Source organism: Thamnophis sirtalis, unplaced genomic scaffold (assembly GCF_051295495.1).
Source record: "Thamnophis sirtalis isolate CommonGarterSnake01/CBP01778 unplaced genomic scaffold, rThaSir2_p1.2 scaffold_11, whole genome shotgun sequence".
NCBI lineage: Eukaryota > Metazoa > Chordata > Lepidosauria > Squamata > Natricidae > Thamnophis > Thamnophis sirtalis.
In genome coordinates this window covers 22,617,871-22,858,892 of record NW_028261391.1, presented here as the reverse complement: position 1 = coordinate 22,858,892, position 241,022 = coordinate 22,617,871, and the positions used below count along the sequence as shown (strand labels likewise).

Genomic DNA, 241,022 nt, shown 5'->3' with positions numbered 1-241,022 from the left:
CTGCCTGGGCATCTATGGGGGGGGGGAACATTTGTGTGTGTGATAGTGATGACCAAGCTATACATTCCCCAACTGAAATGTTTACTTAATGCCAATATATTATCTTGGCAGAAGGTTACTGTGTAATAGAAGGAATGTGATTTATCAATCTGTAACATGCCATGTATGCTAAGCAAGTTGGGGCATTAACATGTGTTCTTTTTGTGCCTTTGCAGACAAAGATGTTTTCACAATGCAAACAGCTGTTCTGTACAGACATCAGGATCCTTGCACAGATATTCTCAAAGGTTCTGGTGGCATTGTACGCACTACGATGCTACATCAGACCCTCAAATCTAATTTTGCACAATTGGAGATTGCTCAGAGGGACAAAAGGAGAGTTAAAACAAGAGCATCCAAAATGGATGAAGCTATAGATGAAAAGATTACAAAGACAGAGAGACAAAGATGATATCTAGAATATTCAGGTCTCTAACACCATTGCAGTTTGGCCACCTCTATGTTTGGTAAGCACACATTACATATCAAAGCACTACTGTTTTCATCTCTTATTTCATCTTGGAAATAATAATTAAAAACAGGTTTTTTTTAACATGTTCAGGGTAAGAGCAACTACAATTTGTCTCCATTTAAGATTAGAAAGCAGCACATTTAGGACAAAATGGAGAAATTCATAAACATGAACAGTGCACATGCGTCTCACAGAAATTTAGCCTTAATCCTACACCACCCAAGATTTTGCATTATGTTCAGTGTGTTTCAAGGCAGTTGCCATCTGGAATCTCCTATCTGATCTCTGGTACATTCAAAATTTCTTAATTTCTACAGTATACACAAATAATGATCTTATCAACTGTCACTTTACTTTTTCTTTCCAGTATATCTTTCTAAGGAGGCCTCAAGACCAGCTTTGGCAAGGATAGCTTCTATATTTGAAGGGCTTCTTTATTTTAACAGTTGTTCAGTCAGAATACAGAATACACATGAAAGTCGAAGAATTCATAGTTAGGAAAAGAAAAAGAATATCATGTATAATTAGCCCATGGAGAACAGACTGATAAGGACACCTCCGGCAAATCAATTTGAGTGTAACCTATTATTTGAATTGGAGGGGGGGACAGGGATGAAGAGAGATAATTATGACATCTATTTTATATGATTAAAGGAAACCCTTCCGTTTAGATAACATGTACTTTGAGTCCTACTGTTCTACTTGATATCAGGAGTTGCCTTTTGCTAGACTGCAACAACTAATCTTGACCCAGTCCTCCTGAATGAGGAAGCCTAGAACAGATCTGACCCTATTCTCCAATGTTTTTTTTCACTTGTTTCCTTGGTAGCAATGGGTAAATGGCCTTCTTTTCTGATTTTGAGAAAGATTTACTTACATGCATGATTTTTATAAGTAGATTTGGAGAGATTGGGTGGTGCTACAATTAGAGCAAATCGGTATAATTGGGGAAAGCAGTATTCAAATCATTCCTTAATCATGAAGTTCAGGAATGATTTTGACCTGTTACTATCTATAAATTTAATCAATTCCTCTACAGAAAAAAAGCAGATAAGTGAAACATTTTCATAAAACTACTTTGCACTTCTTGGAGGAATTGTAGAAAATATGAATGATAATACCACTTAGGAATGTCTCATTTCAGTTATTCAAAATCATCAACTTGTCTAGAAGAAGCCTTTTCAGATCTGTTTTTAACAACCCTTCATTTAATTAATAAGTGCCAAAAATGAATAGGTTTTCAATCATTGTGGGTATCAATGAAATGAATTTCATTCATATATCTCTCTGTTTTTTAAAGAATTAGCAGGCAACTATTCTATTCTATTCTGAATCAGCTGAATAGTGTGAGCAAAACCAAGAAAGAGAGATTCTTAGATTTCTTTTATCTTCCTTATGCTTCATTCAATACATAATTATTTGTTTGCCTAGCAATAAAAAATATGTAATAGGTAATTAAATTTTAAAAATCAAAGTTTAATCATGCAAATGTTTGCCAAATAGCTCTAAATATGAGATAAAATTCTTCAGATATTTTTAAAAATTCCATCTTTAATCAAAAATAAATAAGGGAGAGGAAAAAATGGAAATTGCAAAAGAAACTTTCAAGTCACACTTCTGCAGATTTTGTAACACCTTTTATAAGTTCACCATTGTATTGGAACAGAAAGGTAAAATGGCCAAAATACATTTATCAATGTCTGTCTCGAAATTGGCCTCAACAAATCAAAAGTTCAGATCAATGAGTAATCATTACACAGAGAGAGAAGAATGTTAGAGGTGACGAAGGAAAGACAGAATCAGCCAGTTTGAAATGAGAGTTCATAATATTTTTACTCTGAATTTGACAGGGGAAAGGGAGAGGAGTAAATTTGCAACTTTTTAATTTGAACTTTTTTTTACAAATCACAAGTTCTCTGAAAGAATTTTTGTGGTAATTTTAATACACTCAGCCAAATCACTTATTTGGGCTAATTATAATTGATTACTCTTAACCAAGTGCAAATTATTTTTCAAAAGAATATCCAAAGGGACAGTTCTCAAGGCAGACAGTTAAGTTCTAAAATCATTATTCAAATGTTTCAGTCAGAGTAACCACAGTCTGAATTAATCTATTCTTTCTGCTGATGCTGTTGTTAAAGATTTGTCTTCCCCAATGCAATGCAATGTTTCGGATTATCAATGAGATTGCTCTGGTGATGGTCCTATAAATATCTTTTAGATATTTAGAGATATTTAGAGAGAGAGAGGGAGAGAGGGAGGGAGGGTGGGGGAGGGGGAAAGAGAGAGAGAGAGAGAGAATTCAACTTTTGTTTAGAAATGAGAGTTTTTCCCCTCTTCAAAAAAAAAAAACCACTTCAGTAACTATACCTTCTCCCATTCCATTTTTTGTTATTGGTAAGTTTGATTCTATTTCCTCTCTCCCCAGGAAGGTCAGCAATATGGAAACATAAAGGCCAATTTAATTTGTGCATCTGTGCCTGCCAAGTATTTTAATTCAGACAGCTGTGACTGAAGAGTTAATATTTTACTTGTCAAAATCCAAAAGAAGGCCAGTGAATCACTCTAATCCTCATTAAGAGGCTTTCCCCCAGTAGCACCCTAATTCAAAATAATGAAAGTCAAGACTGAGTGCGATTCTAATACCAGTTGAGACCTATCTTTTAATATTTCTCCAGTGATGGATTAGGGATCGGGGAAATTCATCTCAGATCATAGAGACTAATTTAATAAGGGATCATTCCAAGAGTATTGCATTTTATAATAATGTCATTTAATGTGTCGTCTTCCATTTTTATTGTCCCATATGTATGCTTACATGATGGTGCCATAGGGATAAACTTGGAAAGAACCAGGATCATTTTAGGTTTTGGGTACCCCATAGCTAGCAAGTTTATCAATGATTTCATCTAATAGCTGCTCTATTATTATAAAGTGTTTTTAACAATACTAAAACAAAGTAATCACTAAACAAAGAGAGAGGAAATAAAAGTTAAATAATTTACTGGATTGAAAAGACAGTATGGTAGAAGACATACACTATTTCACGAAAGGCTTAAATCAGTTTCTATGAAACAATATCTGTTAAAATATGAATGTAATACACCTTGTCATGCAAAAAATGTGATAATGGGAGGTTTTGTAATCCTTTGCCTTTTATCTGGGAGTAGACTCGATAAATAGATATCCTGTGCTGTTTGGGTATAATAAATGTTCTGATCACATAAAGACAAGAAAACAATCAGCTAATATAATGATTTCAGCCACTCAACAGAATTAATTCTCAGGCTGAAATGAATAGGACTTAAATGCTTTTTCTTCTTCATTTTATTTCTACTGGTTTGAGCATTTAAAAGAACATTTAAAAGAAGATCTAAGTTCTATTCAAAGTTTTTAATGTTTGCTCATTTATCTCAGGGTCAATGCATGCTATTTAGCTGAAGGACAAATTGACATACCAAATACATGTTCAAATGTTTAATTTTTACTGTCAAATGTAATATTTGGCTGATGTTTATTCACTTACAAAATACTCCTCCAACACAAATGCACTTACCTGTTTTGTAAGCCTTCCATGAAGCATAATACCACTAGCAATTAAAACTGCAACCACAAAGCTGGGAAAACATATCCACATAAATGTCAATGTATTATTATTGGCTATAACTCTGATAGCAGCCATACCAGCTCTGCTTAATCACAATTATGTTTTATGAAGCCTCCAGGACAACCAGTAACTAGTAAGTATTTTTTTTTCCAAAATCATTCTTGGATGAAGACATTTCTTTTTTAGAAAAATAAAATCCTTATGATGTTGATGTGGGAATGTCCACAAGATGTGGTCAAAACAATTTAGGATGATGGCCATATTCATAAAAAAGCATGTAAAATTGTCAATACTATCTTGATTTATCTGGCCATACCCTGTGAATACCCCTGAACTGACACATCAATTTGAACATGAGATAGAACATATTTAATTTTATATGTTTTTCATCATATAAATTGAACATAGTATGCAAAGCCAGCTTTCACTGTGTTGTCTTAAGGATATTACCTGGGTTTTATTGTTCCTGATTTTTTAATGCTTTAAAGAATGCATATTTCCAGGAATTGCTTCTTGTTGGATTTTCTGAAAAAGATATCTTCCCCACCCCCCAAATATGTAAGTGCATAGCTTACTTGGGTCCATGAATATTTCAACTTTCCTCACTTTAAATATGCCCGTGATGATTTGTATGAACTCTGTAAGAAAGTTGACATTTTCACTTTCTCAAATGAAACTTGAAAAATATTAGCTCTTCATGAAGTTTTGATTTGGAAATTCAGCTTGAAGACAATTCAGTCAAAACTCTGAATGGAAGTTGCTTTCTGAATTGTCAAATCTGATTGATGATACAAATAAAAAAATTGATTGCAATTGGTTTGTAAAGGATCAGCATATACTAACACTATAACATTACAATCCCTTGTCTCTTCTCTCAAATACTATGGGCGGGAGGGTGGGGGTGGAAGTATTTAAAGCAGCCAAAGGTTGCTGTATGCTTTGCAAGCTGCCCTTTTTGGTGTAAAATCTCTCCCTTCCTTAAAAATAATGCTTTTTTTAGAGCAAAGAAACTTTGATTTATTCTCATATGTATATAGGTTTTTATTTATTTCTAAGGATTGTGGGAGGTATAGTATGTTTTTATTCTAATATAGCAGAAGACATGAGGTTCAAGGGAAGGCAGTTTGCTTACAATCATGATAAGGGCTATGTAAGGAATGATATAAATAAGCTCAAATTTTTAGCTAGCCTGATTCATGGTTCCTCATGAAGCTTCATGTGTTTTCCAGCTGCCTTTTAAAGTCTCCCCACTAGCTTATAATCTTTATTAGTTGGCCCACTGCATGTTAAATCTGTTTTTTTTCTACTGCCAAAAGACATTAAATGATGTGGCCAGAACCTGAAAATAATATTTAACACAGTACTTAAACAAAATGGTTTGGTTGAGATCTGCATACATGAGACTGATTGGGGTAGATTGTAAGGGTGACACCGAAATATAATTTTATGTCATTTTATTTTATATATATTATGTATTACCGTATTTTTTGGAGTATAAGATGCACCGGAGTATAAGACGCACCAAGGTTTTGAAGAGGCAAATTTTAAAAAGTAGATAGGTAGATAGAGTGATAGAGAAGGAGAGAAAGAGAGAAATACAGTAGATAGGTAGGGAGAGAGAGAGTAGTTAGGTAGGTAGACAGGTAGGTAGGTAGATAAAGGGATAGAAAGAGAGAGAAAAATAGAGAGAGAGAGAGAGAGAGAGAGAGAGAGAGAGAGAGAGAGAGAAATACAGTAGGTAGGTAGGTAGGGAGAGAGTGTGTGTGTAGGTAAGTAGGGAGAGGGATAGAGAGGGAGAAATAGAAAGAGATAGAGAAATACAGTAGATTGTTAGGGAGAGAGAGAGAGAGAGAGTAGGTAGGTAGTTAGATAGAGGGGGGGAGAGAGAGTGAAATACAGTAGATAGGTAGGGGGAGAGAGAGGGTAGGTAGGTAGGTAGATGTTTCCAGGTGTATTTATCCATGTGCTAGAGAAGGAAATCACTGACAATCTGCAGCGCCTGACTTTGTTTCTGCTGGCACAGCACTTGATCAATGTAAATCAGTTAAAGAGCTTTCCAAAAGAGGGAAAAAAGTTTTTACACTCTGCAAACCTCCCAAAAATGGCCTGTTTTTGTTTTTTTTTCAAAAAAAGGCATGAATAGCCTTGGGGGGGGGGGTTGCAGAGTGTTCCTGGAGGGGTGGAGAGGGCAAAAATGAGCAAAAAAATGGCCCATTTTTTTGTGAAAACAGGCACATTTTCTGTCAAAAAAATTGCATGCATAGCCTTATGGAGGCTTAAACTATGTTAGATTATTTTCACTGAAAGATATACATGTATATCTTTCAGTGAAAATAATCTAACATAGTTTAAGATCCTCCAGAAAGAATCATTCAGTCTGTCAGAAGAAATAGTGAAGTTTATTCATAGCTATCTTGCTAAATTGTCAAGGAAAAAAAGAACGTTAATAAGTATGACATACTTGGCAATTCAAGTTCTGGATAAAGCAGAAGAAAAATGGAATAAAAAATATGGTGTGTGAAAAAAACGCAAATGTCATAAACTTTATTTAAAACAAATTGGATTGGACAGATTCACCTTTTTTCAAATTCTGTGACTTTTATTTCTTCCCATAACAGTGTAATAAATCACATCCTTTACTAAATGTACACAACATAGCAGGACATGAATATTTTGAAAGATCCCTCACAGGAGTATTTTTAAAATGCTATTCCTGGAAATACAAATTGAATATTCAGCCAAACACCTTGATCTTCGTGTACTAAGATTTCATTGCCTCTGCTAGATCATCTTTGAATGAGTCCAGATTTTTCTCAGAAGTGGGAAAAATATATATCAGTGTAGTAGGAAAGACAAGTGGCTTGAAGTTCACAAATCTGGCTAGGAGAAGAAGTTCAACCAACTTCTCAAAGAAAATGTTTTCAGCACGAGGAGCATTTAGAAATTTAAACTCCCAGGATTTTACAGTACAGTAATTGATCTTCTAGGTGGCTGGTTTAAAAAACAAAATATTTCTGAATTCCCACTAGCAGTTGAATGAATGTTTTAGTCTTTCACCAGCTTTTGTATTCCTACATCCCAACTGCAGGGATATCTTAGTTCTTTTCAAAGAGATAAAACACATTTGGAAACTGAATGAAGCATTGTCAGAATTTTCCTTTGTGAAGGCAGACCAAAATTATCTTGCAGACATTTATCCCTCCTTGTTTCTCCAGCACTTTAAATTTTTCTAGAGTCTTTGATTTATATTACACTGTTATAATCATATGTCGATTAATATTAACTTTGTTTCTAAAACAATGATAAACAACCTCCCATTTGATTTCCTTTTAAAAACCATTCACTGAATGAAAAAAAGATATCTCATTCTAAGTTTTAAAAAAAAACCTTACAAATTACTGAAAATAACACTTTCCTTATGTGACCATATCAAATGGATGCCAGACTATATTTCTGTTAAACCTGGTATTTGTTTAGTATGAAATTCAATCTTTCAACTCTTTCTGAATTTTTGGATTATTAAGAATATATCCAAATACATGCATAATTCTTTTAGCCCTGTCCCTGTGTTTTTAACTTTCAAGCCTCACAGATTTGTATATTTTTGTTTTCTCTTTTCAGAATTTCAACTTTCAGCTTGCAATATAAGTTCCACATTTGGATTCCACATTTTCACACCAGAAAATAGTTCAGATCAGGCATACAGAAATATGTCAGCAGGACTAGGTCAGTTATGGTCTTTATATGAGGGTCTAACTAGAATTCCCATGGGTTTTCTCTCCATCTTCTAGAAGGAAGAATGGGAAATAAATGCAATACATAAATAAATGACACCTGGGAGCATTCTTAGGGAAGATGCAAAGATTGATGAAAAGGAGTAATTTCTTAGAACAATTATACCCCCCAACCCTTTGAACATCAAGCAGTTTTAGGATAACATTGTTATTATTATTACATAGGCTTTTCTTAGAGTAAAGCTAAGTATGGCCAATAGAAATAAAGTCCAAATTAAGATAAGACCATTATAGCGCTCTAATAAAAAAAGCCAGTGTATTAGAAGAGATGAATAAACTGGGACTCACAAATAAGCATTGATCCAGCAACTAGATATCAGAAACTGAATGCTACTGTACTATAATCACATGGTTTTCACTTTGTTGCTAAATCAGCTGCAAGCGAAAGAGCATCGGCTACATGAATGCACAGTTGGTACCAGTTAAAACCAGCTTTAAACATTTTGATCCTATTAGGTCAGTTGTGTTTAAGGTTGAGCTCATTTATTTCTATCCCAATCGCAATGTATTTGAATCAACAATAAAACCACTATTTTCTTTGAAATGCTGAAGCTCAGTAGAACTTGGAGGTAGCCGCTTTTTTCATTTGCAGGAAATCTTGTATCCTGACTTGTGGGCTTCACCTATTCAAACAGCTTTCAAAAGGAAAAGGTGATTTGATATTTTATAAGAAATGCTGAAAATTTGTGCATACAAACAAAGGGCACATTACAGCATGTAATAAGGACATAGAATCAAAGGAGGGGAGAATTATAAACAAATGGATTTTATTTCCTTTTTACAGTATGTGTACTGGGATGGTGGGGTTTTGTTTTTCCAAAATCCATGACAGTGTGGAGGCAGGGCAGTAATTCATTGCAGTTTGCTCTCTCTCTGTGGCAAATTTGAAGAAAAAATAACTGATTTTTTTTCAAACTCGTTTTGAAGGTCAATGAAGTAAAAATAGTGGCATTGAAATATCTAGAAGTTACCTTGGAGTAGTCCCAGTTATGATGTTGCTCTTATTGCCTTACTTATGAATAATCTATTATTTATTAAGAGTTCTGCCTCTTAAGCAAACACTAATTTGTCTGAATACATAGTTGTGTGGTGCTGTGGTTAGCAATTTAGTATCAGAGAACCGAGAACTGAAATAGGAGCTTTCTGGATTATTTCATGATTTCAAGAAGTAATTTGCAGATTTAAGTCAAGGAATTTTGGTTCTTCATCTGAAAAAAAATCTTCTGAGATGTGGATGGAAAATGACGCAGTAAATGGCAGCACCCGTATTATAGTGTGATTGTTTTAGTGCATTGCATGGTTTGTGAACTACAGTATAATCAATGGTATAGTGCAATCTGCAAACCTAACCAATTATGTCTTAACAAATTACAGTCAAAACAAATGTGGTTTAGCATGATCTATTTTGTATTTTACTATATATTATATTGGAGGGAACTAACAATACTCAAATATCAAAGCCCAACACATATGGGAGTTTCCACAATTGGGAATGACCAATCAATTCCATTGCTGCATTTCTGCATTGAGTTTAATTCCATACTATTCCTTCATTTGCCTAAAGATCTGAATTTATCCTTCAAAATAAGTGCTAGCCATCTTAAACCTATACATACTTTTACTCGTGTAGCATCAGTCTTTCACTAGGGTTAAATTCTTCACTTGAATTTAATGTACTCTTTTAAGGGTTTTGTGGCTTATGTGGAGACCACTTTTAACCTGGAAGCCAACTATGGCCAATAACTGGCCATTGCCCAAAATAATAGTTGCAGTTTTTCCTTGATCTTGGGAGAAAGTAAGCTGCTCAGATAAGAACCAACATGCCCTTAAACATATATTCTGAGATTTTTGTCCAAATGATTTCTGTCCAAAGCATATTCCTTCAAATTAACAGAGAAACCAATATATAATAGCACCCATAAGGTATGTCATACTTTGTGGTCTTACTAACAGATATATCCACATGTTCGCTTTAAGTGGGAAGAAATGGGCATAGATGTGGTGTTATATTATAGGAATAGGAATAGGAATAGGAAAGTTTATTTATAGGCCGCCCTTTTCCCTGGGGGGACTCAGGGCGGCTTACAATCCATAGGGGGGGGAACACAAACAGTAAAACATATAATGATACATAATTAAAAATAAAACACAACATTCATTCATTCGGGTGGGGACGGATTACAATCTAACCCCAGGCCTGATGGGATAGCCAGATCTTAAGGGCTGTACGGAAGGTCTGGAGGGTGGTGAGGGTACGGATCTCCACAGGGAGATCGTTCCACAGGGTCGGAGCTACTACCGAGAAGGCTCTCCACCGCGTAGTCGCCAGTCGACACTGACTGGCAGATGGGATTCGGAGGAGGCCTAATCTGTGTGATCGAATTGGTCGCGAGGAGGTAATTGGCAGGAGGCGGTCTCTCAAGTACCCAGATCCACTACCATGAAGTGCTTTATGGGTGGTAAGTAGCACCTTAAGCGCACCCAGAGATCAACAGGTAGCCAGTGCAGCTCGCGGAGGATAGGTGTTATGTGGGTGAACCGAGGTGCACCCACAATCGCTCGCGCGGCCGCATTCTGGACTAGCTGAAGTCGCCGGATGCTCTTCAAGGGCAGCCCCATGTAGAGCACGTTGCAGTATTCCAGCCTTGAGGTCACAAGGGCACGAGTGACTGTTGTGAGGGCCTCCCGGTTCAGGTAGGGTCGCAACTGGTGCACCAGGCGAACCTGGGCAAATGCCCCCCTGGCCACAGCCGACAGGTGGTGATCAAAGGTCAGCTGTGGGTCCAGGAGGACTCCCAAGTTGCGAACCCTGTCTGAGGGGTATAGTGTTTGACCCCCCCAGCCTGAGTGATGGAACACCTGCCAAATTATTGGGAGGGAAACACAACAGCCACTCGGTCTTATCCGGGTTGAGTACCAGTTTGTTAGCCCTCATCCAGTCCCTAACGGCTTCAAGGCCCCGGCTCATCACATCCACCGTTTCATTGAGTTGGCATGGGGCGGACAGATACAACTGGGTATCGTCCACGTATTGGTGGTATCTTATCCCGTGCCTCCGAATGATCTCGCCCAGCGGTTTCATGTAGATGTTGAATAGTAGGGGGGATAAGACCGAACCCTGCGGCACTCCATATGTTAGGGGCCTAGGGGTCGATCTCTGCCCTCCAACTGTTGTTTAATAGCTGCTAGTGTGAAACAAAGCTCAGTGAATTATTATCCAAGACCAAGTCAGATGCTGAGAAAATTTAGGAAAGAAATAAGTACCGCTTTCAGCATACATAGAATATAGTATCTTTCTCTTTTTTTTTCTTTTTTTTTGCTTTGATTGTTAATACAATCTTTCTGAAATTGGGGGGCCCATAGGCACTCCCCTCCAATATGTTTCAGTATTTGTTTTAGACTAGGACTGCCGGGGTGGGGGGGAGAAAAACTTGTCAGCTTGCTTACAATTAATGTCTTCTCTCAACAACAGAAAATAATAAATGTGTAAATAGTACTAGTAAGAAGTTGATGGACAAGAATGGATCCATTTTTCTTCAAAAACTGTCAAATGCACAATGAACAACTGCAAACAACTGCATCTGGGAACAAAATGTCTCAGTAATATGTGACACAAAAAATAACTCTCTTCTGCCACCCAGGTTCCAATCTTTCTTATTATAGTAAGTTGGATTATACTTCTATTTTCACTACAATTGTCTCTACATTTCTGTTTACCTGTAGAAATGAGGAATTGCAATTTTAGGCAAATCTGTATTTTTTTTTACCAACTTTCTTAATTATGCATTTACAACAATACTATCACAGTCAGCTGAAAACTAATGACCATGCAAAACCAGATACAGATAGTCCTCAACTTGTAACCACGGGTGTGCCTGAAATTTATGTTGCTAAGTGAAAAATTTGTTGTGAGTTTTGCCCTCATTTTACGACTTTTCTTGCCACATTTGTTTAATGAATAACAGCAGTTGTTAAATTAGTAAGACAGTTGTTAAGTGAATCTGGTTTCCCCATTGACTTTGCTTGTCAGAAGGTTGCAGACGGTGATCACATGACCTTGGGATGCTGTAACTGTCCTAAATGTAAGTCAGTTGTCAAACTTCCGAATGTAAATCATGTGACCATGATGCTGCAAAGGTTGTGTGAAAAATGATCTTAAGTCACTTTTTTCAGTGCTGTTGTAACTTTGAACGGTCATTAAGTGAATTGTTGTGAATTGAGAACTACCTGTATACATATTAGACCAATTATCCAGTTACAAATTGCATTGTCTTCTTCCAACACTCCCAAATAACAGAACACAATGTTAATTAACACAATAGAGCTTAAGTGCTGAAACAAATTTTCTTCTTTTTGATACTTCCAGTTTCTGCACCTGTGCTATTTCAATCCCAGGATCTTTCTTTTTTATAGGAAATTCAGACAATGACAATCTTTCTTTTTTTTCCTCTACTTTTTCCATCTTTTTTTCACATCAAAAACTAGCTTGGAAGAAGATTCCAACTATTTGGTGCATTTGAAATATATTTGCTGAGGATTTTTGGCCAATTAAGTTAACACAATGGCTGTTTTCAATTCTTTATTTAGCTTACCCTTCTCCAGATTGGTGACTTCAGAGACTGAAAGTTGGAATTCCAAAACAACATAGCCAAAGCCTTGCTGTGAATTCTGAATTTTGAAGAGCTGGCACTTTGTAGGATACAAATTTGGAGAACGTTGTGTGGGAAGTTATCATCCAGCCCTCTCCCAGAAAAATGAAATATCCTAGGAAATATTGAAAAGGCAGAATATTTCTCTGGATGTGAAAAGAAAGAAACATGTTTTAAGAGACAGAATAGTTGCCTGTAGCTTCCTGCCCATCCCCACTTTGTCAATGGGCCATTGAGAAAGCCAGTCTAGTCACTTTACATAATAAAGACTTCACCAGCAGCTACAGCAGGAAAGCATGATAATATCGGCCCTTTACTCAACTGACTGCATGGCATCTGAGAACTCATCCATACCTGGATTCAAAACACAGCCTAGAGAGTAGCCCCTTCATGGCCCCATGGGAGTCTGACAACCAATCAGAATACATTTCTTACACAGGACAAAGAAACAGAGAGGTGGGACTAAACAGGGTATAAAAAGCCTAGTAAGCCCCTCCTTCAGCCCTTCTCTTCTTCTCCACCAACATTGAAGCATGTGATCACCTTTTCTGTTCAGGGCTCAAGCCATGTGACCCTGCCAAACAATAAACCATCTTTCCAAGCAGCCTCCATGTCTCCAGTGTCTTCTTCCCCACTTGGAGCCGAACCCAGAAGGACATTTCTTTCATCAGTTGATTTAGAACAATGTCAATCTCTAGCAATCATTTTTGAAAATTCCCACTACATTAGTAAATATCTTCACAAGCCCTTAAAAAACAATCTAACAGAAGAGGAAAAACCCTGCTACAATTTCCAGTATATGTGATAACAATATGTCAGTTCTGATTAACTATTTTTTGCTTCCTACCATTCTCCAAAGTTTAAAATATTTATTCAGACATTTCCTCCTTTTTATTTTTATTTCTCTCAAAAGAGCAAGCCATAATGTTACAAACAAGAAAAAGTTTCAATATGTATGTTGGTCTGCAAGATTCCTCTTTCCCCACCTTAATCTAAACTTCAGGGGTTGTATAAAAGAGCTAAAAGTTCGTGCTCAACCATGACTGTGTTTCAAAGCATTCTGAATGTTCTAGAATTGCTCACAGGTTACTCCAGGATGGACTAGGAAATTTGATAGGGGGAGGTTCTGGAAGAAAAAGAGTGTTAACCAGAGTTCAGTTGCTCTCGATTCGGCCCAGATCAGGCAAACCAGTAGAAGCAGCGGTGGAAGGCTGTCATGTGAGAGAGAGAGCATGTGAGCAAACCAGTATTAAAAAAATTGGAATCCCACCACTGGTGTAAACTTATGGCTGTTTGTAAAGAAAATTAAATTCCATACCTGTTATATGTACAACGAAAAGTATTTTACCATATTGGTCTATATTGGAGATCGTTGTAGAGCTAGATCAGAAAGGCTGATAAATATGTTTGTGTTTCATATTAAATTAAAGCACTACTATGCTGGTACACAGCCAAACAAATTATCCTTTGAAGTTCAATTTTCATTGTGGTATAGAATAAGACGTTAGCTATGGCATGTTTTTTTGATTCGGGGTAGAAGCTGAATATCAAACCGAAATATATCCATGGAACTGGATGATTGTGAAACAGATGGATTATACATTCTGGATGTGGTAGATGTATGGTCTGCATTAAAATATCCAGAATAAATTATCCTCTTTGTTTTTGTCATCCTAACAGGGACAATAAATTTGGCAGCATCCATGAGCAATTCTCTGTCAGGATCTTTTGAAGGCACAGAAATCTCCTTTTTATTGTATTCTTTTATTTATTGTATTCTTTTTATAACTGAGCTATTTTGGGGCAAACAACTGATAGCATTTAATGGTATCTATAGACACAAATGGCCATCTAATGCATTTTTCTCTTAAATACAGGGGGATTAGGGATCTAATGAAAGCCAGCATAGCATCACTCAGATATAGATCTACAACTCTATCCTTTATTGAAATTAATCTATGTTCAAGAAATATTTCTTTCCTTGGCTGAACAGGAGTATAAAATAAAATATAAGGTTTTTTTCAAAGAGCTGATATTTGTCATGTTCATAAACCTGAGCAGATTTCAGAGGGAGAAAAAAAGATCTCAAATGCAATCAGGCATTTAATTTGCTTGTTAGTTTGGTTCTTTGTGGAGCAAAGGCATTTTCACAAAACATCTGAAAGGATTTGTCATCTTAGTAAAGGGGGTGTCTTAAGGTCTGTCCTGGTTGCAAGAAGTCCTTAACTACTACAACTGGGACCAGAATTTCCATCGTAAGTCATAGAGAAGAGAAGAGAAGAGAAGAGAAGAGAAGAGAAGAGAAGAGAAGAGAAGAGAAGAGAACTGAAAAAGAACTGGAAGAGACCTTGAAGGTCTTCTAGTCCAACCCCCTTGCTCAGTTAGGAGAATCTATACTATTTCAGGTAAGTAACTGTCTAGTCTCGTCCTAAAAACCTCCAGTGATGGCGCGCCCATGATTTCTAAAAGCAAGCTGTTCCACTGGTTAATTGTCCTCACTGTTAGGAAGTCCCTCCTTAATTCCAGGTTGCTTCTCTCTTTCGTTAGTTTCCAACCATTGTTTCTTGTTCTGCCCTCTGTGCGTTGTAGAATAATTTGACCTCTTCTAATAGCACCACCATAATTCTGCATACGAGTTCTCTGCAAAACGAATACATCCTTTATTTTTAAGTAACTTGTGATTTTAAAAAATTAAATATAGCGACAAAATCAGTGGCCTCTATGCAAAATGCATGCATAGCGTATGTCAGGGCCAGATCACGGAATCATTTTTAACACATGAAGGTTGCTACTGGGACTGTGTGAAATTTGATTTGTATGAAAACAGCTATCACAGATTAACTGTCATGGCAGATTTATCATATATAAATAACATCCATCAATACTGGGCAAGCCCCTAGATAATATAACTGGGTAACTATTGCTTCAAATAGTTATGGAAATTGCTTGGTGTTAATAAAGAAAACGTATCACCTCTTCAAGCTAGGAGTGGTGGAATTATGCAGAAAGTTCAGGAGCAGATCAAAATGCTGAAATACTAAATTTCCTTTATGCATTTACAACGCAAAGAAAATTCTCAAGGAGGTTTGCAACTGGGAGATCAAAGAATAATCCAGAGGAAAGTATATGACAGTTGCAGTAGCAAATGGGCTAAGGTATGACATGGCTAAAGTTGTCCAATGCATTGCAGGTTGTCTTGACTTACAGCCATACTGCACTCAGAATTTCCATGGCTAAGCAAGACAGTGGTTAAGTGAGTTTTTCCCCATTTTACAACCCTGCTAGAGTTGTTAAGTGGATTACTGCAGCTGTTAAGTTAGTAACATGGTTGTTAAGTGAATCCAGCTTACCTATTGACTTTGCTTGTCAGAAGGTCACAAAAGGTGATCACATGACCCTAGGACACTGCAACCGTCATAAATACATGCCACAAGCCAAGCGTCTGAATTTTGATCACATGACCATGGGGGTGTTGCAATGTTTGGGTGAAAAACAGTCATAATTCACTTTTTTTCTGTCCCATTGTAACTTAGTTGCTAAATGAATGGTTGTAAGTCAAGGACTACCTGTATCTTAACATACTTCTTTCTTGTAAAAATGTTTTACATACAGGAGATAAAAGCAGGTGCACACATAGTTGCAGATGTTTATTTGATTGTTACTTTAAAAGAGTGATGCTTTTCCATTACAAAATGTTCATTTCTACCAAGTAACATTACTAGTGTTGCTCACTCTCAGCTCAGCTATATTACACAGTTATTGTTGCAGGGATAAAATAAATGGAGACAATTCCCCCCCCACACACACACACACACCCATATGAACTACCTTGACTTTATTAGGTATAAATCTAACAAACAGTAATAATACCCTGTTTCCCTAAAAATAAGACCTCCCCGGATAATAAGCTTTTGAGCACATGCGCTAAGCCCTCCCTGAAAATATTGCAACACAGCAGCAGGCATGAGGTGACCATGCTCACGGCCTCCTGCACCTCAACAATAATAATAATGTCCTGAAAATAAGGCCAAGTGCTTATTTTGGGGGTCAAAAGGAAATAAGTTTCTGTCTTATTTGGGGGGAAACACGGTAATAGAGTGTATTTCTTAATCGTACTAAACAGTTTTGGGTTTTACTTGATGTGTGTATCAGGAATATAAAAGGAGTTGTGCAGCTTGGAACGCCTAGGAACAGAGAATATAAGTGTTAGTGTTGTATTCCATAACAGAAGGAGTAAACATGGCAGCCAAAATACAGGACATATCACCAGTCTAGAGTTACCAACTTCCGCCACATAAATCTGTTTTATACATCCTGTAAAATCATGGTTTCATTGACTAAGCAACAATTGTCTGAATGCACACATTACTTTGGCTTCGTAATGAAGAGAGATGTGAGGGAATGTAGTTCAGAGTTGCAGGAGGGAGGGACCCTTTCTCAGAGACCAAAGAGACAGCAAAGAAAAAAAAAGGATGATGCTGAACTCTCCCTAACAATTCACAGGATCTGGCTAATAGTTATGCAGATTGCTGCCTTAGCCTGGCAAGATTTCTGTTTATAAGTGAAAAGCAATAAAGTTTCAAGTTTCAAGTTTAATTTTATTTATAGGCCGCCCAATCCCAGAGGACTCCTGGAGGCTTACAGAGAGGGGAAAGAAAGGAAAACAAAAGAAAATAAAAATAAAATAGACACGTTAAAAACAATACAGATACATTCATTTCAGTTGGGGCTGGACCTCAACAATGAGGTCAACAGCCCTAGGCCTGCCAGAATAGCCAGGTCTTGACAGCTTTTCTGATGGCCGTGAGAGTGGGTGAGGTCCGGATTTCTGGGGGTAGTTCGTTCCAAAGTGTCGGGGCAGCCACAGAAAAGGCTCTCCTCTGGGGAGCCACCAGCCGACATTGTCTGGCTGACGGCATCTGAAGGAGGCTCACCAAGTGGGATCTTACCGGCCATTGGGAGGAGTGTGGCAGTAGGCCAATAAGGAAAGCACTCTGAAGTAGCTCCTGGTGTCAGACTTTGGGCTTGACAAGAGCGATGGTGATATAATAGCTAGAGAGTTGGAGCGACAATTTCTGGTCCACTGACATCCACAGAAGCTTGTAGTTTGAATATAGATCAGATCCAATTATTATTCAGTATCAATAAAACCTTTTGTTTCAAGTCACATCTTGATACTTTGAAAGCAAATCAGAATAATTAATTCATTTAATTTATTCTTCTGTGTGCATGTGTAAGGAAAATGTAATCCTGTTCACTTTCTGCCCTATATACATTACTTTCCCCCTTGTTTATGCACCTTATATTATCCTGAGTTATTTAATAACAAGTGTCAGTAAACAGGAGTAATATTTACACAGTCTTCAAATATTACATTAGAACCAGGCTGGCCTACAGTATATGAAGGCCCATTTTAATCATGGCGCAGTTAAAGCTGATTTGATTGAAATTATTTCCACTGAGGGAGCTCTGAAAGAATAGCAAAATTAGGTTTATAAAGAAATCCAAGACGCATTGTAAAATAATAATGACATTATAGGTATATAATTTTATCACCACTATTTTTCAGATAGATGTCTTTTAATGTAATCGGTATTTTGACCTAATCCTTTAACAGATAAAATGAGAGGCTTGTTAACAGGTGGATATTGTTTGATGTATTATTTAAAATATTTACATGATGCTTTTCTGAGTGAAATCATCCCAAGGCAATTTCAAAAGACCACAATTTATTAAAGACACATTAAAAAAAAAAACAGGTCCAAAAACGTAAATAACATCAGTTTAAACGAAAACATTCTTCTAATAGTATCTGTGCATAACCTTTGTTTTGTCTTTATGCAAGATATATGTCTCTTTTACTGGGTCTAGTATCTTGCCTGGGACTATGACCAAACCACCTTAGCATCATTCTTTCATAATGCCATTCATTTCTGTATTCAGGTTACATTCATTCAGTATAGTTCATTCTTGATCCTCTTGCTTTTTTGAGTTACTCTTTTTTTTAAGTTATTCTTAAATAACTCAAAATTCTCACTGCTTGTAATTTACTCTCATGTTACTCCTCACATGTCCAACCCTCACTCACCTCTTCATAAAACAAAATAAGGAGAATACAGAATAACAGAGTTAGAAGGGACCTTGGAGGTCTTCTAGTCCAACCCCCTATACCATTCTGAACATATGGTTGTCCCTTTAAAAACCTCCAGTGATGGAGCACTTGGAAATTCTGGAAACGAGCCATTCCATTGATTAATCGTTCTCACTAATAGGAAATTTCTCATTCGTTCTAGGTTAGTTCTCTCCTTGATAGGTTTCCACCCATTCCTTCTTGTCCTGCCCTCAAGTGCTTTGGAGAATAGGTGACAGCCCCTCAATAGGTGTCCCTTCTCTGTGACAGCCCCTCAAATATCGTAAATCTGTTATCCTGTCACTCCCAGTCCTTCTCTTCATTTTTTTTGTGACATTCATTGTAAGGACAAGAGACCAAATACTATCCTCTATTTTTCTACAAGGATTTACAAATCTCAGTTTTTTTTTCAACCATTTTACCATCTTTAGTAAATATTCTACCAAGTTGTTACCTTGTTCTATTGCATGCATTTATGCATATGCTGCAATTATTCATTCCATTTTCCCTGTGAAACACAACTACGTTGATCTTGAATACTCATAACTTTCAGACTTATACTCCTCACTGTTTCATACTTTCCATCCAATATATGTTACAAATTTCTCAAGTGATAACATGACACCATATGCATACAAAATACAGTCACGTATCCAACCCAAGTACCATTATAATTTCTTATACATTTATCCATAAATCCATTAAACAACAAAAGAAGATACCATATATTCTTGTCTCATTCCCTGCTCAGTGTTGAATCATTCACTAAGCCTTCTGTTTATTCTCACACATGATAAAATTCCTCTTTATATAAATATTCTGTAATTAACCTTCAAATCTGTATTCACACAAAGCATTCTATAATTAAGTCTATTCACCTTCTCAAAATCAATACATGTACGATTAACTTACTGTCTCACATTTCTCCATGACCTGCTGAAAAGCAAAAATTTGGTCAATAGACTACATAACTGGCATAAAGCCACAGTACATTTCTCCAATTTTGCTTACTTTCAACTCTTATATCTTTAAAATTAGGATTTAGCCAGTTAAAATCCTCAACAAAATTATCCTCCAATGTTTTTGCATGTATTATTAACTTTAATCCAAACAAACAACCCATCTCTTATACCTCTCTCCTTTCTGTTTGTGTCCGACACACATCACATCTATTTTTGCTTCTTTTGTGTCCATTAATTTATGGTCTTTAACGTTCCTCTTCCATTTTGAATTACAGGGTTATCACCCAATTGGGCCATAAATATTCACTTTTACTACTTGGTAGAGTGTAGTCTGGATTCCCAGGTGGGTGGGGCTGCATTCCAGAGGAGCAAGAGACAGCAAAGTTTAGATTTGGTTGGGAGCAAGAGAGTCAAGATTGTGCCTCCCTAGAAGTTCTCAGGGTATATCTTTAATGATGCAAGTAGAGGGTGAGTGTTTTTTTTAGTAATTTAGTAGTTGTTTGCAACATTTTAGTCCATAGTTAAGGAACAATAAAGAAAATTGCTTTGAAATAACTCGGAATATCTTTCTAGGTTTTAGAGCCTGACAACTGCCCATCATTAGGTCCATTGAAGCTTCCACAGAAGGCTTTTTACTAAGATAGAGAAAATATACATTTGGTTAACAGCCTTAGTCTATGTGAATTCAGCATTCAGCATTCCCTGCTAATGTGTAAGGGCGGCATCAATCAGTTAGGTCACATGAGTCATGTGGCACATTGGTTAGAGGGCAGAACTGCAGGCTACTTCTACTGACTGCCAGCTGCCTGCAATTTGGCAGTTCAACTCTCACCAAGCTCAAGGTTGACTCAGACTTCCATCCTTCCACCCTCAGTAAAATGAGGATCCAGATTGTTGGGGGCAATATGCCGACTCTGTAAACCGCTTAGAGGGGGCTGTAAAACACTGTAAGTCTTAAGTGCTATTGCTATTTGGATCATGGTGCCACAAATGCTGTTTTACCCCGCAAGTACCGGTATGTTCATGCTCTTCTATGTGAGTTAGCATTTCCATTCTAGAGATCACCTTACAAGTCAGCATATTGTTGTCCTAGCACAAATTGCAATGGGACATACATAATATATTAACATACACTCAGGTTGGGCAAGTTTACCTTAACCATTTACTCAAATACAAGAACCTGGAATAGAATGATGTGAAAGAAATCATACTCAGAATCAAATAAATCCCTGGAAGAGAAGCTTTGAATCAGTTTCCTTAATAGAATGGAAAGTGTTTATATAATATAACCTTAACCAGGTCAGTTAAAGGCTGGTACCTGCTCTTATGCAAGATATTACTTTTGGTTAATGTTAACCTTGATTACTTTTCTTTTCTGACTTAGCTCATTGTTCAATCCATTAATATTTTGCTAATTCATGGTTTAATGTATTATGCCATCATCTGATTAACTGTGCTTTTTCATAATGCTTTAACTTAAAGAAGGCAGTGATTTCTAGACATGTACCAGTATGTTAATCTTGCAATTATTTAATATATACTTGTTGGATTTAACCAAAAGTCTTAAAATTCCCAATTTGCCAGTTGGATGGCTATATAAACCATCCACATAAATGTATGCACAAATATATCAAAATAGGGTGGAACTTTTCAAGTTGTCCCAAATTGTTCAGGCTGCCTAAATGGCAAACAAGGCAAAGAGGGAAGCCAAGGAGAAAAGGGAGTTCTTAAAACCACAACTTCTGTTTTATTATGATGGAGTTTAGGAGTACCATTAGCAGACCAAATCGTGAATTAAAAATGATATCTTATAAATATTCAATTTCACCATAGACTATTACTGTATTAATTTACAATGGCGGGATACAGAGAATTGGGCAAACTGAGTTCTGCGGTTCCACAATGTTTCATTTTGCATCTCGCCAATTGAACACTCGAGCACAATTGTACTAGCTTTTTCTTTTTTCAGTTCAGCTGGGATTTGCTGAAATGGTTGATGAGATAATATGAAGATTATATGCCAATAAAAAATAGAAACCTTCAACAGGCTCTGACGTACATCCCTCGGTTGCGGTATCAATAAGGATAGCTACCGTATATAAAGAGCATATGAATCTCTAACAAAGCATGTGCTGCTTTCTTTTCAGCCCTGTTTCTTGAAAAAGAAAACAAAGGAGAAAGGAAAAACCAAGCAATGCAATCTCATTTCTTCCAAAGGTACAAATCTCTTATTGTAACATTCTTTACCCAGCATTGAAGGGTGTAAGGCTGCATCAAATAGAGAAACTCTTTTTCACTGAATAAGAATTTGCATAAATTCGTGGCATTATCAAATCTAACATTCAAACCAGCATTTTCCCTTCCTACATAAATTGTACTCTGGTATCTAAAAAAAGCCTTGCAAATATCCAGCTAAAATATTTTCTTCCAAAATAAAAATGATGACACATACCTTGATCAGCTCATAAAATATCCATCAAAATTTCATCCGTCTGGAGGAGTTTGATATAAATGAAGACATAATAAAAATATAAAATCATATGTGGTTTTGCCATAGGCTTATATTTTTGTCTCCCCAGTTTTTCCTGTTTGAAATGTTTTTTGCCTTGTCCATTCTCATGCAAAAAAAGCATTATCTTTTTCCAATCATCACCCTCCATTATGGTAAAAGAACATTTTTCATTTTTTTATTACAATCATCCTGAAGGCAGGAAGAAGGAGCACCTTGAACATACTGTAAAGATTTAAAATTCATATCGTGTACATCAATCATTTTGTGAGTTACATATATCAACAGCCTCAAAGTAATGTTAGGAATATGAACCAACTACTGTATTCCACTGGTCTTATTGGAAATATGTCAGATAGGGAGTATATTTTGAATTCCAAGTATAGATTGCTTAAGTATAAACTGTAGGCTTAGGGTAACAGGTCTGTTAGTTTACATATTACATACAGTGTTAGTACTACTTCTATTGGGACATTTGATATCTATTTTACTATTTAATCAATAAGTAGCAGTCTTAATTTCAGCTTTTATAATTAGCCATATATTCATTTATTTAAATAAAGAATTTAAACTTCAACCTCAGCCATGTATATTTTCCACCAGATATTTTTGTCTATGAAGTTGGAGAACAATAATTTAATCAATAATACTTATTTGCATATATTTTTAAACAATCTGAGTAGAAAGGGTTTTTTTTTCTGGAATGAACATTTATTATATCCAAATCAATTAGTTTGGACATAAAATATTTTGGAGAGAATAAACAAATATTCATGCTGTATAGAATATAGGTAGAGAGATGTTTTATTGTTGCTGTTGTTCCTCTAATAGTATTAGAAGCCAGAATTATCCAATATCATTGTATAAAGGTAAAGGTTCCCCTCGCTCTTATGTGCTAGTCGTTCCTGACTCTAAGGGGCAGCACTCATCTCCATTTCAAAGCCGAAGAGCCAGTGCTGTCCAAAGAAATCTCCGTGGTCATGTGGGCAGCATGACTAAATGCTGAAGGCGCACGGAATGCTGTTATCTTGCCACGAAAGGTGGTCTCTGTTTTTCTACTTGCATTTTACATGCTTTTGAACTGCTAGGTTGGCAGAAGCTGGGACACGTAACGGGAGCTCACTCCATTACACTGCACTAAGGATTTGAACGGTCGAACTGTCAATCTTTCTGATCGACAAGCTCGGTATTTTAGCCATTGAGCCACCCCGTCCCTGATTTATCATTGTATAGTGGAATACTGAACAAGGGGGGGGGAGCCTTTATTCCCTAGCACTTCATTAAATTAACAAATATGTTAACGCAAGATATTGGTACCCACTGACTTAGTTGTCTTTCCAAATGAATTACATCATTTCTCAATATGACCACTTCAAAATGGATGGATTTCAACTCTCAGATTCCCCAGCCATCCATGCTGACTTGGTAATACTGGGAGCTGAAATCCACCTATCTTCAAATGACCAAGGTTAAGAAACATTGGATTCAACAAATATGAGGATCAGGATATTAATCATGATGTATATATATCAGGAGTGGGTTCCTGCCTGTTCTAACCGGTCGGTAGAAGAGGTTCCACAAATCTACCATGCCGGTTAGAACCCATTCCAGCTGTGGAAGGAAGGAATGAAGGGCAGGGCTTCTTCAGAGGACCCGAGGCAAGAGCAGCATTGAAGCCCTCTCTGAAGCAGCTGGAAAAGGTATGTGTGGGTCGGAGGGAGGGGAGGAATTCAAACTTCATCCTCCTGGTGCTGTGCGGGGCTTTGGCCAAAGGTTAGAGGGAAGGACCCTGGCTCGCTTGTGCTCTCCCTCCCCAAGTGTAGTTTGATTGCAGGTGGAGCCACTTTGCCTTTTCAAACATGTAATCAGTGAAGCTGGGCTGGATTTTTACATAGCCAATCCGGGGAAAGTGTGTGTGCTACAGCATGGCTCTTTGCCTGGCTTCCTGCCTCCTCCTGTGGTCTCCTCAGTGCTCGCTTGTGCTCTCCCTCCTCAAGTGTAGTTTGATTGCAGGCGGAGCCATGTTGCCTTTTCAAACTTGTAATCAGTGAAGCTGGGGTGGATTTTTACATAGCTTTATTCAGCTGTGTGTGTGTGAGAGAGAGAGAGAGAGAGAGAGAGAGAAATGTATGGGGGTCTGGAGAGGAAGTCACTACACTTGGGGAGGAAGAGCATGAGTGAGCACTGAGGAGACCACAGGAGGAGGCAGGAAGCCAGGCAAAGAGCCATGCTGTAGCACACACCCTTTGCCCCAGCCCCTTTCTTTTGGAAGCCTTGGATCGTCTCCCCTCCGGCTTCTCAGCCTCTCCTCTCAGCCCAGCCTGCCAGCAGGAGGTGAGTAGATCAGTTTTATTGCATTCCAGGCATTTCCCACCCAGACAGCAGACTGCATTTGCAATGGGGGAGGTGTTTGGGGAATGGGGGGAGAGCTGCTTTAAAGCCATTGGAAAAGATATCCAAAACCAACTTGTAATCAGTGAAGCTGTGTGTGTGTGTGTGTGTGTGTGTGTTTGCTTGCTTGAAAGAGAGAGAGGGAAGGGGGTAGGAGAGATAATCCAATCCAACTTGTGTGTGTGTGTGTGTGTTTGCGAGAGGGGGGAGGGAGGGAGAGAGGGAGGAAGGAGGGGAAGGGAGAAGAAAAAGAAAGAAGGAAACTTCTTTTGCAAAGGAGAAAAACAAATGCTGTCGCTTTAAATCAGAACTGAGCATGCTTAGCTGTGGAATTCTGGGAGTTGAAGTCCACAATCTTAATAACTTTAAATTGAAAAGGTGCAGCAAAGAACTGGTTATATATGGTTATATGTTATATGGTTTTATGTTCTGAAATTTTGGGGTTTGTGCAATATGAGCATTGTGTTTCTAAAAGGGTTTGGATGATTCCCTGCTTGTGAATTGAGCCAAACTTTCTCTAGGGTCATTATCTTTATCTGGCAGGCATGTGGAATGACCTCAGGCAGGTTTCTTTATTAGGAGAAAGAAAGAAAAAATAGCACAGCAATTTAGGGCTAGAAGGCTACTCAGAGGTCATCTAGTCCAACCCCCTGCTGCAGCAGGAAACCTTACATTGTATGGATTATTTTGGTGCCTCTAACAGAGAGGAAAATTGCCAGAAAGGATAAATAGTTTACTAGGACAAGGCTGCCATGCAGAGGAAGGTAGAGATAGTCCTTGACTTATCCATGACATCTCCTGGTGAGTGACATCAAGTTGGCCACTCCCACCAGGTCACATGACTGCCAAGCCACTCCCACAATACAGGCCACACCTACAGAATACATTCTAAGAAAATTTAAAACCCACCACTGATATATATGTAATATTTCCATAATTAAAATCAGTACAATTCATAATGCCAATTGCTGAAGCATTTTTCATCCTTGTGGGTTCCCTGTAATTGCTGCGGTAGATAGGAGCAGAATACAAGATTAGATTGGCCTTTGGTCTGATCTATCACTATTCATATTAAGTTCTTATAGTCTTCATTTAAAGAACATTGTGTAAGAAAATTTCCAGCCACTTTTCCCCCAAATCATATCTGACTAGTCAAATAATCTTGAAACTGTAAATCTCTAGGGACACTTTATGGAAGTCACTGCAATGAAGGGACAAAACAAGAAATGTTGTGTGTGTATGAGAAAGGGGGGGCTCCCTTGTGGACAATGGTTTTGAAAATTACAATATTGGGCCCTTTGTCTATTTTTAGTTTTAAAGCTTTTACATATTTTTGAATCTGCAGAAACAACACTGGGATAGCATTGGTGCCTCCATCTGTCTTGGCTCTATGAGTTGTTGTAAGATACTACTGGCCAGTTAGCTTCCTTCCAGTAATGAATGAGAAAGCCTAACAGACTATATGCATATGAGATGCATATGCCTAATGCTGAGAACAGTGGCCTTCTGGGAAACAGCTGCAGTACTACTGATACTGCATTTTTAAGTCATGGTTGCAGTGTGAGATGTTCATGGGTGTATCTTCCAGTTGTGGAAGTTGCATTTAAGTGACAGGAAAGTTACTTTTTTTAACCAAGTTGTTGTCAATTTTACTAGCACTATCTCAAAAAGAAATCGTAGTCCATGAAGAATGATATTACCTTTGAGAAACAATTTTATTGCAAGGAATTCTGTTGTGTCACTTAGAAATGCCTTCTCAAAACATGGTGAGACTCAAGTTCTCTCTATCCCAAATATGATCAAGTCTACTTTCAGATGACTGAATATAGCCTGTATCCTCTGTCTCCCTAAAAAAAAAACCACCGTCTTATTTAGCTAACGTTTATCTTTGCCATTTGCAATGTTTTCAATTTACCTATTTTCTTCTATCATTTTTGTTTCCAGAGAAAACTTTTGAAGGAGTAGAATCTTCATGTCATTCAGAGTCCACTGGAGTTGGGCAGCCAGTAAGATGATGATGATGATGATGATGATGATGATGATGATGATGATGATGATGATGATGATGATGATGATGATGAAGAAGAAGAAGAAGAAGAAGAAGAAGAAGAAGAAGAAGAAGAAGAAGAAGAAAAAAGGTGATGATGATGAAGAAGGTGGTGGTGGTGATGATGATGATGATGATGATGATGATGTCTGAGTTTTGCTACATTTTACAATCTTTCTTGTCACAACTGTTAAATGAATCACTGCCGTTGTTACATTAGTAAAGTGATTGATAAGTAAATATGGCTTCCTCATTGACTTTGCTTGTCAGAAGGTCGCATAAGGTGATTACATGACCCTGGGACACTGCAACTCTCACAAATATATGACAGTTGCCAAGCACCTGGATTTTGCTCATGTGACCATGGGGTTGCCACAATGGTTGTGTGAAAAACAATCAAAAATCACTTTTTAATGCTGTTGTAATTTTGGATGATGACTAAATGAAGTGTTGTGAGTCAAGGACTATTTGTAGCTCTTATGCAGCAATATACAATAAGACCTCTTCCTGAAATCTTGGCCCACAGAATAGACACCTATGGGCAAAGCCAAGTTGCCCAACCTCTTTTTTCCAGGTTCTATCCAACTGAGTTGGAAATACAACTTCTGAAATTACTTCTCAGCTCATTTGAAGGATGTTTGATTTGGAAGCATATTGGCATGATTCTCCATCCTTTGATAGAAGATTTTTTTTTCCTATTAATGAATGATAGTGCTGTCCACCCATCCTTGAGTCAACACAAAATATGCTGTCCCCTTTATCATCCTTATATGTCTCAATTGTAACTCTTCTGAGTTATTAGAAAACAATTTGTCCTGATTACAGGTATAATGATTGGCTTTTCTCCTCTGGCCTTCTTCCCTTCTCTTTCATCCTGTTACCAGCTAGGAGAGAAAACATGCAATAATCAGGGCACTGCAGCACAGATGAAATGAGCTAGACTTTTACATGAGCATCTCTAAAGAGGTTTGTTTGTTCTCCTTCCACACACAATTTGTGGCTCTCCCATATTAAAATGCTCTGAAATAAAGAAATACATATGGAGATACTGGGACAGAAGTAGCCCTAGAGAAGATGAAGATGGATTGTGCAACCATGAATGTATATCTAGCTATGTTCTGTAGAAAGGAAGATGTGGGTCTGGACATCTGCTGGCCAACCACAATTCTTCGTTCAGAGCTTGTCTGAGAAGTGGGGTATTTTTAAGACCTTAGGAGAGAATGTGTTAAACAGCCACTCATTATCCTCAGGTTATTCTCTTCGTGGTTACCAATGAGAATCATGCATTTTTGGGGGGGCTATAAGACATTTTCAGTTCCTGTCAGTGATTCCAGAAAAACTTTTCTTCTATAAAATAAGGGGCAACTACTGTTACAAATCCCCAGAGAGAGGAGAGAGAAAGATCTGTGTTACCTTCAAGTAATCAGCTGTATTAGATTGCAATCTCGTGGGAATTTACTAATAAAGTAGACTTGATTCAGGGAAGTTTCCCACATAATAAAATTCAAGTCACCATACATAGACTGCAAAAAATCCAGACAGCCAGAGGGTAGAGGATAAACAGAGAAAAAAGTATCTCTATGCACCCATCCAATAGTTGCTCAGATTTTGCAGCCCTAATAAAAAGGTTAGTTTTAAGAGTGCCTCAAACATTTTTGTGGGTTTGATACAAAAGATGAAAAAATGTATTTCTTTGAAAACAAGGGAGAAAAGGTATTTAACCTTGTAAAGAAATGACTAGAGGAAATCAGAGTAGAAAATGCTCACATGACAGCCTAAATTTGGTTTTTAAATAGTTGTATGATAGAGATGTTCAAAACAAAATACAAATTCTAATATCCTTAGCACTCCTGGTAATTTTTCCACAACTACTGGGCCAGTTTCTGTCCTGTTACCTGCACACTCCATCGCTTTTGACATTTTCTTCTTCCATCAAAGAGGCTAATTCTCAACCAAACTCAGCAGAAAGAATTGACTGTTTAGGTACTGAATCCAACAGTGCTGGATTCAACACTGCTGGCTTCCTTAAATTGATGTTTTGGATCTAAACAAATATTTTTGAAGCATTGTCTTCCACAGAAATGTCAAACCTCCCAGACTGTGGATCTCTTGAGGTTCTTTTCACACAACTGAAGAATCAAACCCCCTTAAAAAAAAAGTTTTCCTCCCACCACCAGTTGCCACTCTGTTTTAAGGGATGCGAAATGATGTGCCACAACATAAGTCACGATCTTTATACCTCTTTCTCTAAAAGTAAACCCTACTAATTTAAGTGGAGTTACTTCTGAGTAAGCATTTACAAGAATGTCCTGCCTGCGTCCTTTAGAAAATTGTTTGTGTCTCAATTAGGGATGAGATCAGTAATATCCAAAGAGAGGACATAGATCCTATCCCTGCTTACTTTCAAGTCTCATTTATTATAAATTCAATGTTTATTGTTGCTGCCGCTGCGAGCAGCAGCAGCAGTAAAGTACTACAAAGTTCACTGCAATTAAGTCCTACTTCTTTGAGATGGGATTTCGCTTAAATAAATGTCCTTAGGACTGGGGACTCCGCGTCAGCAATCCTTGTTCAAAAGTCAGCGGGTTTAAAACAGTTTAAAACATTTCGCTCATTTTTGCGCGGGGGGGGGAGGGTATCGTGGATTCGACTGCGCTGCAGTTAACAGGGCTGTAATACGAGAGGGGATTCCGAAGCGTTCCTCTGCGGGGAGTTCCAGCGTTTTTAAAAGCAAGCGCTTGGTTTCTCCCGAAAACAAATTGATCCGAGCTATTTTTGAATCCCAGAAAGGAAGGAACGCGTCGGGAAGAGTCGTTTGGATTTGACCCAGCCCAAAAGCGTGTCTTTTCAAACCTCCTTGATCTTAACAGCTGTGTTTAGGTTAAATTGGTTCCCCCTCGGTTTCGCAGAAGTCCCAAATATGAAGAGGCCACAAAAGGCCTTACCTCCGAGGAGACAGGCCAAGAATGTTTCGGGGTTCATATATCCATGGAGCCTAGGTTTGTTACTCCGATAAGAGGATTCGCTCCAATCAAAGCAACATTTGATGTATCAGTGAAATCAGCCTAATGTTTTCCCGGTGGGGAATAAAGCCCGCTGGGTCAGGAATAAAGCCCGCTGGGTCAGGTGACTTACTCTTGGGTGAATGGACGGCAGATGCTATGACCTTGGCATGGTAAACACATTGAACTAAAATAAAGCAATGCTTATTGCCCGGCGTTTGAAAGTTATCAAACATCAAAACAGAGTGATGGTGTGCACATACCTACAGGTGTGTGTTATATTCATGCGTGGGTGTTTTGCTGTTTCAGTTGCTAATGATTAGACATTTTGCGTTGTGGGTTCTCTTTCTTCGAAGCTTTCTAATCGTCCCACGAAGCTTGCGTTGCTCGATTCTGAGCCGATCGCCATCTCAACTGCGTTCTTCGAAGGTTGAGTTCGCCCGGCGACTTTCCCACGCGGGACTTAAATCGCTTCTTGGTTTGCGGTTCATGCAGAGGTGCCAATCTAGGCCGACTTGGACGTGAAGCAAGATCGCAAGGTTTGCAATCTGAGGTTCCCCTCGCCACCAAGTCACCCTTCTTGGGTAGGAGGCCCGCTCCCAGTAGACTAATAGGGGTGGGATCAATGGCATTGTCTTCCAATGGATTTGAGGAGTATCGGAAAACCCGCGGGGGATGGGGTGGGACTTGAGTGGCCAAATGAAATGATGGGTAATGAGAAAGAGATTGTTGAAAAAATGCAGAGGAGTTGCGGGGCGGAACAGGACAGAACTGGGCACAAACATGGATGAGACCACTTCTCTTCTCGAGGTCAGACAGAGAAGGAAGAACAAAACCGCGCTAATCCTGCGAACCAAAGGCTGCGTCGTGTTTTCGGAGGGGGATGATTCAGAAGCCACCAGAATCGGATCCTACTGGATATCTGGAATTTGTTTAGATGATCCATGCATCACTCCTCATTTTTCAGGGCGTTCTAAAGTCCATCTTTTCCCCCTCCCCGTGACATCTTGATTCTGTCTACCTTTAGGAAAAATAACTCGCGCCTCAAGCCACTACTATATTATTTCTTATATGGTATGTGTCTCAATTTTTCTCAACCTCTCAGACATCAAGGCTACCTTGGACTTCAGCTGCCATGATAACCAGCTACGGCTGGTTCCTTCGGCCAACTTGTCAGCAAATTATGGGGATTGTGCCATAAGTTTGAAGTATACTTATAGTATACCGTGCCCTTCCTGCAGGATAGATTGAGAAATCAGGCTGATTCAAGTCAATGGGCACTACAACCCAAGACCGACACCCAGTCTCCACGGGAGTCATGTTGGGTTATAATGAACATGACCAAAGTGAAGTGTGTCCAAGGGAAGCGTGGGTGGGATTGCTGCCTAAGGAGGGGCCCAAGGAGCTTCGGAGTCACTGGGCCCATTAATCTTTCCTTTTCTGTTTGTGTGAACGGCGGCAGAAGAAGATGCTCCTGGGTGTGTTGGTACGTTTCCTCCCGCGGCAGGTCTGAAATGCTTTGACCCCGGAGATAATGTGCAGGAAAACCTCTCCCAACCACGAGAAAGTCGACTTAATTTGGTAAATAATATAGCACGGCCTGTTGTTCAAAAATGCCGGTCACACCTTCCCCTAAGTGGGAACGATCAAAGTGGCTAACCCTTACAAGTCCCCGTGAACATGAAAGAGGGAGCCCTGAGTTCTGCGCGGGTTAACCAAGAGCAGAGATTTCGATAGCGCCCGGCTTAGTTGTCCCCGAACCAGCATTTTTTCGCCGTGGTTTATTGAAATAATCACGAGGTTTGAATCCACACGATACGCTGAATAGTGATGCAGTTATTGGATTTTGGCTTAGCCTGCCTCGTGACGCCGGTTACTGGCGAAGCACGCAGGGATTTGCCGGGAATCGCCCTTTATCCCGATCGCGGCGCGATCGTTATTGATTTCCCCCGGGGGTCCCTTCAACGAAAACTGGTTATTATAACAGAATTGCAACCCGACCTTATGCCCTGGATCTGATTGAGCGCTGCCCTAACCCTAAATTCCCAGGAAAAATACGTCCCATCAAACGTTGGGGAAGCCCTTTTCCAGGAACGCGAATTCGGCTTTCGATCATATTTTTGCTCCTATGGGAGATGACCCGATCCACTTCTACCGGAGATGACATCGAGGCAGTGGGATTTAGTGATGGAGGAAGTTCCCTAGGGATCGCATTTAAAACGGGTTTGTGTTGGGACATCTTTCTGCAAAATCAATAGAGCCCGATTGTTTCATTCAGTGTAATTAGCATCAAGGACAACTGTGGAAGTACAATAAACTATTTACCCCCTCCCCCTCCCCCAAGAAAGATTATTTTAATGGAAAACCTCTTGGATTTTCTAACTTTCCAACATCTCCAACAGAAGGAAAAGGCATGCAAGCGAACCCTACAGTATAATTAGATTCAGCCCTAAATTTAGTGTTCCTAAGTATCAGGAAGAAATTATCAAGGGAACCCATGGGTTTATTTTCTGGAATTGGGACTTATAGGATTGCATTGTGCTTTTTTAAAATGCATAAGGAATTGTTGAACCCTACTGTACAATAGCATAGTGTTTTTTTTCTGTGGCAGAGAAACGTCAACCAAAGAGATCGGGAAGAAAGTCCCATTTTGAAAACCAGGAATATAAAGATATGTGGGGATGAAGGGCCGACCTCCCTTTGACAGATTTGGTTGCTCTAAAGTTTGCAGAAGGTAATATGTAAGTAAACACACTTAAACACACAGGAAGCAAGAAGATAAAAGAAGGGAAAAATAAATTTGAAAAGGTAGAATGGCACTATTGATTTAATAGGATCAGGAACAAAAGTTGTGCGAAACCATCAATTAAAATTTTACTTTCTCATTTTTTCCATTCAATAGATTGCAAAGTGTCTTAATTCATAACTTGGCACTTATTGAAAACTGTGACGTCGACAATGAACAAATAAAAGCGAAGCAAACCTGAGTGGAACAAACTCTCGTGCCGACAACACGGAAATAAAATATCAGCGTTTCTTTCTTCTTGGCCACTTTTTCTTTTCCCCTCAAATAACTTAAAATACACTAGAAAAAATACGGTCATTATAAATAATTTTTTTTGTTTTGTTTTCATGGAGAACAAATAATTATAAAGCTCTGTTCCTAGCAGAGTTCAACTGGCAAAGAGATTTTCTCTCCCCTCTCCGATTCATTTTCTTGGCAAAAGAGAGCGCGCAGCTCTGGCTTGGAGCGAACGGACGGACCGGCTACTTCGCGGCCGCTCAGATTACCGCTATATATATATATTTATATTTATATTTCTTCAGAAAAGAAAAAAAAATACATTGATATAGATTATGTAACATCACAAGGTTACGGGAATGGATGCACCTTTATGAGATCGGATCAAAAGGTTTGACGGAACACTCAACTCACCAATTATTTACCATTGCCGAAATAAATGCTTTTGTGCACCAGTATCTTACTTTTTAAAAATATACTCCGTACCCCCTGCCATTATTAGAGGTGGCCTTATGGATGGCCGTGGATACCCTTCCGTCCGTACAGCGAAGAGAGAGGAGGAAGACACCCAAGGTTACTAGAAATCCGACAGCCAAACAAGCTTCACCCGAGAAACAAGCTACATACAAATCCCATTGAAATTAGTGGGATGAGAGCTGTTGGCCACGGATCCTCAGTGAGAGGTTGTGAAAATATAGGCAGCCTTGGCGTGGGTCTGGGGGTCCGAAATGTATAACGTAATCGTGGCTTTATTAGAATTTATCGTTCCTAGAACTCTTATAGGAGGCTGGATGTTTGAACCAAAACCAGGGATGGGGCAAACAGGCTCCAAGGAATCCTGATTCTTGCCATGTCTTTTGGGAAATAAGTCAGTGTCACCAATAAAACCTATCGCTGGGGGAGAGGGGTTTGTCTGCAGGAGATGGTCAAAAAAGTCAAAATGGCGGCTTATAGAATGCAGGCGGGGCTTCAATTGCACCGTCGCGGCCGCCATTTTGACTTTTTTGACATACTCTGCAGACACCCAAGTCGAAGATCAGAGGAGCCTTAAGCGACCAGGGCTAGAGTACTAATTTTTTTTGGTGGGGGGTCTCACACATGGCCCATTGCTTTTGATGGGATCGGGGGGGCGGCCAGGAGCGCCCCCTTCTCTGCATTGCATTGCGAGGTCTCCTCACGACCTCTCGTAACTCGGCGCGGCGTGCTTCTCTCCCTAACGGATTTCTCCTCCAAGATTTCGGATGCGATGCCAACAAGGGACGCCAAGAAGTGAAAAAAAATGATAATAATAATAATTAACCGAACCCCATGCAGACCCGGAACAGTCCTAGCAAAATATTCAGACTTAAGTTTTAGCGTTGGAAGAGAGAAAAAGGGGGTCGGGGGAGAGAAAGAACCGCGCGCCTTTCCCATCCTCCCCCTCCCGCCACTTGTAACATTTTTTTCCTTCCCCCATCTCCACTTCTAATAAGTTCGTAGCTGCTCGAGCTCCAGCTTCATCAGATGCAACGTGAAAGGAGGCCCGCCTCTCTTATCCACTTTCCTCGCATTAAAGTGAACTTCGCAGGAAAAAAAGGGTCCGTTTCAAAAACCTGTGTGAACTTCCCAGCTGCGCGTCTTAAAACAGTTCACCGAACTCTTTTTTCTCAAGAAGCCTCGCGCTTCCCCGCTCCGTTTTTATGAGGGAGCCGCCTTGCCCGTCGTCCTCCTCCTCCTCTTTCTCGCTTTCTCAGCCGGAGCAGAAAAAGCAAAGCTTTGCCCCCAACTCCCTCGGTCAAAGAAGCAAGCGGTGTCCTCGTAGGGCTCTCCCGCCCCGACGACCGAAGGACGCTGCCCCACGGAGGCCGCCCTCAGTTTGGAAGGCGCGCAGGCGCAGCCGGGCTCGGCCTGGCGCCGAGGTCGGTCTCCGTCGGAAGGCGGAGCGCGGGAGGGTGGCGGGGGAGCCCGTCCGGAGAGCCTGCCCCCCGGGCCCCCGCGCTGCTGCCTGCGATAGGATGGCCACGCGCCCCTCGGGGCCCCAAGAGTCACAGGCCCAGCGCGGCCGCGTGCTTTTTGGCTTTGAGTCTGAGGTCCGCGATGCTCGAGTTCTTGCTGGTGGTCTTGGCCGCCGCCGCCGCGGCCACTACCGAAGCGGCCGAGGCAGACTCCGCCGCCAGGGTGGCCAAGGGCAGGCCGAAGGGCGGGGCCGGGAACATCATGTAGGGCGCGTGCGCCGCCAGGTGCGGGTGGAGGTGGTGGTGCGCGTGCGCCACGGCGCTGTCCAGCTGCAGCTGGGCCTGCACCTGAAAGGACAAGGGCGTCACGTTGCAATGACTATCCTAAAAGGTGTAACGAGAATGGAGAGAGACAAGAGCGTTATAACGGACCGCCGAGCCATCGGGGGTCCCCCTCCCCTGCCCTTCAGCGCGCGCACCCTCTTCTCTGGGGGTGGGGGTGGGAATCCTGTGGTGGGGAGAAATTAGCTGACTTGATTGGGGTTTGTCCTGGGTAAACTTCAACCCCATCAAAAGAACTAGCCTATGCCTTAGCAGGGGGTGAACCCAACCAGGTGTCTTTATCTATTAAACCATGGGTCAGGGTGATGTATGAAACCAGGTTGCCTGCCTCATTAAGCATGGTTTACAAATTTGCAGCGCCAAAGTTCACACAGCAGGGAAAGCCAAGGTCAAACAAATGATAATTGTGGTGCTATGTGACCTGGGATTTCATATACAGAGAAGGCAGAGAGGGTTTCTCTCTCTCTCCTCCTCTCCCTGTTTTGTTTTTGTTTTTGTTTGTTTTTTGGGGGGGAAAGGACAAATTAAAATGAGAAAAATAGATGCCTTTCCTAAATTCCACCTTTTTCTCTGTAAGTGAAGCACTGAACAAGTTGTGCAGAGTGCTGGGTTTATTTTCTGGTAAAGGGTTAATAATTCCTTAAAAATTGTGTTGTGGTGGTTAGGGGGAGTTGAAGTTCAGTTCAGAAGCTTGCCTGGGATTAGCTATCAGGTGGCAAAACCATAATATATTTCATTGGGAATAAGCCCCATTGATACCAGCTTCGCTTCTGAGTAATGCCTAACATTTATAGGTTGTACTGGTACATCCTCACAACTGGAAGAGACAGCATTTAATGGGGCTTGCTCTTAAGATGCTTTTACAGCTTTGCATCTACTTATTTTAGCAAACTCTTCAAGCTACTCACAACATGAAACCTCCAAGTCATCACATTCAGAAAAGCACAATAAGAGCACCTGAAGTAAATGGCAAGGTTGCAGAAGTGCTCTCACAGTACTTGGCTGAGTCTCAAAACAGGTATATAACATCCATAACAACAGGTCAAGGCTGTTTTGAGCTTTTGCAGAGCAGGTTCTAAATATTCGAAGACAGACACCACAAAAAACAGGTTTCTGTCTAGCTGGAGTAAATGACATGAACAGCTAATATAGTCTTTAGACAAGCAGTCACCAGAATGACTATCATCTAGTCAAGGGTAAGCCAAGAAGAGAAGAAGAAAAGCTCAGCTTTCAGAATAAAAATGACTGGAGAGCTAAAGCAGATCTAGTGCCAGGAAATAATCTATTCAGTTCTTCTTGCCTAGGATCATGTATCATGCTAAACCTAAATCCTCATTAGCAAAACACACTTATTGACCCATGTAATACCAAATCAAATGAATTTTGTGGCAGCTTTATGTGACAGTCTGGTTAATGTCACATGCTCCAAACATGTTGATCACAAATTTCATTTTATTCTAGTCTTCTATGGGTGAACCAGTCCTTTTGTTTCAAAGCTGAGCCTTGTTTAATGTTATGTTTAGTTGTGGTGGGGAGGTTCTGGGAGAGGTGTTAAAGAAAGCTTTAAATACTTGGGGGGGTCATTATCCAAGATGCAGGATGGACACAGGAAGACTGACTGCCTGAACTCAAAAATGCATTGCTTCATTGATCGGTTTCTCCTGCTGATGGGTCTGCTGCATCTTGCATTGATTGACTGGTCTGTCTACTTATATATGTTCATTACACATATTAAGCACAAAAATGTTGGTTTAGGGCTTCTGGTACTGTTACTGTTTTATTCTGTGGCAGCTGTCAAATGGTATATGTGCTACTTAGCTATCCATTAGGAGTGATGGCAAATTGGCTAAAATGTAGTTAATTGTCTTACTAGCTATTAAACCTTAGGCTTCTGGTTCTAATAAATGTGCTTGACTGATATTATGACTATCCATTCTGAATTTGTTTTTTTTTTCAAAATACTTTTAATATGGGGAAGTTATATATGTCTCCTGCTAATTCTTAATTCATACATATTATGGAAATATTTAGGCTGCCTAAATATTATTGAATTGAGTATTGTAACCCTAAAGAAGTAGATACAAATTCCAACACTATACTTTTATCTCTTGCCTTTTCTCTGAGTTCTTCAAAGGCTGAAAATATTTATGGTTCTAGTCATCGTTTTGCCTGAATTTTGTAAAATTATGATTTACACAGATACTAGCTATAATTGTTTGGCGCGCTTTGCTGTATTGTTATGAATATCATGGATACCAGCCTCCTTTTTTTGATAGTTTTTCTTTCTGATGAATCTAAGAACATTTAATCCTATGTAAAAGGATTAATCATAGTCAAAATCTATGTATATTCAATAAAAAAATAAAAAGCGTTGAATTTCATGTATATTAAAGCTGCTTTTTTCTAACTTCGTACTGATCGGTCATTCAAGCTACGACTAGCAGAATCCCCATCAGGATTGAGCTGCCTGTGCTGATTGGGAATTCTGGGAAAGGTAGTCCAGTCACATTTAGAAGGTGCCAGGTTAGGAAAGGCTGAACAAAGGTTAGAAGAGAATGATCTGTCCACAATTATTTAATGGGTGTGCACCATCTAGAGTATACCATTACTAGCAGCAAACCTGAGGAGGACAACTTTGGTTTGGACTGAGCACAAGTCATTAAAAACCTTCTGGCTTTATGGCTCCAAGATGCTATTTCTAATACATCCATTATAAATCCCCTGGAAATCAACTAGAGTTATTTCGAAGTAATGGCCATGATTTAGAGACAGAAGCCCCAGAAATCAATGTGTTAAGATGATCAGCTAGGCTGGGCAAGAGCCCAACATGTTTATAAACAGGGTTGTCAGGCTTTCCTTCATTCACCAATCATAGATCATTTAAAAGGGAATTTCCAAGGAAAAAAAAGTGATTATATGGGTTTTTAAAAAGCACACTAAATACTATTTCCAGTAGACAGCAAGAATATAAATTAAACTATTTTAAATAGAATTCTATTTATAGAACTATGTCAGTTATGATTTTTTTAAAATCCTACAAAGATCATTCTACTAAAATTAGGATATGTGTATTCAGTCTTGATGCCTATCCTTGTATCCAATTCTTTGGAGTGAGCACTTTGTGGCTGCATCAAGCGTTGCCTTTCTAATTGGCCTTACTAGTTTCACTGCATTACATTCAATGGGCTTTATCTGATTAAACATGCCTGGTCCACACAGAGATTGTTCCTTTCAATATTTATCCGCAAGTAAAACTTCCTTGAACACATAATGCAATCTTCTCCAGGTAATATGGATAAAAAGGTCCTGGATCTCAGGCTTATGTCCTGAATGAACTTGCCAAATTTGGCTTCACGATTTTGGCATCTTTCCAGATCCCTGATGGCTCTATGCCAATCCAGCCCCCTGGTTCCTTGAAATTACAACCATGAGAACTGGATCTTAGCAAAATCAAAGCAGGGAGAAAAGTTTTTCCATCCCCCCTCCCGTGTTTTTTTTAAAGAGCTTTCCACAGCAAACCTGAGTACCCTGGTAGGGGAATTAAATGATGATTGTTTCAATACAATCATGCAGAAGACTAGAATGATCTGCAGATCTTCCACAGATGCAAGGAAGACTCGTTCTTACCCTCTACACCTCTCCCTTTCCCCTGCGGAAGGAAATTGCTGACATTTGCTTTCAGCAAAAACACACACACACACACACACACATCCAGGGCTTCTGTCTCCAAAGAGAAAGATGGAGAGAACTACAGGAAAGGAATGGGAGCTATTGGTGGGCCCTTGGTCTCAAGAGATGCCCATGGTTGGCCCTAATACTTGCCTGCTGGAAAGGCATCCGCAAAGCCCCAACATTCACGTAGGGAGCAACTCGGCATGCTTCAAACTGACTTGCTGCTCCAATGAGGACCCCTGAAACAAACAAGAATTTAATCATGGTCCATGTTTATCCCCAGAGTCTCCCAGCCATAATAGGGAGAGAGAAGCAGAACTTGAAGATATTAAGCTAAAACAATTAGTGCCTGCATTTAGGCCATTTGGGTTTTAAGTGTAAGACAAAAAGGACTTTTTCTGATTGCCTCCATCCCCACAGTCCTGGGCAAATAGCTTCCCTGCTCCTCTTGATGCTATCCCAAGTGGCACTATCCGATGTACTTTTGCACTGAAGGAAGTCCCCTAGTATCCCAACTAACTCAGGCTGATAAATGTGCAGAAATCTGCAATGTTAGGGAAGTTCAATAGAGATTACAGCACCCAAACCAGGCAGGACACTTAAGAGCGCAGTAATTAAAGAAGGTATGTCTATGGCAAAAGCCCCCTTGGCTCCAATTCACGTACGTACCTTTATGGAGCTGGTTTTCTTGCTTTCTGCATTTAGCTCTTCTGTTCTGAAACCAGACCTGGGCAGACAAACAGGGAGAAAAGCAAACAAGTCAATATAAAGCCACAACTATATATATTAAGTGATTTCTCTGATGCCATGTTTATTACAGGAAAGCTGCATTTTGTAAGCAGAGATTCTTCTTCCCTTCCTGTTTGCTATGCCCAGCCTATTTCCATCTAATTCTGGCCTCTAGAGAATTTTCAGATCTTTTCCCTGTCTGCACACTGCAATTATTTGTCCAACTTTAGACTCTCCTCAGGCTGCCCCAATCTAACATCCCATGAAACCCAGCTGCATTCCTTTTTAAATAAGCCTGGGTATGATTGCATCACAAGGATCGTCAGTCAACTGTAACACCTTGCCTTACAAATGTTGGAAGTACAGTGAATATTTCTGAATCTCCCTTCAGCTATCTCCAAGGGCAGAATGAAACACTCTCCTTCACAATGAACTAGATTCTGAATATGTATCAGAGTTCAGATGTTACCCTTGTCCCAAAAGCACCTTCACAGTTGGAAAGGCACCGTTCTCACTCTTACAGTCCAAAGTTTGGACTGTTTCTGTTCTATATGTAAATAATCTAGCTGATCTAGAGTGGAAAAAGCCATTCACATGTTCACTTTTGAGACGCTTGTCTCATTTTCAAACATTGCAGTTATCAAATATTTGCATCAAGCACGTCACACGTTTTAGTACCTTTAGTAGCTTATTTAAGAAATAGTACAGTAGAAGATATCTGTCACACGTATGCTAAACATTGTAAAATGCATCAATAAACTGCTTTGTAATCACACACACAGTTTATGTGCCTTTTTCTGAATAAATCTGAAGCCAGTTGAAATGAAAACTAGTTTTACATTTTCATATTTCAGTTGAAACTAGGCTTGAATCTTAAGCACAGATGGTGGCAGAAAATATTTCCAATGGTTTGGAAGCAATCCCTATTTTTCAAAAGAAATTTATACCATGCAAACGCTGATAGATTGAAATTTTCCTCTGTAAAATCAATGGTTCTTACTTCCCTTCTGAGTGAAATGTATTTCATCTCAGGCCTGTTAAGCACTTTAATGCTGTAACCCAATACAGATTCACTGGGGATTGATCCCATTGTGCTCAGTAAGTCCTGTCTCCTAGTATATGTGTCTAGATGTCTGCTGTAAGTCCTATGATTTTCAACTGGAGGAGAGTGAGGTTTATTTCTTACATTCAATTTTCTGGAAGTCTCTGTAGTCAATTGACCTTATTTGTGAGTAAATGTTGTTGGTAATTCTATTAAACATTTACACAAAATGCAGGTATAAGAGGAAGTAAAATGGATGAACTTAATTGGGTGACCCCTAGTTTATATTTTTGAAAAAAGTCTTCCAGAGAAAGCTACTTAAGTTCCAATCTAAGATTCAGAGGCATATGCTATGGTCAAATATTAAAAATGGGGTTATCATGCAAGATGCTCACTTAGATGGAGCAGAAGGAAAATTTATTTGGACTCTAAAACCAGGGAGGGCAGAAAGGAATTAGGAAGACATGAGAAGATGAGTTGGAAACTCTCCAGATTTTAACAAAAGCAACAGACTCTTGTGATGCTTTCAAAGCTAAAAGAACATTATTATGACATAAACTTCCAAGCATCAGAAACCATCAAGAGTCTTTGTGCCCTAATAACTATGCTATAAGACTTTCAGATGCCATAACACTGTTAAAGTCTACAGTAGATATATGCACTGAATCTCAGTTGAACAACGGAAGCCAGGACTTTTTTCTTTCTTTCCAAATTCAGTGGTGGTAAGAAGAAGAGTTTGGAATTAAAAGAGGACAAAAGGGACCTGAGCTGATGGGTTCATCCTGGTGAAAACAAATTCCTAGGCTCAGAATGTGTGACTACATAGTTTTAGGGCCTAAAGGGAAATAGAGTATCCAATACAAGATGGACATTAGTAGTGGGGCCTGATTAACAGGATTTTGGATTATCAAAACCTAAGTCTAACTCTCTGTCACCCTGCCCCTTCCTATCCCACAAGTTAGCAAAACTCTCTATTTCTTGATTCTCTTGCTAATACGGTTTAATCTTTGCTGAGGCATCCCTGTTGAACTTCTCTACTTGACCTAACTCTGAAAGTTTGAAATTGGATCAAGGGTTTTGGATATTTGCACAAAATACCAAAATATATGTATGTAAAAAAAAAATAACTCAAAAAGGAATGAGCGCCTTAAAAGCTAGTTGTATTGATTAGCTTTCTCTGTAAGAAAAACAAAACACCAAAGCATTTAATTACAAACTTTGAGGTGGAGGGTCATAAAAGTGTCATAATAAAGAAGCTGAGAAATGCTCTCTTTCTCTGGGGACCAGCATGCAATACAGAAGCAGAATAATGATCTCATTATTATGATAATCTCATTTGTTCCCATATTAGGGGAGGGGGATAGAAAACGTGAAAACAGCTCCACAGCAGGCAAGATATCATTTCTGGTTATATTAAAGCAATAAAAAGTTTTAAAAGCATGAAGAAGGAGAATAAAGTTGGAGCTTTAGCCCTTAACAAATTTGGACTGCCTGATCCTATATCTATTCTTCCCCCTGCCATCCCACACGTACTCCAGGCGAGTTCAAAAGAAGATACTATGAAGATCCATTGAGTTCAGAAAGACTAACATTTGAGCAAAAGCTTAAAAGTGAACTGCCTTGTTTCTTTAGTGAGTTCTATTTTAAATTGGTTGGATTCCAAGCTTTAGTGTGTAAAACGAGAGGGTAAGAAGGTAGGAGTGACCGAAACCTGCTGTCCTTCAAAGGGAAAGAATCAGATATTCAGCTGCAGATTTTCTTTGAAAGAAGGAGGAGTGAGTTTGAAAAGAAGGGAGCTGATGTCTGCACACCTAGAACCCACCTTAGGACACATTGAGATGACCCAAATGCTCTAGAGTCTAGACCTAACCTTATTCAGGGCACTGCCTATTAGCTTTAAAGAAATAGACATGTAAGCCAACTGTGGGATGGAAGGCTCACTCAGCCTGCGAAAGACACTATTTTGTTTTCAGGGAGTTGCTTGCAAGAGATTCCAGGGTTTCAGGCTAAAGCTACCATTCCCTTTAACTTTTCCTGAGGCAGCAGCCACTGAGCAAAAGCAGCAAAGGGAACCCAGCCTGCCTGCTTCCTGGGTACAAGTCCCATCTGACTTCATTGTGACTTGCTTCCAGAGAACTCTCTGTAGACGGTGCAAAGACGGTGCAGCAAAGCAATTGGATCCTGTGCAGCTACGCAAAGCAGCAAAGCCAAAAGACTCATACTCATTACTCAGGAGTAAACCCACCAGCACCTAAGCCCATTGCTTCTGGGTGAAGCTGAGCAGGAAAAGGTCTGGAGACTGGGATTTCAGCTTCTAGTATTCTCACAGTAGCTAGCAAGCTCTTCTTCCTTGCCATCTGCCAAGGGGAACCAGGCAGGAGAGGATGCTTAAAGCCAACTCACAGGCATTTTTCTGGGGCCATTTGAAAGGATCCAGACTCTAATCAATGCAAATCTCTGGAAGTTCTTCTCTACGGATTATACCAAGCGCCAGTTATTCTTTTGTTGAGGCAACCAAACCTCCTTACTCTGGAATCAAGCAGCCTTTAATTCCTCACACTTCTCTCTCTCTCTCTCTCTCTCTCTCTCTCTCTCTCTCTCTCTCTCTCTCTCTCTCTCTCTCTCTCTCTCCCTCTCTCCCTCTCCCTCTCCCTCTCCCTCTCCCTCTCTCTCTCTCATTTCCCTTTTAGACCTACTACTCAAAATACAGACAGCCACGTTTGGAAGGGTGTGTGTTTTAAGAGGCCAAACTAAAGAGCAATGGAGAGAAATGGACAATCGGAAAGGAGTAACAAGAGTAAACACAAAGAGAGGGTGTTATTTTTCCTTCCAACTTTCCCTTGGTTAAATCTTTAAAAAAACAAAACTCTGTGCTTCTGTCCCCACCCCCCCTTTCCTTCTGCCTTTGCTGCAACTCGACTGTTCAGATTCTGGCTTGATCCGATTACAAGATGCAGAGAAAGCCTTTCAAAACTGGAGCCCGGTGTGGTGCAGATGGCAACCCATGCCGCCAAGATGGAGGGGGAAAGGATCAGTTTTCTCTGCGAGCAGCTGCAGATGTTCAAGGGCCTAAAACGATTCCTTGGGTTCACACAAAAGCGGGTCCGTTTTCCTGGGGAAATCACGGCAGATAGAGAGGTATAGTGTTCACTCGAACACTGGACAAATGAACCTGGCGTTTGGCTTGCCAGCATCTTCGGAGGAAAAGAGGGAGCTTACAAAACTTTGGCTCAAGGACCATTAGGGAAAATTTGAAAGGTGTAGGAAAAGGGGGGGGGTCTCCAAAAACAGCTTTAAAAAAAAAAGAACTTGCTTGCAGCCTCTAAACTGAACAGTATGTAAGCCTTCCTTTCCATTCACCTTTTTTGGAAGTTTTTAAAAATTGCTTACAAGGAAGGAAGCTTTAAATACACTGTAAATACGCATCCAATTTCCTGTTTAAAACCTTTAAAAAAGAGAGAGAGAGTCAATACTCAAAGGAAGGTGTGTGTGTGTGTGTGTGTGTGTGTGTGTGTGTGTGCCTGCCTATACTATCTACCTGGATACACTTTGGTATGACCCTATACATTTTTCCAGATGAAAAGATTAGACAGATATAATTTAAATCCTGAAATGCTAGAACTGAAGCCATGGGAAAGATCTTATTTGGAGTCCCACTCCCAGTGGCTGTCTTTGCACGAACTAAATTGTGGTTTGCTGAACCAACAGTTACTTGATTTAACCCAGTTGCCTGCCTGAGATCACATACACTAACACTACTCAATGGCTGGTCCTTTTCACACATGGAGTCACAACTCAGCTAGCTTAGCCTGCAGTTGGAAGCTCAGCCCGAAATTTGGTTGGCCTTCCCATCTTGGTCTATCTTCCTCTCTCTCACAGACGGTTAACCTCTGGCTGCATTTTGCACCAGTGATTTGCCTCCCCATCGTTTGTTTGTCTTTGGATTCACATTTTGCTCAATTCCAGCCAATTGTGGCTTATCCCATAAACCCCGACTGAGCAACCCAGCCGCGGTAACAACAACAGTAACAGTTAGAAAGTGGCTTGTCAGTGGGACAACAGAAGCAAGGTTTTTCAAAAACCATTTAATACGTTTTTCCTCCGGCGGTCGGAGGAACAACCTGAATTCATCCCACACCAGGTGAAGCCTAATTTGAATGTCTCCTCCCACGCGCCATCAAACCTGCCTCAAGCAAATTACAGGTACTAAGGTCTCGCCCCCCCCCCCAATACATTTAAAGAAGAGATCTGAGCTCTGGAAGGGGCCCGGTGTGTTGACGGGGAGGCTCGCTTATACCGCCGAATGAGACCGAGCGGTGCTAAAGGTGGGTGGATCTGACTCACGATCGGCGCAGCTACCTTCGTTGCCTTTAGATACCGGGAAAAAAGCTCGCGCCTCGTCGGAACCTGCTGGGTCCGCTAAACGGACGCCCCATCCCGGCCACGGATGTCCCTCCTAATTGAAGTGTCTTTCGAAACAATTCAGACGCGCCTTCCACCCTTAGGAAGCTTTGCAAGCCGGAGTGACCGGGGATCCTTCCGTGGGGGATCGGCACCCACTCGCGGGGAGGGCGTGTGCTGCTTTCCTGATGGAAGAGATAGCGGCTCCTGGCCGAGCAAAAGCTCGCCGGAGAAGGGGCGGCCTCATTGTAGAATGAAACCAGCCGGGATCCAAAAGGAGCGTCCGGCGGCGACGTCAAAACCTCGCTCCCAAATGTCACCCACTCCCACCGGCATTGCGGCTCCGGGATGCTTCAGAGGACAATGCCCCCCCCCACTCCCCACGATCAGCCCCGCGTCCAGAAGCGGCTAGTCGGAGGGAAGCCTCGCTTTTGAACCCCTTCCCCAGCCTCCTGGGCAAGCGGCGGCCCTCACCTGCACCCGGGCTTCCGACAGTCCCAGCCGCTGGCTGAGCTCCTCTCTCATGAAGGCGTCCGGGTAGTGGGTCTCGTCAAAGAGCCGCTCCAGCTCGTTCAGCTGCTCCAAGGTGAAATTGGTGCGACTCCGCCGCTGCTTGATTTTCGTCTGTCCTTCGTCTTCCATCGCTTTGGCATCCTCTTTGCGCTCTTTCAGCTCCGGCGAAACTGGGGGGGCGAGGCGGGAGAAAAAAAAGGCGATCAGACAGAGCCGCGTGCCGGACCTTCTTCCCCGGAGCGCTGGGCCTGGTTTGATCGCCGGGTCTCCCCCACGTGTCTTTTTGCCTTAAGCTGAGGGGGAGGAGAGGGGGGGAGGAGGATCAGAGATCAATGAAGGAGGAAAGGTCACCTCCCATAACGGTTTCGCGGCTGGAGGACTCGGATGGCGAAGGCGCCCGGTAGTGGGCCAAGCGGAAGAGCTTGCCGTTCCGATCCGGCTAGGTCTTCCCTTCCGAGCCGCCTCCCCCACCCCCCACCCCCGTCCCAAACCAACCAACCAAGGTTTCAATGTCCCATGGATTTCGGCGAGCAAATGAACGCCTTTATTGGGGAGGAAGCTGAACTCCAGGCGACTTGTTTCTGAACAGCTGAGCAAAAGGGTTTCTTCTCCTTTGCAGCGCAATCCAATCCTAACCTCCTTCGAGGTATGAGATGCAAAGCCTTGATGCTTTAAAAGTTTAAACAATTGTACCCCAGGGTCTCAAACGAATTACACACAAGATTCCCATCCTCTCTCTCTCTCTCCCTCTCCCACCCACCCCTCTCTCTCTCTCTCTCTCTCTCACACACACACACACACACACACACACACACCGGATTTTCTTTCTCTCTAAGACTTTCTTAGGAATATTTAGGAAAACTCCCCGAGTTTTGCAGTGGGATCCAAAATCCCTTTCGCTTGCTCCAATAATTCCCAATCCTCTGCAGAACAGAGGCCAAAGGAATTGAAAAACTGAACTTAGAAAGACTCATAAGTCGACCAGAGCTACTTTTTTTTTAGACACGTGGATGCCAGATCTTTGGGTTTGGAAAGAGGATCTGAAGAATGATTGGATCTGAGAGGCGGGGGGGGGGGAATGACCGTGAAAAAAATCCGAGCCGTCGCTGAAGTTGGCGGTGCAGGAATCTTTCGGGTTCTGGACACACTTGGTAGTCTTTTTTCCCCCCTTCGACTCCCCCTCCCCCTAAAATCACTCCACTGGGGCCTTTCTGAGATGGGATGGCTCTTAGGGAAGGAAACTCAATTACGACGCGCGTTGGAAGCTACCTAACCCGCCTGGTTTTTCCAAGACTGGCGGGTTTGCGGCAGGTGCGGGAGAGAGGCGGCATCTGCCACACGCAATCTTTCCTCGGCCTATTTGGGGTAGTTGAAACTATCCTTGGCTTGCTATGCGTTAGAGAAACAGAAAAAATGCCCCTTCAAAAACGAAATATTTGCAATAACAACTCGGTCCTATATTGATGTCTTAAAGTTTAAAGTATCCCACCCCAATTGCCTCCTCTTTGTCCTGGTTTCCCTCCCTCTCCTCCCATTCCAGATGAAAATGAAAACTGATCCACGCAGGGAATTTGGACGTTTATAGATTCCTGCGACAAAAGCCTGCTGTCATTAATTATAAACGAGAGAGAGAGAGAGAGAGTCGGTCTTCATCTTTTCCTCTTATTTCATTTTTTTTTCGCGTCTCCAGCCGACCGCGCGCAGACACAAACCCTTCACTTATGCACACCAGGCCCGGCTTTTACTTTTATTCGCTATCAAGGCCCACCGCGGGGTTTTCCCGATTTCAAAGACTCGGTTTCTCCCCTTTTCCCTGGGACGGTTTGCCCATCGCCCCGCCGAAGTTTGTTTATCGCCATTGCGCTTCCCTCTCTAATCATATTCGGAATTTGTTTAGCAAATCATTTCCGGCTCAGGTTTTCAAGCCAGTTCCGATCTGGAAGGAGCGACTTTCGTTAAACAAAAGGGTTTGGGGGGGGGGAACCACCCCCACCTCCTCTCCGGGAATCTGGCATTCGCTGACTCAAACCATACACAGATATTCAAATATACTTGAAAGTCACAGAGTTCTTTGGATCAGCAAAGGAAGGAAGGAAGGAAGGTCTACGGCCCTGCTTAGGATTTCTTTTTTTTTCCTTCCTTGACGCTGATGCGGTTTCTTCTTTTCAATAGAACTGCAGATGGGTCCTGAAGGCTTCAGAAAATTAAAGCTATAAGAAGCCTCCTCTCTTCGGATTTCAGTGCCGCTTCTGATTAAAGGTTTCTTTCACAACGTGGTTATAAATTGCGTCTTTCAATTTTGACACTTTTTGAAGTGTACTTTGCGAAAGATAAAATGTAATGTTCTTACTTTTATTGTGCGTGGTATTTGATGCCCTAACAATGGCTACCCTGAAAGCTTTCTGATCCTCTTTTTAATGGGCCGATTTATTTAATTCCGCCTTTGTTTACATTGCAAATATAGGAGACTCGCTTGGTGGAAGCGATTTCCAACCGTAAATATTTTAATAGCGTAAAGGTGGACTTCAGAGTGACCTGCTATATCTGTTTCTCAAGGAGCTTAAACGTTTTGGGGGGAAAAAAAGTAATGTGAGGAGCAATCGGACCCCCCACATTGGCGGTAAAAAGACTTTGGAGCGTTGTGCGTGCTAGTCTGCCCTATATTAAAATATCTCTCTGGAAAACAACCCTAAACAAAACAAGATAAATCCCTACAGTCAACCAGGCAGGCAACGCGGACCGAAGGAAAACCTCAGTTAGCCAACCTAACCAGCACCTCTGTCAAAAAGGGATCCACACTCGATCCCCACAAAAATCCACAGGTAGAATTCCACCCTTTCCGCCCACCCACCCCCGGTTACCTAGAACCGTACCTCCCTGGGGGACGGCCGGAGTGGGCTTCTTTTTCCTTCTTCTTTTCCATTCATTGGGTTTAGTTTTCAATATTCTCAGCGCTTTGCCATGCTTGTCGAGAGAGCGAAATTGAGGGCGCCGAAGATCGGACCGCCGAGCTCCATCCTTTTCTCTCGTCAAGTTTCCTCGCCGCTTTCTTGTCGGTCCGGACCCAACGCGGATCTTTTTCGGTGGGGCTTTCCGAGCGAACCCGCAAGCAAGCGTGGAAACGCAAGCAACACGCGCGCGCGCGCTCGCTCGCTCGCTCAGCGAGGCGCGCCTTTCCCTTGGCTCTCCCTGCCACCCCCAGCCCACATCTCCCCCAGCCACCCGCGTGGTCCCCGGCCTCGCCTGTTGCCCCCCCATCCCATCCCACCTCATCCCCCCCATCCAAGCCGGGGCTCTTACCTTCGCTGAGTTTAGGAGTGTCCGCGTCCCGATTTCTGTCGACGGCGCCCATGTCCAGTTCTCGCACCGGCGATCGCCTTCCCGAGCCGCCGCTTCCACCAGCTCCCCGGACCGCCGGGCTATCGCTCTCCTCCGCGCTGGGCTCGTTGGCGCCTCCGGACTCCTTAGTTCCCCTGACGGGTCCGCTTTCCAGCACCTCCCTGTACGTGATCAGCTCCTTCTTCTCTTTCACTTTCTGATCAAACGACTTGGAGACAAAAGCGGTAAGTTCTTCCATCGCCGGCTCTTCTTTGGGCTCTTTTTTTCTCCCCCTCGTTCGCCTCCTCTGGCTGCTCCGAGCCCCCCAATAAACACATCAAGGGGGTCGGGAGGAGGGGGAGGGGGGGGAGAAGAAGAAGAAGAAAAAAAGGAGGGGGAGGGCGGGTGGGGGAAGGGAGAGAAAAGCCGCAGAGGGGCTGGCTGGAGCCTTAAATGGGAGCGGAGGTTTCCCAACCCCGAGCGAAGCTTGTAAAAACCGACCTTTGACAATTCTCCCCGCGAAGAGTTCCGATCTGTCTGGGCTTCGGTGATTGAAGTCCCCACTATTTATACTTTGCAGAGCCAGCCCCTCGTTGGGAGCAAACAACCTCCCCTCTGGTACTGGGGATGAACCCCCTTCTTCTCCTAGAGCAGCCCAGGCGCACCGCCGAAAGAGAAAAAGGAGCCAGGCGGGGAAGGGGTGGGGGTGGGGAGAGGGAGAAGTTCCCCGTCTCCCCCCCACCCCACCCCGCCCCTCGCCCCCTTTCCAGATCCGGCTGCCGGGCTTTCTCGCGCGCGCTCTCTCTCGGCCATTAATCCAGGATTGACAACAAGCCCTAATTAATTTAATTAGGCATGGTTCCTGCGCTGGTGTCCCGAGTTAGTTAAACGCCGGGGGGAGGGGGGAGTAAGGGGGCTGGATCTGCAGGGGAGGGGCTGAAATGAGGAGTCGCCCGGGCGGGTGGCTGCCAGAAGGGAAAGAAGAGCGCTTTGGCCAAACGTCTCCCGTGGAAGCGCTCCTGGCCGCCGACAAGCCAGGGAGGGCGCGACTGGCCCACCGTTTGCCAAAGGAAGAACTCGCCGAGCCCGAGACGGACTGACCCTCTCTTGAAACCTGCCTGTCTTGGGTCGGCGCTCTCCCCCATCCCAATGCCCCGATTCGCGGCTCTTGACCTCGGCAAGAGGCAGAAGAGCAGAGCTCGCTGGGGAGAGCTGTCTGTAGGGCAAAGCCCCAAAGCAGTGGCTCCCTTGAGAGCCGTGCCCCGCGGCTTCCAGGCAGCGAGCTTAAGACGGCTGCAACAGTTGTGGCCTTTCGGGCACTCGGAAGGTCGGGGGTGGCGGAGGGAAGCAAACAAAAGAAGCGCATTTTCTGGCAGAATTAGCCTTTTGGAGACACACATACAATTTTGCCCCGTCCACTCATTGATACTCCATCCCTTTTACCTGCCACAATAGCAGCTGGGTTCATTCTCCAGTAACTCTTCGGGTTTCCCAGAGTCGTTGACACCCGACTAAGCAAACCCGGTCCCTCTCCAGATCGTCACTGCGCTAGTTTTACTAGGAAAGGAGTTCAGTTTGCCTCTTTTTGATAATAAAGTGTCATCCAAATCAGGCGTGATGCTAGGAGAGAGGTTGGTGAAGTTTTCTTGGCAAGAGAAAGCAAAGGCAGTCACTGTTTTCCCCCTACCAGCTCCCCTTTTAGCTTATTGCCTCGGGATTCCCTGGTGGTCTTCCATCCAAATATTACTAACCAGATCCCAACTTGCTTGTTGAGGCCTTTTTTTTCTTTTCTTTTTTTTGCTACTATTTGATTATGGTACCAAATAGTCTCCAGATTGAAATTGCAAGTGGAGTCTAGATTCTCTATTTTGGGAACTTTTTAACTGGGAGATGTAAGGGGGAAACAGTCATATTTTTGATTTGCCGGTGAGGATAAAGGTTAAAAGGGGAGAAAGTATCATCTCTTATATAGTTGCAGCATGAGTTAATGGGATCATCTGAGAGAATCTGGATTTACAATCCATGAATACTCAATCATTAGATGCAAGTCCACCCATGTCCATTTTTTTAGTAAGATCAAGTGCCCCTGACATTTTCTTTGTAAATAAATAGGGAGACGTCCGATTCCAAATACTTCCTATGGGGGAGGCACGAAGGGATGTGAGTTTACTCATGGGAGTAGATTGAAAGGTTCTGAGCAATTATATTGCCCAGATAGGATGGGTTGTTTTTTTTTTGCATACTCCAAGAATCCTAGGCACTATTTAAAAGCCAAATTGAAATGCTCATTGCTATTTGGCTCCCCTCCTTTGATTAATATTAGTACCTTTTGTTGTTTAATCCTCGGAATGCAAAGTTTTCTATTTGGATGGAATGATTCCAAATATTTTCTACATTATTTTATATTGAGATATATATTCCCCTCTTTCTCGGATAATTTAATATTATAAGCAACATGTACATTATAGGAAATCAATGTATCTAAATGTGTTTTAGATGTAGGAAGTAAAAGTTAAGCTTTTAAATACTTTATTAGAAAATTGTCAGAATATCTTATACTCTTTTATGGCTTTCAGTTAAATCTGCTCATATTCAAATGAAAGTGGTGATACAGGCTCCTAGAAAACCACAGAATTGTGAGTAACGTGTTTTACAGACTACACAGAAATTGCTTTTCACGTAAAGTAAAAAGAATAATATGAATATAATTCTAATTGGAAAGTAGAAATATTAACTCTGGAATCTTAAAGGGATCTCTTGAAAATCACCATCTATTCAAGTTGAAAGAAATTTTGAGAAATGAATGGGGGCTTCGGATATCAATTCTTATAAAAGCTTTCTATAGTAAATTCTTTTTAAACTAATCCTGGTGTTTCCTTCTTTTTCAGTGACTATGACAGGATTTAATTCAAGTTTCCTACATCTCCAGATAAGCTCTAGTGTATATTCCTTCACTGTATTAAAGAAAACTAATACATAGAGACAACTTTCCAGTGAAGTGACTCTGACAGTGTCATTTAATTACCAAATGAAAATTCTATTTGAAAAACAAAACAATGAATTAATGTGTTAATTTAAATTTATTTTTAAATACATAAAAAAAGAAATTGTACAAGTTTATGCATTTGACTTGGAAATAAATTGCACTGTGTCCAGTGAATTGAGGAGTCTATACAAAAAATGCCAGATGTGACATTAGTGAGAGCTAGAAATTTCTGTTTTACATTAGTACAATTGCAAAATAACCTTTCCACTGAGGGTACACAATTAAGAATTAAAAAGGAAATACTTCCAATCTATCACTTAAGTCGAATACATGTACAAGTAGTTCTGACTCGGACATTAAGGTGTAAATTCAGATATCCAATTTAGTAATCAACTGTTCTGTGTTTAGTGAGGGTTACTTCATGGAAGCATGTATACAGGTGTAGCATTACAGTGCAATTTTGGCTATGTTCACCAAAAGTTGACATTTAGTTCCCAGGACTGAGTTATTCCCAGAGAAATGAATACAGGAATGCCACTTGAACCTGAAGCTCTATAACATTTCCTTACTACGTATCAATTATTTAAATACTTTACTTCTGAGCATACCTATGCAGTGTAAATTAACTGTCAAAACAGAGCATTTGCTCTTCTGCAGATAGAAGTCAGTTGAGTGTGAAATGTTCAAACATGGTTAGAATCACAACCAAAATCTGAAAATGGATTTGTGGCTTTCAAATGTTTTAAAGCTGAACCCTTGACATTTGAACATGGATTGGTCTGCATTTAATGTGGATAGTTTATTTCCAGGATCATGATTGGTGGGAGGAGGTAGCAAAGGACCAGAGCAGAAAACTAGGACTTCCATTGCCTTCTTGAACAGCATTTTAGCTCCCTGTGAATGAATGAACAGCTCTATCCCACATATCACAAGCCGTGAAGCTACTCAGAGTACGTGAAACAAAAGCACCTCATTTTATGCCTTTTTAAAAAACAGAAGTGGTCTGCAATATATGTGACAGAAAATAGTGAACTCCTTGAATTGCTCTGGATTTAAATGAAAACCGATCAATTTCATTCTCACCGGGCGTAAAGAAAGGCTATACCGAAAAACACACTAAAACCATCAACCGATGTATACAAAATAAAAAAAACACAGATATTGACATTGATTAAAAATGTGTTCATTTGAATGAGGTTGTTTTTTGGGGGGGGGAGGGGGGAACCAAAACAAAAGAAAAAGCAACGCCGCCAAGCAAAAAGCCGCGCCGCCACCAGCGCAGACGCCGGCCTTTCAATCGATAACCTCGGCGCTCCTCGCCTGGGCACGTGGATGGATGAACGCGGGGATGGCTTAGCAAGGTCTGGCTGGCGGTCTGGAGGAGGAAGGCGCTGAGCTCAAACTACGGAAGCCCGGCAGCGCGGAGGCCTTCAGCCGGCTCGCGGCCGCCTGAGGTAAATGGGCTCGGGGTGCGGGTGTCTGTGTGTGTGTGTGTGCGGTTTGCAGTGTGGCTCCGGAAAGAGGCGGAGGACTAGCGGAGCTTTAAAAAAAAAAAGCCGGCATAGCGTTTCATATTCTGGTTTTCGGGCATATAGGAGGCAGAATCCGGTCTAGTAGCCTGGGAAGCTGTATAGTACAGGCAATGCTCGTAGCCTTGGCAGTTTATAGGCCGTTCACTTCTCCTCGAGCGATGGAAACTCTCTGTTTGGGGGGGGGGGTTGTTCACATTCCGGCATTTCCTTCGGCTCCTCGTCTTTTTCTTCCGTCAGCTGAGGCGGTGGGGAGAGTTGTTGGGCAGGGGGGATCCTTGCGGTGGCTTCTTCTCTCCGAAGCGCTGAGAAAAGCCCTCTGGGTACGAAAGGTGGCCCGGAGCCGCCTTTGCTTGTGAAGCAGTTTCTTAACAGTTTGTCCATCAATCCCAAAAGAAAGACCGCTGGCTTCAGTTTTCTATTAATCTTTAAAATCCACTGAATCAGTATATGTCCCAAAATCCAAAATTTTCTAGCTTTTTTTTTTACTCGTCCGCCGGTTACCGATTATAATATGTATATTTCAATCCTTTCAACCACATGTGTCTCCATTGTTCCATCTGTATATTATAACCAAACACTTTATCGTACACTCTTTCACTTGTTCTATTTCAAAAGCAAAAGTTTATACATTTTAGCAATTGCATATACTTCATTTACACATAATTCTATTTCATCCTTTTTTTATTGAAAAACCATAAACTCTTTTGTTTGTTTTAAATCTTTCTAATAATTGTAGATACGAAAAACATTGCCAGCTATTTATTTCTGTCACCAATTCTTCTTGATTTTTATTTTTTTATCCCCCCCCCCCCTTTAACAAAATTCTAGTACCTCAGTAAGCTACCTATTTGGGGTTGCCTATTATTTTTCTATATAAAATGTTTCTTGTACTGACAGCCACAAAGGTGTTTTGGGGCACAACTTGGGTTTATGTCTATTCTGTATTCTCAGTGTGGCATGTCCAGCGATAATGATTTTTAAAATCCACATTAACTTTGGCTTTGTCATACCACAAAGATCCATGCCAAATATCAGGTTGTGTTGGTCTGAGTCCAAGAGCTTTCTATTTCTCAGCAGCACAAATCAAACCAAACCAACCCAAACCACACCAAACCACATACCACCACCACACACAACCACCACACACCCCAAAACCCACTCTCAAATCAGGTAGACACAATCCTCTTTCCTTTGTACCTGTAATACCTTATATTCTAACTTGTGGGTTTTTTTCCCTTGCCACACAAATTTAGATGTATTTACATATTTCTGTTAATATCCTCAACTTCTGTTTGTTAATCTTAAAATCTACTAATGCACCAAATTCTTTTAGTTTTCCCAGTAATGTTTCTTTTCCTTTTTGTACCTTTTTGTACCTCCTTTTGTACCTCATGAGGTACCTTTTTGTACCTCATAAGGTTTTGCTAGAACTGCATTAACAATTATGTGCTTTCTATGAAATGTAAATTGGTCTATCCATTTTATAAAGTTCTGTTGAGCTTAATAGGATTTAAGAGTGTACAAACTTATATTCTAAGATCATTTAGTTTATTTCTTTTTTTTAAGGTTACATAAAGCATTGTGTCATCTCCAAAAGTGGAAAAGTTTGCATGATTATATTTTGGAAAACAGTGTTTCTTATATAGTGAGAATAGATAGTAGGTATGATTTTGGTTTCAATTTAAGACCAGTGAGTGGGAATTTGGTAATGATACCAAATTTTTACTTTTCTATTAATCATACAATACTTTTTAATTTTTAAAGTTTTCTATTTTTTGTAAAAACTAGCTTACTAAAATGGGTCGCCATTCATCAGACACTGAAGAAGAAACTAAAAGCAAAAGAAAAAAGAAACATCGTAGAAGGTCATCTTCAAGCAGTTCCTCAGATAGTAGAAGTTACAGCCATAAAAAGTCAGGAAGAAAAACAAGATCACGGTCTCGAGATGTCCAGTTTCGTTCACATTCGTATGAAAAAAGGTATTACTTCAGTTTTAAAATTGTTGGTAAATGAAAATTTTAAAGTATTCATCAGGTATAGTTCAGTATATTAGATTCTATGATGGTAAAATGATGTATAAATTGTAACATTCATATAACTTACTTGGGTCAGTTTATATAATTTGCCTAATTAATTTTTTTTAAACAAATGGCATCTTTTTAGAGAAAGAACTGAATCCATACAGTTTGTCCTTGCTTACCAACCACTCATTCAACGATCATTCAAAATTATGATGTCACTGAATAATAAGATTTAAAATCAGTCCTTGAAGTTTGGCCATTGCAGCATCCCTAGTCACATGATTGTAATATAAGTACTTAGCCTTTTGAAAGCCAGAAAGTGCTGGGACAAAATAAGGTTGGGATGGTTGTTTGCATTGGAGAATGACTAAGGCTTTTGCTTTTGGATAATAATATAGCTTACATCTTACAACAATACCTTTAATTCCATCGAACAATTACATCTCTGTATCCCAGGTCTCTGGGAAGGAATAGATACATACATAGATAGATGGATGGATGGATGGATGGATATGTCAAATTTAATCTAAATATTTATTTGACTGTGCAATGAACTCTGCAAAGAAGTTGAAGAAACAATGGGCCACCTAATTAGATACTGCAAGAAGATCACACAGAGTGACTACAAACAACAACTTAACAAAGTAGCCACAATGATGCATTGGAAGATCTGCAAGAAATACTATTTGTCCGGAAGCGAGAACTGGTGGGATCATAAAACAGAGGAAGTAATACCATCAAACATCAATATCTTTCTATCCCAGGTCCTTGGGAAGGACTTAATAGGAGGAAAGAAATGCCAAATCCAGTTTAAACACCTGATTGACTGTGCAGCCAACTATAATTTATTAAATTTCTAATAAATTTAATTATAATAAATATAAGTCAATTGTCAGTGACTTTGGGCGCTGTTAAAACATTTAAAAAGAAAGAACAATGCAAGAACCACCAAAAGCAGCACCCAGAGAAACGATCTTGTGGAGAAAATATGTTATTTATTTTACTCAAATACAGTAAGAAAATATTTATCAACTAATGTTCTCTAATTCCAGAATGATTTTATCAGTAACAAAATTTTGACTTTATATCCTAGAGTGGTTTGTTTGTGCCTGTGTGTGTGCAGAGCATATGCATATGTACTGGTTTTTTGTTTTTTTTTTGTTACCCAATTTCCTTTGTTTCAAATTTTATCAAAAGTCTCTTAATATGCCTCCAGGAGCATACTTCCTTCTATTACATCTCTGATGTTCTAGGAGTAAGCAGTACATGTACATACTGACTTTGTTACACTGTTCTGCAGTCTGAACAGTATATAATATATACTTTGGAGGAACAAGGACGCATGCTGTGAACTAATTTGTCTCTGAAGCCACATTATATTCTCCATAACAAGTACTGATGAAAGTAGTATGAATCACAGTGGAGAATAGTTTTATGTTATAAAGTGAAAAGAGCTTAAATCTTTACAATGTTCATTGATTCAGTTTTAATTAGATCTAAGTTTTTCAATTTGAAGAAAAGGGGTTAATACGAAGTTTTGACAGTTATTAAACTTTTAATGTCAGGATTTTTTCTAAAAAAATCTAAAAAACTAATATCCATGAAATGTGCATAGTTTTTCCATAGAAGTCCATGTTCAACCTGAAAATTTATCATCTCATTGCCAGTAACTGTCCAAAAAGATATCTATACAATACAGACAGCAGATATTGCAATACACTATATTATTTTCAAATATATATTTCTTGAGGAAGTATTGATTGATACAATTTATAGATCATGCATATCCTTCAAGCCTGAGATGTATTAAAATAAAAATCTTATATTTGTTTTTGTTTTACTTTTAAGGGTTTTTTATGTTAATTTTGTAGAATAAAATAGCAACACAGGTTAGAATATGTTAAAAAAAATGAGAAAAAGCATCACTTTTGCTCTATTAATATGTACAGCAAAGTCACTGTTTTTTCCACCCTGGGTATTTGCAAAACTCATGGCTTGATTTGCTGAATTAGGTTGTGAGGGGGTATACTCAGAACCCTGCTGCTTTCTCTGGAGAGTATCACACTATGTTTGATGATTTTGTCTGCTTTTAATAATTTTTGCAAATAAAATATCTCACATTTAGGCCAGTCTGGATACCAGCACTGATAACTTTGAATGCTTAGATTGAGTTACTTTCAGTTTGTGGCACCCAAGGACATACAGAAGCTCATGAAGACAGTGCATTCTGTTGCTTATCTTCTTGATCACCTGCACAAGCTTGAAAGGATTGGCTTGGAACCTTCAGCCCAGAAGTTATAGACAGGCTTACAAGTTGTAGTTAGTCTGATCTGCCTTGCTAGCTAGGAGGGAAGGAAGCTAGAGGGTTGCCACCTCCAGCTGATTAACACGTGCTACAGCCAGCCACATTTCTCCCTTGACTGGATGAGTGACTGTAGAGACCCAGTGGGGCTGGATGGGTGATGAGTGAGCTCTGATCTTTAAGTTGGTCATAAGGGTGAATAAGTGCGGGGTGCTGCAGTAGCCATAACTTTGAGTTTATCATAAGTAGTTTTTAGGGGTTCTATCATACAGCGGTCACTAAGTGACCAGTTGTAAATCAAACACTACTGTAAGCACCTTCTCTAAGTTCATAGCATAACTTTCAATTTTTCTACTAGCTATTATTTTTTTCTATTAAATCCATATGTCATAATTTCATTTATTTGGTGCAAAAAATCCATAGGGGCTTCCAGTCAGCATTAAAAGTAATCAGTGTCTTTTCTTTAATTAAAGCTATCAATTTTGCCATTGAGCCAACTCCCATTAACTTTACTATTCACTCTTCACTCTTCAAATGTAGGCAATGACAAATCTTTCCAAATCTTGTGCATATGAAAGTCTTGTTGCTGTTATATCTAAAAACTAAGTTTCATGAGTTTTTACAACTACGTGTCCATCACTCCCAAAGGAAAAATCTCTGGTTTCTATTGTATATTATCTTCAACATCATTTAATTAATTTACATATATGAATTTAAAAACTGTAAGCTTTTTTACATGTCCACTCAGCATGATAAATTACATTTCCAACATACATTTAAAGTGCCTTTATACATTTTAAATAATTGTTCCAGTCACCAACATTACATTTTATTAAAAATTATCTTTAGATCATTTATCATTTTATTTAAAAAGTCTCTTTAAGCTTCTTGAGTTGTCCAAAGGTCTTCTAGAACTTGTATATTGTTTTGATAGGTTGGATTTAGCCTAAAAAAAGTTCTAATAACTATTTTTGCTTACTTTATCTACATTTTGGAGTGTACATGTTTTTTTTTTTTACTATATTTACTATAAAGATGAACTTATGTAATTATGCAAAAAGAAAAATACGATTCATTTGTAAATGAGTTTTCTGCTGATATCTATTTGAGGCGACGGCATCGATCAAGCAGCAGTTCTTCGTACGGGTCCAAAAGAAAACGGAGTCATAGCCGATCAAGAGCACAAGGAAAGTCATATCGGTCTCAGAGATCAAGATCAAAAAGCAGATCAAGAAGGTAGTTTTGCCCTGGAAGAACAATTGCCCAGATAAAATGTTTTTCACTTTGCACTCCCAAATCTTAAAACCCCTAATTAGTGATTTTATGTTAACTTCAAGATTATAAATGTAACCGCAAAAGATTGAAGTATTTTGACTTTTATATACTTTTTATATTGTGGTTTAACTTGGAGTTCCTTTGTCCTTATGTATTGTTTAGACTTGATATAAGACCAGTTTTGTTACGACAGCCATTATACAAAACATGGTGATAGCATATATAGGTAATATCAGGTTTAAAAAGTAATCATGTTGTTGGATATTAATTTCTAGAAAATATGTTCATTTGAATATTTTGCTTAACATAAAGTAAAAAGTACTTACCAATGCTCATAAGTAATTTTTATTAAAAAAAATACTTGGAGTTTTATGTGATATCAATAAGAGTTATGAAACTGCAAATATTTTGTGAACCTGATATCCACAATAAATATAGCAAAATAAGAGTACCAAGTAATTTGTATGAAAGCTGAAATTATGAAATAATAATCATATGAAATATTGATGTTTTGCAGAATCATGATCTTCCTTTATATTACAATTATTTCAGAAAAATAGTTAATAATATATAAAAATAGAACACTTTATTTGAAAATATGCATTTTATGCAGTGATTGGAGATCTAATGTTTTATTTTTGTGGCAATACAAATTTATTAAGTACATGCTAAATAAAATAAAGATTATTTTTACTATTAATTACCATGATGGCACGAGGAACCATTTATTGCAAGAGTTCAGTGATAACGAATACTATGAAGTACCTGAAATTATTTTGTATCATAGGATTGATGAGATCTAGCTTTTGTATTCATGACTTCAATATACTGCTTATTCAAAAGTTATCTATAATTTTATGGAGAAGAAAAATCAAAACAGAGTGCATTCAGATCTGCTTTTAGTTTTATCATTTGGATGAAAATATAATCTTATAGAATTCCAATGATTGCAGCAGTTTCAAAACCTCTTCGTTCCTACCCATAGGTATATGGTAGCTATTTTTATTAGGGTGTTGTCTCTCTTGAGACATTGAAATGTCAAAATTTGCAGTATGCTTTTCTTTGATTACCAGTATATGTTACTCAGTTTCCAAAGACTCGGACGAGCTTTTAAATAAAACAAAACACAAAAATTATTATAAAAATTATAATAAATCAAGAACTTAACAAGTGAAACCATGATGCATAAACATTTGACGTTGGCAAAATATCATTTTTTCCCAAATACTTTTCTGAAGGGTGCAGATAATTGACTTAGCATATATTTACAGTGTTGACACATTTACCGTAATACCACTACAGCATTAAAGAGAAGCAATGTTCTCATACATCTGTATCTATTATTGGACATTTGCAAATCCTTCAAAAGTGTACTTTATATGTCCTCTAGCATGTTCCAAAGCACTTCTTCAAAAGGTGCATCTTTGATAATGGGTCTTATTTCTGAGCTGAGTGGTAAGAGAGGCACTCATGAGAACTGGAAAGAATGTGAAAAAGGTGTTTTGTAAACCTGATCTAGAATGCCTTAAACTGAATATTGGAGAAATGAAAACAAGAGTTTGGAAAATAGTAACAATGCAAAGTACTGAGAATAAGCCTGGGAGTGTAAACAAATGCAGGAAAAAGTCAGGGTACAAAACTCAAGTATTTTTCTTTGTAAAGCATGCAGGGAAAATAGGAAAAATGAGTCTTAATTCAGAAAGCAAATACAACTTAACAAGTATTATTGATGGGACAAAACTGATGAAGGAACACAAGATTTGAGGGATACAATTTAATCAAAACCAATAGGCCATTCAACAGGAAAGGAGATACAGGCATTCCCCAGGTTAAGAACAAGTTCCGTTCCCTAACTCTCCCTAAGTTCAATTTGTATTTAAGTCAGAGCTTGGATTGCCTATTACTAAAAATGGTGGACAGGATTGACCTTCCTTGAGCCAATAAAGTGCTGAAGCACAGTGCTTTCAGGAACCCCTGAAAAGAGACTGTATATGAAAAACATATGGATTCAGCAGTTTCTGAGAGCACTGTGCAGTTTCAGCACTTTCTCAAAGAAAGGTAACACTCACTTTCTGCCATTTTAGTAATAGGCAGTCTGCTTGTATGTAGGGATTGTCCTTGAGGTAGACATTCATAACCCAGGACTGCCTGAAATTTTGAGGCTGTCTGGCTCTATAGTGACTCTGGGCAGCTTAGATGTAAAAAGTGAAAGAACAGTATGTGTGTATATGTATGTATGCATGTATGCACGCATGCATATGTACGTGTGTGTGTGTGTGTGTGTGTGTGTGTGTGTGTGTGTGTATGTATGTATGTATGTATGTATGTACAATTAGAAATCTGGAAACAAAACAATCCAAAGAGCAAAAAAATTAACCAAAGGGGCTCTGGATAATAGTGTGGATATTAGAATTTTTAATGAGGAGAGAAAAAGTAATAATGGAAGATTTTTTATTATTTGGTTTTTGGAAAACCAAATCAGCTAGGACTGCAAGAGCCTACAAATTGCTCTGTGGTCTCACTAATAGTTTCATTTTCCAAAAGATTGAAGGAGAGAGAAAGGGATTGACTTTCCTAAATATGATCCTAACCATTAGGGAAGAGCTGGAGAGACATGATAATTCTTCAAATATCAAATGAACTATTTTAAATAGGCAGATTTGTTGAGAGAGGACAAGAAAAAAGTAGACCTAAATTACACTGAAGTACATTGTGGTGAGAGGTCAAGAAAAAAACCTTTGTTATTCATAGCAATTAATTATAGAGTGTATATGCATTTGTGGATTATAAATAGTGGCATATAAGGTGGTTGAATGTTAATAAGTGGTTATTTTTCAGAATGAAAGTACATAATAAATATCAGTAAAATTTATGCTGATGTGGAACAAGCCCCATCTGTAGATGAGGAGTTGAACACAATTATTTGTTTACCAATGTCTTATGTTATTACAAATTGAATAGGTGCATATTTTCAGCAGATACTTTATTTTGTCCACTTGCTATTTTCTATGTCAGTTTTTAATATTATGTGTTTTTTTAAAAAAAATACAGTCTCCAAAGTTGGTGGAGACAGCAGTCATGCACGGGTTAATTCAGCCAGTAACCAATAGAACTGAGTCTACCAAAGTGATGTCATCGCCTCTCAGGAGTGTTCTCCCGTTTTTTTAGACTCAGTTTGATCAGAACTGGCTGTGCTATTTAAAAATATTGAATTGGCTACTCTAATTGCTTTTAATTGGCCTTCCTCGAAAAATTCGGCTTCTAAATTATTGGTGAAGGATGGATCGTTGCTGATAGCTCCTCTCGGAGCCAAGGCTCTCACTTAGTTCAGAGCTACTGAGAGGGACTGCCAGGCTTTCTTTCGAGGCTTGCCTGCGGCTTACAAAGGCTTACCTGGACGCAGCGCTGCCTAGCATTGGCCATTGGACGCTCTACTCAGCGCTGCCGCCTCTGCTGGCTCACCCTTGCTGCCAAACGCCGCCGCTGGGAAACCACCACTGCTGCACGCTGCCGCCACTACTCAGCACTCCCGCCGCCGCTAGACCACCACTGCTGCTGCCATCACCTCTGCAGCCTCTCCACTGGGCCATCAATACCCTCATTTTTTCCACGGCTACCTTGTGGCGTCTGGCCCATAGGCTCCGTAGCCTCAGCGGCCATTTTGTTTTGGCGCAAAGAAGCTCTGGTGGCCATTTTGACTCCCTCCTTCGGACAACAAGTTGTGAGTACAAGCCATGGCTTCCTCTCCTGCCCATGAGGCACAATTGCCTCCACCTGCCTTGGCCCCTGCTCCCATCACCGAATCCCCTCTATCCGGAACCCATAGGCACAGGCCTGCCCCAGAGACTCCCTTCACTGAGTCCCCTTCCAAGACTCCCAGATCTAGTCACAGGAATACAGCCAATCCACCTTCTCGGGAGGATGGCAATGCCACTCAGGCTTCTCCTAAAAAGGCCAGGGGCAAGACCAAGAACACGGAATCCCATCTGTTTCAGTCCCAGAGGTCTGTTCATCCTAGTCCTCCTCCTGACCTATCTTCTGATTTGGAGGATGATCTCTCCCCTGCTGCATCCATTATCCAACCTGAAGAATCCAGGGGAACGGGCGATCTGGTCTGCAGTGGGGATGAATCTGAGGGTGGCAGGAGCTTCACCCGTTCTATCAGGAGGACATTTCTCCCCCATCCTGCCACCGTTCTTACTCACCTGGCATGTCTGATATCATATCTGAGGCCATTGAATGAGGCGTAGCAGCAGCATTTAAACCCAGGTTTTCTAATCATTCCACTCCACGCAGGTCTGCTTCTCCTTCTGGTTCCAGGTGCAGGGATGGTGATCTCTCGGCTTTTTTAATGCATGGGTTACCTGGCATGTCCAGTCAACCGTTGGTTTTCGGAGAGGAGGAACGCCTGGCAAAAGATTCAGATCTCTCGGAAGACGAGACCCTCCTACCTTTGTCGGTCTCTTTAAATCTGCTGTTTTTTGGTCTCTTCTCTCTAAGGCCAAGAAGACCGCTGGCATCCCTTCACCCAAGACTCCTCAGAGAAGAGAAGCGGACAAGATTGACCACTGACCCCCTCTTCATCCAGCCTAAGGTGGAAAAGGAGGTGATTCCATCACCCAGACTCTTCATAGATGTGGTCCAGAACCAATGGGCATCACCAAGTACAGCCCCCCTCCCCAATACCTTGTACAAACTCCTGTATAATGTGGGACCAGAACTCACCAAGGCTTTAGAGGTACCCTCTATTGACTATAGTTAGCCTCTCCTCTACTAATGCAGCCTCGGCAGCTCCTGATGAAGCTCTTCGCCCTGAAGACAAGAGAATAGAACAAACTCTGATCAAGGGACAGAAGTGACTGCTTGGGCAATCTTCTGATCGGGGGACGTCTGGCAACCTTTGTGGATCGTTGGGACGACATCACCAATGATGCGTGGGTCAGATCCACTATCAAATTCGGCCTTCTCTTAGACTTGTTCTCCAACCCTCTGAACCACTTTGTCGCGTGCCTTATTTCCAGGGATCCTCACAAGAGGCTCCTAGTAGAACAGGCCATCCATCATCTGCTCCTCATTCGGGCCATTCATCCTGTGTCTCCAGGCCAGTTGGGGCGGGGTTTTTACTCTCGTCTCTATATCGTGCCAAAGTCTTCGGAGGGCTGGAGAGCAATCCTCGATCTCAAATTTCTAAATCAATTCATCAGGTACAGGAGATTCAAAATGCACTCTCCTGTCAATCCTAGAGAGTGTGCGCAAACACGATCTCCTCACATCAGTGGACCTCACGGAGGCTTACCTCCATGTGCCCATTCACAAGCAACACAGGCGGTTCCTATGCTTTGTCTGTGCGGGTCGTCACTTTCAGTATCGGGTACTTTCCTTCGGGCTGTCATCAGCTCCAAGGATTTTCACCAAACTCCTGTCAGTCATAACAGCCCACTTGCGAGCCAGACCCATTCGGATCATGTGCTACGTGGACGGCATCCTCTTGTTGTCCAGGTCACACAACCAGGCTCTTTGGGACCTCCAAGACACCTTACAGGTGCTTCAGGGGGTGGGATTCTCCATATAATCAGGAGAAGAGTCACGTTGTCCCCACCTCAGGTCTAGTACACTTAGGAGCCCTCATTGATTCCTGTCTTGGGAACGCCAGATCAGCCTGAGACTTGGCCAACGAGGTGCAGAGGAGACAGCTGGTCCCTCTTCTCCAGCTGTCTCAACTGTTGGGGAAGATGGTCTCATGCTTCCCCATCGTTCCTTGGGTGCAGCTTCACAGCCGCTGCCTTCAGTGGTTTCTTATGCCATTCCAGAAAACCAACAGCAGCTGTTCCCTAGTGAAAGTCAGGTTGACTCCAGAGGTAACCCAATCTCTGGACTGGTGGATTTCCCCGGCCATTTCTCAGGGATCCCTCTTCAGGGAACCTCCACGTCTCGTGGTCACGACGGACGCGAGCTTAACGGGATGGGGTGCTCACCTGGATGATCAAGTGGCTCAGGGTCTCTGGTCCGATTCTGACCTTTCCCACAGTATGAATTGGCTAGAGTTGAGGACCATTCATCTGGCTCTCCATTTCCAATCCTCAGTTTGCAACACACATGTGCTGATTCAGACAGACAACACAACAGCCAAGGCGCATGTCAACCGTCAAAAGGGGAGGACGGCAGTATCTCTCATGGAGTCTGCCTTTCACCTAGGAATCTGGGCGGAGGCCAATCTTCTCTCTCTCCACACCGAACACATCTTGGGCACCGACAACACCCGGGAAGACTGTTTGAGCCGCACAACAATCAACTCTGCGGAGTGGAGCCTGAACCGGCGTATCTTCAAACAGGCACGGGATTGTCATCCAGGTACGGGACTCCGGTGCTAGATCTATTCGCAACGGCATCCAACACGCAGCTGCCCAGGTACCTGTCTCTTTACATGACACTAGGCGCGGAAGGGACGGATGCCTTAAGGTGCAGGTGGCCTCACGGTCTCCTGTACGCCTTCCCTTCCTTCCCCCTGATACAGAGGGTGATTCGGAAAATGATAGAGAAAGAGGCCAAGTTCATCCTAATCGCCCCTCATTGACCGTGACGATCTGGTATGCAGACCTGATCAATCTCTCAGTAGGCCCAGTGTGTCGCCTTCCAATGATAATGTCCCTTCTTCATCAGGGATCCATTCACCATCCCGACCTGTCCTGGCTCCGTCTAACCGCATGGAGGCTGAGTGGGCGGTCTTGTGGGTGGCTAACTTTTCTGAGACTGTAATTCAAACTATTCAGGCTTCTTGCCGCCCAGACACTAACAGAATCTATGAATCAACGTGGCAGACTTTCATTACTTGGTGCCTCTCTCGAGATGCCATTCCCCTGGAGGCTTCAGTTCCCCAGATTTTGGAGTTCTTGCAACAAGGGCTTGATAAAGGGCTCTTGCCAAACACCCTTCGGCGACAGGTGTCAGCTCTCTCTCTGGTTCTCTCTCTTCACTGAGATGAACCCCTCTCATTGCACCCTCATGTCTGCCGCTTCATTAAGAGTGAATCTAATCTCTGCCCTCCTGTCATACACCGTTTCCCGTCGTGGGATCTAGCCAAAGTACTTGACTTTCTCACTCAACTGCCCTTCAAGCTTCTCAGCTCAGCCTCATTGCATCACCTTACACTCAAAACAGCCTTTCTGGGGGCCATCACATTGGCACGGCGGATCTTGGAACTGGCGACCCTTTCCATCCGATCGGACCTGTGTGTATTTAACCCGGACTGTGTGGTCCTTTGCCTTGATCCCACCTTTGTCCCAAAGGTAAATTTGGCCTTTCATCGATCTCTAGACCTCACTCTTCCAAATTTCTGCCCTAATCCTTCTCACAGTCTTGAACGCAAGTGGCACAGGTTAGATGCAAGATGTACTCTTAAGATCTATATCGCCAAGACGGTCATCAGGTGCACCGAAGCTCTCTTCATGTCTTTCTATCTCACAAATAAGGGACTAAAAGCTTCTCAATCTATGGTTGGGCACTGGATCCGATTTGCCATTTCAAGTGCCTACCTGGCACATCACCTCACTCCTCCATCCAACATTGCGGCGCATTCCACATGCAGTGCGGCTACGTCGGCAGCATGGACAAGGCAGGTCTCGGTGGAGGAGATGTGCAAGGCGGCCACCTGGACTACTCCTACTCCCTTTATCCGCCATTATAAGGTGGATAGATACACTTCAGCGGATGCGGAATTCGGTTGGCGGGTCCTTCAACAAGTTCTTCCCTCTTCAAGCTCCAACCCAGTCTCATTCCCACCCGGGGACAGGCCTAGCTTTGGTACGTCCCATGCATGACCACTGTCTTTGGAGAATGGGGCGTTGGTTCTTACCTGATATGCCCCTTCTCTCGGCAGGTGGAGACAGCGCTCATCCCCACCCTTTAAGGATCTGGCCTAGTTCGCAGAGGGAGTTCTGGAAGAAATGCTGGAGGATCAAGGGATTGAGAGCAATCGAATAGCGCACAGCAGTCTACTTATCTCCTTCGTCAAGAAAGCAGGAGAACACTCCTCAGAGGCGATGACATCACTTTGATAGACTCAGTTCTATTGGTTACTGGCTGAGTTAACCCATGCATGACCACTGTCTCCACCTGCCCAGAGAAGGGGCACATCAGGTAAGAACCAACACCTCATTTTAATTTATTTGTTTGAACAAAGCTCTAAATTTATAAAAGCAAAATACATTATACATTTGTCAAAATGATGATATGGTCATTATAGATTTACTTTTGTTTTGTGCTGTTTTAGGTTAGAAATTCTTACAAATTAGGTTAGAATTCTTACATTCAGGTTATATAAATGGCTGGTACATTGATTAACATGTAGTATTAAACACCCAGATGTATCTGCATTTTAGCTGTGGTAAATCTAAGAGATTCAGACAGTAGAGAGAACAATTTGAGTGTTCACTGAAAAGCTTTTTCTGATAAGTATATTGTTTTACTTAGACCTGTCACATTTCTAAAATGTTCCTAATTTAAAAAAAATAAATATTCCCATGTTCGTATTTAGCCATCAAGAATAAAATAAGTTTTTTCTGCTAAAATTAAAAGCTATCTTTCTAAATGGAATTTTACTTTTGAGAGAAGTAAATTTCATATTTAAAGAAAAAATTAAAAATGAATTATGTAGTCTTTCTGTGTTTTCATATCTGGATAGTATTGGCTAAATTTGAGATGGGCAATTTGTGATTCTACAAATGCAGGAAGTTACTTTGTCTTAACGGATTTGGCCAGTTAATGGTTTATTTGTTTGAATACAGCACGCCGACTCCAGATTAAAAATTACAAGATTTTTCATTTGATATGTTTTTAAAGAACTATGTACTGCACTGTTTTATTTTTCTTATAGAAATTAGGATTATAAATTAAGACTAGTAAACTAATCTGTTGGGCCAGTAAATCATTATCAGACTGTTAACTCTTAACTATTATCTTCTGTGCTTTAAGTATTTTTCTTTTATCCAAAATGAATATTTGCACTGCAATTTTTTTATTCAATTTTAAATGCAATCTGAATCAAAAATGAGGTTTCCTATAATACTATAGATTTACAATTGTCTTTCAATAAAACAAGGCTTTGCAAATAATGTAAAATCAAAAACCAAATTTCAGGAGAACAACCACATTTACATTTAATTAATAATTTTAAAATAGATTTAGTTTGTTTTACTGGCATTTGCTTAATAACGTTTTGTTGTTTGCAATCTTTTTAAACGCAATAATTCATCTGAGAAATACAGGCACATTGTCAGCAGAAAAATTGAAAGTAACAGCTCACTTTCTGAAACCACAGATATAGTGATATAAAAAAATTTCAGCTCTACAAAATTTAATAAATCATCCTATTTCCTAATTTGATCATATTAGATCTGATGTGGGAGAAGCATTTCAAATGCCATCTCCTCATTAATATACATCAGTCTGGGGAATGGAATAGAATACTTATGTGGAGATGTCACAGTTAGTGTTTCTTAGTTTACTAAGTGGAACAGGTTGATGTGATACTGAGTGCTATTTGTCAATGTCTTGTTAAAATGGTTTGGGTCGAGTTATGGAGTCCAGAAAGACGGTGGCTGATAAATCAAATGTGGATTGAGTGGACAGGAGGCAGTGATTGATACTCTGACAGGATATGAAGAAAGGAATCTTGATACAAGCATGCACAATATTGAATATGAGAAAGAAAATGACCCTAGAGTATGGATATTATTCAAGGAAATGAGATTAATAATATCAGTTTGAAATTATTGCCATGTGAAGATTAGGATGCAGCAGTTCTTTTTATAATGTTATGGATTTCTTGAATAGTATTACAATTCTATATATATTATAGATGTGTATAGTACTGAATTATTCTTGCTAATGTTTTAATTAACTTGTGTTAATTGTGCAAGTTGCATTCTTCAATTTCCATGTAAGTGTTGCATTATTTAAATCTTTGAATTATCAAGGCTTTACTTGAATTAAAGCAGCAATGTTGGAGCAATATTAATCTTTTTAAACAGGTTAAGCCCCAGTTATTATAACTTGTATTTAATAGCATAATTTATATACAATATGCTAAAGTTAAAACTTATTTTAGAAAATTATATTGAAAATATATCAGTGAAAGCGTTTGTTTTAATGTATGCAATGAAATAATGCTTTTTCCTATTCGACTGGTAAAACTTAATGATAATTATGTTATGGGATTGCTAGGATGCAGTACAATATGTTATAAATCTTTTGTATCTAAAACTAGTATGTGTTATTTAGAAGATCAAGAATTGGCATTCTAAACTGTTAAAACATTTTTAAAGACATATGCACAAATATAACATTAAAAATGTCTGTGTGATGGTAACTTATGTGATTATCAATATGTTCATGATATAGGATAGACATATAATTTTGGGATTCATGTTCATCGCATCTTTCATTATACACTGCAGATTTATGGTATATTTGTCAAGTATTAGGTATTCCCCTTCTGATGTATGATATACTCTAAGTGAGAAGAATATTAGGAAATGAAAAATGGCAAAATTGTTACCTTCCTTCATTTTGCATATTCATTATTAGTTACATGCTAAAGGTAGCCTAAAATGTTTTAACATGACACAAATAGCATAAATCTAAAATTAAATTTTCATGTAACTAAAATAAATGATTTAAATATTTTCCTATATAACTGTAGTAATCTTTTTTCAGTTATACCACAAACTTTTATGTGACGAGACTGTTGAATTAATTAATGATATTAGATTGCAATTGCCTGCAAATGGTAAACTTGTAGGAGGCGTAAAGCCATTCAATCATATGTGTAAGATTGGCAACTGACAAAAAACAAACCCTAATTCAGTATGATAACACACAAAAGCTATTTCCATATTAAGGCTATTATGAGAACATTCCATTATTTTGAAAGGCCTACTATTACTCTAGTTATTTTAGTAAGTATGGATTTAATTTTTGAATATCAGATTGAAAAATATTATTAACATGGCAAAAATAATTTATAAGAGAGGAATCAGAACAATGAAGGGTGAAAAAGTCAAACCATGTGTGCAGCAATTTGTGATTTCGTCAAAATTGATGAGATTCAAACTCTTTTCATTAAGGAATAACGTTGTGAAATAACAATATGACTAGAACTCAGAAGACATACTGCATAGATGTGCATTCCAGCCCATGCATACATACATACAATATTTTATTTGTTTGTAATGTAATGGTAGCCATATTTCACCTGAATTTAGGAGAGAAGCAATAGGTGCCTGTGCCCCAGGAAGAGTAGGCAGGATGAAAAAAACCTGAAAAAAACATGTGCAGTGTCTAGCTTCTCCACCATTTTGAACTTAAAATCAATCCTGCAGATTTTCCCTTCTACAATAATTGAGGGCATGTGATATGTAGGTATATGCATGTTTATGTATGCCATGCAGTATGTACTATATTGTAATACTGAATTGTAAGCTACCCAGAGTCATGGACTGAAATAGGCAGCAACAGAAATTGAATAACAATGAATGAATGAACATGTATTGAGTCCATTGGAGTTGGGCACTTAATGTAAGAGATTACAACCCAGAGTTAGGACAAAACAGTACATTGACTGAATTAAAAACTATTGATTAAAATAGTCTATAAATAAAGCATCCCCCCAAAATTAACTGACTCTTCCCTTTGCTGACTATTGCTTTCTCCTATACAACCGTCTTTATTAATAGAAATTTTCCTTCTAGCGGAAGCAACAAAAACAACAAAAGAAGGGAGGGGGGGGAAGAAGAGGGACGGGAGGGGGGTAGATAACCGGATAGTCAGTCAGAGTAAGAGAAATGTTACCTAAGTTGGGAAGGCAAAAGAGGCAATGAAATTGAACAGAGATCACTTGAGGGAGAGAGGGAAGGAGAGAAGCAATCCGGCAAGAATTAAAGGCAAATATACATGTCTGAGAATAATGTTCCAGGATCCAACTTGGGTCAGTCATTTGGACCAAAGATTTAGTCTTCTGAGCTTTCGGACTCATGCTGGAGCCCATTCTCAGGGAATTTCTCTCTCACCAGATTAAAGTTGATGCAAACTTTGTTTTGGTGCATGAGTCAGATCTTCGAATTCATAAGGAACAAAATTACCATATGCGAGTGTTGTTCAGCCAAACGTAGGAGGACTTGGCATGTGTTTCACACATGCCCAGAAATGTCAACTTTAAAAGACGTCCACTTTAAACAGTCTAGTCACATAACCAGATCTTTGGCCTTTGGATTTCTCAGACCTTTTGGTCTCTAAATACTTAGAAATAAAGGTGGCACAGACCTGTAGACAGGTATACATGTTGCCCATGTGGGGGATTTTGTGCAGCTTGAATATGGTTGCTCCTTAGCTTATGAAGCAGCAGGACAATGTTACTAAACTGGGTATCAAGCTGAGCATCTCAGCTGAACTTCAAACAGGAGTTATCAGAGAGGTGGTAATCTGTAGTTTGCTAACTATCTCTACATTAGTGAACGAAATTGTTACTCTAAATCATGATTACATTGCCATTAACATAATTTGACATGTCACCTAAATTGAGCTAATGATTGAAAAGTGATGTATGTGCATTAGTTAGATTATTGGTAATGCATTTTCTGGTATTTCAGAAGTTACCAAATTTCAGAGTAGAATGCAATTATTCAAATAACATATTTTCATTTAATTATACAAAGTTGCTAAATGCCTCCAATTACATATTAAATGGTAAAATTCACTTGATGGCTTTGGTTGGTTGGTTTTTGTTGTTGTAAACTAAAGATGCCTTACAGCTTATTAAATTCATTTGGTGATTGGCACTTAGAATCTGATTCCTGGGTATATCAAATATATGTTAAAAGTTTGCCTATTAAAACTATTAAGCTTTTTGGTTGCAGATAAGAAAAAAATCCTTATGTAAGCGTCTTGATTTTTTTCCAAATTAGATTTTAAATGCCAATTAAGAAGTTGAATATATTAAAATAAAAGCAAATACATCCAAAATAGCTTCACCTTATGGCTAGTTAGGCCTTTTCTCAAAAGTAGAACCTTTGCTCTGAGCATAGCTTTGAGAAAGATATTCAGCTTAATGAACACATTAATTAAAACCATAACTATTTATAATTAGAAACGTAGCATAGTAAACTGGGCTTTTCCTGTAATTAATCGAGGATTAATTACTGGAGGTAATGAAGTGGTTTTTTAAATGCATTAAGGTGAAGTACAGAGAATCGCAAGGCTTTGTGAGTTGCATAATTATTTCACACTGTTTGAGCATAGCTTATACGAGATCGCTAATAAGCATCATTGCATCATTATGTATGCACTTAAAAAGACTTACCACCAAAATGACTACCTAATTATTTCTAATTGACAGGACTCAATGTTGTCACTGAGCAGTTTGTAGCCATTTTAAGATTCATTTAACCATCCTTTGGGCCATATGATAGATGGAAAAGGCTTCAACTACATGCTGGCCTTGACTGGTGTCGTTAATCAGTTTTGGTGAGCTTCAGTTTGAAATGCTTTTGCTCATACAGAGGTCAAAACCTGAAGTAGTCCAAGCAAACTTTTCCTTTTGAAATCACTTTACTATATTCATTAGCAATTAGTAAAATAATTGTGTCTGTCACTATATTTGGATTTCCATATGAGTTAGTATTCTTTCATCACTGCTTTCTTTTGTGCTGTATTAGTTATTCCAGGTACCAATAATATTATTCCCATAGATCCTTAACAATTTCAGCGTAATGGCATATGTTCCTATAGACTATTATTATTCATTTGTTAGCTTAAACACTGCAATACATTTCAACACAATTATCTTTGTTCCCAATGGATTGCTGAGTAAAAGTTTCTATCCAAAAACAACATTTTAGGGCTTTCATGAATTTAAAAAAATGACAATTAAACATTAAGACTAGACGTAAAAGGCGGTCATACCGAATTCTGACATTTATTTAAAGATAACTACTTTAATCATATTTATACTTGTTTTGTACATATATGTATGTGTGCTGTTTTGAGTTGTTAATATACACAATTGTTAACACAATTGTTAATTTGAAAAGCTTTGCTAGTGACCTGTTATATAGTTGTTTTATTGTACTTTATTGGATTTAATATGGCAGGCCATTAGGTGAGCATATGTAAAAGTTTTCAGTGTGTGCATTGTCCTGCTTAACATAATCATGACCATCTGTAAAATCTTGTTACATTATGTAAGGCACATATTAAGCAGTAAAACACACAGCAGATTAATAAATGAATTCAATATTATCCTTTCTGTTGTAATGCTTTAATGCTTAAATCATAAAATTTAAAGTATATGAATACTTCTAAAGTAAATAGCCAAATTTATAAAGATACACTTATCCCATTTGCTTTGTTACAGATTAAGCACCACAACAAATCTTTTTTTCAGCAAATTCCTTAATTGCAGTCTATTTTAATTTAGAGCTTTTATTAGGCTACAAGTCCATCACGTTAATCAATAAGTTCTACACATCTGCAGGCATCAGTTTCAGAAAACTACAAGTTTTATCTTGAGCACACGCTGTGTCTTAAACAAAAGTTATATTATGGTTTGGATTGCAAACTTTATTTCAAAGTATGATTATGTTGGTAATTTTGATTGATTAACAAATTGTAACTAATAACATAATCTAATTGTTTTAGATTTATTCAAAATAACTGGTTCACGGGTGTCAAACTCGCGACATCACGTTATCATTGCGACTTTCCCCCCTTTTGCTAAACTGACGGTGGGCGTGGTCAGTGCATGACACATCCTGCCCATGGGCCACGAATTTGACACCCTTGCTCTAGTTTTATTTAAATTGAAACCCATCATTAAGCATTTGTTAGGAGAGCAGCACAATTAAAGAAAATGCCACATCCTAGGGCAATTATGCAACTAATTGAGTTATTTGAGGGACCATCTCTCCTCATATACCTGTTCCATCAGGTCAAGCATGAGGCACATGTTACAAATCTCATCACCCTAGGAATGTCATTTTGTAGAAGTCATGGAGATAATCTTTTTTGCTGTGACCCCCACTTTGTGGAACATTATCCTCCATCAGGACAGAATCTGTCCTGATTCTGCTGGCTTTTTGCAAGGCAAAAACATGCTTCAGAGCACTGATTATGTTACTAGTTTGGGTAATAAAACAAGAAAACAAGCAACCTCAGAGAGCATCAAGGACCCCTCATGTCAACCCTGAGGGACAAATATTCTCCTTCATTAGACATGCTTCTTGCCAACAGGCCTGGGGAGACGGTAGTCTGGTGGTACAGTAGTTGTACTGATTGTTTTGATGAATGTGTTTATGAGATGAATTACAAAGATGAGTTTCATGTATTTTATGATGGTTCTATATATCCTTGTATATTTCTTGTTTCTGAATTGAATAGTCTACACATTTTATTTATTACACTTTGAACAATAAATAATGTGATTTTGAGAAGTTCTAGTAAAATTCCAATAATAGTTGAATGTCAGTTCTTTGGAAACCATCTTAGGTTTGATGGCTGGATTTAAGAAATGTATAAACTAGATGGAATAAAGAATTTATTTATCTAGACTGGGTTGTGTAAAACCTACATACTTCAATAGTGTGATACTGTGTCTTAACAACAGTATTGGTATGGATTATTTTTCAATGAAATATCCATACACATTTACTATGCTACTTTCCTCTTCTCTAATCCAGTCCAACCCAGATTCCACTGGTGTGCTAAGCATGGATTTAAGGGATGTGGAACCTCTTGAACCAAATTTGAATTCATTCAGTATGATTACTTTCATGTTGAACAATATGAGATAGCTGCAGATACACCACTGAATAAAAAATATGCAATTCTATCAGTTCTTTTCTCTAACTGTTGCTGTCTAATTTTGAACTATTTTGTTATTCATTAGTAAGCTTGTAATTACCATTATTTGAAAACAATGGGATATTAGTTTAGTTTTAATAAGTGTTGCTGGTATTAGACAAAATGTTATTGATTGATTTGATTCTCAAAATATAGCATACTAGCAATTTGGAAAATTTCAGCAATGCGATTAGCTTGGTTTTCTAGTGGGTATAACTTACTTACTTAACCTGTCTTCTATAACAGAGGAGGAAGAAGATCCAGCCATTTTTACCTTTCTGAAAACTATATATGTCAATGATTTTTAAATGCTGGAATTTTTTAAAAAGATTAATGAATGCTTTATTGTATTAGTGTAATATTGTTGGGTGAATATTAAATGACAATGACCACATTCACTTCAGAACAATAAAAATTAGTAGTTTCACTCTTTATTAGGATGATATTGCAGAAGTAGTGTACATTTAATTAAGTGTAGTTTCCTTTTGGTTAGGGAATGCAGATCTGCTTTTTGTCGCAAATTCTTTCTAGTTTTACAGTTTTTCCACATGTTTTCTTTCACCATTTATGATCTTTTTCAAAGCAGCTCTATAGGACTTAAATCACTTTAGTATGCAGCACAGTCCTTACTTGAACAATAAACGCCATTTTAAAAAGTTCTTAGATCTTCTGTTACTTCATAAATACCAATGTATAAAATGTTATGCAGTTGTAATGCCTACCTGCTAATTAGATGCAGATTTTCTCAAACCTGTTTTAAAATCTGTTTTATTTGTTTCAACTTGGTTAGTGTTTGGACTACATAGGGCTCTTGCAAAATCAATTATGCTTATGAACAGATGTTAAATTTACTGCAAGATATTTTGTTCAATATTTAATATTTTAATTACTTGTGAAGAAATTAAGAAATTAGTTCTTGCTGTATAACTGGATAGTCCTTTATAGATATTTTCATCCTTTAAAAAAATATGTGTGCAAATTGCTCACAAAATAGAATACTTATGAGTTTAGATGGAGGAATCTTGCTTATATGGTATCAATAGTTAGAGCTGCTAAGTGATGCCAAGCATCTGTGTACTCTATAAGTTAGACACAATAATGTTCTCCATTAAATGAATCATTCCAAATCATCATGCTACTTTTATAGCTAAGTAGTTTGACATTTGATTTTAACAATAATAATTAGGATTTTAAAAATACTAAAAAAACATTCATCCAGAATTTTTGTAACTTAAATCAAGGCAAACATCCCCAGTAATGTCTTTCCCTCTGCATTTGACTTGCCTAGATCAGCTCATAAGCCTGATCAGTTTCTTTGCCTTTTCTTAAATTTGTTTATTTCTTTGTCAAATTTATTTACCACCTATCTCACAGTGAAGCTACTCTAGGATGCTTACAACAATAAAAAGAAAGAAATGAAGACAGTGTAAACAAAACCAAAATAAATTAATAGGACAATAAACTGAACACTGAAAAAGAAAATGAGACTACATAATATGATAACAAATATAGGTGGAGAACAGAGAGCAAGGGGGGAGATGGAATTTCCCATCAGTCCAGCAGCCATCTCCAGCGTTGAACTCCATCATTTGAAATTGTTTCAATTAATCTGATTTTTTTTTTGCAGTATGTGCCCAGAACTGAACACAATGCTGCAGTGATATTTGATCAATGCAATATAAATTCTTATACTTTTGACCACACATGATGGTTAGGATGTAATGAGATACTTTGTTAAATACTTTAAATCAAGAGGTATCTATTTAATGAGATAGATATGTCTCATTATCAGATGAGATGAGGCTAATCTAACCAGATGAGACTTGGTTATCCATCCATCCATCCAATTTACATAGCCATTACAACAAGTTATTGTACAACAAACCAAGTTAAAATAAAATAAAAAAACATTATAAACATTACAAAAGCTAAAATACAGAGTGGTTGAGCAGAGCAACTCAAGTCGCAGGCATAGTCAAGAAAGCAGATCCCTTGGGGCCTCAGCCAGCCCAGAACCAGGTCTTAACGGCCTTACAAAAGACCAGCAGGGTCAAGGTCATCCTGCATAGGTAAAATGTTCCACAAGTTGGGTAACATAGCAGAAATGGCACATCTTCTAGGCCCCACCAAGCACATTCTTTGATTGGTGGGACCTGAACCATGCTCATCCTTCCTGACTAGATCAGATGGGAAAACAACCATGCTGATGGGCTAAGTAATCTAAAAAATTATGTAGAGGTTTGGTTTCAGTTTCCAAAAAATGCTTTAAAATGAATTTATGGATTATGTTTTTTCTCTGGGATTGCACTGATATACTCTGTACCTTTATGTGATCCCAGGAAAGACTATGACTGCTTTCAGGAATTGCAAACCAATGCTACATTCATATTCCCAAACATTTTGAATCACTGCTGAGTGGTCAATTCTGAAGTGCTACAATTCTGAAGTTCCAAATTGTTTTTAAGTGGGTGTATACATGAACTCTGCTTTGAACCCTAAATTGCAAAACCTGGACTTGCATTGTTTTACCAAAATATTTCAGATGAGCTGTGATTTGACAGAATAAAAACTTGGTTTATTCCAGCCTTGAGTAAAAACAAAATCTGGTTTATATTAGCGTGGTTTAAATAGCAAGTAGGTGAAAACAGGTGCACAACCTCCCCGCTTCTTATATAGCTTACATACTGGGGTATCAGCCCTTCATCTTACCAATACCTTAGTTGCAGCTGATGTTTGACTCATTGCCCCCTTCTCAATTTTTCTATTTCCTTCCTTTCTCTGCGATTTCTCTCAGATGTAGCTGATGTTCAGTCATTGTCCCATCAATCCCATATTCTTGCAAATGTCCATTGCAGTAGTTTGTTTTTTCTTGTAAGATAAGGAAACAGTTGCCTTCTTCCAGTTGTTTGGCACATCTTTTAAGATTTCTGAGTGGTATTAAATGCATATTAAGCTAACAACTGAAACCTTTATATTGTCCTTTAAAGGTAAGTTTGAGTTTGCTCAAAGTAAATATAGATTCCCTGACCATATTTCTATAAATCACATACTTTTTTCCATTCTTTGAATTGTTTGATGAAAAGCGCAACCTCCTATTAGAGCAAAATAGGAGCTGAGTTAGTTTTTCATTTTTGTTAGCTATTAGCATTTTATTCCATTTAATGAGAAGCTGGTATATTGATTCCTTTCTTTTTCCTTTATATATTTCAAAACACTTCATTTTCTGTTGTTGTTTTCCAGTCTAGGAAACTAGAAAAAATTGGTCTTAAAAGAAGACAAGTTATCATCACTAACCTTCTCAGTAGGGGAAAACTGCAGAGGGGAGTATTGTCCCAAACTAAATACAGTTTTATTTTTGTGTATTTACTGGATATCCCATATAATTCAAGATTAGCTTTTACTCATCCAGACAGGATTCAGAAGGACTATAGATACTGTAAAAGGACAAAAAAAAGGATGATAATTTTCCCCATTATTAACTAAGGTAGGAATTTTGAGACATTTTCAAGCTGCCTTAGTTTTAAAACAAAATTTCCCAGAACCTCTGTTCAAAAGGTAAAGCTTGGGTGATAGAAAATGGGCTATGTTTAAAAGTTTCCTCTTTTTTTTTCTTTTGTGGCACTTCCTCTCTGATAGAACCATAGGGTTCCCTGGACATGTTTTGAAAAATCTTGAATTAAGGATATTGTCAAAATATTTTTGTGCTTGGGTGCTTTTTTGTTCTTTTATGAACAATATTCTTTTAAAACTAGTTCATGTGGCTCTTCTGGAGCTTCCTTTCATATGAGAATCTGCTATGGTTTCCTGTTCTTGTTTCTCCCTGTTCTGAAGGAAATGATGAATCCCCACTTTTGATATACTTGGCCCCTCATGTTTATAATTAATCTCTTTTATGTTTGTTTTTACATACTTAATTTTATCTGCATCTTTTGAAAAATACATATTTGTGAACAAACTAAGTTTAAGTGAATATCAGTATTAAAATTATTGTAATTGTTTTTTGTAGTTGTTAACTTTACATGGTTTTTGTTGATTTTTCTAATTGTAGATCACATTCCAGACCCCAACAACGATCATACAGTCGCAGCAGTGAAAGAACTAGTCGCAGGAGAACCCGTAGTGGGTCTCGTGAGAAAGAAAGACGTAAAGGCAGAGATAAAGAAAAAGCAAGGGAGAAGGAAAGATCCAGAGGAAAAGACAAAGAGCAGCATTACAACAAAAGTGGGTAGGTAACACGGGAAACATGTTAAATAAGCTATTTTGAATGTTGTTGTATAATATTTCATGTTATGGGCTTTTCCTAGAAATTTAATTGGCTCTTATAAGAAAATGGATGCAGAACTGCATGGTTACCCTTTGATTTAATTCAGCAGTGCTTTTTTAATGTTCTTACTGAGGCTTTTCTACTACTGTTCCTGTTCATGCCTCACATGAGTGGAGGCCCCTTGCAAATGGATATGATAAGGAGCTTGCAGACAGAGGGGGAACTGGAGTAAATGGAAGATCACCTTTTAGGCCACATTCTTATCTTTAAGTAGAAAATACAAGATGCAAAGTCGGAATATGATAAAATAGTATGTTAATATATCAAATAAAGCATATGAAACAGTAGCTTATTTACCAACAAAATAGCTATATAAAGCAAAGGAATTGTAAAATAAAATGATATAGCATCCATCCCCAAAGGCATAGAAACAGAATAGATTTTGATTGATATTTTCCCATAATATAAAATTAAAACGGACATATTTGTAAAAGATTTTCTGAGTTGTGTAAAAATATTTACTCCATTAGATATTATGAACTATTTTTTCATGAAAAACTATATTTTTATGAAAGAAAAACTAAGAAGAGGAAAATTGTTTCAATTTTTTGGAAATATTTTCAAAATTTAGCAAATGTTTTTGTGGATTCATAAAGGGATCTTCTTTCTATAAGAAACACTGATCCTGAGGAATACCTTCAAAGAACACCCTAGCTGATTTCAAGTGAAAGCCTGTGTCTGAGAAATAGTATCTTTTCTATGGGTTTATTTTATTTTATTTTTTTACCTGATTGATTATTGGGCCTCCCTCTCAATGTCATTGCTTTATATAAGCCAGCTTTTATTTTATATAGCTGCCCATTTCAATCTGGGCAGTGAACAATTCTAAAACAATTAAAAACAGTATAAAATAAATATATGCAGCAGGCTGAAAAAGTACATATGAATTTTCTTAGTGATTTCAGTAGAAACATATTTACAGTAAAAAAAGATTAAAACAATTATGAATATGAACTATAGGAAAACCTCTTCTAGGAAGCATGGCAAACTCAGGACAACTGCAGAAATGAGGATGTGGCGGAAAGAGCAGTTCATGAATGAATTGGCTCCCCAAAATCCTCTCTGGATTAAGGAGAAGATCTGGGATCATCCAGAATGCATCATATATATGTGCTCCCCTTAAAGCAGCATCTTTGATGGATAGCTTTGTGCGCTAGGAGGGTCACCTTTGCCCAAGCAGTGGTTAGAAGCCTTCAAAAGAGCTACTGAGTTCGTCGACTTCCTTTCTTACTCACTTTCACTGGATATCGTTTGTAAATTGTTTTTGGGAATTAAGAATCTTCAGAAGGTCAGTTTTATTACACTGGATTATTTTTCGTCAATCCTTAGCAAAATAGGTTTAATGTAAGTTGAAGAACATCACCTGTTTTTTATTTGGAAATAATTAGCAAAAGGGTGATTAGAATGATGATTTTGGAAAAAAAATTAAACAGACTAAGCAGGGATGACACCCCCTTGTGTCATCACAGGGGTGTCACGTGACAATCATGACTTTTCCCCTTCGCTTTGCCCATAAATGCAATTACAATTGTTCTGCCCATGCGCAGAACTGAGAAACAAGATGGTGCTGCCGCTCGCACTGCCAGGAAATCAGCTTGGGGGTGTGGCTGGCCTGGGTCACTTGGGTTCCAGCGATCCAGGCCGCCAAACTACTACTGGTTCGGCCGAACCAGTTCAAATTGGTAGGAACCTACCACTGACACGTGTGGCCAGTACATGACGCATCAGGCCACGGGCCACACGTTTGACAGACCTGGACTAAGGGATTCACTAGAAGCAAAATAATGAAATAATTATAAGAATATATTGTGATTTGTTTCAAATTTCATTAAAATATATGAGTTTTAAGTTAAACCATTTCCTGGGAAAATGTGGATTAGAGAAAAATGTGGTGATACTTTAAAGACTAGTTATTAGAAGCAACTAGAAAGATTACAATTAAAGGAGAAGTCCCACTAATAGAGAACAGAGAAAAATATTTTAACTCTGGAAAATGCAAGGATTTTTGGCAACAGTATATTCAAAACTTTCTGTTTCTGTAAAGATGGACTCAAAAGAGAAGAGGATAAAATTGAGAATTATGCTGTTTTGGATATATATTTAAAATTGACAGGCTACAAGAATGATATTGACAAAGATGTTATATGGATTTAAAAATGAAACCAGTTGCTGCTTTAATACTTAAAAGGGATACACAAATAATAAATCAGAACAATGACTTGGTAGTATGGATTTCAATTTTCTGAATTAAGATTGAATAATGAAGCTTCATTGTTGACTAATAAATGAAAGATGAAAAATGACATTAAGAGATTTTAGGTTAAAATATTAGAGAAGGTGATAAATTATGGAAATTTTACTTATCTTGATGAAGGAAGAAGTCATTACATTATAAAATTTTCTTTTTTAACAATTTTTTTTCTTCTTTTTTCTTTCTTCTTGCACTTTTTATTTTTCATATTTTTATTAGTTTGTATTAGTTTTTTTAATCTTTAAATTTCAATAAAAGTATTATTTAAATTAAGGGGAAAACTTCATTGGGATAATGTGAGCTGTAGAAAAAAAATCACAAACCATTTAGGTTTTTAAAACTAATAACCAGCACTTTGTAATTCAGCCAAAAGGAAATTGGCAGCTGGTGTGCTTTTAAGCACAGTCATAATGTGGCTCTTTTGAGTTTTTCCAGAAACTAACCTGGGTGCTGAGTTTTGTATCCTTAAGTTTTGTGACTAGATGCAAAGGCATGTAGAGTTTATAACAATCCATCCTAGAGATCACTAACATTTTAAAGGTTGCTTTCTTCTAGAAAGGGACAGGGTATGTCAATTAAAGTTAGTCATAGCTAAGGTCTCAAGATATAAAACCTGAGAAAAAAAATTGTTTCAGGAAAAACCCTTCTTCCAACTTCATATCTGTACTTTCTGGTGAATGTGACCTCATTTGGATTTGGAACAGCTACTACCTCTTTAAACTATAAGTCCCCACTTTATCTGCTTTGATTTACCCTTCTTCATTAAGTTATTATTGACTGGAAGAAAGTATTCTGAATAACCATTATATACAATTGAATTGAACTGTTTGAAAGAGAAAATGCTAATACTTTATCATTCCATCCAACTCTAATGAACAATGGGTGGCATATAGAACCAAAAAATCCATAAAAGTATTAAACCATACAGAAAGTGTGGACTAAAAATGAAAAGCAATGCAAGTCAAAAACAAAATAGCCCCCCTTCTCTAATATGTGATATGCATGTTATTAGCAGACTGATAAATATTGAAAGAATTGAAGACAGATTTATTGGGACAGAGTAGATTGGTAACAATGATGATGTTACCTTGTTGGGTAATTAAATGTCTGCAAGAAAACAACTAAGCTCAGTGGGCACCAAGGACCTCTTAGATTGGGAAAGGAGCATTTGTCTTAAAATGACATGAGTAGAAATCTTCCCAAGATCAGAAACCTCTCATATAAAATATGAACAGTGGATACAGAATTTACATGTTCTAATACAGAGATGTCAAACTCAAGGCCCGGGGGCCAGATCAGGGGCTGCCCTAGAAATAGCAAAGGACTGGCCCGTGGTGCCTTTGGAGGCCTTTGCAGCCAAAAATGGAACTCATGGGCGCCACATGTGGGTTGCTCCCGGTTCGGCTGAAGCAGTAATAGTGGCAGCACGTGCAGAAGCGTTGTGCGTGCGCCCGAACTGGTAAAAATATTTGCAACCCACCACTGCTGTGGCCCTCTCAAGCTCTGTTTTCGTTGACAAAGGGTTGCAGGAGGTCGTTGCAATTGAAAATGGAGCTCAGGAGCTCATTTTTTCTGGCAGAGCACTCAGGTCACCACAGCACCCCTGTGATGTCGAGCTGGCGAGTGATGCTAAGCTGGGCACAAGCATCCTGGCCATGCCATCCCGCCGAGGTCAAACACAACCCTGATGCCACCCTCAATGAAATCGAGTTTGACACCCCTGTTCTAATAGATACGCAGCAATAGGCAACAGTGGGAATTACTTTGAAAGAAGAACATTAAGTTTACACTGCATATTATACTTACAGAAAACTGGTATTTTACATAGTATTTCTTTATTTATCAAATCTATTGTATTATACTAGACCGCCCATTTTGCCTAGTATAATACTCCCAATCATGTTTGCTAAAATTGATAGGACATTTTCTTAAAACGGTTAGAAATTTGATGATCAGATTGGATCATTCCTTCTTGTCATGTGGCAGCATTGTAAGTTCAGTTTTTTTGTTTTTTGTTTTTGTCTTTTAATGTTCAGTAATGATAGAAGAAAATATTTGTAGGTCAGCTGAGTTTGGTGGTTTTCTTGCAGATTTTTCATTACCAAACTAGGTAACATCAGTGCTAGAAAAGAGTGAGGTTTGAACTTATTTTTATATACTATGTACTATTTTATATACAATTAGCATACAAAAATAAGAGCTCCCTTCTAGAATTATTGATGTTATCTAATTTGGCAATGAAACATCTGAATGAAAACTACCAAACTCAGAGAGTACCAAGGACCCCAAAATTCAGTAATTCTGGCAAATGATTTATACTGGATTATTTTGCTATAGATCATTTTCTTTCCATTTAATCAAATAATAAGCTCAAATGTTATCTATTTAATTTTCTTTTTAAAATGCTTAAATATTAAAAATGTTACATTCAGTGGAAAGTTACTATTTTTTCTTATATTGTTTATAAAGTGTCATTTTTGCTTCTTAAGATAATCGGTTTATATGACATGGTGATGCTAGGTTTAAATGCATAATTGGAACATCAGCATTATGATTTATTGAAGAAAGGAGTATTTATTGCATGACCATAATTTAACCAGATGTTTTTCATTGGCAAAAACCCTGAAAGATCAGTTTAATAGTTCTCTTTGTGAGTTGTCGTTCAGTGAAACCTTTTATTCTAATAAAAGTCATCTATCAGATTTCCAAAAATGACTATACTGTGTTAGGTACTTCTTTATTTTTATGGTATTTCATGTCTAGAGGTAAGTAAATGCATTTCTATAATGTTATACTTAAGTTACTCTCCTGATACTAATATTGTCAAAATGTGCATAAGTCTGAAGCAAATTAATTTAAATCTAGTGCTTACATCTGTCTCTGATTTATTACTTTATATATACACATGAGCATGTGGGCACATCTATGCTTTTGAGCTTTCTCTCTGATTCAGCTTCTCTGAAGAAATGAATTGCTTCCAGGTTGTATCTACATGTGATGATTGCAATCTTAACTTTGCTAGGGATTACGTCCTGAGCAAGTTTTTTTTAATGGTGGTATGTAGAAATTTTAATACATTTAATGTTATTACAAAAAGCATCATATTGTATTAAAATAATTTGTAATGATGTACTCTCTTGCAAAAGAACAAACTTCTAGATGCCATTCTAGTCTATTACTGAGCATCATTTAGTAGTTGTTTTTGTCCAAAAAATATTATTTGGCAGTTTATTAAATATGTAAATAAGTTAAATAGCTTCTATTAATAAGGTTTTACTTTTTCTTTTTAAACTCTAGAAAGGTCTTTCCAATAATTTTGGAGAAACAAGATTGTTAACTAGGTAAAACATACATTTAATCCCTAAATTGCTTCTACTCTAAATACTTTAATGTGACTTTTCTTGAAACAAAACAATACCCAGGTTGTTTAGAACCCACATATTATGATAGGTTAAAATAATTATTTCAATAGTTAATGAAATATTTTCTTGACTGATTTTATTCTGTGTAATATTCATAATTATTATATAATTAAAATTACAGTATTTTTGTTCTCAGTGATCAACTAATATAATATCATTGAAATCAAGGATTTCATACAAGTTAGGAGCAAATGCTAATAGGCTTTTGAATGAAAATTGAAAGAATGTTCTTGATGTAATTAATTCCTTATATACCTTTTAAGTGGGATTGAATTTTCATTTAATCAGACAGGGATCAAAAAAATATCTGTGTTGGGAATATGGATCTAAGAAACTTTTCTCTTTACAAGCTATATGTCATTTTGAAGAGTTATTTAGTGCAACTTGAATAAGAACAGGACAAAGGAGAAAGATTTTGCACAGAACAAATGCATGTACATATTAAACCAATGAGTTGATGTTCTGAGTTAGGTGCTACCCATCATGAGAAAACAGTTTAATTGAAAGTTATGCTTTGAACCTCATTGTTCCATTCCTAAAGTAATTCTAAATTTAGAATATTATACATTTTAAATGCTTTTCCTTTTCAAAATTAAAAATGCAGAATAAATGAGAATCTTTTGTTTTGTTTTGTTTTGTTTTGTTCTGTTGAAGAAGTAATTTTGGGCCATTTTTTAAATCTTTCAGTAATAAATAAAATTTATAATTCGTGTTTCATGAGGCCCACTAAACTAATAAAACATAATTTCAGGTTCTCCATTTCAACAGAATTTTTAGCAAGAGCAAAAAGCAATGAATGGACAAAAAGTTGGATGTTCAAAGCTTTCATACTCTATAGTGGTCATTTAAATTTGCCTAACTACTGGAAATGATAATGCAGAATTCCTGTAATGTGTTAAAGCCATCAAAGCATCCTAATTGAATAATAAGGTAGGAAAATAATGGTAATAAATTGAAATTATCATGCATATTCTCAGATGAGTTTTAGGAATACTTTTAGCATAACTGGAGGTGTGAAATAATTTATTTCTTAGTCCGAGTTCCTTCTGTACCTAGTCTATTGGACTTTCTCCCCCTTTGCCTTTTTACTAGTTTTCTAAATAAGGTTGTTTTCCTGTGATAATTTGGCTTTGCTCACTCAAAGCTTTGCAGTCAATAATCCATTTAGAATAGGAAGTTTAGATAGGAAGTAGTGATCTGGAATTGTAGTGAAGCCAAGATATTCCTTCTTTATCGCAGATTACAATAATTTAAAACTAAAAAAAAAGTTAGTGTAAGACAACTATTAAATTAAAAGGAAAATATTTTTTGATCTATATAACAGATTATCCTGTTTTATTAAAACAAGGGTAAGAGATCAATAATTTGTGTTATAAAGATCTGTTAAATTGTATTAAATCACATTTTCCCTTTTATTTAAAAAGCTTTTCTCTTTTGTAGAAAATCAGATTTTCATATGGCATTACTTAGGATCATTATCTATAGTCATTATTTAACACATTTAAATATTGTGTTTAATTGTGTGCATGTGAATAGGTAAACTTCAGTCTTTTGAAAGATTTCTATCTAGAATTTTTCAAAGAGCAGAAATTTAGATTCACTATCTTCGAAGCTGTTATTAATGAAAAGTTTTTTTTAAAAGATTTCTCATTCTAGAATATGTATATTATAATATCTCATTGGGAAATACAAAGGTAATGTACATTTTCCTTTACTGGAAAGCAAGTTATTCTTAAGTAAACTCAAAAATTCATCTTTTGCTTATACCATGTTTGTAACACGGACTCATATTCCATACATTTCATAACATTTAAAAAAACAGTACTATCCTTACTGGTAATCGTTTAAAGTAACTTCCTAGGAAAATGTTTACTAGTGTTTTTCATTTTAAATTAACTCATTATTATAGTTCTTTTCATAGCTAGTGGATATAATTCCTTTGTCAATAATTTGTATTGATATATTTATAATACATGGCTGATGTTCAAAATAAACAAAAACTGTTTGAGTGTCCTGAATTTGACAGCAATCATAGATTATTGGAACTTGCCTTTTTTCTTTACCTCATAGTACTTTATGCAGCAGGGAGTCATTTATGCTAATTTTGCCTAATTTGCATATAGGTTATAAAAGTTCTGTAGTATATACCATGCTCAGAACTCTTTTAAAGTGCCTGTTTAGATCAAAGTGGGTCTGTGTGATAGCTGTTGTCTGACATCAAGCTGTGTGGTGTTGTTTTCATTAAACATTTATCATGCTTCCAATGTGACAGCAGGCAACTCTGTGTTTGAGAAACATGTTTCTATGCAAAATTTATTGAAAAAGATGAGACATTTTAAAGAGGTCTTGTCATCTTTCAGGATTAACAAATGCTAAATGTTTGATTGGATGAAGTACATCTGTAAAATAATTCAAAGCTTTTCCATAGAATAAATAGCAGCATTGTTTGTTCAGTTATGTTTATTATTGAATTGATTTATTTTTTCTAACACAGTTTGCATAGCCTACCTCTTCTATTTTAAGTGAATTTGGATTGATGCCTCATTTAAATATTTGTGCTATTTGATACCTATGCAGAATTAATTTAATCAACATATTGAACATCTCAATCAAATACCATGATGACAATAAAACTCTTCTTGAGTAACAAAACTGGTAATCGGTTGTCATAAATTTACTGGGTGAAGGCTTCCTCTTAAGCTGCATATCTGCTGTATTAGTTGTAAGTTATTTTGAATCACTGTATTTAGTAAAAGAAGCAAACACAATATTCAAAATATTATATGGAATTTTAATTTTGTCCTGCACATTTTATCCCAAATGCCTATTAATCTACAAGTCTCTTAAGATCCTACCCCAATATCTTCATTGTCAGTTCTGGTTAGTTTGGTCTTCATATTTAACCACAGCCCTATTTTTCGTAGTCCTATTATTTCCATTACTAGAATTTGCAGATCATTTGCACTTTTAGTTATCCTAATGGAATCATTAGCATAGTGCAGAGTATTGATGTTTCTGCTTCCAGTTTTAAATCCATACTCATATAGGTTGAATACCTAAAGAGAAAATATACAGACTTGCCTCAATCTTTTGCAAATCTGGTGCTACTCTCCTTTGCCACGATCCATTTGGACAATGGATTCCTATTCTATGTATTGTTTTTGCACAACCTGTTCTGGAATCCCATTTTCCTTAGGATATTTCACACAGTCAAAACAGTAATGAGTTTTCTATAACCAGTACAGTATGGTTTTTTAAAATGTACCTTGACTTTCTCAATTATATGCATCTGCAATAATACCTCTTATTCCTCAGCCTTTCAGCCTTTCTCAAAGCCAGCTATCAATATTTCTAAGGAAGGGAAGTCATTCAGTTGATTTTATTCATATTTTAAGTACCACACACAAGTAGAATTTGCAGAGTCTGTAAAATAATCTGGTATTCTGTACAAAATACTGGTACAATGGAATTATTCATGATTTTTGTTCTAAAAATTTGTATTTCCATACATTGGGGGGGAGTGAAAGCTATTCAGTTATTTAAAATAAGGAACTGCTGATTATCTGGTAAACGTATGACTCTAAGACCAGTATTCTCTTCCAGTGAGAAAGTTAGGATTGAGGAAGACAGAGTTACAAGTTTCTTTGCCTGTGAGGCAGATTGGGCTGAAAGAAAGTGACTGGCCCAAAGTTACCCAGTTGGCTTTCATGGCTAAGAGAGGTTAGAACTACAGTTTCGTGGTTTCTAAGTTAACACTATAACCACTTAATCAAACTAGTTATGATATTAGTTGGATGTCTTCAGACAAGTAAGGATTTATATCAATTACCTGACTGGATCTGAGATTCATGTGTAATACCCAAAATCCTGAAGAGAAAAGGTAGCACTAAGATAAAGTTGAGAGGGAAATTATATAGAGGAGTGTCATCGGCCTGTTATTTCTTTTTAGTGTACCTTTGCTCCCTGAAAATTCATATTCTCTATCCTTCTATCTCTTTTCTTGTTCTGACTTTAATATACTGATCTTCATGTGATTTTGTACACTCAAACTGCTTTCATAAGTACTTTTTGCTTTTATTAAAATAAAAATTAATTATTCTTTGGTACTCTTTGTTTATACAAACTATGAAGTGTAAAATATGTTGGGTCTTTTAACCCTGGTTAAAAAAAAAACATTTATTCTTTAACGTTAGTTATATGGAAGGGAGAATCTCTTGTTCTGCCCCCTTCAGGAGTAAGAACATTGCTCCATAAAAAACAGGTAATATCAGGGAAAGATACAGCTCCTTTTAGAAATTGCATAAACGTGTTTATGAATGCTCCTGTTGCCACTAAAGTGTTGCTTTTTCCTTCAGACATTAAGCTTATACGACTTATACACCACTAATAAATAACCTGCTTGAGTGTAACTTTTGCATGCAGGTGAGTAGTGATACTCAGATATCCAAAACCTAAGTAGGAAGTTAGGAGGGTGAAAAGCCCATAAGGAGATCTAGGAGGCTTGTGTATTACATAATACACATATAATAGACAAACTGGAATGGTTTCAGAAGACAACAGCTGTCATGACCTGAGGATATGATTTCCCACTTTGTGAGGATAAAGCTGGGAATTTGCATAGAAGATTGTTTGCAGAACTAATCTGAACCCCTGACACTTTCAAAAATGTGCATTCAAGAAAAACCTACTAAATACATTTCGCTTCAGCCTGAGCATATTTTTTGGTAGCACATCATTCTGCAGTATATCATAGTAGTAATGTTATAAGAATTTTCTAATGAATTAGAAAATGACCATGAATTAATTTATATAATCAATAGTAATAAAACATGCTTATAAAAATCAGGCAATACATTTATATCAAAATCAACCGATTTGTTTTTCCTACAATTGAAAATAAAATATTTTGGATAGTTAAAAAACCTTAGCTGGTTAAACTGATTCTTATGTGATGAGATGTATAAATTTTCTATCAGAATATTCTAAATATATGTAGCATTATTTAGAAGAGTATTGTTTAAAAGAGATAAGGTAACCATTGGATTTCTCATGCCTTATCACATCAAGAAAATGTACCTTTTATTTTCTCTTCAAATGTTGTAATTTGTATCTTTTTAAATATTCTTTCCAACCCTTTGTTCTCAAGCAACAAACCTTTGATGTAAAGATTTACTAACTTATTTGAAACTCTTTTTTATACCTACCCCATTCAATAGAGTAGTTGCAATATGTTTTTTAGAGATGTGTTGTTTGAAACAATGTATAGATTTGGCAATTAAGAGCACTTATACTTTCCAACAGTACTGCTTTTAAAACAGTACTAAAGTTGGTAATATCGTTTAGCTTCTATTTGATTTTGTTGTCAAGAAATATTTTTAAACCTAAAGAAACATTTTTCAGACTCCAAGTGTCTTGCATTGTTGAAGCAACTGGCTCTTGTTTGGCTGAACCCTGTTAATATGTGTATGAACAATTGAAACAGAGTGATTGGGAACTGTGAAAATCCAGTTAATGTGAGCTGTAATCTCTTTACTGATTTTAAATAGTTAGAGTACCATTCAGAACTACTAAACTTCACTCATTCCTCCCCCCTGCCCCAACATCAGAGATGCAGTAATCATCTAAATATGTATCTCATAGTTTGCTGCCAGGCAATCAAAGCAGGAAAGTCTCTAACAATCATTCACTGGAAATAGTGACCTTTTTGTTATAAGTTACACTATATTGTATATGTATTATATCTTATAATGCAGCACTAAAACAAGATTAGAAATTTGATTCTAAAAACTTGTGATTATACTTCAGTTTTGCTAATCATCTATTCTAGAAGTTTTAGAAGATATTTTTAAGAAAAACCCAAGCATATGTCTTTCATAAAATATTTTGTTTTTGGTAATTAAAGTTTTTATTTTTCTGTGGAACTGTAATGTTTAAATAAATGAAAAAGTATGTGCATGCACATGCTTACACACACACTCACACACTCACACACAAAAACACACATTTTTTGAAGTATAAGTTGAATTGAAAAATTTCAGAAGTCAGGTAATGCATTGACCTTTATACGTGATTTTGCAAAAAGAAAATATTTTATTGTTTATGAATAATACATTGATGTATTTGTGGCAATATATTTTTATATATTAAATAGAAATAAAATGGTAAAATAATTACAGAATTTGGGTGCACAGTATTGAAGAAAAAGCATTTCACAGACATTAACCTGTCTGTAGCATATATATAGTAAACTGCATTCATCTTGATGGCCCATTACTTATGCGGGCCTTCTGTAAGTTAATAAACGTATTAGCAGACAGTTAATTCGCAAAATAGATTTATACCATATTGACTGTTTTCTCTTATTCTGTTCAATTGTGTCTGATTCTTGAAGACTGCCTAAACACATCCCTGCAGTTTGGTTGGCATGTTGTTTCAGAAGTGTAGGTTTTCCTGGAAAAAGTGGCTTGCCAAGATCACCCAGCTGGCTTTGTGACCATGAAGGGATCAGAACTCAAAGTCTCTTGGTTTCTACCTTATCTCTTAACCACTACACTAAATTGCTTCTCCACATTTTCTTGTTAATAACTCCAAACTTACAATTTAGTAAGTTTTAGGTAGGCTATATAAAAGTAGTTTATCCCTCATGTCAATGAATGATGAAGTACATACAGCTTCATTTCAGTGAAATATTCATATTCAAAACAGAGCAAGAAGTAATGTGGCTTCTTTTGATTACAAACTTTTCATAATAGAAGAAAACGGAAGAAAATCATACTGCAATACAAATTAACACTGCATGTTGGGTTTCAGGTCTTCTGCAAAGAGATTGATTTGTATATCTTTATAAATGCCAAAATATTTTTTTATGGTATTAAAACACTGGAACTTGGTATGCTACATTTTATTTCTGAGTTTGTATTTTTGGCAAGGGGTTCGTTGTTAGTGCAACTCATCACCATGCTGCATTCACCCAGCTTTAATTCACACACACCCCACATCCCACCACCTCTGCTCTTTTGCCCACCTTGCACTTGGCTTCCTTCTGCCCCCCCCCCCCCCAGCTGACCTTTGCCTCTTCCTCTCTCTGCTGGTGAGGCACACCTGATATGGCCCTTGGTGAGGCAGCTGCTGGCTGCACAAGGCCATGGAAAGGCTGTGCAAGACTTCAGGGTTAGGGTTAATACAGCCAGCAGCTACCTCATGATCATTCAGGTTATAAAGTGTTGTCGCCTTAGCTAAGTTCTGTATACTGAATTACGGCTCACTAAACATAAAGAAAAATGAAATGATAACTTTCTAATTCTTTCTGTATTTAGTACATTCATCCTGAGGAGGACTTATGGAACAGTGCCTTCTTCTACCAGGAGAAAAAGGATTCCTCAGTTTGAAGAAGCATAGTATGTTAATTGTTAGACAGAGAAAAAACCTAATGGTGAATTTATTGAAATCAGCATCTGATTGCACCAGATAATTATTTACTTCTAAAACAAAGTATATTGAATCACTAAAGAAGGACTCTGGTAGGCTTTTGTTCCTGAAGCAAGAGGATCTTTATCATACCGAATCACTCTTTGGTCCTCTGAAACACATCTTGAATCAGTTGCTGTTTGAGATAAGCACATGTGCTCAGAAACAAAGCATTGCTGACTGCTGTAGGAGATGCTGAGAAAAGAGGGACTGGGGCTTATAGAGAAGAATGTGGTTGAAGAAAAAGGAGAAAGAATTAGTGGCAGAGTGAGGAACTCCTGTAAGATAATGATGATCCAAAGCTAGCATTGAAATTAAGGAACAAGGAGGACTGTCACACAATTTTATATGAAATTAAATGAAATGAAAAAAATGGTCATAACTTTAATGATCTTACTGAGCAAAGCATTTCTAAACTGATTTTTCTTTTTATGTATTCAGTTTTGTATGCCTGAATTTCCCAGCATGATTGAAGTTTAGTCACTGAGGCTCAGTTTCTGTAATTGCTTTATGGAGAGCCAAAACATATACCGTATTTTGGAGTATAAGACGCACCTTTTTTCCTCCAAAAAGTGGCTGAAAATCTGGATGCGTCTTATACATTGAATACAGCATTTTTTGCCTCCCAAAGCCCCACCCCTTCACCAAAATAGCCGTGCATAACTTTATGGAGGCTTTCAGACAGCTCTTGGGGGCTGGGGAGGGCAGAAATGAGCAAAAAACAGGCCACCCCCCCCCCAACCACCAGCAGCACTCTATAAGCCTCCATAAGGCTATGCATGCAATTTTTTTGACAAAAAACGGGGCCATTTTTTGCTAGTTTTTGCCCTGCCCCAACCCTTCAGGAGCACTCTGCAAGCCCTCCCAAGGCTATTCATGCCTCTTTTTAAAAAAAATAATGGGACTGTTTTTGCGAGGTTTGCATAGTGCATAAACATTTTTTTCCCTTTCGGAAAGCTCTTTAACTGATTGATGAGAATTACATTGATCAAGTGCTATGCCAGCAGAAACAAAGTCTTAGGTGCTGCAGATTGTCAGCAATTTCCTTTTCCAGCACATGGATAAATACACCTGGAAACATCTACCTACCTACTCACTCTCTCTCCTTACCTACCCACTGTATTTCTCTCTCTCTCTCTCTCTCTCTCTCTCTCTCTCTCTCTCTCTCTCTCTCTCTCTCTCTCTCTCTCCCACCCTCCCTCCCTCCCTCTCTCTCCTTCTAACTACCTACCTATCCTCTCTCTCCCTACCTATATACCTATATACTGTATTTCACTCTCTCTCTCCCCCTCTCTATCTACCTATGTACCTACCTACTCTCTCCCTACCTATCTACTGTATTTCTCTCTCTATCCCTCTGCCTACCAACCTACCTACTCTCTCTCTCCCTACCTATCTATTGTATTTCTCTCTCTCTCTATTTCTCTCTCTCTCTCCCTACCTACCTACTGTATTTCTCTCCCTCTCTATCTCTCTATCTACTTACCTACTTTTTTTAAAAAATTGCCTCTTCAAAACCTTGGTGCGTCTTATACTCCAAAAAATCCAGTAGTCGTGTGTCATTAACGTGAAGTTTGTTTTGTTATACTGTCCATATTGAAATTTATGTTTAATAATGTGTATAGTTGAATCAAAATACTACATTATGGAAGCAAGACAACAGGGATTCATTTTAATGTGATTCAGAGAAACTATTCTATGGGTCTCCACCGTGTTAATGTGTTTATAAGTAAATTATAGCTTTAATGTTTTAAAAGCTTAAACATAAAAGTTTAAGCTTTTAACAAATAGATATCTTCCTAGTTTCTAAATAATGCTGGTCTGCATTCTATTTTTGAATGTTACTGAAGTAAATTCATGAAAGATACTAAAAATACTCACCAAAAATAAAAGGTGTATATAAAATATTTCAAATTTGCTAAATCTATTATGCAATTGTGTATTGAATTTAGTTGCAAATATAGGTTAGCCCTTTTGCTGCTTCATGGCAGTCAAACCAAAGATTCAATTATACATCCTCCACCTGTGACGAGATGTACAATTATTTCCCTATATGACTTTATATTTCACTGTAATAAAAATGGTTGAATTAGACCAAACGTTTTCAAAATTAATAAAGCACAGGATACTGCAGGACGCATAATACTCAATATTAATTCTGCCACAGTTTTCTTACTCTTGTTTGGTTCTTTTCCTTAACATCGTGACCCGTCAAAACCGCGGTAGACAAAACCGTGCTCGATGAAAGCGCGTACCTGACGTCATCAGCCGCGTGACGAAAAAAATTAAAAATAAATTAAATTGAAATTAAAATTAAATTAAAGCAAGCCGATTCACATAAAGGTAAGGGTTAGGTTTAGGTTTAGGTTAAGGGTTAGGGTTAGGTTTAGGGTTACGTTAAGCGTTAGGGTTAGGTTTAGCATTAGGTTAAGGGTTAGCGTTAGGTTTAGGGTTAGGTTAAGGGTTAGGTTTAGGGTTAGGTTAAGAGTTAGGGTTAGGGTTAGGTTTAGGGTTAGGTTTGGGGGAGTTAGGGTAAGGTTTTCGCTTTAATTTTAAATTTACCGCTCACAGTGCGATGTTTTCGTCGCGCTGTGATGACGTCACGTACGTGCTTTCGTCGAGCGCACTTTTGTCTACCGCGGTTTTGTGGTGGAACCCCTTAACATAACTGTCTAAATAACCCAAATGCAATAATATGTCACCTATTCTTCATTGTTGCTTCCTAGTCTTCCAGAAATGAAGATCCACTTTTTTTCAAATTAACCGAGCATTGTTTCATTGGTTGTGACAAGAATTGACCAAATCACCCAGCTGGCTTTTATGCCTAAATTGGGCCTAGAACTCATAATTTCCTGATTTCTAGCCTGGTGCCACTAAGACTAAACAGGTTCTCAATCATTCAGTCTGGGATTAATGCTCCAAATAAGACAATATTGTAAACCCAGGACCTTGTTAATGATTTCTTTTAGAAAATGTTTATTTCTTTAATAAAGCAGGATCTAAGGTTGATGAGATATGCTAAACCAGGGGCAGGTGCCAAGGAGACCTAGGCACTAACAAAATAACTTAACTTTACTTAGAACCTTTAAAAAACTAATTGGTGCTGTTTATGGACCAGAACTCCCCCCTCAAAGCATCTGTCTCCAAATTTCTAGTAACATCTTTCCTACCTCTGCCACGTAGCCTGGAAATTCAAAATTAGAGTATTTCCTGCTAGAAAGCAAGCTGACAACTGAATAGCTAAAAATGGATGAATCCATACTGGGTATTTAAATTTCAGCTACTCAAAAGCTGTTGCTTCATCCCAGTATCCTGGTGGAATATGTAACAGGGAATAGTATCTTCAGCTTCTCATTGGGAAGGTTTTACCATTGTAAATGGAATAGTACTTAAAACTTGAGAATCCACCTATTCCTATAAAATTAAGTGCCTTTTTATTATTTCACATAAATTTGCATACACATATACCTCTTTTTAAAAAGTAGATTCATGTTCATGTCAATTTTAGGAAGCCGAATAATATTGTGGATAAATAAAATTATGAATAGATTTGTCGATGAGATAAGAAAGATCAAAGGACACTGGAAGACTAACATATATTTTTAAATGGCATAAATCAGAATGAAACCAGATCTTACTTCACAAAAGACCAAGGTTTATGCCATTTTCTCATAAACACTACACTAGAACACTATTGGCACTATACTGTTATACGATGTTTCATCCCATGCATGACAACCATTGCTGTCACCTCAAGCTGAAGCTGCTTCTTTCGATCAAGCCCTGGCTAAGGGATAAGGGATTAGGGGATAAGCCACATCTCTATAGTAGTTGAAGGAAGGAGAGATTGAGCCTTAAGGGTACACTAGAAACCTTTTTCAATTGCACTGCTTCACATAGGCATCACATTGCCAAGCTACATATTTAACAGATTGTTTCTCAGTAATAGAAAGAGCTACATGCAGTGTTTATGTCACCATGCAGCTTATTTATATTAAGGCAACATTTTCCAAAAGACTAATCCATACAGCATGGTTTACAAACCAGAGTGATTGGATTCATGCAACATACTAAATCTAAACCAATTGAACCGTATCGTGGTTTAGCACAATGTGTAAATCCAACTAGTGCATTGAATTATTTTTGACACCATTTTAGCAGGCATTCTGAAACAAGCTAGCATTTATTGCAGTCATATGCTTGCTATAAAGAGATCTCCATTGGCCTCTTATGCTTTATCTATGTAGCCTGTCTAACTGAAGATACGGAAATATTATTGCTGAAATGCATCCCAAATTTTGCAAATGCAACACTTGAAATGGAAGTTTATTTACATCAGTTTTACTACTCAAAATTTTATAAAAGATCATTGATCATAAACATTAGTGTATCAATGTTTCTAATCAATGATATTTTATATAATTTGAATATTAAAGTTGATACAATCAAATTATAAATAATTCTCTTTTAATATATAGTGGTTTATGTGAGATTTGATTCCTCAGCCATTCATAAATTCAATAAGTAAATCTTTAAACATGGGCTAACGTTTAATGCAAAATATGCAATAACTAAATACAAAATATGCAATAAGTAAATACATCTTTAACTATATGGACTAACATTTAATGCAAAATATGATATCAGAGGATGAATATTCATCTTCCATGCAGCTAAATGTAATTGGCATTTCCTTTAATTTAATGTAATTTCATATAATTTAAAACAGATATGAACAGTATGGTTATACTTTTTTATCTTAATAATTTAGTTCTGAACACTTAAGCTTCTGTTTAAATATTGATATTTGTTTAAGTTATGTTTGAGATTAATATAGTATATTAAATGTAATTTTATTTGTAGTATAAACATAAACGTTTCCTATTTATGCTGCTTTATTTATACAATGTTAGTGCTATTGTATTACTTATTTTTTAAAAAATTTTTAAAAAATATTGTAACCATGAATTCAAATTAATGAAAAATAATCGAGTGAAAACCTTTTCATACTAATCTGAGTAAGGAGGCAACTGACTGATACTTCCTTGTGAAACTCAATTTGCATTAGGCATAATTTGGCTGACATCACCTTGAATTTCCTTCTGTGTTGCCCTGATGTTTTAAGCATCCTTCATGTACCTACTGCTCTAGGCTATTTTCACTTTGCACATAAGGAGGCTGTGACTATCTCAAACTGTAGATGATATGAATAACAATTGTTTGAAGATCTTTTCCCCTATCTCCCTGGATAACCTACCCGCTGCAAAGGATAAATAAGTGGCAAATAGCTTTTGTCATCTGTTATCCAAGCTGTACACTTGTAAGGAAGAGCAGGGATAATCACCTAAATCTAATTATGGGTTAAAAGAGGCCATGACTGTGATGTGGCAGTGAGACACCTTACTGTATCAATCCTGTTTGCATTAGAAAAATAAGGTTGTCATATTGATTATTCAAATTAGCTTGTATTGGCCATGGCTCAGTTGTTTATATCGCAGCTGAAGCATTTGAAGAGCTCAGCTTTTCAGAGCAAGCCCATGCCTATAGCATATATTATGTGGCATCTTGTTTGCTAATTTAGGTGTTTAAAACTAAGAATGAGAGTTTTTATTTTCAAAATTAAGGATTTAATTGACCTTCAGAACCTGCTCGTTCTTAATTTAATAACAAAAATGTTTGACAAAACAAGGCTGTAACACCCCCCCCACACACACACTAAATGTAATAATTCTTAAATCTTCATATAGTTTATAGTAAATTCTTTAAAATAGTAGTAAATGTTAACATATATATTATTTTGGCAAAGCAAATATTGAAAGTTATTACTGTCAAGCCCAGATCATCTCTGATTCAGATGAAGATCTATATAATGATGCCTCAAGCATTGATTGGTCTATTTCATTGCAAAACTGAGTAACATAAAGTTCAGGTAGAGACCCTGCCAGACATCACTTCAGTAGCAAAATTCATATTTTTAAAAATAATATTACAATTTTTATTCTGCCACCCTGCCACCACCACCCCCAAATTTGTGCAGCAAAATCATCTAGCTCTGCATATTTAAATGATTTAATCTATTAATCCAAATTTCATATCTATTGTGATATAATTGAATATTGTCAGCATTATTAAAGACGACTAGTTTCAAACTTTTTCAAGTATAGTAATAAAATTCTCAGTGGTACCAGAGACACTAAATGTTATTTTGAATCCAGCCTTTGTTGGTCAGAAGCTGTCTGAGAAAGTCACAAATGGCTATTATGTTACTCCAGGATGCTACAGATGTCATAAATATATGTCAGTTACCAAATGCCCAAACTTGATCATGTGACCATGAGGATGCTGTGGTTGTTGTAAGTGCAAAGATTGGTTCTAAGTCACTTTTTGGTGCCATTGTAATTTTAAATAATCACTAAATTAATGGTTGCAAGTTGAGGATTACATGTAGTACAATTTTTTTTAAAAGAATAAATAAACAATAAAAACCATCCAAAATGAATATACCCCAACCGAGATACTTGACCAGTTAACAATAAAACCAAGAAAACGCATTTAGAGGCCCAGGATCAGGAACACAGTCAAGTTTTAACAATCTTATGAAAGAGCAACAGGTTTTATTAATTAATATTGAGTTTTATTAATTAATACATTAGCACCATCTAATTTAGAAAAAAGCTTTATTTTTATTTCATCTTTCAAATGTAAACTCTTAAAGTTTAAAAGATCTACCTTTATGTACCATTTTTTTCTCATCAACACTGCAATATTCAAATACCAGCTTTTAATAGATAGAGGGAAAACTGCCAGGGAACAGGCATCATTTTGAGGGGAAAGGACATAAAAGGAAGGAAAGGAATACAGCTAATTTAAAGAAGATAATAACCTATTAATTTTATATTTTGGTCTATTGGCAAACCTATCACCATGAATTTTCACTGAATGCATGTCATAGAAATTTGTATGACATTTTTCCATTGGTCTGTAGTAACTGCAACACAGTTTTCTCATGTAAGCCTCTTTGCCCTTTATCAGATTATTTGTGTTTCCCTCATTCTTTTTCATCCTTGCTACTATTTTGTCTTGTACACCAAAAATATTATTCCTTTGGGTTCATCTAAATCATGATTGTATCATTTTATTCCTTCAACAATCTATTGCTAGTCCTTAGGTATTTTTCATGATAGTTTCCCATCCTCCATATTCTACCTCTTCTAACTTTTTTTTAGTGGTGGCATAGTGATTAGAATGCAGTACTGCAGGCTACCTCTGCTGACTGCCGGCTAACTGCAGTTCAACAATTCGATTCTCACCAGCTGAAGGTTTATTCAGTCTTCCATCCTTCCGAGGTCGGTAAAATGAGGACCTAGATTGTTGTTATGGGCAATATGCTGATTCTGTAAACTGCTTAGAGAAGACTATAAAACACTGTGAAGCAATATGTAAATCTTAAGTGTTTTACAGAACCAAATGTTTACTTGAGCAGTTGAAGATATTTTACTATACAAAAATAGTGTGCTAATTATAATAATAATTATATAATATAATTATAATATATTATTATTATATTGGATTATAAATATATATATATATTTATACACACACACAAACACACACACACACACACACACACACACACTATATTGCCCAAAGTATTCACTCACCTATCCACATAATCAAACTCAGTTGTGAGCGAATACTTTTTGCAATATAGTGTATATATATATATGCTGGTCTTGTTTTATTCGGGTCTTCTCCCGTGTAAGATTGAGATTGTCTTGGCAACGTTTCAGCGAGGTCTCACTCACCAACTTCAGGCTGGAGTTTTTGGCTTAAAAAGTGGTCGGAGCTACCATCTTTCTATAAATCTTGGTGTGTGTGTGGAGTGCTGGCATTGTTTCAGTAAGTGGATTGATTGGCTGTGTGGCTGTATCATGATTGGTAAATTGGTGCTGATTGGTGCTGGCTGAGTATCCTTTCTTTTAATCCAAAGGGAGACTCCCCCCAAAAGGACAATGGCATCGCCCTCCTCCCTTACATCAAAGGCACCACAGATAAAATCAGCATAATTCTCCACAAACACAATATCAAGACAGTCTTCAACACTGACCAAAAAATAGCCAACATCTTAAGGAACCCCAAAGACAAGATCCAGCTAGAAAACCAAGGAGTCCTATGAAATACCATGCAAAATCTGCCCTGCAACATACATAGGACAAATGAACAGGAGAATAAATGCACGCATCGCAGAACATAAGAACGCAGTAAGAAAAAAACTTCCTTTTCCAGCACCTTAAAGCTACAGGACATGAAATCAATTTTGAAGGAACCAAATTAATCTCCAAAACTGAACACTTCAACAAGAGAATAATTATAGAAGCCATCGAAATAGAGAAACACCCCCACAACATGAATAAACGTGATGATGCCTCCCGCCTGCCAGACATCTGGAAACCAGCCCTGGTAAACAATCGAGCCCCACCCACCACCCAGGCCATTACAACACAAACCAACGGACACTCAGCCAGCACCAATCAGCACCAATCTACCAATCATGATACAGCCATACAGCCAATCAATCCACTTACTGAAACAACATCAGCACTCCACGTACCCCCACCAAGATTTATAGAAAGACGGCAGCTCCGACCACACTTTAAGCCAAAAACTCCAGCCTGAAGTTGGTGAGTGAGACTTTGCCGAAACGTTGCCAAGACAATTGCAATCTTACACGGGAAAAGACCCAAATACAACAAGACCAGCATACCTACACCAGTGAAAATCTATCTTCAGGCTTTTTATATATTCATATACAGCATATAATACACACACACATACACACACACACAATATCTGTTACTTCCTAGTTCATCCTCCTCATGACCTCCTAGTCCACTGTGTCCCTGTAAGCCCCTCCTGTTGGTTGACAAAACTTTTGAAATAACACCGAGGGCAGCAAGAATTTCAAGATTCAGTAATCTAGGAATTTTTATCCAATATTTAAGGAATTTGATTTCAGTAAGTGTTTATCTGAATGAATTTTCAAGCACTTGAAAATTCTTAGTTTCTAAGTAATCTAGACAGTAAACTTACTAAAATACCTTAGTAATGCTTCAAATGTGAATGACTACACCAAGGACTAACAAGTAGAAAAGTAATGTAACTAATGTACTTCTTCCATAAGGATAACATAGTAGTTCTTCCTAATATTGTTATTTCATGTGTTTCATAAATTATGTTGATATACATTATACATTTTTTAATTTTCTTGATGATTGTCATGACTGTACTTTATTTAAAATTTTAGGAAGGATCTATTTCTTTAGATATTTCATTGCTTTATGAGGTAGCTAGATAAAGTTTTCTAGATATATTTGTCTAATACATTTTTTTGAAATGCCTTGTTCATCCTTCTGTGCCAAATACTTTTAAAACAACAGACTGAGGACCTGAAGGAATATAAGAAATGAATGGACACCAATGTGTCCAAATATCTTATTTTGCTTAAAAGGAAATGCTGGCAAATATATGCTCAGAAAGGGATTTTTTTTCCTAAGCCCTGTGGATTTTTTTTGTTTCTGGCAAGTTTTTGTGCAGGTTAGAAATGAAAACCATTCATCTGGTGCCCCAAAGAACAGCCTTATTGAATGGAGTAACAGTGTAATGTACCATTGAAAGCAGGATTGAAAGTGATTATCTTGTTAACTCTTGACAGTTACCGCCAGCTTGAAATAGAACTGGCAGGATTGATTTGCAAATGAATTACAGCTTTTTCATTTTGTGCCAGGATCATCTTTTTATATTCTGATATGACAGATGCTGGGTTCCCTGCTTTTGTTTCTTTTCAGTTCTATGCTTGCAAATAAAAAACAAAAGATGATGACAGTAATTTTATTTGCATCTTTTTCTTTAGGAGTTTATTCTTTGTAGAGAAGTTTTTAATTTTATGTTTTTACTTACTGCTACTTTTAGAATGAAGTCTCATTAATTTAACTAGTTTTTATATTTATAATATAAATGTAAATATAAAAGGAAAATGGGAAAATGTAGAATAAATAAATCATTTCTTTACCCTAAATAGTCAGTTTTGAATGAAGACCACTAATGATAGTGTGTGTACTATTTATGTCTGATAGTAGCCAGACCATGATTCCCAGCCCAGTCCTAATTTGACAATAGAAAGCCGGTTATTTCTTACAGCTCTTTTGTTTATAGACATTATTTGACTATGAACATATATTGTGTTTTGTGGAGTAAAATGATTGCTAGTCACATGTATTAAAGTGTTCTAATTCACATAATCCTGTCAGTAACTATAATAAATAAGACAAGTAATTGTTTTTACACAAATTTAAGTTTTATTAATTGTATATAAAACCTTTGTTACATATTTACATTATATTGAGGATAAAACATTTTCTTTTTTAAAATGATCCTTTAAACTTGGTAGATTTAGCATTTTAACAATTTGATTCCAATAAATAATTTTATATTATAATTAAGTGAACTTCAGAAACACTCTTTACAACATTGAAATTTTTAGAAATAAAGAATTAAAGGAGTGCTTCCTAAGGCTTAGTGATATTCAAAGCAGTCTAATTGTAATAAACTTTTTTATTCACAAACTTCTACATTTACCACAATACCATCAGATTGTCCAGAATTTGAGGTTTGGAGTTTGATACGGAAAATAATAATCCTTCCTTAAATAGTTAGGTTACGTGGTGGAAGCAATGTGTGAGAATTCTCTGCAGAGTTATATGTATGTATTGATTGATTGTGCTTTCATAGTGGCCAATAACAGGGCTTAACAGGTCTCTTTTACCAGTTGAAATATTAGTATGAATAATAAAATAGTACAAAATACCATAAAACAATATACATATATATTGAGACACCAGCAGAAAGTTCAGAAACACTAGCTCAGGGGTAGTCAACCTTTTTATACCTACCGCCCACTTTTGTATCTCTGTTAGTAGTAAAACTTTCTAACCGCCCACCAGTTCCACAGTAATAGTGATTTATAAAGTAGGGAAGTAACTTTACTTTATAAAATTTATAAAGCAGAGTTACAGCAAACCACTCCCGCCCACCATAAAAGTTGGAACGCCCACTTGTGGGTGGTAGGGACCAGGTTGACTACCACTGCAGTAGCTAATGGCAAAGAGAAATGGTTAACCTATCCAGATTTCCTTGTTCAGGAACATGGAGAATTTAAAATGAAATGTTTGTTGAATTAATAAATGAATTATGGAAGAAAATAATTAACTTTAGAGAGATTTATTTCTCAAAATTTAAAATTTCATAATTAATAGAGAAATTTAACATAGATAAAGAAGTAATTGGAATTGAAAAATATAAAATGGAATTAAAAATTTAATTGTGATGAACATGTGTTTCTAAAACACAAATGTTTGCTCAGATTTGAAATGAAAGGACCATTCCCAATGGTAGCTTGTCACAGAAAAGTATACATATTCTAATGAGATTCTCAATAAGAATAATAGAAAATGAAGATAGAAATGATGAAATTAGTACAGAATGTAATTGTTTCAGAAATGATATATAATGCAGTTTCAAATATCAAATATTTTACTATGAAAATTATTTGATGGAGCATCTAAGCAACATGCTTGATTGTAGAATAAGTGTATGTAGCTGACACTGACATCATAATTACCTAGATTATATTCCTGTCTCCTATTTGCTCCACAACAGCAACCCTCTAGAAGTTGTCAGCAGCTAGAAAGAAATAGATAAAATTGACATGAATAATGAAAAATGAACTTTCCTTCCATACTTTTCAAGACTAATTCTGACAACAACCTTTCAGAATAAATTCTCAAAACAAATTTTTGCCTTATCCTTTACAGCCTGAGATCCTAAGGGATGTCCCTTCAGAGTCTCTTGATCTGCCCTCTATTTAGCTGTGGGCTCTACATTCTTTTAATTTGTTTCCAAACCAGCATGTCTTTGCCCAATCTGACATCATACCATCTCCTAAGATTTTCTCACATACCATTACCTGCTGCCTCCTCCCCGGTTGACTCAACAAACTCCTTCAGGAGACAAGGGTCTGCAACCATGCTGCACTCACCTCTGCTTCAATTCGCCCCTGTCCCCAAAGGTAGCAGTTGCCTTGACAAGGCACACCTCATCAGCAGTGGAAGGAAGAAGACAGTGAAGGTCAGCAGGGAGATAGAGGTAGGGAGGTAGCAGAGTGCAGAGTGGCCCAAAGGACAGAGATGGGAGAGAAAGGCAGGTGGAGAGAGTTGAAACACATGTAGTCATGAATGCAGGTGGGTTGCCAAGCCTCAAGAATTTGATCACGTAACAGCCATAACTTCAAGGACCAGTCATAACTGCCATTCGTTCAACACTGTTGTAACTTTGAATGGTTGCTTAACTAATGGTCCTTAAGCAAGGATTACCTGTACTAATTCACCAACTGCAGAAAAATATTTTTTTCCACTATTGAATAATGGTAATTATATTATTGACATAAGTTATTTATTATGTATAATTCCAGTTTGGTAAATGGAGCCCTTTTTCTTATAGTTATTATTAGCGAGTTGATTCTTTCACTCAATTGTATTTTAAATAAAATGATAAATTACTGCCGGGGGTGGTGGCAGCCATTATAATTTCAAATCTGGGTTATAAGTATCTTTTTGGGGTCAGTTGTAACTTGGGGTAATTGCTAAGTGATCAGTCATAAAATAAGGAATACTTGTATCACAAGATCTTACTCCGTGATAAATCCAGAGTTGAAAGAAAATTGGACTGAAAATCCTGAGTGCCATAAAGTAGTTAGATTTAGGATTTTATAAACATTTTTAATCCCACCTTTATAATTTTTTATAAATAACACAAGGTGACAAACAATACTTTTTTCTGTGCATAATCCCCACAACAACAATCCTTTGAGGTGAGTTTGGCTGACATAGAATAATTGGTCCATAGTCATTACTAATTTCCTAATGTTTGCCTTATATACAGTATGTTCAGCTAGAGCACTTCCTGCTTCAGAACCTTCTGTTATTCCAATATTACTATCTGTGCTCCTTCAACTACAAATTGGATGAACAGACAGTGACACTTTTTCAATATTATTACATTAAACCAAGTGGATTTTGATTGATAACCTAATATTCAACTAATGCAAAACATCAATCATTGCAAGTATATTAATTATTTAATATTGCAGTCTAATTCAGAAATCAATGTGCTGAATGAGGGAAAGAAAAACTCACTGTTCCCAGAAGACTTAAAGACAGGGAATGATTTTTTTTTTTAAAAAAAACCTTCTATACTCTCATGTGTTAGTTCAATATGGATCTTTATTCATTTGCCAATAATATCTTTCCCGTTTCCACTTCAGGACCATTTTATCAGTTTTAAGATCTATAATTGAATTAAGTCTGCTTTCAGCACAGAGCAAAAACAGTTGTGCAAATATTGATGAAGTTGTGACAAGCACAGCATAGGAGACAGACCACTAAAGAGAACAAATTTGATACCATTAGCAAGAAGCTTTGTGTGTCAGTGACCTGGGTTCTGCTTCCTAGCAATTAAGTTCATTATGACCTTCAGCTCCAATATAAATAGAGGACTTCAGTTTTCTGTTAATAATGTATGATGTGGTATAGCAAATTTTGATTATTATTCTACATGTTTCATGAGGGTAATTTTTCTATGCAGATTTTTTTAAAAAACATAACAGTAACAGATGTTTGTAGCACATTTTAAATCTGAAAAATATGAGTAAGGTATATATGGAAATGATTGAAAATAGATTTTCAAAATGCATTCAATGATTTGAGCAATTAATATTTACAGATGCTGTATATAATTAGTCTTATAATTGCTGTTAGTAATGGGAACATTGAAAATAGTCAGATGCAAGAATTTTGTTATGATAATTTACTGTAGCTATAAATCCCTGAATACTCTGTCAAAATCTAGTTGCTCATCATTTTACAAGCAAAGTAAAATAAATAGTTCAATGCTATCTCTGGAAATTCTTCCTACTGTAATACAACTTTTATATAGAAATTCTTCGTTTTTATAGCTTTTACTCAGAATTGTCCCTTGACAGCATCCAAAACTTATTTACTTGATACATGGATAGACCAAATTATCACTCAGAGACAGATATCTATTAAACTAGTTGAGCATCTGGTAAGTTACTTTAGGTCAGTTATTGATTCAATTAGTATATTTATATTGGCTGTATAATTCTCTAGATAGATAACAATAAAAATAAGAAATACAATCTTATAAACAACATGAAAAGAATTGCAGTGTATGCATTTTAATATAGTTAAGTATATTTTAATGTACATAGTTTTTAAATTGATCTAACCAATATATAATTTCTGAATTTCCTTCATTTTGTAATACATCTTTAAGAAAGGCTTATATTAAATAACCTAGATTATAGTTTGTTTATAATAGAAAAATTCAAAAAAGAATGTCATGTTTTTAAAAAATCTGAATAGTAAGGAAATAATATAGAAAAGCTGCATTCCGATAATATTCTCTTTAAAAAATCACAAACCAATTTTAAAAATAAGAAAAAGACTGGTTTATGTTTATTTTCATTGCATGGAAAATAATTTTAAATTCTTAAATTTACTTAAATTCTAAAGTAATTTGACACCTGGCTTCATTGAATGGCTAAAATGTTTAATGCATGTGTTGTTAGAGAAATAAAAGCTCTGGTTTATCATGTTTATTTTTATTGCCAAAAATACAAATGAATTTTTGCTTAAGATAAAAAGCAAGGATTCCTGGCAGCATATGAATTCTGTGTTATGAATTCATTCATGAACATTGTGATCCTGAAGAGAATGCTGTTTAGCAGGGTGGTAAGAGAAAGAGATAAAACAGTGGAGAAAGTTAGCAATAATTTAGGTTATCAATTATTTATGTTGGATCTACTGTCACAAAATCTGAGTTACCTTGTTCCTTCTTTATAGAATTCATCAAAGAATATTGAAAAAATTGACACAACTCAAATTTTTATTTTTGTTTGTTGTGTACTATACATTGATTCTCCTAAACCCGCATCATTCTGAAGTCAGACGAATCAGCTAAATTTTTAAATCATGTGCTATTAAGTCAACTTTGTTTAGATGTTAAGATCATACAGTTTTACATAGAAATATTTTTTTTATTCCTGGGAGAATAAACAGTTGAATATTTCACAATTGCATAATTTAAGCTTTGCACATAATTGAAAACATTTCTTTTTATAAATGGTATATACATTCTGGTTCTAATAAAGGGATTTAAAATTTCCAAGTATCAGCAATCATATGCATTCACTTATTACGTTATATATTTGTATTATGTTTTAGATTTTATGGTAAAGACATTTTGGAATTATAGGATCCATTTAAGTTTTATTCAATAATATAGCTTCAGACATTAAAACAAAGTAAACAAAAGCACAGATCATTATAACTTTTGAAGTTCAACATAAATAATTGTATACCAATGATTAATAATTGTTTATATTGTTTGTTCTTCTATTTCAGAGATGCTGGAAACATCAAAACTGGATTAGAACATCTGGTAAGTTCTAATTTTCTCTTGAATATTTGCATCATCTTTGATATCTGCATTCTAAATGAACAGTTTTGAATGAGCTTTGAATCACTTGAATTGAGAAAGTCAACTATTTCCCAGAGGGTCAGCTTACTGTTATTATGTGTGAAGCACTTACATTTTCATTTATCTTATGTTTCAAGGGATTTTAATTTTTTTAATTTTTTGATGTGGAGATGAAATAAAATGGGCTATAATCCTTGGATTGATGATTGCCTTAATTATAAACTAAAAGTTGTTCTTCATTGGGGTTTTGGTGGGTTTTTTTTGCATATCTAGATATGAAAATAACAAACTTCTGTTTTGAAACACACATTCATATATTGCTTATACATTTCGTTAATTTCATTTTTAAATGCAATATGAGCTTTCTCAATATAGCGTGAATTACTCATTTAAATGATATGTTGTTATTAAATAAAAGTGCAGTTTTAATGAAAACATTAAATGCTTAAAAGTTAACACAGTGATGTCAGGTTCATAGATTTGATCAATTAGAATCCAAATAACTTCACTCAGAGTTCCATTTATGAAACAAGCTAGGGAAGGCAGGTGGGTCAGTGTGGATGTTCTGGACATACAGTAGGGAAACCAGATCTGACCCTTTCCAGAATTGTGAGGTAACTGGTTCACATTAAGTATGTATTGCATCCAACTTCTATGTCTTTCTGAGATAAAAAGGCAAGAGTATTAGATATGCTTGCTGTCATGAGTTGACCAAAATAAAAAAACAGCAACGGCAATAACAATTTATGTCTTCCGTGCATGCACACCTTCTTACCTCTGAATATACATATGCAATGCTCCTGGTAAGTATTAGGACAGTCTTCCCAGTACCTTGGAGCATCACTCACAACTCTTTTTTTTAGCAGTTTGAGTCTGTCAGTCAGCTCCATTCTCCAGGGAAGCTGGCTAAATCAGCCTTAAGATTTCTTGATAATATCTTTGTTAGATTAGCTTCTAATACTTTGGCCAATACATTGAATCTAGTATTGATTTGCGCACATAACTGAGTGCTCAAAAGATGTAGAAATTTTGATTTACTTTCTCTTGATGGAAACTTCTCAAGTAGGCTTCTTCAATCTACAAAAATAGTCAACTATGGCAGTTGATCAATAATATATCTGGATTTGATGATTATTCATTTTTTTGGAGGTGGTTATGAATACAGTTAGTCCTTGACTTAAAACAGCAATATGGAATTTCTATCACCAAGCAATGTTTTCATAATGATGGCAATACTTGCAATCCCAGTTGCCATTGATAACTGAATACCATGGTTGTTAGGTGAGGGAACTTTCTGCTAACTTCCCACAAGTCAGTGGAGAAGCTGGCAGGAAGTTGAATATCCTTGATTGGCAAGCATGTAAATAGCTGCTGTCAAATAGGCAGGGGAGCCAAGGAGACATGTGGTGAGGATTTGTGAGGAGGTGCACAATAGGAACCGTATGAGGAGGGTATGTGAGGGTGCATGAGTGAAGTGGCATGGGTCGAAAAGTGCTTGAAGTTGCAATTTTGGTTGGGGGGGATGCATAGGGCTGCATGAGTGACTGGCACAGTGTAAATACTGTGCGACTAGAGAAAAATATGTAGTTGGTGGTGACTTACTCAGCAACTTACAATCTTACAATAGCTTCCCCATTGATTTTTCTGGGGAAGCCAGCAGGAAGGTTGCAAATAGCGATCATGTGACACTGGGCATTGCAGTCAATCTTAAGTGCAAACCAGTTGCCAAGCATCCAGATCATGATTATCTGCCCATGGGGTTTCTGGGACAAATAAAACTCTGAGAACTGATTGTAATCACCATTCGTACTTTCCATGATAACCTCAAATTGTCATAGATGAACAGTACACTGCTTGTACTGTTCTGTATGTTCCCACCAATTTATTTCATTGCAACAATTCTAGTAATAATATCTTGCACTTACTTGGTGCTGTGGCAGCTACAGTTCATAAATTTGATTCATTTCTTTCTTGGATGGTTTCATTGCTTGCCATGATAACAACAGTAGATCTGCTGTCTCAGTCTATTGCATCTGGAGATAGACACATTCCTACCGATCACCTGAGGAGTTTGATAAAGATTTCTCTAATAGTTCAGGAGGTGCTTTATCCATCCAGAACGCTGTTAACATTATGTTCATATTGTAAGAGGACAATTTTTTAATAACTTCTTCCGAATTTTTAACCTGAGTATCTATTCTTTACTCTGGGGTCCTCTTATTCCTGCTGATTTGAAAAAAAAAAGTACTGTCTTCCTTAAAGGTTTATTTGACTGCTATTTCTTCCTTTCATGTTTCTATTCAGGTACTTCTTTTTTCATAACTAGCTTTAAAAATATACTGTAGTGGGCAAATTCATTCATTCAGTTTGTTTCGATCAGGCTCAGTTAACCTTTGGTATAGCTTCTCTGTGGTATTAATTTAATTCTTCTGTAGGCTGCTTCAACCTACTGGCTATTGTGTCTAGAGTTACTCTCCATGAAGCTTGCATTTCTGGTTGCAGTCATGACAGTTACTTGAAAAGATTAACTTTTATCTCACAAATAATTTATTTTAAAAGAAATCATCTTAGGTTTGCTGAGAATACATTAATAGAATAAATTAGTTAGACCATAATTCAACCACAGTAAAATTGGGTGTGTTATGAGCCAAGACTTTATCAGTCTGTATTTGGAAATATCACAATATTTTAACTCCTCATTTTCGATTACTTCTTCAACTCTATATTCCCACCAAATTTTCATTATTGGCACATAATAATTTTTTTGCAAGTATTCCAGTGAATCATTTAGGTGATTGTGTTATGTTGTTGTTTATTATCTGCGTAATCATCTCCTGTTGATTTATAATGTGAAATAAAGTATTCGTAGGAGCAGTATTGGAAGAATTCAAAGGTCCACCCAGAGCAAAGAAATCAAAATCTTGCCAGAAATAATTCAGACTGTGGAGGCAAGGCATAAATAGTAAGCAGCAGCCTAGCTATTGAATTTTTTTTCATTCTCAAACCAGGTATCCTCTCGTCTGCCTTTTCCTCAGAAAAAAAAAAGTTCCCTAACTAAAAAAGTAGAATAATTGAAACAAGGAATCTTTGAGCATGTAATACAGCATAAAAACAACAGAATAAACTTTCCAGCATTGAAACTTGCGCCAAAGAAACAGCTAGCACCAGTATTAAAAGAATCAATACTATAATGTCAAATATAAGTATCAGATCACTGCAAGAAACAAACTAACTATAGATAGTCTTTGATTTACAACCACAATTAAGCTGAGAATTTCTGCTGCTCTGTTAAGTGAGTCTTTGCTCCATTTTATGACCTTTCTTGCCACAGTTGTTAAATGAATCACTGCAGTTAAGTTAGTAACGTTGTTAAAGTGAATCTGGTTTTGCCATTGACTTTGCTTGTCAGAAGGTTACAAAAGATTATCATATGACCCTGCGACACTGCAACCATCATAAACACATGCCAGCTGCCAAGCACCTGTTTATTGTGTATTTTTGGCTGTCCATAGATGTATGGAAAGATGGCTCCACTGCTTTCATCCATTACTTTTTTTTTTTAGCTTTCTTGGTTAGGTTGTTAAAGGTTCTCTTGATTGAATTATCTAGTTTCTACATTAGGTTGGTTCAACCTTTATCTGCTGGGATGATGATGATGGTTTGATCCTTATTATGTTTTCAAGAGTTACTCTCTTCTGTGAGTTACAGGTAGTCTTCAATTTATGATCATAATTGGGACAGAATCTTGGTTGTTGAGCAAAATGTCATTAAGCGAAATGCCCAGGTGCTCACCACAATTCCAGATCTCCCAATTGCAGTCATTACCGTATTTTTTGGAGTATAAGACATATCTTTTCCTCCCAAAAAAGAGGGTGAAAATTTGGGTGCATCTTATACACCAAATGTAGCCCCACCCACCTCCACCAGAGGCCAAAAATGTGAGGCATAGAGGCAGCAATGGTCTGTAGCAATCCCTGCAGCCTGGAACAGCTGATTGAGGGTATTCCGGCAGTCTGATCCATCCATCAATCAGCTGTGCTGAATCAGGCTGCAATAAGTGCTGAAGTTGACCTGGCTAGTCAGAGTTTGCAGCAGCAATCACATTCAGAAAGACACAGTAACTGATTCAGCAAGATTCAAAATAATAATAATAATAATAATAATATACAAAAGGTAGCCATAAATACAAGCAAAACACAGTTTCACTTTCAGTTCTCAGCTAAGCTAGGCTTGTTCCTGTCTCATTGTTGCTCACACAGCAAATTTCAGAGTCCAAATAGCCCTTATCGGCTGACTTGGTTGCTATGCCTATTAGTTGGCTGATCTTGTTACCATGGGCAGAACTTTTTTTCTTCTTATTTTCCTCCCCAAAAACTAAGGTTCATCTTATACTCCGGAATGTCTTATACAGAGGTGGGTTCCTACTGGTTCTCTCCAGTTCGGCAGTGACCCAGGCTGGCTATGCCCCCAAACCAGTTCCCTGTTTGCCTCTGTCGCCACTGCCATCTTTTTGTTTTAGTTCTACGTATGCGCAGAACAATTTCCATTGAACTCTGCATGTGTGCACATCTAGCACGTGTGCGCACCCGAAGTACTCGCACGAGCGAACTAGCAGTAATGCTAGCTGAAACACACCTCTGGTGTTATACTCCGAAAAATATGGTAAGTGGGCGTACAAGTGTTATGCAATTGCTTGCAGTTGCCTCAGTGAGTGGCAGAGGCTCTGGAACTTAGCACCCACTGATATGTAGAAAACTGTTATAAGCTAGGAATCCCAGGACTTTTTATCTCTCTATGCCCAAGAGGCTCAGATTCTTTCCCTGCCAAATGCCTGAATTTTGATCATGCAACTATTTGGGCAATGCTTCAGTCATAAGTTCACGGGTCATAATTGCCTTTGTTCAGCACTGTGGTAATTTCAAACAATCACTGAATGAATTGTCGTAAATAAAGATTGCCTATAGTCCTGTTTCTGTGTTGTTGTTGTTTTCTGGTCTGTGGTATGATTGCCTGGTTGTGTATTATCTTTTACTTTATGATCAGCAGGAATGTTAATGTTTGAACCTGTATGTCAATGTTGGAATGTCAATATCTTATTTTTGTTAAACCTTTGTTAAAGATTGGAATGTTTACACCTTACAGGAATGACCCACTTGTCCTTGTGGTCAAGGAAAGAATTCTGACCATTTTAAGTGTTCGGTTGCAGACTGTCATTAATAGCTTGTTAGCCCATCAGTGGTTTGTGGATAGTTACTGCCTTTCAGCAATATAGATATTCTCCTTGTAATATGTCAATCAATAAACACCAATAGGGATTGCTAAAAGCTCTTCTTGAGTAGTATGTTTCATGTATTTTTCCCAGTAAAATTATTTATAATCATTGCTATTTGAAGAATTAGGATTGTTCAGTTTATGTACTCATGACAGTCTTGCACTGCATTTCATATGTGACTATAGATATGTGTCAGGCCTGCAGTTATATTTCTTTTAGAATTTTTGGCTTGCCACAATTTTTTCTCTTTCTTTACTATGCTGTTTCATTAGTGGGCAATAGGGAGAGGGGAATAGTAAGGAGTAGAATTGTGGAATGTGTTGTTGTCATTCCTTTCTAGAAATCAAGGTCATTCTTTGTCTCTGCACTTCTGCATCTGACCGGAACTAGATGGGTGGAAATGCCAGCGTGGCAGAGGAAGATTGAACCATGTGATGGATTTATGGATGTGGGATCAGAGGAAGCTTTCAGATTCGGCATCCCACAGATGTGCCAACATGTCTGTCTTATTAAATTGGAACTTTAAGGATAGCTCCACCTTGGGCTCTGATTTCATTCTGCATGATATTTGGAACGCTGACAATAAGCTGATGTAAAAAACAGCATGAGTTGTACAATTAGGACTTAGTTTTACAGGTTTTATTTTTTATAAAGGAAATAATATATTTTTACTTATTCTACTCTCTTTTTTCTTTCAATTTCAAGATTATCTTTTTTTATTTCAATGTATTGTTCAGTACTGATATAAATAGTTGTGTCATGGATAGAGTTATGCTTCCTGAAATGTGTGGAATCCAAAGGTAGCTTCTGATAATTCCCTATGAGTCTGCTTTCAAAAAAGAAATAATATTTCTCTAAGCGTATTTGACAGAAGAAGGAGCACCACAGTTAACATCTTATAGGTCAGTGTTTTTCAACCACTGTGCCGCGGCACACTAGTATGCCGTGACATAGTGTAAGGTGTGCCGTGGGAAAAACACTTTATATATAGTCAATATAGACACAGAGTTAAATTTTTTTAACATTTTCTAATGGTGGTGTGCCTCGTGATTTTTTTCATGAAAAAAGTGTGCCTTTGCACAAAAAGGTTGAAAAACACTGTTATAGGTAACAAGTTTATTATTGTATAACAACAGCAAAAAGCCCAGTGGCTGGATTCTTTCTCTGCTTTTCAGATGTAGACTAGATGATGTCATTGGGGAATACAGCTAAAAGTTAAGCCAGGTTCCTAATAACCTAGTTTCTGCATCTGCAGTGATTACTTGGCCCAATATTCATTATCTTTTCTCTTTCCTTTTGGGAGGAAAGTGTGTGGCTGAGGCAGAACTGTGGTTGCACTTGTTCCATTTGTGCCTTATGCTTCAGCTGAGACTCAGCTTCATTTATACATGTTTCATCTGGATGCTTTGTCTGCAGGCCAAATTATGCTTTGAAATTGCTGCTTTTGGCATACTTTATAAAGTCCACTGCAATTGGGTGGTTATTAGTTTCAAATGAATATAAATAAATACTTTGGATGAAGAGTCATCATACTCAGATATATTAAATGTTACACTGAGTGAAGAAACAATTTGGGAAAATATAACAAAGTGCTATCAGTGAAGTTACAATGCAGTTTTGAACCCCAAATAGCATAAAAAATAATTCATGGTAGATACTATAATTGATTTGATATAGGCCAGTGATGGCTAACCTTTTCTGGACTGAGTGCCCAAAGCGCGTACCCGTACTCCCAAAATGCAATGCATGTGCCCACACGCCGTGCCCCTGCACATATACACACCCCTTCCCCCACATATGCTCAACAGAAACCACTCTGTACGCTGCATGTGCAGCAGAGATCCCCCCCGCACGCACCTTGCCTCCCATGTGTGCGCAGCAGAGACCCAATGACCAGCTGGCCAGCGGGAGGCATGCATGCATGTGCAGTGGAACTGAACTAGGGCGATGGCTCACGTGCCCACAGAGAGGGCGCTGCGTGCCACCTGTGGCACAGGTGCCATAGGTTCACCATCACGGATATAGGCTGAATACACAGATTGTCCTTGACATACAATCACAATTGAGTCCAAAATTTCTATTGCTAAGTGAGACATTTGTTAAATAAGATTTCCCCCTCTTTACGATCTTCCTTGCCATAATTGTTAAGTGAATCATTGCAGTTATTAAGTTTGGTAACATGGTAAGTGAATCTGGTTCCCCTATTTTGACTTTGCTTGTCAAAAGGTGATCACATGACCCTGGGACACTGCAACTATCATAAATATGAGTCAGTTGCCAAGCATCTGAATTTTGATCACATGACCATGGGCATGCTGCAATGGTTGTAGATGTGAAAAACGGTCAGAGGTTATTTTTTTCCTGTGCCCTTGTAACTTTGAATGGTCCCTAGATGAACTTTTGTAAGATGAGAATTATCTGTATAAATAGAAAATATACAGTCTTGTCTATTTCCTTTTCTGCTCTGGAGCCAGTCTGTTTTGCCATATTCCATTCAGATCGTAACATACTATCCTATATTTAGGTTTGCATTAAGACAATTAGATGTTCATGGATTTTCATTTTCCTAAGGATATTCCACTACTTGACATGATCAGTTCAATTGAAGACTTTTCAATACATGTCATCCCTATAAGGTAAAGCAGACTAAGAAACAGACACTGAATGGGTAAAGTTATTTTTATTAGAATAGATATTGTAATAGAATCTTAAATATGCTTCCTGTTCTCCTCCTTTAATCTTCAGGTGCGGGGAAGAAAGGCATTTTCGTATGTATCTTTTTGAGTATGGACTCAAATCATGTTTCTCTGATTATTGCCTTAGTAATGAATCTTCCATCTGTCTCTCAAGGCCATCCTCTCTACCCTCGATGTCACTCACTGAACCACATGCAGGCTTCTTTTGGCCCTCTCAATTATCCAGCAAGCATTAGCAATAATATCTCTTATTCCTTGACCTTTCTGACAACCAGCTTGAACATCTGGTATCTGTTTTTCCATTTGAATTCTAATTTACATTGGATGATCTCAAATATTATTTTGTTAGCTTGTGAACTTAGGGATATTGTATCCCTGTTTTTAAATTTCCTTTAGTCAACTCATTTCATCTTTCTCTATGCTGAACTTTCCCATGTTTTTATTTCTTATGTTCCACTGTAATTCTGTATTTGAAACTTCAGGTTTTCTATTCCTCTATTCCTCCAGCATCAGCACCTTTTCTGAAGGCTTTAATGCTGCTGAATCATAAACACTAATGTTTATAAGTGATAATGAATTAATAATTTGTTAATTTATCATTACTGAAAATTAACTGATGTACATAATAGGAACGAACAAATGAATGAATGAATGAATGAACATAATTTAATAATTTACACTTGATACAATGGAAAAATAAATGGAAAAATGCCCCCAAATCACCAAAATAATTAATAAAAATAAGCTTTACAGCAGTGAAAACAGATTATTATACATATTAACCAAAATTAGCTTCCAAAGTGACTTAAAGCAATCAACATGTATCTAGGTACAATATTTTAGAGATTTGTGCTTGTATATATTATTCTGATTTGGTCAATTGATGATTGAGGGTCAAATTCTGGTCTACAGAAGAGAGGCAGGCTAAAGGTTTAACTATGTTGTTGATACCAGATTAGAAATTTATTGAAAGATATTAGTTAAGATTCAGAATATAGGAAAATATTTTTAATATAAATATCCATTTCCAAGTTCTTGTTCTTATGATTTTGTTGTTGTTGTTGAGGGACAGTTATCAGAAAAAAATAATGTACTGCGTAAATTGCACATTTTTGATAGTCACTGGCACAAAAAAACCTTGCATTTTATGTTGCAATGTATTTGCACTCTGTAAGGTGCAAAAATGTAGTTCCATAATAAAAGTATTTGTTAGCAGTGGTGTGCAACTGCTACCAGTGTTGTTCATGTATAAAACATGTATATTGCAATATAGGGGGAATTAAACATTTTCCTAACATTTAATTTAAAATAGATACTGTTCCGCATTATGCACTTTCTAAATAAGTTGACATATTTCCTTAAGCCTTCCTAGACCTAAGCCTAGCCAAATAAAAAATAAGAAACCTGAGGAGACCAAATTCTCTGAACAAAGATTATTGAATGCTGACTATTTTGGATGTGGTGACAGTTGTAATAGCAGCAGCAGCAGCAGCAAAAAATACTGGAAAATTGCTCCATGCTTGCAGTATGTTAACATTGATCCCATTTTGTTGCCCAAATAATACCAATTCAAGCTGGTAACCCTTGTCTTTCAGGAGATATATTTGATTTTATGCATAGAGCCATGAAAGAATAGTTTTTACAGTACGTATTTATATTTCCTTTCTCATGATATTTATTTTATCATTCATTCTACTGACCATATAAATATGCTTTCTTTTAGTACTTGCACACATTTCAGATAGTTCCTGATTCACCTAGGATGATGAAACCTTATATAGATAGCCCTCAACTTACGACAACAATTGGGACCCAAACATTTATTGTTAAGCATGGCGGTTTTTTTATTTACCAAATTTATACAACCGCCTACTCACTCACAGTAACTCTTGGCAGCTTACAAACAATAAAAACACAGTATGGGGGGGGGGGACAACAATCCTCCCTCCCACTCACTCTGGCGACAATACGCCAGTCAAATAAGCCATTTGATGGGCTCCATCCCACTCTATTCCCCAGGCCCATTGGCAAAACCAAGTCTTCAGGGCATTATGAAAGAGTGTCAAAGTGGGGACCAGTCTAATTACTAATATTTCAAAGAGAGGGAGTCACCACAGAGAAGACCCTTCTAGGCCCCGCCAGATGTACCTCCTTAGGGGACAGGACCCACAACCTTCCTTGCCTCCCTGCTCTAGTGGGTTAGGAGGATATGACTGGCAAGAGATGGTTCCTCAGATAACCTGGTGCCAAGGGCTTTAAGGGTGAGAAACAACACTTGAATTGCACCTGGAAGCAAATCGGCAACCAACGCAGCTCCTACAGGAAAGGTGATACATGTGCACACTGAGGGTTGCTGAGTCATGCCTGATTGTACAAACGTATTTGCTATGGTTGTTAAGCGTATTGCTGCAGTTGTTAATTGTAAGTGTGATGCCTGCTTATAAGTTAATTTTTTCAGTGTTTTGTAACTTTGAACAGTTGCTAAAAAAATGACTGTAAGCCAAGGACTTGTGGCACAACATAACCGCGAACGTCAAAAGCGCGCCGACAACACCGCGGTGCTAAAACCGCGATGTCAAAAGCGTGCCGACAACAGCGCGCCAACAGAAGCGCGCCAACAGAAGCGCGATTTAACTTAAGGTAAGGTTTAGGGTTAGGTTTAGGGTAGGTTTAGCGTTAGGTTTAGCGTTAGGTTTAGGGTTATTTTTAGGGTTATGTTACAGCGCGCTTCTGTCGGCGCGCTGTTGTCGGCGCGCTGTTGTCGCGGGGTTTTGACGGTGCGGTTTTGTCACCGCGCTTTAGTCACACACGCTTTAGTCTACCGCGGTTTTGTGGTGGAACCCCAAGGACTACCTGTAAAAATATAACTTTCTGATTGTTTGTTTTTTGTGATGCAAGTGGCTAAGAGTTTTAAAGGACAGTGAGTAGCTGTACTCAGTTCCCCTTGTTTTCTTCAAAGAATTTGAAAATAGTCATGTTTCTTTATGCAATTTTAGGTTCATTTGCAAGTGCAAAGGCCCAATTAAGGCCACACCGCAGATATCACTTGATGACCATCCATACCTTACTGCTGAAGAATTGTCAGTAAACTTAAATTGGCAGTTAATGTGAGCTTCATCTACCATAATTGATATAACAATTTATTCAATTTATATGGCTATCCATCTCTAACAAGAGATTCTATGAAGCTAGCAACAATTAATAATTTAAAGAAAAACAGCAAAACAAATTGACTTCTAAATTAATACATAATTCCCAGCTAAGGTAAAATGACCATCAATACAAATATAATACAAATATTTCAATAGAACTAATTCTCAGGATCAATTGTATACTCAGACCTGCAAATCCAGAAATGTAGCCATGTATTTAGGATCTTCAAAAAGCCATCAGGTTTGGAGGCAGGCTGATCTTACGGGGCGTGGACTTTCTTTTCAGAATTAAAGGTCACTCTAGATCAGTGGTGGGTTCCCACCCATTTGGCTGAAGCGGTAGTGATTTGGCGGCCTGGATCGCTGGAACCAGCAGCGACCCAGGCTTGCCACATCCCCAAACTGGTTCCTCGGTTTCTCACCCTGCCCACCCACCCCACCCAGTTACTTCTCACCTCCCGGGCAGCTTTGCTGCCTAAGCTGCCTTGCCTGCCTAAGCTGCCATGGGGTGCCTGCCCTGCATCCCTACTGAACTGCCTCCTCCTGCCTACAGGTAAGTCTCGCTAACCACCCCTCCCCAGAGCTTGCTGCACTCCCTCCACCATCCCCACCAGGCTCACAACCTTACCTTCCCCCTCCCCTTCCAGGAGTCCCCACGAGCCCCATTATGGCTCCTAGGGGGCTTCGGGGAAGCCTGCTAGGCCCAAAATAGGGTGTGGGGATGCCTAGCAAGCCTCCCTGCAGTTCTCTGGGAGCAAAAACAGGCTGTGGAGGGGGCCTTCAAGGGAGAAAGAAAGAAATGCTCACCGTTTGGAGATCCCCAAGTGCATAGAGCAGAGATCTTCAAACTTGGCAACTTTAAGACTTGTGGACTTCCAACTCCCAGAATTCAGCTGTACTGGCTGGAGAATTCTGGGAGTTGAAGTCCACAAGTCTTAAAGTTGTGAAGTTTGAAGATCTCTGGCATGGCGCTTGAGTGAGAGCTTATTGAAACTACTGCTAGCTATCCTTGCTTAGTCTAAGCTAATCAATAGCGGAACTCTAGGAATACCAGATGATCAATTGGCATGTTCTCAGTTTCAAAACATCTGGCTTTTCTTCCTCCTACCAAAGACCTTCTGGGTTTCTTCATAGGAAGGGAGGGAGGGAGGGAAGGGAGAAAGAAAGAAAGAAAGAAAGAAAGAAAGAAAGAAAGAAAGAAAGAAAGAAAGAAAGGGAGGGAAGGGAGAATGAAAGAGAGGGAGGGAGGAAAGGGACAAAGGGGGAAGGGAAGGGAGAAAGGAAGGAAAGAAAGAAGGAAGGAAGAAAGAAAGAAAGAAGAAAGAAAGAAAGGAAGAAAGAAAGAGGGAGGGAGGGAGGGAAGGGAGAAAGGGGGAAGTGAGAAAGGAAAAAAGAAAGAAGAAAGAAAAGGGAGGGAAGAAGGGAGGGGAGAAAGAGCGAAGTAAAAGTGAATGAGATATGGAGGGAGGGAGGGAGAGAAAAAGGAGAGGAAGAAAGGACAACAACTTGGCACTAGAAGCAGCTTCAGAGGATGCTTTGAAACAGCACATCAAACCAGGGCTGGAAAGGACCTGAGAGGTCATCTAGTACAACCCCCTGCTCCAGCTAGGAGACCTTATATCATCTTGGTTATTTTGGTGCCTCTAACACAGAGGAGAAATTCCCAGAAATCCCTAGCATTACCAACCTCTCCCCCTTAGTAAAAAAAAAACACCTAGAGCAAAAACTTCATACAGTATTTAAAAAAATAGAAAAGGGGGTTGCTGTGAATTGTTTAATGGACTGCTAAATTGGCAAAATGAATGGCTAAATTGGCCACGCCCCCAAGTCACATGACCGCCAAGCCAAACCCACCAGTCACATGACTGCCAAGCCACACCCACAAAATAAGCCATGCCCACAGAACAAGTAGTAAAAAATTTTGAAACCCACCACTACTCTATATTGTCAAACTACCTCATTGATAACATAGTTTTGACATATCACTTTCATCATCAGTGTCCATGTTTGCATTTTCTGACTTACATTTTCAGTGAAAACTTTGAGTAGTACTTTATTCACTATATATAGGGGGGAAATCATTTTTGTCTAATTGTTAACTTATTTTACTGCACCACTTATTTCATTCTATCAAAATCACCAGTGCTTATTGTTTTCTACAATATATTTTAACATAGTAAATGTATTTATTATGAGGCAGGTTTTCAGTCCTAATTTTAAAATACTATATTTCTAATTTTATTTACCAGGGAGTTTTATATAATATTTTCCAATATATAATTACTAAAGATCTTATCATAATATAGGAAAATTAACTAGACACATGTTTTAATAGAGAATGAAAATCTATTTAAATTTTGTATAAAATTACATTTCTATTTGTATTAGATAAATGTATTTAAAATAAGATGTTGAAACGTGAAAAAGATTGATTTCTTTAATGTTTCTATTTTAAAATAAAACTTTTACTCTTTTTTTTCTTTACAAATAATAATAGTTTCCAATCATCAGCTTCTCTTTTTGTTCTAATAAATTCAGATTAGCAGTACCAAGAGTAGCATATTTTTATTTTTCAGGGCTACTTTTGTTTCATAAATTAGACTGGTATTATGTTACAATTTGTGCACATACATAGATGTTTATAGCACAGATTGTCAGAACAATCAGATGAAGTAAATAAAACTATAAAATACAAAGATGGTTATTTTCTTTGGCATCTACATAAAAAACTCTGTACTTGTGGATGTTGTTTCCAATTGTGCCAGTGGTTTGTACGCAATTTCAGTAATTTGATCATAGCTGATGAAAAGCTGACAAGATTTCCACAGTGCCCCATTAGATGAAAGCAGCATGAAACCACAGGTTAATCTGCAAACAGATTTTCATGCTTATTACTCTAATGATTCTATCACATTTGATGTAGCAGGCTGCAAGGCGTCTCTCAGCAGCAACAGTGTGCTCCATTTTGATCTCTCTACTCATTAAATGATGTAGTAATTTGACTGACCTCTGACCAGGTGCATAGCTATTCATAATTGCATGTCATTCTGATGGGGAAATTACTTGAGAGAAACCAAAGTATTCATCCTGCTTTCCTAGTCAAAAAAACTAACAAAAGAAATATTGCATTAATTTTCAAATGATGATATTACATTTAGTGCCTAGGCCCCATATATCAAAATCTGAAAACTGCTCAGTTACTATATGCGCTTAATCTTAATGGTATCTGTGGATGTCAAGGGCATGGAGGAAATTAAATCGGAAAGTGCAGATAGACCTAAGAAGACATTATCTCTTTATGATTGCAGTTTTGATAGGTATTTCAGTGAATTTCATTTTCGCAGAATGGTAGAAGATGAGTTAGCCACCAGATTTTCTCATTTTTCTTCCCCATGATTTATGTGAGTTGAGTATAAAACTTTTTATGGGAGTGCAGTTACTGAAGATGAGAGGTAAATTAATGCACTGGGTTTCCATCTCGGTTTCATGCACAATTGTCAGAGCTGTACATACGTAATGGATCCCCATCATTATTCAGGGTTGTTTACATTCAAAATATGTAATGAAATCTGTTCAGAATAATGAGGGAAATAAAAGTTTAGAAAATTGTAAAGGTCATGAAGTTTGAGAAATGATGCAATGCTCCCAAAATAACATTTAGGCAATATAAATTACAATATTATGCACCAACCCTGCCTTATAGAGACATGAAGATAAAGTGCTTTCAACTAGTGAAATGCTGTTAGCGCTCTCTGAAGTATGAGAATGTGTAAAATGTTGCTGATTTCATATTCTGTGTGTGCCCTTGTGTGTGTGTGTGTGCGTAGACATTTTATGGAGAACAATAATGGATTTTACTAACATAATTTAATTATGTTTTCTAAGTATGTATTTTCTTCCATAAACATTCCATTAGAAGTTTGATTAAATACTAGCTTGATTGCTGGAAGATTTTCTGTTTTTATTTTTGTTTTGAAAGGCATTTCAACCAATGTAGCTAAATAATAGCACTTTTTTTACACTTGGAAGTTTATGATATAGATTGAGGTTTTAAAAACAGTCTCAAATGCAAACATTACATATGCAGACATACAGATATTTTTATTCTTTTATTAACTCAAATGAAAATAAGGCAATCACCAAATAAATCTATTAGCAGTTCCTGAATAGCTGTGTCGAGCTTCATGACAGCCTATGTCATTTGCATCAACACCACTATCAAAGAACTATCACACAAATAATATAAATGAATGAATATTATATAATTTATACTATTAACTTCAATTTAAATCATTTGCACTATGCAAATGTCATAAAATTCCACAATATCATGATGGACTCCATTATAAATGAAATGAACGAGTTTGACTTATGCTCATTTGAAACAAATCTAGAATGAAAACTATGATTAAGAATCCTTAAATTCTAGAGGGAAAGATGTTGCTAGAATGGTGAAGATTTTACTTAATCAGAATCTGTTGATACAACTTTATCCTCCAACAGGTAAGAAATGCCCTTAAAAATGTATTTCAAAGGATTTTAAAAATCTCAATACTGCACAAATTGAGCCAATTTGAATTAACACTGTAAACTTCATAAACCGTGTATAAGTCAACAAATAGTATTGGCTGCAGATGGTTCTTTCTTTAGTGTTTTTCCTCTTAACTGATGTTGCTTTTTTTAAGCAGAAATATTAACTTACTTTAACCTAAGATCATTGTTCTATAAAAATGAAACTTAAACCATTTTATACATGTAAATTGCATGCATTTTGTTTAATATTTTTATAGATAATCCTCAATTTATTACCATAATGAAGCCTGCCCTTTATAGTCATAAGTCATTGCAGTTGTTAAGAGAGATGCTGATGTGATCGTCTCAAAGACCACTATCGCAGCCTTCCCAAGTGTGATCACTATACCATTGTGTGAGTTGTTAAATGTGTGCAGGACCAACTCAGATTCCTTTCTCCGGCCCAACTTGCAAATTCCTCACCGCCACCACATGCTAGAAACTTGGAAAGTCTTTCTAGCCAGGGCAAGGAGGGGAAGCAGCATGCTGCACTTGAGAAACAAAGCTGAGAGAGAACTTTCTTTCTATGGCAGAGAGGCCAGTTATCCTGCCCTCCCGGTATTAGAAAGAAAGACGTTCCACTCCAAGAAGGACACAGGAACCAATGTCCTATGCTGAAAAAGGAAGCAGTTGCAATGTTCCCTGTTGGCTTCCCTGTTGACTTTGTGAGGAAATTGGCAGGGAAGATTACAAAGGGTGATCACATGATCATGGTGGGCTTGGCAACCCATTGTAAGTGCGAACAGATTGCCAAGAGATTGGATAGCCAAAAGCTCAGATTTCAATCATGTAACCATGAGGGCACTGCAATCACCATAACTTTAAGCACCAGTTGAAAGTGCTGCTATAATTGCGAATGGACACTGAATGAATCATTGTAATCCAGGTAACTGAAATGTACATGGCTTGAGTTGGGGAGAAGAATCCATGCGGTAATCTATATAAATTTATTAGATCAACCTCATGGTAATCCCTATGACATTGCATGGAAGTGAAATTGGACTTTGGATAAGCAGGATAAGAAGAGAATGGATGCATTTGAACTTTAGTTTTGTAGAAGAACCCCATGGGTTATGACGAGAAAACAAACAAACAAATCAAATGAAACTGAGCAAATCAGACTTATTACTTGAGGTGCAAACGACCAGGCTCAAATTAGCATACTTCCGCCATATTATTAAGATTTACCTTTCTGGAGATGCATCAATGAATGCACCATTGAGGGACCTGAAATACCAGATTAGGGATAGATAATCATAGAGAATATCTGTATGGGTACTAGAATTGACAATTACTTAATGGCCTTCATAATTTATGTGCACAGAACTGGGCTGCTATATGTAAAAATAAAAACATTGTACCATATTCTGATTGAGCAAAAAATTGGGAGTCACAAAATTAAAGATAGTAAATATATTAGGATTACAGATATGGAGTTAAAAAAATAAAAGAACTGGAAAAGCTAAAGCAGAATACTGTAGGGCATGTACAGGATTCTATTGGAGTGAAGGTTATATAGATAGTCCTTGTTTAATTACCTTAATTGGAACCAGTTAACTACTAAGTTATTGGAACCAGTTAACCAGTCACTACTAAGCAAAGCAGTCACTAAATGGAAAATCACATGATTACAAGCTGTGCTTTCCATATATTCAGTTCAGTGGTGGGTTTCAAAATTTTTTAGAACCTCTTCTGTAGGTGTGGCCTGCTTTATGGGAGTGGCCTGCCAGCCATGTGACTAGGTGGGAGTGACTTGCCAGCCATGTGACCGAATGGGAGTGGCTTGGCAGTCATGTGACTGGGTGGGCATGGCCAACTTGTAAAATGTAGTGAAACTCATTTAACAACGCTCTTGCTTAGCAACCAAAATGTTAGCTCAGAAACTCTGGCATTTGAAGCACACACGTCTTAAAGCTGTCAAGTTACAAGACCCTTGCACCCCTACCCCTTTAGAAAAAAAACCCAGGGGTGTTCAAACTTGACAGCTTTAAGACTTGTGGACTTCAACTCCCAGAATTCCTCCTCCAGTCATGTTGGCTCAGGAACTCTGGCATTGAAGTGTGCATTTCTTAAAGCTGTCAAGTTACAAGACCCTTCCACCCCTAACCCTTTAGAAAAAAAACCCCAGGGGTGTTCAAACTTGACAGGTTTAAGACTTTAAGGTTTAGATAGAACTCTTAGAGGTTGGCGGGGCTATTGGTGAGCCAGCCAATCAGTGAATGGTGGGCGTGCCAAGCGTGGTGCAGACGGGCGGGGGAAAGGAGCTGGAACTGGTTCTAAACAGCACAGTAGATTTGTGGAACCTCTTCTGTAGAAGAAGTTAGAACTGGCAGGAACCCACCCCTGATTCAGTTTCACACTTATGGCTTTTATTTTCCCCCTAACTACTTCCCGCTATTGGAATGCTCAAATGCCTGCTTACTGCCTTGCACATACCAAAAGCAACATGATTATGCTGTAGTCTGAGGCTGGGAGGAGAATTTCAACAAAGGTCTGTAATAGACTAGAATTCTCACACAGACATGAATTATTTCCCCTGTTCTTAAATAAATTAGGTGTGGGATATATTAGTATTTTCAGGCAAATTCTCTTATGGAGAATTTGTTGAATGCTCATTCATCCATTCCATTTATTGGCCATCCATCCTACCGTAGGGTAACTCTGGTTGGCTTTACAGTTACATATACAGGTAAAACATAACATAAAAAGTTAAAATCAAATATTAAACCAAGAACACATGGGGAGGGCAGGGGTGGGAGGGAGGTGGCATCTGTTACTACTCAATCAACCACCTCCATTGCGCTGTTCCCCCACTGGGATCCCAAGCCAACTGGCAGAGCCACATCTTAGGGCCCTTATGAAATGATGGGGTTGGGGCCAACCTCACAAGACGGGGACAAGATGTTCCAGAGGGGAGGAGCAACAGCAGAGAAGGTCCTTCTCCTGGATACTGCCAGCCAAAATAATTGGGCTGCCTCCTCTGCCACCATGAGTAGCACAAGCTGGACATATGCCATCTCAATCCCCTCCCAGGGCAAGTACAGGTAGCCCTTGACTTACAACTATAATTGAGATCAAAAATTCTGTTGCTAAGTGAGGCAGTTATGAGAGTTTTGCCCCATTTTATGACCTTCCTTGCCACAGTTACTAAGTGAATCACTACAGTTGTGAAGTTAATAACTTGGTTGTTAAGTGAATCTGGCTTCCCCATTGACTTTGCTTGTCAAAAGATCTCAAAAGATGATCACATGTCATAAATATGAGCCAGTCATTAAGTGTCCAAATTTTGATCATATGACCTTGGGGCTGCTGCAATATTTGTAAATACAAAAAACGGCCATAAGTCACTTTTTTCAATGCAGTTGTAACTATGAACAATCACTAACCATAAGTTGTAAGTGGAGGACTACCTATACTATCCTTCAGGGATTCTTATGGGAAAATGTAAAATATGCACAGGGTCGAAAGACACCACATTAATTGCTTATAAGTATATATGTAGCTCTTGGATTACTGGTGGGAGAGATTAAGCAGATGAAATACAATACTTAAAAAGTATAGGTGTGCTTCCTCAGTTGCTATAATGGATTGTGCTTCCTCAGTTGCTGTATGGATTTCCAACATTGCTTGTGGAGTATAAAATATTAGAAATATTTTGATATTAAAATTAAATTTCTCATACTTTTTTATTTGAGGAAAAAGTACTTTGATGAGGTACTTTGCTGTCATATTTTGCTTTATTGAAGTTTTAAACTATATTTCCCAAAAATATAATCATATCTTGACTTATTTATGTTTTTATCAGTTTCTAGTAAGTTAAATGGTAGCGTCATTGGAACCTTTGGCGTATTTTTTCTAAATACTTTCGTTGACAGTTAATACCTGGAAAATAGATTACATATTATTAATTGTAATATAAATGAGTACTCACAGTATAATGGAAAACAATCTTGTTTTTTACGGACATAGTTACAGCAAAACAAATGCTAAAAAATAAAATTTAGGATTTTTTAGGATTTTATTAGTATTCATAGGCCGCCCTTTTCCCTGAGGGGACTCAGGGCGGCTTACATAAAATAAGGAAGGGAGGGTACAAACAATAGACACAAACAATACATAGAAGTAAAATAGTAAGCAACATTCATTCATCATTCGGGAGGGGACAAATTATCTTTATCCCCAGGCCTGATGGGCTAGCCAGGTCTTAAGGGCTGTGCGGAAGGTCTGGACGGTGGTGAGGTTACGAATCTCCACGGGGAGATCGTTCCAAAGGGTCGGAGCTACTACTGAAAAGGCTCTCCTCCGTGTAGTTGCCAGTTGGCACTGACTGGCAGATGGAACTCGGAGGAGGCCTAATCTATGCGATCTAATTGGTCGCAGGGAGGTAATTGGCAGGAGACGGTCTCTCAAGTAAAATAATAGTAACAATAATTTAAATCACAATTGTTTTAATTTAGAGCAACTATTTGGAGTTTAGTTTATATGTCAGGTTACTTTCATGTGTCAGATATTAAAGCTTTTAAGAGCCGAGGTGGCGCAGTGGTTAAACGCAGCACTGCAGGCTACTTCAGCTGACTGCAGTTCGGCGGTTCAAATCTCACCGGCTCAAAGGTTGACTCAGCCTTCCATCCTTCCGAGGTGGGTAAAATGAGGACCCGGATTGTTGGGGGCAATATGCTGACTCTGTAAACCGCTTAGAGAGGGCTGAAAGCCCTATGAAGCGGTATATAAGTCTAACTGCAAAAAAAAAGCTTTTGAATTATTTGAAATGGATTATGTATTTATTGGATTATATAAGGAATGGTGCTTCATTTTGTTAAACTCTAATTCATCCAATTTATTATTTCATTTATTTGCCTTTTTTCTATTTACATTTATATATTTTTGTATGTAAAACATGTTCATGATAAAATTGATCTCTGTATATTTTACGTTTTAGGAGATTATTTTAAGAAATTCAAATTCTGAAACAAAACAAAAAATTGACAGAAAATCTGATCCCAGAACCTGAATAAAGTGGAACAGTATTGAATCACATATGCCTATTAATACATAATACAGTAAATATGAGAACTGTGTGTTGATATCAATCCACCCAGATTTTGACATTTAATTATTGCAAATATATATTATTTATCATCTGTATTGTTTTCTTTTTTTGCAGTCTGCTGCTGAGCAAGCCAAAGCTAGATTACAATTGGTCCTTGAAGCTGCTGGTAAGTAAGGCAATAAAAATATTAATTTAAAAAATAAAGTAAGATAGGTTAATGTTTACTTAATCTTACACATTACATATGTTTTTTATTGTTACATAGTTAATAAGTCAGCCCTAGTATATTATATGATTAATTACTGTATTTACAGTATCTAGAAAGGTATAAGAATTCATTTTTAAAAAAGACAGTGCCAAAATATCCTAAAATTAGTACAAGATAAAAATCTTTGTCAAATCCACAATACATTACCTCCCATAGACCCATTAGATCCCACAGAGTAGGCCTCCTCCGAATTCCATCTACCGGCCAGTGCCGGCTGTCGACCACCTGGAGGAGGGCCTTCTCTGTTGCTGCTCCGGCCCTCTGGAACGATCTCCCCGTGGAGATTCGGACCCTCGCCACTCTTCAGGCCTTCCGTATAGCCGTTAAGACCTGGCTGTCCCAGCAGGCCTGGGGTTGTTGAGTTCCACCCCTACTCGAATTGGCTGTGCTTGTTGTGTTTTTTAAATTGTTTGTATTGTCCTGTTTTGTTTTTGTCTTACTTTTCTGTATTGTTCTCCCCTCCCCTTGGCTTTTGTTCAGCCGCTCTGAGTCCCTTTGGGAATAAGGCGGCATACAAATCGAATAAATCCAATCTAAATCCAATACATTATTTGTTTTATTGAATTCTAATTTTATTCTAAAGTTCTGTTTGCTTCATCCAGACATTTTTTGTTTTAATTTTAGATTCATTTTTAACTTGAATCTCATGATGAAATCATGGTTTAAGATATCCTGTTTTTCAGAATATTACAGATTTCATGAGTTTTATCCATTAATATCAGATTCACAGTTTTTAAAGGTTATTTCAGATTCTTTCAAAAATTATTAATGCTTCTTTTTAAAAAAACCAAACCCTTAAACTAGAGTTTTGAGTTTTATATTCTGGAATAAAATATGTGATTAGAAAATAAGTGTTATTCATAAAATTTTAAATAATATTCTTTTCTTTGGCTTCATGTTAACAAACATCTTCTAGGCAATTTTCAGGAAAAACATGAAGCTTATGTACTTTTAAAATACTCTATACAAAATGAAAATTATTCAACCTGTTCCTTTCAGTGTAAATGGAGGTAGATTTTCACCTGATAACCAAATTATCTTAAAGAAAGAGGCAGGGGAGCTTTAGAGGGAGATTTATTGAAATATTGAAAAGGAAGATGTAGGTTTTAGATTCATCCTAATAATTAAGAGTAATGATCAATACATAGTGGTTTGTAAAGCTTTGGGAGTTAACACTTTGATCTTTTCACTTCCATGTTTTCACATTTATTCTATATGTCCTTTTTTAACGATATCAAACTACTGTAATATTTATTTATATTTTTATTTATGAAGTATATTTGTAATAAAGTATTCATGTAGAAGGGTGCTAGAAGATCATATTTTCATTAATGATAAAAATTGAACTTGTGTCTCTGATGTATATAAATATATATGAAATTTTCTCCCTTTTGGTATACAATACAGTTACTGAGTACTCTTAAATATCACTGACTTTATTAATTATTATTAGCACTTTGGAGATATCAGCAAAACATTTGAATCCCAAAGAATGTATTAATAGTAATGTAATAATTAATAGTGATACATTTTAAAATATATTTTAAGAGTATATTTTAAAGCATATTTTAAAGTATTTAAAGTATTATGTATATAAACAATATTAGTATTAGTAATTAGTATTAATATTAGTATTTCTCTTTATATTGTATTCAAAAGGACTTTTGAAATATATTTATATACCCATTATATATTTCATTTTTTCCTTCAAAAAGTCTTATATATAAATTATATTACATGATGTTTGTACAGATTACATCATTCTTAACATTTTAAATGTTCTACATAGTTTTCATTTTATTTACAGATTATATCTTTCTTTATACAGTTAGAGACACTAACCAAATAATCTGAGAAAGAAATAATTTTATATCCTTAAGAAGTCCCACTTTATCACTAATCATGATATATTTAGGTGACTTTATTTACATTTTTTCACTAGAATAAATAAGTATCGCATTATTTTAATGCAGTTTAACAATATCACAGCAATGTTCTGTCTTTGAGCAGATGTTAAGCAGGCAGTTCCTGAATGTTAATTCTGAGAGGGTGGTATGTTTAAGCCTATCTAAAGTATGTTGCATGTGAGCTTTCCAGGCTTAGTTACAATGCTCTCTCTCTTGGGAGAATTTTAAAGCTAAACCTCTTTCTTTTTGTCACTCTATATGGACTCTCTTAAGTCAGTATAAAGCAGATCATCCCTAGGCTAAAGCTCTTCAGCTTTTGTTATTGGGCTCTGTAGGCCTGTAATTAGGCCTCCTGGTAGGCCTTGCAGCCCAGTTAATGGTCATATGGAGTTTCTGTGAGGCAGACTGGCTTTGTATAAATCCTTCGTTGGAATATGTTTATGGGTCACTTCATACCAGGACCGTGTTTTGTCCTTGTGCCCTATAGGCTGACAAGGAACTGGTTCCCTTGACCATGGACAGCTCCGTTTGCTGCTCATAGTCTACTCAACTAATCCCCAGTGTAAACAGAGGATTTAGCGTAGCTTCTGTCACTTACAGTTGCCAAACCACTTGGGTGTCTGTGATTTCTTTTCCAGCATTAATTATTGAATGATGGAGAACAGTGAAAGGTTTCATGGTTGTTTGTACATTAAATATATCCTTCTTGTCTAAAATACTGACAAGACAGTATTCACAATATTAAATACTTTATCCCAGTAAAAATGCTGCTAGTTTGAAACATATTTGAGTAATCCATATTTTAACTGAATTTTTAAAATGTATATTTTAAAAAATATTTTATGTGAACATTTCCAAATAATTAGTTTGTGCTAATCATATAAAAATGTTGCCCAAAATTTTCTATGCTGTAAAGATTCTTTTCAACTTATAAGAACAATTGCAGAAGTTGATTGATGTGTGCTTTCAAAGTCGTGAGTTGAAATGACTGACTGATCTGCATGTGGAATCTGCATTTCAAACCTGTTTCTAAAAAAGATGCAAAATACTATATTTTAAAGACGGAATTGTTGATGGCTTAAAGCAGACTTCAGAATTGTTGTTAATATGACATTAGCGATATGTGATAAAAACTGATGGAAATATATTTATGTTTTATATATAATGGAGTTGTTTGACAGCTTATATGAATATTTAGCTGTTTAACTCATTATGTTCTGATTATATAGCCAACTTTTTCACTTAGCTGTGAATCACAATTATTTTTTAAAAAATTCTCTGTAAATGAATTGGATAGTAAAAAACAAATATATTAATATTAGATGTTGCAAATGCAGAACATTTTTATATGATATTCTTCAACATTTTATTAGAGTGTGATAAATCTGTATTTGCTCAGTCTTATATGATAAGTGATATACAGTCTGTGGGGCTAAGATGTTTCATGACAGATGTGGCTGAGGAGACCACATACATAGAATATATGATTTTAGTCTGGTGGAACTAATAGGATCATTCATTACTTTACAGATCTTTCCTTTTTTTGTTTCTTTAATGAAAATTGTTTAGTTAAATAGGGCAGACTTTTAGCTCAGTGCTTAGTAACGGTGCAAAGCTAGTTTTAAGGCCAGCTGGGAAGAAATAAAATATTACAAATGTCCATTTAAATATTATATATCAGAAATGATTAATTTAAAAAAGAATAGTATGAGATTGCTTATATTTCTACAATATTGTTTTTAATATAAGCTCTATTTATATTCATAGGGCTACCTCTTATGCTTTCTTTGGAAGTAAAATTACCACAAATGGAGCGTGTGCAATATTCTTATGCACCTCTTTCAATAATTTACATTATAAAAATAATATAGCAATATAAAATAAATATCAATAATATTGATAATGTTCTACTAAGTCATTGGTTTATATTTAAAAGTTTGTATATGAATTGAGGGATGCGGTGGCTCTGGCTAAGACGCTGAGCTTGTTGATCAGAAAAGTCGGAAGTTAGGTGGTTCAAATCTCTAGCACCGCATAACGGAGTGATCTCCCATTACTTGTCCCAGCTTCTGCCAACCTAGCAGTTCAAAAGCATGTAAGTAGAAAAATAGGGACCACTTTGGTGGAAAGGTAACAGTATTACATGTGCCTTTGGCATTTAGTCATGCTGGCCACATGACTGCGGAGACATCTTCAGACAGTCATGTGGCTCTTCGGCTTTGAAACGGAGATGAGCATCCCCCCGTAGAATTGGGAACGACAAGCATATATGTGCGAGGGGAACATTTACCTATATGTATTGAGGTTTTAAAATCTTCCCTCTAATTTCCAGTGGGATTTTTTAGTGATACTAAAAATTGCTGGAACAAGAAATTGGAAATATAGTTTGGATGTCTTAGAAGAGAATGTAATAGATCAGAGTTGAACTGTGACATTCTTGATACTCCCTTAACTTGCTTGTTTGCTTGCGTATATTTCATTACCCAACTAAGGAACATCATTTGTGTGACTTTGGAGTTTGTTTCATGTTATATATAGTAGTGGGGATCATGAAATGTGAAAAACATTTTTATCTCCCCTGTCTCCCTTTTGAGACATAATGGCTTCCCAAAAATAAATATTTTGCTTACTTGGGTTGTAGCTGTCAGGTGCAAGCAATCAGAGTTCACACTAACTATTTTAAACTTTCTGGCTCTGCAGACCGATGATGGTTTTGGGAGGGAGAGGGGATGGTTGCACCATTTGTGCAAATGCAGCTTCACGAGCTCACACGCTCACCTGCCCCTTGCACAACCTAGTTTCCAATGGCCCACAGTCCAGCACCGGGCCATAGACCAGGGGTTGGGGATCCCTGCTTTATTGCATTCTGCCTATAATAGAGGAATCTCCCGAGACTGCTTGCCTTCTCTTGAGAAGAAAACAGATAAGGTGCCATAGGCTAATTCCTGCTTGATCCCTCCTCCTCGTCCATCTGGCAGTTCCCAACAGTAGCTGACTTAACAGTTTCTTTCTTTCTTTCTTTCTTTCTTTCTTTCTTTCTTTCTTTCTTTCTTTCTTTCTTTCTTTCTTTCTTTCTTTTTTATTTATTCCTTTTATAAATAAATCAAAGTAGAGAACATACCTAATATTTTTTCATCCTCCTATTTTTCCCTCAACAACAATCTTGTGAGGAAGGTTGGACTGACAGACAGTGACTGGGCTAAAGATTCCCAGCCAGCCTTCATGCCTAAAACAGGATTAGCGCTCAAAGGCTTTTATTTTCCAACCTGGTTCCTTAACCAAAATATCTAACAGGTGAAAAACAATATTTCTTCTTCTGAGCTGGTGTACAGCTCAAGTAATTTGTTTGCTAATGTAATTATTTCAGTATTTCCTTGGTAGTTATGCCTGTAACGCATAGATTCCTTAATTTTTCTTTTGACAAAAGTAACAGAAAAAAATCTCTTTGTTATTCAGGCAGGTGAGAACTCTACATAAGGGAAGAACTCAGCTTGAAAACACATTTATTTCTAAGATATATGAAGAAAGGGGTGGGGGAGTTGAGAGAAAAGTAGTCAGAAATGATTTAATCTGAGAAGTTATTCCTTTCTACATGTTTTTGTCTTGTTCCTTGACAAATTGGCAAGAGGTTAAGGTGACACAAAGCAGCAGTAGCTTAGGTTTGTAGAATCAAGTTATAATCACCAGCCATGATTAAAGCAATCTAAGAGTTATAAACATACTTCAAACTGTGTTTTCTTTATCAAATCACAACAGCAGAGTGTAGATTATGTTAAACAATATGGTCTATTAGAGTACACTTAGAAGAGAGTGACAAATCCAGAGCTTTTCCAATCAAACTAAAATGTATTTCCTACATTGTCAACTAAATTTGGCAACTTTCTATTCTAGAATATTCTCTCCTAGTAAATATACATGCATGACTCACATATTTGTGTGTTAAACCATGTTGATTAAAATATATTTGAAATTAAGGTACTGCTTAAAAAATCAGTAAATTCCTGATTTGCAGATGCAAACTATTCTCTCTCCCCTCTCCCTCTCTCTCCCCCCTCTCCCTCTCTCCCCCTCCCCGTCTCTTACATACACACACACACCACATTGATGCAAAATTACATACACATACACTCAAGCAAGTTTTATATAAAAAACAGCAGGCTACTTTTAAGTATCAGCAAAGTATGGGATTTGAACTTTATGTATCAGGCTAGAGTTATTATGACATAAAAAATTCACATCAACATATCATCTAGAATTTACAATACATACTTCAGAGATGGTAATGTTGTTTTGAAATATTTAGTGGGAGTTAAAGAATAAAAATGGAAACAGTTTTCAGAATAGCTACCCCTTTTCTTTTTCACTTAGTAGGATGGGTAGGCAGCTAAGAAAAACGGAATTATTAGTGCCTTTTTGTTACCTAATCTTGGGATGCTGGAGGGCTAAAACTGGAGTGGCTCTGGCAGTGAATTACCTATCACTCATCTTCTCATCTTTTCAATTTATATATGTGTGGGTGTGTATGTGGGTCTGTGCACGCATGTAAGTAGAATTTTTTCAAGTGATTTAATGTAATTTGAAAGATGAGGCCTAGGTAACTTATTTTGTTAACAGACTCGTCAAGCTGCCCAGCATAAGCCTGAAATAAGATTATAATTTTTATACATAAATAAATAATAAACATATTTCCCATTATTTTATAAATAATGCCAAAAAAGAATCTAATTCATTAGTTTAAAATATTGTATTTAAAAGTGTGGGGACTGCATAGGTGGAGAATTTGAAGAACTTTTTAATTAACTCTTAAATTAAATCTAAATTTGATTCATTTTAGTAAATGTTCCCTAATTGATTTATATTCACCATGCATGTTTTATCTTCCAGTCTTCGTTTAATATATAAGGTGAAATCTCTTGAATTTTCTGTTCTTTTTTGTCCAAGATTCCCTAGCAACTGAGAACTTGTTTAGCGATAAGGATGAAATGTCCATTTGTATCTTATTTGCCATACATACAGCCACATTGTCCTTTCCTAGAATAGTCTCCAAGAATCCCCTTACATTTACTTGTGCCATTCCCTTGCTGCTTTTCCAAGCACACTCCTTGCAGATCCCACTGAAGGTCAAACGTAGAGCTATCCCACCCTTTGCAATGACCTTAAGTCTGGAAATGATAAGTTCCTGCATGTAGGCTATAAAATATGTTGGGTTGCTGCCTCCTCTCCTTAGTACTTCCATTTCTCATGAACCAGACCAATCCTCAAAGAAAGATCCTGTAGGTTGACTAATTTACACTGTAAAAACATGTAATTATAACAGTGTAAAAAAGAAGATTATGTTGCTGCCTTACAGTTTCCTAAAAGTTATTAAACATTTTCTACTTTCTTGATAACCTCTAGAAAAAACCCAGTAACATCTGTTCTCAAAACTATATGTAAAAGGCAAGATGCTGCCTCCTTCGTTCCCAAAGAAATAAATAGTTATATGAAAAAAATCTATGTTTCGTACCTTTTGGAAAGAAGAGTAAAAAAAATAGTTGCAAGATAGGTTACATGCAGTCACAAAGAAGACTGCAGAAGAACTTCACTTTGCTTCTTCAGTGTAATCAGTCAACTAACAGAGTAAACATTCCAACATTTCTTTTTCTTTCTTTCTTTCTTTTTTTCTTTTTTTGCAATTTGAAGAAGTGGTAGAAATTACTGACATATTTGGTAAGAACAGATTCTTAGAATGACAAATGAGAAGCAATAGGTACCAATTTGAGAAGAGCAGTGCTGAGAGAGGAAAGGAAAAGAGGGTGTTTTTTTTAGGGAACCAATTTTGTACTTGGAAAATGAAGAAAATAAACTTTCTTATGATAAAGAGCCCACCCAGATGATCAATCAAATCTTCCTTTTTTTCCAGAAAGAGAAAGGATAGAAAAGAAATGAATTAGGCAACATTTTAGTAGTTGAAAATGCTTTAATTGGCAGGAAACTCTTTCATGTACAGTAGCCATTTTGTTGATAAGGATAAGTAAATAAAGTATACAAAACACACATTTTCCTCTTATGAGGGCCAAAACATAATTTGTGAAACAGTTAGCACTCTTAGAATAGCAATCTCCTATTCTACCACTACCTCCTCCCAACACAAATTTCCTCCTCACTCATGATCCATATAACTCCACCCCTGCCAGGCAGACAACCAACCAAATTACTATGGTTGGTCATATAGCCAGATGTTTAGACTGAATTAGGCATTTTTGTCCATCTATCAAGTCCTTCCCAAAGACCTGGGATAGGGAGACATTGCTTAATGATATTAAAGGTATTGTCACAGGATGTAAGCTGTTCCAAGGAAAGTTGCCTTTTGTAATTGACTGATGGGGATTTTGTCAAGATGTTCAAGTGAGTGCCACATGGTTTTAAACTGCACCCAAGGCAGCTATCACTGTTGCTACTATCTTTGCTTTTTTGCCACAGTTGTTTTACTTCTGTTTGCAGTGTTTATCTCTGTTTTTTTTCTCTTCTACTGTCTTCAGATATTACAGTGCCCACAATCCAGTCTTTCCCCCCCCCCCCCCATCACAGTTGTTATGTCCAGGATTCGGTGTGGCAGATGCTAGTTAGTTTGAATTCTATAGTCCCAGAACACTTGAGTTTCTTCATTTTCTATTCCTACCAATTCTTGCTTGTAGGCAAATGGTATTTATTGCAGATATTCCAATGCACCTTTTGGGCTCTTTTTCATGTCAAAAAACACATTTTTTTCTCCAATAAAGTTAAAACATTTTATTAGAAACTGCAGCTGACCATCCATGTTTGCTCTTGGACGAAAAAGTTGGATCTGATTAGTACTTGAATTCGAGACTCCTGGCCAGTACTGGAATGCAGACTAGTCTGGAAGTTGAAAGAAAGAAGTACAAATAAATTATGTACTGCTACCATGAAGATTACACGGATGTCTCTATGAAGTCACAATGAACCAAGTTCAATTAAGTGAGACTTTTAAAGGAGCAAGCCAAATCAGTTAGCCCATGCTTTTCAAGCATATAGTCAGTTAGGCTTTTGTAGCAGGAAGGGGCTTGCTGGTGTCTCTTGACTGCTCTCATGGCCTGTAGAGTTGAAGGCAACAGCTGATTGATTATAATGCTCCTAGGAAAATGCGAAATATGTGCTCTTCATACAGCTAACAAGTTCATCATTAAATGAACTTGAAAGTGAATACTCGTGTCTCAGGATACTGTTGTAGGATCCAATCTAGGTTGGTCACCAGGACCAGAGGTTTAGTCTTCCGAATCTTTGGACTCGTGCTAGAGCCCATCCTTAGGGAAACTCTCTCTGGAAGAGCATGTACTTTGGGCTATTCTGTGTCTGGTATTTGTATATATTGTGTGTGGCTTCATCAATTTTATGTTACTTAATTTTATTGCCTGTTGGCTGAATAACATAAGGCAAGTATATGTGTGATTATTAAGAAGAAAGAGGAAAGGTTTGCCAATTGAAGAACAGCAGCTGTGATAGAAACCTAAATAAAGGTCAAGTTGGATGTCCTGGCTATAAAAAAAAATCAGGGTGGGAGGTTGGTAGCTTATGTGAGTATGTTGGTGATTGCAAAGACCTATCTTTTGGGTTTATGGTGCACTTTTAGGAAGACATTCATTTGCTGCAGCAACTTCTCTCTTTGAGCCTTCTTGTCAGCCGAGATAAATGACTTCCCTTTTTACTCTTTTGGTAACTTTTACTGTCTATAATCCTTATAAGAACTTTATATAATATTCTATAAGGTAGGCTAATGTTATCATTAACCCTTTGTTATAGATAAACTTTCAGAAAGACTAAATTATTAGAGTAGTGAAATTCAAATTGAGGATTTGCTGATTGGTATCTTAATTTCCTAGTCAGTAGGTTTAGATGTCAGTTCTATCAAACTAGGCAATTTTGTACATAATAATCTAAATCAGCAAGCCTCTTATTGTGTTAGACTAAATGCTACAATTACCAACCTGTTATTCCTGAACAGATGTGATACTATACAGCAAGCACAAAGAATATCAGAAATGATACCAATAGATGGAAGATTTTGTTGTTCATCATGCAAATGATAATGTAACCCCACAGAAACATTAATTTGTTCATTCCATATTTTGATTCATTATGAAGCAAAGGACTTAACCTCTATTACTATGGTTAACAACATACATCCTTTTGAAACAATACAGTAAACTCATGGATTTTTCTCTTAGTATTAACAGATTCTCCACCATGCCATATTTAAGATTTCATTATTGTAGCAAAAGGTTATAAATATCTGGTAAAGTTAATAGCAAATCTAGTTTAGCCTCTTAAAACTACAGGGCATTATACTCAAAAAGTAACATTCTCAACCACACATTTATAAACAAATTAAAAAGAACTACAAGAGGTATCATTGTAGGATATGACCTAAAGGCTAGTATTTCTAGATGACTCTCAGAGAGCTCCAAAAGGATTGTATTAATTTGGTGAAGAATATATAATTGTCCTGGCAAGAGAAAAATGAAAACCAGAGGAGACTCAAAATTAAGCATATTGATAGCAAAACCATCACCAAAATCAGACATGAGAAAGGCTAGTTTATACTAGTTGAATGAGAAAGGTAAAACACTGCATGTGTTTAGATGGAGTGTTATTGTGTTCTTGATGACAGCTGGAAATTTTTGGTTAATGGGCCTGGACATAATTTATGGACTCCTGTAATGTTGGCCTGCAGATGTTGTTGGACTCAAACTCTGATCAATCTCAATAAACATAGTCAATAATGAAGAATATTAGGATGTTCACATCTGGAGATCAACAGGCTCCCCACTTGCTTATATGATATGGGCTTTAAATATTCTAAAGCATTTTTATCGAGAAATGAGTATGAATTATAATGTAAACCTTAACATTCAACACTCAAATCTTTCTTAATGGGTCCATATGTCCAATGAGTGTTTTTTTTAACCAGAAAATTGATTACCGGGAAACCACAATTTAATAGTGTCATAATGATCTCCAGCTAGTAGTTCTGGGTCAAAATATTTTACAATGGTTTTACTGAAACCATTTCTAATAATATTTGGAATTTATATTTAAAAAATATATGTTTACACTATTATGGTTTTCACAGCTTTTGTTTTAGGTTTATGCATTTTCATGATCAATAATCTATACTAATTTTTCAGTTTAACAAAAAAAGCTTTTAACTCAATTGTATTATAGTTATTGAAACAATTGACACTTTATTAAATAGGAGAGTGTATGCCATTTTTCTAAATAGTTTCATTTGCTCATATTTTCTTTAATCCAAATGAATGAAATTAGAATAAACAGTTTTGGAGTCATCTGTAATCATGAGCTGATTAATGGAGTTTGGTTTCCGAGCCATTATTCATTCATGAACACCTGATATCTTTCTCATAAACAAATTGTGTTTGTCCAAATTAAGAAATTAAATGAAGCATTTGATGAGTTTATGATTGACCCCTCTAAGTTGGAACCCATTTGTCAATGTCATTATCTTACAAAACTGTTTGACAAATGTGGTGTCTAAGGAGCATGTGGATTTATTATGATTTCTGATTAATGCATGCTGTAAGCCAAATTATGAGATTGTAATAATTTTATTCTCATTTTAACAGTCAGTGAAGGTTTTCATCCCTGATAAAATGCATTTATCTCCCTACATATTTATAGATGATTATAAGAATCAACGATAGCTTTAAGAATATATTTAAATGTAATGCTTCATCTTTTAATATTACTTTTTCTAAAATGCTCACATTACTAATTTGTTTTTAATTATTCTCATTTAAATTGCTACTAGATAATAATGCATATTTCTATAATTATATAAAAAGGGAACTAGAATTTCTTATTAAATTAATAAAATTAATATTCTCAATGTTTTTTCACAGAAAAGCACAGTATTTTTAATTCATGGTTGTCAATATTTAGTAAAATACATTTTGAGTTTTTGGTGCGGCTTTGTTTTTTTTTAGATTCTCACTTTAAAACATCTTAGTGGGTCAGAACAAAAATCTATCTAATCCATCATTCTGGCCAGCCAATCTGATGATCAAAAGTAGAGGGTATACTATCTGCCCTATGCTTTCCAATGACATTCAACATGCACAGAAAATATGGGGAGAGGAAAATTAACAGTGCTCCTAAATAGAAAAGCACTTGTTGGTTTTGAGTGAGAAAAATAACAGACAATTTAGGTCATTCCTTGTTTGGGTTATGGAATATATTTTGCATGACTGATGGTAATAAAAGTAATTATTTTTTGCATATATTTTGGGCTTTTGCATATATGTAATGTTATGCTGCTTAACTGGATGCAATACAGTCCTACTGTATTCTTCCAAGTTACTCAGAGAATTTGCACAGATAACTCTCAATGTACTACTTCAATTAGGACTGGAATTTCAGTTGTAAGTTGTGATTATTGTAAAGCAAGGCACCCATATGACCAAATCTAATTTTATGACCATATTTATATTGTTAACAAAGTGAATCACGCAATTGTAAGTCTGTATCCATTCTCCAAGAAGGTTGTTTTTTTGTTGGAAACTGGCAAAAATAATCACAAATTGCATCACATGATTGTGGGGCATTGCAACCACTTGTAAATGTAAACTGGTTGCCAAATTTCCTAAAATGTTCAAGTGTCCAAATGTTGCAGCAGGGGGAGGGGGCATGACATTTTAAAATGATCAGAAGTATTTACAAGCCACAAAGCACCCTTTCCAAGACCATCACAATTTAAGCAACTGATTATTAGTCAACGGCTACCTATATATGGTTTAACAATCTACAAATCAGATATAGAAATCAACCTAGTGCTCTTCATTGTAATGAAAACCATGCCCAAATGGGACTAATTGTGTTCTCTAAAACATATGTAGATGGACAGCTGATGGATTATTCAGAAGGAAATTGCTGTTATGCTTGGAATTTCAAAGGAACATGTACATGTTTACAGCGGAGATTAAAATTTGCCAGAAAGTGTTGTCATACTATGACAATTAAGGTGAGGTTTTTTTTACATCAATGTGAACACCAGCAAAACATGGGCTTATCATTATGTCTCAGTAACAAATCATAAGCCTAAGGACTATAATCCCCAAGGTTCACCAGCCCACCCCCCTCTCCCAAATCAAAACAAGTCTTTAGTAGAACAACTCACATTTATAGATTTTGGGAATGCAGGTGGTCTTATTCATATGGCTTGCTTTGTATCTGACCCACTACCAAGTAAGATAACCACACTGATCGCAACACTCATAACTTTGAAACAACAATTAACCATTTGGGGGGGGGGGGAGGAACTTTTGCTGTGGCATGACAATGTCAGGCCTCACATGGCACCCAAAGAGTTGGATTTCAGTATGTTACCGATCTGCTGTGCAGTTCATACATGCAATTTCTACCCTTTCCTAAAATTAAGGGAATACAGGTAGTCCTTGACTTACTACCACAATTGAGCCCAAAATTTATGTTGACAAGTGAAACATTTGTTGTGAGTTTTGTCTCATTTTATGACCTTTCTTGCCATGGTCGTTAAGTGAATCATTGTAGTTGTTCAGTTAGTAACCCGGTTATTCTGTGAATCTGGTTTTCCCATTGACTTTGCTTGTCAGAAGGTTGCAAAAGCTGTTCACATGATCCCAGGACACTGCAACCGTCATAAATATGAACCAGTTATTTATTATTTATTATCAAAATTTATATGCCGCCCAATCCCGAAGGAATCCCAAAAAAGAGAGAGAAAAAGAGAAGGGGGGGGGGGAAAGACAGTTGCCAAGCATCCAAATTTTGTTCATGTTATCATGGGCTGCTGCAACAGTTATAAGTGTGAAAATGGTCATAAGTGCCACAGTAGTTTTGAACAGTCACTAAACTTTTGTAAGTTGAGAAATACCTATAGTTTTGTGGGCATCTGTTTGAATCAGATGAAGAGGACTGTCAGCACTTGTTTGAAGACAAAAGTTGTGGAATTCTCTTGTTACAGCTTTAAGAAACATGTCCATTGTTGGCAAAATTGTGTAGTGAATTATGATTATGCAGAGAACTAAGTGAAAGTGACAAAATAATTCTTGTTTTAGAGGAATTAAATTAAACATATTACACATCTCTGTTATAGTGTGCAGACATTTTTCATTCAACACCTATGTTTGTGTGTGTGTGTGTGATTACAAGTAGTAAATACATCTGTTTCCTCTTTAACTTCTTTTTGAAAATATATTTTCACCTTTTTGTTCAAAGCTTCCTGTTTTTGCATGATATGTAAGGGGCATCCCTAACTGTAGATTCAAATTAATTAATTGGGAGTTAGAACTGGGTATCTGCTACATTCACATATAAAAGGTTGGTTTTGTTTATTGCTAACACACTTCTGAGCTTATAAGTTATATAGTACTTTTGTTTAATTGAGACGTTAATTCACGTTCTCCATGGTACCGACAGGAGAGTCCAGAATGGGTTATTCTAGCCTATTAGCTCATTGACTGAATTGAAATTCTGAAGACACGCCTCCCTGGTAATGGTCCACAGTCTTTCAATTCAGTCTCAGCTCGCAGGACTGCTTTTTTTGAGCTCCAAACTCAGTGTTGAAAGAAAAATTCCAGAGCCCCAGTGGTTACATTTGACCGTTTGGCGGTTGAGTGGAAAATGCTGAAAACAGAAAAGTTGTCTAATAAGGTCATAACAACAATTCAGGCAGCTAGACGGCCTTCTACCATCCGCATCTACAATGCAACCTGGAGGATATTTAGTACCTGGTGTCAGAAGGGACAAGTAGATCCTACTTTGGCCTCTGTGGCGGAATTCCTGCAGGAAGGTTTACAAAAAGGATTTTCTTCAAACACACTTCGACGACAGGTCACGGCTTTGGCCTCTAATATTACTGTGTTTTCCCGAAAATAAGACATGCCCTACTAATAAGCCCAATCGGGCTTTTCAGAGCATGTGCCATAATAAGCCTTCCCCCAAAAATAAGCCCGCCCCAACTATTTGAGCATATGCGCAACTGGTCCCCGTCATTACCACTGTACCACCTACCAGTAGAGCTTGCGGGGCAAAAAGAGGGCCTGCCGCAAAAAACGGCAGCAGGTGAAGCAAAGTGCTTCCACCCCCCGCCCTTCCCTCCCGTGCAAAGAACCTGCTGCAAAAAGAGTGGCAGGCCAGCAATGCGATCACCCCCTCCTGCCTGTTCCTTCGTGCACAAAAATACACTGCCCACCCCACCCCAATGGTAAAGGCAGCCTGCCTGATTTCCTTTCCTGCCGTCCCTTTAGTGAGGGATGGCAGGGGGAGAGAAGCGAGAGGTCCAGGTCCGTTGCGAGAGGCGTGCCTTGCTTCTCCCCCCCCCCAACCTGCCAGCCCTCGCTAAAGGGATGGCGGGGAAGGGAATCAGGCAGGCTGCATTTACCATTGGGGTGGGATGGACGGTGTTGGGCCACGAGGCACTCCTCTTATCTTTCCAGGTTGGGTGTGTTCCTCACTATTGTGTCCAGTGAAGCCCCTGGTAAAAAAAAACTTCCTTGTGACTTCAAGAAGTTTGAAATCACGAGAAGGAGTTTTTTTTCTACCAGCGGCTTCCCTGGACACAATGGCGAGGAACACAACAGAGCTGGAAAAGTAAAAGGTGCACCTTGCTTCTCACCTGCCCCAGAAAATAATAAGCCCTCCCCTATAATAAGTCCAAGGCCATATTTTGTGGGGCAAAAGAAAATAAGACCCTGTCTAGGAGTATAGGAGGTTTTAGTTCTCTAGTTCTCAGGGGCGCCTCTAATTTACAGCCTTCAACGGTACATTGTTATCCAACCTGGGATTTGCCTAAGTTGTTACAGGCACTGACCACAGCACCCTTTGAGCCATTAAGGGAGGCTAGTCTTCATTTCCTCTCCTGTAAGGTGTCATTCCTAGTGGCTATCACGTCTGCCAGATGGATTTCAGAGTTGGCAGTATTGTCAGTGAGAAAGAATCTCTGTGTTGTTTCATGTGAACAGGGTGGTTCTGCTGATGGACCCTGCCTTTATGCCTAAGGTTAACTCTTTGTTTCACCAAACACAGGAGTTAATTCCGGACTTCTGTCCTTGGCCTAAGCATGCGTTAGAAAGGGAATTGCATAAATTAGATGTAAGAAGGGACCTCCACATTTATATTTCTAGGACATCTTCATTCAGGAAGACCAAAGCCCTGTTCGTATCCTTTCAATCGTCAACTCGGGGTCACAGGGTGACACCTTCCACGGTGGGTCGTTGGCTGCGGGTTTATATAGCCAGAGCATTCGAGAGCCAAGCCCTCCCAGTGCCCCAGGGAATCACAGCCCATTCTATAAGAAGTGCGGCCACTACAGCTGATTGGGCTACTCAAGCATCAGTGGAGGAAATATGCTGGGGGGCGACATGGACATCACCAGTGACATTCATACACCATTACGGACTTGTTGCATATTCATCAGCAGAACCAGCTTTTGGTCAACGTGTGTGCTTCAGAAGGTACATCAGGAGCACTGCACTTTGGGCCAAGACAGATCCTGCCCCTAGGATGTCCAAGGCTTTGGTATGTCCCATCCTGGACCCTCCCGTCAATACCATGGAGAAGGGGTGTTGGTCTTACCTGTGAACACCCTTTCTCATGACGACCGACGGGAGAGTCCAGACCCACCTGGTAGACTGCTTGGCCAGTTTCCGGGAGAAGGAGAAGTTTGGACTGGACAGAGTACAACATCATGCTCGCTTCGTCTTCATTGATTGACTGAAGACCGTTACCAGGGAGGCATGTCTTCAGAATTTCAATTCAGTCAACGAGCTAACAAGCTAGAATAAACCATCCTGGACTCTCCCGTGGATCTTCATAAGAAAGGGCGTTCACAGGTAAGACCAACTCCCCATTTCTGTTTGTAATAATGATCAGGGACATAATTATAATTGCTATAGATCTATGCCTGCAGCTTGTGTGATAAGATCCCATTTTGCATATGTTTATATTTTTTACAATATAATAACATGTCAATTATTGACTACACTGTCCCTAAAAACAATAAAGTGTATCAATACGGAAAATATGTTTGTCCTCCCCTCCTCATCCCATGATAATTCTAGAGGAGATACTTGCTACTTAGACAAATTAGCTTCAGTATTTTAAACTTTTCCATTTTTTGCCTTGGTCAAATCTAAAGCATGCCTTTAAGCCATATGCTATTGTTACTTTAAAGTCTTTACTTTAAAAAAACAACAACGATAAAATTAGCTGTACTCTCCAGCAGATAAATTTCCTAAATTCAGCTGTGGTAGGTGATTATTGCCAGGTTGCAGCACAATAAAGCCTAAAGCATCATATTAACTGTGCTATTTATATGGATCTTAATACACTATGAATAAAAGCCTCAATTACTAAGCACTTTTGAGTCCTGACGAGGCAGTCCCATGCTGTTAATGGTATCTTTATAACCTTTTTAACTTCTTGTTTTCTCTGACAGAGCTGAACAGTAACAGCAGTGGATTTGCCTTTGGCAAACGAAAACTCATTTTGAGACAATAATTATTATTTACTATTTAGATAGATGGCAGTAAAATTTATCTGAATGAGATTTCCCTGAGAAAATACAAACAGATTAAATTATGATCCTTAATGGAGTGGTGAAGCATGTAGTACTTGAAACAATGAGGTTGATGTTTCCCATCCTTTTTCATTGTAAAAGTAAACCGTTTTTAAGTTATCTAAATGATGCATTTAATTTAAAATCTTATCCTTGATGTTGCTTAATATTTCAGATTTCCATAAAAATACACAAATTGTGAAAGTTGCAAAAAGCAATTCTTCTCTGTAATAGTTTATTTAGTTATGGATTGGATTACATTGGATTTTACATAGCTAGTTCATCCTTATTGGAAGGAATATAGATAAGAACACTGTTTTGATTAATTAAATTAATATTAATATATGTGCTTTTGAAAAAAAATATTTGTGAATGCAAAATGCTCAGCTTCATTGTTGAAGAGAATTTGCTGTACTAGTCTTTGATTTATAACTTGAAGTATAACTTAAAGAAAAACATTTGTGTTAAATATTTGCTTATAATACAAGAAGACAGCATCGTATGTTTGATGCTAATGCTAAGGAGTGGGCACTATGTAATCCTCCAGATGTTGGCAAACCTCAATTTTTCTGACTGTGTTGCTGAAACACCTGGGAAATGAAGTTTAGTAATATATGGAGGACTGAAATGTTATCTTATAAGCATACTTTTATACAAACTAAAGGACTATTATATTTTACTAATGTACCGTATATACTCGAGTATAGGCCGACCCGAATATAAGCCGAGGCACCTAATTTTACCACAAAAAACTGGAAAAGTTATTGACTCGAGTATAAGCCTAGGGTGGGAAATGCAGCAGCTACCAATGGCAGTGGGAGATTGGACCATGTGATGGACTTGTGGGTGTGGGGGCAAGATCTTGAACTTTCAACTAGGTGGGGAAAACTGGGAAGCTTTCCCAGTTACCAATAATGCCATTGCCCATTGAATAACATATACAGCCTGCCTGTGCCCATTAAATATACAGTAGCCATTGTAAAAATTTGCTCTGCATAACAAATTATTATCACACAATACTGGTGTATTCAATGAAATACTTCACTCACCTCATGATGCTGATGTCCCGCTGTGATGATGATGTCCCGCCTCCTATGACACACGGCACAGTGATTCCTATCATTGGATCACTGTACCAGAGGAGGTGGGACATCGCTATGTGGCTGCTTGCCATAACAAGGAGGAGGTGGGACATCGTTGCAGAGCGGCAGGAGGGGGAGGAAGGGGAATCGTAAGATAGCCCTGCATTACATTAGAACGTGAGGAGGGGGGATGGTGCGGTGCACGCTGCGCGGCAAACTGACACAGAGGGAGGGGAAACTCAGGGGGCTGGGCCATTCACGAGCGTCATCCAGCGGCATGGCCCCGCCCCTTTTTCTCCTCCATTTCGGGCAAATTTTTCACTGACTCGAGTATAAGCCGAGGTGGCTTTTTTCAGCTCAAAAAGTGGCCTGAAAAACTAGGCTTATACTTGAGTATATACAGTATATAGTTTAGAACAGTATTTGCATTAATGGAACTAGCAGCATTTATAACTATAACTGTATATATAAAATAGCTAGTAAATCTGCTTATTTTACTTTGATTTTTCTTGAATAGATCATGTTTAATATAAAGAAGTTACAGATGAACATGGTTTCAATCCTGTTGTAAATTAGCCAAAAGGCTAGTCTTTATATGGATGAGCTAAACCATAAGTTAATACCATTTGGAATCAAGTAATGAAAATTACTTGAAGGAAAAGGAAATGATGAATGGGAAATGTATATTTCTGCTAGAAAAAAGTCAGAATCTCAAAACAATAGTAGTATAGTTAAAAGGTGAGTTATTATGTGAATGTGACAGAAAGTATATAGGTTTATTATTCTTATGACAGCAAATGAATGTAAATCAGATAATTATTCTGTTGCACAAGTATTTGTGACTCCATTCTTGAGACATTTATTTTGTACAAATGTACAATTTACAATATTAAATGTTTAATTGATGTGTATAGCAAAAATTAACAAGTGTGGTAAAAGCTGGAAATTAAATGAAAATATATTCAAAATTCATACTAGGATTTAAATGTTATACAATATTGTTTTTGAATGTTTTCTAGAATGTTGATTTGAACTGATTGGTTTTGTAGTTTTAAATATTATTATTGTAAACTGCCCAAAGTTGGGTAGGTGACCATAAGAAAATCATGTATAGTAAAATGCAATAAAACTCTTCACTGTAGCACTTAGTATTTATACACAAACCCTAATTTGCTACTGTGTAACTTTTTTAAAAAAATCCAGTGAAATAATACAGTAGTTATTGTGGAAGATAGTAGCAATTATATTGGTAAAATGAAAGCTAATCAATGTTTTACCATTTCTAAAAATAACAATTCACCTGTGATATTAATATCCAACAGCAAGAAACATTGGAGAAAATGGCTATGATGAAATCATTAAAACTACCTGTTAACCTCTAGAGCCCTCACTCATGGCTTTTAATTTACTATTTATAAAGAGATTTTAGGGATCAATAGGAAGATCTGTTGGCAATATTAAATTTAATTAGAGTAATCAAAAACTATGCTCAGAGCATGAAAACTGCCAGGGAGAGCTTCAGAAAGAAAGTGGTGTCAGTATAACCTCTTTTACTTGTCCATAAGCACTAACCTTAAAAAGTCCCAAATGGGGCACGTAGTTGGTTATTTCATTGACTTTGATCTGTTTTGGGGGGCAGTTTATTTTCCCATACTACCACTGATCAATGATTTCCTTTCAGCACAGATGTAATTAAACAGTTCTGGCCAGTTTGTGTTCTGTTGTCTGGAAATTTATTATTCTGGGGATATAAAAAAGATCGATATATTGCAGTAGCCTTGTTTTAAAACAGTTCAGAAGGGATCCTACTGACAGGGTAAGGTGTAGGGCAAGACAAGCAGGAAACAGAGCTTCAGGACACAAAGAAGTTTACCTTGTACTTTAAACTTGTCTAGTCATCGCACATCCTGCTTGGCTATTAATATTTGGTAATCTATTTTTCCTCAATGTTTTAAAACTAGTATAATCTAATTGTTTACATTGCTATATTAATACATTAATGTTTGCCTTAATAAATATATATTGTATAAAAGTAAGCTGCTATGAAATACAGAAAGTACTAATACTTGATTTAGTACCACAATTGAGACTGAAATTTCCATTGCTTAGTGATGTGATCTTAAAGCATGATGTCAAGTGTCCATGTCACTTACAATGGCAACCCCGACAGACCTGGTTGCTATCATATCTCCAGAGGCATGGGAAGTGGAAGTGGTCCTATGTCACGAATGTGTGGGTGCTGGGTGGGGATTGGTGGTTATCTGGATAGAGCAGTAGAGTCACAAAGGATGGAAGTAATGTTGATACTCATTTCAGAAAAAAGCTAGATGACACAGTGTCAAGAATCATGTTTCATTTCTTACGCACATTAATCTGCATGTTTGGGATAGACAGACTTTAGGAAGCTACCATCTGGAGACTTGTAGCTCTCTGTTAAGGATATATCTTTTTCAGCAGACCAGTGGTTATTAATTACTGAATTCATACTCTGCTTTTTTATGGTTTACTATGACTCCTATGAGTCAGCAACTGAATAGAGAGCCAATCACCAAAGCAGATCAGGGAGCAGGTGAGGACAGACTCAGATAATGAGGAACCTGATCCTGGCAGGGCACCTAGCCCCGGGATATGCAGAAATTTCAAAGCCCAGAGTAAAGGCTTTTCAGGAAGCAAAGCTAATACCCCTACTACAGCCACACATGCAGCTGGGGCTACTAAGGAGCTGCCTCCAGGACCTTGCTTTCTATTGAAATAACTCTTCAAAAATTGACCAGTATTCCCATAGACTTCGTCCATTCTCAGACTTAGATTGGCTTGTAGAATTTTGGTGTTTGAATCCTCAATTAACACAGACCACAGAAACCAATTGTTTCTCAACCATTGCCTCATTGGCTGTCCACCATCTAGCTCTGCCTCTTGTTTCTATGACTCTGGACAGGGTTCTCTGGTTTTCTTCCCTTGGATTCGAATGTCTTTCACTTGTACTTGCTCCCTAGCTAGGAGGCAAGATCTTACTTTTCCTGTGTTTTTTTCTGGACCTGAGCATCCACTAGATAGTGAACCAAAAACTCAACCTGCCTTCTTAGCTGTTGCAACTCAAGTTCCATCATTAAACTAGTTGCACTTTGATATTGTGAGATTGCTCAGTCTAGAACAGATCGTATTCCCCTGACAGATGATGGCCAGGGTTACTACTAATAAAATAAAGCAAAGTGAAAAAAGATACGACTCATTCAAATTAGTAGCTGGCAAATTTATATACAAACATTATGCTTAAATAAAAATATTTTTGCTAATTGGTAGAACGTGAACAGATACAGGATGTAGGAACAGTCAGAGAAGACTTCCACTTGTGCAAGAAATGTGACTCTGATGTATCAGTACTAAACGAAAAATCTTTTTTAAAGCTTTTATAGCCAGCCTGTTTCCAGCAGTTTTACCAATTTATCCTAATCCTATTTTCAGACCCATTTCAGATTGTATATATTATTGTACATCCATATCCGTATAACTTCCTACTAATCTTGGTGTAATATATTCAGCTATATTGTCCTGTATATTCTTCCTTATAATGATTCTTTACGGTTCTATGGTTTTGAGGTAAGTGAGTGATTCAAGACTACTTAGGAATTTTCTTGGCTTAATGGAAATTTAAATCTAGATCATTCTAACCTCGGATTTTCAGTCTAAATACGTAGCCTAATCTGGCAAATTATTGTATCCATTATAACATCAGTTTCCAATCAGATGTTACATTCTGTTCATTAGCAGGGGATTACAAACAATGAAATCTATATAATAATATTTAAATCTGAATTACTGATCTGTCACTGATTTTGTGTTTATGTTTTTCTTAACTATTCAAATAAAATAAAAAATAATATTTTAAATTGTTCAAAAGTCTAAATTATAAAGATTTGCACAATGGCAAACTCAGATGTAGCACACAAAATCTTACCTGTTTTAATCAGTTGGGTAAATCAGAAAAGGTGCTACCAAACTGTTTCTGGTTTTTGGCTGTTATACATCTTTTATCTTCTGTGAAAGATAAAACTTGTGCTACATAAGTGGCAAACTTACTATGTGAATTTCAAACAAGGTCATTTCAATTAAGTGGGGAGAGAAATGGAAACACAGTATATAATTTCACATTTGCTTTTCTAGTTTTTTTTTAAAAAAATTGGCTACTTTACATATATTAAGATAATTAATATGTTATATTTTGCATATTTTCCTTTAGTCTTAATTTTAGATCTTCCGACTTTATATTTTATTCCAGGGGTGTCAAACTCAAGGCCTGCATTCTGTTCAAACTCTTCCACATTTCCACACTAGTTACAGGTAGTCCTTGACATATGGCCACAATTGAGCCCAAAATTTCTGTTGCTAAGCAGGACAGTTGTTAAGTGAGCTTTGCCCTATTTTAAGACCTTTCTTGCCACAGTTATTAAGTGAATCATTGCAATTATAAGTAATATGATGTTAAGTGAATCTGGCTTCCCCACTGACTTTGCTTGTCAGAAGGTTGCAATAGCTGATTACATGACCATTTTGATCACATCGTTATGGGAATGCTGCAACGTTCATAAGTCCCTTTTTTCAGTGCCATTGTAACTTTGAATGGTCTCTAAATGAACTGTTGTAAGTCGAGGACTACCTCTATTTCTTTCGAATCTCTCCAGTTTCTTCTGATTTAGACTTCTCTATTTAACCCTCCCCAATTTTATCTGTTGTATCTGGATATCTGCTTTTCTTTCTTAATTCTCTACAACAGGGGTGTCAAACTCACATCGTCATAGTGGGGTCACATGACATATCGGGACTTTTCCCCCCTTCGCTAAACTGGGCGTGGGCGTGGCCAGCATGTGATGCATCTGGCCTGTGGGCAGCAAGTTTGACAACTCTTATCTACAATAATTTATTCAGTTGGAATTTGTTTGCAAATGTGTTTAAATATATCCTTTTCTGCTTAAATGTTAAGTTATGGTCATTCAATTTATTCATGACTGAAATAACTGATTCTCTTAATTTAAAGACTTCTTTCCCTTGCTTTGACAGTAACCTCTTTAAGTCTTTTTGTCTAGAGGATGTAGTCATAGACATTCAGTTCTTCAAACTCTTTTATTTTCTAAAATGCCTGTGAATGATCTAATAGTATCTTACCTATCTGTTGCATTAATTCTACTAAGATTCTTGGCATTATGTGTGTATCTGTATGTGTTTCTTGTTGTGTGCGTTTGTTAGGATAATGCACAATAACTTTCTTTGAAAGGGATTTGTGTCCAATCTTTTGAATGCCAAAGACCTTCTTAATTAATAATGCTATATTTACCTAAATGGTGTATTTTTAAAAAGAAAGAGCCACCTTAGCTGTGGTTAATGCAAAAGAAGCAAACACATTTTTTGCTAACTTGCCTTTTGAATGTGGAAGACAGATCTTTACTTCAGGGTTATCTTCCTATAGGTAAATAGGAGACACACACACACACACACACACATTACAGCTGTGCAGTGCTTCAAATTTGATTTCTGAATATTGCTTTGGAGTGGACAGGAATATGAAAAGTGCTTGTCTGCAATACTGCAGTAATGTGATTCTGGAGAAAGACATAACTACTTCATGGTGATGCAGGGAGATGCTAGATCTACATACCTGCGTATTCTGAGATATTATTTGGAAATCAGATCTGACGATCTATGCATCTTTAGTATTTTTATTACAAAATGAGCTATCTGAAAGGAGATTTATTTTTATTTATTAACAGTACTTGTAGACCACCCCAATGTGTATAATTCTTTTTGCATATAGAGGGGCAGCTAAACAGATAAAAACATTATTTTCAATATCAGACGTATTGTATTTATGTTTGATAATTCAAAATAATGTTTTCATCTGCTATATATGGTTGCCCATTATGAGACGAAACTGCACTCTAACATAACATGGTATTGTATTAAAATTAAATGTATAAATTCATTTCATTCCTCTTCATAAACACATCAAAGGGTTTTTATAGTGTGGTTAACTAACCACTTAATATATTAAATAGCACAAAGAAAACTAGTTAACCTCCTACATAAAGAAAACATTGCATTAGCTTTTATTGCAAGACGTAGTACATTGAAATGTTTTTCATCTTAAAAAATATAGTGCGAGTTGGTTGTTGTTGTTTTTTTAACTTTCTTTTTCCTGATGACTAAAAATAACATCACAAGCATGTGGGTTATATTGTTAATTGTTTTGACCATAGAATTAATTTTAAAGTCAAAGGGTGCCTTGCTTTTTCATCATTCGTAGCACAGAATATTCAGCATGTCACAGATGTTCATGAATAATGTCCATTTAAAACTGTTGGCAAGAGTGCTGGTGAGTTGGCTAGATGAATTAAATGTTGGGGGGATCTGACAGGCAGCACGCTGCTTTGTGATCATTCCAAAGTTCTAATAATCTCCCTCACCTACTCTGCCTGCCACTAATGAAAGAGAATAGGTGATTGCACCTCAGGCTATGTTCTGCGCCTAATGACTCCTCGAAAGGCAGATTTGTGAAGAAAAAATTAACTTTGAATGAGGATTGAATTGGCCCTGACAGTCTGATAGACTGTGACACAGATTCGGTGGCAAAACAGACGTAGCTCTAATTGATTATCAATATTTTAAGCAAAGTGATGAAAATAAGCATTAAGTGATGAGAAACATGGTCTTAATACAGTACGTAGTAACCAGGATTTGCAAAGTCTTTGGGGAGGTTTATCTGATTGTATCGCCTCCCACTGCTATAAGAATGTATATCTGCATTCTATTGTCTCCCCCCTCACCCTCCACTGTACAGATCTAAGATTAGAAAGTTAACATTCCTGGTAAATCTAGTTTTTCTAGATTTAAATAATTTAAATTATTGAACTTAGAAGATGCTTGCTGGCTCCAAGATTTATATATTTATATATATCAGGTCTATATTTTGAAATTTGTATGCTAAAAATCCAGGGTACTAAAACTTGACACAATTTAAATTCATTTATAATGTTTCTTAATAAAATTATTTGTGGCTCAGATAACTATAAGGCACTATTTGAAAAGCTGCATGTTTATTGGACCTTCCCATGATGATGTTGCATTATTTAATATGATTCCAAATATTGTTTAGTAAGATATGTGTCTATTTTGTTTATAGCTATTGAGCAAAAGAATGATATAACTAGTATATGACTTTATCTATTGAACAAATGTACAGTACAAGAATCATATAGAGAGTTTTCAGCAGGTTTAAACTTATTTTAAAAACAAATATTTAGAAGCACTATTTTCATCTAAATTTTCAAAAATATAATTGTATCTAAAGAAATACAGTCAAAATGACTATAATCTGCTTCCTTTTTGTTTCTATTACTTTTTCCTTTGTTTTTTTATTCTTATTAAAATTATTGTTTGCTTTTATTCCAGCATAATTTTTTATAGCTGCATTCATGGGGAAACAGATGAAAAGATTTTAGTTTAGTTTAATACTTCAGGATTAGGCCAGCAACCAAAAATGAGTGATTTATCCGTCATTGCATTTGTTTCATTCCAACAGACAGACTGCATGCTTAAATAAAGATTTAAATTATTCTTGTTGCGCCATCTAGTGAATATCTGGTTCTTTATGAATAAGTGTTGCCTTCATGATTCATTGACAGTATCTAAATGTAAGTCATTAAAATAGAATCAGAAGTTTAATACTCTTATTTTCTAGCTCTTAGACTTTTATTTCCAATTTCTACTCTAACCTATTATTTACTAGTATGAAAACCAAAGTGTATGGAATTATTTTATTACATTACTTGCAGTGCTGCTAATTCTCCTTTTTAGTTTATAAAAACAAAAAAAGTATTTCTAAATATGTATAATATGTAGTTATATAAGAAAAGTCATGGGAAACTATGTAGAAATGTTCACAGCATGACTATTTTCTATTTATCTTAAATACAGCATCTGAAAGCTTTTCCAGAGGATTTATCTAAAAACATGATTTTGTCCTTAACTTGAAGTTCTGCTTTTGTCCTTTAAGGCTTGCAGTTGGAACAAAGGCCTGGATAACACATTATAACACATTATGCTTGTATTATCAATTTATAGTATGACAGAATAAATTAGCACTTATTATATAATTATATAATATGATTAGCATTCTGTATTTTCTGTATTTTCAGCTTTTTTGAGATTGACATGATAAACATGCATAGGATAGTGTTTTAAATCAGGGAAAATGTAAATATTTGTACTCCTAAAATACACTAAAGAAAAAGATACCTTTCATATTCTTCTTGTGGTTAAAAACTAGGTTCGTTATTATCTAAATCTGATTCTTTTTTGAGGGATCTAATCTGGACTTTTGTTCACAGATTTTACATATAGTGATGATAGTGAATTTTGGACAAGAAGATAAAAGTTTAAAATGTGCGGATGCACATATTTTCAATAGATTTGTTTCATTTTCCTTAATTTTGTAGTTGGTTTGATTTTTACTATTGCTCAGATTTTGTTTATACTTTACTATTACATTTCCTAAAATCAAAATAGTATATGATTAAATTGTAAAAAATTGTATATCTCTGTTTTATTTATTTTTTTCCAAAATGAAGGCAGTTATCTGTGCTATTCATAGGTTTGACATAGTTTCATTAATCTTAATTAGTAGTTGGTGCCATATAAACAAAGCCTATCTATCTATGGTTGACTATATTCCTAGGTTATATTTTATAATGAACGTGATTCATTAATTGATTAGCTAATGTGTGACATTTCATGTTATACTGTATGGTATCTCATTTATTTAAAAAGGACCTTGCTATTCACTGCTATTAAAGACCAATGTGCACATTTGTGTTTATGACCTAGTAGTAGTAAGCATTTCTCTTTTCAAACTAATGAATCAGAATACTGTGACATCTTAAAGACTAATAAATGGAATGTATAATTTATTAATCTTTCAGATGCCACTGTGCTCTGATTTTCTACATAGATACACAAAAAAAGAATATAGATTGTATAAAAGAGGACTTCCTTTTCAAAATTAATTACTTTAAGCTTTGATGTGCATAGCCTCCACTTGACTTTCCTCTTATTATTTCCTATAGTCCCTATCTTTAAATACCAAGCTGTAGTGACAGTTCTGTATCCTATGTAGCAGCTACATTGTGGAGAAAAAGCTGAAAATATGGAGTGTAGGGAATATAATTTTTTTCAAGGATCTGCCATTTCTTCCTTTATTCTTCTTGATTAACAATTTCTACATAAATGATGAAAAAAGGGCAAGTAATGAACTTTTCTACCTCGGTGAAAGTTTACTAAAGATTGGGAAATTGTTGGAGAAATACTAAAATGTGTCTTTTCTGATAGATAGAAAGATAGTAAGTAATATGTGGTATGTTCCAAGGAATGAATGTTTGTTAAAAGAAGAAAAAAAGACTCTGCTTCTGTCTAGTTTGTGGTATGGAAGAGACAGATATGGCAGAAGAAACATGAATATTACCTAAATGGTGTGAGAATGGATTATTTAAGATATTTGTATGGCAAAAGAAGATGAGTTAGGATATAATGAACATATATTGAATACAAAATGCAAGAGCAGTATATAAAAGTTGTTGAGGTGACTTGGTCACAGAGAGAGAATAAATGAGAACTGAATTACAAAATAAATAGCAATAGCAGTTAGCAATAGCAGTTAGACTTATATACCGCTTCATAGGGCTTTCAGCCCTTTCTAAGCGGTTTACAGAGTCAGCATATTGCCCCCAACAACAATCCGGGTCCTCATTTTACCCACCTCGGAAGGATGGAAGGCTGAGTCAACCCTGAGCCGGTGAGATTTGAACAGCCGAACTGCAGAACTGCAGTCAGCTGAAGTAGCCTGCAGTGCTGCATTTAACCACTGCGCCACTTTGGCTCTGTATATATATAATAGAGGAGCAAAAGCTTAAGAAAAAGGCAAAGTCTGAGAAAGTCATGACTGGATGAGATCTTCAGGAAGAAAGAAGAGAAAATTTAAAAATAAAAGACAATTTATGAAGCACTCTATGAATGTGGTAGAAATTAAGTTTTTTTTACTTGGAATTGTACATTATGCTTGTTTTTCTTATATTTTTAATTTCTCTGTCTATTTCTTACTCCTTTTCAACACTTTGGATAACATTGCTTATCATTAAAGGCATGAAGGCCCAGCATTCACTCACTCAGCAAATCTCTTGCCTAAATGAAGCTTCACAATCCTAATTAATAAAAAACTATATGTTTCAATTTTTATCATCGGGATCAAAGTTACCCAACTTTTTTGGGACCAAAGTTGTCAATTGCTTTTGGATAAAAGTTGCTAAAAGGTGGTTATTCATAGGACTGTTATGTGGAATATAGCCAATTAGAGGACTATTTTTAATGAAAATAGTATGCACCATTCATATATTATTCAAATATAAGCGACTAGCTGGTTTTGTCCCTGTGATGGAACTTAATAGTCTCTGTTTCTAGCCTGGTGCCTTACCCAAACTGGCTTCTATGTTTTAAAGTTACTTATAAAGAATTCTGAATGATTTTAGAAAGTAACTTTCCAAATGAGTTAAGTAAAACATTTCAGTTTTAGGATCATATTAGTGTAATATAACAGTTCAAATGTTGGATTGAAAGAAAGACTAGTTTCTCATCTACCTTCATCCATGGAAGGGTAATTGGGTGACTTTGGACCAGTTCTTTTCTCTTAGCCCAGTTTACCTCATACATAATGCCATGGAAATTAACAACCACAAGGATTTCAGAAAGACATTTGTAATGCTAATCAAGATAAAAATATACTCTTGAAAGATATAGAAATAAGTTCTCAGATAAATTTATAGACCGAGTCTCTGAAATGTTTTTTTCCAGTGGCCATTGCGTATGGGTTTGATGTCTTCTCACTTTCACCGAACAACTACTACTACTATTACTATTACTACTACTACTACTACTACTCCATCATCTGGTTCCAATAGTCTCCCATACCTGTTATGGGAAAAGAGAAAAGATTTTTATGCATTCTCCTTTGAGTATCTGAATGAGATGCAGACAGACAGACAGACAGACATATTTTTATGATGCTGCCGTATTCAAAGTAATCAACAGGAATGGAAAATAAAATACTTAAAAATTATACAGTACTGAAAAAAGATTGGCAGTATAAGTTCTGCAATGTATAAAAATGCATTTCTAACTATGAGATGGCATTTTTACTTATGAGCTAGCTATTATTTTAAAAAAATCCAATAAACTCTTCCTATGCAGAAAACATCAGTTATGAAGAACGCACTGGCATGGTGGAATAAATAAATCAAATTTAAGCCTGCTAGTTTATTGAATCTAAATTTTGCCTGGTTGGCCCAAGAGCTATATATAAGCAATCCATCTTGTGTTGATAATGGAGGATCTTGAAACCCACCTAATGTTTGCATTATTAAATTTCATTCTAATGAGCTTTACTAATACATATTGAAGATAGTTATAAAGAGTGGAATGTGAATCTGAGATGGTAATTTGAAAGAAACATAAGCTGAGCATTTCCATGACTCAAGGGGTATAGCTACAATTACACATATAACCAAAATTAAATTTAAATGGAATTTCTATTATCCTTACCTTGGTATTAGTGTGAATAAGTGTAAATGAAGTAAAAATCTTTATAGTTACCAGTGATTTGTTTTATTATCTAATTTAATACATTCTTGTAAAGAGATCGCTGGCAGAAAAGTTTTAATATTTCATGATTTAAAATGTACTCTAAGTGTATCTAAAAGCTTGTAAATGGAAACAGATGTCTCTGTAATTGGTGCTGTCATTTTAGAACATCAGTATTTAAGCTGTGTATTTTAAGAAGGCATAGATACCAACTGAAAAGAGATATTAGATTTAAATTTGTGGGTCATGTGGCATTCATGCCTTTCATGCTTACTAAATCAATTGAATATTCATATAACAAATATGTTGGTATAGAAGACTAGCATTTGAAACTGTTGCTCTTTAATGGATTTATTACATAGTAAGAGCTGGTCTAGAATATAACTACCTACATTATGCTTCTCTATCTGTTGACAAAGCAATGTTTTTTTTTAAAAAAACTTAATATTTCATCTACTATAATGCTATTAGAGATTATTCTCTAAGTTCACTCATCATGCAGTGAGATAGCAATAAAGGAGAATGGCCCCTTTGAGACATTAATGTTTCAGAATAAATGATGTGCTAGAACAGAAATTTAATTAATTTACAGAGTATATTGATAGTCCCTTGTTACTGTGCTGTATATTTTTAATCTTCTTTAACATCTGTAGTAAAGTGTTTAAAACCCTTGCAGTTGAGCAACTTGTACTTAATTAAGTAATAAGAGGAGATATTTCTAAAAGAAGATTCTGTTTTTAAAAGTGCTGTCATAACATCGATTAAATACAGCTTTGTAGTTTGCACCGAAAAAGAGGGTATTATCCATGAAATGATATCATGCCTCTATAGAGAATTTATTTCATCCTATAGTCTGGTTACATGCTGACCATACCATTCTTCATTCAGCACCTTCTATGCAACACTGTATTTCAGAAGATTCTAGAACGTCTTCATGTTCCTTTCTGTAGCCTAGCAAGGCAATGAGGTAGAATAATGTATCCACATACAAACTGATCTGGCATTATTTCACAAGTATAACTTTAACCAAAATGGAGGCATCTACAAACGAGCAAAGGAGGTTCTGATTTGCAAAAGACACACATTTTGTCCCAGTAGAGCAAGCCCTTGCATTTGGCATAAATCTGGGCTTGAATATAACTGCTCCTGAACACATTAGGGAGGGAAGGAAGAGAGATATTAATTCAGTAATTGATAAGTAATTGACTTAAGTTAGAGTGATCTTGTGATCTGTCTTGAAGACATTTGCAATGCATTCTAGGAAAATTGGCGTGTTCCATCCATTCACTCTCATTTCCAGATCACATCCCATTTGGATAATATATCAAACATATATAGCTTTTAGAGTTTCTTTGTGCTAGACAACCATGTTCTGGAAATGGAGACTTCACCTGGAATGCTCCCAGGTAGTATTTGCTGAACTCTGCATATGGCTTTTAAAATGGTTTGGGTGCTATATTGTTTTTCAAGAAAGAATATTATTACACAGATGCATGAATAGCTAAGATATTTTGTTTAGACAAAATAACAAAGATTGGGAGATTTGTTGTCCCATTAACCTAGAAACATTGCCTGTTCATAAATTACATCAACTTCTTCAGGGAGTTGTAAGCTATGAAAGTGAGGGATTCACTGAGTTTTCTTGGTATCCAGCACTTTTCCTTTTTCCTGTTCCTTACTGTTGCATTTTGGAAGGGTCAGGCCTGTTTGGAAGAATTAAGTTTTGCCCTGTCTTTGAAGAATCATTCTGGAACTACATTTACTTTTAGCCCCAAAGGCTTTTTGGAAGAATGTCCTTGGGAAAGACATTAGGAATAGAAATTCACATTTAAGAAGAGTCATTTACAAAAAAAAATACAAATAAAATTTCATTTGGTATCTGACATTCAGTTATAGCTATGTTATGCTAAATTTATATAAAAAGGGTCTGTCCAGGTCTTTCCATCAGAGATTCAAATGACTATGTTGTTTCTAAGTGTATTACATTTTCCAGATGTTTATTATAGAACTAATCGTCATGTCAATACATTATTTTTAGCTAAAGCTGATGAAGCATTAAAAGCAAAAGAGAGAAGTGAACAAGAAGCAAAGAAGAAAAAAGAAGGTAATTTATCTGTGTTTCCTCTGATTTCCTCAGTTTCTATTTGTGATTTTTAGATTGGATGTTGGAATTAACATGTAGCAATTTTCATAGAAAGTACTATTCTAAGCCTCCTAATACTCAATCAATTTGTATGATCCCTCATTATATATAATAAAATAGGGGGGAAATATATCTTGTATGAAGAAATTATGTATCTCATCATATGATATAAAGGCTTAATTTGACTTGTCAAAGGACTGAAATATCCTTTTTGGAAATATGGTGACCAGAACTGTAGGCTTGTATTTTAAGTATGGTTATGTTAAAGATTTATGTTTAAAATATTGCTTTAATGGCAATACTTTCTGTTTCTTTTCTAATAATTCTAATATGGGAGTCATGCTCATTTTTCAGCATGTATTCACTGAGTTGATGTTTTCATTGAACACAAATCCATGCACAGATGGTTTCCCATTAGTCTACATGTGAAACTATCTGTCTTAGTTCAAAGCATATTACTGTACATTTGTTGAGTTTGAATAACAATTGCCATTTTAATGACTGTTTTCCTGGTTTAGTTACTTTTGAACAACCATATAAAACACATGCTTTGAAATGTCATAGATATATCAGTATTTATATCTAAGATCAAGTAATTTATGAACCAATTAAAACCCCTTTTTCAATGGCTTCTTTGTGAACCAATAGTTTGTTAGCTATGGATCAGTAAAAATATGTTGCACTTTGTATTTCTTTTAATCCATAAAAATATTTATGACTATTTATGTCTCCAAATACTCTTTAAAAGCTTCTACATCTATGTATCTGTCAGTATTTTTTGTGGTTGTTAACATAAATTGGCTGAGGACCTTTTCTATGCAAATCATCTTGCTTTTATTATTTGATATGTAAATTTTCCCAGTGAAGACTTCTTCAATGTAAGCTCTTTTTAATGTATTAACTGCTGTTGATTTCAATTTTCAGTAGCATACCTTCTTTTCAAGGACAATTTACAACAGGTTTACAATTAGGAAGGGACTAAACAAATGCCATTCACATGCTCAAGTCAGTTTCTAATGAAATTTCACTGACAGTCTTTTATATCGTTCCATTTTTTATTCATTCTTTTCTAATTATTTTTATTAAATGTTAAAGGCATATATTTCTTTTATATACATTTTATATATATTAAATTTTCTTAATATTAATATGTATAACATATATGTCAACATAATAAAATTATTATAAAATGATATGTATTAAAATAAAAATCCATACTGTGCAAATTAAAGTAAAAAAATAAAAAAACAAAATGAAAAAACAAGAATAAAAAAATGAAGATATAAAACTACTTATTTTAATAGTCCATTAATTTTAAGAATTCATTTCTAATATTTCATTTCCTATTTTTCCTTTTTTCTGTTTATTTCACTTTTACAATTTCTTGCCCTTATTACTATATGTGTGCATGATTTCTATGATAGATGGCCAATAAATGCAATAAATAAATAAAATGTTAAAATCCAAATAAAAATGTATGCCTAAAAAATTGAGTCAATCATTTCAAAGATTCTTGCTGAACTTGAGATCTCCTTGAAGATGAGGAGATGAGGCAAATCTAATTCTGAAGAGAGAACATTCTGTAAGTTGGGAAATGATACAGAATACCTTCTTCCATTTGTTCAGCATGAATCAGGACTTTTTGAAGAAAGATTCGTCTATTGACTGTCATGTGGAGATAATTATATGCCAGGAGAACTTGGAGCAAGGTCATTTAGAGCTTTAAGGAATCAATATCTTAAATTTCATCTGATGAACTATCAGTTTAATAATAAAAAACCAATTATTTCAAAAGGGCCATAGTATTATGCATCAGTTATTAGTTTGACCTGATTACATCAGAATATATTTCAACTGTTTAAGAATGCTATAATCAATAAACAAATAACTATTCTTTGATCTGATTGGTGCAAGTACATTATCCATAATTATGGAAACATGTTCCTTGACCTGTCACCACTAGAAAAATCTGTAATGTAGCATTTAAATAATATAATTTATTGTCTGTTATAGTTGTATACTACTTTTGAGGATAGCGCACCTGTTAAAATGTTGCAAGCAGTAAGGAACTATTTTGTCAGAGAAAACTGGAAAATGTTATTTTAAAAATATTGCTATATAAACATTATACATCTCAAATAATATAAATCTCTTGTCAGAATCTCCTCTTTTTTTACCCATATCCTAAACTAAATTTAAGGCACATATACAGAAACTAATTCTGATTATTACAGTCATACAATTACTTAGCAGCTAGTATGTGGAAATATTATACATTATTTTAGAAGGTCCCGTATCTGAAATTCACAGTGGACTTTATATAAGAAAGTCATAGCTATCTGTATAGCAAATGAAAATTAATTTTATATATTACTTATTTTACAGTCTTTATAAAAACTACTCCAATTAAAAAGGATTATGTGATGTATAACATTGAACAAAAAAAACCTAATAAATCCAAATTAGTATTAAAAAGAAAAGAAAATCACAAAATAAATAAAGGCAGTTCAAGTTTATTATGATCATTGACCAATGTTTTATAAACATACAATTATAAAGGACCATGAAAATTAAGAACCAAATAAGAGGTAAAATAAAAGCATAAGATGCATTAAATTTAAGTACATAGAGATTAAATGAAGTCCTTAAGATATAAAAAAGCAAATGAAAGAAAGTTAAAAAGAAATAATATGTTAGCAATAGAGAATTAATAAAATATGATTACATAAGTGCTAAATTAAATGTTGGTTAGTCAGATGTATACTCTGCTAGTATAGTCAGTTGGCCAAAGGAAGACATGGAAGTTGCTGATGTGAGAGCCCAGAAGCGCCTTACAGTATACAGAGATTTTCACTCCAAGTCCAACACTCAGAGACTATACCAGCTGATAACTTTTATCTAGGTATTCTGACCTAGGCTTCCTGATACAGTAAAAAGCACAGGCTTAGTCCCAAAAACCCTCTTTTTATTTCAATGGCTGTGAATTATGTTCATTCACAGCCTAATGAGTCCCAAATAGTTGTAAAGAGTTCTACAGTAGGCTGCCAAAGTCTTTTGAGGTAAGGCTGATAAGTACCCACCTTTACCTTCCTTGAAATGCTGCCAAAGACTTAATTTGCAATTAGCTTGGCAAGGCCACATGTAGCAAAGAGTCAAAAGGTAAACTGACAAGCATGAACAAAGTTGCTTCCTGCAAAGGCTCACGTGCCTTTGCTCCTCCCTTATGTCCTATGGGAGGGGCCAATCATCTCCAAGCCTTAGTCCCGAATTGTCACTTCTGTCTTAACTGTTCTTGCCTTCTGGCAGCTCTGCGCATGCACGCACCGGGAACAGGGGGACCTTGTTTCTCTGCCTTGTTGATGTTTGACTCTGGAGGTTCTGGAGGCAGCACATAACTCCCAGATGGTTCTGCCCTCTTCTATGCCTCCAATATGGAGCTCTCATTGAGCCTTCCCCAGATTCTAGGACTGGCCCATGTTCCTCCCCAACCCCCTTGTTGTCCAACTCTACTGCCAGCTCCGCAAACCACCGGTGGACCACAACATTGGGAAATCTAGTGCTTGCAAAAGGTTGGACTAAAGATAGCACTGAGACACTATGCAGCAGCACAAGAGCACAAGAAAAGGCACTAAACACCAATCCCATAAAAGTAGGGGTCTACCATACTATCTATCTATCTATCTATCTATCTATCTATCTATCTATCTATCTATCTATCTATTTATTTATGCAGTTTATAGGCCACCCAATCCTGAAGGACTCCGGGCGGCTACTAGGCCTGAAGTTCAGACTATGCAAAGACGTTTCAGTGACAGTCCAACACATAGTGTCATGATGCATGATGCAGGCAGGAACTGCATACACTGAATGGCACAATCAAATAGCTGGTGTTATGTACAGGAACATCTGCAAGTATATGAGCTAGACTCTCTCAAGTCCAAATGAGAAGGTTGTTGAGGATAAGAGGGCTAAGATCCTGTGGAACTTCCAGATCCAGATGGAGAGGTAGATACTGGCCAAACAACTAGACATAATAGACAAGGACGAGAATACAGCAGTAGTGATAGCTGTAGCAGTGTCAAGAGACAGGAATATTAGGAAGGAGTATAAGAAGCTGGAGAAGTACCAGGCCTGAAGGAAGAACTGGATAGAATGTGGAAAGTAAAGCCCAAAGTGGTCCCAGTGACGGTAGGAGAACATGGGATTGTGATTCCTAACCTGGGAAAGTGGCTCCAACAGATTTCGGGAACAACATCAAAGCTCTTTGTCCAGAAGAGTGCAGTTCTAGGAACAGCTTATTATACAGAACTCTCAAACTCTTCCAGGCTTCTGTAGAGGATCCAAGATTGAGAAAAAAACATACTGCTCATAGGGATGAGATATTTTTTTTTGTTCTTTTCAAGTCCCAGCTGAAGGAACTGAAGCACATTAGGTATGGAGGAGGCCTGCAAAGGTGAAATGCTTTGTAGCTGACACCAGGAAGAGAACTGAGTCCAAGTGGCATCGTAAATGTGATTAATGGATGCATGCCTGGCAGCCTGGATCATTTGTATTACCTCATGTAAGAGTTAGCTGCTGTCAAGGCCTCTCACTCAATCTCCAAGCGGTGAGACGAAGCCAGGCTAGATCAGGGTGTCGGAGGGAGCTTTATAGAAGCAAAGAGTCAAATTGAGGAAGCTGCCACTGAGGGCCCACCGACAGATTGATCAAGTCCGTGAACCAAGGCCTGCGGGGCCAGTGGTGCAATATAAGAATCAGTTCTGCTTCCTTGATCAGCATCTTTCAAATTACGCGCTGAATCAGTGGAATTGGAGGGAACACATACAGAAGACCCCGAGGGCAGCTGCACCTGAGAGCGTCGGTTCCCTCTGCCCCCATAGTCGCGTAACGCATGAAGTTCCTGGGGAATTGATGGTTGTTTTGCATCACAAACATCCCCTCTGCGCTGGAAGGTTTTGCCTTCTTGTATGATTTAGACGCCTTGGAGGTAGAAGCCACATCCGTGCGATGTTGTAGGCCAGCAGCAATGCTCCTTTCTATGGCAGCCTCTATAATGTCTGCCATGTCAGAAGGATAGCAAGGAACCCCCCTTGGGCTAGGGGAACCAACTTCTATATCAGGGGTTAGACTCCTTTCTCCTTCAGACCCATCTTCCTCAGGGACAACCACCCCGTCCTCAGGCTGCAATGGGGAGGCAGATGGGGAACTTTCCCCATCCGTGTTGGTGGATAGTTGCTCAGGAGGGCTTAGAGGCCTGGGTGCCAGAGTCAATTGAACCTGTGTAGGCCCCTTGCAATGGTGTGACTTGGCCTTGGCTTTACGTTGCCCGGAGGCCAGAGGACCTTCCTATCTTTTGGGGGGACCTTCTCCTGAGCTGGAACTTTGGCAGGCTTGGGGGCAATGTCCCTTACAGTGCCCACCCTTTTCCTGAATGCTGACTCCCCGGGCCCTGTAGGTGGTATAGAGGGAGGTGTAGAATCCCGAGGGGAATCAGAAACCACAGTATCCGAGGCAATGGAAGCCATGCTACTCACGACCTCGTGCGATGCTGTCAAAATGGCGGATGGATTTTTTTGATGCCTCAAAATGGCCACTGGAAGTTTTTCCTGATGAAATTCTCATCCAAGATGGCCACCTGGAACCTTCGAGTCCTCTGAGGGATTGGAAATGCGAACCAGCAATGCCAGCTAGTTCGCCATGACCTCCTGATCGTTTCAAGGCTGCAAATGGCTAACACGACAAACCAAGCAGCTCGAGCCCAAAAGGATGATAAGGGAAGCAGCGGCTCCAAATAGCGATTCTGGTGTGACTTCGGCAGCTGCGAGGCGGCGGCAGTTGTCTGTAGGCGAAGGCTGCTAACAGGCAATTTTTCGGCTAAGAGCCTAGAAGCCGCAAATGAGCCAGAAACCCCGGCAATAGAAAAGAAGTGCCCAAGGAACGACATGAGGCACACAAGCGGCAAGGAAGGGCCAGAGGGAAGAACCAAATCCCCTCAGAAAGCCACTAGGGCCAGGGAAGAAATCCTGTCCTGCAAACCTCCGCACCAAACAGCAAATTTCACAATTTAGAATTTAGGATAGCCAATATATCAAATTAAGACGAATTTACCAATTTATCCAGCTTGCAATTAAAAAACTGTTGTAGAGATCACCAGACACAGCCAGTCCAAAGGAAATGAACTGAGTCTAAGCTGGGGAGGCTAGCACGGAGGGTGGGACTTATCAATTGGTAGAGCCAGTCCTATTGGACACTGGCTGGAATAACCCATGTCTGAATGATGTCTCCACCTTCTGGGAGAATTGGAGGTTGTTCGATGTTTGAAATTACCATAGCCTCTCTAATCAGCAGAAGGATTCTCATTCTCCTTTCTCTTTTTGCATGTTGTTGGTTTGTAGCAGCTCTAATATAAGTTTGATAGAGTAATTGTATTTTCATTTTCACTGACCCCAATTTAATTTGCTGCATGAAATCTATCAGTAAAAATGCAATATTTACAAAAATAGTTTCTATGATACAAATTATTTTAATTTATATCTAACTGAAAACATGGCATTAAGCTCTTATGCAATAGTATCTGATTTTATTACAGTTTTATTGGTAGTACTGATTTTTTTTTAAAAAACTCAGATAGGTTAGTCAAATTCAAAGTATATAATCATGACAGCAGTAATATAAGTAAGGTATAAATACTGCTGAGGGGAACAATTTGTTTTTTGCATTTAGATTAAGTATTTTGTATTACTATTATGATATAAGTAAGCATTTTAGTGTATGCTTCATAATGCAATTAAATGATATCTTGATTAACACTGAATTGATCATGAACAAAATTCAGTTGAACTAGAAGATAATTAAAATACTTGACAGTTCTTTTTTGGTACCTGAAATGAATAGGTATGTGAAAGTTATATAAGAATTTGGAATATAGAGTAAATGCACTTGTTAAAGTACATTTAAATCTCAAATATAAATAAATTACCTATTCTTTTAAATTTAACAAAATAATTCTTAAACGTATTTCCCAATGTTTTAATTTTTGAGCTTGCATTTTTGTTTTTCATATGTTGAATTGATTAGTTATGCTAGTTAGTAAGGTATAGAATATTTTATATACGCTGGGGAAATAAATTTGGCAGAAAATCAGCATGAGTAAATTTAATTATTGCTCAGAGACCTTTCCCTTTCCTAGCTTAGTGATCCAAAAACTCCCCTTGTTTCACTGAAATCTGTGTGGATGCTAAGCTTCACTTCCCAATTTGTTTCTCCACACAATGATAAGTGAAGTAATTACTGCTTTATTGATTTTTCATCATGGCAAGTTTAAAGTTGATTTTTCTATGAAAAGGCAGGGGTGAGTAAATGTCTCCCCTCAGTTTAGTAGAACTATCTTGCAAAATCTAATATTCTGAGGTCAACCTCTGAAAGGGATAATATGGTATCTTGGCCACAAATTAAGAGAAGAAATCAAGGCTACAAATGTGATTGAGTATATATGAAGGCAGCTTAATTTATGCCATTTATATGAACAATTCACATAGCACATAGTTGGAGAACATTATATTGTATCAGCTTAAAATGACCACCACATAAATGAGTGTGCACAACGAGGATGAATTACCGGTAACTAAATTGTTCCTCAGAGGTGACAGTAGTTTTGTATTATTCTTTCACACTTGAAATAAAAATATTTACTATAGAAACTTGAATATTAATATAAACATTATGAATTGCAATATATTTATCTTTTGTCTGGAGCATGTGGTGTTTCTAATAATTATCAGTATTCATGAACTTAGTATTTTATTTTTTTCTAAATTTTCTTCATGAAGTAGAATATTTTAGGTTCATTTTACAAATAAGAATTGGAGTTTAATTTGACTTGAATATCAAAGTGCAAGTTAGGATTCATAAACAATCTCATTCATAATACATAAACATTATTTTTTTAAAAAATCTCACAAGATTTTTGTATAGTTACCAAGAAGAACAATTCTAGCATAGCCTTCTTCCTGACATCTAATTTTCTATGCGTACAGATTTAGATTAATGGATCTAATATGAAAATAAAGATCAAAAGAATTTCATCTTAAAAAGAATAATTATTATTTCATTTAGTTATTTCTTTAAATGTAACTAAAAACTATAAATCAAAATTCACGTAATAGGAAATCAAATAGGAAATTCTGATAGATTTTCAAACATTCTAGGTATTGGTTGTATAATGCTGGTTTCTGCCTTTAAAATAAATATAATACTTATGTCAAAGATGGGTAATCCTATAACCTGTTCTCTCAGGTTTAGTACTAAAACAGGTGATATCTGAGATAAGATCTTTTTCTGACAATGTATGTTATCCTGGAGGAGAGACTGCAATAATGCTGAGACTTAAGTGTCTTTTTTAAGTGTCAGTTGAGAGCTGCTATAAAAGAATACAAAATCATTCATCTAGATTTCAGCTTTAAATACTCCTCCTATCAATCTTGCCTCCTATAAAGTCAAGACCAGAATGGAAAATCTTTAGACTTTGTAAACTACATTGATTTTTCTTCAATGGTATGAAGTGCTAAATCTCCAAGTGCGAAAGAAGCACCTTATGGCATGAGTAAGTCTGTTTTAATGTCAGGAAATTACATCATCCATAATTACTAAATTTAATTTCAGGAAATCATAAATATTTCTTTTCAATCAATCATTCATGCCTTTTATATATCACTTACCAGAATAATAATGCTACTTCTCTAAAGGTAGAAATATGCCTCAGACCGGGAGATACTCTGCTATGGACTAATACTAATAGCGAATAGGACTATCCAATCATTTGGACTGGAAAGCCATTAGAATACCAAGGCTGTTAGATAGACTGGATGTACAACAATATCCTATAAGAAAGCAATGACAAAACACTTCTGTACTGATATCAAGAAAACTATATGACAGGTCCTTGTAGTCATCAGAAGTGAGCATAATCTGAAGATGACCTTTTAAAACATAATTGTTTGTGAGATACATGCCAGTGTAAAAACAGTTTAACCTCTTGCATAATGCATAAAAAGTTGATGAACTTTGATGGGCAATTAATTCCATCAATTGAGTACCAACAATGAAAAATACCTCACTGATGTAGTGTGGCCGTCTGAGAAATATTCAGATGTTCTTATAGTAACTAGTTTCATATTGCTATGAAGAACTTTAAAACTATCTCCTTGAATTGTATATGGAAATAAACTGGCAATTGGTATAGCTCTCTTAAAACTGGCAAGCTTTCCTCCCATTGAGTCACCTAATTAAAATTTTGAGCGCTATATTTCTGAATAGTCTTCCAAAGCAATTTCATATGATATGTTACAATAATCAAATCATAATGTTATTGTATGTAGAATGCTAAGCTACCTCTGTAGAGGAGTAAATGCAATTTGTTTGCTAAATTAGAAATGCTCTCTCCTGTACCTCAGATAACAGAATTAGACAAAGAAACATTCCCAATCTAAGACCCTGATCTTTGAGGAGGACTGCTACTTCTTCAAAACCATTTAAGTCCCTTTTCTCCACTGAAGAACTACCCTCTCAGCAATGCGTTACCAAGCGAGGTAGCCTCTGCCCTGTACTAACGCATTTGAGTTTTGTTTCCTAACTCAAGAACTTTATATTTCTTTCTCTTAAATTTAATTATGTTACTTTCAGACCTTTTCACTAAATTATCAAGATGGTTTTGAATTTTTATTTCTGTCTGTTCTAGCTGTCCCACCTAATTTTGTATCAGCTACAAACCAGTTTGTCTTTTCATACAAAGCAGTGATGAAAAGAAGTGATCCTTGCAGGAACCTAGAATAACTCTCTTTAAATTGATGAGGAAGCATTGATGAACGCTCATTATGATTTTTGAGCCAACTATGTATCTACTTAATTATCATGACATCTATCTCCTGCTTAACTAACGTGGTTTGCTACTGACAATGTCATGGGGTACTTTGTCAGATGTTTGCTGAATTTCCAGCTATATTATTACAGCATTCCAACAATCTGTTAGGGAAAGTATGTAACAAAAAATGAAATAAGGTAGTAGTGCAGTTTTTCAGATAAAGCAATTATATATGATAGAAATTATGTACCAGTGCTACTTAGTAGATACCTATCATATCCACTGAATATACTTTGTTATTCTTATTATTTAATTATTAATTAATTTTTGTGCTTTTTATTTCAGTGGTTTATTATTTAATCAAAATATTTTGGAAAAAATATAGCTAAGTAAAAATAGAGTGTCAGCCTCTGCTTCGCTTGCTTGCTATCGGCTGCCATAGAAACGGGGAGGGTGGGGGCATGGTATTTGGGATGGGAATTATATGGTACTGGAGGAGATATGAAAAAGGGAGTTTTCTTCTCACCAACTTCTGCGTATGCTGGTGACCAGTGTTTGGGCCTAGTCATAGCCAACCGTCTGATGGTACCTTTTGGAGATGCAACTCACATGTCACCTTAGGGAGTTGCAGATTGGACACTGGGGTGGGGTCGTTGGAGGGAGGGACTAGGTAATCATTTGATATGTACTTGTTTGCACCTTTCTGGCTCAGATCTTGCTTTTCTTTCGCTGCTATCTTTTCATAACTTTTCATAACAATGGAATTGAGAGTTTTCTTTCTTGGTTATTGATGGAGACACACCTAACATTGAGCTTTCTTCTTTTTTTCAGCACAGATGACAAATATAGAATATAAGTTAGAGTGTATAAACCATGCCAATAAAAACTATTAATTTTATTTGCACTGGGCATGTATATAGCGGAAGGGATCTCTATCTATCTATCTATCTATCTATCTATCTATCTATCTATCTATCTATCTATCTATCTATCTCCCTCCCTCCCTCCCTCCCTCCCTCCCTCCCTCCTTTCCTCTCTCCCTCCCTCTCCCTCCCTCTCCCTCTCCCTCCCTCCCTCCAAAGAGAGAGAGAGAGACAGAGAAAATGAAAGAGAGAGAGAATGTGAGCCAGGAGTGGTTTGAGTTTTAGCCATTTATCCTTTTGATTTTGCCATGAAGGTGGCACAGTTTGCAGTAGTAACTTCCATTTGTAAAGTGAATTGATGATTCAACTTTTATACTAATTATTTCCTGCAATTTTATAAGATAAAGGTCATTGTTGGGCTTTATCCCCTTCTTGAAAATGAAGTAATCTTTTATTTTCACCAGAATTATTTCCTTGTTACCTAGAAAGGGCACATTTCTTAGGAAGTTCCAAATGAAGGTTTAAAGAGTTTCCATCTTTCAAATGCAGTATTCATTTATATTGAATAACTTTTAATCAGATGGACATGCTTGATTAAAGATTTCATATTATTTTATGTGCAGGAATTAGAAATGTCTTTATTTGACACAAACAACTTCTAAACTGCTGCCTATTTTAAGGTAATCTAACATTATACTCAAGAAAAGGAATATTGACAAGTCTTAATTTTATATGGTCAGTTATACTGCAGTGCCTGGTTAAATGTCTTATTCAAAACAGACGAGACTCAATTGTTTTACCTATAGTCATTTCCTTATTTGTTCTACCTGATATTTTCATTTCCATGTATTTTTGAAATGGCTTTTTTAAAATTAAAAATGATGATCCTTTATAACAGAATGCCAAAGTTTTAGCAAGGTTAGGTGTCATTTTATTTTACACTGGGTAGTTAAAGTTCACATTGTTTTCTAATTTAATTGACTGAGAGCAAGATAATACGGTACAGCAGAGTTCTAGTGTATGAGGTCATGCCCAGATAGCCATAATATCTTAGAGTGCTGTACTCAATGTTAAGAAAATATATTTAAATGCCCTTAAGTTCATTAGGTATTGCAAAAGGTCACGCTTTATGTTCAGTTAGTTTTATTAAAGTTCATTGTTATGACAGTGACCTGAACTCTAACTGTGTGGCCTTTATCATATTAGAGTATATATACTCCATTTGAATTTTAGATTCTGCATGGTTTAATTATTGCTTTATGAAGGAGAATTAATTGTAAACACATTTGTAAATATTAGTAACTAAAGCGCCTTCATTTTGAATTAAGAAAGATTACATTTTGAATAATAAAACATTCAGCAGAAAGTCTTGTAAGAAAGGTTATATACATACATACATACATACATACATACATACATACATACATATATATATACACATACATACATACATACATACACACACACACACACAAACACACAGACACACATATATATATGTATATGTATGTATGTGTATGTATGTGTGTATGTATGTATGTGTGTGTGTATGTATGTATGTATATATGTATGTGTGTGTGTGTGTATGTATGTATGCATGTATATATGTATGTATGTATGTGTGTATGTATATACACACATACACACACACACTTTTGCAAATGTTTAAGCAATATTTAAGCATCGCCAACTATATATGCATTTCATGATTCTGGAATGTAAATGTTGTTTTATTAGCTTGAAATAACTACCCGGTGTTGAATTTCCAGACAATAGAGAATTTATAACATCTGGAATATACATTATCGTTAAATATATTTTTACCACGATTTTATAATAGAAGTAAATATGATATAAGGGATTTAAAAATATATTTATATTATAGAAGTAACATAACAAAAAACAAAGTATAATTTACTCAGTTTCATCATTGTAAAAATCATTGGTTTTTATATTATTATAAAATTGTAAAATTCATTGATTTTTATATTATTATTTGTACTATTATTCCTCTTAAATGATCAATTTTTATAGCTTAGATGGTTTAAACAATGTCAGAGTTTATTCTTTTCCATTTCTTTCTTTTTCCTACTGTATGATCTTTTCTTACATGGAGAAGTATAAAGTTATCAGCCAATAATAATTAAGATTAAAACTGTATGTAGTTATTGCAAAAGCTGATAAAACAAAGCCAAATAGTTTAATTTTAAATTAAATTTAATAAAATACTAGATAGAGCTTTTATAGCACGGTGTTCTGTTTCATCCTTTACCTCTAATAACAATATTTGTCTTCAATATAAATTTTAATTTTAATCATCAAAACCATTCATTTTTCAAATATTTTTTCCAAAGCAAACTTTTAAAATATATACATTTCAAACCAGCCAATTTCACAAAAAAATAGTATAAAATATATAGAAATATAAAATAAAATAAAAATCCAGCAACTTAAAAACAGCCTGATTATCACTTTTAACTAAAAGCAAAACAAAATAGACAAATGCTACAATGCATTTAAAAATTTAACACGGAGAACATTAAATGTTATCTTGGAATTTAACTAGTGGCCACGGCCAAGTAAACCCAAATTATTGTTCTACACCCAAGTAGATCCAACTATTCCATGCTGTTTCAGGTGCTGCTGGCTTTGAGCTTGTTCAAATCAGATTGCTTAAAACAAGGACTATGGTACGTTTTATTGAGATATTGTGGCCTATGTTAACAGTATATTGCAACTCTGGTTGCGTTTTTCATATCCTTCCCCCTCGTACCTCAGGAGGTCAGGAAGGAGTCAGCCTGAGTGTCATCCTAATATTCCCTTTGTTCCCAGAGCTTAAAGCATGTTTCTGCACTTTATGTTTTTGTAACATTTCTGGTTATTTTCCCCAAGGTAATTTCCACAATCCTACACATAGTCCCTGGTCAAATACATTTGATTTGTCATCAGCTTCCTGACCAAGTAGGGTTTTAAAGGACAATGTAGGACAACAGCAAATTGTTCATCATTATGGCTGACTGGTGTCTACTTGTCAATGGCACTCTCTCTCATATTCTGTAACCTGAACATGAGTAACTAAATCATATCTACCACATCTAAACAATATCATAGTTTGGATTCTTGGATCACATGAAGGAAAGTATTCCTGTTTATGTAACAATACTGTGAAATTTAAGTTCATTTTAATAGAATGAATAATATCAGAATGGCAGTTTATTACAAAATTTCTGCTATTTGTTAAATGCTTTTTTCAGTTTAGCAGTTATAAAAATGAGATGTGTCTTTAATATTGGGCCCTATTGATCAGAAAAGGTCAAGATAATGCAGTATACTGCTTGTATGTCCCATTATTAAATAGAAGCTACTTACCAATTTCACTATTGTTCTTTTGCAGTGTATTTTAGAGAATGAATAGTTTTATTACATTTACACACTATTAGAATTTAATGTAATTTAATGCAAAAATGATACTGCCGCACAAGAAGACGTAATAATAAAGATAAAAATCATATAGGAATTAAAAGAAAATTCTTAATTAATTGTATTGAAGATAAAAATTAGTTTGCCATCTGTTAGTAGTATGCATAATTTGTTAATCAGAAAAAAAATCAAGGATTCCAGTGGCTCCTTCTGTTACACTTCTTTTTTTATTAAAGAAGAAATAATTAGTTCTTTGGTTCCCTATATAAATAGAAATATAAAATAACATGGATATCAGATTCCAATTTTTCAATTTCTGAAGGAAAATGTTATTAATTAGATACTGTTAGCAAAGTAAAGGACAGCAGTGTATTAGAACCAGCTTTTGCAAATATAGTAGTTATTGCAAATGAGAAATTCGATTTGTGTTGATTCGAATGACAAAATTGCACATACTTTTTAAATCAAGGTTTATGATTATATAATTTTCAAAATTTGATTGTCAGGTTAAATGTTATGGTAATCTTAGTGAGAAGAAAAATAATCATTTTTCTATCAACAAAGAATGTAGAAAAATACATATATGTCACTCATTATTCTTAAATAAGTAACTTGTTTTATACTTGCCTCCTTTCCTTCTATTTGATGCTGTCTGTCTCCAAATGACTCTGGGCTTAAATTCATCTTCCGCATTTAAATGAATAATTCACACAATTTATTACCATTAATATTCTTTGTAACTTTGTAATTTCCTAGAAATCGATTATTTTTAATAAAATAAAGATAAAGGTCTGGATACTAAGGAGTTTGGCTCATAGAATAGAACTTCTTCCTATTTACATTTCCTGGCTCCATTTCCTCAGTTTTTGGACCTTAAATAAGCCTGTAAGTTTTTTTAAAAAAAATAATCTACCTATATCTATTATTTCTTAGATACCTGTGTGGAATATTGCATACTACAATATGTCATAACTCTATATTGGGTTTGAGTTTCTGAGAATAAGGCTTTAAATTTCCATTTATTTACACCATTTGGTCGATTGGGATTTTTATGTCAAAAGTGTTAGCCTTGAGGTATTAGTTATACAAATATCAGTGTGTAGCTTTAGCCTGTTAGCTATCAATTGGATTCAGAAAATCAATGATCTTAATAGTTCCTTATTACATAGTTGATGCATTTGCAATAGTGAGTTGACTTACTGTCAGTGAATAATTAATTCAGGTTTTTTTTTAAAACCTATTGCTGATCTTCACCAGAAACTGTTTTCTATAAATTCAGCACTGTACTAGGCAAGTGCAACACTCTGTAGCATATTTGAAAGTTAAATAGATACCCCAAACTCAGTGCAAAATACATTGTTTTTTTTAAAAGGCCATCCTAGAGTGAATATGCTTATCACTGAAAATAGTAGAATTTTTCTTTTCACCAAAAATAAATATTTCTGCATGGGGTGTAGACTCAATTGCAGGATTAAAATTAAAATAGCATTATACTCTGAAATATATTTAACAGAATAACAGAGTTGGGAGGGACTTGGAGTCTTCTAGTCTAACCCCCTGCACAAGCAGAAGACCCTATATTATTTCAAACAAATGATTGTCCAATCTCTTCTTAAAAACCTCCAGTGCTGAAGCTTAAAAACCTCCAGTGCTGAAGCTTAAAAACCTCCACAACTTCTGAAGGCAAGCCGTTCCACTGATTAATTGTTCTAACTGTCAGGAAATTTGTCCTTATTTCTAGGTGGGTTCTCTCCTTGATTAATTTCCATCCACTGCTTATTTGTCTTCTGGAACAACAGTTAGCTAACTTTCTTATAGACAGATAGTCCTTAATTCATAACCACCATTGGGACTGGTTTCTCATTCATTGAATGAAGTGGTAGTTAAGTGAGACATCATGCGGCTACCCACATGATTGTTTTGCTCCACAACTACACTCCCAGCATTCCCAGTCATTGCAGTCATTAAGTGATTGTACAGGTTGTTAAACAGAGTCCCAGGTAAGGAGTGCACTAAGGTGCCGGAAATCCAGGGAGGCTCTGCTCAGGAGCTGAAAATCCTCCCTACTGAAATCCAAACAGGATTTTTAGCTCCTGAGCAAAGAAATATTAACGGATACACTCCAGATTCCTAACCTTACCTGGCTGACTCTTTGCTGTCAAAGGAGGTCATCACCCCTCCATGACATGGAAGGGAACTCATTTGACAGGACACAGGAACAGAGCTGAAATCTTCAGTATTTTGGCTTTGTTTCTGTACCCTGCCAAAGGAATTCAGCTCCTCTTTGGGATGCAGCCCTTTCAGCCAGCTTCCAGAGATGCGAGGGAGTCCTGTTGGTAGGTGGCAATAATTTGTGACTTTCACTGCTGTCATAGAGAAGTTGGCAAAGATTGCAAATGGTGACCACATGATCGTGGGATGCTTGGCAACCTGTTGTAGGTGTGAACAGGTTGCAAAGCTACCAGACCACAACATTTGTGGAGGTGCAACATTTTGCAATGCCTAGCAATGTTTTCCGGGCCATAAAGCTCCCTTTCTATCATAATTCTAGACCATCATTAAACAAAGGTTGTATGTCAAGGATTACCCATAGAAGTTGTATAACTGGCCATCTCTACCATGAAATTTGTGAATATACCTACCATATAATCTGTTTAAAATATGTGCCCTGTGCAGAAAAGTTACTACCCCTGCAGTAGACCAATTTTTGAGTTCATTGCCCACATTAACCTTTGAGTAATTTAAATTCTCATGGTAATACTTGGATGTCTGTCACACTGTTTTGTTTGAGGAAACACAATGGTTCAGTTTACAGGTGATTTGAGAATGAGTAGTCCCGCAGTCAATTACAAAGACAGATAAAGAGTTGGCTGTGTAGGTGAACACACAATCTAGAAATTATAGAGAAGCAATAGCTTTTTGTCCGGAGTCAAGCTGTAAATGGCAAACAAAACACAGGTTCAGGGGAAAATAGTCCACAACAGCCAAATACCAAAGAGGTTTAGTCAGCCAGTCAAGTCAGAGACCAGAGAGCCAAAGAAAAAAGTAGGAAGGTGTTTTAAAAGAAGAGATTAGACAGCCATTTATCTGAAATGGTACAGGATTCCTTCTTGAGCTGAGGGTTGGACTAGAAGACCTCTAAGGTTCCTTCCAACTCTGTTATTCTGTTAAGATCTTAGGTTGGTGTGTTGCTTTCAATAGAGGGACTATCATTGGCAGCTGTTCTTAAATAAGCCAGCAATGGTGGTTATGACAAGTTGGAGAATCTATTTCTCCAGAAGCTGGGCAAATTGCACAGAAACCAATTAAATCCTTCAGAAACATCTTAAGTAAGCCAAGAGACCTAATAGCTCAAGAAAAAGGTCATCTATATGCAGAGTAATGACCATAACAGTCACTATGTAGGACAGACACAGTCTATTGCTTGTTTCTGAGAGATTTTTGAAGTATGATAGTGTTATCCTTTTCATAGTTTGCTAAAAACAACTCACACTAATTAACTTCTTCATTACCAAAGTAAAGATCCCATCTCCACAAGGCAAACTATGTAACAATATTATTCAGATGAGCACCAATGCAGTAAGAATAACCCAGAACATCAGAAAAAGGAAAGTGACCATCTTTACAACATCCTCCAACAAAATGGATACCTAACCCAAAAGTGCTTGATCATCTGCGGTGGGTTTCAAAATTTTTTAGAACCTCTTCTGTAGGTGTGGCCTGCTTTGTGGGAGTGACTTGCCAGCCATGTGACTGGGTGGGAGTGGCTTGTTGGCCATGTGACCGAGGTGGGAGTGGCTTGTCAGCCATGTGACCGAGAGAGTTGCTTGGCAGTCATGTGACTGGGTGGGCATGGCCAACTTATAAAATGTGGTGAAACTCACTTAACAATGCTCTTGCTTAGCAACCAAAATGTTGGCTCAGAAACTCAGGCATTTGAAGCACGCAAGTCTTAAAGCTGTCAAGTTACAAGACCCTTGTACCCCTAACCCTTTAGAAAAAAAAAACCTCAGGGGTGTTCAAACTTGACAGCTTTAAGACTTGTGGACTTCAACTCCCAAAATTCCTCCTCTCGCTCTTCATCTTGATGATGTGAGGACAGGCGGGGGGAGGGAGCTGGAACAGGTTCTAATTGGCACTATAGATTTGTGGAACCTCTTCTATAGAAGAGGTTAGAACTGGCAGGAACCCACCCCTGCTGATCACTCAACACCCCCTTACACAGCACCAACAGTACAAGTTATGAGAAGGATAACACTACATCAATGATAGAATCTGTGTTTATGTGAATGCTGTATATGTTATATTTATAAGCATATCTATGCTAGGTGAACTTACTATCTAAAGTTTTTTATTATATAGATATAAAAGATAGAGGTAGCTAGTAATTGCCTTTAAGAATAGAGCACAAAGCATTACTTTGGATTTTACAAGGCTAGCAAGCAACAAAAGAGCAGTAATTTATGAGCTCAGTGTAAAAGAATAGCATAATTACATTAAAAATTAATGCTAATGAACACTAAAATGGGGAAGGTGGTTATGATGAAAGTTTGTATTCATCTTCTCTGGTTTGAATGATGGCTAGTGGCTTGATTAATGGCTTAATTTCTATCAATTAGTAGGGGGGGGGAATCTCCTACGAGACAGGGGTAAATTGAGCATTGAATTACATATCATGCTTTTGTGTGTTGAGAAAAAAACAGCTGAGTATATCTGATATAAGCCACAATGGCAAATGTGATGTGCCCCACTATGTCTGCATTAGCTCTCTTGACAGGCTGGCTGTACGTGGTTATGGGGTGTTTGGAGATGGCTGGCAGACAACATTCACTGTCAAGTTCCTGAGAAATCTGCAGCTTTTCATTCCGTAGAATTTTAATTAGCGTCAATTAGAACTCAACAATGGAAACCTAGCAGCAGTGGCAGAAGTTGTAAATTGATCATAGTGCTATGTAACTTTAGACTCTTTTTTTTGGACAACAAATATCTTGCAATTTTAAAGACTTTATGATTCATAATATGGATTCATACTAGAGGTTCCCTGAAAGGCAATAGGAGAACAAGAAGGAGATTTATCTTTAGCAAATACTAAAAGTAGCTTTTTCATGCTCCGGAAGTACCACGTTTCCCATTTTCTTCCACATCACTTTGTGACCTTGAATAAAGTTAACAAATCCATTATTTCCAATAGAAATGCAAAAGTGTGAGTCCTGAGAGAACACAGTCCTTAAAATTGAGAAGTCCTTGCCGTTCTCTAAGCTTGGCTGTTTTTTTCCCAGACATTTTATTACCCAAACTGGATAACGTCATCAGTGCTACCTAGTTTGGGTAACGAAATATCTGCAAGCAAACAACCAAGAGCAAAGATCTATCATTTCAACCCTGAACATTCTCCTTTAATGGTACTTAAAATTGAAATAATTGTGAAAATGTGTAATACATGATGTAACTAATACTTCAAATGCTGTGATTGCAAAAATGACAACAACGTGATAGAGGATGATGGTGCTCTATATGTATCTGTGTATTCTTGACATTTGAAAGGCTTCAGTATAAAAGTGTGATGGTGCTCTGTATGTATATCTGTATTCTTGACATTTGAAAGGCTTCAGTATAAAAGCAAATTTATTTGAGATTGCCGCATGTCAAAAATCATTTCCCTTTCTTTGCATGGTAGCTGCTTGTATATTACACAGGATCCAAGTCCACATTCTGCCTAAAATACAGATTTCCTTACCAATAGAATAGAATAAGATCTAAATTATATATTATATAATATCGCTCCTGTTGTATCAGTTCTTTCTCTTTATGTGCTTCATCTCCATCATCAGGATCATACACATCTCTTTATATGTTGCACATATTTTAATGCTTAAGGCATTAGCTATTAACATGATTTCATTAATGAACCCTTAATATCAGCATATTCTGGTACAGAATTTTGTGTAATAGGAGCTAACTAAGAGTGTGTCATAAAATGCTCATTTCTTAGTTTTGTATTACATATAGAATATTGGGGTTTTTAACATATCCTTATACCTTTTATATTTTAATCATTGTTCAACCTCCCCGACAGTTTGAAATTCATTTAATTGCTTATTCCTGCCAAGTAGCCATTCAAAAGCTGCAAACCATGCCCATTAAACATTGTTATGACTTTTAGGTTTACGAAAACAAATCACATCAAGGCAAGTAAGATGCATTTTTATCCAAAAAACAAGGGCCCTTAATCCCGTAGGATACATCTTTTCATTTAACTGGTTATATAGTGCCATCTGCTGCTTTCAAGAGCTTTCATCTATAGTACAGTAGTGATGACCTACAGATATAAGCCATGTGCTTTGAAACAGTGATTGAAATTAAAGACTCGGATCAAGGCATTACCAAAGTCATCACAAAATTATGTTGGATTTTTTTTGTATGTTCATGTTTTCCTATTTTATCTTATTTTTCCTACTTAGAAGCAAGCACAACTGTAATTCTTCTAGAATAAATGATTTATAAATGGCATCAACACATCAGTCACCAATATAAATAGTTCTATATTTAAAGTCTGCCCAGAGTGAAAGGACTTGCTGTCCAATGAGTTAGTATTGATTTTTTTCTGTATCCTCTTAGCTTTCTGACTCCATTATTTTTGATTTTACTATGAAATATATATCCTTTCTACTGACATCTGACAAACACTATATGGAAGTCATTTTATCTACCAATAATGTGTTTGTCAACAATATTGTAGACTAATGGATGCAACTTCCTTCCAGTCTGTTTTTATGCAGTTAATGTTGTTGAAGTAATTCAGGAAAACATTCTGTGATTCTATTTCCCTTGAGGAACATGTCCCCAGATTATAATTGTCACTTGCATTAGAGCACTACAAATATCTGAGTCATGCCTTTATTTATTTATGGTTTCCTATTTTGAATTTATATTGTAAAATGTTGGTAATATTTGACAGATGCATACGAACTGCATAATTTTTTCCTTCACCTATTGTGATAAGTTCATGGGTATCAGAAAATCAACATGCATGAATATGCTTGAGAAAGAGTACTTGCATATGTATGCTTTATTTTACTATAACTGTGATATGCAAACATACTTAAAAAGAAAGGCCAGCATATGATCTAAAGGACACTTTATTGAACATTGAAGATGATTTTCATGATCTAAGGATTTCTTTTACAGTACATCCAATCTAATGAGGACTCTTTCCCAAACCTTTTCCACTGTTTTACCAAAGACAGTATTCAATGGGTGTACTTTAACAAATACTTAATGACACTAAGTCACTTCTGTTGTTTTTCACATCATTTAATAGCTTAGTGCCAAATATATTTTAGCTTTAGAATATGATAGCATGGGAAGAGGTTTGTTAATATTTCTTCCATTATTTGACAAAGTGCAGCTTTAAACTTTATATTCTGAAAAATTCAAACTACTTATCAACAAATTAGCATACATTGTTCACTCGAATCAATAATGAAATACCCTAGAAGGATTGAGTTCCTTAGCTCCATATCAACTGAATATATTAAGACGTATTTGGTGTTCTGATACTTTTTAAGAAAAGTGCTTAAGAGATTACTAGATGATGAATTGTAGCATCTTTCTCAACAACACGCCCGTTGGCTACCTACTGACCTTTCCTAATTCACCAACTATTTCTCATCCTTGGGTTCCCCTGTCATCTGAAGGAGCTTTCTCTCATAAAATAAGCTCTTTGGGATTCTCATGTACATGAGAGCACATGCTGTAGATGGAATTCCTATACTGTTTAGTGTAGAATTGGACTTGTTGGCCTAAATTACCCCTTTCAACATTTTGATTCTATGAGTACATTCTAATGCAGCTTGTTGTTGCACTCAATATATTTTATTTGCCCTTATTATTTCATTTCTATCTCTACTGAACATATGTATGTCATATATTCTACCCTGGAATTATTGAAATGTTTCCTAATTACAGAAATATTGGGGAAACTCATTTTAAAAGTTGCATAAGAATATTAAAATAATACACTATATTGCCAAACGTATTCGCTCACCTGCCTTTACTTGCATATGAACTTACTGTAAGTGACATCCCATTCATAGGGTTCAATATGACGTCGGTCCACCTTTTGCAGTTATAACTGCTTCAACTCTTCTGGGAAGGTTTTCCACAAGGTTTAGGAGTGTTTTTATGGGAGTTTTTGACCAGTCTTCCAGAAGCGCATTTGTAAGGTCACACACTGATGTTGGACGAATTTACGTGGCCTACCACTACTGAGTTGCTGTCGTTCCCAAACACTTCCACGTTCTTATAATACAGCTGACAGTTGGAGGAAATTTCACGACTGGATTTGTTGCACAGGTGGCATCCTATCACAGTTCCACGCTGGAATTCACTGAGCTCCTGAGAGTGACCCATTCTTTCACAAATGTTTGTAAAAACAGTCTGCATGCCTAGGTACTTGATTTTATACACCTGTGGCCATGGAAGTCATCGGAACACCTGATTCTGATTATTTGGATGGGTGAGCGAATACTTTTGGCAATATAGTGTATATATGAATATAGTATTAATATGGACACTTTTAGACACAACAGGTAACAGCCAGTGGCGGGTTGCCAATTGTTTTACTATCAGTTCGGGCACACTCGTCCGTGTGCTCATGTGTGTCCTCGACACTTTTGCGCATGCACAGAAGCGTCCCAGTGGGTGGGTGGAGGTGGGTAAAATGAGGACCCAGATTGTTGGGGGCAATATGCTGACTCTCTGTAAACCGCTTAGAGAGGCCTGAAAGGCCTATGAAGCGGTATATAAGTCTACTGCTATTGCTACAAACCAATTACTTCTGTTAGGAGGGAAGATGGCATTAAAACTATAATGAAATTTAATTTTGGGGGGGGGGGTCAACAGGTCATCCTGCATGTGTTTTATGTAAATGGTGTTTTCTTTTTCACTTACAAATAGAATCTCATTGGTAGCACCATTTCTTATGTTCGACTTTTCTGTTTTCTTAGCAGAAGAAATACGTTAGGAATATATTACACAATACTATATTTAAAGTAATGGTGAAAAATATTGACATCGTACCTTTTTCCATAGATCAAGCCAGTCTTGTTGAGCAAGTAAAACGAGTCAAAGAAATTGAAGCAATTGAAAGTGACTCTTTTATTCAACAGACATTCAGATCGAGCAAAGAAGTCAAAAAGGTAACTTTTCAATATTTTTTTCTTTGCATAGGATCCTTGTGAATCCTGTGGTGGAACTATATATTCATGCAACTATCACTGACATCAACTGTTTATACCAGTATTACTAGTACTGTAGTAATCCTAATCCATGGACAGATTCCACTTATTAGATGACACTATATTTAAATGTGAGAAACATACTTTATATTTTGGAATAAAATGTATTTTTCAGACAAACACAAGGTTAATTTTTGTGCAGAAGAGGGGGTCTGATTTTCCTTTTCCAGCTGTGAAATATCCCAGAATTTTTCCCCAGTTCAGAGCTATCTCAAGAGTAGAATTTCATATTAACCAAGTTAAAAGGAAAAAGAAATTCCTACTCTTTTCTTCACACATTATTTAGCACAGTTTTTTCAGATATCATGCACTCCCTTTCTTTCTCACATCCTTTATTGAATTGTTTGGGTAAAACTCTAGATACATATATACATGCTTGAAGTACTCCTATATATTATTTACTTTTATTTCAATTCTGGCAATCAACAGGATGACAGATATCATAGCCAGATCCCCTTCACATCCACTGAACATCTTCAACTGTTAGTCAATTATATTTTTAAAAAAAAACAATATAAAGCCTTCCTGAGAGACAAAAACATCAAAGTCACAAAAGAGAAATGGCAACTGATGATTCAGCAGATTAATTTTTTGAAAGTTCAGCAGGTCTGCTACAAAGCAGAGGTATTCTCAAATGATTCATAGCAGAATTAGTTTGCCTGTAAATATTGTTTTGTGAATACATTTAGGTCACAGAATCTGCTGATATCAAAAGTGAACTGGGAATTACAGAAGTGACAAACGTTGGTGTCGCTGTCACTGAAAAAGAAGTAAAGTCTGGAATTATTCCTACTACTATCAAATACCAAGATGAAAACTCACTTGCCCATCCCAATGTAAGTTTGCTGATTATGGCAGTCTTTGATTAAACTAATTTATAAGGAGTGTAGGAGATGAGGTTATGTAATCTGTGTATCCATATGTGTATTTGTTTTCTTTTTTAAAAAAATACTCAAGAACTTCCATAAAATCCTGACTAAATTCATAGCATGAGCAATGCTATGAAGTTCAACTGCTATGTTCAGATATAAAGAAGATTAATTTTCAAAACTTTTTTTTACTTTTTATTTTCAGATTAAATAACAGTATAGTCATTTAGATAAAACACATTTAAATTCTGTCTGGATACTGTAGGTAGACTCAAACATAGCTGCAAAATCAGCAATGCTAAAACAGTGATTTCAGACATTGCAATTTTAATATAATACTGACTATGAATGTTGACTGTATCTCCAGACTCAGTTTATAGAAGCTTAAACCTTGAAAGCTTTAAGTGATCTAAGATCAGATTCTTCTGGATTTATCTTACCCCATATGAATATGCTGAAATTTGAAATGGATTACCATATTTTTCAGAGTACAAGACGCATCTTTTTCCCTCAAATAGAGGCTGAAAATCTGGGTGCATCTTATACATCGAATACAGTATTTTTTGCCTCCTGAAGCCCCGCCGTGTATACCCTTATGGAGGCTTTCAGAGTACTCCTGGGGGCTGGGGAAGGCAGAAATGAGCAAAAAATGGGCCGTTTTTGCTCCCCCCTAGCAGCACTCCATAAGGGTATGCATGCAATTTTTTTGACAAAAAGCGGGCCCATTTTCACGAAAAATGGGCTGTTTTTTGCCCCGCCCCCCAGGAGCACTCTGCAAGCCCCCTCCCCAAGGCTATTCATGCCTTTTATTTGAAAAAAACAGGCTGTTTTTCGGAGGTTTGCAGAGTGCAAAAACTTTTTTTTCCTTTTGGAAAGCTCTTTAACTGATGAGAATTACATTAATCAAGTGCTGTGCCAGCAGAAACAAAGTCTTAAGGTTTGTCAGTGATTTCCTTCTCCAGCACATGGATAAATACACCTGGAAACATCTACCTACCTATCTACTCTCTCTCTCCCTCCCTCCCCACTGTATTTCTCTCTCTCTCTGTTCCTCTATCTACCTACCTATCTACTCTCTCTCTCCCTCCCTACTGTATTTCCCTATCTCTCTATCTCTATTTCTCTCTCTCTTCTTTCTCTCTCTATCCCTTTTCCTACATACCTACCTAGTTACCTACTCTCTCTCTCTCTACCTATCTACCTATCTACCTATCTACCTACCTACCTACCTACCTACCTACCTACTGTCTTCCAGGACTGCCTATTTCCAATATTTTCTGTCAATTCCATCAGATCTGCCATAGTAGGCTTGCCCCAGGTCTCTTAACACATGCATCCCACATGAATGAACAAGATGAAACAGTGTCATATAGTTGACCACACACGGATGGATGCCTATTGCCTTCCCTATTGTGGTTCCTGTCCACAATAACAGCAACACTCCCTTCACCTGACAAGTCCTGGCCTGGTTGGCTTTCTAAAAGGCATTGAAGACCTCATCCTTCTGTTCTGTGTTATGATACAGTTTTGCAAGGAATCACCTTTTTTCAATTCTCTGTTGCCTTATGACTTTTACATTGTGCTATTTATCCATGTGTTATTTTATCCAGACTTGCTGGATAAAATTTATTTATAAAGTTAATAAATAAATTCTATGTCATTGCTCTTTCTACTCTGGAAAGCAGACAAGTAACTATTTCTAAGACCAAAAAAGCCCTATTATTGATTTAATTTGAATTTAATTGAAAAAAGAAGATATGGTTTGTTTTTATATATATAATATTTGTCCATCAGTCTCATTGCCTTATTTTAATGGTACTTTAGGAGATCCTTTGGAAGTTCAGGGATTGAAGTTGTGGATCACCAATTAGATGAAACAGTTGTTTTACAATTGATCAATGATCAAAACTTTGTTTAGGATAACAGGATCCAGTATGGCCTTATTGCATACTGATTCCCAGTAAGATCATTTCTCTTTAACTTAAAAGTCACTGTTCCTGGCATGACATAATAGAGATATATGTAATTCATATAGAAAACTTTTTATTAAGGCACATGAAGGTCTCTAAGATTTTTAACAATGTACCTGTTCTCCTGAATAATTTCTGTGCTTAAAGTTCAGTTTTGTAGTCATCTTTTGCTTGTTATAGCATTTATCTATACTCAATATCCCATAATGACAAAGTGAAAACAGAATTTTAGAAATGACTGTAAATTTATTGAAAAGAAAAATGTCAAAAGTGAAGAGAGTCTGAATACTTTCTGAATGCACTGTATATTCTAGTACTGATTTCTGGCATTAAAAATAGGCCTTGACCTATAGTCTGATTCAGAAAACACCAGAAATCAATAGAAATTAAAATCACTTAAGTTTGTAATTGCACTACAATGCATCATACATTCCTTGCTAATAGTGCATTATAGGAATGAATTTAAAAGATGATTTCAGATATTCACAAATCTTAATGTCCTTTGTTGTTGTTAGTTGCGAAGTTGAGTCCGACCCATCGTGACCCCATGAACAACGTTCCTTCAGGCCTTCCTGTCCTCTATCATCCTCTGGAGTCCATTTAAGCTCATGCCTACCACTTCAGTGACTCCATCCAGCCACCTCATTCTCTGTCATCCCCTTCTTCTTTTGCCCTCAATATTTCCCAGCATTAGGCTCTTCTCCAGGGAGTCCTTCCTTCTCATTAGGTGGCCAAAGTATTTCAGTTTCATCTTCAGGATCTGGCCTTCTAAAGAGCAGTCAGGGTTGTTCTCCTCTAGGACTGACCAGTTTGATCGCCTTGCAGTCCAATGGACTCGCAGGAGTCTTCTCCATCACCATAGTCCAAAGTCCTCGATTCTTTGGTGCTCAGCCTTTCTTGTACTCCAACTTTCACAGCCATACATTGCAACTGCATACATTTGCAAATTAATTGCAAAATTAATGTCCTTATTTATCTATTTAACTATACTGTATACTTATTTTCTTCTTCTTTTTCTTACAGTTATTTATTGACAAGGCAGAAGCAGAAGAAAGATGGTTCCAAAGGCTGATGTCTCTTCGACAAGAGAGGCTCATGGGAAGTCCCGTGGCTTGAGTGAATTAAATAACCAACGTACTTTCGTTGTGTTCCATGGTATAAAATTTCATGACATTTCATGAATGAGTATATAAATATTGCCTAGAGTGAAGGTGGGATGAAGGGAAGTATGAGAGGAAGTATATTTCTGGAATCAGCCAACAGGTTTATATCATATTAAAGGCATTAAGTGAAAGAATAATGACTATTATGTTGCAAAATAATTATTTGTAGAAATATTTTATGGTGTTAATTTTCTTAGTGTATTCCTGTTGTGGTTGAGATTCAAACTGCTCTGCATGTTATTTCATACCTGATGGGGCACTTCAGCTTCTTCCAAGGGCAGTTCCTCCCAAGTTCATGTACTGTATATTGGCAATTATGCATGAAAGACCTTAGCAATAAGAATGTATGAAGAGAAAGAAAGAAAGAAAAATATTATCTTCCCACCTAATAATGTTTTGTGATTGAAAGCTAGAACAACAACGAGAAAGCGGTTGTATGAGAAGTGAGATTCTGAATTTAATTATACAAATTACAATAAACACGTTTTAAATTAATGTTCAGTGGATATAATATGTAGTACACCACTAGATATACTAGATTGCAAATGGGGGGGGGAGCTTTAGTTGTTATCAAATTTTGCAAAAACAGTATTCAACTGAGGACATACACAAGAATTATAAATAATGAATTAAAAAACAGAAAACAGAATAACAGAGTTGGAAGCGACCTTGGAGGTCTTCTAGTCCAACCCCCTGTTTAGGCAGGAAACCCTACACCACTTCAGACAAATGGTTATCCAATCTCTTCTTAAAGACTTTCAATGTTGGAGCATTCACAATTTCTGGAGGCAAGTTATTCCACTAATTAATTATTCTACTGTCAGGAAATTTCCTCTTAGTTCTAGGTTGCTTCTCTCCTTGATTAGTTTCCACCCATTGATTCTTGTCCTACCCTCAGGTGGCGCAGTGGGTAGAGTGCAGTACTGCAGGCCACTTCAGCTGACTGCTAGATCAGCAGTTCAGCGGTTCAAATCTCACCGGCTCAGGGTTGACTCAGCCTTCCATCCTTCCGAGGTGGGTAAAATGAGGACCCGGATTGTTGTTGGGGGCAATATGCTGACTCTGTAAACCGCTTAGAGAGGGCTGAAAGCCCTATGAAGCGGTATATAAAAATCTGCTATTGCTATTGCTATTGCTTTGGAGAATAGCTTCACTACCTCTTCTTTATGGCAGCCCCTGAGATATTGGAACATTGCTATCTTGTCTCCCCTAGTCCTTCTTTTCATTAAACTAGACATTCCCAGTTCCTGCAACCATTCTTCATACGTTTTAGCCTCCAGTCCCCTAATCATCTTTGTTGCTCTTCTCTGCACTCTTTCTAGAGTCTCCACATCTTTTCTACATCATGGCGACCAAAACTGAATGCAGTATTCCAAGTGTGGCCTTACCAAGGCATTATAAAGTGGTATTAACACTTCACGTGATCTTGATTCTATCCCTCTGTTTATGCAGCCTAGAACTATGTTGGCTTTTTTGACAGCTGCTGCACACATCTAGCTCGTTTTTTTGTATATCCATTGAACTAAAAATGAGAAACCTGACTCTTTATCAGAAGATGCTACATGATTTCATGAAATGTTACATAGACATTTGGGGTGGGGGGGGATGAATATATTGAAAACACAGTATGGCAACTATGCTGGGAGCTGGAATCCAGAATGTGCAACTTCATCTTTCTAGACAACATCTAAATATTTGACTAAAATGTGTCTTTTTATTTTCCCATGTATTGGTGAACATAAACTGCATTCATTTTCAAAGCATCACATTGCCACGCTTTGTTTCACCACTTCAAATATCTTCTTTCTTACATTAAAAGCTACAAGAATAAAAAGAAAATTTGTGACACATCAGTGAATCGCCTGAATCATAAGTACTCTGTTTTTATATAGAGAGATATGTTGTTAAAAATACTTATAAGGAGAAGATTGCAGAAAGAAAACCTAGGCAAAATTGGAAACAAACCTTCCCCCTCCTGGCCCTAGACTAAAAGGCCATGAGATGTTAAAGTCCTGCACCTGTCCATGATGGGTACGTGGCTTGGAAATTCTAAAATACCAACCAGCCAGAAAGGTAAGGTGGCTGAACGGTGGCTGTAATATCCTCCCAAAAGCAATTGCTGAGAGTGCAGCTGAACATAGGAGCATAGGCCAGTCAAACCTGCCTGTAATGACAAAGTGAAAAAGAGGGAAGGAAGTTTATGAAAACTCATGGAAACTGAAAATAGATTCCTTGCAAGTAAACACATTGCATATATAGAAATAGGCACATCGGTAAGTCAGTGTCATAGAAGTTCTTTAACAAGAGTAGAGTTTTTTTTAAAAGAAGATCTTCCTTCCAAAAAAGACAAAGAATGTGTATATATATACAGACAGACATACAGACACACACACACACACACACAACACAAATAATCCAGATTCTGTTTTTAAAAAATAATCACATTTTTAAAAAGCAAGCAAGCAAAAGGAGAAAATCTAGAAAAATCTAGAATTTCGGAAGTGAATGTTTTTCTTAGTTTTTTTTTCAATAGAGTACATGACATCTTATTTAAAGCAATCCAAGTATTGCTAAACTGAGGAATATATTATATAATGATGCAGCCTAAACAAAGATTGCTTTGGCATTTGAAGTGACTAATAAATTGATTAAATCAATAACAATAAATTTGTGACGCACATAGGCATCTATCATTATTGTTGTATTATTATCAATGTAGATTTCATAGAATCAGACTTTTGAAAGAAATTGCAGTGCTCTCTCGCAGTTTTTAATGTTTAATATGCTTATTAACCTGATACAGTATTGTTTTCCCTTAAAAATACTTACAGAAGAAATAATGAATGTTGATTATTATTCAGCTTTAAGGAGCAACTGAAAAGTTCGTGACAAAAATTTGATTCACATTTATGCAACTGTATAATTTTTTTTCTGAACTACATCATAGACTGCTGACCTCTGACACAATATAATGTGTAGTCATGACTGCAGTATATAAACATTATTTATTTACTGATACATTATTGATGATCTCTAATTCATGTGTGATAAATGGAAATGACTTGCAAATGGAGTGTATCAAAAACCTGTAGAAATCAATAATGAGTCTAACTGTAGTTAGTTTCGTCTTATTTTCAGAAGTTGTCACATTTAGAAAAAAGAAAGCAGGACAAATTGATGCCACTCAATTGCATTCAGTTCACATCATTTCTGTAAAAGATCAAACCTGTGGTAAAAAGACAAATGTGGTTGTATCAATTTTAATAAAACACTGGTGGTTTCAAAGATTAATAAAGAAGCTATGTGTATAAAGTCTACACTTGAATCATAATGCCTTTGTTAATAGGTAAATATGTAAATTGGTAAAACCTTAATTTTCAGACTACCAATTTGCAAAATGACAGGCTTACCGTAACCATCACAAGAAACTGTGAAATTGGAATACAACAGGCAAAAAGTAGTGAAATTTGGGGATTCCTCAAGTTTTCAGTCTTTAATAAATCATAATCAATTTTTATTGAAAGCTTTATGAGATTTTATACTGAATTTCTTGTTATTGCGAGGGGAAAATAGATGCATATCAACTTCATATCAAGTCAGTCTTCAGAAACCTAGAAAGTAATAATCGTTCATAAATATTTTGGTCATGTCACGTGGCGAAATTTACTGGAGAACGTAATTATGTTTGGAAAAGTTAGCCGTAAAGGAAACCAGGCAGCCAAAGAAAACTATGGCTGGATACCATCAAAGCTGATATCAAAGCGAGACCATAGAACAACTCAAAAAAGTAGTGCAAAATTGGAAGATGTAGAGAAACCTGACCCATAGATACTCCAAGAGTCAGACACAATTGAATGGATAACATCAGCATCAATTGTCTAGAACAAGTAAAGGTGTAAAAAAACGTTATCTTCTAGGTAGCACTTGATTTTCCAAGGAAAAAATGGTCCAGAGGGCAGGCATATTTTTGTCTCCCTCTTTTTAAGCTTTCTATTATTATGCATATAGTGTAGTTGATTTCTACCTCCTGCTTGATTCTTTTAATGCTTGCTAAGATAATTAACGAAACAAGCTGCTATACATGTCACAATTCCTTGAAAAAACACAAGTATTTATCTTGGAGGAAGAGAGGAACTACTTTCTGTATTGTTTTAAATTGTGAGTATGTTGGGGCAATCTTATGTCTTCTGTTTCCTTGTAGTAAAATAAGAGAATAGAGAAGATAAACTTGTTTAGTGATGCAGGCTTTTGATACCATCACACTCACCTATTTATTTACCTGTCTTCTAGCAGGGTCCAAATATTCAGTATTCCATTCTCAGTGCGAAGGAGTTTGCATTTGGATTACGAACATCATTATTTCTTCTTGCAGAACTCTGTTATTTTTACAGAGTTAAAAATTCTTTGGAAATGTTTCTTACTTGCAATTTCTTTAGAAGTTTTGTTATCCTACATCAATTCCCAAAAGTGAATGATTTCTTTTCTTTTGTTTTCTATATGCATTCTGTCACCAATGCACAGCATTTACTTCTTAATAATAGTAGAAGTGTGGCTTCATCTTTTTCTGTGCCCATTTAATTAAAAAAAAACTTTGAACACTGTTAGCAGAATTGTTCATGTTTGATCACTTCACTTCAATTTATTATATGTTTTTCTCTCTGGCTATTCATATTCTCTCTCTGTCTCCCTCCCTCCCCCCCTTCTCTCTCTCTCTCTCTCTCTCTCTCTCTCTCTCTCTCTCACACACACACACACACACACACACACACACACACACACACACACGAGACACTCAGGTGGCAGTAGGAAATAATTTATTATGGAGAAACCAAATGCATTTAAGACAATTTCTTTATGAAGGGTATTGTGAAACCAAATCATATAAACAGCTTAGACAATTTTATTGTAGGTCTAAAACAAGACCTACAATGAGCACAATGTATTGTTTGAATATTCCACAAACAAAAGATATTTTAAAATACTCTATGCAAATATTTATTGCTAAAATGCTATAAATTTTATTTTTCAAGGACTAGGAGGTGTGAAGGGAATTAGAGTCTTGCACCCAAATGGGGCAAGAATAAGAACCAGAAAGTTACACAGATCTTATATAAAATGTTGATCAAAGACAACTTGACCATGCATATGCATACATTAAAATGAGACCCCAAGAGAATGTTGCTTTGCAGCTGATAAAGAAACAAGATACCCACAAAGGGAGACACAAGTATTCTTCATGGTGTGCAAGTATTACTGACACATAATTTGAAATGCAGTATAGCAGCTTTGATATATTAGAGGTGTCAAGATTTTAATTGTTATTCTAATAATCTCACCCTGTACTGTGGAAGGAGGGAGACAGATAAGGAAGCACCCATTACACAATGTTGAACTAATGTGTCTGCTAAAGCATACATTCCATAGGCATTTAATCACCTGGAAAGAAATCCATGTTTGTAGTATATTGTTGGTGGTTACAATTTCTTGGCTTTATGGTATCCTATAAGCAAATTAAATCTATTCAGAGCATCCTAGGCAAGCTCATATACCCAACAGCAACGATCACAAAAGAGGAATAATTTATAACACAAGGAAAGGACAGTGAAAACCACTGTGTAGGACAAACAGGTAGACAGGACACATCCAAGAACATCAATTGGCAGCTTAAAAAGGCATGATGAGAACTCTTACATTTAACAACATCTTGGCAAGTGCAAACAAACTCACCTGGAAAAACAGTAGACATTTTAGACTAGGATTCAAAATGTAAGATTATTCCTACAGGGTTGTCACTCAGAAAATAAGCCATTAATGGACATTGAGATAAGTTCCTTCTATTAAACATTCAAAAAAGGAAACAAAGATCAAAGAAATAGATATGAAGCCCTAAACACATCCTTCCTCATCACACTCCTCTTATCAAGGTCCAAATAAGTAGGAACCAACACCAGAGCCAGTATGGTCTAGTAGTTGGGTTTCCATGATAGAAACTAGGAGCCTGAGTTCTAGATCTGCACTAGGCATGAAAGCTGGCTGGCGATCCTAGGCCAGTCATTGTCTCTCATCCCAAACCACCTCAAAGGATTATTGTGAAGAAAATAGGAGAAAAGTGTATTAGGTATGTATACTATCTTGAGTTATTTATAAAAATAATAAAGATAGGAGATAAATAATATGTGTATAATATGAATCATAAATCAAAATGTAGATTATAAGAGTTTCTGACTGATTAGGAATATGGTCTTTATGCAAAGCAAACAAAAACATAGATATTGAAGTATTATATTAAGAAAAACCTAAGTTTAGATATGGTAAGGTAAAGGTAAAGGTTCCCCTCACGCATATGTGCTAGTCGTTCCCGACTCTAGTGGGCAGTGCTCATATCCGTTTCAAAGCTGAAGAGCCAGACCCTCCATGGTCATGTGGCTGCAATGACTAAACGCCAAAGCTACACAGAACGCTGTTACCTTCCCACCAAAGCTGGTCCCTATTTTTCTACTTGCATTGTTATGTGCTTTCGAATTGCTAGGTTGGCAGAAGCTGGGACAAGTAACGGGAGCTCACTCCGTTACGCAGTGCTAGGGATTCAAACTGTTGACCTTTCTGATTGACAAGCTCAGTGTCTTAGCCACTGAGCCACCATGTCCCTTTCAGATTTTTTTTAGATATGGTATAGGGCCACAAAAAATTATAATATATGGATAGTTTCCAAATTGTATTGAATACTGTATCTGATTTGTTTTCAAATATCAGATTTTTGAAAAATCAGAGCATATTCCTACAACTATTCCTGTCATTCATGCTCTGAAAATCCAAATGTATTTGAATTCTTAGACTTTTGGACTCAACTGCCTATGTATAGCTCATTTCTAATGAATTTTTGGGGGATGTGGAACTAGGGAAATTTTATTATATCTTAAAGATTGATAAGACCTCAAAGATCATTTGCCCAATTTGGTACAGCTATCAAACAGCTATTTCTGATGTTGGTATATGAGTCCTTTTGCTCTGTTAATTCTATCTTAAACCAGAAGATGGCATCCAGAAATACAATTTTAGAGTGTTTGCTTTTAACTCCTCAGAATGCATTAGACTATAATATGACATTGCTAGTATTTATTACTTATCTGCAGGATTTATCCTTGAAAAACAAAAACATCTAAAATCAATTCATAAGCCGTTACATCAGTGAAAACAGGCATTCAGCTGTAAAAAGCATTTATAAAATAGTCTTCTGATTGGTAGTTTTCATAGTATGTATAGAACTTTGCCTACTGAAACAGGTTTATGTGCATTCATTTTCTGTAAAAAAAATAATAATCCTCTAAATCTTCAGAACTAATAAAACATCCTCCTTTCACAGAAACACAAAAACACATAGTTTGTTGTTCTACAATGGATAGGTAGTGTTTTCTATGCTGCCTGGAAGAGCTTGGTTCATAAGAGCCAAGGTGGCGCAGTGGTTAAAAGCAGCACTGCAGGCTACTGCTAGATCAGCAGGTCAGCGGTTCAAATCTCACCGGCTCAGGGTTGACTCAGCCTTCCATCCTTCCGAGGTGGGTAAAATGAGGACCCAGATTGTTGGGGGCAATATGCTGACTCTCTGTAAACCGCTTAGAGAGGCCTGAAAGGCCTATGAAGCGGTATATAAGTCTACTGCTATTGCTATTGCTATAAGGCAAAGGTAAAGGTTCCCCTGGAACATATGTGCTAGTCAATCCCAACTCTAGGGAGCGGTGCTCATCTCTGTTTCAAAGCCGAAGAGCTAGCGCTGTCCGAAGATGTCTCCATGGTCATGTGGCCGGCATTACTAACTTGGTTCTTCAGGTCTTCCAACTGAGTCTATCCATCTGGCATGGAAATATTAATTTATGGTAAATCATGTGAATGTTCTGCTTCTACTTCTAAAACCATCCCTTTGATTAAAGTGGTATGAGCCACTTTTTATTTTTTTCATGATTTCATAGTATTTGAATTAATTAGTGAATAGATTCAAAAATAAAACTAAGTCAAAACTGAATATACTATATACCTTAGCAAAATGCACAGAACTAACCAGTGTCTTTCATTTGCTTTAGTGAAGTCAAGATTATTCATCCACTTTTAGGATTAAAACATTTATATTATGGATATAAATATATGGATAACACAGACAGTTGGCTAGTCCTGTAATTATTTTTTACGAGTGTTTGCTTACATCAATCCGATCTGAAGTGAATCAGTTGTGCTATGGCACATCCTATTAACTTAAAGACAGTTTGCACTAGAAATATTTCTAGTGCATTTAACTTTTTGTTTTGAATTAAAAATGCATAATGATGATAGCCTCTAGATAATGCTTATGGAACTGAGCAATATTAAAGTAATGCAAACAATACATCAATACTGTAACATGTGTTTTTGTTCTTGATGAATGTGCTTAATGAGGCTGCCATATCTGAATCAGATTTAAATAGCCATATCATGGAAATGAATAAGAATTAAGAAGGTAAATTAATTCCTAAGGGGAATCACAGCAGAACTCATTAGTTCAGGAATAAAAATACCTCAAAACTTTTAATTAAAGATATTTACTGTGAATGAATACCATTTGGCAGGTTTCTTCAGACTATAATCTCATTTATAAAGAAGTATTCATCTATTACTGGCAACAACATTAATCTAATTTGAAATGCCCTCCAGACTGACAATCCTGTAACAGTATGGTGATTTCCTCCAAAATCCTTTTTATCTTTATAAAAAAAAACTCTAACTCAATCAGACAACAATCATAAAAAGGACAGAGCAATTAGAGACATCACTCTCCGAAATGAGCTGACATTAGCATGCTAGTGAGCAGCTCATAATGAGCTGCTTTCTAAGCAGAGCTGTTCTTGCTATTAACATCTGCACAAATTAAGAGTTCCTAAACCTCCTCTTTCTTTATGCAACAGTAAAATTCCATATACTTTAATGAATTATGAAGGAGATTCAATTTTAATAGTTTGGTATTTTTTAAAGATGAAAAGTGTGGATAGTAATCTTATTTATAAATAAAGTTCCTAGTGAAAATACATTGAATGGCCTTCTGATGTCCACATATGCCCCATGTTTCCTTGGCCGTAGAGGGCACCACAGTTTTTTTAAGTAGAAACGCATCCTTGCCTAAGAACAGTAAAATATACACACAGGGAAGGAAGGAAGGATGGATGGATGGATGACATAACATTACATTGCACTGATACATATTCAAATACATTCTGTGTGATGCTTTGCCAGTCCAATGGGCTTGTGCATATGAATATATGTGAAAATATATTTATAAACGATGAGCCATCCATATATGTTCTGTAACCTTTACATTAAAATAAAGTAAATTAATTTGCTGAGCTCAAAACTGGGTAGCTAGTTTTTCAAGAACTTGTATTGGATCAACATATATTAGTTTTGAAGTTCAAGACAATTTATCATTTCTTGCAGATCAATTCATTTAGCTGTTGATGGACTCCAAGAACATCACTACTTGGAACTTATAACAGTTTGGTTAATACTGGGATTTCCCCCTCCCACCCTTATTTTGAGTGAACCCTGGAGCCACCACCACCACCCCAGCACTTTCAGGGCTGCCAACAATGGGATGAAAAATACTGTTTCATCCACCAATTTTGTGCCATCCTTAATATTCTTAGGGATATCCATAGCCACATTCAGGAAAGAAAAATATTGCACTGAGATAAGCTCTGGGGGAACTGAGTTGTAATGAAGGTTAGGATATCTTTGGGTGGAAAAGAGAGGTAGACAATTGTCAACAATTTTGAAGAAAGTGGAAGGAATAGAGAAAGAATACATTTGGAAAGGAGAGCGGTGAGAACAAACATTAGGGTACAGAAAAAAGTGACTATAGGAATCATTCAAAACAACATTAGAGCCAAGAAGACCACAAGTAGGGGAATACAGCATAGTTGGAGAAATTGCAAGAGGCTGTGTGCAGAAAGTTATATATGCAGATGAGATTCAAATGAACAATATATGAAAGAATGGTATATAAGTTCAAAGAAGTAGAGAAAGCAAAACATGGATGAAAGAGAAAGGGATAAGTGAAAAACAGAAACTTCTGCATCATCACCACTATTGAGAAAAGTAGGAGTGGTGCTTCAGAAGGAAAGAAGGAGCTGTTCTCCTTAATGGGAAGACAAAATAGATTGGTCACTGAATGGAAAGTACATTTGGCCTCTTCAAGAAGATCAAAGAGCAGTGTGCTGAGGAAAAATTCTCATTGAGGACAAGGAATATTGTATGTTGGTTAGTAGAGCATTATTAAATGTATAGTTTATACCTACTTAACTATGGGTACATGGATAGGGAATGCTAGGCTGGGGATACTTTTGACAAATGGAAGTGGAATAGTTATTGGAAAGTTATGAGAGTGGGAACAGGAGAAGGGAGGATTATTCTCTAAGATACATTAACTGTTTCCAGAGAGCTCTGTTCTACAATTGATTTCAGTAGGTATAAGTGTTGATACCTGAGGCTGGAGGAACAAGTTACAAATTTTTCTGGTGTATTGCCCTGTGGGAAGTTATCATCCAGCCCTCTCCCAGAAAAATGAAATATCCTAGGAAATATTGAAAAGGCAGAATATTTCTCTGGATGTGAAAAGAAAGAAACATGTTTTAAAAGACGGAATAGTTGCCTGTAGCTTTCTGCCCATCCCCAGTTAATGGGCCATTAAGACTAGCCAGGCTAGCCCACTTTACATAATAAAGACTTCACCAGCAGCTACAGAAAGGCATGATTGGCCTTTTACTCAACTCTCCACATGGCTTCTGAGAACTCATCTATGGATTGAGAGTTCCCTGCATGGCACCATGGGAGTCTGACAACCAATCAGAATACATTTCTTACACAGGAACAGGAAACAGAGAGGTGGGACTAAACAGGGTATAAAAAGCCTAGCAAGCCCCTTCCTCAGCCCTTCTCTGATTCTCCACCAACATTGAAGCATGTGATCACCTTTCCTGTACAGGGCTCAAGCCATGCGGTCCTGTCCATCAATAAACCATCTTTCCAAGCAGCCTCCATGTCTCCAGTGTCTTTTTCCCCATTTGGAGCTGAACCCAGAACGACATTTCTTCCAACAGCCCATCATCTGTTCAGCAGCTTCTCCACCTCAGCATGTTGAGCTCATCTTCAAGCTGGTGTTGGTCCACATGGCTATTGCTATATGAAACTTCGGTCTCCATGTCCTTGACATTAAAGGTGGCTAAAGTTGCTGAACTTCATTACAACAATAATAACTTTATCCATCTGATACTGGCTCTATGTGGGAATATGCCTGAATCTGATTTTCATCTTGGAACATTTAGAGTGAAGGCAGAAAACTTAACTATAGTACAGAATAGGTTACCTACTGTTCATCTTGAGGTTAGCCACTACCCTTGTTATCTGTAGGAGCGATACCTTCAGGATCGACTTCCTCAGTGTTATTATCTGCAATTGTTCCATTCCACTGGTTAACCTCCAGAAAAGAAAGCTGCCTAGGATACGGTATAGGATTATACATATGCAGTTTCTTCCTATCCTTCAGACCCACACCTTACTGAGGTGGGGCAGGGCAGGGCAGGGAGCAGATCTTCCTTTGGCAAGGTAACAGATATGCAAAAGATGTTGCTCATATAATTGCTTACATTTCTCCAGAACTGGACACAACCGCCAAAATATCAGAAGAGATTACCAGAGGCAACATTTTGCTGGGATTCTTTTAGTCCTGTGCACCATTATGGATGCAAACAAACTCCTTGAGTTGGATTCCTGTCTTTTTTCAGTGGTGAATGCGGGGTAATGAACAAAAAATTCACACCAGAAATTTTTCCTGGTGGCAAGTTCCCTCGGTAAAGAAAATACAGGGCCTGTGGCTCTCAGTTCCAACCCTTTGCGGATTTTCCTCCAGGCTTTTATGACTACTAGCTGGATACCCATGCTCTGCTACAAAACTATGTGATTGGCCTTGATAAATCCACAGCTTGAAAATTAATGAGTAGTTATGAGTCTCTCCTCTCCCCTTCTCTCCCTCAGGCTTGCCCCACAGAAGCCTTTTCACTCCTCTCTCCCCTTCTCTCCTTGAGGCTGGCCCCATTGATCCTCTCCTATCCCCTTATCTCCCTCAGGCTTGCTCCACAGAGGCCTCTCCTATCTTATTCCCTTGTCTCCCTCAGTCTAACTCCTTAGCATCAGAGCATTTTTTTCAGGTGGGGGGAGCAAATTGTCTAAATTGCCACCCCACAGGCCAGATGAGTATGAGTATGAGTAGTTTATTTCTATGCCGCCCTTTTCCCTGGGGGGGACTCAGGGCGGCTCACAATTCGGAAGGAAGGGAGGACAAACAAATTAACACATAAGACAGTACATCATTAAAAGCACAACATTCATACAATTCGGGTGGGTTGGGGTCTTTAACCTCAGGCCTGACGGGACAGCCAGGTTTTAAGGGCTATGCGGAAGGTCTGGAGGGTGGTGAGGGTACGAATCTCCACAGGGAGATCGTTCCATAGGGTCGGAGCTGCCACCGAGAAGGCTCTCCTCCGCGTGGTTGCCAGTCGACATTGACCGGCAGATGGAACTCGGAGGAGGCCTAATCTATGCGATCTAATTGGTCGAGTGGAGGTAATTGGCAGAAGGCGGTCTCTCAAGTACCCAGATCCACTATCATGAAGGGCTTTGTAGGTGACAAGTAGCACCTTGAAGCGCACCCGGAGATCGACAGGTAGCCAGTGCAGCTCGCGGAGGATAGGTGTTATGTGGGTGAAACGAGGTGCACCCACAATCGCTCGCGCGGCCGCATTCTGGACTAGCTGAAGTCGCCGAATACTCTTCAAGGGCAGCCCCATGTAGAGCACATTGCAGTATTCCAGATGAGTCACGTGCTGGCCACGCCCACACAGCAGTTGGAACAGAGTTCTTTTTAAGTTGGGAGGGGGAGTAGAATATTTAACTCCTTAGCATCAGAGTGTGTATAATACTGTATAAGAAATACTGATGAATTTGACTTCCGGGGAGTGGCCTGTCGCCGGTCAGCAGCTTAACAGAGCTGCCCCCAGAATTCAGGTTCGTTATCTGCTCAATATCAACAAGATAACTCTTTTTTCAGACAAGAAAAAAGCAGTGAGGAATCTCAGCTGGTAAGAATCTTCTTTGAAGTTCACAGTTTGTTTTTTTTGTGAGCTGTGGACAGAGGGGGAGGATCAACCCAAAGCTGAGTCATTCAACTCCGACCTGAACTTCGCAGCTGTTATTCACAGCATTAGACAGGACCCCCTCCCCCTCAGGACAATCTTTAGAAAAGAGACTATTAAAAATCAATACGAGCAAAGACCAACTTGTGAACTTTAAAACTTTTCTCTATCTGAAATACCAGCTTCAATGTTATAAAAACCTCTTTTGTTTAATTGTTTTCAAAATGGCGTTTACAGCTTCTGCATTTGTTATCTCCGGCTTCCTGCTACAGAATCAAAGAAATAATTTCTTATAATTCAATTAGAGCTACTCCCTTAAAGTTTTCAAGACGCTTTGTTGTTGATAAAGAGACATTCCAAACATTCCAAACGGACTTTCTCTTTTGAAATCCTCCGTAAAACCCCTTGAAAAAAAAAAAAAAAGAAGGGAAAAAAGGGGGGGGGAGGAATTTCTTTTTCTCCACATAGCACAGTGGATTAGTAATTTAGAACAAATAATTAAAACCAAAATATAATGGCATCCAAATCAACCTCTGTCAAATTACCTCCGAAAACGTCTCCCATACCTGGTACAAAGTTGCAGCCCCCACCATCTATGGCCCCTAGTGGAGATGTACTAACAAAAGAATTTTTTCTGGAAATGTTCAAAGAATCCAGAGAACAGAACTTAGAAATGTTTAAAGAATTCAGAGAACAGAATCAAGAAATGATTAAAGATTTCAAAGATGAAATAAGGAGTGAGATGGAAGTTCTATATGACAAATTCGATACCAGGGTCACTAAAATGAATGATAATATGATGGGAATTGTAAATGTGATAACAGAATATATTTCTGGAATGGAAGATAATTTAGAAACTCTCAATGAAGCTAAAACTAACCTGATATCCAAAATTGAAATGGTGGAACAAAAAATTGACAATGCTGAAAAACAAATTATTATGATACAGTATAAGCAGATGGAGCTTGCATTAAGAGTGAGGGGGCTGCGTGAAGAAAAGCAGGAGAACTTAAAGCAAATGTTTTCTGAAGCTTTTGACCGTCTGGTGGGAAAACCGGGATCCAATTTTGATTGGCAGATTGACAGGATTTTTCGTGTTAACTCATGGGCGGCAAAACAAAGGCAACTTCCCCGAGACGTGGTAATATACTTTGTTACAAGAGAATCTAGAAATATAATACTACAAGAGTCTTACAATACTAAGCTTCAAATTGGTGGACAGGACCTGATTGTTTTGAAAGAAATACCACCTCAGATGCTAAGAGCCAGAAGAGATTATGCTTTTCTGGTGGAAGAGCTCAGAAAGCGTCAGATACAGTACAGATGGGATGCCCCATTCGGTATTACAGTTACAATGGACAAACAAAGATATCGTCTCAGCTCTGTATGGAAAGCTCGTGATTTCTATCATAGGATTCTGAAGATGGGATACCCTGAACCTTCGGGATATGGTGAAAAACCACGAGACGAACAAGATAAACAGCAAACCACACAACCATCAGATAAAATGTATCATCTCCCTCTTCCGGAAGGGCAAGGAGTCAAGGAAAAAAGATCCAACCGTAAGACCACCAGACAAACGGATAAACAAGCTACTATGCAACAATCTCAACAATCGTTGGCCATTGATCAAGGAGCTACTGCAACAAGCTCAGAAGCTGTGGGAGGAGCCAAACCAAAGGTGAGACAGGCCTTGCGGGAGGCTCTAAAAAAGCTTCAGGCAACCAAAAATGACAACTAAGATTTTGACATGGAATGTTAACGGACTGAACTCTCCACAGAAAAGAAAGAAAATATTTCATTATCTCAAACAGTATAAGAATGACATAATTTGCTTGCAAGAAACTCATATCAAATCAACCGATCAAAAATATTTGTTTAACCCCAAACTGGGCCAACATTTTGCGACCTCAGCCATGGAAAAGAAAAATGGCATAGTAGTATATTTAAGAAAAGACATTAAAGCTGAGCTAATTGAAGCAGATCCCTTTGGAAGATATATTGCATTAGATTTAATCTTAGAAGGGAAAAAGACGTTACTTTTGGGAATTTATGCTCCTAATCAACAACAAGATGGATTTTATAGAAATCTTCACGCTAAATTAGTACAGTGGGACTTTGAGTCTTGTATATTGTTGGGTGACTGGAGTGGCGTGATCGATACCAAAAGAGATAAGAAGACAGCTCGCCCGAACACCAAATTTCGAGCTAAGTTACCCAAAGCCTTTTTTGACATGCTGGACGACTTTGAATTGCGAGACGCTTGGCGCGAGAGGCATGCAGAAGAACATGACTTTACCTTTTTTTCCAATAGACATCAATCTCTTTCAAGGATTGATTTTATACTAATTACAAATGATTTACTTTGTAGGGTGAAGAAGACAAAGATTATGGCGAGAGTTCTTTCAGACCATAATCCAGTCTGGATGGAATTGGGAAGGGTAGCCCAGCCAAGAAGGTCCTGGAGGTTGAATGAAAACTTATTTAGATATGAAAAGTATGTTAATGATTGTAAAAAATTGCTATCGGAATATTTTGTTCTCAATATGAACAAGGGTACATCTTTGGAATATGTATGGGATGCAAGCAAAGCGTATATGAGAGGAGTATTAATGAATATAAACAAAATACATAGACACAAACAAGGGCAAAAACGAAAAGAATTGGAAGAGGAAATTAAAGGGAAAGAGTCAGAATTAACATTGAATCCAGGAGATACAAAGATTAGGGAAACAATTGCTATATTAAAATCTCAGTTTGATATGCTGATCTCTGACCAGGTAGCTACTAGTTTACTATATGCTAAACATAATACTTTCTGCAATGCAAATAAACCCGGTAGGTGGTTGGCTTATCAGATTAGAAAAAAAAGGAAAGCTCGAAATGTATCCAAATTGTGTTACAGAGGGAAGGAAGTCTTTCAACAGGAAGAGATTCAAAAGGTATTTCGGGAATTTTTTACAGAGTTGTATAAAGGGGATAAAATTAAGGACGGAGATATAGACAAATACCTAGATAAAGAGAAAATCCCCCTAGTTAGAGAAGAACATAGGCATAAGCTGAATCAACCTATAACCTCTGGGGAAATTTTGCAGGCAATTAAACAATTAAAGTTAGGGAAAGCACCAGGCACAGATGGTTTAACAGCTGTTTATTATAAAAATCTACAGTTAGAAATGGTAGAACCCCTCAGAGAACTATTCAATAAAATTCAATCGGGAGGGAAAGTGCCTCCTTCGTGGAAGACTGCGTTCATATCGTTGATACCCAAAGAAGACCAAGACCTTACCCAACCAAAAAATTACAGACCTATTTCATTACTCAATGTAGATTATAAAATTTTTACTAAAATATTAGCAAATAGGCTAATGGGGGTAATTCAACAACTGATACATACCGATCAAACTGGTTTTATACAGGGCAGACAGATGAAGGACAACGTTAGATTAATTATCAACGCTTTAGAATACCTGGGAAAGAACAATCAAATTCCGGCCGCATTCATATTTCTGGATGCGGAGAAAGCCTTTGATCAAGTTAATTGGCAATTCCTGCTGAAGACATTGCAAAAAATGCAGATAGGAGATGGTTTTTTACGGTCAATTGGTGCAATATATCAGCAGCAAACAGCCCAGATCATTGTCAATGGAAGTCTGACAGACTCCTTTCAAATTGAAAAAGGCACAAGACAAGGCTGTCCTCTGTCCCCATTATTGTTTATTATAACTTTGGAAATACTGTTGAATAAGATACGGGGCCTAGGCAGTCTAAAAGGGATTAAAATTAGACAGCAAGAATATAGAGTCCGTGCATTTGCGGATGATCTGGTTATAATATTGGAACAACCGCAGGAAACTAGTAGGGTATTATTGAATACGATCAATCAATATGGTCAAGTCTCGGGATTTAAAATAAATCTAGGAAAAACCAAAATAATAGCTATAAATATGACTATCAAACAGAAGGAAGAACTGGGGGCGACGCTAAGATGTGAGGTAGTTAAAAAAGTTAAATATCTTGGAGTTAATATTTTAATCTCAAATGGGAAATTATACAAGTATAATTATGAATCACTTTGGCATAGTACACAGTTGGAGTTGAAAAGGTGGGAAAAACTGCATTTGTCCTTGCTGGGTAGAATAGCGGCAGTAAAAATGAACATTTTACCAAAATTTTTATTTCTTTTTCAAATGTTACCAATACTTAAAAGAGATGCGAATCTTTTAGAATGGCAGAAGGGTATCAATAAATTTGTGTGGGCAGGAAAGAAGCCGAGGGTAAAGATGAAAATAATGCAAGATGCACGTGAAAGAGGAGGATTGAAATTACCTAACTTAAAATTATACTATGACGCAGTGGCATTATCTGCAATTAGTGATTGGATTCATCTAACTAATGACAGGATTTTGAATATCGAGGGATATGACTTGTTATATGGTTGGCATGCTTACTTGTTATTTAACAAAAAAACGGATAAGAAATTTAAAAATCACATCTTAAGAAATGCTTTATTGAGGGTTTGGAAAAAATATCAACATAAATTAAATGATAAAGTGCCCATGTGGGCAATTCCTAGACATGCAATTGAAAATATGAATGTAGAACAAAAACACGATAGTACCACCTATAGACAACTTCTTATCTCAGAAAGAGGGGTGATGGAACTAAAATCTTTAGAGGTACTTAAAGAAGAGAAGGTAGTTCAAACGTGGTTTCAGTATGGTCAATTACAGGCTAGGTGGAAAATAGATCAAAAAATTGGCTTTGTAAAAGTTGAGGATAACTTGTTTAAACAAATAAGAGATCAAAGCTCAATGCATATAAAGAGGATATATAATGTATTAGTACAGATGGATTCTGAAACGGAACTGATTAAGGATTGTATGATAAAATGGGCTCAGAATATCGAGGAACCAATAATGCTTGAAACATGGGAAAGAATCTGGGTAAGAAATGTGAAATTTACACAAGCACAAAACTTGAGAGAAAATTTTTATAAGATGTTTTATAGATGGCACCTAGATCCTAAAAAGCTTGCCTCTATGTATCCAAATGTTCAACCTAAATGTTGGAGATGTGGTTCTTGTGATGCTACATATTTTCATATATGGTGGACATGTCGTAATGTCAAGGCATTTTGGATAAAAATATGGTGGATCCTGCAAAACATCTTTAAAAGAAGGATAAAATTTACCCCCCAGTTGTTTTTACTGGGTATATGTATTGACTTTACAGCAGCAGAGACTAATTTGGTTCTGTATTTAATAACGGCAGCAAGACTCTTGGTGGCGCAGTATTGGAAGAAGAAAGATTTACCTACAATTCAAGAATGGACTTTGAAAGTTATGAACTTAGCCGAAATGGCCAAAATCTCTGCATATCTCAAAGAACATTCAAACGAGAGATATAAACGAGACTGGAAAAAATGGATTGATTACATAAAAAGTAAATATGGGACTAAGAAACTCCAGATAGCTTATGCTTAGTATCAGTAATAATTTAAATTGTTTAAAATTTGGGTAACAGTAAGAAGCTGAGTTCAATGTAGAGATATCTTAGACTGTGATTGTTCAAAAGTTATACCACGTATGGTCTTTGGGAAGTCGGGGGGAGGGAAGGGAGGTGGGGATTTAGGGGGAGGGGGGAGGGGGGAAATACAATATGTGTTAAATTCCATGATTGTATTTGTATACTGTGGCTTTTCAATGTTAGTGCGAAAATAGAACAAACCGAATATACTGGAAGGTAATAGATACCGAAGGAAAGAGTCGAGTGAAAGAAGAAGGAGGGTGGAGAGGGTGAGAGAGAGGAGGAGGAGAAGGGAGGGAGGGAATGGAGAGGGTGTGATAGGGTCAAGGTTAAAAGAAGGGGAGGGGAAGTAGGCGTAGAGGGGTGTGTGAGAAGGAAGAATGAAAGTTGGAGGGGGTTGAAAGAGGGTGTATGGCGGGTCAAGGTGGTATACTGGGTTTGTATTGTAGAGGGCATTTTCTATATTCAATATTATATGCCCTGATTAAGCACAGTGAATATGTGATTGTATAGAATGAAAACATAATAAAATATATATATAATGAAAAAAATATATATAAAAAAAAAGAAAAAGAAAAAAAAATACTGATGAATTTGAAAAATCCTTTCTTAAGGACCACCTAGAAGCCAAAAGGAACAAAAACAGCAAATTTGAAGTTTGTAGACTTTACAGTTCTGGAGATTTTCCCCCAAAATGAATTTATCATATATCCAAGAGTTCTGCAAAACTTTCATATACCATCAGAAAGAACGGCTTAGATTAGATATGGGATATGCTCTACATTTCCACTTTGATTTTATTATTTTCTAGTCTGCAGCTGAGGAAAACATATAAAACAGGCATCTGAAATCAAACAATCCCTCTTTTTCAGATATGCCTGAATTTAGACATTCTTGTTTAAGTTCTAATTTGCCTCTTACTGAAATATATTTGAATAGTATTGCACGGGGGAAAGGTGCATAGAGTAAATATCTACAGTATTTATCTAGTCAGTAAATAATCACTCCCATAGTAAACCAAAGGCTTCAAGTTCTACAGAGAAGTATGTTTATAGTAAACATCCAAGTAAAGCCTGTTTGTTCTACTCTGATTTACTTTCTGTCTCCAGGTACTAAATACAAATGAACCTTCCATACAATATTTATTCAACTAACTCAGTGTAAGGGTCTATAGAAATGATGTAACTTGGCAGTAGCAAATATTCCACAAAAGCGTTCCAATTGCGGGTAGCATATCTCTCAAACTGAACTAATTTGTTTGTTTCAAGAGGGGATGAAGGTATAATTAATTAAAGATTACTGTAAATAATGCCATGAGAAGCACCATAAGTTTAATTTTAATTAAATTTTAATTTAATTCTAATATTTCTTTTCAAAGAAAACATTATTATCTCAAAAGCCATTTTTGATCCTCCTCAACTCAATTTAAAGGATGCTTGACATGGATGGATAGTTGACATATACTATTTTGGAAAATAGCATAAAGGAATGTCTATTTTATTAACTGAAAGTTATTATCGTGTCGCCCAGGACATGTGGAAAGTACCATGCTATTTCTGGTAACCCTTTTCTTGCATGGAACAATCTATTTTGCTGCACTCTTTTACAGGAGCTGAACTGCTAACTCTCTGTGTTCTCAGTTGCAGGTAGATTCATACAAATGTTGGGAAGAATTTCACAGTTTTGAAGAATGTTGATGTTCCAAAGGTTTTTTTCATTGGAATTTGCTTTTCTAAAGATGTCTTTCCTTCAAGCTGCCAAGGTTGAGACACACTGATCTAGACAATTCAGTTGCGGATCAGCTATCCTTTCTTTAGATGACTTTTGTTCTTTTCTCTGTTTAATCTTTTGGCTTGTTGTTACTCAATTGTTTTCAATTTTTATGATGCACAGATCATTTTCTCAAGATTGCCCTTCAAGTAACCACTTCTTTGATTTCTGGTTATGTCATCAGTGATAATACTGTGTGCTGCTACCTTGTCTATTGGTTTAAAAAAAAATGCTTTCCCTTTTTCCAAGCATCAGGGTTTCCTCTAATGAGTGTTGCCCTCACATTGGTATTCAAAATATATAAATTGTAGCCTTATTATGATTGGTTCTAATGAGTAGTTTGCTTTGAGTTCATGTAGTACTGACTTATTTGTTCTCTTTGCTGTTCTCAACTCTTCTATTATTTTTTGGACTCCTGAACAAAATTCTTTTTCTCTACTTATTCTGATTAGAATTAACATTCTGACTCAAGAGATCCATTTCCCACATCCATGATTTTCTAACACCATGATTAAAATCAATAAAACAACAGACATTCCCCCACCAACCCACCCCATCTTTCTGCTTGAATACATTATCTTCTTTCCCACAAATGCTTTTAGAGACTGTTGTCGCTAATGGAGTTGAGAAGTATTTGAACAATGATGTTATTGCAACAATCTTGGCCAACTCTTCTGTTTACATTTCCAATTGACCTAATTGTGTGGAATAAACTACAAATAAACATATATGAACCTAAGGAATATGTCCAGATTTGAAACATACTAAGAGCTGTTTTATAGGCTTTAAACCAGGAATGGTAAATATTTTGGGCTTGGCATGTCAAACATTTGGAAAATGTCTGGTATGTCACCACCTCCAGCCTCCTAAAAAAACAGAAAAAAATCTTTACATATTCATTCATTTAAAAAAATACAATCCATTCATGTATGTGATCCCCAGGATCTTCTACACACCACTGACCTTCAGGCGATGTTCAAGTGTTTGAACAAGTGATGTAACAATGGCTTGTAATAAAATAGAGACTATATAGTGAATAACCACATATTAATAAGTAAAAGGTAAAAGTTTCTCCTGTCCAGTTGTGTCTGACTGTAGGGGGCAGTGCTCATCTCAGTTTCTTAGCTGAGGGAGCCAGCATTGTCCAAAGACACTTCCGTGGTCATGTGGCCAGCATTACTGTATACCAAGCCATGTGGAATGCTGTTACCTTCCCACTGAAGTGGTACCTATTTATCTACGTGCATTTGCATGCTTTTGAATTGCTAGGTTGGCAGAAGCTGTGGCAGGAACAGGAGTCACCCCATTGGGCAGTGCTTGGGTCTCAAACTACCTACCTTCTGTTCAACAAGCCCAGCATCTTAACCACTATGCCATCACACCCCTCACATACTGGTATCTTTCATTAACTATCACTTAGTTTTTAAATAGAACTGGATATCTTAACATATCTTGACTTACAACCATAATTAACCCTGGGGAGTACAGTCATAAGTTGTAGCAGTTGTTAAACTGTTTGCCATGTGACTATGCCCAATTTTACAAACTTTTTTGTGCGGCCATAAAGCGAATATGGCAGGCATAAAGTGAAGGCAGCAGTCTGCAATCGACATTTTTGCCAGAAACTGGAAATAAGCTCTGGTTTCTAGCAAAAAAATGTGATAATTGTGGTCACATGACCATGGGATGCTGCAAAGGTCCACAAGCAGTTGCCAAGTGCCTAAAATGTGATTATGTGACTGCAGGGGAGCGGGGATTTCCGTTGAAATACAAATCCAGGTCCTAGATAGCTATGGGGAGGTCACTAAGCAAACAGTTCTAAGTCGAGGAGCACCTGTTTCCTTATAATCAGAGATCATTGTTATCTCTCCCAGGGCTGAGCCACACTGAATGATTTTTTACAAGACTCAGTTGCCCTGAATAATTAATACACATGAGGAAGGTAGCTTATAATTCTTACATGAAGAAAAATTAATAACCATCCTATGCCTCAACGTGCTTGCTTTTAGCCTAACATATGAGGGAATCCATTAGGGTTTTGAAAATGTGCTTTTGACTTAGGGTAATGTTTATTTCAGTCGTTCTGACTAATTTAAAAATTGTGGCTTAGCATGATCGGTGAATCCAACAAGCATAAATCAACAAGCACATATTGTCGAATTGAACTGATCTCAATAGTATGAAATTTCATTTCATTTTTTAAATGATATCACTATTTCTCATGGTTGCCATGAAAAGCTTGGATGGGAAATCCAAAAGTTTCATGCAGAGGCCCAGCAGCCTGCTTACTTCAGACAGAGCTACCAGATCTGGGCTCCAGAAATCTGGATGATTGTGAGATGGTAGAAATGAAATACAGAAAACTCTCTCTCTCTGCTGCCATTTATGGACCTCTAGATTTTGCAGCCCAGATCTGATAGCCTACTTCAGCCCCAGAATCTCCATGGAGTGGGCAAAAGTGGACATTTTGCATGAGCTGGGAATTTCAGAATACTCATTTACCCCTAACCCCAAATATGACGGATGCTAAGGAACAATCCTTACAGCTCAGCAATGATGAAAGAACTTAATTTGTCATTTAAACACTTCCAATCAAACATCAACAGTGCAGGTACATGCTCAAATAATGCTAAAAAATATAACTCTGTCCATTCTTCTCTTCAACTGCTTCTACTGTATGTTTCTTGCCCAATTGTTTAAGCTATTTAATAGAAATTAAAAGCTTATAAAATTAACTATTAAAAACAGTAAGGTAGTTCACAATCAAGTGTATTTAGATAGAACTGGTTGCTTTTAAGAAGTTTGCTCTGAGCATGACTAAAACCCAATTAGATTACTGCATGGTGGAATAAAAATATCATTGTAAACCAAGATATATAAAATTTGAGCTGCAAAATACCAGAGGACCACCAGATGGCCAGAGGGAGACAGAAAACTGCAGCTCTGTGCTGCTTTGCAGTAATCCTTTAGCATTTTGTAGCCTAGACATGGCATGCCTAAAACGAACACAGATACTGGTAGAATAAACATATCAATCACAATTAAATCTTTGAAGTATAGAATTTGAACATACTTGTTTTGCAGAACTTGATTGCATGTTTGTATTTCAATTTATTTAATGTGTATCTTTTGCATGCTGGCCTGTTTGTAAATGCAGATCTTGTTTAATAAAAAGGATCTGTTCGGGAAGGTCAAAAAATGCCTGCATCAGCTAAGCCCTAAGAATGGACAGTCCTTTATCATGATGTCATTTGTAGCAGAATAGCTGAGTTCATCTAATGAATCAGATCATGTTTCTGCTGCTATTATGGGAACTCAATATTTAACTTTCACCAGGTTAAGGGGAAGGGGAATTGTGTAACATGTCTTAGTTACAAAATCTGAGAATAAATAGAAAACTGATAATCACAACTAGTTTTCTTTTCCAACAAATTTCATTCTACTGCCATATTGTCCAGAAATATAACCTTTAGTATACTATTAAACATTTTGTTCCACTGAAAACAATGTGAAGCAATTGAAGAGGGCTGCCAGCTAGGATATGAAGCGGGTAGGAACCTGTCCTTTCTCTTAGACACAATTGTCCACTCTTTTGAAGTAAATACAAATGTGTTTCCATTATGTAGCTATGCTTAGAATAAATATTTTTTTTAAAAAGTGATACAAGGCAAGAGAAAAATGGAAAAGAACAGTTAGCATTCAGAAATTAGAATAGATTTTCTATAAAGAAGGGGAAATAATTAGTTTTTTTCTGTTTATTAACAGCATAAGGAGTACTTTAGACAAAACTGTCTGATGGAGAAGAATATGATGAAATATGAAGATTTTGATTGTACTTCAGAGTATTAAACTGCCAAAGTGGTTTATCAACACATTGTCAAAATTTAACTTTTAAGTTATCAAACAAATTTAAAATGGACATTGAAACAACTTTCACTCATATAATTTATTAAAACTCGGGGTTAAAAACAATAACAACGAAATCAGAGTAATAAACTTTACTTTTTCTTCTGTTGGCTCAAGTTCAAATTTTCTGGACAAGGTTTTTGTGCTGTAATTGGAGAGAGAAAAGCCATACAGAAGTCCCTTGAATTCATATAGATTAATAGATTTTTCGGTGGGATCCCCCTAATACAACTATCAAATCACAGATCATGCTGCTAAAACATGGTTTCCAAACACGAATTTGTCTTGATTTTTACATTTTCATTCCAGGATGTCAGCACTATAATTGTTATAACAGACTCTACAGCACACAGCTGAATTGGAGCCTACCTCTCAGTTTCAAATGCTTGTTTTTGTGCCCCAGATCATTGCCTTTATATTCACTGCGATTTAGTATCTTAATCATAGTCTTAAATAGAGCTCGCCAAATATCAAAATCAAATGAAAACGTTTCCTGATTTTCAGAGAGACACGAGCGTCTCAACGACTCCAATGCATTTCATTGCGCATTTGCTGTTTCTAATGCGGCTGAGGGTTTTCTAGCCGCAATTGGTGTCTTTCTTTAGAGATTGTGCAGTATGGCTTTTTGGGGGCGGGAAATAAAGGAATAAAAATAAGGAATAATAAAGGGAGAGCAGTATTGGGAGCTACGCGGTCCCGAAGCAAGCGTCCGCGCACAAGCCGACCTTCCCCCTTGTCAAAAAAGCTCATCCAGGCCGGAGGTATTGTCTTGGAGCCAGTTGCCATGGTAGCAGCAGCTCTGTTCTATTATCGTCCGTCGCCATACTGCTTGCCCCACCGGAGCCAATGGGAAAGGAGAGGCGGGGATTCCAAGGATAAGGGGGCGGAGCCAGAGCGGACGGGAGGTTCGTTTCTAGAGCCGGTCGTCGGGCGGCCCCAACGGAAAGATCTGGCGTTCAGGCGGCGCTGAAGGCGGAAAGAGGAGGAGGAGAAGGGCAGAGGCATCTCCGGAGCAGCAATCATGTTCGGGCTCTCCAGGGTCTTCGAAGACGATCCCTTCTTTCGGTGAGCAGGCGCTTCTTTCGGTTGAGCTGCAGTGGGGGCTGAGCTGGGAAGGTGAACGGCGGGTTTCAGCGGAGGGGCAGCCGCTGGGTGGACGAAGAGGCCGGGTGGCGGGGGGGGGGGGTAGGCTTCGAAGTCGACCGCGCCTGCCTTCGTGGCTTTTTGAGAGCCAGGCGCATCGACGAGTGTATCCGTGTATACCCGAGATGCGGCGTGCGGAGGATGGGCTTCCAAGGGGGCCATGGAGGAGGAGGAAGAGGAGCGACCGCCTTGCTCAATGCGCCGTCGGAGATGCAGCAGCTTTGCCCCTGTTGCCCCATCTCCAGTCCCCCAAAGTTAATACTACTATGCCTGCATGTTCATGCTAGCAGGGTCTGAATAAAATGGAATAAAGCTGGAAGGGACCTTGGAGGTCTTCTAGTCCAGCCCCCTGCTCAAGCAGGAGACCCTATGACATTTCAGACACGTGACTGTCCAGTCTCTTCTTAAAAGCCTCCAGTGATGAAGCAGCCACAACTTCTGAAGGCAAACAGTCCCACTGGTTAATTGTCCTCACTGTCCTTAATTCCAGGTTGGTTCTCTCCTTAAGTAGTTTCCAGCCATTGCTTCTTGTATTGCCTTCTGGTGCTTTGGAGAATAATTTGATCCGCCTCTTCTTTGTGGCAGTTTCTCAAATACTGGCATACCACTGTCATGTCACCCTCTAGTCTCCCTTCTTTTAAGTCAGTGGTTCCAAACCTTTTTTTTTTTTGGCCATGCCCCACTTAAGCATCTCTAAAATCCTGATGCCACCCCCCCACCTATAATTCTTACTTTACTCAAAAAGTGAATTCTACTCACACACAGGAAGCCTAAGAGTCATTAACTTGGTTTAAACAAGGTTCAAATTGCTGCCATTAGAAATCAAATTGCCCCCCTGTGGGGCGTGGGCCCACTTTGGGAATCACTGTTTTAAGTGAAGGTACAACACACACACACACACACCTTCACTTGGTGGGCCTTTCCTTCACTTGGTGACTTTTGGGGCTTCAGAGTGCATGCCTATGTATTTGTGCATGTGCTTGCAGATGAAGGTATACTAGCAAAAGGCAGACTCTTCCCCTTGGTCTACAGGCCAACTCCCAAAATGGAGAATTCAAAGTGGTTTTCGTTCTCTTTCCCACCATCGGAACTGACGAAGCTTCTTGGATGAGAAGCAAAACATTATCATCTTCTTCCTTAAGGAAAAAAAAAACTTCTAGTTGCCTTTTGGGGAAAAAAACACACACATTTGAGACAACTATGACCTGAATGACAAAGAATCTCCACAGGCATTTTGGCTCTGTTCTGAAGGATGCTGGAATTTACATAGGCTGAAATGGGCATTTGAAGCCCCTGTGTTTAAGGTAGACATTTTGAGTCTTAAAATCCAGCTACTGACCCTCCCAAGGCAAACAAAACTCTAGGCCAAACTCCTCAGGATCCCAGGAGGCTGCAAATTGAATGACGGTAGGCCAAATGCAAACCATACATTTTGCACCTCTGGTGTAAGTCAGAAAGGGCTTTAGGCAATGAAGAGTCTACTAACTTTTTAAAGGCCTCTTCCTGTCTGCTTTAAAGTAAGCGTCTCTGAGTTACATAGTGCTTATTTACATATAATTGTGTGTACAATGTAACTTGGTTTGCTCTTCTGCAACCTTCCCAGCATTATGAAACTGCCGTTGACTTTCTTCTATGGAATAAGAGAAAGCTGCTCTTGCTGCAGCATGTTGGAGTTCCCTTGCAGATGTTTTACTCTCACTGTTTAGGTTTCTAGCTTATATTTTGGTGAGCAATGTTCTGAAACACCACCCAAATAAAAGGTGTTCATGTTCTGAAGGTGAAAATGGCATTTTTATAGACAGATGCTTACATTTTCTTTCAAGATTTCAGTTTCATTCATGTTAAAGCTGTTTGAGAATATTGATAGACAAATACTGATATAAACATTTGTTTTTTAAGAAAAACTCCTTGTGGCTTAGATTTTGATTACTACATTCTGAAAATCCAAAGATAAAAATGAATTCTCATATGTTGTGCAAAAAGAGAGGCAAGGTTTTTGTCATATCTTAAGAATAACTGATTTTAATAAAACATTTCATTAATTTTGCTAAAAGTACAAGTATTTAGAATTCTCAAAGTTTTTACTGTTTTTTCATACATGTTAAATTATCTGTTTTTAAAGGTCTGTTTTTACTCAGTTTAATTTTTTGCCCTGTAACAATTACTGCCTCTTAATAGAGAGTTAGCCATTGTGAGTGTTTATTAAGTTCTGCAATGTTATATTCTGCTAAATTCTCACTATACACAGACATACTGTAAATATGAATCCCATTAGAAACTTCAATGAGGCTTTGCTTAGTATCACATTGTACAAGTAATATTTTAACATCTAAACTGCATTTAAATCTGTTTAAAACTAGATTCCAATAATTTATATTCATGTAAGCTTTTTGTTTTCACAACAAATCATAGCATCAATGAAAATCCATTGTTGTGTTTCTGAGTATGGGTTACTAATTGTTTACAAATATTCTTAAGTTGGATATTTATAAACAGTCCTGAAGACTTTTACCATACTTGGAATTGTATGGTGATGAAACTTTTTATCTGTATGACCTGCTTTAGCCAAAGATAATTTTCCGATGCCATTTTTGATTTAGCATTTGAGTACTCAGTCAGAAAATAGTTTCTAGTTATTTGAGAAACTGCTTGTCCACTGTAGTTTCCTGCAGTTGTCCTCCTCTGAGTCCCATTGATCAGTGTCATTTGAGGAACTCAAGAATTGGGCCTTCTCAACCTAATACCTCCTTTTGGGAACAACATTCCCCTGAAATTCTTATTAGCTCCCCCCTCCCCCTTATTCAACATGCCCTCAAGACTAGCTATTCCCCCAGGCCTTGAATTAGAGTAGATGCTGACTTTTAAGTGGTTTGCTTTTAGTTTGACTAGTTTCTCCAGTCTTTTTTAGGTTTTATACCATTGTATATTTTATTGTTCTTTTGTAAGCTGCCAAAAGTTATGATAAATTTGTTGTGTATACCAAAGAAATAATACACACACACACACACACACACACACACACACACACAATTTTTGTGGATTAATTTAATATCAATACACAAATCAAGGTTGTATATTAATCTGGTTCATTTCTAACTTTTACCTAGGAGCAATATGTTTGGCTATTAATTTTGCAGTACTGTAATTTCTCTGCTTAAGGTACAATTGTACGTTAGTTACAGATTACATGTAAGCTACAATTACACAGTAGTTATACAACTTTTGAAATCAGAGGACAATTTTACTCAATGTCAGCAGCTGTTTTGGTGGCTCTGACAGGGTGTTAAGACTTTATGTCAGTTTTGTTGCCAACTTCTAATGTAATAAAATCAATGGCATGAATCCAGAGACTTGCATGCTCAGACAGGCTGTTTCCTTGGCATTTAGTCTTCCTTTTAAAACAAAATTTTGTTTAGTCAACACATAGAAGTCTGAAAGTAACTTGGTTCTTTTTTTAAAAAGATTAGTAGACTGAAAATGGACAAAGGCATATGTGACTCCATATTAAAGAAATGTAGGTTGTTGGGTTAATCCATAGTGCTGATCAAATCACTTTTGCAAGTGATATTGAAAAGGAGGACAATTTCCTGTCATTCTTGCTGTTGTCCATGCTCCTTAAAGCTGTGCTCTACAAGTTGGAGAAGCCAATAAGATCAGTTCCAAGAGGCCATGGAAAACGTATAAAGGAGAGGAGAAGGAAATTCCACTGGACAAAAGGATGTCCTCATACACAATATTGAATTAAGCCTGATATTCAGCAGGTCCTAATCAGTTCTGGAGAACCAGTAACGGAAATTTTGAATAGTTCGGAGAACCAGTAAATACCACCTCTGACTGGCCCTGCCTCCCGAGTTCCAGCTGATTGGGAGGAAGTGGGGATTTTGCAGTAACTTTCCTCTGGAGTGGGGAAGGAATGAAGATTTTACAGTATCCTTCCCCTGCGGGAAGGCCTACCAAGCCATGCCATGCCCACCAAGCTGCGTCCACAGAACTGGTAGTAAAAAAATTGAATCCCACCACTGCTACTATTGTGGATTCATTGTGAATAAGGAGCATGACAACGCTGAGAAAAACCGTTCTTATTGGAACTATTATTGTGTGCCTCCTTTAAAAGAAATAGGGACCCCAAACATTGGAGAAGCAAAGATTTTCAAAAAGTTCGAGGTTTGAAATCCTCGGAATCTGATTTGCTATTCAGTTTGGACAAATTAGGCAAGTTCTCGTCAGTATACTTGGGATGAGTTAAATTGTTAGATAAAATGATCTTTCAGAAAAGCAGCATCTCTTGAAGACGAAGGTGAATTCTTAAGGATGGAACTGGTTGGGTAGCCTATATAATTCCCTTATATAGGCTACCCTGGTAAGGAGGCAGGGAAGTTTATCTGGGGGCAGGGAGGTTCAATTTGGGTCTCATGGGATTAGGCAGCAATAAACTGAGTTTGACCCTAATTTCATCTAAAGAACAGGAAGGAAAAGGGCAGAACCCCCATTTTGTTTGATAGGTTTATTTTCTCTACCACACTACAATAGCCCTTCTGGATTGTGTCCCCAAAGTTCTAAACCTCTCATTATACGACATCTGGTTTCCTTGTAGTATAATTATCATCCCATTCTTTTCCTTATTTACTTTGAATTTAAAAATGCACAGCAAGCACTCCCTTGAGCATTTTGGCAAAAATATAAGCATGGCATGGAGAAGCAAAGCAGGTATTTATGTTCCTATAAATGAATATGCTGGCAATTTGGTTAAATGTAACCAAGATTTAGATATTGTTATAATAGGTAATAGTGGGTATACTTTTAAAAAATATATATAGTGGGGTTTGCACGACATTAGTCATAAAGTTTTCTTGCTTTGAAAGTGTTTAAATAAGTATCTAAATACTTATTCTCATTTTTGAGAAATGCTATTTTGCATTCTGTAGATCATGCAAATTGCTAGCACTACTTCACTATGGGAGTAACTCAGGGGTGGGTTTCTCGCCCCGTTCCAACTGGTTCGATTGGAACGGGGCCGGCGGTGTCCTCGTGCATGCGCGCGGCGCACGCATGCATACTAGCGTCTGTGCGATGCTCCAGCTGCTCCTGGAAGATCGCGCAGGAGCTGTATGCGTCCTGCGCATGCATGGAAGCGCAAAACTCTTCAAAACCAGGTAAGGAGCGCGGGCGGGCGGGTTGGCCCTTCGCCGTTCCCGGAAGTTACTTACTTCCGGGTTCGCCGACCAACCGGTTCGCAGGGACCGCCGCGAACTGGTTGAAACCCACCCCTGGAGTAACTTCTAAAGTGGTAAACTAGTATAAAAGCTTCCTCTGCCTCACAAGGAGAGGATTGGAGTTGACAGTCCAGAAATACTGTCTAGGATAAAATTGGTTTTGTAAAATGTCTCCTTGATTACACAGCTGTTCCTGGGAAGCTTTACTAGATCTCAGACTGTTTTCTGGTCCTGCCAACTTTTTTCCTGAATAGTATAGACAGGTGCAGGAGCAATTTCCCTTCTGCAAAAGGCTGCCTTAGGAAACTATTTTTGTATAGTTCACTACTGGGACAGTATATTTGTACCAAATAAATGTTCTAATAATTTTTTTTAATAGAAATACTATAACATAAAACTAAAATAGCAAAATGGCAGCTTTCTAATATACGTATAAGCACCACCAGTGAAAACAATGTTCTACATCATTTCAATTATATTTAAGTAATGTATTGGAATACACTGATGTAATTTTTATGGTATTAGTATATTGCAAGGAAAATATACTCAGTTATACCTTTCATTCTGTTGACTTTGAGAATTAAGTCAAATCTTCTGTCTTTGTGATTGATTGATTGATTGATTGATTGATTGATTGATTGATTGATTGAACTTACTACAGTGGATACTCAGATCATGCACACTCCCTGTTTTACTGATTTTCTTGTTTTAAATGTTCTGTCTTTTAATCTTTCTTGGGTATCATAATGTAAAATGCACCAGTTAACTCTGAAAAACAATGTGATCAGTGAAAACTATGTAAACGCTTTGTAAATAATGGCTTTTGTTATATGTTTGCATGTTCTCTAATGCAGAGGTAGATTTTCTCTAGCTATCCTATTTTATTTTCAGGGATACATTTACTGCCCATAATGAACATGCACGGCATTTATTTTCTGAACCTTTTGGGCGAGATCCATTTCTTTCCATTGAAGACCGACAAGGGGGTCTACATCACAGAGGACATCCCAATTCTCAGATGGCCTTGAGAGACAATGACAAGGTATTTCTTCTTTTAGATAATGTCAATTTCAACTTTACTACTACGGTGGGGGGGGGGGGAGATCATGTTTTGATGGAGAATATGGAGATTACAAAACTCTTACTTGATTTTTAGATCTGAAGGACTACATTTATTTAAACCATTATTTTAATGCTGTTTTTTTTTCCTTCCAAAGTGAATCTTTTGAATTTATGTCCTAGTTTAATACTACAGGGCTTGAAGCACAGTGCCAAGTTCTGTATTCTATGCACTGAAAACTGATATAGCTTACAGCAGCAGAAACTGTCACTTGCAAGTCAGAAGAGTAACTGCCAGATTTTTTTTTTATTCTTATATTTGTACTCAGGGACATCCTTTGAAATAGAAATAGCCCATCTGCCTTCTAGGCTAGAGGTAGTCCTTTTTTCCTAGATATAGAAAGATCACTCTGCCTTTGGCCTTTTGCTGTTTTGTTTTAATTATAATTGTGGAATTGTGTACCCGTAAGAAAAGTACCGGTAAATACAAATACATGTGATGTTTCTCCAACTTTGTTTTTTTTAAATATTATATTAAATAAATATTTCTTTAATTCCAGAAAACACTATAAAGTGATATATAAATGTATCCAGAACAATATGTGTACTTCGTCTGGCTCTTAGTTGTCATTAAATGACAACAACAAAAATCCAAATGCGTTTGCTGGCATGCACTTAGATAATATTATTACATGTGCATCACTCTCCAGGGAATGAATGAAACAAATTATTTAGCAGTGAAGTTCACCTTTTCAAAAGGTGTATCAGAAATGTTGGAGCATTCTAATCTGACTAGGTTGGGAAGGACAATGCAATAATAACATCCATTTTGAATTGCTCTTAGTATAAATAGATTTAGTAACTCAGTTGCTAGGAGCACAGAGTTGCTTCTATGAGTTATTTCTGATTAATCCTTTCTGCTGACAGATTGACTTTGATCAATTTAGCAGAGAGGCAACTTCACTCCTTCCTGAAACCATGTGCTCATCTTCAAAGGTCTATTCCAGAGGTAAGCCCCAACCTCTGGAGGAAATTTGAGAAATGGACAAAGGGGCAAAGAAACAAGTCAAAGCCCATGATGTGGATGAGTATTAACGCTACCAAATAGGATTTTTTTCTCAGCATCCAGAAAGAAAAATCCCTCAGATCTTTAATTGAGATAGAACATTGTTGGTACATGTTACCATTTAACATTTCTTTACCTGCCTTTTTAGTTGGAAATTACCCAGATTTACTTTATATGTTTTCAAAAGTCAACTTGGTTTCCTCTATAATTAAACGTAATTTGGTAAGGCTTTAAAAAAAAGTATACATCAATTATTATTACACCAGCTCAAAGCAGTGGTGGGATTCAGCCAGTTTGCACCTGTTTGGGAGAACCAGTTGTTAATTTTTTAAGCAATTCAGAGAACCGGTTGTTGGAAGAAATCTCCACTTTACAGGGCTAATCCTATAAGGAAGGCAGGAAGGAAACATTCTGGTGTTGTTTCTAGCCTAATATTTATTTCCCTGCTTACAGAAACTGCCTCTCCGGTTAACCCTTATTACATTGTAACTGATAAGGTAAAGCACCCATTGACATGAGTGACGTTGAGTTAGCCATGCCCACCCAGTCACATGACCACTGAGCCACGCCCACCCAGCTGGTCATTAGGGCAGAGAACCGGTTGTTAAATTATTTGAATCCCACCACTGGCTCAAAGCATTTTAAAGTCGAAGTCTTGATAACATGTTCCTATAACCTTTATGTTAGGTTAAAATTTGGAGGAATTGGCAAAAAAGGTGAACCTGTCACCAACATGGAACAGGCAGTTTTAGACAGTCTTGCTGAACATGTAACATGCATGTTTTATCTGGACTGAGACCCAAAATATACATGTTCTGGGCACAGGTGTTCCAAGGTGGGAAGAGTTAAAAAAAGGGAAAGTCATTGATGGAGGAAATATATGTGGCTAAAGGAAGCTAAAGGATAGAAGGAAGATAGAGGAAGATTGGCAGATGTGCAGGTATACAACAATGTGGAGAAAGTCACCCTGCCCAGAATATTCCCACCAAACTTTCTAGCCACAATGTGATAGATCGTAGAGCTAACATAGAAAAAACATTATTTTATGCATTCTATGGGAATGATTAGTGAAGTATTTATCTTATTCCTTTTAAAATGCATGTCGTATGTTTGAAGTATCTTGGCATTTTGACTATTATACATATAATTTAATGCTCCCAGGCAAATGCATTAATTTTTGTGACTGGGCTATTTTGTGTTATGATAAGGGCACTGAAGAGCATCTCAATCTTTCATAAAATTATGACAGAATGCAAACATGAATGTGGCTATATTAAGAATGCTATTCTTTCTCAGGAACTGGGGGAGGGGGTGCAATCTCCTGTTGTTTGATGTATGCATACAGCCATTCAGAAGCTGAATGATTGATAGCATTATGCAGCTAAAAAGCTATCTGTTATAGGAAGTAGAATTCGTCTAGTGATGGTAGGCTCTAAATTTACTGTTCTTCTTAAATTTGCACAGTCTTTGTATTACTGCATTCATTTCCCTAGAAAATTACAGTGTTCTAGGTTGCTATACAATTAATTCTTTGCTTTCCTTCATTTTTGAACAAAGGAAGCCTACACCGTTTCCAAGGATTATGGTGCTTTTGTGCATTATTTAGTTTGCTACATTTTCACGCCCTCTCACCGCTGCCACCACACTGGGCTCTGAGCCCAGTGTAGAAGCCGATCTGCGCTGGGCTTGAAGCTGCCTCTGATGCTGCTGATCCAGGTGACCATCCATGCCAGGCTCTGAGCCACTGGTGGCGTGACAACAGCGGTGGGAGGTGTGAAAATGGGAAGCCCCCAGCAGCCCTCCCCGATGCACTCTGCACTCTGCCCACCCTCTTGCTTGCCCACCCACTTGGCTCTCCCTCTGGCCAGCCATGGAGCAAGTTGGCCATGTGGATTTGTCCTGTGGCAACTTGGCACCTGTGAGTTGGTACAGGCACTTTGGCGGTAGTGACCTGGCAGTAGTAAGCTAACCACAGTGAGTTATCCTAGACCTAGACCCATGAAATAATCCTTTCCTCATATATGTTGTAGTAATATTCTCATTGGGCTTAATCACAATAGTGTTTAAAATACCCTTTCATTAAGAAATTAGACATTAATATTCTCCCCAAAAGTATATATTGGAGTTGGCAATTTGATTGCCTTCAGACATTTCGGAATACAGATTCCATAGGCTCTAGTTAGCTACCATTAAAGTTGCTGGAAACTGCTTATACTTTTACAGCAGATTATTGCCACTGCTAAGTTTCTAGCCCATGTATTAATAAAAAAAATTAAGATACCTCAACATTTCATAGGTACCTAGTCTGGAGTTATGCCTAGGTCTCAATATATGCACCATGTAAATTCTCCAGTTTGATTATGTGCAAGGAAAAATTTTCAATCATATGACTAAAATTCGTATTTGCTTCTTAATTGTAGAAGTCAGTTATGCTAAAATGCGGTTTTTAAAAAATATGGGATGAGAAGACTAACATGAAACTAGAAAGGAGTAGAGATAAGAAATGTAGGCTTTGCAAGAGAATAGGCATAGATAAATGAGTCATGGGTTCGAAAGAATGCTATAAATTAGTAGAATTGTTGAGTGATTCTACTTGTAAACAGTGTTCTGTAAGTGCATTGTATATGAAGTACTACTGTGCATTTGCTGAAAACATGCAGCATGACTAGTATAAACACATTTTTCATGTGATGCTTTAGTTTAACTATATCCTTCACCCATATTTCTGGACATTCTGGTGTACTTCTAATTTATTTTTTTAAGGGTTTGTAGACTGCTTCAGTTGCAAAACTCTTAAGTGGCATACAGCATTCTCCTTACATAATATATGTTGCTTCAAACAGAAGATTGGCTTTGCTACCTCTATCCAACTTTCCACAACGACTCCTACTAGTTTCTTCTGAAGCCTCAGGTTCTGCAGTCATTTAGTCTGACTGATAGTTTTTCCATCCAGTCATAGTTAAGTCTGTTCTCTGTGTTATGAAAGTACCTGCATTCAGTAGTAGTAATAGCCTAATCTTTTTATACCTGTACTGGCAAGTAACTTACTTGTGGTGGATTTATATGCTACAATATGCTGTATATTGTAAGAGATTTACTCAATATGTCTTTTCAATGACCTTTGAATCTGCTGACATTATTAGGATTCCATGACTATTTTTGTATTTTACATGATCTTTGATCTTACAACATAATTTGTTTTCCTGCAGACTATTTCCCTTATTTATTTTAATTGTTGTGATCTGCAATTTTTCTCAGCTCACTATAATTTATTAATTAAAATTTGTGTCTTGAAGAGGAGAAAGTATGTTGATATATTCAAAGTTTCTTTTTGAACTGGCTAATTTCCACTGAATCTACATGGAATTGAATATTTGGAAACATTAGTGATGTTTAAAGTGCTTAACTTAATACTTCAAAGCTAGCTAAATGTTTTTTTAAAGATAGATATGGAAGCTTAAAGAATAATCATTCATTAAGCATGTCTATTTCAGTTTCAAATTGGCAGAAGCTGCAATGTTTGTTCATACCAGGTGAAAGTGTAGTGCAAGTTGTAACTATAGTTTGAAAAGAAGCACATTGAGGAGAGGTGATAACTTTCCCTTCCTTCACACCTGGCACGTAACAGGCTGCCTTCATGAATGCCTCAGGCATTGTTCTGTTCCAGGGTGTCTGAATTCAGAAGAAAACAAAAATGAAACTCAGCTCCTGGATTATAAGCAGCCTGGAGATCTGTTTGATAGTTCAATTTCTATGGCCGCCCATCTTAGTCAATGACTTTAGGTGGCTTACAATTCAATAGCAATAGCAATAGCAGTAGACTTATATACCGCTTCATAGGCCTTTCAGGCCTCTCTAAGCGGTTTACAGAGAGTCAGCATATTGCCCCCAACAATCTGGGTCCTCATTTTACCCACCTCGGAAGGATGGAAGGCTGAGTCAACCCTGAGCCGGTAAGATTTGAACCGCTGACCTGCTGATCTAGCAGTAGCCTGCAGTGCTGCATTTAACCACTGCGCCACCTTGGCTCTCAAAACATATATGTTACTGATAAAAATATTTAAAAACACTTTAAAACAATAATAAAACCAATTAAAACACTGAAAAGATCCAAATTAAATACACATAGGAATATGATACTTGGTCTTTTGGCAGTATAGCCAGTAAACAGGGTCCTTGACACATTTCAGTGCCCAGACCTGGGAACATAGCCAGGTTTTTAGAACCTTACAAAAAAGTAACAGGGTTGGGGCCATTCTGATCTTCAAAGGGAGAATGTTCCATAGAACTTGGGCTACTGCAGAAAAGGCTCATCTCCTATCTCCACCAGCCAACATTCTTTGGCTGACAGGATATGCAGCATATCCATTCTAGTCAACTTGGTTGAATGGATAGAGACTCTTGAAAAAAAAGTGATTCCATCAACTACCCTGGACACAAGCCTTATAGGGCTTCCAGCATCTTGAATTGAATCCAGAAACACATCAGTAATCAGTGCAACTCACATAGCAATTGTGTTATGTGTGCCATGTATCTGGCACCATCCACACAGTTGCATTCCGCAGCAGTTGAAGTTTCCAAACGGTCTTCAAGGGCAGTCCCATGTAAAGCATGTTGCTGTAGTCTAACTTGGACGTTACAAGAGCGTGAGTTATTGTGAGCAGGGTCTCCCAGTCCAGGTATGGGCGCAGCTGATGCATATGCAGGTGTGCAAAAGTTCTGCTAGCCACTTCTCCATCTGTTCTTCAAGTAGGAGTCACAAGTCCAGGAGGACATCTAGATCGCTCATTAGGTCTGTCTGGGATAGCTCAACCCCATCTAGAACCACAGATGGAATAACCTTGTTGCAGTGGTGGGTTCCAGATCCCGTTGCAACCAGTACGGTGCAACGGGGCTGGGTGCTTACCACATGCACTCGCACAGCACATGTGCAGCGCGCACATGCGTACCCACCACCTGCGATGCTCCAGCTGCTCACCGAAATATCACGCAGGTGCCGTACACTCAGTGTGCATGCGCAAATGCCCTGATCAGCTCAAATAGCAGCAAGGAGAGCAGGGGGGATGGGGGGCCCCTCCGGAGCACCGTACCAGAACTGTACCTGGTGCTCACAGCATGTACTGCTACACCCATACTGGGGCGTACCAGTCGTATCCCACCACTGCCTTGTTGGTGATGGTGTGTCCAAATACTCGCAGCCTCTACGTCTTGCTAGGATTGTCCCATCCAGTCCCCAAAAGCCTCCAGACACTGATATAGTATGCCCATGGCATCACTCAAGAGGCCTGGGATAGAGATATAAAGTTGGGTGTCATCTGCATACTGATGATATCTCACCTGAAACCAATGGATCACTCACCTAGCAGCCTCATATAAATGTTGTATAGAAGAGGAGAAAGAGCCCTGAGGCAATCCACAAAATAGGGGGCACAGGCTAGATGTCTTTTCCTCTATGAGCACTGACTGGAACAGACCCTGGAGAAAGGAGAGCCAGCACAGAAATTGCCTACCTTCAATTCCCTAAGATGGCCCAGAAGGATTCCATGATCAGTGGTATTGAACGTCAAGAAGAGGTCAAGAAGAACCAGGATGGATGCACTGTCTCCATCCCGCTCCCACCCGAGGTCATCCATGAGCACGATCAATGCTGTCTCAGTCCAAAACCCTCGTCTGAATCCCAAGTGAAAGGGGGCCAAATAATCATCCTCATCCAGGGTTCTCTAAAGCTATCATGTGATCGTATGCCATGAAACAGTAATAGATTCATGATTTTCCTATCCCAGTTGTTAGACTATTTCTTATTGCCCCTTTTATTTAGAGAGGTTGCATGGATGATCTATTTGCCCTCATGTGTTTCATGTTTAAGATTGATTTGGAGAATTTCTTGATTTTAATCTATGAAATGTGTAACCTTCTCCAACAAAAATATTGCAGCAATTTACATAAATTGATGTTTTTCTTACAGGGGATGAGCTGTTCCCTTATGCCTTTTAACAGTTTTGGTGGCATGGTTAGTATACAAATACAACACAAATTTAATCTGAGCATGCCTATGTTCCACTTGAATTTTTGAAGCCATAACTATTTCTAAACCCTACTAGTGCAACAATTTTGAATGAACTGGTGCTTCTCTTTCAGGGACCAGGTTTTCCATTTATACCTTTTGGCACTTTTGGTGGCATGGTCAGTATACTAATGACAAAGATTACTAAGATTTGGTGGTATGGGCATTGTGCATTCTCATTCTTGTTACTTTTCATTTTAGTTTTTTTTCCTTTTTGTCCATAAATAAGTCCTAAATTTATCATACTTTTTTCTTACTTATATATTTTCTTCTCTTTTCTGAATGAATCCTTTTTAAAAAAAATGCTATATTATTATTATTATTATTATAAACTTTTATTTATTAAACATGGAACTCAGTCAACTGAACATTTAAAAATGTATCACAAATATCATTGACTGTCTGTGATGGTTGATACGGGTTGCTACCGCATTATTACTACAATTATCATTACTATTATTACTATTAAAAATAAGATATGATTGTTCCAGTTGTAGTATTCTCTTTTTTCCCAAGGGATCTTAAGAAAACTTTATGGAGTGCATTGGGATTAGGAAGTAGTAAACATAGTTTAAATTTAGTTTATGCTAAAATGTATCTGTAGGTGGAAATTTATGAATGTTTGAAGAGGTGATTTTTTTTAAAAAAAAGGAAGTGTGAATAGGAACATTAAGGTTTTAGTAAAAAAAAGATGCAGGAGTATAGAAATGGGAATTGCAAGATTCTTAGCTAGCTTAATAATACAAAACTTTTGCTTTTTTATGCGGTGAAAATGTTGAAGGTAATAATAATAATAATAAGTAAACTTGATAAAATGTGCAGGCTTCTTTATTATTTTAATAGCAGATTTCAAGAAAGTTGAGTCCAGATGCACTCACATTCAGTCATATTTTAAGGCCATAATATTAATGCTGCAATTTATACGATCTACAATTTTTCTTTTAGGCCATGAGTTTTCCGCTTATGCCTTTTGGCTGTTTTGGTGGCATGGTTAGTATATTACACACACATACTCAATTTTTATTTTTATTTTTGTGATGTGGACATGTCTGTTTTACTTGTTCTAAAACTAAGCATCTTGTATTTTGCTTTATAAGTGCATTTTAGTATGCTTGTTTCATTTTACGAAACTGTTTTGTCTGTCTTTTTTTTCCTTTTGGGGAAATCATTGCTAAATACCTATTTAGTGTATGTGGAGATTAAAATGATGCTACAATTTCCAAAGGCATCTCTTCTATTATCTTTTATTTCCCTTTTATATATAATAAAGCTATGACAGGAATAAAAACTCAACTTCCAATGACTTTCTTCGTATTAATCTATATTATATAGTGAGACTACATATATTATTAATATATTCATATTCATAATATATAGTAATTATTTGTGTCATACAACCATATCTTCCTAAATCATGTCAACAAATGTAAAACAAACAATATATATACCAAGCAGGGAGCAGTTAAAGCTAGGGTCAGTTATATATCAGGTCATGGGCTCTTTGAACATATTTTGATTATTTTGTCACAGAACAATTCAAGCAAGCATATTTGCTGCAGGGAAAATATGCTTTTATTTGTCCTTTTTGAATCAAAGTAAGACCTAGCCTTTTCTGTTCAAGGCCATTATAAGGAATGATGCTGATGCTGTACCAGGATGGTATCTGAAATTTATATTAATTGATGAGAAAGATCTCTGTGTCTCTTTCTTTTGGGCCTGCTCACCGGCTTTTAGCATGGAGTTCAATATATGAGGACTAATATTGTTTGAAAAAAAGCAGTGAAAATTTTGCAAAGTTCTGCATTTCCTATTACAATACTCTAATTTCTGTGAACATTTCTGCCATGTACAGTTGCAAGAAAAAATATGTGAACTTACGTGGAGTTTTGTATGAATTGCTCATAAAATGTGCTCTGAACTTCATGTTATGTTTAATTAAACCATGGCAACATCTAATGTTTGTGTAAGTATTATGCTCAGCAGACTGTGTTTTTCTATTGTTGTGACTTAAGTGAAGTTCAGAGCACATTTTATGACCAATTCATGCAAAACTCCACGTAATCCAAGGGGTTCACATACTTTTTCTTGCAACTGTACATTTCTGTAGTTTCTTTCTAAAAATACTTTCTAAAAATGCAGCACGTTACTCTGTTTCCTCCATTGCAGAATATCAAAATATTAATTTAATTTTCCATAATCAACCGTATGCAGTGTATATTGGCCTCTACTTTTTAATGAAGACTGGAGGATATCTAACTTACTATGGCCAAGATATCGTTTGAATATCTCTGCAGGCCTTTTGCTTCCCTCTTTAATTCTTAATTTTTTTTTCTAATCAAAACATTTTTCTTCAGTTTTTACCAATGCTTTCTTTTCTTGGGCATATTATTCATATATAAATGATTATATGATCTTTATATAGCTTCTTATGGGGCTTGCTAATTGGTAATGCAAGAAACATAGCACTTAGCCACAACTAATAGTATGAAAGAATGAATGCTTTGTTCATTAATTGGATTTTCCCTCTAACTATACTAAAGGTTCTCAAATTTCAGAGCAGGTTTAGGAGAAGGGACAATCTATTATGTCATCAAAACCATTCTGCTGTCAGAGGAACATCATTAGATGTAATTCCATAAATGGATTCCTAAATATTGCTTAACTTTCATAATTGCAGATCATAATTTAAAAGATAGAGACTTTATTACCTAATGAAAGTTGGGAAGTCAGTTATAAATCAATTATGATTTTTATATTTCTACTGTCAGAGAAAAAGGAGTTAACGTTTCTTCCGAGGTCCTGGAATAATTCTGCCAACCGAACTATTATATACCTGTATTAGGAATGGGAGACATCATTTTTGTTCTAATCAAAGTTTTAGAAAAATGGCACAACTGCCGTAGTCCTGTTTTTTATTTCCAACCCTTTGTTCCCTTCTCTTCCTCTCATCCAATTTTCCAAATTCTATGACACTCCAGTACTGGAAAATATAGAAAGAGAAAGAGCATGAGAGAAAGATTAAGAGTGCACATGCCAGATATTTCAATGAGTTGGATGTTCTTTGATTTCATTCAGTTTTCTCCATTCGTGCTTTCTTGCTTGTTTCATTTTGTATGGGAGCCATACATTTACATGCTAATATTTTCAGTGAGTTTACTGGGATTCCTATTATGTTTTCCCTGCTTCTGCAGCCTTCCCTGTCGTCTGTAAAGGTGTTAATGCTTTGGCTGGACTGTTAGTAACATGTGATAGCAGTGTAAACAGAAGTCATGGTTACTGCATTCCATTTTAGACAATGGAACTGAGTCAACAGTGTGCCATACAAGTGTTGTGCTCTGTCATTAGTCTGTATCTTTTTTCACATATAATTGTATTCCTAAATTGCATATGCTAAATTACAGAAGAGAATTTGGTTTATGGAGTGATTAATCAGCTCTTAAATTGACCCGGGTGTAGGCAGCTATTCAAGTAATCTACACAAAAACAAACATTTTTTTCTGCACATGGCTAACTATAGTAAGATTTCATTTTGTGTTCTTTAGCTTAATAGTAAGATGCATAATCAGCAGTGATAAAACAGAAACAAGACTTTGCCACTGTATTCTAAATTTTCTTTCTTGTAAGACAGATTACAGTGATATTTCAATTCACCTAATGGTATAAACTTGTTTTTTGTATGTTTGTGAAGTAGTTATTGTTGTCATTACTTGTTACTTCATTGAAAACTTAATGGCTGGGAAATGAGTTTAAAAATCTATGAAATCATATTTTGATTCAATTTTACTTAACGTTAATAAGGAAAGCCTTTCTGATACTTCTATAGACATGCATTTGTATGCCTGATCCGACAATCTTCTCTAGGAACATATTTGACTAAGGGCCAAACTAGATGTGATATTGGCTGTCCCACACTTTGGAATTTCACCTACTGACAAAACTTGGAAGTGACACTTTAGAAGATGTGGCTTAACATATTCTAGCAGTCTATTCTTACACACTACCTTGTATTAGCTTAGAGAAATTTCTGGCAGTTCGTCTTGTGTGACTACAGTTTGAATTGAGAAAAGTATAATAGCAAAAGTGGAGTGTTTCATAAAAGACCGAGCATCACTCATTTTCTATTTTTTTTACCGTTGTTCCTCATAATTGCTATATCTTTGCCCTGTCTTCTGATGTCTGCAAAAGTAAGCTTCACCCCACCTTTTACATGAATGAATTGTAATAAAATCTCTGAGTTTTGAAGCATTTGATTGTTTCTATTTCTTCCTCTCTGTTGAAGCAGAACATGAATTTTAGAAATCCGTTCTTTGCAATGGACAGAATGATGTCAAACATGAGAACTGGTATGATGGACTTGCAAAGAAATTTTGTAAGTTGTTAAGTTTTTATGTTCATTTTGTCATGAATATTATTCATTAAAATAATAGGAAAAAATAGATTTCCTTAGAGCAGGAGTCCCCAAACCAGGGGTGGGTTTCTCGCCCCGTTCCAACCGGTTCGGTTGGAGCGGGGCCGGTGGCGTCCTCGTGCACGCGCGCGGTGCACGCATGCATACTAGCGTCTGTGCGATGCTCCAGCTGCTCCTGGAGGATCACGCAGGCGCTGTATGCGTCCTGCGCATGCGTGGAAGCGCAGAACTCATCAAAACTGGGTAAGGAGCACGGGCGGGCGGGTGCGCCCTTCGCCGTTCCCGGAAGTTACTTACTTCCGGGTTCGCCGACCAACTGGTTCGCAGGGACTGCTGCGAACCAGTTGAAACCCACCCCTGCCCCAAACCCTGGTGCGGGGCCATAGCTCATTTTGAACCAGGCTGTGGAAGTGGTGAGAGCACACATGCATGCACAACCGTCCCCTCTCCTCCTCCCTCCTCCCATCGCCACTGGTCTGAAAACACTGCCTTAGAGAAAGAGGTTAGCAGTGCATTTATTATCAATCGATTGTTTTTATTTTCACTCTTGTGTGCTCTATAATGAAGGAACTGTAGAGCTTATCTATATTTCCTGTTAGAATCATTTTAACAATGCAATGTGGTTCTCTCTTCAGTTTCATCCCCACCCCCACCCCAATGCTGGCCTTAGATATCTCTAATTGATACATAAAAAATGGATAGAAATGCCTATCCGGCCATGCATATTTGTATTAGCTTTTGACTGTTTGCCAGAAAGAAAGAAATTAGTTCTGAAAAACTTTCTTTCAAGCTATACTTTTACTCATTTCCAGGGTCTGACAGTTCCAAAATCAGCTCTTCTATTAAATTAAACTTGTTTGCCAAGTGAATGGGCAGTTTGTATAATGCTTCAGAACATTTTGCAGGCTTGGAATATTAAGTCAGTTCTGCCGATGTGGGTTGCCACAGTATTCTTACAGGATTTCTCTCTCCCTCCCATTCGCCTAGAGGTGGTTTGCTTCTGGTTTGGGCCGGATCAGGCGAACCGGTAGTGGTGGTGGTGGGAGGCTGCGCCCATCTGCCCGGATGCTTCTGCACATGCGCAAAAGTGCTGAGTGCACGCAAACCAGTATTAAAAAAATAGAAACCCATCACTGCCTCCGACCCAGTGTGATCTATAGCCTTGTGATAGAGGGTTGCAAATATCCATTAAATGTTAGCTTCCATTCTGTACTCTTAATTGTAGTTTTTACTTATTTTTAAATTACTTTTTTCAGGATAAAATGGCAGTTGATCCAAATGTTCACTCATACAGTTCTTCCTCAGTGATGACCTATTCTAAGAAGGGTGATGAACCACCAAAAGTTTTCCAAGCTTCAGCTCAGACGCGGACTGCTCCAGGAGGGGTACGATAATATTTTGGGAATCCTCTCCTAACTAATAATAATATTACTCTAATTTGGTATGTGCTTCTAACTCAGTAGGCATAAATGTATTATTATGCAAGAGGACAAAACATTGGAAAATTAGTATAAAGATTTGAAATGAAAACTTGACTTTGAAGCAATGGTGTCATATTTAAAAAGCCCCTTCATTGCCTTGCTCATAGGTATTGCCATCTAATTTGGCTAAGACATTTGAATTTGAACGTTAACAGTCAAGTTCATGAAATATAGCATGCAAGCAAGATAAAACTCTTGAAAATAGCCCACAGTAAATCTCTTCAGAGCTCAACCAGTACTTCTTTATCAAAAAGCTTCTAATAATATACTTACGGGCATGCTGATAAGTAGTAGCCAAGATTATCGAGATAGTTAGTGTTCCTTTCATGTGGCAAATAGCAGAGCACTCTTTATCTCTGTAGCTGAAAAGTTCCATTCACTGGCTATATTTAGGTGAGGTTATGATAGTTTTTGAACCATTCTCATGAAGCAATCTTAAAATATTGGAATTTGTGCCTAGTTTCTCTATATGTGAATCAACATGCATGCTAAGACCATAATTCAGAGACATGATTGTGCATGCAACTGAATTGTTTTACGTGTGGTTTTTGCTGCTGGAGCTGCTCTCTTCCACCTCCGCCCTCAAGTATAACCTCCGCAGCATAGTGAGTGAAGTTTTATATATGTGCTCATAGTGTATGTACTTCTGCGCTTGACATGTTTATTTTGTGATTAATTTAGGCTTCATAAATTAATTTGTGATTAATTTAGGCTACATATATATGTTTCCATGATTTGTAAAAAGCTTACTTGAAAGAAGAAATGCAGAAAGCTAATTAGGATGTTTTCGTCTTTTTACATTTCTTACTTGTTTGTTTCTGCCTTAATTCAGATTAAAGAAATCAGAAAAGCTTGTAGAGATTCTGAAAGTGGGTTGGAAAAAATGGCCATTGGTCATCATATTCATGATCGCGGTCATGTAGTTCAGAAGGCAAAGAACAACAAAACTGGTGATGAAGAATTGAATCAGGAATTCATTAATTTAGATGAAGGTAATTAGCCATAGTGCTGGACTCTTATTTTCCTCCTCCTCCCTCTCCTCTCTCTCATACATCACCTGTCAATGCTGTTTAGATGGTGCCATAAGCATATATCTGCATATATATATAAATGGTGTATTGTGCATTCTGTAGATAATTATGTGTTTCTTATTAGTGCAAAATATCAAGAGATATACATACAAGTGTATACGCACTTTTGAATGAAGAACTTTATAATTTAAAATTGCAATTGTTTGCCAGGAGAAGCTCATGCATTTGATGAACAATGGCAAAAGGAGATTCTGAAGTTTAAGCCCTCTGGAGGAAGACACAATATAGATTCCCCAAAACATAGAAGTATTCATCATGTAAGCAAGGAGGATGCTCCAAGGAGGTATACAATGTATTCTTTCTTCTTTTGCCTTACACTATTTTAAGAGAGAGAGTCAGAATTCTTTAAGATGCCATATGTGTATAAGGATTCTGTTAGATAATTGATATGCTTATTTTTCAGGAACGCATTCAACTACTGTGTACCTTAAGCATCCTAATATAAAAATATTGGCACTAATTGTCTCCTGATTAGTTCAATTAAAACTACAAAAAATATCAAAATAGAAAATCTGGGAAAACAGTATTGCCCAATAAGGATAAGGAACATGTCCTACAAACGTTGATAAATTACAGCCCTGGGTATCCCTTATTATTTAATTGCTAAGACATTAGCAGCATCTTGTGTACCACAAATTCTCCACTCCTTTATTAGTGCAGGCCTGGTCCCCTGCATTTTTGTTTCCCCCAGATTTGAATGACTCCATCTTCATTGGATTACAGGTGACACAAATTGAGTTGGGACATTGCAAGTTTTGCATGCCATCTGAAAAACAGTGTCTAAATACAACAGTTGTTTCTTTAATGCATAATTAAAGGTTTTTCTCGGTATATTCTTTGCTTAGCTGGTGTAAAGGTAAAGGTTCCCCTCGCACATACGTGCTAGTCGTTCCCGACTCTAGGGGGAAGTGCTTATCTCTGTTTCAAAGCCGAAGAGCCAGCACTGTCTGAAGACGTCTCTCTGGTTATGTGGCCGGCATGACTAAATGCCGAAGGCACACGGAATGCTGTTACCTTCCCACCAAAGGTGGTTCCTATTTTTCTACTTGCATCTACTTGCATTTTTGAATTGCTAGGTTGGCAGAAGCTGGGACAAGTAACGCGGTGCTAAGGATCTGAACTGCCGACGTTTCTGATTGACAAGCTCAGCGTCTTAGTCACTGAGCCACCACGTTCCTGATGTTACAATGTATAAAATAAACATCAAGTATTCCCTTTTTGTTATCTTTCTTTTTTCAGGGAGAAGATGCCCCCAAGAACAGCAATAGAGGGACCGAGGAGACCCGTATCTTCTCTTGAAAAACTCAGTGTCAAGGGATCACATGTTCCTCTCAAACCCAGCAAAAAATAATTGTGCTGCTTTTCATGTTAATATTGATGTCTTGGGAGAGGACACAATAATTCTGGATCAACAAATAAGACCAAGCTCTCTGTTCCTAGCATTAGTGACTCTTTTTTTTTCCTTTTGACTACTGAATGTTTATGTCAGTTTCAGCTCTTTGGTAACACTTGGCTCTGAACAGTAAATGAAAAACACTTGAGACTGAAAAGTGCTTCGTGACCTTTAAAAAGAAAATGTGAAATGTTACAGCTATTTTCATTAACACCAACTGCTTTAATGAATATGGGGACAAAGTTAGCATTACAAAGATAGTACCAGGTTTCAAGGACTTTAAATAAATGCATTGTTTGTAACTCAAGAAGCAATACTAGTATGCTTTTGGCAAAAGCCCAGTTTTTTGAAACCTAGACTACTGTTGAACTGCAAAGTCATTAGCAATTATATGATGAACATAATGTCAATTTTCTTACTATCACTGAAGTCTATCCAGAATTAGTTTTCCAATATATTACATAAACAGAATCAGTACCTGAGTTACATTTTGGGTAGACAAAAAAAACAACCATCTAGACTAAAGCATTTCACTAAGGGGAATTCTGCCATCCTTGAGTAAAATATTTAACCCAATCCATTTTGGTTTCTTCAGATTTGTAAAAAACAAAATACATTTATTCTGCTTTGATTGAAAGTTTTGTTTCAAATTATTGATTTCCACAATCTAATTATTATTTTGATAGAAAAATTACTAATTTTTACAAACAATGATTTATAATTAGAAACGTTGTTTTTAGGATTGGGTCAGATGAAAAGCAATGTAACATTCATAGGGCAAATAGGAATTCAGTAGAGAAAGTGGTAACTGAAACTCATTTCTATTTTCATATTCCGTACTACAGTAAAAAGATGCACGGCTGACATCAGGTGATGGAGAATTTCTGAATTATCAATCCATTTTATGACTGTTTTTAGTGCCACTCTCCTCCTTCCTCTTGAAGATATTTTCCTCTTGTTCATAATTATTTTGTTCACTTACTAATTAGTTCATTTTCATGATTGAAGCTAGAGATGCAAGTTTTGCAATAGGAAAAATACAAAAATACAGGTTTACTGAATGTAGTTGTCAACATGACGATTTAAGCAATTCAAATTGATAAAGCATCTTTTAATGCAAAGTCATATTAAAACATGAATATTTGGATTCTTTGATTATCAAGGCTTGTTGGTTTAGATATTGCTGCTCTGTAGGGATAACTGGGAAACATTATAGTTTTGATATCTAAGCTTCTGTGTTAAAAGTTCTAATATTGTGATATCTTATTAAACATTTACTAAGTAAAATATACTATATGTACCTCTGCTCTTTCAAGGTATGTAACTTAGATATGTATATGTATGCCTTCTTCATACTGAATAAACCTTATGCTATATTGGATTGACAATTTTATTGTCAAATTTCAAGAAATCAATCTTTCAAAATTCAAAGAGAGTTCTTCATTAACATGCACTTTTTTTGATAATAAAGAGCTATTCAACAAAATGTGTGTGTTTTTTGCAGAAAAAATGGAACAACGCAGTACTGAAATTATAGTCTATAGCCTACTTTCTTCACTTAACCAGCATTTATAAGCTTGTTAACCCTTTCTATTCTCAAAGATCTCTGGCCAGAGTACAAAATATAAAAGAACAAAATAGTGTAAACATATTAATAAATTATTTAAGATTCTTTAGCTTTTCAGATTTAATAGCTGTTATTGAAAACATAAGTCTTTTCTACGGTTAGGGAATATTAAATATTGCAGTACAGGTTTATTCACTTCTGGCTCTAAGATTATGTACAAGTAGTCCTTAAAACCAGTTTGTTTAGTGATGATTCGAAGTTACAACAGCACTAAAGATTTATGACCATTTTTCAGACTTACAACCGCTGCAGCAGCCCCATGATCACACAATCAAAATTCAGATGCTTGGCAATTGGCTCATATTTATGATGCTTACAGTGTCCTGATGTCATATGATCACCACCTGCATTCTTCAAAGTCAGTAGTAAAGCCAGATTCAGTTAACAATGGGATTACTAACTTCAAACAACTTCAATGTTCGCTTAACAACTATGGAAAAAAAGGTAGTAAAATAGAGCAAAACTCACTTAACAAATGTTTCACTTAGCAACAGAAATTTTGGGCTCAATTTTGGTGATAAGTTGAGAACTACTTTCTATCCTGGGGGGGGGGGGCGTCATGCAGAGCCATTTGTCAGGACATGGCATTGCCCTGTCAGCTGGCCGGCATGCATGCACACGCTGGCAAGCTGACTTTAGCCTGTTTGAGGCCATTTTTCACCCTCCCCAGGTTCCAGAGGCTTTATAGGAGCCTGGGGAGGGCGAAGAAAGCCTCCCCCCCCCCCAAAGGCCCTCCAGAGGCTTCAGGAGCTTCCCTGAAGCCTCCAGAACGCAAAAAACCCAGCCCTATAGGCAAACCGGAAGTTCGGGAACTGGCTTCCAGTTTGCTCGTAGAGCCGGTTTAAGCCCTCTGGGGCCTTCCAGAGGCTTCCCTGAAGGCTTCAGAGGACAAAAAAGGACCCTATGAGCCAACCAGAAGTCACTTCCGGTTTGTCCATAGGGCTGTTTTTAGTCCTCCGGAGCCTTCAGGGACCTTCCGGAAGCCTTTAGGGGCCTTCCGGGGGGCGGGAGAGGCTGTTTTTGCCCTCCCCAGGGTCCTCTAAAGCCTCTGAAGACTGGGGAGGGTGAAAAAAGCATACAAAAGCGCCTGTCATGCGCAGATGCACGCTGGGGTGGTCGCGAATTGCATTATGGGTGTGGCACGCCCACGCATGATCCCCTTGCGCTCTCCCCTCTTGGCACGTGAGCCAAAAAAGGTTCACCATCACTGTCTTCATACTTCCCTGCTGTTAATATGGAACTCAGAAAAGCATATTTGTAAAACAGATGTTCTACATTTGTTTCACTTTTGTGGTTCTGCATGTCAGAAAAGTACCAATTCATTTTACAAAGTGCATCTTAACTAGTTTCTTTAAAGCGATTAGATGAATAGTATGATACCAATATTAGGAGTGCTTGCCAGATATTTGCATGGTCATTGGAGGGGGGAGTTTTTAAAATTGTCTGTCTTGAGAAATATTCTAGTGTGTAGCAGCGACTAAACTTGGCAAAGTTTTAGATACATTTCTGGTTCTTTGGCAACAGTTAAATATGAAAGATGCTCAAAAGCTCTAACAGTTATGTGTGTGCTGGTGGCATTCCACTTTCTCAGTATAGAAGTTCCAAACATAGACTGGTGTCGCTGATGATTCTCTGCCTGAAAATAATATTTGGCTCCTGTTGCCTAGCTACACTGTTCTCTCCGAGTTAAGAAAGAATTCAAATGTGGACAAAATCGAAATACAACCCTTTCTTCATTTCGAAGTCAACAGATACAACATACTCTACATCTATATGGCTCTAAATAATGTGTGTTTGTCATTGTAAAGAAGAAGAAAAATCTATCTTGCAAAAAAATTAGAATTCTTAGTTCAATACAGTATGTTCTCATGATTACTTTTGTAGTGGAGTTCTTGATGGGAAGTCTTTGGGAAATTTCATTAAAAGTTAATATGACCTTTCAATTCATCAACAAGCACGACTGCTGAGAATCTTATTTTCTGAATCTACAATATGTCTGACTCATTTGCAGTGTATAGTTAGTTGCACCTGGATGACTAAAGTGGGCTAATCACTCACTTTAAACTTTCATTACATACATATGGCTGTTGGATAGATAAAACAGGATCTTTGGATTTTTAGTAGTGATTTGATATATAAGTAAGAACTGGCTCAACTCAAATTCAGTTCCTGTGAGTGTGGATGTGGTTAGTTTTCCTACCAGTGGTATAATTTCCCATCACCTTTTTTTCCAAGACTCCCTTGTTTTTATACATACAGGTAGTCCTTGACTTACAACAGTTCATTTAGTGACTTTTTCATGTTACAACATCACTGAAAAAAGGGGCTTATGACCATTTTTCACACTTAACATTCCCCATGGCCATATGTTTTACATTGGGGTGCTTGACAACTGATTCACATTTATGACAGTTGCAGTGTCCCAGAGTTACGTGATTGCCTTTTGTGACCTGACGAGCAAAGTCAATGAGGAAACCAGATTCACTTAACAACCGCATTACTAGTTTAACACCTTCAGGGTTCACTTAACAAATGTGGCAAGAAAAGTCATAAAATGGAGCAAAACTCATTTAACAAATTTCTCACTTAACATACATTTTGGGCCCAATTGTGGCCGTAAGTTGAGGACTACCTATATTTGCCACCTATCTTAAATATGGGGTTTTCCAAAATGGGCTTTAACCCTGAGATTACTTGGAGGTATCACAATCAGGGTCTAATCAGGTCTGCCCCTGCTCAACTTGTTTCTAGACCAGCCAAAATTACTAGGGCATAAATCACATTGAGTAGTTACAGTTTCCAGCATCTCAAGATTTTGAGTCTATTTATGGCTCTATTCCGAGAGGACCTTTAGTAAGGGCGGCGTGTAAGGAAGCTTCCTCAACTCAACTGATGCATCTGTCAGGCAGGATTCTTTGGATACTGAAAACAGATTTCGGGATTAAAACAAGAAAATCAGCCCCATGCTCTCTCTTTTAGAAGCGCACCCAAGATCACAATTTTTTTTTTCTTCCACGCAACCGGCTGTCGGGGATAGCAGAAATGATCAACCACACCTTTAGAAATCGTGGTTTAGTTCAGTACAGGTACAGTCCTCAACCATTCGTTTAGTAGTGACATCTCTGATTTAGTGACGTCAGTTACAGCGTCACTGAAAAAGGTGACTTATGACCATTTTCACACTTATGACTGTTGCTCCATGGCCACCTGATCAAAATTCAAACATTTGGCAACTGGCATGTATTTATGACTGTTGCAGTGTCCCAGGGGTCATGTAATCTCCCTTTGGCAATTTTCTGACCGGCGGGAACAATGCAGAAGGCAGATTCATTTAATAACTGTTGCTGGCTTGGCAACTGCAGCAATTCACTTGGGGGCTGGGGCAGGAAGGGTCATGGGATGGGGCAAGACTCACTTAACTGTCTTGCTTGGCAGTAGAAATTTTGGGCTCAATCGTGGTCATAAGTCAAGGATGGTCACTGGGGGATTTTAAGAAGAGACTGGACAGCCACTTAGAATAGAATAG

The 241,022-nt window shown here is 37.2% G+C and overlaps 3 protein-coding genes across 11 annotated transcripts; 2 read left to right on the top strand and 1 right to left on the bottom strand.

Moving 5' to 3' along the window:
* Window positions 1-34,648: 34,648 nt before the first annotated feature.
* Window positions 34,649-48,834, bottom strand: SHOX2 (SHOX homeobox 2). 2 transcript variants are annotated; one of them, XM_014062486.2, is made up of 5 exons: window positions 48,558-48,834; window positions 45,219-45,427; window positions 39,242-39,299; window positions 38,723-38,811; window positions 34,649-34,942 (listed from the first exon to the last, which is right to left on the bottom strand). In XM_014062486.2, the coding sequence occupies exons 1-5, from the start codon at window positions 48,832-48,834 to the stop codon at window positions 34,649-34,651; spliced, it is 927 nt and encodes a 308-aa protein (XP_013917961.2). The 2 variants fall into 2 exon arrangements, with proteins under 2 accessions (XP_013917961.2, XP_013917962.2); XM_014062487.2 differs by having other exon boundaries at window positions 34,649-34,906.
* A 4,098-nt stretch (window positions 48,835-52,932) lies between these two features.
* Window positions 52,933-189,030, top strand: RSRC1 (arginine and serine rich coiled-coil 1). 2 transcript variants are annotated; one of them, XM_087725321.1, is made up of 10 exons: window positions 52,933-53,015; window positions 54,882-55,072; window positions 58,527-58,652; window positions 78,631-78,807; window positions 107,586-107,622; window positions 128,518-128,569; window positions 160,988-161,053; window positions 184,328-184,434; window positions 185,223-185,369; window positions 188,396-189,030. In XM_087725321.1, exons 2-10 carry the CDS (start codon window positions 54,891-54,893, stop codon window positions 188,486-188,488), a joined length of 987 nt encoding a protein of 328 aa, XP_087581447.1. In that variant the 5' UTR covers window positions 52,933-53,015; window positions 54,882-54,890; the 3' UTR covers window positions 188,489-189,030. The 2 variants fall into 2 exon arrangements, with proteins under 2 accessions (XP_087581447.1, XP_087581448.1); XM_087725322.1 differs by lacking the exon at window positions 58,527-58,652.
* Window positions 189,031-213,849: 24,819 nt separating this feature from the next.
* Window positions 213,850-237,250, top strand: MLF1 (myeloid leukemia factor 1). 7 transcript variants are annotated; one of them, XM_014062491.2, is made up of 10 exons: window positions 213,850-214,016; window positions 220,199-220,349; window positions 227,398-227,442; window positions 227,571-227,615; window positions 228,442-228,486; window positions 231,776-231,865; window positions 233,161-233,289; window positions 234,218-234,377; window positions 234,627-234,759; window positions 235,716-237,250. In XM_014062491.2, the coding sequence occupies exons 1-10, from the start codon at window positions 213,973-213,975 to the stop codon at window positions 235,825-235,827; spliced, it is 954 nt and encodes a 317-aa protein (XP_013917966.1). In that variant the 5' UTR covers window positions 213,850-213,972; the 3' UTR covers window positions 235,828-237,250. The 7 variants fall into 7 exon arrangements, with proteins under 7 accessions (XP_013917966.1, XP_013917967.1, XP_013917971.1 ...); XM_014062492.2 differs by having other exon boundaries at window positions 213,851-214,016; window positions 231,779-231,865; XM_014062496.2 differs by lacking the exon at window positions 227,571-227,615 and having other exon boundaries at window positions 213,851-214,016; window positions 231,779-231,865.
* The last annotated feature ends 3,772 nt before the right edge of the window (window positions 237,251-241,022 follow it).

Coding starts and splice junctions, on each gene's coding strand:
- MLF1 (XM_014062491.2), top strand. CDS start 213,973: ATGTTCGGGCTCTCCAGGGTCTTCGAAGACGATCCCTTCTTTCG. Junction 220,350..227,397: donor CCTTGAGAGACAATGACAAG/GTATTTCTTCTT, acceptor TTTTTCTTACAG/GGGATGAGCTGTTCCCTTAT. Junction 234,378..234,626: donor ATTCATTAATTTAGATGAAG/GTAATTAGCCAT, acceptor ATTGTTTGCCAG/GAGAAGCTCATGCATTTGAT.
- SHOX2 (XM_014062486.2), bottom strand. CDS start 48,834: ATGGAAGAACTTACCGCTTTTGTCTCCAAGTCGTTTGATCAGAAAGTG. Junction 45,428..48,557: donor CACTCCTAAACTCAGCGAAG/GTAAGAGCCCCG, acceptor TCGCCCCCCCAG/TTTCGCCGGAGCTGAAAGAG. Junction 34,943..38,722: donor TGCGGATGCCTTTCCAGCAG/GCAAGTATTAGG, acceptor TACACCTTTTAG/GATAGTCATTGCAACGTGAC.
- RSRC1 (XM_087725321.1), top strand. CDS start 54,891: ATGGGTCGCCATTCATCAGACACTGAAGAAGAAACTAAAAGCAAAAGA. Junction 107,623..128,517: donor AAACTGGATTAGAACATCTG/GTAAGTTCTAAT, acceptor CTTTTTTTGCAG/TCTGCTGCTGAGCAAGCCAA. Junction 128,570..160,987: donor ATTGGTCCTTGAAGCTGCTG/GTAAGTAAGGCA, acceptor CATTATTTTTAG/CTAAAGCTGATGAAGCATTA.